The sequence below is a fragment of the Apium graveolens genome, chromosome 3, assembly GCF_009905375.1.
Source record: "Apium graveolens cultivar Ventura chromosome 3, ASM990537v1, whole genome shotgun sequence".
NCBI lineage: Eukaryota > Viridiplantae > Streptophyta > Magnoliopsida > Apiales > Apiaceae > Apium > Apium graveolens.
In genome coordinates, this window is record NC_133649.1 from 14,457,550 (window position 1) to 14,745,907 (window position 288,358).

The 288,358-nt window shown below is 35.9% G+C and overlaps 1 non-coding gene across 1 annotated transcript; it reads right to left on the reverse strand.

Annotated features, from left to right (window-relative positions):
- Nucleotides 1-95,140: 95,140 nt before the first annotated feature.
- On the reverse strand, nucleotides 95,141-95,247 carry LOC141716032 (small nucleolar RNA R71). The gene has a single exon (XR_012572766.1). It is a non-coding gene; the product is annotated as a small nucleolar RNA R71 (small nucleolar RNA).
- Nucleotides 95,248-288,358: the final 193,111 nt, after the last annotated feature.

Below are 288,358 nucleotides of genomic sequence, written 5' to 3' on the forward strand. Positions count from 1 at the left end.
GATATATATATCGGGACTAAATAAAGTATCTCATAACCTTTTTCATTCAATAATATTTCAAAGATTGAATCTATTCAAATCTTGTCTTGTAGTCTCATCTATGTGATGAACTTTTGAAACTGATTATAACTTGAACGGTGGTAGTTCAAGTAGTATTGGGAAAGATATAAGTATATTGGGGTATTTGGTAACCTCATCTTTTAAACTTATATCTAGTTAATAATTGTCTTATGAATGACAAAGATTTTCAGAAAAACGTTGAGACAAGGTTAGATGTATGAGATCACCTTGCAACGATATTTTTTTATATATACAGTTATACACTGGGACTTTGTGTATATTATGCATGGAAGAGGACTTCCAATATTTTGAAAAGTATATATGTATATATACTGAATATTTTGCGACTTCATCGCATTAAGATATCAAACTTGGTTCATTTCTTTTGACCAAGACTTTCATGAGTATTATGAGTAGGCTCATATATTGTAAATCATTATACATATTATTTTGGTGGGCTTGCTGCTCACCCTTGCTTTATTTCTTCATCACACAACAACAGTTAGGAAAGATGGCCAGACTCCAGCAGACCCAGCGCAAGCGCGTGGGAAGCGTCCCGCGTCTTCCCGTTGATGTTGTAGCTGCTATAGCTGCAGAGGTAGATCTATTGTAGATCAGACCATCTACTTTGAGAATCAATTATGTATAATTATAACTTGTGGCAGATAATGGCAATTAACTGTAAATTTATCAAGTAATCATTTTGGGTTGTAATAACTTTTAAATTGTGGATTCAAAGACTTGTACTTATTTAAATTTCATCTCTGAGACTATAACGGGTTGTGGTGTGTGTTAGTGTGGGGTCACAGCATAAGGTTATTATTATTAATTAAGTGAAGTGATATTGTGGAAAGAAAGACCGTGACGACCCGGATCCTCGACCCCGGATCTGGGGGTGTTACAATGATAATTGATTGATATGTCATAATCTTTAATTAGCTCTAGCCAATGTCGATGTCTCATGTTGAGTTCTTTCTGCATGAAAATATACTTCAGACTTTTATGATCCGTGTAAATTTCACATCTTTCTCCGTAAAGGTAATGTCTCCAGAGTTTCAGGGCGAACATCATTGTTGCTAATTCGAGATCATGTGTCGGATACTTTTGCTCAAGAGGCTTTAATTTTCTAGAAGCGTATGCGATTACGTTTCCATGCTGCATCAAAACACATCCAAGTCCTTGATATGAAGAGTCGCTGTAAATGACAAAATCTCCCTGATCATCAGGTAAAACAAGTACATGTGCGGTTACTAGTCGATTCTTCAATTCTTGAAAACTCTCTTCGCATTTCTCATTCCATTCAAACTTTTCATTCTTTCGGTTCAACTTGGTTAGTGATGTGGATATCTTTGTAAAATCTTTAACAAATCTTCTGTAATAACCTGCTAATCCCAAGAAACTTCTGACTTTCGTCGGAGTCTTTGGTCATTCCCAGTTTAAAATAGCTTCGATCTTTGCTGGATCGACTTGAATTCCTTCAACACTGATGATGTGACCTACAAATTGCACTTCCTTTAGCCAAAATTCGCATTTCAAAAACTTCACATACAGTTGTTCCTTCCTCAACATTTCCAATGTCATTCTCAGGTGCTCTGCATGTTCTTTTTCAGTCTTCGAGTAGATCAAGATGTCATCAATAAATATAATGATAAATTTATCCAAATACTTCTTGAACACTCGGTTCATCAAATCCATGAATGCTGCTGGTGCATTGGTTAGTCCAAACGCCATCACAAGAAATTTGTAGTGTCCGTATCACGTTCAGAACACAGTATTTGGAATATATTCTACCTTGATCTTCAATTGGTGATAACCCGATCTTAAATCGATTTTTGAAAACCATGTCGCTCCTTTCAGTTGATCGAATAAGTCGTCGATTCGGGGCAAAGGGTATTTGTTTTTAATAGTTAACTTATTCAGCTCACGATAATCGATACATAGACGCATGCTACCGTCTTTCTTCTTTATGAATAACACTGGTGCACCCCATGGGGATACACTAGGCCTTATAATTCCTCTATCGAGAAGATGCTGCAATTGCTTTGCTAACTCTTTCATTTCCACATTCGCCATTCGATGCGGAGCTTTTGAAATTGGTTCAGTTCCTGGTGCCAAATCGATAGTAAACTTGATTTCTCGATCCGGAGGTAGTCCTGGAAGTTCATCTGGAAAAACATCGGGAAACTCACAAACTACAGGAATATCTTCAATCTTCAGACTTGCTTTTTTCGTATCCAATACATAGGCTAAATAAGCTTGACATCCTTGACGCAATAATCGCCTCGTTTGTATTATCGTTAAGAATCTCTGCTTTTGTTTTTCACCTTTAAACGTTACTGTTGCATTTTCCTCGGTTCGTAAATTTACTTTCTTATTCGCGCAATCAATCTGAGCATTATTACTGGCTAACCAATCCATTCCCAAAATAACATCAAATTCTCTTAACTTGAAAGGTATCAAGTCAACTGAGAAATGATGTCCCGCTATTTCAATATCACAACTTGGGCACACTCGATCTACCACAATCTGATCATCGTTAGCTACTTTTATGATTAATGTCTCATCTAACCCTTGAATTTCACAATATAGCTTAGGAATAAATTCTTCAGAAATAAAAGATCTCGTAGCTCCGGAATCAATCAGTACTTGAGCATTTACAAAATTCACAGGAAGCGAACCTGCAACCACATTCGGACTCTCCACAACTTCTTTCATTGACATGTTAAAAGTCCTTGCCCTAGGCTGATTCTGCTGTGGTGGCGGAGGTAATGCCAAAACCCTTGGAATGCTAGCTTCCATTGCTGCTCCTCTACATTCTTTGGCGATGTGTCCTTTTCTTCCACATTGGAAACAAGTGACTTCTGCCTTCCCTATTGGACATTCCCCAGAGTAGTGTCCCTTCTACTTGCACTTGAAGCATGTGATATTTGGCTTGTTACAAATTCCAGTATGCTTCTTCCCACATATTCTGCAATCAGGTTTTGGTGGTCGGATAAGTCTTTATTGATTTGGGGCTGGGAGCAGGTTACCCATCTTCTGGTTGCCCTGTTCCATCCTTCTGAAATTCATATTTCCCCGGGCTTGAAACCCATGCCTTCTATTGGAGCGGTTTTGAAAACTTCCTGATCCCTTTTCCCTTTGAGACACTTCACTTTCTCCCTCGATAATCATGGCCTTCTGAATTATGGCTGTATAGGTCGTCAGTTTGAATACTGCTACCCTGCTATGGATCCACGGTTTCAACTGTAATGACCGAGGAATTACGCTTGTATTATATTATAATAATAATAAATTATGAGTATTATTATGTGATTAAATGTGTTAAGTCGTTGAACCCTAACTGCTATGTGTTATGTGTTGGTTGTTTTGATCCAAACGTGTTTTGGATATTTATTGAGCGTTCTATCGTCAGTTATATATATTATATCAAAACCTGTACAGCTCAAAACTATGTTTTAAAAGCCCGTATTTCAAACAAAATCATTGGCCCTATTTTGCCAAAAATGCCCTATACCGTATCGCTATTCTGAACCCCTAGACGTTTTACCAATTGACCTTTTTCGCGAAAAACGACTTTTCCGGACCCCTTCGGGTACCAAAAACCCCACAAAAATCACATTTTTATTTTTATATGATTATGAAATTATCATATATCATTTTTCTTTGTATTTTTGTATTTTTCACAATTTTTGGGAATTTTTAGTATTTATTTTGTATTTATTGGATATTTAAAAATTCATTATTAATACCCAAAAATTATAAAAATTGGGGCCAAATATTTTTATTAGGAGTGTAATTAGACCCTTAATTTTATTTAGGGGTATTATTTTCATAAATATAAATACCTGAATTATCATTAATTAAATCAGTTAATTATAATTAAAAATCAGAAAAATAAAAAGAAAAAGGGGGATTAGGGTTTGGTGAAGAACATAGCAGCATAATCAAAGTTGATTTTGAAGGTGATTCCGGAGTCCAAATCGTTCATGTAAGTAGTCAAATTGAAGCCCAAGAATCGTAGTTTCTGATTATGTACATGATTTTGTTGTTGGATTACTTGAATTTAATTTTGTTATTTTCGGGTTTATTTCTCAAATTCGGGTTTTGATTTTGGTTAGTTGTTAGAAGATTTTGATGCTGTAGTTGTGTAGATCGTCGTTTTAGCAATCGAACGGCACCGGTTTCGCGTTCGTTGGCTTCGGTTTCGTGCTCGCCGGAGTTTAGACGCCGCCGCCGTGTTCTTCGCTTTTCCGGCCGCGTTTCGACGAGAGGAGGACGAGGGAAGGAGGAGGAAGGTGCTGGGGGCGTTGTAGATTGAAACCCCAGAAGAATCGTCCCTGAAAAACGGAGTTTCGTCGTGGATTGGCTCGCCGGAAAAAATCCCCGCCGGCGTCGGGTTCTGGGTTGCAGGCCTGTTCTTAGCGACCCGAGTCGACCCGGTTTGCAACCCGGAAACGACCCGGGTTTGATCCCCTCAGCCCTGAAACCATTTCCAGATTTTTGTTTCTGGATTTTCTATTATTTAATTTATATTTTATAAATCAGAAAATCATTTTATTAATTCTAATAATTAATTAAAAAATTAGTTTTATATTCTGAAAAATAATATTTATAATTTTTAAATTATTTTATTAAATTATAAATTCGAATTTATTTATTTAATTAATTATTTAATAATTTATCTAATTATTTATTAATTATCTAATTAATTAATAATTGGGTAATTAATTAATAATTAGGTAATTAATTAATAAATAAGAATTAGAAATAATTAAGTGATATGATTAATAATCTAATAATTAGTTAATAATGCGAATAGTAATTCGATAATTAGAATTAGTATTCGAGCGATAGTTATTCGAATAATATTGCGGTAATTATTTATAGCGTATAATTAAATATCGGTAACTAATTGATTAGCGAATCGTATGAGTTTCAATAATAATATAATAGTTCGATAATTATGCGAGAATTGCGAGTAGCTCGTAGTTATACGAGTGATTAATCGTTAAGTGATTTATAATTCGAGTAATTCTTAGTTATTCGATAAATAGCGTATCGGTTAATTAAGTTGATTGATTATTTGTAAATAATCGATCTAATCGAATAAATATCGATAAGTTATAAATATTATAATAAATTGTGATTAATCCTGATAATTAGAGATTTATTATTTTAGATTATTAAATAAGCAATTATTAATTATTTATTAGTTATTTATTTATTCAATATTTAAAAAGTGATTAATTATTTCGATAATTAATCACATAATTTTCAATAAATCGTAACTTCTTCATTTTAACTCCAAAAATTATAAAAAAATTATTTTTGACTTTGATTTTTCTTAAATAATTATGTAAAAATTATTTTAGGATTTAAAAGGTTGTAATAATTATTTATAATGAATAATAAATTAAATCATCCGTATTTACTTCATAACAATTCAACCGTTAGTCCGATTTGAGTGAAACGAAGACCTCAAGACTCAGAAAAATGAGACGAATCCAATAAAAATTGTTGTAAGTTATAATTTCTTCTGAAAAAGAGTGGTTTGGTGATAATTGATAGTTCGTAGGTCCTAGTAGGGATATAATTGAGCCGAATAAATCCCGAAAAATTATAATAAAATCAGATACGACTAGTAATGCAGGTATAAGCCCATAATTGATTCTAAAAATAATTATAAATCTAGAAATTAATTATGTACTTTACGTGCTACGTGCTTTATGTGATTATGTGAATAGATGTGCTGTATAAATGTATGTATATATATATATATATGCGAGTCAGATAGAAACGCATGGGTAGACTGATAAGGTTGCGTGATATCAATTCAAGATACACGTATGTAGTAAATTATCTAAACACCTATCTTTCCATGATTTGTTCAGTGTTAGCAAGGCAGAGCAAGCTAGGGTCAGAAGGCAGTGAGTTAAACCAGGTTAAGTACGCGCAAGGCAAGTTTTTTTCCCCTATTCTAAATTCAGAATAGTGATTTATATTTCCTTTTTATCGTATCGATTCTCTTTGATAATCATTGTTCATATACACTGTTACCTACTTATTATCACTTGTTCCATTTCATTTCAATTCTTGATTTACCCAATTTATTGAATTCCCTGTTCATATTTCAATTCTTTTACCCTACATATATTCTGGTATATCCTGGTGTTGGGATATATCAATAGCATACCGATTGTTCCGGATGCTCAGCCTTGGACTGGATGGTTACTATAAAGGCTGGGTTTTTCCCAGACCATTAATGAATAGGCCATAGTTGCCTGAGTACTCCTTATGTTGGTTGGGTCTATGCAGTTGGGTATAGATCCGCACTATATTCTGACTGATCAGCAGATTATAGTGCATATGTTGGTTCTTGTTTCCAGTCTTGTTCATTTGGCACTCGCCATCATTGGCAAATTACTATTCGATGCAGATACAGATGGTTGTTACAACCAGCAGCTTATTATTTCTCTCATTTCTCGTTCTCTATACTATATATATATATTTTTGCAGGCTTGTTGAGCAATTTTGGCTCATTCCTTTTTATTGTTACTCCTATTGTTTTACAGTTAAAGTAGAGAATGAAACCCATCAGGACCCGCATAGTCAAGAAGCGAGTCAAGCAGCGGGACCCTCTTATACCAAGAGTGTTCCTTCCTATTCTCGAAGAGAGCTTTGAATTGCCAGATAAGGTGTAGCAGGATAAGTAGTAATGTTGGGTTGAATAAAAGTTTTGTGTAGTTTGAATAAAAGATTGCGTAGTGAAACTGTAGATAGAATAAAGTTTTGTAATAAAGAGAGTTCTTGAGACAGGTTTTATTTAGTTGGGTTTGTAATAAAGTGTAGTGCATGATTCTTGTTTCCAAACTCAAACCTTAAAAGATCCTGAGTAGTGATAGTTCGGGGTAATTATTATATTTATATTCCGCTTGTGCAGGTATAGTTGGTAATTGTTGTTAATAATGCCCCAAATCTATACCCCGGATTTGGAGGGTGTTATAGTTGGCATCAGAGTTTAGGATTGACCTTGGAAAACAAGAATGTTAGGGTTAAGATAAGATAGGAAAATAAGATAGGATGAGAGTAAGAGTGTTAGGACTGTTTGTCTATGTGATTAGAAGTTATGAGTTTAGGATTGTGATTTGATTGTTTTGTGTTATTATTTTTATGTATATTAGATGGCTTCTTTATCATCATCTACGGAGAGGACCGAGACAGATCCAGTGGATGCACAGGTAGTAGCCCCAGTGTCAGGGCAGATCTTACCTCCATTGCCACCTGAGCCAGCACCAGAGATACCACTTCCCCCGGAGGTACCAGGTTTTGCAGATTATTTTCCATACGTTGAGCCAGAAATACCAGATATTCCACCATTAGAGTTTCCGATGTTTGATATTCCTGATATGGGTGATCTTCCGCAGTGGGAGGATGTAGAGCCTCAGATTCCTATGCCACCAGTCGAGATTCCAAAGATGCCACCGATGGAGCCAGAGGCAGAGCCGCCCGTGTATGCGCCTATGGAGCAGCCTGTCTTATTTCCTGCCCCATTAGCTATTTATGCACCTGTTCCAGGAGTTTATCAGTTTCCTCAGCCAGAGTTTATGGATGAGATCGTGGTGGATGGACCATTACCTTCTCGAGGTTCCAGCACTGATCTTCATGAGCATCATACCGTGACTTACCAGCATTTTCAGGCAGAGAGGGAGGAGAGGATTAGATGGCAGAACCAGTGTAGGGAGATCCTTGGGTTGTATGAGACACAGACGGATGGTCCTGTCAGAGCATTACGACCGGATTATATACTGAGAGAGAGACTACATCATATTCACCGGGTTAGTTCACAGCAGCTTACTGATTTGAGACAGCATGATCTTAGTGCGGAGACAGCATATCGCAGAGCATTGGGACTTACCGAGGCAGTGCTAGAGGCAGTGCAGGAGGAGTTGAGCCATGTACCACCAGGATTTTGAGATCAGCAGATCGATGAGTGCTGTATTATGTATATTTTGTAGATAGAGGCAGTATAGTATTGTATGAGTGTAGCTACTGACTCTGACTGATAGTAGTAGCAGTACGACTGTTATATCATAGGTTTTTGTATCAAGCACTGACACCTGTAGCTGGTGTTCTACCTATATATATATATGAGATAATCTTTTGCACGTTTTCTTTATTCTATTTCCAGTCATTTAAGCATTTACATTTATTTCAGTACCATTGCATATTTACAAATGTAGTTTTATTCACGATCATGTTGTAAAAAAAAAAAAAAAAATTTAAAACATATCATATGTTTTATCTATTCAGTTATTTAATAAGTTATTTTATTTCTCGAATCGACTGTTTTAATATATGTTTAATATACTGTTATTAAATAAGATCCATTATTTATTTACCAGAAAAATGGCACCTAAGAGAAAAGCGCAGCCCGACTCATCGAATGGAAACACCGATGGCCAAAACAATAATAAACAGATGGATCAGATGTTTAATCTCATACAACAGCAGATGTTGATGATGCAACAACAAATGCAGCAGCAGCAACAGCAGTTCCAGCAACAGATGTTACAGCAAGCCGCTCATCCAGGACATCAAATACCACCAGCAGCACCTACGACTACTTTCAAGCAATTTCAGTCGGTGAAGCCACCGGAATTTATGGGTTCCACAGATCCTACAAAAGCGAGAGCTTGGCTGAAAGAGATGGAAAAGGCTTTTTCGTTGGTAAAGGTTGAGGAAGAGCAGAAGACAGATTTCGCTAGCTATTTTCTAAAAGGCGAAGCTAATTACTGGTGGGAATCAAAGAAAGCTTTGGAAGAAGGTGTGGTGACCTGGAACAGATTCACTGATCTTTTCTTGGAGAAATATTTTCCTCATTTTATGAAGAACCAGATGGAGATCAAGTTCCTGGAGCTGAAACAAGACAACTTATCGGTTGCGGATTATGAAACCAAGTTTACTGAATTGGCAAGGTTTGTTCCAGAGCAGGTGGATACGGACGAGAAGCGGGCCAAGAGATTTCAGCAAGGACTGAAACCATGGATTCGTAGCAGGGTAGCTGTGTTTGAATTGACAACTTATATGGCTGTTGTTCAGAAGGCTATGATTATTGAAGGAGAAAGTGAAGCAGCTCAGAAAGAGAAAGGACCAGGGAATTTTCAGAATCGTTTCAACAAAAGGCCGGGATTTCAAGCTCGGGGAAAAGTAAATTTCAAAAGGCCAGAGCAGAACAATCAGAGGATGGGAAATCGACTTCCAGCCCCAATTCAGCAGAGACTTATCCGACCGCTTATACCTGATTGCAGAATGTGTGGTAGAAAGCATACATGAGTTTGCAACAAGCTAAATGTTACGTGTTTCAAGTGCAAGCAAAGGGGACACTATTCTGGAGAATGTCCAATGGGAAAGGCAGAAGTTACTTGTTTCCAATGTGGGAGAAAAGGACATATCGCCAAAGACTGTAGAGGAATTGCAATGGCTTCCAGTATTCCAAGAATTTTAGCATTACCTCCACCTCCACTACCACAGCAAAATCAGCCCAGAGCAAGGACTTTCAACATGTCAATGAAGGAAGTGATACAGAATCCGAATGTGGTTGCAGGTACACTCCCTGTAAATTCCGTAAATGCTTTGGTATTAATTGATTCAGGAGCTACTAGATCTTTTATTTCTGAAGCTTTTATCTCTAAGATAGATTGTGAGATTCAGTGGTTGGATGAAGTGTTAGTCATAAAATTAGCGAATAATGATCAGGTTGCAGTAGATCGAGTATGTCCGAGCTGTGATATTGAGATAGGGAGATGTCATTTTTCAGTTGATTTGATACCTTTTAGGTTAGGGGAGTTTGATATTATTTTAGGAATGGATTGGCTGTCTAGTAATAATGCTCAAATTGATTGTGTGAATAAGAGAGTGAAATTGCAAACTGAAGAAAATGAAACGGTAATATTTAAAGGTGAGAAGCAAAAGCAGAAATTCCTATCAATAATGCAGACGAGAAGATTGCTACGTCAAGGATGTCAAGCTTATTTAGCCTATGTACGGGATGTTGATAAGGGAAATTTGAAGATTGAAGATATTCCTGTAGTTTGTGAATTTCTTGATGTTTTTCCGGACGAATTACCAGGACTTCCACCAGATCGAGAAATCGAAGTTCACTATTGACTTGACGCCAGGGACTGAACCAATTTCGAAAGCTCCATATCGAATGGCACCTGTTGAAATGAGGGAATTAGCAAAGCAGTTGCAAGAACTTCTTGACAAAGGAATTATAAGGCCAAGTGTATCCCATGGGGTGCGCCAGTATTGTTCGTGAAAAAGAAGGATGGTAGTATGCGACTGTGTATTGATTATCGTGAGCTGAACAAGTTAACTATCAAGAATAAATATCCTTTACCTCGCATTGATGATTTATTTGATCAACTAAAAGGAAGCAGCATGGTTTTCGAAAATCGACTACGATCAGGCTATCATCAGTTAAAGATCAAGGCCGAAGATATTCCAAAGACAGCGTTTAGAACAAGGTACGGACACTATGAATTTCTTGTAATGGCTTTTGGATTGACGAATGCACCTGCAGCGTTTATGGATTTGATGAATCGAATATTCAAGAAGTATTTGGATAAGTTTATCATTATATTTATTGATGACATCTTGATCTATTCAAAGACGGAAGAAGAGCATGCAGCTCATTTAAGAACGACATTGGAGATATTACGGAAGGAGCAGCTTTATGCAAAATTTTCCAAATGCGAATTTTGGTTGAAAGAAGTGCAGTTTCTAGGGCACATCATCAGCAGAGAAGGCATTCAAGTTGATCCAACAAAGATTGAAGCTGTGTTGAATTGGGAAAGACCAAAGACGCCGACAGAGGTTCGAAGTTTCTTAGGTTTGGCAGGATATTATCGAAGATTTGTCAAAGATTTTGCGAAGATAGCAACACCGCTGACCAAGTTAACTCGACAAAGTGAAAAGTTCGAATGGAATAGTAAGTGTGAAGAAAGTTTTCAAGAGTTGAAGAATCGGTTGGTGACGGCACCAGTATTAGTACTGCCAGACGAGCAAGGAAATTTTGTTATTTACAGTGACGCTTCATATCGTGGTTTAGGATGTGTGTTGATGCAACATGGTAACGTCATTGCATATGCGTCGAGACAACTTAAACCTCATGAGCAGAAATATCCTACGCATGATCTGGAATTGGCAGCAATTGTATTTGCATTGAAGCTTTGGAGACATTATCTGTACGGTGAAAAATGTGAAATCTACACGGATCATAAAAGTCTGAAGTATATCTTCACGCAAAAGGAACTAAACATGCGACAACGTCGATGGCTGGAATTGATTAAAGATTACGATGTTACAATCAGTTATCATCCAGGAAAAGCAAATGTTGTAGCAGATGCGCTAAGCAGAAAAGAAAGATTGAATCGGTTAACTTCATGCGAAGAATTGGCCAAGGAATTCGACAAATTGGAAATCGAAATTCGTATTCCCAATGAATCTGCAGAAACTATCTACGCTATGACTTTCCAACCAGAATTGCTGGAAAAGATTCGCCGTTGTCAAGAAGAAGTGATGAGTCAAGACGATAACTTAACAGGAGAAGAGATTACAACTCAGAAAGATAATGAAGGAATTTTACGTTTTGCGTCAAGAATCTGGATTCCCTAACGTGGTAGAATTAAAAGAAGAAATTATGCGAGATGCGCACAATTCGAAGTATTCCATTCATCCAGGAAGCACGAAAATGTATCGCGATTTGAAGGAAAACTTTTGGTGGCCGAATATGAAGAAGGAGATAGCAGAATGGGTGAGTAAATGCTACACATGCCAGCGAGTTAAGCAGAACACCAACGTCCGAGTGGGTTATTGCAACCATTAGACATTCCAGAATGGAAATGGGAACATCTAGCGATGGATTTTGTGGTAGGACTACCGAGGACTAGGGCAAATCATGATGCGATATGGGTAATCATTGACAGACTTACGAAGTCGGCACATTTTCTACCAATTAATGAAAGATTTTCGCTCGACAAATTAGTGCACATGTATCTCAAAGAAATTGTGATGCGTCATGGAGTACCAGTATCAATTATATCGGATCGAGATCCTCGTTTCAATTCAAGATTTTGGAGACAATTCCAAGAATGTCTAGGAACGAAGTTGAATATGAGTACAGCTTATCATCCGCAAACTGACGGCCAAAGTGAAAGGACAATTCAAACGATTGAAGACATGCTACGAGTTTGTGCGATCGATTTTGAAGGCAGTTGGGATGAACATTTACCCCTAGTGGAATTTTCTTATAATAATAGCTATCACGCCAGTATTGGAATGCCACCGTATGAAGCATTATATGGGAGGAAATGCAGATCACCCGTGCATTGGGATGAAGTTGGAGAACGCAAGATTTTGGGTCCAGAATTAATTCAGCAGACAAAAGAAAAGATTAATCTTATTCGAAAACGAATCGAGGCAGCACAAAACAGACAAAGCAGATATGCAAACCAAGCCAGGAAGGATATGGACTATCAGGAAGGAGAACACGTATTGCTCAAAATATCGCCATGGAAAGGATTGACCAGATTTGGCAATAAAGGGAAATTGAAGCCACGATACGTTGGACCATTTGAGATTTTGAAGAAAATTGGGAAGGTTGCGTACGAGTTAGCTCTACCACCCCATATGCAGCACATTCACAACGTATTTCATGTATCTATGCTTAAGAGGTATAATCCTGATACAAGGCATGTAATAGAGTATGAACCAGTAGAACTTCAGGCAGATTTGTCATATGTAGAACAGCCAATAAGAATTCTAGATAGGCAAGAGAGGGTATTAAGAAATAAGTCTGTGTCATTAGTGAGAGTTTTATGGAGAAACCCAGTGGTTGAAGAATCAACCTGGGAGCTTGAAAGTGAAATGCTAGAAAAGTATCCTCAGTTATTTGCATAATTAGATTCTGAGGACAGAATCTTGTTAAGGGGGGGAGAATGTAACGACCGAGGAATTACGCTTGTATTATATTATAATAATAATAAATTATGAGTATTATTATGTGATTAAATGTGTTAAGTCGTTGAACCCTAACTGCTATGTGTTATGTGTTGGTTGTTTTGATCCAAACGTGTTTTGGATATTTATTGAGCGTTCTATCGTCAGTTATATATATTATATCAAAACCTGTACAGCTCAAAACTATGTTTTAAAAGCCCGTATTTCAAACAAATTCATTGGCCCTATTTTGCCAAAAAAGCCCTATACCGTATCGCTATTCTGAACCCCTAGACGTTTTACAAATTGACCTTTTTCGCGAAAAACGACTTTTCCGGACCCCTTCGAGTACCAAAAACCCCACAAAAATCACATTTTTATTTTTATATGATTATGAAATTATCATATATCATTTTTCTTTGTATTTTTCACAATTTTTGGGAATTTTTAGTATTTATTTTGTATTTATTGGATATTTAAAAATTCATTATTAATACCCAAAAATTATAAAAATTGGGGCCAAATATTTTTATTAGGAGTGTAATTAGACCCTTAATTTTATTTAGGGGTATTATTTTCATAAATATAAATACCTGAATTATCATTAATTAAATCAGTTAATTATAATTAAAAATCAGAAAAATAAAAAGAAAAAGGGGGATTAGGGTTTGGTGAAGAACAGAGCAGCATAATCAAAGTTGATTTTGAAGGTGATTCCGGAGTCCAAATCGTTCATGTAAGTAGTCAAATTGAAGCCCAAGAATCGTAGTTTCTGATTATGTACATGATTTTGTTGTTGGATTACTTGAATTTAATTTTGTTATTTTCGGGTTTATTTCTCAAATTCGGGTTTTGATTTTGGTTAGTTGTTAGAAGATTTTGATGCTGTAGTTGTGTAGATCGTCGTTTTAGCAATCGAACGGCACCGGTTTCGCGTTCGTTGGCTTCGGTTTCGTGCTCGCCGGAGTTTAGACGCCGCCGCCGTGTTCTTCGCTTTTCCGGCCGCGTTTCGACGAGAGGAGGACGAGGGAAGGAGGAGGAAGGTGCTGGGGGCGTTGTAGATTGAAACCCCAGAAGAATCGTGCTTGAAAAACGGAGTTTCGTCGTGGATTGGCTCGCCGGAAAAATCCCCGCCGGCGTCGGGTTCTGGGTTGCAGGCCTGTTCTTAGCGACCCGAGTCGACCCAGTTTGCAACCCGGAAACGACCCGGGTTTGATCCCCTCAACCCTGAAACCATTTCCAGATTTTTGTTTCTGGATTTTCTATTATTTAATTTATATTTTATAAATCAGAAAATCATTTATTAATTCTAATAATTAATTAAAAATTAGTTTTATATTCTGAAAAATAGTATTTATAATTTTTAAATTATTTTATTAAATTATAAATTCGAATTTATTTATTTAATTAATTATTTAATAATTTATCTAATTATTTATTAATTATCTAATTAATTAATAATTGGGTAATTAATTAATAATTAGGTAATTAATTAATAAATAAGAATTAGAAATAATTAAGTGATATGATTAATAATCTAATAATTAGTTAATAATGCGAATAGTAATTCGATAATTAGAATTAGTATTCGAGCGATAGTTATTCGAATAATATTGCGGTAATTATTTATAGCGTATAATTAAATATCGGTAACTAATTGATTAGCGAATCGTACGAGTTTCAATAATAATCTAATAGATCGATAATTATGCGGGAGTTGCGAGTGGCTCGTGCATATACGAGTGATTAATCGTTAAGTTGGTCTATAATTCGAATAATTCGTAGTTATTCGATAAATAGCGTATCGGTTAATTAAGTTGATTGATTATTTGTAAATAATCGATCTAATCGAATAAATATCGATAAGCTATAAATATTATAATAAATTGTGATTAATCCTAATAATTAGGGATTTATTATTTTAAATTATTAAATAAGCAATTATTAATTATTTATTAGTTATTTATTTATTAAATATTTTTTAAAAAAAATGATTAATTATTTCGATAATTAATCACATAAGTTTCAATAAATCATAACTTCTTCATTTTAACTCCAAAAATTATAAAAAAATTATTTTTGACTTTGATTTTTCTTAAATAATTATGTAAAAATTATTTTAGGATTTAAAAGGTTGTAATAATTATTTATAATGAATAATAAATTAAATCATCCGTATTTACTTCATAACAATTCAACCGTTAGTCCGATTTGAGTGAAACGAAGACCTCTAGACTCAGAAAAATGAGATGAATCCAATAAAAATGGTTGTAAGTTATAATTTCTTCTGAAAAAGAGTGGTTTGGTGATAATTGATAGTTCGTAGGTCCTAGTAGGGATATAATTGAGCCGAATAAATCCCGAAAAATTATAATAAAATCAGATACGACTAGTAATGCAGGTATAAGCCCAGAATGGATTCTAAAAATAATTATAAATCTAGAAATTAATTATGTGCTTTACGTGCTACGTGCTTTATGTGATTATGTGAATAGATGTGCTGTATAAATTTATGTATATATATATGCGAGTCAGATAGAAACGCATGGGTAGACTGATAAGGTTGCGTGATATCAATTCAAGATACACCTATGTAGTAAATTATCTAAACACCTATCTTTTCATGATTTGTTCAGTGTTAGCAAGGCAGAGCAAGCTAGGGTCAAAAGGCAGTGAGTTAAACCAGGTTAAGTACGCGCAAGGCAAGTTTTTCCCCTATTCTAAATTCAGAATAGTGATTTATATTTCCTTTCTATCGTATCGATTCTCTTTGATAATCATTGTTCATATACACTGTTACCTACTTATTATCACTTGTTCTATTTCATGTCAATTCTTGATTTACCCAATTTATTGAATTCCCTGTTCATATTTCAATTCTTTTACCCTACATATATTCTGGTATATCCTGGTGTTGGGATATATCAATAGCATACCGATTGTTCCGGATGCTCAGCCTTGGACTGGATGGTTACTATAAAGGCTGGGTTTTTCCCAGACCATTAATGAATAGGCCATAGTTGCCTGAGTACTCCTTATGTTGGTTGGGTCTATGCAGTTGGGTATAGATCCGCACTATATTCTGACTGATCAGCAGGTTATAGTGCATATGTTGGTTCTTGTTTCCAGTCTTGTTCATTTGGCACTCGCCATCATTGGCAAATTACTATTCGATGCAGATACAGATGGTTGTTACAACCAGCAGCTTATTATTTCTCTCATTTCTCGTTCTCTATACTATATATATATATTTTTACAGGCTTGTTGAGCAATTTTGGCTCATCCCTTTTTATTGTTACTCCTATTGTTTTACAGTTAAAGTAGAGAATGAAACCCATCAGGACCCGCATAGTCAAGAAGCGAGTCAAGCAGCGAGACCCTCTTATACCAAGAGTGTTCCTTCCTATTCCCGAAGAGAGCTTTGAATTGCCAGATCAGGTGTAGCAGGATAAGTAGTAATGTTGGGTTGAATAAAAGTTTTGTGTAGTTTGAATAAAAGATTGCGTAGTGAAACTGTAGATAGAATAAAGTTTTGTAATAAAGAGAGTTCTTGAGACATGTTTTATTTAGTTGGGTTTGTAATAAAGTGTAGTGCATGATTCTTATTTCCAAACTCAAACCTTAAAAGATCCTGAGTAGTGATAGTTTGGGGTAATTATTATATTTATATTCCGCTTGTGCAGGTATAGTTGGTAATTGTTGTTAATAATGCCCCAAATCTATACCCCGGATTTGGAGGGTGTTATAATAAGTGTTAACTCATAGAGTTTACTACAAGTATAAATTTTAGACCTATCAATAACTCAGAACTGAGATAATTTAATTTAATAAATTATTTTGGTAAAATAATTTTGACAAAATTATTCTGATTTATTCAAAAAAAATTGGAAATAATTCAGTCCATTCAGGACAAACTGGGTATTTATTTGACATCTCGACAAGTCATTTTCTAGTTCTCGATCAGAGTTAGGAAAATGACATATCGATATGTATATATTCTCTTAATATGACTTCTCGATAAGCAAATTCCAAACGTCCTTTTTTAGTTCTCGACAAGTCATTTACCTTTTACTATAAAACCCAGATATCTCGACATACACCTCTATACGAGATCTCTAAGTGACCTAAGTTTTTCAATTCTCAACCGTTTTCTCTCGTTTCAAACTCTTCCCCTCTTTTTTTCTTACCCACTCAAATTCAGACTATTTCAATGGCATCAAACATAGTTACACATTTCATTCCAAAGGAGAACACCAATTACCTTGCTTTTACTGATGCAAATCAGGCTCCTGATGCTTTCAAAAGTTTTGTGAAGTTTCTTTCTGAAACTTACTTTGCAGGTGCCTTGACAGCAAATCCAGTTTGTACTTGGATATTCTAGTGGATTTTTGGAACACGGCTGTGGCAAGGAATGTGGTGCATGAAAACCAGGGAGGTTCCAACACAGGATGAGCTAGCTGAGTTCATGGACTTCATCAATTATAGTGAAATAGTCAACATGGCTAGCTTTAACAAGAAGTTTCTCAGGAGAGAATGGTCATTCTTGTTTGATTCTATTGTGAGGGCCTTCACATACAGAAAGACAGGGTATGACAACATCTCTAGTGTTGTCCAGAATCTGGTGTTCTCAATGGACCATAATAGACACCTCAATGTAGGTCATCTTATCATGGAGGAGCTAAGCACCAGGCTCATTATGCCTTTGACAGCAAGTGGTAAAGAAATTTCTCTTCCTAGATTTATAATGTCTGCTTTAAATCATAAAGTGCATGACATTCATATGCTTAATGGTATAGATAGGACTAAAATAGGAAATTGTAAGCAAATGTCCAAAGTTTTGTTTGGTTCACTTAATACTAAAAACAAGGTACCTGTAAGTCTTAAACTCACTCCAATTATGATTGAGAGGTTTAGGACTTACCCTTACCCTATACCTGATATGAGATCTAATAGTGAACCTAGTACAGTTGTGGCTCCTCTATCTGTGGAAGTACAAACACAAGACAACCAACAGGGGCCTTCCCAAGCTGAGACCATTCCTTCTTTACCAATAGAAGCTTGGAAGCCAACCACTTCATCCTCTCAAAAGGGTGAAGTGAGTAAAAATAAGAGAAAGCAGGCACCATTAAAAGTAGTTACTGAGAGTGGTGAGGACCAAACTAGAAAAAGAGTCACCCTGGGTCAGAAAAACAAAGAAGGTAAAACAAACTGAGTTGACCACTCAAGCCACCTCTGCACCCTCCCAACATAATGCAGTTGTAAAACAGGGACTTAAACCGACTCTAGAGGCATCCTCTCAACAAGGTGTCTCTATTGAACAAAACATCTACCCTAATGCACCTTGTACGGAGTCTGCACCATCACTTGAACATATTCAAAAGTATGAAAGAAGAAATAAGGATGACACACACAAAGAGAGCACATCTCTTGAAGCTCCCTCATTCATTTAGGGGGAGCTGCCAAAACTCAACTCTAAAATCAAAACTCTAATTTCTCAAATTTCTTCTTCATATAATCAAACTCTTGAATCTGATTCTCAAGAGTTGCCAACATCAAGTGACATGGTTCGAGAAACTGTGTTCACCACCCAAAAACCAAATTTATTTGATGAGAGGCTATATGCTGTAGTAGACCTTGATGACACCAACACAAACACAAGGTCTTCATCAGTTTTCACTGAAGACCCCGTGATAGATACAAATGCACCTTCATGTACAAATCAACCTTCATAGGTTGTAAGGTTTGAGGGTAGTACTCCTAAGGGGGAGATATCTAAATCCTCTCCAATTCAATTGGAGGTTCCTCTTGTGGGAACAAATCCACTCAAAACCCTAGTTGAGATTGCACTCACAGTTGAAGCTAGGAGTTCAATTATCAATGATCTTTCTATGGGGGAGTGCAAGTACATCACTTTCATGTGACAGTGTTTTGAAAGAAACACAAGGGTTTGAGACTAGAGTACGTGACAGTAACCTGGTTAACTCCCCTCCAATTCTAATGGAGGTTCCCACCAGAAGTGAGGAACAACAAACCGTCACAACCACATATCACCCTGTGAGTCAAACTTTGATATCTGTCACCGGCAGTTCTACTGAAACTCTACCCTCCACCTTACAACCCGCAGATATTCCTTCATTATCCAATCCTTCATAACAACCATCTCATCCAATCCAACAATGGCTACACAATGGTCAATCACAACCCAGCATTATGGATGATCTTCTAATTGATCAAATTTCAGGTCTTGCTAATATCTCATAATATCTACTCATTTCAGACATGATAAATCAAGATTATCAGGCAATTCTGCTCACTTATAATTAAGATGTTGAGAAATAAAAGCAGAAGATTGTGAATGAAGCTGAGCAGGATGGCAATATGGATGCTTGGATGTCTAAAGACTTCACATCGGAAATGGATCAGGTCTTGGCAAGATTCAGGGAAGAATATGTTATAATTTTGGGGAGTAATGCCAAGGTCCTGACTCCACAAGAAGTGTATGATATATTCAATGAAATCTACAAGGCTCAAATCAAAGTTTTTCACCTATTTGCTAAAGCACTAGAACCGAATTTGACTGGTCATCAAAACAAGATCAGAAAGATGGTAAGGGATAAGATGGGTGAAATTATTCCTTCACAAGTTAAGATCCATCCAAGATTCCAACATTTTGCTAATCAAATGGCAAGATTTGATCTGATTACAGTGGATTCCAGTGTCAAAAGTCTAAGGCAATTTTTTGTGGCTCTGTATGAAGTGGTTCAACAACACATTACCAACTCCAATGAAACTAGACTCAAGTTGAATTAGCTCCATCAAAGCAGATATGAGCCTTTAACACTTTTAATGAAAGGCATAAATGAAACAGTGCAAGAAACCTTTGGAACCTCTCTACCTTCAAGTTCTCAACAACCCCTCTCAACATCAACAAACTTGCAAATCTAGGCTCTTCAATCTCAGGTTTCTTCCCTACAGTCAGCCAATCAGTCTTTAACAAATCAAGTCTCCCAACTCACATCCATGGTTCAAAGTTGTAATATCCCGTAATTTTTTTTAGAATTCGATTAATAAAAGAATAATAGAATAAAAAAGATTAAAATTAGATAAGGACTAGGATTTAAAATTGAATTAGACTAAAGGGCCTAAAATTTGGATCCAATTCTAATATGGATAACTTGTAGGTTAAGATATGGGGTTTTGTATCGTTATAAATACACCATATTCGTATTCCTCGTTTTTTATATAAAAATTCGTAGGGCTCTTCTCAGTAACAATCAGCAGTCTTCTAAAATTCGTAGAAAATTCATCGTAAGTCGGAATTCAGTGATTCTGGACTTTTCGGAGAGGTCTTTTCGTTATCTTCAACTTTCGTGTTTCGTGTTTTCCAATATAACGTCGTTTAGTAGGTCAAAAAGGCTAAATTCAGATCTGGTCAGATTTTGAGGTAAGTTTTCGATCAATCTTGCTAGTATTTTCAAAATTGTGTGTTGTGCGTTTATATTTGATTATCAAAACTTGGGCTAAGTGATCATATATTTGATATTATTATGTGATATAGAATATGTATCGATGTGTATATGTGATGTCTAGACGATAATTTGAGATCTTTGATTTGTGCCATGGTTTGTGAAAATATCGAATAAGAACTTAGGACCGCAGTCACCGGATTGTAGTGACAGTTTTCAGAAAATTTAGGACCGTTATCACCGGGTTGTAGTGGTCTTGGCATGAGTTATTGATTTTGGAATTATTGTTGTCTATGTGCCATGTGTATTGTGTGTATCGAATAAGAATAAGAATAAGAAAGTGTATCAAAAGTGTTTGTTTCGTATATCGTATCGTATAGATTATCGTATTTTGTTATATGTGTGTGTGTTACTTGGCCTACTAGTTGGATCGATTGGTCTCTTGCTGGGCTGTATAGCTCATTCTTACAATTTCAGGTTTCGCCTAAGAGTTCGAGTTGGATAGCATTGGAGTTCGAGGATCTTAGTATGGGAGTAGATTGACCTTTGGGCTTCCGCTTTTAGCTGCGCTTTTGTAATTGTCATCTTCGTAATAGAATTTCGTAATAGTAAATTGTATTTTTTTTTAGTTTTGATTTAGAATTAATAGTCCGGAAGTGTGGATCGTTACAGTTGGTATCAGAGCAGGCTGTTCTTCGGAGTGTATTAGGTATGGGACTAGTACATTCCCTAGGATTCGATCTTGTGAACCATAGTTTGACCTTTGGTAGATCAGGGGGTAGATGTGTCTCGAACTTTAGGATTGTTGTGAATTTGGGGACCAAATTCTTTTTAAGGAGGGAAGTATGTAATATCCCGTAATTTTTTTTAGAATTCGATTAATAAAAGAATAATAGAATAAAAAAGATTAAAATTAGATAAGGACTAGGATTTAAAATTGAATTAGACTAAAGGGCCTAAAATTTGGATCCAATTCTAATATGGATAACTTGTAGGTTAAGATATGGGGTTTTGTATCGTTATAAATACACCATATTCGTATTCCTCGTTTTTTATATAAAAATTCGTAGGGCTCTTCTCAGTAACAATCAGCAGTCTTCTAAAATTCGTAGAAAATTCATCGTAAGTCGGAATTCAGTGATTCTGGACTTTTCGGAGAGGTCTTTTCGTTATCTTCAACTTTCGTGTTTCGTGTTTTCCAATATAACGTCGTTTAGTAGGTCAAAAAGGCTAAATTCAGATCTGGTCAGATTTTGAGGTAAGTTTTCGATCAATCTTGCTAGTATTTTCAAAATTGTGTGTTGTGCGTTTATATTTGATTATCAAAACTTGGGCTAAGTGATCATATATTTGATATTATTATGTGATATAGAATATGTATCGATGTGTATATGTGATGTCTAGACGATAATTTGAGATCTTTGATTTGTGCCATGGTTTGTGAAAATATCGAATAAGAACTTAGGACCGCAGTCACCGGATTGTAGTGACAGTTTTCAGAAAATTTAGGACCGTTATCACCGGGTTGTAGTGGTCTTGGCATGAGTTATTGATTTTGGAATTATTGTTGTCTATGTGCCATGTGTATTGTGTGTATCGAATAAGAATAAGAATAAGAAAGTGTATCAAAAGTGTTTGTTTCGTATATCGTATCGTATAGATTATCGTATTTTGTTATATGTGTGTGTGTTACTTGGCCTACTAGTTGGATCGATTGGTCTCTTGCTGGGCTGTATAGCTCATTCTTACAATTTCAGGTTTCGCCTAAGAGTTCGAGTTGGATAGCATTGGAGTTCGAGGATCTTAGTATGGGAGTAGATTGACCTTTGGGCTTCCGCTTTTAGCTGCGCTTTTGTAATTGTCATCTTCGTAATAGAATTTCGTAATAGTAAATTGTATTTTTTTTTAGTTTTGATTTAGAATTAATAGTCCGGAAGTGTGGATCGTTACAAAAGTCAGTAGGCTGATATTCAAACCTTGATGGACTCCCACAAGCATCTATAAATACAGAATTATGTGTCTTTGAGGGCCATCATGGGTGCACTCAACATTCCCCTGCCTGCACTTCCAAAAGCTGTGAGGCCTGCAATCCCTACACCTCTTATCACACATGCTAACAAGACTAAGGGGAGATATAGGCTAGGTTATTAAGATCATCTATCCAAACTATTCAAGCTACTAACAAAGGCAAATAACAATAAATTATTATTGAATTGGAGAGGCTTATCAAAGCAGCCGAGGGACCTAGTTTGAGCAGGGAATTTGATGAATTGCTCAAGGCTCTCAAGGCTTCTCTAAACAATAATTTCTTTACATACAAGAAGGCCTTGGACAAGACAATAAACTCTATAAGGGTGATCTTAGTGACAAGGGATAATTTTCAAGAAAGAAGGATTGTGGTCAACATAGATGACTCAGGGGTAGACAGGTGTATGCAGGTGTCCCTTAACTATCTCATAACTAGAAGGGCATATGAGTTGGACATTAGGATAAATAAAGTCCACAGAGTGATTCAAGAAGCCACTCTCTTGCTAACTAAATTGAAGAAAGCTCAAGTAGCCGCTTTTCCAGAAGCATACTTACAACCAAGCAAGGGAGTGGCATACATCTGTTCTACCACCAAACATTGAAAACACTTCCAAATTCCTAAGGAATGTGTCATGGCAAACAAAAAGCTCATTATGACCTTGGAGGCTGATTTAAGGACTAAACAATACAAGACTGTTGAGGATGAATAAATGATTAAGATATTGGGGAGATATCTGAGGAATCCTGAAGCTAATTAGCCTAAAACTCAAATCAATAAGGATGACTTGGATGATGATGAGCAGAAGTAAGATGATCAAAAACCTTCTGGCTCAAATCCAAGTCAATCCTCTAAGGAAACTAGCACCAAAGAAGGAGATAAGAAAAGAGATGCAAAGAAGAAAGGAAATGATGAGAAGAAAGGTGAAGAGAGGAGAAGGAAGAAGAAGGAGGATGGTTTAGACACACTAAAAATACCCTACAAATCCAAATCAATCAAACTCAAACCCCTAAGCCAACAAACTCAAACACTCGACCACCTCTAACCTCTAAGCCAAAATTCTTGTACAATACACTACTAACACCATACTGAAAATACCAATCACCTCAAGCCAAACTTCTCTAAAGAAAATCTCAAACCTACCTTCTTTTAAGCCACCAACCAAAACTCATTACAAATCTGTTGGAAGAAAACCAAAGAAACTGCAAGTTACTGAGAGGGCCATCTGGAATTATTTCAATCAAAATGATTTTCTAGCTCTGAACTGGTGCATCACAGATGAAGACTTCTTTCAACAATTAGTTGATGAAATGGTCAAAGTTTGGGTTGTATCATTGAGCAAAGTAAGAATCTACTATCAAGATGGATCCTACACCTTACTTGGCAGAAATTTAATGGATATATTTTCAACCACAGAGATAAAGAGGGTAATCAGCTTATTAAAGGATAAGGATACTGGAACAATGGCATGGAGGTTTGTATTGGCTGTATGGTTAGTAGTAAGGGAAGAAAGAAGAGCAAAAGAAAATGCTGAAAGAGAAGAGAGGGAAAGGAAATATATTGAAGAGATAGAAATGTTTGAGCAAAGATCTGAAGAATTAAAGGCAAGGGGGATGAGCAGAATTACCAAGGATGGACATTTTATGAACATCAAGGTTGGCAGATTCTCAAGAATTAGAGTTAGTTACTTGAATAATTATTCATTAGATGAATGGCTCAAGCTTGTAAAAGCTCTAAGAGGGACACAAATCATAGAGGAACTAAAAGTGCTTGTAAAATTAAAGGACCTCATTAGACAGGAAACATGCTATGAGAAATTTGTGTGATAAAAGTATCTTTCAAAACTCATGTAATCACTTAATGTATAAAAAGTTGTACTTCGGTCAATTTTGTATGTAATGTTTTATTCTTCATTGTAACTTGGGGTTAGTCTTGTTACCAGGCATGAATTTGTGATAAGCAATCTTCTCACAAATTGGGGGAGATTGTTGTGCAAGATATGCCTGTACTATAACAAGACTAAGTCAAACTGACAACCCTAAGAATTAGTTGTATGATAATCTAAATTTGTATTTTGTATTGTATTACTTGAGTCTGTAAAAATGTCAAAGATTAGACTGGAGTATTTTTCTGTAAACAGTCTCAAGTCTAAGAATAAACTCTAGAAGAAGATCAAGAAGATCATGCCTCAGAGAAATTGTGAAGAAGCTTAAAGTTGAATAAATCTGTTTTGAGAAAAATATTCTAAGTCAAGTTATCTACAAGTCACAGATCAAGTCATATAGAGAAGTCATTCGAAAACTCCAGAATGACTTATCGAGAAGTCCAAAATAGCTTATAGAGAAGTCTAAGAGATCTCAGAGATCTCTAATGAGAAATTGACTTCTCGATATCTCCAATATTCATATCTTCATTTATCTTGTCGATATCTCTTAGTTCTCTATATGCAGAAGTGACTTGTCGATATCTCCAATCTTCATATATTCATTTGACTTCTCGATATCTCTGAGACTTCTCTTTAAGCCATTTTGGACTTCTCGATAAGTCATTCTGGAGTTCTCGAATGACTTCTCTATATGACTTGATCTATGACTTGTATATATCTTGACTTAGAACATTTTTCCTAAAACAGATTAATTCAACTCCAAGCTTCTTCACCTCTTTTCTGAGGCATGATCTTGTTGATCTTCTTCCAGTGTTTATTCTTAGGATTGAGCCAGAAGGTTTTTGCTCATCATGCTTTTGCTCATCATCATCCTTGTCATCTTTCAATTTGAATTGTGAGTTTGGCAACATGGTATCAGCATTTTGAAGATATCTTCCCAAAATTCTGATCATTTCCTCATTTTCAATTTTCTTGTTCTTCTTGGACTTTAGATCAGTTTCAAGGGTCATTATCAGTCTCAAATTTACTCTCACATAATTCTTTGGAACTGTGAAGAACTTGCACTTTTTGGTTGTTAAACAAATGTAGGCCACCCCCTTGCTTGGATAGAAATAGGCTTCAGGAAAAGCAGCTATCTGAGCCTTCTTGAGTTCATTTAGTAGTTGGGTGTCCTCTGGGATTACTGTATTAACTCTGTCAATAATTACATCCAGCTCAGACGTTCTCATGGTTTGAATATTTGAGAGAGACAAATGTAGACATTTGTCCAAGCCATAATCATTCACATTTGCAATTATTTTTTTCTCTAGAAAGTTTTGAACTTTGACAATCGCAACTCTGAGAAAATTGATGTTGTTGGATACGGCTCTTTTGTAGGTAATGTAGTTGTTGTGAAGAGACACCTTTAAGAATGTTAACAGCTCATTGAACTCCTTGTCCTAACAGGGTCCTTCTGCAACCTTTTGTAGTCTATCTTTTCCAACATCTTTAGATATTTGAGCTTGCGAAGAGCTTTGACCAATTTAAGTTGATGTCAATTTTTCAGCCTCTTTAGATTTACCAGCTTCCTTGGATTTTTGAATCCTAGCTTCTATCTCCCCCTTAGTCTTGTTGGCAGGCAGGAGTGGTGGATTTGGAATTTCTGGCCTCACAGCTTCAGGAAGAGCAGGTAAAGGAACATTCAAGGCACCCATGATAGCTCCCAAAGAAACCGAATTCTGCATTTGGAGATGTTTGTGGGAGTCTACCAGGGTCATGATGTCATTTTGTTAACTCTACACTAGAGAAGTGAGAACATTAACCTGAACTGTGAGTGAGTCATTTGAGGCTTGGAGAGTTAAAACTTGCTATTGTAGAGATTGAATCTGGAGATTTTTTGATATGAACGGAGGTTGTTGAGAACTTGAAGATATAGGAGCACCAAAAGTAGCTTGTATAGATTCCTTGACGCCTTCCGTTAACAGATCTGAAGGTGTATACCTAGGCTGATGCTGTTGATCCAGTTTGAGCCTTGTCTCATTATACTAGTGATGTTATTTTGGACAACTTCATGGAGAGCAACAAAGGATTGTTTGAGATTTTTAATGTTTTGCGCCATAGTAGTCATATCAAATCTGGCCATTTGATCAGTAAATTTTTGAAACTTGTTCTTGATATCAACTTGACTTGGCACAAGTTCATCCATCTTGTCCTTTACCAACCTCCTTATTCTATCTTGATGGATGTCTAGAGGCTATTGAAGTGCTTTACTCATGAGATGAAAAGCTTTAAGTTGAGCTTTGTAGACTTCTGTCACAGCATCATAGACTTCATGTGGAGTGAGTTCTTTGGCATTGTTTCCCAGTATTGTGATATATTCTTCTCTAAACCTTGCCAAGACCTCATCGATGCTCAAGCTAAAGTCCTTCTCTAGACAAGCATCCGCATTACCATACTACTCAGCTTCATTCACAATCTTCTGCTGCTACTCTTCAACTTCTATTTGGTAAGACAACAAGATTGCTTGATAGTCCTGATTGGACATGTCTATGGTAAGAAGCTGTTGTGTGATGTTAGCAAGGCCAGAAAGTTGATCAACCAAGAGATCATTCATTGTAATGGGTTGAGTTTGAGCATCTTGAAGCCATTGAGAGATAAGGTGTGATGATTTTTGAGAAGGATTTGATGTAGAAGGAATGTCTGTGGGGTTTGAGGTTCAGTAAAATTACCTATAATAGAGGTCACAGTTTGACTCATAGTTGGAACTGTGGTTATGACAGTGTGTTGTTCACCACTTGTGGGAACCTCCAATTGAATTGGAGGGGATTTGACCAGGTTACTGTCATGTGTGATGGCCTCAAACCCTTGCTCTTTTTACAAAGAGCAAGAACTTGATTGTTCCTGACTTGCCTCCCCTATAATAGGCTCATTGGCAATTAGACTCCTAGCTTCAATTGTTAAGGCAATTTCAGCTAGGGTTTTGAGGGGAGTTGTTCCTATATGAAGAACCTCCAATTAAATTGGAGAGGATTTAGATAGCTCCCCCTCAAAAGTACTACCCTCAAACCTATCAATCTGTGAAGATTGTTTAGCACATGAAGGTGCTTGAGTAGATACCATAGGGTCTTCAGTAAAAATTGATGAAACCCATGTGTTTGTGTTTGTGTCATCAAGGTCTACCCCAGAGTGTAGCCTCTCACCAACTAGATCTGGTCCTGGGTGGTGAGCATAGTTTCATGAACCATGTCATTTGATTTTAGCAACACTTGAGATTCAGATTCAAGTGTTTTGATTGTATGAAAAAGAAATTTTAGATATAAGATTAGTAATTTAAGGATTGAGTGTTGGCAGCTCCCCCTGAATAGATGAGGGAGCTTCAAAAGATGTGCTCTGTGTATGTGTGTGTATCATCCTTATTCCTTCTTTCATACACTTGAATATGTTCAATTATGGGTGTAGACTCTTTACAGGGTACAATAGGGATAGTGCTCTTTTCAATAGAGACATCATGTTGAGAGGATTCCCCTAGAGTCTGTTTCATGCCCTCTTTTGCAACTATATCCTCTTGAGAGGATGCAGAGGTAGCTTGTGTGGTCAACTCAATTTGTTTTGCCTTCTTTGGTTTCTTGCCCAAGGTTGACTCTGGTTCCATTTGATTCTCACCACTCTGATTTATCATAGTCAAAGATGCCTGCTTTCTCTTCTTTTCACTTACTTCACCCTTTTGAGAGAATGGAGTGGTTGGTTTCCTAGCTTCTATTGGTAAAGAAAGAGGGGTCTCAGTTTGGGAAGGCCCCTGTTGGTTTTCCTGTGTTTATTCTTCCACAGGTACAAGAGCCATTACCGCACTAGATATAATTGTAGACCTCATATCAGGCATAGAGTAAGTCTTGAATCTCTCCAACATAAATTAAGTGATTCTAAGACTTACAAGTACCCTGTTCTTTGTAATGAGTGAACCAAATAGAACTTTGGACACTTGTTTACAGTTTCCTATTTTAGTTCTATTTATACCATTAGGCATATGAATGCCATGCACTTTATGATTTAAAGCAGACATTATAAATCTAGGAAGAAAGATTTCCTTACCTCTTGATGTCAAAGGCATTATGAGTCTAGTGTTGAGCTCCTCCATTATCAGGTGTCCTATATTGAGGTGTCTGTTGTGAGCCATAAAGAATACTAGTTTCTGAACAACACTTGAGATGTTGTCATATCTTGTCCTCCTATAAATGAATTCCCTCACAACTGAATCAAAGAGAAAAGACCATTCCCTCCTCAAGTACTTCTTGTTCAGGCTTTCCAGGTTGATTCTGTCACTGTAGTTGATGAAGTCCATGAATTCAGCCAATTCTTCTTGAATAGGAACCTCCACCAAATTTTCAGTAGGAATCCCCAAGGCCACATTCACATCATTTTCAGAGAACTCCACCTGTTGGCCTTGAATGGAGCAGTTAACCACCATGAAAGTAGTTTGGTTCTCATGCACCACTGTCCTTACCACAGTTATGTTCGAGAAATCCCTAAGAACATCCAAGTACAATATTAGATTTGCAGTTAGAGCACCTGCAAAGTATGTTTCAGAAAGAAACTTCACAAAGCTCTTGAAGTTATCATGAGCTTGACTTGCATCTGTAAATGCAAGATAGTTGGTTCCTTCTTTGGGGATAAAAGGTGTAACTGTGTTTGATGCCATTTGAAGTATTTAAATTTGAGTGGGTAAGAAAAATTAGAGAGAAAAAGCTTGAAATGAGAGAAAACGGTTTGGATTTAGAAAAATTAGGTCACTTAAAGATCTCGAAGACGTAAAAAGGTGTATGTCGAGATGTCCAGGTATTTATAGTAAAAGGTAAATGACTTATCGAGAACTAAAAATAAACATTTGAGATTTGCTTATCAAAAAGTCATATTGAGAGAGAATAGATACATATCGATATGTCATTTTCCCGATTCTTATCGAGAACTAGAAAATGACTTATCAAGATGTCAAACAAATACCCAGTTTGTCCTGAATGGACTGATTTTTTCCAATTTTTATTTGAATAAATAAAAATAAAATCAGAAGGATTTTATCAAAAGTATTTTACCAAAATAATTTATTAAACTAAATCATCTCAGTTCTAAGTTATTGATAAGTCTAAGATTTATACTTGCTAGTCCCTTAACAATGTAGCAAGAATTACAGAAGGGGGGTTGAATGGAATTCTTGAACCTTTTTCTTGAAATAAAAATGTTCAACTCGATTATTGATATATTTGTTTTGATTAGCACAATGCGGAATATAAACTTGATTGAATTAAAACACAAGTAATTAAATACAAGAGTCTTTAAAAATTTTATGGTGGATTTAAACAATTCCACCAGAGATATATATAATATATCGAGAGGACTCTGTGTGCAGAAATGCCCACAGCTGCTTACAAATGGAACTACTGAGAATACAGGAAATGCTAAAAGATTATGCTTACAAAGATTTCTCTGTTTTTATGTTTCTCAGCTATATCAGTTATTTCTATTTGCTACTCTCTTGGTTTATATAATACCAAGATTACAAAGTCAAAAAGACTGAACAAATATAAAATCTAACAGTCTTAATCTTTGCTGCTTTTTGTCCTCTATTATCCTGTTAATGGGCTTCCACAATGTGTTTGTATCCAACTCGACGGCTGTGTGTCAGCTTTCACTGTTCAACTGATGTTTGAATTCTTGATATGATCATCCGTCGACTTTTTGATCATCCGTCGATGACTTAATTGATCATCCGTCGATTGCTATGTTAAACATCCGTTGATAGTCTTTTGATCATCCGTCGAAGGCTTTGTTAATCATCCGTCGGTAGCTATTTTGGCACTTGACTTCTTTCACTTATACAGAATTACAAGACATTACTTATGTACAATTAATCAACCTATTCTGCATATCTAGTTAAAGTCAACATGACTTATATGCTACTACATATTCTATACAAAGGTGCATACATCACTGTACTACAAACTTATTATTACATAAGCTACTCACTCGATGGATAATAAGTTAATCATCCGTCGGGACTATAATGAGTCATCCGTCGGGACTATAATTCTTATCCGTCGAGTGCTACATTATTTCACTAAGTAAAATCTACTTAGATGTTTTGTTTAAGAGATCATCAAGTACACAACATATTCACAACAATCTCCCCCAATTTATGTCTACTGGAATTGTAGCCATAAATTAAGAGACACTTGATGATAACAAAACATCCTTAAACATATATCTTTAAAGATAAGTAGATAAAACTGAAAGTGCTTCAATTAAACAAAATGTACAAGGTTTGGCTCACAGTCAATTCAAGATGCTCCTCTAGCCTGAGCAGGTTTTTCTAGTTTCTTGAAGGTCTGGATCTTCTTCCAAGCTTTCTGTTGTTTTCTTTAATTTAATTCTGGAGCTGCCTGTGGAATTCTAGTTCATCAGATTCTGAGAGATCTAGCATTTCTTGCATCTCCAAGAGAGTCTCATTGCTAGAGATACTCAATTGGTCTTCTAGTCAGAAGAATCTTCTCACACCCTTGTCATCCATGAATTCCATCAGCCAGTAGGGCCTTAGATGCACTCTTCTCCCTGTGTATGGGATGATTAGAGTTTTTGGGAGTGCATCTTTAGCTCTAGCACTCCTCAGCTCTTCAATCCTCTTCAACACTAGTCTTCTTGCAGTTACATTGAACCCAAAGTTTTTCTTGAAGGATGAATAGACTTTGATCAACACAGCTTGGCTTTCTTGAAGTATCCTGTGAAGAGGCCACTGAATCTCCCTTCCTCCTTTGTACTTGAACACCAACCTTTCAGGTAGGTTTCTGTATGTATCAATTGCCCTTACTTCATCCAGTTCATCCAGATAAAGGTTTAGATATGAGAATTCTTTGATGTCACACAGGTACAAGTAGTCTCCCCTGTTGACCTTGGGTTGAGCTTTGACTACTGACTTGGATTTGAGAGGTGACAGCTTCACTTTCTTGACTGCCCTTGATTTTGTCCTTTTTGGCTTGGTAAGGATTGGCAAATTGAAGTCAGGTATTGGTAATTTATCCCACTCTATTGGCTCATCCCTTGGCATAATAGGCTCTCCATGTATGTTCCTGTAGGGGTCCACCACCCTTATGTCTTCAAATACCACAGAGGGCTTTGATGTTAGAGTCTTAGCTTGAGTGGATTCCTTAGGAAATTGATCTTCCAATTCCTTGTCAACAACATCCAGTTTCCTTTTTGTTCTTCTAGCCAATTCCTTCTTTCTTGGGGATTTCTTCTGTTCTTCAATCTTCTTCTTTGATTCAGCAGCTTCATATGGTTGAGAGGGAATTTGTTGAGAAGAGTTTACAGCCTGTAGCTTGGCCAAGATGGCAATCTGCTCTTTCTTTTGTTTAGATTTCTTTGCATCTAGAGCAGCTTGCCTCTTTTCCTTCTTTAATCTTGCTTTCTCTTCTTTCTTTGCTTGAGCAAATTATGGATGTCCAGCTACCACACAAATTTCCTTTCCATTTATGAATATCTTAGCAATTCTCATTTTTGAGGCTGAATCAGCTGGATCTTTATAGAAGATAATGGATCTTGACAGAAGCTTCTTTTCATCAGGCTTGGGTGTCTCATACACAGTGTCCAAGGGATTCTTCAGAGATGACTTTGGATAATTTGCCCTTGATTTGAGAATTATTTTAGCCTTTTGTGATTTGATGCAAGAAGATTGTCATTTCTCCAGATAGTTCATGCTCATTTCATTCACACTGATTGGCTTGACATGAGAGTGATGGATGGCTGACTTAACTGGCTCCTTGACTAGATCAAACTTTTTCTGAATTTCCTCATCAATCTTTTCCCAGTTGATTAAACTCAACTTTCCTTTTTCAACAACTTTCAAATTTGCTGCTGCTGCTTCAATTAGATCTATACCATCTGCAACTGGTGGCTTGGAGATAGTAATTGAAGGTACAACTACTTTGCTGATTTGTACTTGAAGTTTCTCCCCCTCTGTTGGTCCTTTCTCCCCCTTACTTGATTCTCTCTCCCCCTTTTTGTTATCATCAAGTTGAGGAGTTAGGCCTTGTGCTTTAGCCAGTTGCATGAGAAGATTTGTCTGAGTCTATTGATTTTGAAGAAGAATAGCCACTGAATCTTAATAACTTGAACTCTATTTTCCAGCTTGGCTAGCTTCTTTTCAGAGACTGATTCTCTCCTCAATCTTAGTAATAGATCTTACATGGTACCATATGGCATTATTGAATCCAGCTTCTCAGAGTTATAGGTCTTCAAGTCGGCTATATCTCTTTTCAATTCATCCACACTGAGATTCTGTCTTAAGTGCTGGATCTTCATTAGATGTAGAGAGTCTAGGTGAGCTTGAAGAACAGCCTTGGTACCAGCATCTGAGGTTTCCTGAAGGGCCTGTTGAATAGCCATTACTTGTTTGACCAAAGACACCTCAAATTGTCCTGGTGTAGATTCCTTTGCCCATGCCATTCAGGTAAACTTAAAGCAGAACTTGGGCTTTCAGCTCCCCCTAAGTTCATGCTTCCATCCAAAGAACCAGAGTCATCATCATTAGAATTTACTCCAAATTCTTCAGATGGCTCTCCAGCTTGAGAAGGCATCCTGTTAACAGTAGCTTTATCTCTTTGAAGAGATTCTGTGGTGTGCACTAAATTCAAAGTCTGCTCTGCCTCCACATTGCCCTGAGCAGCCAACACTTGATAGACTGGAACAGGGTGAGTAAAAGTGTCAGCATCTAAGGAAATGTTATCAATTACAGCTTTGTAATGTTGCTGAAATTGTCTTTCCTTTTCAGCATCGTCCACAATCATTGACTCACTAGCAATGGCTGGATCCATCCTTATTTCTCCTGTACCTGCCTTTCTCTCATAGTCTCTCTTTTGTTGCATCAGGGTCTCACCCTGGCTCCCCACCCTCACACCCTCACCTTCACCTACTAAGGTGGGACTCCTTTCACTCACTTTTGCCAATCCTGAAAAAATGGATTGCTGAGATTCACTCTTTTCCTCTCCTTGTGCCTGGGAGCAACCCAACCTCTCACTCAATACACTCTCCTTTCTCAGTCCTAAGAGTGATTGTATTACTACTAAATCTTCTGCACTTGAAATTATTGAAGTTTGAAGTTGTGCAGAGACACTCGACGGATAAGTGATATCCGTCGGGTGAGTGGTAAAGCTATCCGACGGATAACTGCTGTTAAGCTTATCCGTCGGGATACAATCACTACTCGACAGATGAGCAATATCCATCGAGAGAGTAGAAATGAATGAGGTGGGAAGACAAACTATTGTAGACTCTGTGTTGATTGAAGTTATTTGAGGCACAGATGTCACAATAGAGTCTGAAAGAATTGGCAAGTGAGCCAACAAATCATCTAAAAGATGATGCTCACTTGCACTAGATTTTGGCTTCCCCAACAGAGTTAAAGAAGGGGAATCAGGAATTGAAGTGTTTATCATGTCCACTTCCAGTGAGTTAGTTGGTGAGTATGGTGTTTCAGTGGCTTCTATAATGAGAGATTTTGGCTGTGACTCCACATTTGTTGGAGCCATATCAATCTGAATTTGAGAAGGTGCAGGGACTGTGTCTTTAGCACCAGTTTGCACTGTGTGTGTGTGCCCTGTGCATCCCCAATTTTTTTGGATTTCTTCTTTCTAGTGTAAGTTTGGGGTGAGCTTGTGTTCCTAACCCTCTTGGCCTGTGCTCTTGGATGAAAGCTTTGTTCAATAGCCACATCCTTTTGGGAGGATGCAGCTAGAAGTGAGCTTTTGTCCTTTTTAAGCACTGCAGTTTGTTGGGAAACTGTAGTGTGGCTGGGCTGGGATTCACTCATCTCTCCAACCTTATCCTTGGTGTTTCTTTGATGTTCACCCCTTCCCTCACCTATCTGTCCCTCCTTCACACTCCCCTCTTTGGCTTTGGTAGATTTTTCAACTGGTACCTTTTGAGAGATACCAGAGGGGGTTTTCTTTGATTTGGATTTGGAAATTACAGTTGTTTTGGCAGCTTTGGTAGGCAACTGTTTGGTCATTGTCACAGTTGCCATAGCTATGCCTGAACTCAAAGAATTAGAAGAGATTGGAATGGTTGAGGGTATGGATGAACTTACCTCACTTACCTGAGGTGTCTGCATTGCAGGGAAATAGAACATTGGCACATCCTTGTGATGGTTGGCTCTGTTCAAGTCTGCAATGATTCTTCTCTCTTGAACCCAACAAGCCAATTTGTTGTTTGGGTTCTCAAGTACAATCTCTTGACAAAGATGGTTAGCCAAAAGCATAAAAAATCTAGCATAGTAAACATTCTTTCCTCTTTTGGCTAAGTCACCTAGTTTAAAACCTAACTCATACACAATAAGGTCACTGAAATTGTAAAATTTGTCTGTAACTAGCATGTATAGCATGAAAATGTTCACAGAATCAAAATTACTGATTTTTCCAGAAAAGACTTTAGTTACAACATCACACATGTAACTCCATTCCTTCCTAAGACCTAGTCTTCTAATGTCACTTAGTTTTGTAGTAGGAAGGGCATAATGAATGGAATTGAGCATATTGACAATATCAGTGTCAGTGTGTGGTGCAGTTACATTATCATCAGGAATCTTGAAACATGCTTTTATTATATCACTATTGATACAGAACTCGTTACCTTTGATAGTTAGAGTGATGGTTTTGTCAGTAGAGTTGTAGATTGCTGTTGTCCACATTTCTTCAACAACTTCACAGTAAATTGTGGGTGATTCCAGCATGGCATAACTTAGTTTACAGTTTTTCATGAAGTCCATCATCCTGTGATAGTCTTCTGATTGCTGGATACCCTTATTGACCAAAGCAGTGAAGTTGTTCTTCTCATAGATGAACCCAGTCTGTGACATGATCTTTACTACGGGTGCCATTGTTAGAGAATTAAAGCATGAAGATAAAGAGGATTTTTGCTTGAGAGAGAATGAAATAAATGCAGTTGAATTGAGAATGATAAAAGAAAATGATTAGAATGAAATAGGCTTTTATACTTCCTCAAAAACAACGGATGAAAATAATAAAGAAAAGTAAATTACCCAGTAGAAATTGCCTAAAATAGCCGTTTAAAAATAAACTGTGAAAATTCCACCCATTATCCATCGTGTAATGCTTACAAACTGTAAGTATACTCGATGGATAATGTTCAGGGAATTAACGATTAAGATTTAGACACTTCGACAGATGAGGATAAACTGTTATCCGTAGAGTTTTAAAAGATTCCAGAAAAATAATTGATTTTTATTTGCACATTGTATATCGACGGATGACTCAACTCGATGGATAATGGTCATCCGTCGAGATGCAAATTTTGACTCAGCCAAAATTTCATCCATGACTAAAAATCAGTTAAATTTCTGGCTACTTTTCAACTTACAAAATAACTCAGATAAATTCAATAGTAATTAAGCATACCTAAATCACTTACCAACCTAGAAAAGGTGGATTCATCCAGTGGCTTGGTAAAAATATCTGCAAGTTGCTTCTCACTTGGAACAAAATGTAACTCTACAGTACCATTCATTACATGTTCCCTTATGAAATGGTATTTGATGTCTATGTGCTTTGTCCTTGAATGTTGCACTGGATTTTCAGTGATGGCAATTGCACTTGTGTTATCACAGAAAATAGGAATCCTTTCAACTTGCAAACCATAGTCTAGCAGTTGATTTTTCATCCACAAAATCTGTGCACAGCAACTGCCAGCAGCAATATATTCAGCTTTAGCTATAGAAGTAGAAAATGAATTTTGCTTTTTACTAAACCAGGACACAAGCTTGTCTCCTAAAAATTGACAGGTTCCTGTTGTGCTTTTTCTATCAATTCTGCAACCTGCATAATCTGCGTCTGAATAACCAGTTAGATCAAAACCAGAATCTCTAGGATACCAAATGCCAAGTTTTGGTGTTCCCTTGAGATATCTGAAAATTCTCTTGATAGCTATCAAGTGAGACTCTCTAGGATCAGCCTGAAATCTAGCACATAAACATGTAGCAAACATTATATCTGGCTTACTAGCTGTTAAGTATAGAAGTGAGCCAACCATGCCTCTATAGCTTGAAATATCCACAGACTTTTCAGTAGTGTTTAGTTCAAGCTTAGTTGCAGTGGCCATGGGAGTTTTTGCAGATGTGCAATCCATTAGATCAAACTTCTTTACAAGATCAAAAATATATTTAGTTTGACTACTGAATATTCCATCACTAACTTGCTTAACTTGTAAACCAAGAAAGTAAGTTAGTTCTCCCATCATACTCATTTCATACTTACTTTGCATCAGTTTGGCAAACGTTTTACAAAGTTTCTCATCTGTAGAGCCAAAAATAATATCATCTACATAAATTTGAACAAGTATGCTAGAGCCATTAACATTTTTGAAAAATAAAGTTTTATCTACAGTACCTCTTGTGAAGTGATTCTCCAAAAGGAACTTTGATAAGGTGTCATACCAGGCTCTAGGTGCTTGCTTCAGTCCATAAAGTGCTTTCAGTAAATAATAGACATACTCTGGAAAATTTGGATCTTTAAAGCCAGGAGGTTAACTAACATACACTTCTTCCTCCAAATCTCCATTTAGAAAGGCACTTTTGACATCCATTTGATAGACCTTGAAATTTGCATGGGCTGCATAGGCTAAGAAGATTCTGATGGCTTCAAGTCTTGCAACAGGAGCACAAGTTTCATCAAAATCTATTCCTTCTTGCTGGCAATAACCTTTAGCAACCAATCTGGCTTTGTTCCTTACTACTATGCCATTTTCATCCATCTTATTTCTGAATACCCATTTGGTGTCTATTGGATTCTTTCCTTTAGGCTTGGGTACCAGCTTCCATACTTTATTCCTTTCAAATTGGTTTAGCTCCTCCTGCATAGCTAAAATCCAATCAGGATCTAACAAGGCTTCTTCTACCTTCTTTGGTTCTTCTTTTGATAAAAAGCTACTGTATAGACATTCTTCTTGAGTTGCTCTCCTGGTTTGAACTCTAGAAGAAACATCACCAATAATCAGTTCAAAGGGATGATCTTTTGTCCATTTCCTTGGTTGAGGTAGATTAGCTCTAGATGAAGAGACCTCAATGTTGTCTTGATGTGGGATTAAGTTTTGATTGCTAGAAACTCCCCCTGAGTTTGTGGATCTTTGATTTGAGAAAGGGGTACTTTCTATGGGTGATCTACCTTGACTTCCTGCTCCTTTTGATAACCCGACGGATGGTGAATTTTGAGTACTGACGGATGAGGCAGGTTGTCTTCCGACGGATAGCACAGATTGCCTTCCGACGGATGAAGCATTATGTAACTCGACGGATATTGAGTTATGTGCTTAATTGGTGGTAGATTTGTCTTCATTATCCTTAGACACTGTTTCTTGATCACTCTCATCATCACTTTCATCACTAACCATCTCGACATTGTCGAATATGAGGCTTTCATAGTAATCTCCATCTTTCAGTCCTTCAATCTTTTTATCATCAAACACAACATGTATAGATTCCACTACAATGTTGGTTTTGAGATTGTAGACTCTATATGCTTTACCAACAGCATATCCAACAAAAATTCCTTCATCTGCTTTAGCATCAACCTTTCCATTTTGATCAGTTTGATTTCTCAGAATATAGCATTTACAGCCAAAGACATGAAGAAAGTTTAGAGTTGGCTTCTTGTTCTTGAACAATTGATAAGGAGTCATGCATCTTGCTTGATTAATCAGAGAGATATTCTGAGTGTAGCATGCAGTGTTTATAGCTTCAGCCCAGAAATAAGTTGGTAATTTTAATTCTTCAAGCATTGTCCTTGCAGCTTCAATAAGAGATCTATTCTTTCTTTCCACTACTCCATTCTGTTGTGGAGTCCTTGCTGCTGAAAACTCATGCAAGATCCCATTTTCCTCACAAAATGCTCTCATGACATAGTTCTTGAACTCAGTTCCATTGTCACTCCTGATTCTTCTAACTTTAAAATCAGGATGATTGTTAACTTGCCTTATGTGATTGATGATGATTTCACTAGCCTCATCTTTAGACTTAAGGAAATATGTCCAAGAGAACTTTGAGAAATCATCTACAATTACTAGGCAAAATCTTTTCTTTGAAATTGACAATACATTGACTGGTCCAAACAAATCCATGTGAAGGAGTTGCAGAGGCTCTTCAATTGCTGAATCAAGTTTCTTTCTGAATGATGCTTTGATCTGCTTCCCTTTTTGGCAAGCATCACACAGTCCATCCTTTGTAAACTCCACTAGAGGAATGCTCTAACTAGCTCTTTCTTTACCAGCTCATTCATGGTCTTGAAGTTTAAATGGGATAGCTTCTTGTGCTAGCCAACTTTCATCTTGACTTGCTTTACTGAGAAGACAAGTTATAGATTCCGCTTTAGTTGAGTTGAAGTCAGCTAGATACACATTTTCTCTTCTCACACCAGTGAGAACCACTTTGTTGTTTTGATTGTTAGTCACAACACATGCTTCTTTGTTGAAGGTTACTGAGTTGCCTTTGTCACAAAGCTGGCTGATACTCAACATATTGTGTTTGAGACCATCCACTAAGGCAACCTCTTCAATGATGATATTATCCTTTGAAATCAAGCCATATCCCACAGTATATCCTTTGCTGTCATCTCCAAAAGTAATACTTGGGCCAGCTCTCTCCTTAAACTCTATGAACAGGGTAGAATCACCAGTCATGTGTCTTGAACAACCACTATCCAAGTACCAAAGATTCCTTCTATTTCCCTGCACACATCAAAATCAAATCAAGTTGATTTTGGTACCCAAGTTTCCTTGGGTCCTGCCTTGTTAACTTTCTTCTTCTGTTTCTTAGGTCTTAACTCATTTGACTTAGGAATTTCAGATTCTTCCTTAGTCATTTGGGTTGAGCCTTTGAAACCACTAGATGCAACAGAATTATCATGCATGTTATGGCTAACAGGAAATGGCATGCTTGGTGCAAATATGTTATTCCAGTAAGACATGCTAAATGGCATTTGAGGCATATTGTATGCAGCATAATATGGATTAGGTGCAAATGACATATTAGCAAATTGTGCATTCATATTCTGTGTAGGCATAACATTAACAGGCATGGGAGGCATGGCATTCATGTTAGGAAATTGAGACTGAACAGACATGGAAGTAGGCATGACAGATTTGCAATTAACAGACAAATGATTTACACTACCACACTTGACACAGATCTTTCTAGGAGCATATTTATCAGGTGTGTAGTTATTGTGTTTGTTAATCCCTACTTTACCATTCCTATTGTTTTTCTTTTTAGTCTCTGTTTTTACCTCTATTTTCTCAAGTCTGTCACTTAACTGTTTGACAGTCATGTGACCAACATTAGCCTTTTTCCCTTTCTTAGCTTGACTTGACTCTCCTGAAACAAAGTTCTTGGAAACAGACCCATACTTATCATTTAGCTTGGTTAATTTGGCTTTACTAATGGGTTTGCTTACAGCCGACGGATGAGAATTTTTATCATTCGACGGATAACACTTTTTGTTATCCGACGGATAGTCCTCATCATCCGTCGAGTCTACATCTGTCAGCAACCCATCTACCAAAATAGGTTCTAGTTTCTCCTTATTCTTTTTCCAGGATTCATCACAAAAAGACTCAATTCCTTGAACCTTGGTGATTTGAGCATGAACATCTCTGGATATTTTCCATGCTTTAATCACCTCTTGTTCACGATCGAGCTGCTTCTTTAAAATTTCTTCCTTTTTCAAGGACTCAGTTAATTCCTCCTTGGCAATCCTACACTCAATTTTTAGTTTTTCAAACTCAACAAACTGAGACTCAAGCACATTATTCCTCTCACTTAAAAACAAGTTGTTTTCTTTGATTTTAGCATTTTCTTTTGTGAGGGACTTAAGTGTAACACGTAAATGATACAATTCTGTAGACATGTCATTTATGGCATCATTACACTCAGCTTTAGATAGATGTGCAAGGTTTGTAGTGATTACCTGATTGCTTGAGGAACTTGTCTCTGTTTCATTAGACTTGGCCATAAGGGCTAGATTGACATAGCTGACATCTTCATCTTCATCCAAGCCATCAGCTGCCCAGTCATTCTCTTGTGTAATAAAAGCCCTTTCCTTTTGTTTGAGTAGATCAAAGTATTTTTTCTTGTAATCTACAGACTCAAATCTTTTCTTACTGGAATCTGACTTTCTACACTCATTTGCAAAATGCCCTGCCAAGCCACATTTGAAACATTTGAATTTTGACTTATCCACCAAATTTCTATTTGACTTGGCTGCTCCAAAGTTCTTTTTGAACTTGAGCTTGGCAAATCTTCTTGAAAGGAATGCTAGGTGCTCATCAATGTCCTCCATGTCATCTTGGCTCAACGAGTCTTCATTTTCTGTAGCTAGCCCCTTACCCTTGCTTTCACAGACCTTTGAAGTTGATTCCACAGCTTCCATCTTCACTTCCTTCTCCTTTTCCAGATCAGCAACTAGTGCAATGGATCCTCCTTTCTTCTTTCCTCTCTCCATTCTTTCATCCTGCTCTATCTCAAGCTCATAGGTTTTCCGAATGCCATACAGTCTCTCTAAAGTAAACTCCTAATAATCCTGTGAGTTTCTCAATGAGACTGTCATTGGTTTTCATTCCTTTGAAAGGGATCTGAGAAATTTCAGATTGGAGTCTTTAGTCTGATATACTCTTCCATGCAACTTAAGAGCATTTAGTAGTTTTTGGAATCTACTAAAAATGTCAGTGAGTGACTCACTTTCTTCATTGTGAAAATGCTCATATTGCTGAATCAGGAGCTGCATTTTATTTTCTCTTACTTGCTCAGTACCATCACAGATTATCTGTATTGTGTCCCAAACTTCCTTGGCAGTCTTGCAGTTGATGATGTTATCAAACATGTCTGCATCAACACCATTGAACAGAATGTTCATGGCCTTTTTATCTTTCCTGACTTGTTCAATGTCAGGATTAGACCATTCATGCCTTGGCTTTGGAACAGATGGTTCATTTCCTGTTGCAGCTCTCATTGGAACATGAGGGCCTCTTTTTATGCAGTCCACATAGGCCTCATCTTGAGAAAGCATATGAAGATGCATCTTTACCTTCCAATGATGGTAATTATCTTTATCAAGAAAAGGAATCTTGACTCCAACATCTTTCTTGTTCATCTTGCTGAATTATTTTGATCTTTAAACTTTTTGTAGATTAAGAGCTTGCTCTGATACCAATTGTTAGTCCCTTAACAATGTAGCAAGAATTACAGAAGGGGGGTTGAATGGAATTCTTGAACCTTTTTCTTGAAATAAAAATGTTCAACTCGATTATTGATATATTTGTTTTGATTAGCACAATGCGGAATATAAACTTGAATGAATTAAAATACAAGTAATTAAAAACAAGAGTCTTTAAAAACTTTCTGGTGGATTTAAACAATTCCACCAGAGATATATAATATATCGAGAGGACTCTGTGTGCAGAAATACCCACAGCTGCTTACAAATGGAACTGCTGAGAATACAGGAAATGCTAAAAGATTATGTTTACAAAGATTTCTCTGTTTTTATATATCTCAGCTATATCAGTTATTTCTATTTGCTACTCTCTTGGTTTATATAATACCAAGATTACAAAGTCAAGAAGACTGAACAAATATAAAATCTAACAGTCTTAATCTTTGCTGCTTTTTGTCCTCTATTACCCAGTTAATGGGCTTCCACAATGTGTTTGTATCCAACTCGACGACTGTGTGTTAGCTTTCACTATTCAACTGATGTTTGAATTCTTGATATGATCATCCGTCGACTTTTAGATCATCCGTCGATGACTTAATTGATCATCCATCGACTGCTATGTTAAACCTCCGTTGATAGTCTTTTGATTATCCGTCGAAGGCTTTGTTAATCATCCGTCGGTAGCTATTTTGGCACTTGACTTCATTTCACTTATATATAATTACAAGACATTACTTATGTACAATTAATCAACCTATTCTGCATATCTACTTAAAGTCAACATGACTTATATGCTACTACAGATTCTATACAAAGGTGCATACATCACTGTGCTACAAACTTATTATTACATAAGCTACTCACTCGATGGATAATAAGTTAATCATCCGTCGGGACTATAATGAGTCATCCGTCGGGACTATAATTCTTATCCGTCGAGTGCTACATTATTTCACTAAGTAAAATCTACTTAGATGTTTTGTTTAAGAGATCATCAAGTACACAACATATTCACAACAATACTTGTAGAGAACTCTTGTGAATTATCACTTATCGGGATCTTTACAATGACTTATCGAGAAGTCATAACAAAGCTTGTCGAGAAGTCCTTCGAGAAGTCATAAAATGACTTATCGAGAACTCAATCGAGAAGTCTCAAAATTACTTGTCGAGAAGTCAATTAGACTTATCGAGAACTCAGTTTTCTATATACTTTTGTTCTTTTTGATTATGTCTTGCGCTAATTTCATATATTAAAAGTGCAAAATGAAAAATTCCAAGCTAAAATTTGAATTTTGAAAAATAAATATACAGAAATTTCTGAATTATTTATAACACATATTTTAGTTGATTTCCAATTAAATCAAATTAATTTTGATTTATTAGAAATCAATCTGTTGTAAAATATTAAATGAGTTCTTTCCTTTAGGATAAAGAATTTAGCATTCCAGTTTCACCTACAAGTCTAGTGAAAGTTGCTTCATCCAAAGGTTAAGTAAAAATGTCAGCTAATTATTTTTCTATTGGAAAAAAATGAGCTCAATAGTACCATTTGCAACATGTTCTCTAATAAAATGGTACCTTACATCAATGTGCTTTGTTCTAGAATGATTAATTTGATTAGCCACAATAGATATAACACTAGTATTGTCACACATTATTGGAATTTTGTGTAACACTAGGCCATAATCCATTAGCTAATTTCTAATCCAAAGCACTTGAGCACAACAACTTCCAGCAGCTATGTATTCAGCCTCATCTATGAAAGTTGACACAGATTGTTGTTTCTTGCTATACCAGGATACTAGTCTTTGTCCAAGAAATTGGCAGCTTTCATTAGTGCTCTTTCTATCAACCCTGCATCCAGAAAAATCTGCATCTGTGTGTCTAGCAGCTTCGAATCATGTTCCTTAGCATACCATAATCCCAAGTTTGGAGTTTCTTTTAAGTATCTGAAATTTCTCTTCACAACCATCAAATGTGATTCTTTTGGATTGGCTTGAAATCTTGCACACAAACATGTTGCAAACATAATGTCTGGTCTATTATGTAACACCCCCAAATCCGGGGTCGGGGATTCGGGTTGTCACGAGTTCCATTTCCCTTATCAATACTTAATCTTAACAGTCAACCAACTACTGAGTACTGTGACCCCATAATATACACACACACACACCACAAGTTATAGTCTCAGAGATGAATACCAAAAATAACACAAGTCATTTTATTCCACAATTATAAGTCATTACACTTCAAAAGGGTTTTTGAATAAATTTACATATTCTTTGCCATTATTACAATTCATAATATACATAAGTCTGGTACATCAAAAGTTGAAAGCCTAGCCTATTGGTAGCTCCTACCTCAGCCACAACGGCATCAACGCCTACAGGAAACTGTGGAACGTTTTCTATCCGCTCACGAATTGGGAGCTTGGTCTTGCTCATCTTGTCTATCTGTTGTTGTGTGATGAAAGAAGAAAGCAAGGGTGAGCAACAAGCCCACCGAAATAATATGTATAATAGTTTACAATATATGAGCATTCTCATAGTACTCATGAAAGTCTTGGTCAAGAAGAAATGAACCAAGTTTGAAATCTTAAATCGACAAAGTCACAAAATATTTAGTATATATATACATATATACTTCCCAAATCTTGGAAGTCCTCTTCCATGCATAATACATACAGAGTTCCAGTGTATAACTATATAAAATATCGTTACAAGGTGATCTCATATATCTAACCTTGTCTCAACATTTTTCTGAAAATCTTTGTCATGCATAAGATAATCATTTACTAGATATAAGTTGAAAAGATGAAGTTACAAGATACTCCAATATACTTATATCTTTTCCGAATACTACTTGAACTACCACCGTTCAAGGTATAACCAGTTCAAAAGTTCATCACATAGATGAGACTACAAGATAAGATTTGAATAAATTCAATCTTTGAAATATCATTCAAAAGAAATGAAGTTAAGGGATACTTCATTAAATCCCGATATATATATATACACCTATATATATATCTCATACTTTCCTCGGAAACCTCTGTTATGAAAAATATAAACAGAGTTATAATATCCAATGAATTTGGAAAGAGAAAACCTTGGCATAAACCTGATACCTTGCTGATCAGGCAAAGATACCAATAAATAACCTTTTCTACTAGTAGATGGATGAATTCCCCACTGGTCATCACCCTGACCGCATTAGGACCTATGCTGGACTGCCACTCAGCCACTTACGCATTATAACACCCCCAGATCCGGGGTCGGGGATCCGGGTCGTCACGAGTTCCATTTCCCTTAATAACATCCAATCTTAATAATTACTCAACTACTCTGCACTGTGACCCCACAATAAACACACACACCACACGTTATAGTCTTAGAGATGAACATCCAAAAAAATAATCACAAGTCCTTATATTCCACAATTATCTGCCAATACACCTTAAAAGGTTTTCTGACTAAATTTACATTTCTTTGCCATTATTACAATTCATAAATATACATAAATCTGGTACATCAGAAGTTGAAAGCCTAGCCTATTGGTAGTTCCTACCTCAGCTACGGCGGCATCAGTGCTTCTAGAAAACTGCGGAACGTCTCCTAACCTCTTGCGAATCGGGAGCTTGGTCCGGTTCATCTTATCTATCTGATGTTGTGTGATGAAATAAGAAAGCAAGGGTGAGCAGCAAGCCCACCAAAATAATATGTATAATGATTAATAATATATGAGCCTTCTCATAGTACTCATGAAAGTCTTGGTCAAAAGAAATGAACCAAGTTGATATCTTAATGCGATGAAGTCACAAAATATTCAGTATATATATACATATATACTTTTCAAAATATTGGAAGTCCTCTTCCATGCATAATACACACAGAGTTCCAGTGTATAACTGTATAAAAATACCGTTGCAAGGTGATCTCATATATCTAACCTTGTCTCAATGTTTTTATGAAAATCTTTGTCATGCATAAGATAATCATTTACCAGATATAAGTTTAAAAAAAATGAAGTTACAAGATACTCCAATATACTTTATATCCAAATACTATTTGAACTACCACCGTTCAAGTTATAATCAGTTTCAAAGTTCATCACCCAGATGAGACTACAAGATAAGACTTGAATAGATTCAATCTTTGAAATATCATTATAAATAATGAAGTTACGAGATACTTCATTAAGTCCTGATATATATATATATATCCATATATATATATATATATCTCATACATTTCCTGAAAATCTCTGTCATGTAAAGTATGAACAGAGTTATAATATCCAATGAATTTTGGAAAGGAAAAGAATTTTGGCATAAACCAGATATCTTGCTGATCAGGCAAAGATACCAATAAGTAACCTTTTCTACTGTAGATGGATGAATTCCTCACCGGTCATCACCCTGGCCGCATTAGGACCTCGCGCTAGACCGTTACCCGGCCACTCACGCGTTGATGGACTGCCACCCAGCCACTTACACTTTGATAGACCGTACCCCGGCCTGTCGCTTATGCCGACTCAATTAGATGGGCTTACTTCCCGAACATTGGGCAAGTAATCAATTCATTTATCAAAACAACAACCTTGTTGCGAATATAAAATACACCATAGAGCCGGATCCCTCAGGTTTTGAACGAGTATTTAAATCCCCTTTAAAAGGAAGATCTTAAATATAAAAATGAGTTTTGGGATCCGCTCTAACTTTTAAAAATCATTTTGAAGACTCGAAAACACTTTAAAGAGTGTTTGGAGTAATGCTGATTTAATGAAGTAAATCAGTCCCAATATATTTAGAAAATGTCTGAATATTATTATTTAAATAATATTCCCATATAGAATAATCTTTATACAAATAATTGAAGTAGAAGTTGTAAGACTTATACTTGAAATGAGTATTAAATAACCAAAGATATACTTATATGAAAGTACTATCTTTATTTGAATAATCGAAAATAAGTTTGATTATCGAAACATTATTCTTTAATAAAATAAAGAATATATCTCAGCAAATAATCGGAGTCATAGATCCTCAAATGAATATTCAAATAATATTCATTAAATAATATAAACTGAGTCATAAGCCCTCGAATGAATATTCAAATAATATTCAAATAATAAAATAAAAGGAGTCATAAGTCCTCGAATGAATATTCGTAATAATATTCATTAAATAAAATAAAGTTATCGAATAAACCTTATTCGATTAATAGTTTTAAAAACTATAACAATATATATATATATATATATAAATATATATTATACTCGGGAGCCTCGCCTCCCGGTTTAGAAATATGTTCACCTTTTATCCCCTATACTAAGGGTAAACTCAAATACCGCTTATCTCTAGCATAGGTATTATGCAACTATAAGCATTTGAACCAACAGATATATAAATCAAGAATATGAAACAGGCATGCATATATACCATATCACATGCTACAATATATCGCAAGAATTTGCTAATAACCAATATGCATTTATCGCAAGATCATGCATATACACATATACATCACAACAACAGTTATATGGGTAGAAAACTTGCCTGAGCGACTGGGGGTTACGAATGGCTCGGGACGAGTCTGGTAACCTATAAACAACAAGTAAGTTGGAATTAAACCAAAGTCACTTGTAAATCTATACTTTAACTAACTTAGACTCTAACGCTTGTTTTGCGCTTACTGATTCGCTTAAGTCACTCGGGTACCCTCGGCTCCACCATTTTTAATAATTTAATCCTTTACGAGTTTTAAGGCGATTCCTTCACGAGTGTCTTACCAACTGCCTAACACACTTACCATAAATGTTTCATACATTAATTAACCCTTTTTGGTCTTTAACCTATATTTCAAAGTAAGGCGAGGGGAAAAGTTTCGTTCGCGAAACGCCGTTACTTGAAACGGTCGTTTCTCCTAAACCGTGCATCGGAATCGAACGAACTATATATCAAAACGAAGCTCGTAACATGAGCTATCTAAACATGGCAGTGGTCATAATCTAGCAGGGGGTTCTCGGGTCCTAATGTTATGCACAAAAACAGTCTAAAGAAAATCGGACGTTACGACGGCTATATTTACGCGATTTCCAATATTTTAAACCATTCAAAACCATCCCAAATCAACCTCAAATCCAACATACAACCAACATCCATCCTTATCACATCATAACAACCCCAACCAATTCAATTTAATCATTCATACTTATGCCTAAGCTTAACTTTAATCATACTTAAGTTCTTTTAATCAAAACCACAACATTTACCATTCCATTTCACTACCATTTCAAATCCCAAACTCTAAATCACAACAACAAGCTACAATAGCACCCTACTAATCAAAATCATCTTATAATATATAGGAATCTAGGGTTTGGAGATGGTATACCTTCCTTGAAGTGGTGGGAGGAGCTAGGAAGCCTTAAGAAGCTTTGAGAAGTCTTAGGAATGCTTGGATCTTCAAGGAAAACAAGAAAACTTCAAGTTAAAAACTTGAAAACACTATTCATAGTCTTCTTCTTTGATTAAATGAAGAAGATTGAGAAGGAATTAATGGCTTAAACTCATGATATAGCCCTAACTAAGCATGAAGATGATTAGGGAATTTACTCACCAATTTAGGAAGCTTGGATCTTTGATTTTTGAAATTTCTTGCCTAATGAATAGTGAAAAGCCGAGAGCAAAGATGAACAAGGCCTTGGTTTCTTTTTGATTTTGATCAAGAATGAATTTGCTTGGCTTGGTTGATTTGTTTTTGTGTTTGATTTAGTCAATTACCTTCTTGCCCTTGAATTTGTGTGGTTACAAAGCCACCACACCTCCTTCCTTCCCATGTCATGCTTGTGTCATCCTCATGATGTCATCCTCCCCTCCTTGTCCTCTTTCTATTGGTTGGATGACATCATTCCCACTAATCCCTTTGATTAACTTCCTAATCGTTTGCCTAATGACCGCTGATCTGTTATACGGTTCGCTTAACTTTCGTTCTCGTTTATCGTTTGAAGGATCATACCCGGGATCTTATTACTTAGGTTCCCTTAACCTTTCTCAATACATTATATTCCTTTTTATGATCCTCTATTATAATCCTTTAATTTAAATCCTTTTTATCCTGTTACCTTATACTCAATTCTCTCCGCATCTAGTAGATTTCCGGGAAAAACCAAAGTGTTCGGAATTGGATTCTGACGATCTTTACATACACTTATATACCACATAGAGTACTAATAATATTCTATAAGATCAATAACAGAACCCCTACATAGCGTGGCATGAAAATTTTTCTCATTCAGCAAAAACACTATTCATAAGGGTTTCAAAAATTTCCAAAAATTAGGGTTATTATAGTCTCCCCTCCTTAAAAGGATTCCGTCCCGGAATCAGATAGAAAACAGTTGGGGATGCTTTTCTAGCATTGAGCCTTCTAACTCTCTAGTCAATTTTTCCCCATTGTGGTCCTACCACCAACTCTGCCTAGTTTGATAATCCTTCTCCTAAGCACTTGTTCCTTTTCACTCTATAACCCTTCCTGGTTGCTCCATATAGGTTACGTCGGGTTGCATATCTATGCGCTCATATGCCTCTATTTATCTGGCATCTGAATTACACTTCCTTAACATTGATATGTGAAACACGTTACGACCTGCTACATGTTCGGGGTTAGGGCTAGCTCATATGCTAACTTTCCAAACGTCTTAATATATCCAAGGGTCCAACAAATTGTAGACTTAGCTTTCCTTTCTTTCCGAACCTCATCAATCCTTTCCAAGGGATACCTATAACATTACTAGGTCCCCTATTTCATACTCTTTATCCTTTCGTGTCATGTTCATCTTGGGCTACTACCAGCCGTCCTTTGATTAGATCTATCATATCCTTGGTCCTTTGGACTACTGCGGATCCGAGCATCTTGCGCTCTACAACTTTATCCTAACATAAGGGAGATCGACATTGTCTTCCCTCAAGGATCTCATAAGGCGACATCTCGATAATGACAAATGATCTATTGTCGTAAGATAACTCAATCCGCATTAAGTAATCATTCCAAATTCTTTCAAGTCTATTACACAGACTCTCATCATAGCTTCTAATCATTAGAACTTTTGCTTCTCAATACCCATTCTTTTCCAGTTCGTAATCGCTATCACCTTCCGTTCCTAATATTATACTGGTTATACTTTTCCTCGTTAGCGTTCTATAACCTTTTAATAACCACGTCAACCTTAGTATTACGAATGTGTTCCCATTCTGAATACCACCATAACTTTACTACTCCTTTTTCAGCTGTTTCTATTTTCCAAAATTTGATCAATCAAATAGAAGTAAAGGAATTTGTTGAGAGATCACTATGATCATGAACACTTGTTATATCGCATAGTTAGTACAGAAGGTGGCCAGCCTTTAGTACTTGACAAGCAATTAAACAATAGCTGGTATCCTACTAGGCTTCTATCACACAGATAGATAGTCATTCGGCAATACCTCCCCTTTCTGGAAGGGTTGTTCTTCTCAGCTTACATGAAATGAAAAGAAAAGAACGAATTGAAGAGAATTGTATATATGAAAAGAAAAAAAAACATACTGCCACAAAATATCTGGCTTGGAGTCTACCTCTGAACTATAGAGGTTTGTCATAGGAGAACAAAACATATGTGCATATATATCAACATCAAGTATTATCGCATCGCATTTCGCATGCTTAAATATTTTTGCTATTCCGTCCATCATTCTATGGACCCACACTCTTCCTCGAGCTTATACACAATCACCTTTGAAACTCCCTCGACATCGAAAATCGAATCTGGGATCTCATTCTATACATCATCGTTACTAGAATTCTATGCTTGCACCGCAACCTTCGTCGTATAATAATACGACTCTCTATTGATAAGAAAGAATAATTATTCACTAGGTAGATACTCTTACTTAATTAGTCTATCAATGATAACTTATACACTACCACGACCCGATTAGTGGTACTCAATCTCAACACCCATTCCAATACAACTCTCACGGTTGTATTCAGCTCAATACTCGCAGAATCATTGTTGCCTTACTATGGTCCACCACTGACCTACTGTAGTCATTTGCTTTTCATGAAGTTTTAATAGCTAACCATACGGAGTCCTATCATATCATATCCAATTCTCCTAAGGAGTTAACATAACCACCAATCACAATTCATGAAGAACACTCCAAACTTTGACGTACTTTCATGACATGAGGCAGATAAAATTGCAGAAGAGTTTCAATCAAAGCAACGATAGCAGGTTAATACCATTCTAAATCATATGCCTTAAATAGAAGACTTACTCAAAGGTTCGTCTAGTCCTTTTTGGAACATGGTCCTGGCTTATCTCAAGATAGGACCTTCTAATATAGATAGCCCGTTCATGGCGATTACATGAATTAAACCTTTACCAACTACTATTACGGTTGGGTATTGCACAGTCATCAGAAGGAATGTCAATCTTCTAAACCATAATACAACCTTCACAGCTTTAACCATCATCACTGTATTCTTTGGCACAAGCGCCTACAATTATCCTTTTACCGTTAAAGTGTCGGCCACCTCTTTGGCCTTTCCTGATAGTAATAGTTCCTTATAATCAATGTCTTTTAACCACCTTCAACTAAATTTTCTACCTCATTTCCATCAGAGCTGATGTGAAGAGGTTTTCATTAAAATCTAATGAGTAAAAAAAAATCACCATTTTTTTCCACAAGTTATTGCCTCAGTCTTTAGAGGTTAATCACTGTCACGACTGACTCTCAATTATACTTAGAACATCTTTTATCTTAAGTCCTAATTGCCCTGAACAATTTCGACCATTACTGGTTCGATCCATACCTTCTCGTGGTTTAACACGTGCCTCACTTGGCATCAATATAATTACGTCATATTTCCTTTATCAACATTTCTATTCTTGAGAAATTTGAATATTACCTATCTCCTTGTAAAACCTCTAAGGTTATCCTTCAATCGTTCCTCCTGTATTCCCTAGATACAGGGCATATCACAATACCATATACTAATACTAGAATCATTGTCTATATACTTTTGAAAAAAATTTCTCCACTGATCCTTTAAAGGTTGTTGTTACCTTAATCCTTTCCAATTCATACTGTCAAAACTCACACTGTCCCTATTAAGGGTGAAATTCCAACCTTTATGCATTCCCCTATGATTCATTTTAAGTTACCAATGTTCTATCCTTAATTCCACCTTTAAAAGGTACCTGCATCCTTCCATGGATAAATCAAGTCATATTTCCTTGATAGATTATCTTATTCATCATTCCCCACCTCGATAGTCTATACCTAACTTCATAATAGCATCCTTATTCAAATTGAGGTCAATCCATATGGCCTCCAAAAGATAACAATGGTCATCCGCTTTTCTTTCCTGATTTTGTAATGATAACATGGATATTCTGGAAGATATTGGTCATGTTCAACATGAACTTCTTCTTAATAATTCCTTATTTACTTTTGTTGTTTATCTCAACAGTCACCTCAATGTTGGGATATCTTTCATATCTGGCGTCTCCCTTTCTGGGTATCATGCCACCGGTCTTACACTTCACCTTCTTGAAGGTCACTTCCTTCATCCAATTTTCTTAATTTCTTACTTTCTTGTCTCCTCAGTCTATCCGCGTCTCATTATTTATCCTTCGAATTATCTCAAGGTTTCCTCGAATCCTCCCAACTTACAGGGGATAAAATGTACATAACTCGTATGCCTTCAACCATCAACTTTAACTCATGGTGAATCACCCTCATACCAATGATTACATACTTTCCTATTTCTATTGCTACGAGTCTTTAGGGTTTCCTCATACCCAACTCCCTTATCATTTCTCAAACTCTATTGCCTTTATATTCCTTTCCACTTCAGTTTCTTTTTATTTTCCTTTCTCTTATCATTATTTCACGAACCAATCACAACATAAGCATTGATTTCAAACATCCCGTCATTCCGGATTCGTGTCCTCAAAACGAATCTTGATAACTTTTACAACTTAGATTCCTAATTCATCATACTTTTGTGCCTTTGTTCTGGCTCTAAAGCTTTTACGCTATCTCCATAACCTTGGAAATTACTTTCTCGAAACAATTGATTGAACTTTAATCAGTTTATTATAATCTCTTGCTTCGTGCCTTCCTTGGCCTTTCACCAGCGGGTGGTCTCTCTCTTAGGAGGGTAAGTGATAAAAACAGTCTTTTGTGATTCGTCAATCATTTAGAATCTCAAATGATTCCTATATTTCCTTTAGCCAGGCTCTTGCCTCGACTGGGTCAGCTTGTTCCTTGGAACTCTGAGAGCTTAGCGACTTAGAGGTCCTGAAAGAATTTCACACCACATTGTTTCCTCAAGGTGGTGGTTGGGGATAATAGTCTAAGTTCTGTCTAGACAGGTCCATGAATTGCCGTATAGGAGTACCGTCTCGGGTCTCCTTTTCTTACTCGACTTTCTGTTTCCTTAGTATGAAATATTTCATCCCTCTCCCATACTTGGGGTTATCTTATACGTTAAAATCCTCATTTTCCACTTCATTATGTTATGGGTTCCTTCTATCTTGATGGTGACCTCCCTGACTATCACGTTCAGGGTTTGCTCTAAATCTTATTCCTCAAACTAGCTTTCGTCTAAGATTTCATCTTTAGGCTCTTGAACATTTGGAACCCAAATTCTGTAGGAATACCTCATTATTCCCTTATCATCTTTCTTGGTATTAATCTTTTATCTAATTGTTGGCTCTCTGCCTTCATTCATCACTTTTTCTGGCACAATATGTTCTTTTCCGATAATTCGGTCTCTATTGCAATCTCAAACAGCTTTTCGGTACCGGCTCCGGGTACCTTCACTACTATTTCCATTTTCTCAAAATCTCTTATAAACTCTCCAAAAGACATTATCACCTTGAGTCTCTCCCTTTTACTAAGGGCATCAGCCACCATATTGGCTTTCCCCGAATGATAAAGAATCTCCCAATCATAATTCTTGATTAGCTCTAACCGCCTCCTCTGGCGTATGTTGAGCTCTTTCTACGTAAAAATGTACTAGAGCTCCTATGGTTTGTGAATCTCGCACTTCTCTCCATACAAGTAGTGCCTCCAATCTTTAGGGTTAAACTATTGCCACGAGCTTAAGCTCATGGGCGGGGATATCGAATTTCATATTACCTTAATTGTCTTGACATGTACGCGATTACCTTACCGTGCTGCATAAGCACGCACCCTAAGCCCTTGTGCGAAGCGTCACTACACTTCACAAAATCTCATTTTCCATCCGGCAATGCCAGCATAGGGGCCATCACCAACCTCTGCTTCAGTTCTTGAAAGCTGTTCTCGCATTTCTCTGTCCATTCGAACTTCTCAATCTTACGAGTAAGCCGCGTTAAAGGGGCTACTATCTTCACAAACTTGAACGAACCTCCGGTAGTGACCGGCCAATCCTACCTCTGGTAGTCGACCTAACCATGGTCATCAATTCATCAGTGGTCCTTTATCCAATCTTGTCAGGATCCTCCATGGGATCCTCCTCAACAACTATCCCTTCTAAGACAACATCCTCAACCGCTACATCCTCAATATCAACATCATCCGGTCCTGCATTAGGACACTCTATCGGATCCACAATCCGATCTCCAATTAGTAATAAAACATCATCGCGCTGTTGCTCCTCAACCTCAGGGTTCGGAGTCCCACTACCATATACGATAACGAACTACGCTCCTATTACGACATTTATAAGGGTTCCCATAAGGGTTTTAACTGTCAGTACTACGTTAGGTAGCCCGACTATGAACTTGGCAAGAGTTCTTATTATCTTTGTGAACTTATTATCTTAACGTCCCATCATCTCTGAGGTTTATAACGCTTAGCTCTGATACCATTTCTGTAACACCCCCAGATCCGGGGTCGGGGATCCGGGTCGTCACGAGTTCCATTTCCCTTAATAACATCCAATCTTAATAATTACTCAACTACTCTGCACTGTGACCCCACAATAAACACACACACCACACGTTATAGTCTCAGAGATGAACATCCAAAAAATAATCACAAGTCCTTATATTCCACAATTATCTGCCAATACACCTTAAAAGGTTTTCTGACTAAATTTACATTTCTTTGCCATTATTACAATTCATAAATATACATAAATCTGGTACATCAGAAGTTGAAAGCCTAGCCTATTGGTAGTTCCTACCTCAGCTACGGCGGCATCAGTGCTTCTAGAAAACTGCGGAACGTCTCCTAACCTCTTGCAAATCGGGAGCTTGGTCCGGTTCATCTTATCTATCTGATGTTGTGTGATGAAAGAAGAAAGCAAGGGTGAGCAGCAAGCCCACCAAAATAATATGTATAATGATTAACAATATATGAGCCTTCTCATAGTACTCATGAAAGTCTTGGTCAAAAGAAATGAACCAAGTTGATATCTTAATGCGATGAAGTCGCAAAATATTCAGTATATATATACATATATACTTTTCAAAATATTGGAAGTCCTCTTCCATGCATAATACACACAGAGTTCCAGTGTATAACTGTATAAAAATACCGTTGCAAGGTGATCTCATATATCTAACCTTGTCTCAACGTTTTTCTGAAAATCTTTGTCATGCATAAGATAATCATTTACCAGATATAAGTTTAAAAAAAATGAAGTTACAAGATACTCCAATATACTTTATATCCAAATACTATTTGAACTACCACCGTTCAAGTTATAATCAGTTTCAAAGTTCATCACCCAGATGAGACTACAAGATAAGACTTGAATAGATTCAATCTTTGAAATATCATTATAAATAATGAAGTTACGAGATACTTCATTAAGTCCTGATATATATATCCATATATATATATATATATCTCATACATTTCCTGAAAATCTCTGTCATGTAAAGTATGAACAGAGTTATAATATCCAATGAATTTTGGAAAGGAAAAGAATTTTGGCATAAACCAGATATCTTGCTGATCAGGCAAAGATACCAATAAGTAACCTTTTCTACTGTAGATGGATGAATTCCTCACCGGTCATCACCCTGGCCGCATTAGGACCTCGCGCTAGACCGTTACTCGGCCACTCACGCGTTGATGGACTGCCACCCAGCCACTTACACTTTGATAGACCGTACCCCGGCCTGTCGCTTATGCCAACTCAATTAGATGGGCTTACTTCCCGAACATTGGGCAAGTAATCAATTCATTTATCAAAACAGCAACCTTGTTGCGAATATAAAATACACCATAGAGCCGGATCCCTCAGGTTTTGAACGAGTATTTAAATCCCCTTTAAAAGGAAGATCTTAAATATAAAAATGAGTTTTGGGATCCGGTCTAACTTTTAAAAATCATTTTGAAGACTCGAAAACACTTTAAAGAGTGTTTGGAGTAATGCTGATTTAATGAAGTAAATCAGTCCCAATATATTTAGAAAATGTCTGAATATTATTATTTAAATAATATTCTCATAAAGAATAATCTTTATACAAATAATTGAAGTAGAAGTTGTAAGACTTATACTTGAAATGAGTATTAAATAACCAAAGATATACTTATATGAAAGTACTATCTTTATTTGAATAATCAAAAATAAGTTTGATTATCGAAACATTATTCTTTAATAAAATAAAGAATATATCTCAGCAAATAATCGGAGTCATAGATCCTCAAATGAATATTCAAATAATATTCATTAAATAATATAAACTGAGTCATAAGCCCTCGAATGAATATTCAAATAATATTCAAATAATAAAATAAAAAGAGTCATAAGTCCTCGAATGAATATTCGTAATAATATTCATTAAATAAAATAAAGTTATCGAATAAACCTTATTCGATTAATAGTTTTAAAAACTATAACAATATATATATATAAATATATATTATACTCGGAAGCCTCGCCTCCCGGTTTAGAAATATGTTCACCTTTTATCCCCTATACTAAGGGTAAACTCAAATACCGCTTATCTCTAGCATAGGTATTATGCAACTATAAGCATTTGAACCAACAGATATATAAATCAAGAATATGAAACAGGCATGCATATATACCATATCACATGCTACAATATATCGCAAGAATTTGCTAATAACCAATATGCATTTATCGCAAGATCATGCATATACACATATACATCACAACAACAGTTATACGGGTAGAAAACTTGCCTGAGCGACTGGGGGTTACGAATGGCTCGGGACGAGTCTGGTAACCTATAAACAACAAGTAAGTTGGAATTAAACCAAAGTTACTTGTAAATCTATACTTTAACTAACTTAGACTCTAACGCTTGTTTTGCGCTTACTGATTCGCTTAAGTCACTCGGGTACCCTCGGCTCCACCATTTTTAATAATTTAATCCTTTACGAGTTTTAAGGCGATTCCTTCGCGAGTGTCTTACCAACTGCCTAACACACTTACCATAATTGATTCATACATTAATTAACCCTTTTTGGTCTTTAACCTATGTTTCAAAGTAAGGCGAGGGGAAAAGTTTCGTTCGCGAAACGCCGTTACTTGAAACGGTCGTTTCTCCTAAACCGTGCATCGGAATCGAACGAACTATATATCAAAACGAAGCTCGTAACATGAGCTATCTAAACATGGCAGTGGTCATAATCTAGCAGGGTGTTCTCGGGTCCTAATGTTATGCACAAAAACAGTCTAAAGAAAATCGGACATTACGACGGCTATGTTTACGCGATTTCCAATATTTTAAACCATTCAAAACCATCCCAAATCAACCTCAAATCCAACATACAACCAACATCCATCCTTATCACATCATAACAACCCCAACCAATTCAATTTAATCATTCATACTTATGCCTAAGCTTAACTTTAATCATACTTAAGTTCTTTTAATCAAAACCACAATATTTACCATTCCATTTCACTACCATTTCAAATCCCAAACTCTAAATCACAACAACAAGCTACAATAGCACCCTACTAATCAAAATCATCTTATAATATATAGGAATATAGGGTTTGGAGATGGTATACCTTCCTTGAAGTGGTGGGAGGAGCTAGGAAGCCTTAAGAAGCTTTGAGAAGTCTTAGGAATGCTTGGATCTTCAAGGAAAACAAGAAAACTTCAAGTTAAAAACTTGAAAACACTATTCATAGTCTTCTTCTTTGATTAAATGAAGAAGATTGAGAAGGAATTAATGGCTTAAACTCATGATATAGCCCTAACTAAGCATGAAGATGATTAGGGAATTTACTCACCAATTTAGGAAGCTTGGATCTTTGATTTTTGAAATTTCTTGCCTAATGAATAGTGAAAAGCCGAGAGCAAAGATGAACAAGGCCTTGGTTTCTTTTTGATTTTGATCAAGAATGAATTTTCTTGGCTTGGTTGATTTGTTTTTGTGTTTGATTTAGTCAATTACCTTCTTGCCCTTGAATTTGTGTGGTTACATAGCCACCACACCTCCTTCCTTCCCATGTCATGCTTGTGTCATCCTCATGATGTCATCCTCCCCTCCTTGTCCTCTTTCTATTGGTTGGATGACATCATTCCCACTAATCCCTTTGATTAACTTCCTAATCGTTTGCCTAATGACCGCTGATCTGTTATACGGTTCGCTTAACTTTCGTTCTCGTTTATCATTTGAAGGATCATACCCGGGATCTTATTACTTAGGTTCCCTTAACCTTTCTCAATACATTATATTCCTTTTTATGATCCTCTATTATAATCCTTTAATTTAAATCCTTTTTATCCTGTTACCTTATACTCAATTCTCTCCGCATCTAGTAGATTTCCGGGAAAAACCAAAGTGTTCGGAATTGGATTCTGACGATCTTTACATACACTTATATACCACATAGAGTACTAATAATATTCCATAAGATCAATAACAGAACCCCTACATAGCGTGGCATGAAAATTTTTCTCATTCAGCAAAAACACTATTCATAAGGGTTTCAAAAATTTCCAAAAATTGGGGTTATTACACGCATTGATGGACTCCCACTGAGCCACTTACACTTTCATGGACGCCCACTGAGCCCATGTTGCTTATGCCGACTCAAATAAATGGACTTACTTCCCGAATGTTGGGTAAGTAATCAATTCATTTATCAAAACAGCAACCTCGTTGCGAATATAAAATACACCACAGAGCCGGATCCCTTAGATTTTTGAGCGAGTATTCAAGTCCCCTTCAAAAAGGAAGATCTTAAATTTGAAAACGAGTTTTGGGATCCGCTCTAACCTTTAAAAATCATTTTGAAGACTCGAAAACATTTTTAAGAATGTTTGGAGTAATGCTGATTTAATGAAATAAATCAGTCCCGATATATTAGAAAATATCTGAATATTATTATTTAAATAATATTCCCATAAAGGATAATCTCTATAAAAATAATGGAAGTAGAAGTTTTAAAACTCATACTTGAAATGAATAATAAATAACCAAAGATATACTTATACGAAAGTACGATCTTTATTTGAATAATCGAAAATAAGTTTGATTATCGAAACATTATTCTTTAATAAAATAAAGAATATTATTTAATAAAATGAGCGGAGTCATAAGTCCTCGAATGAATATTCAAAATAATATTCATTAAATAAAATAAGCGGAGTCATAATTCCTGAATGAATATTCAAAATAATGTTCATTAAATAAAATAAGCAGAGTCATAAGTCCTCGAATGAATATTCAAAATAATGTTCATTAAATAAAATAAGCAGAGTCATAAGTCCTCGAATGAATATTCAAAATAATATTCATTAGATAAAATAAGCGGAGTCATAAGTCCTCGAATGAATATTCAAAATAATATTCATTAAATAAAATAAAGTTATCGAATAAACCTTATTCGATTAATAGTTTTGAAAACTATATATGTATATATATATATATTATACTCGGGAACATCGACTTCCGGTTTAGAAAAGTGTTCACCTTCGGGTCCCCTATACTAAGGGTATATACGCAATTACTGCTTATCTCTAGTATATGTATTATGCAACTTATAAGCAATTGAATCAACAATTAGATATCAAGATTACGAAACAGGCATGCATATATATCATATCAACATGCTCCAATATATCGCAAGATTTGCTAATTACAATAATGCACTAATCGCAAGATAATGCATATACATATATACATCACAACAACAGTATAACGGGTAGAAAACTTGCCTGAGTGCTCCGGGGTAGACTTAAGCTTAGAGTGGGTCCAGTAACCTATGAACAACAACATAAGCCGGAATTAAACCACGGTCGCTTAAGAAACTAGACTTTATCCACTTAGACCCTAACGTTCGCTTATACGCTTAACGATTTGCGTTAATCGTTCGCACACCCTCGGCTCCACTAATTTTAATAAATTAATCGTTACGAATTTTAAGGCGAATCTTTCGCGAGTACTCTACCAACTTCCTAATCTACCTTACATAATTGTTTCGTAATCCAATTAGTCTTTAGGGGACTTAAACAAGGTCTCAAAGTAAAGCGAGGGGTAAAGATTCGTTCGTGAAACGCCGTTACTTAAAACGGTCGTTTCTCCTAAACCGTATATCGGAACCAAGCGATCCACATATCAAAATGAAGCTTACGATACGCTCTAGCTAAAAATGGCAATTTTACAGATTTTTTGTTAAGTTTTATTTCCTGAACACTAAGAACAAGCAGTTGAATAAAAATGGGCATTACGACGGCTATGTTTACGCGATTACCAATGTTTAAACTACTCCAATTAACCACCAACCAACTCATAACCATCAATACAACAAAACTTCACCTAAACCATACCACATCAGTCCATAAACTCCAAGTTTTTCAACTCAAACAACCACAATCAAGACCTATGAACTATAATCAAGCTTCAATTACCAAAACACTTCCAAATCAAACCAAACTACTAATAATCACAATCCATGCTTCTCATTTCACAAAACCAACCATTAAACTTAATAAAAAATAACTTAAAGGCTAGGTTTTGAAGTTTATACCTTCCTTGGGAGGTGTTAAGTTGCTAGGAAGCCTTAGGGAGTCTCCTACAAGCTTGATCTTTCCAAAGAAATCAAGAACACAAAGTTAGGCTTTGAAGTTTCTAAAAGTCCGATTGAAAGAACTGTAAATATAAGGGTCTTACCTTGCTTATTTGGACAAGACTTGTGAACAAGAGTTGTAGGCCATCTCAATACCTTTCCAACAAGCTATAGAACACAACATTTGAGTGAGAAATGAAGGAGATAGAGCAGTTTTAATGTGCTGGTTCTGTTTTGGCCGAGAGCAATGGAAATGGGGGAGGAAATGCTTTTGCTTTCTTGTGTTGGTGGAATAATGTGGTGGATAATGATGGGTTGTCTTGATATTTTGCTAGGTGAATAATAAACAAAGGATTTAGTGGAAGATGATCTCACCATTTGCCATGTGTTGGTGATTTGTGGTGATATGAGATCATCCCTAGTTAACTATATAATTAACTAGCCATTCCTTCCTAACTATCACTTGGTTTCTTGTTTGATCAACCATCCACTTGCCTTGCCACTTGCAAAGGTATTTACAAGAGTCGTTATTCATTTCTTTGTCCGGTTATCACTCAATCTCATTGATCGTTTGGTTAAATACCTTAATGATTTTATTGATAAAATCTTCTTGGTATTTTTAATACCTAAATTAATTCTCCTTTATAATCCTTGAATTTAAAATCCTTCGTCTTAATATTAATTTCTTAAATCCCTTAATGTCTGGTGGAAATCTTCGGAAAAAAATAAAAGTGCTCGTTTTCGAAATCCGACGGCTTTTACATACACTTATTTTATTTATGGAATACTAATACGATCTTAGAATTTCCATAACAGTACTCCTATATATCGTGGTCTGATAATTTTTCTTAATCAGCATTGTCAGCAAATGTTACTATTCATCCGGATTTCAAAAATTTCCAAAAATTGGGGTTATTACAGTCTCCCCTCCTTAAAAGGATTCCGTCCCGGAATCAGATAGAAAACAGTTGGGGATGCTTTTCTAGCATTGTGCCTTCTAACTCTCAAGTCAATTTTCCACATTATGGTTCTACCACCAAACTCTGACTAGTTTGATAACCCTTCTCCTAAGCACTTGTCCTTTTTCGATCTATAACCCTTCCTGGTTGCTCCATATAGGTTACGTCTGGTTGCATGTCTATGCGCTCATACGCCCCTATTTGTCTGGCATCCGAATTACACTTCCTTAACATTGATACATGGAACACGTTATGAACTTGCTACAAGTTCAGGGGTAGGGCTATCTCATATGCTAACTTCCTAATACGTCTTAATACCTCAAAGGGTCCAACAATTCGAGGGCTTAGCTTTCCTTTTTTCCGAACATCATCCATCCTTTCCAAGGGAATACCTATAACTGCACTAGGTCCCCTACTTCCTACTCTTTGTCCTTTCGTGTCAAATCAACATACTTCTTATGTCCATCTTGGGCTACTACCAGCCGCCCTCTGATTAGATCTATTATATCCCTGGTCCTTTGGACCACTGCTGGTCCGAGCATCTAGCGCTCTGCAACTTCATCCTAACATAAGGGAGATCGACATTGTGTTCCCTCAAGGATCTCATAAGGCGACATCTCGATAATGACATATGATCTATTATCGTAAGAAAACTCAATCCGCGTTAAGTGATCATTCCAAATTCTTTCCAGTCTATTTCACAGACTCTCATCATAGCTTCTAGCATTATAGCTTCTAGCATTATAGCTTTTGCTTCTCAATACCCATTCTTTTCCAGTTCGTAATCGGTACTATCTTCTGTACAGAATACTATTCTAGATATACCTTTACTCGCTAGAGTTTTATAATCTTTTAATAATCGTGTCAACTTTAGTATCACGAACGCGTTAGAATCGGAATACCATCGTACTTGGTACCACTTCATCTCTAGCTGCCTCCATCTTCGAAAGCTTGGTCCTTCGTATAGAGGTAAAAGAATTTATTGAGAGATCATTATGATCATGAACACTTATTCTATTGCATAGTTAGTACAGAAGGTGGCCAGCCTTTAGTACTTGACAAGCAATTAAACAACATGTGGTATCCTACTAGGCTTCTATCACACAGATAGATTGTCATTCGACAATACCTCCCCTTCTGGAAGGGTTGTTCTTCTCAGCTTACATGAAATGAAAAGAAGAGAAAAGAACGAACTGAAGAGAATTGTATATATGAAAAAAATACTGCCATAAAATATCTGGCTTGGAATGTACCTCTGAACTATAGAGGTTTGTCATAGGAGAACAAAACGTATACGTATATATATCAACATCAAGTATTATAGCATCATATTTTACCTGCTTAAATATTTTTGCTATTTCGTCCATCATTCTATGGGCCCATGCTCTTGCTCTAGCTTATACATAATCACCCTTGAAACTCCCTCGAGAACGAAAATCGAATCTGGGATTTCATTCTAGACCTCATCGTTACTAGAATCCATTTCTATACCACAACCTTCTTCGTATGGGTAATACTACTTTTATCGATAAGAAGGAATAAATATATCATAGGTAAATGTTTGGCTTAGTCGGTCTATCATTAATAACTTATACATCACAACGACCCGATTAGTTGTATTCAATCTCAACACCATTCCAATACAACTCTCACGGTTGTAATCGACTCATTACTCGCAGAATCATCGCTGCATTACTACAGTCCACCACGGACCTACTATAGTCATTCATTTTCCATGAAATCTTAATATCTAACCATACAAAGTCCATAGCTATCGTATCCAATTCTTCTAAGGAGTCAACATGATCACCGTTCATGATTCATGAAGAACACTCCTGAACTTGATGTACATATGACATGAAGCAGATAAAATTGCAGAAGAGTTTCAATGAAATCAACGATATCAGGTTAATACCATTATTATCCATATGTCTTTATTGGGAGACATGAAGCTCAAAGGTCCATTTAGTCCTTTCGTAACATGGTCCTGGCTTATCTCAAGATAGGCTAAGATAGATAGCCCGCTCATGGCGATTACATGAATTAAATCTTTACTAAACTACTATTACGGTTGAGTATCGCATAATCATCAGAAGGAATGTCAATCTTTCAAACCATAATACAACCTTCACGGCTTTAACCATCGTCACTGTATTCCTCTGGCACGAGTGCCTATAATTGCTCTCTTACACTTAGAGTGTCGGCCACCTCTTTGGCCTTTCCTGATAGTAAAATTTCCTTACAATCAATGTCATTTTAACCACCTCCAACTAAATTTTCTACCTCATTTCAATCACTGCTTATGTGAAAATGCTATTCTTAAGTCCTGGTGAGAAAATAATCACCATTTTTCCATAAGTCATTGCCTTAGTCTTTAAATGTGAACATTGTCACGACTGACTCTCGATCATACTTAGGACGTCTCTTACCTTGGGTCCTTCTCGTTTTCACCAATCTCGACCCTCATTGGGTCGATCTATACTTTCTTATGGTCCAACACGTGCCCCACCTGGCATTATTATAATTACGTCATATTTCCTTTATCAAAATTTCTATTCTTGAGAACTTTGAATATTACCTTTCTCCTTGTAAAACCTCTAGGGTTATCCTTAAATCCTTCATCAGGTACACCCTAGGTACAGGGCATATCAAGATACCATTTACTAATACCAGAATCATTGTCTATGTAGTTCTGAAAACTTTCTCCACTGATCTTTAAAGGTTGTTGTTGCCTTAGTCCTTCATTCCGTACTACCCAAACTCATAATGTCCCTATTAAGGGTGAAATGCCATCCTTTATGCATCCCCCCATGGTTCATCTCAAGCTATTGAGGTTATATCCTTAATTCCACCTTTAAAAAGGTACTTGCATCCTTACATGGATAAATCAAGTCATATATCCCTGATAAGGGTATCTTATTCAATCATTCCCACCTTGATAGTATATGCCTAATTTCACAATAATATCTGTATTCAAAATGAATTCAATCAATATGGCCTCCAAAAGATAACAACGGTTATCCGCTATTCTTGCCTGATTCGGTAATGATAACAGGGATGTTCTAGAAGATATTGGTCGTGTTCAACGTGAACTTTTTAGTTCTAACTACTCATTTACCTCTTTTATTTATCTCAACAGTCATCTCAATATTGGGATATCTTTTATACCTGGTGTCCACCTTTTTGGGTATCAATTCACATGCGTTACTTACACTTCACATTCTTGAAGGTCACTTCCTTCATCCAATTTCCTAATTTCTTACTTTCTTGTCTCCTCAGTCTATCTGCGTCTCATTATTTATCCTTCGAACTATCTCAAGGTTTCCTCGAATCCTCCCAACTTAAAGGGGATAAAATATATGTATCTCTTATGCCTTCAACCATCAACTTTAACTCATGGTAAATCACGATCATCCTGACGATTGCATACTTTTCTATTTCTATTACTACGAGTCTTTAGGGTTTCCTCATACCCAACTCCCTTATCATTCCTCAAACTCTATTGCCTTTATATTCCTTTCCACTTCAGTTTCTTTTTTTATTACAATCATTTCATGAACCCATTAATCATTGACTTCAAACATCGCGTTGTTCTGGGATTCGTGTCCTCAGGACGAATCTTGCCAACTTTTACCACTTAGATTCATAATTCATTATACTCGTCCGCCTTGGTTCTGGCTCTAAAGCTTTTACAGTATCTCTATAATCTTGGGAAGTACTTTCCCGAAAACAATTGACTGAACTTTAATCAGTTTATTATAACCTCTGGCTCCGTGTCTTTCTTGGCCTTTCACCAACGGGTGGCCTCTCTCTTAGGAAGGTAAGTGAAAAAAATAGTCTTTTTTGCTTCGTCAATCATTTAGAATCTCAAATGATTCCTATATTTCCTTTAGGCAGGCTCTTGCCTCGATTGGGTCAACTTGTTCCTTGGAACACTGAGAGCTTAGCGACTTAAAGGTCCTGAAAGAATTTCCCACTACACTGTTTCCTCAGGGTGGTGGTTGGGAGGTAAAAGTATAAGTTCTGTTTAGGCAACTCCATGAATTGCCCCATAGGTGTACCGTCCTGGTTTCCCTAACTTGCTCGACTTCTGTTTTTTCGATATGAAATGTTTCATCCTTTCCCCATAATCAGGGTTATCTTATACGTTAAAATCCTTGTTTTCCATTTCATTATGTTATGGGTTCTTTCTTTCTTGATATGGATCTCTTCTCCAGTCATTGACTCTCTGCCTTCATTCATTACTTTTTCTTGGCACAATATGATCTTTTTCAATAATTCGGGCTGTATTACAATCTTAAACAGCTTTTCAGTTCTGGCTCCGATTACCTTTACTTCTATTTCCATTTTCTCGAAATCTCTTATCAACTCTCCCAAAGACATTATCATCTTGAGTCTCTCCTTTCTACTAAGGGCATTAGCCACCATTTTGGCTTTCCCTGGATGATAAAGAATCTCATAATCGTAATCCTTGATTAGCTCTAACCACCTCCTCTGGCGCATGTTGAGCACTTTCTGCGTTAAAATGTACTAGAGCACTTATGGCTTGTGTAAATCTCGGACTTCTCTCCATACAAGTAGTGCCTCCAATCTTTAGGGCAAAACTATTGCCACGAGCCCAAGCTCATGGGTACGATATCGGATTTTCATATTCCCTTAATTATCTTAACGCGTACGCGATTACCTTGTTGTGCTGTATAAGAAGCACCCTAATTCCTTATGTGAAGCGTCAATACAAATCACAAAATCTCCTTTTCCATCCGGTAATGCCAACATAGGAGCCGTCACCAACCTTTGCTTCAGTTCTTGAAAGCTGTTCTCGCATTTCTCTGTCTATTCGAACTTCTCAGTCTTATGAGTAAGCCGCGTTAAAGGGGCTACTATCTTTACGAACTTGAACGAACCTCCGGTAGTGACCGACCAATCCTACCTCTAGTAGTTTCCCTAACCATGGTTATCAATTCCTCAGCGGTCCTTTATTCATTCTTGTCAGGATACCCCACGGGATCCTCCTCAGCAATAATCCCTAAGACAACATCCTCAACCGCTACATCCTCAATATGAACATTATCCGGTCCCTTGTTAGGACACTCTATCGGATCTACAATCTGATCCCCAATATGTAGTAAAACATCATCACGATTAGTCTACCTTACATAATTGTTTCGTAATCCAATTAGTTTTTTAGGGGACTTAAATAAGGTCTCAAAGTAAAGCGAGGGGTAAAGATTCGTTCGCGAAACGCCGTTACTTAAAACGGTCGTTTCTCCTAAACCGTACATCGGAACCAAGCGATCCACATATCAAAACGAAGCTTACGACACGCTCTAGCTAAACATGGCAATGTTACAGATTTTTTGTTAAGTTTTCTTTCCTGAACTCTAAGAACAAGCAGTTGAATAAAAATGGGCATTACGAACCAATGTTTAAACTACTCCAATTAACCACCTATGAACTATAATCAAGCTTCAATTACCAAAACACTTTCAAATCAAACCAAACTACTAATAATCACAATCCATGCTTCTCATTTCACAAAACCAACCATTAAACTTAATAACAAATAAATTAAAGGCTAAGTTTTGAAGTTTATACCTTCCTTGGGAGGTGTTAAGTTGCTAGGAAGCCTTAGGGAGCCTCCTACAAGCTTGATCTTTCCAAAGAAATCAAGAACACAAAGTTAGGCTTTGAAGTTTCTAAAAATCCGATTGAAAGAACTGTAAAAATGAGGGTCTTACCTTGCTTATTTGGACAAGACTTGTGAACAAGAGTTGTAGGCCATTTCAATACCTTTCTAACGAGCTATAGAACACAACATTTTAGTGAAAAATGAAGGAGATAGAGCAGTTTTAATGAGAAATGGGGGAGGAAATGCTTTTGCTTTCTTGTGTTGGTGGAATAATGTGGTGAATAATGATGGGTTGTCTTGATATTTTGCTAGGTTAATAATAAACAAAGGAGTTAGGGGAAGATGATCTCACCATTTGCCATGTGTTGGTGATTTGTGGTGAGATGAGATCATCCCTAGTTAACTATATAATTAACTAGCCATTCCTTCCTAACTATCACTTGGTTTCTTGTTTGATCAACCATCCACTTGCCTTGCCACTTGCAAAGGTATTTACAAGAGTCGTTATTCGTTTCTTTGTCCGGTTATCACTCAATCTCGTTGATCGTTTGGTTAAATACCTTAATGGTTTTATTGATAAAATCTTCTTGGTATTTTTAATACCTAAATTAATTCTCCTTTATAATCCTTGAATTTAAAATCCTTCATCTTAATATTAATTTCTTAAATCCCTTAATGTCTGGTGGAAATCTTTGGGGAAAAATAAAAGTGCTCGTTTTCGAAATCCGACGGCTTTTACATACACTTATTTTCTTTATGGAATACTAATACGATCTTAGAATTTCCATAACAGTACTCCTATATATCGTGGTCTGATAATTTTTCTTAATCAGCATTGTCAGCAAATGTTACTATTCATCCAGGTTTCAAAAATTTTCAAAAATTGGGGTTATTATATATTAGCAGTCAAATACAGCAAAGATCCAATCATTCCTCTATAACCTGAAATGTCTACACTTTTTCCTTTCTTATCTTAATACAACTTTGTAGCTGTAGACATAGGTGTTGATGCAGGTAAACAATCAACTATACCAAACTTCTTCAATAAATCTTTTACATACTTAATCTGGCCGATGAAGATTTCATCACTTTTTTGACTAACTTGAAGTCCAAGAAAGTAACTCAACTCTCCCATCATACTTATTTCATATTAAATCTGCATGAGTTTTGATAATCTTTGACTTAGCTTTTCATTAGTATAACCAAAAATGATATCATCCACATAGATCTGAACTAGGATCATATCACCACCATTTTGCTTGTAGAAGAGAGTCTTATCAATAGTTCCTCTAGTGAATCCATGTTTAATCAAAAATTCTGACAGTGTGTCATACCATGCTCTAGGTGTTTGCTTTAGTCCATGAAGTCCTTTAGAAGTTGGTAGACAAAATCTAAAAATTCAAGATCTTTAAATCCCGGTGGTTGTTGTAATATCCGGGATATAACGTGTAATTATTTTTACTATTAAATAATTAATATGTGTGTTCAGTATCTATTCTGTGAGTTAATTGTTAAGTGATATATGTACTTGAATATTCAAAAATAATGTTAATTAAATATTTTAATTTTTATATGTCCAAAATAAAATATAGATAATTGTTATATCTTCCTAATTATTTTTATGTTGATTTATAGATTTATAAGAATCATATGAAATTTTTTAAAATCTTTTTCGGGGTAATTAAAATCTATTTTATAAAACGGGAACCAACCGACGTCAACCGTTGTTATGTTTTTGGAACCCGAAACTCTACCGAGAACTCCTTCCTAACCTAATTGTAATATTCCGAGCATTTTCCATGTTTCGACTTTTTCGATCCGGCGTACGGTTTGTCCTGCGCGGGTCCCGGCACAACATTTTCGATACAATATTCGTTTCGGTAAATTAATAAAACCCGTATTTTCGATAAACGGGAGCTTTTTATTAAACTATCCCAATTATCACTTCGTAGTACGTGTAACTGGGTGCTGAGACCAAGACCGCAGTACAAGTTGTACTGATTTGGATAATTATCCCGAAAACCGATACCGTTTGGATCAGTTTTTATAAATAAACGTACCATTTTATATCTGGAATGATCCAACGGGATACTAATTTTCCGTAATTATAAATAGCTTTTACCGTATTTTATTTCGTATAAAAATCAATTGCAGACAGATAAATATATAATTTTACAGAGAAAAAATCATATATTCATAAACCTTTCTGAGAATCAAACCAACTTTTGAAGGTGTTAGTGATCTTTGTTTGAAAAGCTCGAGTACTGGATTTGAAGGTCTTGAGAAGCTCTATCAGAATCTGTAATCCATACACCTGCAGAATCAAAGGTTGAATTTCTAAAAATTTAATTATTTTCGAATTTATTTTATTAAAAATATGAATTTTTGTTCGGATGATTGTTTGTATGATTTGATGATTGCATGTTGTAGAGCTTGTTTTCCTGATGATTTTCATATGTCATACGTCTGATTTGGAGTTCAATAACATGTTCAAATTTGAGTTTGATTTTCGAATTTTAAAATTAGGGTTTATAACCCGTATGAATGTTCTTAATTGAAATTTGGGGGTTTCTTATTCTGTGATAGATTGATGTTGTATTATAGTGGGTTGTGTTCTCTGTGAAATTTGCAATCCAGTCGTATAAGTTTCATGAACCAACGAGGTCTGTAGAGAAGGGAGTTGTGTTTTGAAGTTTTCCGATGTTCACCGGAAACTGGGAAATTTCACGGCCAAATTCCGGCCAACTCAGGGATTGTTAGGTTGTTTTGATTGCATGGTTGTGTTCCTGGTATTGTGTAGATGTGATCTGGAGCTTGTGGCAAGGTGAGGAGGCCGGAATCGTGTTCTCCGGCCACCCCTGTATTTTCCGGCGACTGACTGTAAAAATTGCAGTTTGGTCCCTGAACTTTTGAAAACGATGCAGTTTGGTCCCTGTAGTTTCCAGACTTTTCAAAAATAGGATTCCTGTTTTAAAAATGTTTAAAAATCATATTTCCCATTTATTTTTATTATAAAAATTCGTTTTTAATTTCTGAAAATTCTAAAAATTATTATTTTAATTCCGAAAATTATTTTTAATTCACAAATAAATCTGAATTAATTATTTAATTAATTTCAGTTAATTTTTAATTGATTAATTAGTCAATTAATTCGAAAATTAATTGATTAATTGATTTAATTAATTATTAATTGATTTTTAATTAATTATTTAATTAGATTTAATTATTAAAAATGATTTAAAAATTCTGAAAAATAGTTTTGAGCTTTAAAATATTATTCTAAATTATTTTCAAGGCTCGATAATTATTCTAAAATTGTTTCGGAGCCAGAATTGGCCAATCGAACCCTGTTTATTAACCCGAAATTGATCCAACGACCCGTTTTAATTCCGAAAAATGTTTTAAAAATTATTTTAAAATACCAGAAAGCCTATTTATGACCGAGACCTCTTTATAAATGATATGTCTTTGATTATGTGATGTATTATGTGTTATACGTGACTGGGTGTTTGACTATCAGTCTATATACTCGACATTTACTTGGTTATTGCATAGATTTCAATCCGTTAATCGGATTTTGGTAAAACGAAGGGTAGATAGAAGTGTGCGTTGAATAGAATCTTGTGAGTCGATAATTGATAGATGCTTATGATATGTGAGCAGAAGAGGCAAGGCGTAGGAAAGGGAAACAGATAGTTGAGGATTAAGACGATTGTGATTGGAAGCGCGTACAGAGTAGTGTGCTAATTCCAGGCAAGTGTTCTGAACTTTCTCGAGATATTGAAATTCTTGATAGTCTTGTTGACATTGCAAGTGCTTTGAAGCACGGAAACCGAAACCCTGATTTTAGTTATTGTTTTTGAGCCATGAACCATATTCTTTCTAAACCATTGATTATTGTAAACCCAAACTCGAACCTCAAGTATACGATACTATTTCATAAATACATGCAAACAAAATCCCAAACACTGAACTGAATTACTTGTACATTCAACCATTGTATCCTATGCTTTGAGAGCCCAAATCTTTGAAACCCTGAAATATTGATTCTTTTGTTATCCAATTCTTTCATTAACCAGCATTTAAGCTTTTAAACTACTTTATTGATCCTTACAAAGATTGAAACCCTTTCATTATTAAACACTCATTGTTGTTAATGATTCTGGTTATTGTTTATTATTGCATATTCTGTTATTATGTTAGAATTGGATTGTTTTTATAAAATTGTGGACCAGATTCGTGGTCAGACCATATAATGGTCAAGTTAGGCCAATGTGTGCCTTGGATCCAGTAGTTAGAGCAATGCTGTGTGCCTTGCTCGGGGTTAGTGCGTGACTGATCAGCAGCCTAACCTTGGTTTTTAAATTAAAAGTATATTATCCAATTCTAAATCATAATCCAATGTTCACTTGATATCATAATCATAGTCACCTGATGATCATTATTCTCAGTTTTGTTATTATGACTTGCTGAGCTAGTTAGCTCATTTGTGCGATGTTGTTTATATTCTTTCCAGTTAAAAAGGAACCAGTTGGTAGCGAGGATCCCCAGTCTAGCGCGAGAGCTAGGGGTTCAGGTTGAGGAAGTTGAGCTAGTAGACTTCTTTTGGGATAATTTAAGTTTGTAAAAGTTTGTAATGATGTTTGATACTCAGTGTGAGTTTGAAATAGTTGGGATTTGAACGGTTTGTAATATATTAGTGTGTTGGCTTGTGTGCATACTTTAACCTGTCGCGGTCCGTGGTGGTTGATAAGTAGGGTCACTGCATATATTATTATTATCTTTATTAATGTTATAAGCAGGTTATACTTAAGGTGTGTGTGTGGACCCCAAACTTCTGACCCGGGTTTGGAGGGCGCCACAGGTTGGTATCAGAGCTACAGGTTATAAGTCACTGACACAAGCCTAGGTTAACGGGAATGGGTAGAGGGTTAATATTAGAAGTAAGGCATAGGATGAGAGAACGTTGAGAGGTTGAGTGCTTCGGTATATCAGGTATTAGTATAGTTTGCGTTATGGAACGAGATTCTTATATTGCGATATGATTTCAGATAGCAGAGATGGCCGACTCTTTTATTCCTGTATCAGCTGATCATTCAGAGCATTCAGTTGGAGTGCCGTTTTCGGATCCACGTCCTGTTGTTTCACTAGCATTGGCTATTCTACCTCCACCGGTGTTGCAGCCCGTACCACTGCAGGCTATTCCACCTCCAGGCATGAGGCCACCTGTTAGAGGACCCCCACCTGCGGATTCAGGCTTTACTAGTCATTCAGTCACGGGAGTACCTTTCCAGTTCTCTTCCTATCCTGTCCCATATCATCAGTTTGAGGCTTGCCTTATGGAGCAGCGATTCCTACAGGGTCAGATCCAGGAGTTATTGCATATCATGCGTACCAGAGAGATAGGGAGTGGTGAGAGGCGACTTAGAGAGAGGCTCCAGGCGTTTCATAGAACAGCCGCTGTGAGGATTGCTGAGGCTACACATGAGGACATCACCCCTGATTTCCTAGTCGAGTGGGCTAAGTGGGTTCTAGAGGAGCTTGAGGAGATAGGAGGTCCAGATTTGCCATGAGTCAGAGATTCAGAGATGGAGATGCTGAGAAGTGTTGTTATGGTTATGTAGTATGTACAATAGTGTGTAGTGTGTATCAGTAGACTTTTGAGTTGTATTTATAGACTAGCTATGATGACTAGTGAGTATGTTGTTGTACCCTTTTTGCTTTTACTTTCGAAGCGTCTTTACGCTTGTACTACCCTAAAACTTTTGATCTATATATATCAGTACCTTTTTCCTTTCCAGCACTGTCATTTATTTTATTGCACCAGTTATACCCTGTGATACCATGTACCCTGTTTTCCATAACTGTTTATATTCTGTAAAGAAGCATGCAATTTACTTAGTTACAACTGTTTTCAAAAAGAGATATTCCTGTTTTACAAAACTTTTCTTTTATGCAAATATTTGATTTAAAAGCTAAATAAATTGATTGATTCTTTACAGAAAATGCCTCCTAAAAGAAATACCCGCACCAACACCAGAAATGAAGAAACCAACAACAACAACAATCAAGATGATACAAACCCGAATGTGAACCCAGGACCTATGGACCCAGCAGTAGCCCAGATTCTTCAAATCTTGGCCCAACAAACAGTTCACCTAGCACAACAACAACAAAGACAGACCAATCCCCAGGTAACCTTCAAAACTTTTCAGGCAATAAACCCACCAGAATTCAAGGGTTCCTTAGAGCCAATTGAAGCAAATGTTTGGTTAAAGGAAATAGAGAAGGCATTTGCCTTAGTGAAAGTGAAGGAGGAACAGAAGGTTGAGTTTGCAAGTTATTATCTGAAGAATGAAGCCACCTATTGGTGGGAGATGGTGAAGACATTGGAAGGTACGGATGTTATTACTTGGGAAAGGTTCAAGGAATTGTTTCTAGAAAAGTATTTTCCTCAGTTTGTTCAGGATCAAATGGAGCTGAAGTTTTTAGAGTTAAAGTAAGGGAATATGTCGGTAACAGATTATGAGGGGAAGTTTGAGGAATTGTCAAGGTATGTGCCGTCGTATGTTGATACTGATAGAAAGAAAGCTAAGAGATTCCAGCAAGGCTTGAAGCCATGGATCAGGGGGAAAGTAGCTATTTTTGAATTGGATACCTATGCCGGGGTTGTACAGAAAGCTATGATCGCAGAGACAGAGAGTGAGATGTTCCAGAAAGATAAGGAAAGCAAGAAAAGGAAAGTTGAGGGAAGTGAGGGTCAGTCACAAACAGGGAAGTTTCCAAACTTCAAGAAGGGCAAATTCCAGCCAGGAAGAAATTTTAATTTCAGAAGACAAAATGCAGGAGACGGAGGACAAGGCAATCGTCCAGCTAATGTAAATCAGCCGAATCAGTTGAGATTAACTTTTCCAGATTGTCAAGTTTGTGGAAAGAAGCATGGAGGAGTTTGTAACAAGTTGAATGTGGTATGTTTTAAATGCAACCAGAAAGGGCACTATTCAAGGGAGTGCCGAAATCAGCCAGCAAATAAGGATCAGCCTATCCGAAATCCACCAGTGAAGGTTCCAGCCATTGGATTTACATGTTTTAAATGTGGGAAGCCAGGACATATGGCCAGGGATTGCAAGACACCACCCCAGTCAGTAATGCATTGAGGATTATGGGATCTACCCCAACCGTGAATGAAACTCCAAGGGCTAGAGTTTTTGACATGTCAGTGAAGGATGCTATCCAGGATACGGATGTTGTGGCAGGTACGCTTAATGTGAATTCTTTATGTGCCAAAGTGTTAATAGATTCGGGAGCAACTCGATCGTTTGTTTCACAAGACTTTGTTAGTAAATTAAATTGTCCAGTTGAATGCTTAAATGAAATAATGACTGTGGAATTAGCAAATCAAGAACGTGTAACTGTGAACCAAGTTTGTGAAAATTGTGAGGTTGAGATTTCTGGTAGTAAGTTTTGTGTAGATTTGATACCATTTAAGTTAGGAGAATTTGATGTAATATTAGGGATGGATTGGTTATCTAAGCATGATGCTCAGATAGATTGTCGGAATAAGAAAGTAATGGTGAAAACGCCAGATGAAAGCATAGTAACGTTCAAAGGTCAGAAACAAGTAAAGAAGTTTTTAACAATGATTCAAGCCAAGGAGTTATTACGGCAAGGATGTGAGCATTTCGTAGCATATGTAATCGACAGGAGTCAGGAGCCAGCAAAACTTGAAGATATTCCAGTAGTGAATGAATTTCCAGACGTATTTCCCGACGAATTACCAGGACTTCCTCCAGATAGAGAAATTGAATTTGCGATCGACTTAGAACCTGGAACAGAACCGGTGTCCAAAGCCCCGTACAGAATGGCGCCTGTTGAGATGAAAGAGCTAGCAAGGCAATTGCAAGAATTGTTAGAGAAAGGAGTAATTAGACCCAGCGTATCCCCGTGGGGAGCCCCGGTATTATTTGTCAAGAAGAAAGATGGAAGCATGAGACTGTGCATTGACTATAGGGAGCTCAATAAGCTGACAATCAAAAACAAGTATCCGTTACCCAGAATCGATGATTTGTTTGACCAATTGAAGGGAGCCAAGTATTTCTCCAAAATTGATTTAAGATCGGGATATCATCAACTAAAGATCAAGCCAGAAGATATACCAAAGACAGCTTTCAGAACAAGGTATGGGCATTATGAATTTCTAGTGATGTCTTTTGGATTGACCAACGCCCCAGCAGCGTTTATGGACCTGATGAATAGAATTTTCAAAGAGTATTTGGATAAGTTTGTTATTGTGTTTATAGACGATATTTTAATCTATTCCAAGACAAAAGAGGATCATGCGGAACATGTGAAAACGGCTTTGGAGATTTTAAGGAAAAAGAAGTTATATGCTAAACTGTCGAAGTGTGAGTTTTGGCTACAGGAAGTTCAGTTCTTAGGACACATAGTCAGTAACGAAGGGATCAAAGTGGACCCGGCAAAGATCGAAGCAATTACGAATTGGGAGAGACCGAGAACACCCACTGAGGTAAGAAGTTTCCTAGGATTAGCGGGATATTATCGTCGATTTGTTCAGAATTTCTCAAGGATTGCCACATCATTAACAAAGCTTACACGAAAGAATGAAAAGTTTATATGGAACGACAAGTGCGAAGAAAGTTTTCAAGAATTGAAGCAGAGATTAATCACGGCACCTGTTTTGTCACTTCCAGACGATCAAGGGAATTTCGTAATTTATAGCGATGCTTCTCATAAAGGACTAGGATGTGTTCTTATGCAGCACGACAAGGTGATTGCTTATGCGTCAAGACAATTGAAACCACACGAACAGAAATACCCTACTCATGACTTAGAGCTAGCAGCTATAGTTTTTGCTTTGAAAATTTGGAGACATTATTTGTATGGAGAAAAGTGTGAGATTTTCACGGATCACAAAAGTTTGAAATATATATTTACCCAGAAGGAACTTAATATGAGGCAAAGAAGATGGTTAGAATTGATCAAGGATTATGATTGCTCGATTAATTATCATCCCGGTAAGGCGAATGTTGTAGCAGATGCGTTAAGTCGGAAGGAAAAGTTAAATGTGTTATCTGTACCTGAAGAAATATATAAAGAATTTCAGAAATTAGAATTGGAGGTTAGAGTTTGCAAGCCTGAGGAAGCAAGAGTGTACAGTATGATTTTCCACCCGGAGTTATTGGAGAAAATAAAGAGATGCCAGAAAGAGGTAATGGATCAAGATATAAATAGTTTGGTAGGTGAGGAATTATGCACGCAACAAGATGATCAAGGTATTCTTAGGTTTTCTTCAAGGGTTTGGATTCCACCAGTGACGGAGTTAAAGAATGAAATTTTACAAGAGGCACATAGTTCAAGATATTCCATCCATCCAGGGAGTACCAAAATGTATAAAGATTTAAAGAAGAATTATTGGTGGCCAAATATGAAGAGGGAAATTGCGGAATGGATTAGCAAATGTTATACCTGTTAGAGAGTTAAAGCAGAGCATCAGAGACCAAGCGGATTGCTACAGACATTGGAGATTCCAGAATGGAAGTGGGAACATATTACCATGGATTTCATAGTTGGATTACCAAGGACAAGGGCTAATCATGATGCCATTTGGGTTATAGTGGATAGACTTACCAAGTCAGCTCATTTTCTGCCTATAAATGAAAGATTTTCGCTCGACAAGCTAGTCCATATGTACCTAAAAGAAATTGTAGTTCGTCATGGAGTTCCAGTGTCTATCGTATCTGATCGAGATCCAAGGTTTAATTCAAGATTTTGGAAGAGTTTTCAAGAATGTTTGGGAACAAAATTGAATATGAGTACGGCCTATCACCCGCAGACGGACGTCCAAAGTGAAAGAACAATCCAGACAATCGAGGACATGCTACGTGTTTGTGCTATTGATTTCAAAGGAAGTTGGGACGAGCATTTACCCCTGGTAGAATTTGCTTATAATAACAGTTATCACGCCAGCATTGGGATGCCACCTTATGAAGCCCTTTATGGACGCAAATGTAGATCTCCATTGTATTGGGACAAAGTAGGAGAACGCAAAATACTCGGACCTGAATTGGTACAGCAGACAAAGGAAGTTGTTGAACTTATCCAGAAAAGATTAATAGCCGCACAAAATCGTCAGAGGAGGTATGCAGACCAATCAAGGAAAGACATGGAATTTGAAGAAGGGAGCTTGGTATTATTGAAAGTATCACCGTGGAAAGGACTAACGAGGTTTGGGAAGAAAGGGAAGCTAAGCCCAAGATATGTCGGACCTTTTGAGATCCTAAAGAGCGTTGGCAAAGTCGCTTACGAATTGGCGTTACCTCCGCACATGGAGCACATTCACAATGTTTTTCATGTATCGATGCTCAAGAAATATAATCCAGACTCCAGGCATGTAATAGAATATGAGCCAATAGAGCTTCAGGCAGACTTATCATATGTAGAGAATCCAATAGAGATTTTAGAGGAAAGAGAGAAAATATTAAGAAATAAAGTGATAAAGTTAGTAAGAGTATTGTGGAGAAACCCAAAGGTTGAAGAGTCAACCTGGGAATTAGAAAGTGATATGAGAGAAAAGTACCCTCATTTGTTTTCTTAGGAGATTCTGAGGACATAATCCTTTTAAGGGGGGAAGGATGTAATATCCGGGATATAACGTGTAATTATTTTTACTATTAAATAATTAATATGTGTGTTCAGTATCTATTCTGTGAGTTAATTGTTAAGTGATATATGTACTTGAATATTCAAAAATAATGTTAATTGAATATTTTAATTTTTATATGTCCAAAATAAAATATAGATAATTGTTATATCTTCCTAATTATTTTTATGTTGATTTATAGATTTATAAGAATCATATGAAATTTTTTAAAATCTTTTTCCGGGTAATTAAAATCTATTTTATAAAACGGGAACCAACCGACGTCAACCGTTGTTACGTTTTTGGAACCCGAAACTCTACCGAGAACTCCTTCCTAACCTAATTGTAATATTCCGAGCATTTTCCATGTTTCGACTTTTTCGATCCGGCGTACGGTTTGTCCTGCGCGGGTCCCGGCACAACATTTTCGATACAATATTCATTTCGGTAAATTAATAAAACCCGTATTTTCGATAAACGGGAGCTTTTTATTAAACTATCCCAATTATCACTTCGTAGTACGTGTAACTGGGTGCTGAGACCAAGACCGCAGTACAAGTTGTACTGATTTGGATAATTATCCCGAAAACCGATACCGTTTGGATCAGTTTTTATAAATAAACGTACCATTTTATATCTGGAATGATCCAACGGGATACTAATTTTCCGTAATTATAAATAGCTTTTACCGTATTTTATTTCGTATAAAAATCAATTGCAGACAGATAAATATATAATTTTACAGAGAAAAAATCATATATTCATAAACCTTTCTGAGAATCAAACCAACTTTTGAAGGTGTTAGTGATCTTTGTTTGAAAAGCTCGAGTACTGGATTTGAAGGTCTTGAGAAGCTCTATCAGAATCTGTAATCCATACACCTGCAGAATCAAAGGTTGAATTTCTAAAAATTTAATTATTTTCGAATTTATTTTATTAAAAATATGAATTTTTGTTCGGATGATTGTTTGTATGATTTGATGATTGCATGTTGTAGAGCTTGTTTTCCTGATGATTTTCATATGTCATACGTCTGATTTGGAGTTCAATAACATGTTCAAATTTGAGTTTGATTTTCGAATTTTAAAATTAGGGTTTATAACCCGTATGAATGTTCTTAATTGAAATTTGGGGGTTTCTTATTCTGTGATAGATTGATGTTGTATTATAGTGGGTTGTGTTCTCTGTGAAATTTGCAATCCAGTCGTATAAGTTTCATGAACCAACGAGGTCTGTAGAGAAGGGAGTTGTGTTTTGAAGTTTTCCGATGTTCACCGGAAACTGGGAAATTTCACGGCCAAATTCCGGCCAACTCAGGGATTGTTAGGTTGTTTTGATTGCATGGTTGTGTTCCTGGTATTGTGTAGATGTGATCTGGAGCTTGTGGCAAGGTGAGGAGGCCGGAATCGTGTTCTCCGGCCACCCCTGTATTTTCCGGCGACTGACTGTAAAAATTGCAGTTTGGTCCCTGAACTTTTGAAAACGATGCAGTTTGGTCCCTGTAGTTTCCAGACTTTTCAAAAATAGGATTCCTGTTTTAAAAATGTTTAAAAATCATATTTCCCATTTATTTTTATTATAAAAATTCGTTTTTAATTTCTGAAAATTCTAAAAATTATTATTTTAATTCCGAAAATTATTTTTAATTCACAAATAAATCTGAATTAATTATTTAATTAATTTCAGTTAATTTTTAATTGATTAATTAGTCAATTAATTCGAAAATTAATTGATTAATTGATTTAATTAATTATTAATTGATTTTTAATTAATTATTTAATTAGATTTAATTATTAAAAATGATTTAAAAATTCTGAAAAATAGTTTTGAGCTTTAAAATATTATTCTAAATTATTTTCAAGGCTCGATAATTATTCTAAAATTGTTTCGGAGCCAGAATTGGCCAATCGAACCCTGTTTATTAACCCGAAATTGATCCAACGACCCGTTTTAATTCCGAAAAATGTTTTAAAAATTATTTTAAAATACCAGAAAGCCTATTTATGACCGAGACCTCTTTATAAATGATATGTCTTTGATTACGTGATGTATTATGTGTTATACGTGACTGGGTGTTTGACTATCAGTCTATATACTCGACATTTACTTGGTTATTGCATAGATTTCAATCCGTTAATCGGATTTTGGTAAAACGAAGGGTAGATAGAAGTGTGCGTTGAATAGAATCTTGTGAGTCGATAATTGATAGATGCTTATGATATGTGAGCAGAAGAGGCAAGGCGTAGGAAAGGGAAACAGATAGTTGAGGATTAAGACGATTGTGATTGGAAGCGCGTACAGAGTAGTAAGCTAATTCCAGGCAAGTGTTCTGAACTTTCTCGAGATATTGAAATTCTTGATAGTCTTGTTGACATTGCAAGTGCTTTGAAGCACGGAAACCGAAACCCTGATTTTAGTTATTGTTTTTGAGCCATGAACCATATTCTTTCTAAACCATTGATTATTGTAAACCCAAACTCGAACCTCAAGTATACGATACTATTTCATAAATACATGCAAACAAAATCCCAAACACTGAACTGAATTACTTGTACATTCAACCATTGTATCCTATGCTTTGAGAGCCCAAATCTTTGAAACCCTGAAATATTGATTCTTTTGTTATCCAATTCTTTCATTAACCAGCATTTAAGCTTTTAAACTACTTTATTGATCCTTACAAAGATTGAAACCCTTTCATTATTAAACACTCATTGTTGTTAATGATTCTGGTTATTGTTTATTATTGCATATTCTGTTATTATGTTAGAATTGGATTGTTTTTATAAAATTGTGGACCAGATTCGTGGTCAGACCATATAATGGTCAAGTTAGGCCAATGTGTGCCTTGGATCCAGTAGTTAGAGCAATGCTGTGTGCCTTGCTCGGGGTTAGTGCGTGACTGATCAGCAGCCTAACCTTGGTTTTTAAATTAAAAGTATATTATCCAATTCTAAATCATAATCCAATGTTCACTTGATATCATAATCATAGTCACCTGATGATCATTATTCTCAGTTTTGTTATTGTGACTTGCTGAGCTAGTTAGCTCATTTGTGCGATGTTGTTTATATTCTTTCCAGTTAAAAAGGAACCAGTTGGTAGCGAGGATCCCCAGTCCAGCGCGAGAGCTAGGGGTTCAGGTTGAGGAAGTTGAGCTAGTAGACTTCTTTTGGGATAATTTAAGTTTGTAAAAGTTTGTAATAATGTTTGATACTCAGTGTGAGTTTGAAATAGTTGGGATTTGAACGGTTTGTAATATATTAGTGTGTTGGCTTGTGTGCATACTTTAACCTGTCGTGGTCCGTGGTGGTTGATAAGTAGGGTCACTGCATATATTATTATTATCTTTATTAATGTTATAAGCAGGTTATACTTAAGGTGTGTGTGTGGACCCCAAACTTCTGACCCGGGTTTGGAGAGCGCCACAGTTGTTGTACATAAACTTCTTCTTCTAGCTCACCATTTAGGAATGCACTCTTTACATCCATTTAATACACTTTAAAGTTTGAATGTGCATCAAATGAAAGAAAGATTCTTATTACTTCAAGTCTTACAACTGGAGCAAAAGTTTCATCATAATCAATTCCTTCTTTCTGTGAGTAGCCTTTTACAACCCTTGCTTTGTTTCTTGTTACAATCTCATTTTCATCCATTTTGTTCCTGAACACCCGTTTTGTTCCAATTACACTTCTGTTCTTTGTTGCATGAACCAACTTCCAAACTTTGTTCCTTTCAAACTGATTTAGCTCCTCTTGCATTGTAGATATCCAATCAGGATCAAGTAGAGCTTTCTCAGTTTTCTTAGGCTCAACTTGTAACAGAAAGCATGTATATAAACATTCATTAACAGTTGCACTTCTAGTACTCACTCCGGCATTTGGATCACCAATAATTTCTTCTCTTATGTGAATTCTATCCCATTTCCTAGTGTGAGTTTGTTGATTTGAGTTTTCTACATCTTCTCCATCATTGGCATGACTTGCAGAACTTTCTCCTCTTTCTCCCCCTAAGTTTGTGCTATCAAATTCAGGTGTTTGAGATGAGTTTCTATTCTCATGATTCACTAGTTCAGTTGACTCTTCATCCATTTTTTTGCTTGTATTGACTTCATCTCCATCTTCAGAAAAACTATAAATGTTGAGATTTTCAAATTTAAGGGCTTCAGCTTCATTATCATCAAGGCATTCCAAGCCTGGACACTTGTCATCATCAAAAGTCACATATGTTCTTTCCATAATTTTATTTTGTTCAAGCACATAAACTTTGTAGGCAGTTCTCTCCAATGAATATCCCAGAAAAATTGCTTCAAAAACTATAGAGTCAAATTTTCCCACATATTCAGAATTGTCTTTCAAAATATAACACTTGATTCTGAACACATGAAGTTGCTTCATAGTAGGCTTTCTTTTAGACAAGATTGAGTAGGGTGATTTTCCAAGATTCTTGTTAATGAGATATCTGTTTTGAGTGTAAGATGCAATATTGACAGCTTCTTCCCAAAAACTTGTTGGCAGCTTGGCATCCTGCAACATTATTCTAGCAGCCTCTACTAGTGTTCTATTCTTTATCTCAACTACCCTATTTTGCTGAGGTGTTCTAGCAGCTGAGAATTCTTGAACAATGCCCTTGTCTTTGCAGAATTCAGTTAAAGTTGCATTTCTGAATTTTATGCCATTGTCACTCCTCAATCTTTTCACACAATTCTGATCTTCATCCTGCTTTTCAATCTTCTTGATGTGTTCAATTATGATGTGTGGAATTTCATCCTTAGAATGCATAAATTCTACCCATGTGTATCTTGAGTAGCCATCCACATCACAAGTGCATACTTCTTCCTTGAAATTGATAAGACATTAACTAGTCCAAATAAGTCCATAGGAATAAGTTGCAAATGTGCACTTATGGAATTTACAGTTTTACTCTTGTGTCTTGACTTCTTCAATTTTCCTGTTTAACAAGCCTCACAAACTTTATTTTGAGCAAACTCCAGTTTTGGATTGTCTCTCACTAACTCCTTTCTTACCGGGGTGTTGATTGCCTTTTAACTCAGGTGAGAGAGCTTTCTGTGTCATAGATTGCTTTGCTCTACAGATGCCTTTGAGTAGAAGCAACAAATTCCTTCCTTATTTGCTGAGTGTAAATCTGCAAAAAAACAAGCTTCCCTTTCTTACTCTTTTCAGAGCAACTTCACTAGTCTTTTTGCTGATGATTAAACATTCTCCCTTGTCAAATGTAACATTGAATCCTCTATATGTGAATTAACTGACACTTAGAAGATTCACTTCCAAACCAGCAACCAGTGCTACATCTTCAATGATAACATTTCCAGAAATTAACTTGCCATATCCCATTGTGAAACCTTTGCTGTTGTCTCCAAAAGTCACTAATGGGCCAGCCATCTCCTCAAACTGTGATAGCAGAGACTTATCATCTGCCATATGTCTTGAGCATCCACTGTCTATGATCCATATGACTTTCTTCATTTTGCCCTGCACACAATGAGGATTAATTGTGTTTAGCTACCCAAGCAGTATTGGGTACTTTCTTCTTGTTAACAGAATTTGCAGAATTAGAATAAGTTGATTAAGAAAGAATGATGTTCATTGATTGATTTGCATGTTCCCTTTTAGCTGCAGACCCAATATTTACTTCTTTGAGGTCTATCTCAGCTTGTGGCAACTTGTCATTACTTTCATGTTGCAAGGAATTCAATCAAACTTATCATAGAAGGAATATGGATCTTCAGTCTTTGCTTTATTATATTTGCATGCTCCCAATCTTGACTCACTAACAACCTTTTTACAAAGGTGAGTTAAATGATTTGTAGAGCCACATTTCTGACATTGTTTCCTAGGAGCATCTGTAATAAATGCAAAGTTATTGCTCTTATTTATTATAATCTTCCCATTTATGTTTTTATTCTTCTTTCCTGCATTCTCAGTCTTATCCACCATGGGCTTATTCTCAGTTTTAATAATTGGAGTTGTTTCTTTGCATTTCTTCTCATTGTCCTCATCAGCAAGTTCTTGCTTTATGATCAACTCATATTCACTGAAATTTACTTTGCATGCCTTGAACAAAGGTGAACCAACCTTTCTCAGCTTAGCTGGGACATCTTCACTTACAGTTTATTTTCCCTTGTCACCTTCATTCTTCTTGTTACTGTTTAAGGCATCATAATCAAGACCCATAGCTATGTTAGCACATGGCTTGTTCTTCTCATGATACTGACCAACTAATTGAGAAGCATTTCTGAAAGACTTTAACTTCACTTTATTTTTCTCTAGCTTCTCCCTCAACATAACTTCTATCTCAGTAGCACACTTTAGCTTGTTCTTTAGATATTCATTTTCTTGCTTGACGGTTTCAAACTCAACAAGCTGCAGTTCCAAATTTTGTTTCTCAATCTCAAGCTTCTCACTTACTTTTGACAGCCTACTCACTTCCTCAGTAGCTGCCACCATGCTTGTATGTATGTGAAACATATCTACACTCATCTTTTCAACAGTCTCCTTATATTGACTAACATTTAAATCAATAGTATTAAGAGTTGGTACCTCTGTTTTTGATGAGGATGACTCTCCTTGCCCCGAGGCCATGAGTGTATAGTTTCCAAACTCCTCATCTTCATCATTATCAGAAACACCCCAACTCTCTCCTTCTACAATGTAAGCTTTTCCGGACTGTTTCTTTAAGAGAGCTTTATACTTAGCCTCCAACTCCAAATATGCCTTATTCTTTTTCACTTTCTTTGGCTTTCTACATTTTATGGAAAAATGGTCTAATTCATCATAATTGAAGCATCTTATTTTTTATCTGTCAACAGATCCAGTTTTGTAGCCACTTTTGCCACCAGAGTTGTACTGAGCTTTTCTTTTCCAGTTGTTGTCCTTGTTGAATGTATGTCCTTTATTCTCGAAGAACTTTGGCTTCTTCACTCTAATATTAGAGAATTTCCTTGCTAGGTAAGTCATGGATTGATCCAACACATCCAGTTCATCCAAGGTATAGAACTCGTATTCTTCAAGTTCCAGAATGACTTGCTTCTGTGGCTCCTTGTTCTTTTGCTCAACACTTGAGACAGTTGGAGTCTGGATTTCTTGTTCATCATCAGATGAATTACAATCATTAACAACTAGTTCACGTGAATGATAAGTGGATTTTATATCTACTTGGAACGCTTCATTCCAAGCTTAAGTTGGTGTTTTGGACTCAAGTTGTTGGTATTTTTTATATGTTTTTGTGTTATTGCATTTCAGGCATCGGTTAAATAAAGAAATGAGCTTTTCAAGGAAATATACTGAAAAGAGCTAAGAATTGAAAGCCTATTCCATTCTTAAGTTGAATAGAATCTCGTTATCTTCGCGTGGGCAGTTGAATCGCCTAATTCTGATGAGCAGAACTCAAGATATGGCCAAAAGAAGAATCAGCAGAAAAATCCAGAAACCCTGCGCGGCCGCCCCCAAAACCAGCGCGCCCGCGCCGACTTTCTGCCAAAAAACCAGTGCGCCCGTGCTGATTTAAGCACGGCCGTCCTGCCCTTTTTGCCCCAGAATCATGATTTTAGTAGAGTTTGATGATTTTGAGGGTCCAGGTCCAATGGGCTTATATAACCAATAAAAAGACATTTTTAACAACAAAGAGACCAGGGAGAGCAATACGAAGACCTAGAAGAGCACAAGATGGCTACAGAGAAGAAGACTTTTGTATTCTTCAATATGGTTGATACTTCAGATGTTTGTTTTCAATTTGTCTTTAAACCTTTGTACTATTGTATTTTTATTATCATGTTTTTATTGGAATCCATGGTGATGATGAGTTCGGTTATGAACTAATCGTTATCATGGGGTTCTAACGGATTTACTTATGAATTTCTGTAGTTGATTTATTTCAATATCTTGGTGTGTGGGGATTGATTGATATTCTAGTATTGGTTGTGCTTATTCATCTTATGTGCGTAGCTAACATATAAGATAGCGTGTTAATCCCTATTGAAGCGAAAGTGAATATAAAGATTTAGAACTTGCCATGCTAGCATAGGTTCATGTATTTATTATGCATGATTTGTAGGTAATTTTAACCATCTTACTTGCCCTATGTAATCACGATAGATAACTCGCGCATTAAACCTTTATGTTGTCAAATTCTATAGACATATTGGGTCTCAACATAATTGGTGTCTATTCAGCTTCTATCTCTTTTGTGGATGTCTGATAGTAGGGTATTCGTACAATGAAAGTTAGCGTTTACTAGTTTCGTGTAATCTGATTAGTTTTCATCACCATTGCATGCTAAGGTTAAGAATAATGACTTTGAATGAAGTATTTAATGAAGTTAGAATCTCATCTTTGTCTCATATATAGTTAATTCAGTCACTTTTATTCTTAGTTAATTGCATAGTAGTTTAATCTTATTTATAAACATCTCAACTTGTTATTGTCTTGGAATTGAGCGATAGCCATACCATTATTTCATAGGTGCATAATATTAAGTTAACTAAAAAGAGTCTCTGTGGGTACGAATCTGATTTATATTATATACTAATTGTGAACACGTATACATGCGTGTAATTTTAGCATGTATTTTTGCCCTAACAAGTTTTTGGCGTCGCTGCCGGGGACTCGGTGTTAAATTTAGTTTATATGCTTGTCATCAGTGGTCGTTAAAGTTCAGTGACTCAGACTCTTTTACTTTCACGGTTTACTTGTGTGTGTTTCAGGTTCTCTAGTTTTTATTGCAATGGGAGAACCAGCAACAGATACGAAAGCTTTAATGGATTTTTCTCAGCCAAAGATCAATGACATTCAATCTAGCATTGTCAGGCCAGCTATCGCGGCTAATACTTTTTAAATCAAGGCTAGCATGATTCAGATGGTACAGAATTCAGACCAGTTTGGGGGTTCTCCAACGGAAGATCCCAATGTGCACATTAGGGATTTCATCGATATATGTGACACCTTCTGTTGGATTTTAATCGCAGCGGGGGCATGGTAAAACACTTTTATACACATAAAATCCAAATAAAAGCATATAAATCGTGGTAAAAACGAGGGGTCGATTACTAACCTTTAATATGCGATCCAAGAGTAACGATCGGAGATCCTTAGCAGCTGCTCCTCAAACGTGAAGCACTCCACCGGTATCCACCAAGAAAACGACGTTAAGGAGGAGGAGGAGGTCGAGAGAATTTGTTTTCCTAAAACTTTTGGGTTTTTGGGTTCGAATAAAAATAGGGTCTATAATAGTATATTTATAGGCAAAATTTTCAGCTGAAATTTTCCCATAAATATTATTATTATTATCCCATTTATTATTCTCATTAATAATTAAAACACCTTTTAATTATTAATCCTTTTTCTAAATACTTTAGAAATAATTCTCTCTCTTGATTTAATTTCCAAAAATTAAATCATTAATTAATAATATTAAGAACTTTTCTTAATTAATTTATAATCAATTAAATCTCATTTAATCAATTATTAAATTTGCCAATTAATTATTTATTTCACAAATAAATAATTATTTAGCCATTATTAATTAATTCCTCCACCATTAAATCATTCTCTTTTTATGGTGTGACCCTGTAGGTTCAATATTAAGCCGGTAGTAGAAATAAATAATAATAAAACTATTTTATCGTTATTTATATAAATTCTCTAATTTATTAAATATGATTAATTAATTAATCACATTTATTCTACATCGTGAGGGATACTTCTCAGCATATCGCAACTATCCGGATAATATGAATTCACTGCTTAGAATACCAAGAACCTATTCAGTGAATAGTTACCGTACAATAAACTCCTTCTACCCTATAATGTCCCGATTAAATACAAGTCATGGATCTCGTGTCAAGCCTATCTAATTTAATCACTTGCTTACCATTTACTATGCGTAGTTCTATGCAAATTAGAAACTCCTTTCTAATTTCATTCACTCTGGCCAGAGATTCCTGAACTAGCATAAGTGGACCAGCCTTGAACATTCGCTTCCTTCACTGGAAGGGGTAGATCCTTTATTGATCATACACTATCTTCGTGTACAAATTCCTATACCCAGTAGAGCCCTAATAATTGTCCCTGGAGACTAAGAACTAAACCAAAGCATAATTCAGTGTACACAAGATGACTATGATGACCTTAAGTCTAAGGATACTTGTACAACTATCACTATGTGAACAACTGCTGACACGTGAGTGAACTCCATCAGTTGTTCAGCTGGGCGAGTCATGTTCAGTGAACTTATTCTATAATAAGCACCTACATACTAGCTATAGTGTCACCACACAAATGTCTATGAGAATAGACATCCTTCATAATGAAGCAAGCATAGTATGTACCGATCTTTGCGGATTATTAATTACCAGTTAGTAATCCTATGACCAGGAACTATTTAAGTTTAGAGTTATCATCTTTTAGGTCTCACTATTATGATCTCATCATAATCCATAAAAAGCTTTACTCTAAACTATGGTATATCTTATTTAAACACTTAAATAGATAGAGCCCGTAATAAAAACAAAACAAGTCTTTTATTAATATCAATGGAATCAAAACAGATTACATAAAAGGTTATTCCTAAATCCTAATACATGATTGGACTTAGGACATATTCCTTTCAATCTCCCACTTATACTAAAGCCAATCACTCTGGTATCTAATACCCATCTAGTCTTTATGACGATCAAAGTGACTTTCAGAAAGTAGCTTTGTGAGTGGGTCTGCTATGTTGTTACATGTGTCAACTCTATTTCAATACAATACAAGAAATGTTATCGCGCTCCCACTAACCCTTTTGTAGACGCATGGTTCATCTGCGTTTTTGATAAAATCAAACTCTTTGATTGTCTCATCAAAACGAATGTTCCATATTTCGAGAAGCTTGCTTTAAACCACATATGGTTCGCAGTAGCTTACACACTAGGTTTTCATTTCCCTTGGAAAGAAAACCTTCTGGCCATTTGCCAGATCTCATAGTTGTAGTAAGCAGCAATCGCAAGCAAAATCCGAACTGATTTTAATAGGGCTATAGGTAAAAGGTTTCATCAAAGTCAATCCATTGCCTTTGTTTGAATCCTTTTGCCACAAGCCTGGCCTTATAGGTCTCCACCTGGCCATCTGCTATAATCTATCTTTTGTATACCGTATACATAGATTCCATTCCGGATTTCATGGCACTATGCTATTTATCTGAGTCAACACTACTCATAGCCTCATTATAGGTCACAGGGTCGTCATCATCAATGATCGACAACTCATTGTCATTCTCAATGACAAGGCCATATTACCTCTCAGGTTGGCGAGACACTCTCTCTGATCTATGAATGGGCTGTTCCACAGAAGGTTGTTCAATTAGAACAGGTGTTTCCACTTGATCCGTAGTAGTTTGTGCTTCTTGAACTTTATCAAGTTCAATTTTGCTCCCACTGTTTCCTTCAAGGATAAACTCCTTTTCCAAGAAGGTAGCATGTCTGGAGACAAACACCCGATGATCGGTGTAAAAGTAATACCCTAAAGTCTCTTTACGATATCCCACAAAACTACATTTTACGGATCGATATTCCAGCTTATCTGGGTCAACATACTTGACATAAGCTGGACATCCCCAAATCTTAATGTGTTTAAGACTCAGTTTCCTTTCTTTCCATATCTCATACAGAGTTTGAGGAACAGATTTGGAAGGCACCTTATTCAGTAAATATGCTGAGGTTTCCAATGCATAACCCCATAGGAATACTGGAAGATTTGCATAGCTCATCATGGACCGAACTATGTCTAACAAAGTTCGATTTCTCCTTTCAGATACCAATCTGGAGGAGTACACTGGGAGACTATACCATTTACTTTGAGATAATATAGAAACACTCCATTAAAGTATTCACCACCTCGATCTAATCGAAGAATTATAATACTATGTTTGGTTGTTTCTCCACTTCATACTTATACTCTTTGAACTTTTCAAAGGCTTCAGACTTGTGTTTCATTAAACACATATCCGAATCTAGATCTATCATCTATGAAAGTAATGAAGTATGAAAATCCACCCATGGCTTGCGTAGACATTGGTCCACATACGTCTGTGTGTACCATTCCTAGCAAATTTGCAGTTCTCTCTCCATGTCTACTAAATGGAGACTGCATTACCACTATAAAGTGAGATTTTCATCATCCCTTTTCTTTTATTAGTTTGTTCAATCTGAAATAAATTATGTCACATACATACAGACCATTATTTAAAGTACCACGTCCATAAAGAATATTATCTCTAAGAATAGAACTTTCATTATTCTCAATAATAAATGAAAATCCAGCCAAGTCTAACATGGGAATATAAATAATATTCCTCACAATCGAGGGAACAAAATAACAATTATTTCAAACAATAGTCTTGCCCGTAGGCATATGTAAATGAAATGATTCTACATCTTCAGCAGCAACTCTTGCTCCATTTCCCATCAGTAGAATCACCTCCTCTTCCTCAAGAGTCCTACTTCTCCTTGGTCCCTGCAACAAATTGCAGATATGAGAACCACAGGCGGTATCTAATACCCAAGTAGAAATTTGATTTAATGACATATTCATTTCTATCATGAACATACCTGAATCAGAAGCGGTAGTCTCAGTACCCTTCTTCTTCTTCAATTCTGCAAGGTAAACCTTGCAGTTCCTCTTCCAGTGCCCCACCTTGTTACAGTGAAAGCAAACAACTTTGCTCTTGGGGTCTTCAGTTTTTGGTGGAACCGGTATTTTCTCACCTACTTTCTTCTTCTTGGAAGAGTTCCTCTTCCTTTTCTTAGGATTGGAACCTTCACCAATTAGAAGAACAGAACTCTTCTTAAGGGAAAAATTCGATTCCGCAATCTTCAACATGTTGTGGAGTTCAGGCAGGCTGACATCCAACTTATTCATGTGAAAGTTCACAACAAACTGCGAGAACGAACTCGGAAGCGATTGCAAGACCAAGTCTTGGCTCAGCTCCCCATCCATGGCAAAACCAAGTTATCCAAGATGTTCAATCAAATTGATCATCTTAAGTACATGGTCATTCACAGATGATCCCTCAGACATCCTACAACCGAACAACTCCTTCGATATCTCATATCGAGCTGTCCTCCCCGCCACATCATACAACTCTTGTTGATGCATGAGTACAGTGTGAGCATCCATATGCTCATGTTGCTTCTGTAGCTCAATGTTCATGGAAGCTAGCATGAATGGAAGCTAGCATGATGCATTGAGCAACATTTGCATCATCTATCCACTTACGATACACAACATGTTCATCATTATGTGCATCACTAGCAGGTTCAGTAGACTTAGGTGAGTCAATCACGTATTCCAGCTTCTCAATCCTGAGAACAATTCTCAAGTTTCGAAGCCAGTCAGCATAATTAGGACCAGTCAATTTGTAAGCATCCAGTATGCTCCTGAGTGATAGTGTAGAAGACATAATGTATATTGTAAATCTGTAAATGATAAACACATAACAACACTTAGCAAATATTCGATTTCATTTTAAAACACTATATGAATCGGGTCTTTATTCATAAGTGGCTCCCACTAGTTTATCTAATTTATTCAACCCCCTACGTGAAAAATTAAGCATTCATAATGCTAGTGGGAATAGGGATCCTACATTCCATTACACAACCCCGGCTGTAGCACGAACCGCCATGTAATGTTCAATAGGTAGACAACTCTTGTCAATTACATCTAATGTTATTCCCTAATCAAACTTTAGCCTCTTGAATAATTGAGTCTCGGTTGTGGCACGACAAACTCAATATTCTAAGTCAAGTCTAACCCAACATTTCGTACAGTTGAATCAGTCCCCAAAGGCCCATGGCTGTAGCACATACCGACCTTTAGATTCTTATTCAATGTACACATCTCTATGTAATAGACAAGTATTTCTTATTTCGAAATCAAAGCCCTCGGCTGTAGCACGAACCGACAATGATTCAAAAATAAGAACTACTTTCTATCATGTTGGAAGGCTATGACCGACACAAGCCCGTTGTATCATTGGCCAATTACTACTTGATATTATTTAATTTTAGAGGGATTATATTACGTTACAATCATAATCATATTATAAAGAGATTCTTCCTTTTAAATTAAATATTTCAAATCAATAATCAATAATCAGATAATTCCCAGATCGGGTGGAGTATTGTCAAGAGGCGTCACTTAATAACCCTTTCTTACAGATAGAAATCTGTTGTTGACAGAATCATCCTTTCTCTCATATCAAAAATTCATATTCAATTACGTGTTTCATAAACACAAGAATCTCATGATTGTATTCTTAATATTATTATTAAGGTTATGAAATAATTTCACTATACTAGGTTGTCTAACAAACGCCTTATGTTCATTTAAGTTCACCTAAATCTATCATCGCATGATAAACTAAGCATATATCACATATATCAACATGAATAAACATCAAGGTAGGCATGTTATATCATCTAGCACATTAGTCTAAGCATTATACATCTCTATGTATCACATGAAGCATTTAAAAGCAGTTAAAACAGTTAAAAACAGCTTTAAAACACTTTCGGAAATATAAACAGTTCAAAAATTTTATATAAACTAAAATTCATCACTCCATTAGATCTCGGAAAAATGAATCCAACGGTATATTGCACGCCCAAAACGGAGTTACGAAACTCCCAGAAAAACAAATTTAATTTGGACAGTCGGGCTGTAACGCATTACAGGAACGCGTTACAAGCCCTGTAACGTATTCCGGTGATGCGTTACAACCCTTTTAACCAATTAAAAGGTGTAACGCATTCCATGAATGCGCCACACGGTGTAACGCATTCCCGGAATGCGCGACACCCCCTTTCTGCGTGCTCTGCACGCGCCTGTTCTTCAGCCTATTGACAGTTGCCGCCGCCAGACATCTGTGTACCTTGTCTCTGTCTTCTTCCTTTACCGTGCAGCAATCAACACAGCAGCAACAGCATATGCAGATGTACAGATATATATATATATATATATATATATATATATATATATATACACATACTAACAAATAATATATATATATATGTTTATTTAATTACGAATTTAATTGCAAGAACTTCAAAAATTCATAATAAAAAATCTATACATCATAAAATTATGAAAAAAATACCCAGATGATCTACAACACTTGTAGAACCCAGATCAATATTCAAAATTATTCTGAGAAATGATTTCTCATCAGACAAAATTAATCCATGATATAACTTGTAAAAATCATAATTAATTCATACAAGCACATAAAATTCTGAAAATTTTACCACAGATCTATATGCATACAACCTATGCTCTGATACTAATGTTGGATTTTAATCACAGCGGGGGCATGGTAAAACACTTTTACACACATAAAATCCAAATAAAAGCATATAAATCGTGGTAAAAATGAGGGGTCGATTACTAACCTTTAATATGCGATCCAAGAGCAACGATCGGAGATTCTTAGCAGCTGCTCCTCAAACGTGAAGCACTCCACCGGTATCCACCAAGAAAACGATGTTAAGGAGGAGGAGGAGGTGGAGAGAATTTGTTTTTTAAAACTTTTGGGTTTTTGGGTTCGAATAAAAATAGGGTCTATAATAGTATATTTATAGGCAAAATTTTCAGCTGAAATTTTCCCATAAATATTATTATTATTATCCCATTTATTATTCTCATTAATAATTAAAACACCTTTTAATTATTAATCATTTTTCTAAACACTTTAGAAATAATTCTCTCTCTTGATTTAATTTCCAAAAATTAAATCCTTAATTAATAATATTAAGAACTTTTCTTAATTAATTTATAATCAATTAAATCTCATTTAATCAATTATTAAATTTGCCAATTAATTATTTATTTCACAAATAAATAATTATTTAGCCATTATTAATTAATTCCTCCATCATTAAATCATTCTCTTTTTATGGTGTGACCCTGTAGGTTCAATATTAAGCTGGTAGTAGAAATAAATAATAATAAAACTATTTTATCATTATTTATATAAATTCTCTAATTTATTAAATATGATTAATTAATTAATCACATTTATTCTACATCGTGAGGGATACTTCTCAGCATATCGCGACTATCCGGATAATATGAATTCACTTAGAATACCAAGAACCTATTCAGTGAATAGTTACCGTACAATAAACTCCTTCTACCCTACAATGTCCCGATTAAATACAAGGCATGGATCTCGTGTCAAGCCTATCTAATTTAATCACCTGCTTACCATTTACTATGCGTAGTTCTATGCAAATTAGAAACTCCTTTCTAATTTCATTCACTCTGGCCAGAGATTCCTGAACTAACATAAGTGGATCAGCCTTGAACATTCGCTTCCTTCACTGGAAGGGGTAGATCCTTTATTGATCATACACTATCTTCGTGTACAAATTCCTATACCCAGTAAACCCGAATAATTGTCCCTGGAGACTAAGAACTAAACCAAAGCATAGTTCAGAGTACACAAGATGACTATGATGACCTTAAGTCTAAGGATACTTGTACAACTATCACTATGTGAACAACTGCTGACACGTGAGTGAACTCCATCAGTTGTTCAGCTGGGCGAGTCATGTTCAGTGAACTTATTCTATAATAAGCACCTACATACTAGCTATAGTGTCACCACACAAATGTCTATAAGAACAGACATCCTTCATAATGAAGCAAGCATAGTATGTACCGATCTTTGCGGATTATTAATTACCAGTTAGTAATCCTACGACCAGGAACTATTTAAGTTTAGAGTTATCATCTTTTAGGTCTCACTATTATGATCTCATCATAATCCATAAAAAGCTTTACTCTAAACTATGGTATATCTTATTTAAACACTTAAATAGATAGAGCCCATAATAAAAACAAAACAAGTCTTTTATTAATATCAATAGAATCAAAACAGATTACATAAAAGGTTATTCCTAAATCCTAATATATGATTGGACTTAGGACATATTCCTTTCACCTTCAAGTTCAATAATATTTCTGAAGATGCTGTGAAACTGAGATTGTTTCCATTCTCTCTGAGGGACAAGGCTAAGAGCTGGTACACTCTCTACCAGCTGGTTCTATCACTACTTGGGAGGATCTTGCTCAGAAGTTTCATAATAAATTCTTCCCTATGGCGAAGACGAGCTGCAATAAGGAATGCTCTTACTCAATTTATGTAGCAATCAGGAGAATCTCTATGTGAAGCTTGGGAGTACTACAAGGAGATTCTTAGAAAGTGTTCACATCATGGAACGCCTGATTGGATGATCATCAATTGCTTTTATAACGGTTTGGGAGGACAGTCAATACCCATGCTCGATGCAGCATCAGGTGGAGCATTATGGGCAAAGACCTATGAGGAAGCTTATGATCTAATTGAACTGATGGCTGCTATTGAATACCAGAACCCAACTCAGAGACTACCTCAAGGCAAGGTAGCAGGAGTTCTTGAAGTGGATACAGCTACGGCTATCACTACTCAACTAAAGGCATTGTCTATGAAGATCGATTCTTTGGCTAACTATAGTGTTAATCAGATAACCAGAGTTTGTGAGCTGTGTGCAGGTTCGCATATGACGGAGCAATGCGCTATATCTAGTGAATCAGCTCAGTTTGTGAGCAACTTTCAAAGAGCGCAGCAACCAGTTCCAGACACTTATCATCCTAACTTCATCTAGAGCAACAATCAGAATATGATGCAAGAGCCTTATTAGCATTGTGGAAACAAGAAATTCAATCCTCCTGGTCAGCTAAAATTTGCACCAAGGCAACCATTTTAGGCAATGGGAATGCAACAGAAAACTCATGGAGGTGCAGGTCAATCTTCGAATGAAAAATCTGAATTGGAGGAGTTGAGGCTTATGTGCAAAAACCAGGCTCTTATATGTCAAATCTAGGTTATTTCTATCAAGACTCCGGAGAACCAAATAGGGCAAATTGATAACGCCTTATTGAATCGATCAGCAGGAACGCTTCCTAGTGATACAGGAGCCAATCCAGGCAAGAGGGAAGTTAAAAATAGGTGAACGCCATCACCTTGAGGTCTAGAAAGGTCGCAAGCCCCCAAATTCAGCAAGACGAAGAGTCTGAAAATTCTTTCCAGAATGTCGGTGCGTCTGCACCTTTGCCAATTCCATAAAATGAGGTTGTAGTTGAAGAAGAGGTGCTAAAGGATGCCGAGGTGGAACCAAGGAAGAAAACTGTTATCAACACTCCTCCTGAGGGTAATATAGGGAAAAACAGGTCTATCATCCACCTCCTTTTCCTAAAAGGTTGCAAAAGCAGAAGTTGGATAAGCAATTTTCAAAGTTCTTGGAAATTTTCAAGGAACTTCACATCAACATACCTTTCGCTGAAGCTCTTGAACAGATGCCTAGCTATGTGAAGTTTATGAAAGGTATTCTCTCTCAGAAAGTGAAGCTTGATGACTTAGAGACTATTGCTCTAATGGAGGAGTGAAGTACTGTACTGTAACAGAAGTTGCCTCCGAAGCTTAAAGATCCTGGAAGTTTCACTATTCCTTACACTATTGGAAACTTGTCTTTCGACAAGTGTTTGTATGACTTGAGAGCTAGCATCAATCTGATGCCCTTATTCGTTTTCAAGAAACTTGGACTACCTGATCTAAAATCTGTGAACATGTCTTTGCAGTTGGTCAATCAGACCATCACTTATCCGCGGGGAGTAGTGGATGATATCTTGTTTAAGGTGGATAAGCTCATCTTCCCTACTGATTTTGTCATTCTAGACTTTGAGGAGGATAAGAAGATTCCCATTATCTTGGGGAGACCATTCTTAGCTACAGGCCGAACTATGATCGATGTGCAAAAAGGAGAGCTTACGATGAAGGTTCAAGATCAGAAGGTCACTTTTAATGTGTTCAAGGCAATAAAGTTACCCACAACTAAACGGGAATGCTTTAAAGTAGAGCTGGTCGACTCTGTCGTGAATTCGGAGCTTGAGCAATTGCCAAGGTCAGATACCTTAGAGAGATCCTTAATAGGTGTTTCAGTTTTTGAAGATGAAGAAGGAGCAGAGCAACTGCGGGTTTTGAATGCACCTCCATAAAAGAGGATGTTGGATATGCCATTCTATTCTCTTGGGTTAGCAAAGCTGGAAATTTCTCAAGAGCATCTCGAGCCATCTAATGAAGAAGCGCCCATACTTGAGCTCAACCCACTGCCATATCACTTGAGTTATGCATTCTTAGGTGCACCCCCTGATAAAGGGTTGGAATATATCTATTATAATCTAAATGGTGACCGTCCAGTTCCTCCCGCGTTTATATAAAGTCCTTCTCATGCGCAACAGGCAGTTGATAGGACTGGTGTTGATGATGAGCAGTACAGGCGATTGACTAGGAGTATGGAGGCCATGCACGATATTCATAGTTGTTTTGCTGCAGATTTGACACAGGCTTTGGGCAATGTTTTTCGGGCCACTGGTATCAAGGCCGATTGGCCTGTATTTGGGGCTGATTCTGTTTACCCGCCACCTGATCCTCCACCCGTAGAGGGTGATCCTGACAACTAGGTATGCCTGAAATCCTTATTATTACCTTCAATGAGGACATTGAAAGTTTGAAGTTTGGGGGTGATAATGTAAGGATTAGTTTGTGTGTGCTCATATAGATTCAAATAGATTCATGTTGCATGATTAGTTTGTGTATGTCCATATAGATTCATATAGATTCATGTTGCATGTTTAGTTGTATTTCATTCATATTTTTGCATGATTGTTCTTATAGGACATGTTTGTTTATGTTTTTATGTGAGTTCATATAGTTGCATGTGCATGCATATAACATGATCCCGTAGGATAAGCTGTTTCTGATTGATTGGTTGATGTTGATTTGAGTGTAGTGATGGTGAATAGAGGGTTGTTTAAGTCCTAATGAACTGATTTGCATTCCAGAAAAAGGCTTTTATAGTCTGGGATCCGCTAACCTAACGCTCGCTACATGGTTATTATTGCATAAGTCTTTTGGGACCTCATTCATTGCACGGTCAAATAAGCATCTTTGTATGTGTTCAATAATAGCATGAATCCTTGTATAACTCTAGTAGAAAGGAGGTGTTGTGAGTCATTATGTGTTTAACGTCTATTCTAGTTATAAACTTGTGATTGTTTTGAAGAAAGATAAGTTATGGTTATTGATCTAGTTAAAAGAGTATATCTATTAAGCATCTCACACACCCACGTTTCTGGTTTATGAGTTGGTTTATGGGATTTATTATAACTCTATTAAAAGTTATCGCATTCTTAGAGGCATTGGCTTATTCATTTGGTTATGGTTATTCTGAGGGGATCGATTGCATTGTCATTTAGTCGCATTCACGTAGTTGCGTTCATGCATTTGGTTTGTTTTATAGTTATTGAGTCTGTTTATGCTTGAGGACAAGCATTGATTCAAGTTTGGGGGTGTGATAAGTGGATTTTATATCTACTTGGAACGCTTCATTACAAGCTTAAGTTGGTGTTTTGGACTCAAGTTGTTGGTATTTTTGATATGTTTTTGTGTTATTACATTTTAGACATCGGTTAAATGAAGAAAGGAGATTTTTAAGGAAATATGCTGAAAAAAGCTAAGAATTGGAAGTCTAGGCCATTCTCAAGTTGAAGAGAATCTCATTATCTTTACGTGGGCAGTTGAATCGCCTAATTCTGACGAGAGGACTCAAGATACGGCCAAAAGAAGAATCAACAGAAAAATCCAGAAACCCTGTGCGCCCGTCCCCAAAGTTTAACGTGGTTCGGCAAGCCTACATCTACAACAACTTCAATAGATAAACAAAGATTACAATATCCGGATATGCGAGCCTGAATTCTATACTCAAATTCAGTCTACTAGCATATCTATTATGTATATCCCTCATTCACTGAAGTGTTTCCCTCAAAACCTCCCCCTCTCACTATTTCCCGACAACCTTTCTTTCTCTCCCTCTTAACACCGGAGTGTGCCGAAGGCCTCCTCCTGATGCAGTGGGACCACCTCCGATCCTCCGATGGCTGCAGGCGACCCAAATATCCTAAGGGATAGTTTAGGCACGAGGACCTTCTATCCGACACTTCCTGAAAGCAAGCTAAGCTCGCTCTCCTACTAGACGGACTATCTAGCAGCTATATAAAAGGAGAAAGAAAAGAAAGGTGTAATTACAAATGAAGGGGATGAGGGTTATTTATATAGGAGAAATGTTGGTATCCCTTTTTCCTTATCAAAGTGGTACAAAGAGTGAAAGTGAGGAAACTTGGTTTTAGGCTTAAAACCCAACAATCTCCCCCTCCGAACTTCCGACTCTTTCTTCTTTGCTTCCTTCATAGAAAACACTTCAACCACAGAGATTTCCAAAACTCCCCCCAAGTCATAGACTCCAAACTATTCTCTAGTTTGCACATTCATTCTCGAATGCCCACTTGCTCTATGCACAAGTGTCCCATTGGTCTCTTTTTGTCCAACTACATATATGTGAAGCAATCTGTTGTATGCACACATACTCACTTGATTCACATCGACCAATCCCATATGTAGTCCCTCACACACGCAAGTGTGACTCAAACACGCAAGTGTGACCATTGATCTTTCATTTACCCCAACTGCTTATCAAACGAATCAATCTGTTGCATGGTTCACTGCTCACTTGATTCGTGTTGATCGATGTGCATATGCAGCTACAGCGTACCAACTACCCGTTGATGCTGTGGAAGCCCTTTGACCAAACTTCCATCCCAGCAGTCTTTGCACCATCGTCTAGACTTGACAACAATACAACCGCAGCAGTATCCTTCAAGTCCCTCATCTCTCGTGCACGAGATAACCATATTTTCGAAGTTCCAGTACGGTCTGGCTCCGTACTAACCAGATGATATATTCCCCCATATAGCTCTCCCTTCATCTGAACCATACGGCCTCTTTCGATTTCCATAGCTCCCCCCACTACAGAACATCTGTAGCCTTCCGAAGCTAACTGGCCGATGGATATTAGATTCTTCCTCAACTTAGGAACATATCTTACCCCGCCAAAATTGCGAACTGCTCCATCGAACATTTTGATTTTCAAAATTCCAATCCCCTTGATCTCACAAGTAGACCCATCAGCCAAACAAACTGTTTCATTCTTTGTTTCATGGAATTCCTCAAAATGCTCCCTCTCGGAACATATATGGTAAGATGACCCCGAGTCTAATATCCATCCCCTTGGAGAACTAGTATCTCGATTGAAGACGGTGCAAATATCTTTACAATCGAGAGTAACCACAACCAATGATGAATCCAAGTTCCTCTTATTAAGCGGACAATTCGGCCTAATATGACCCCACTCCTTGCAACCAAAGCACTGCTTGTCCCTTTCACAATATTTGGATTAACCCCTGCTATTGGTAGATCCCCTCACATCACCTCTTCCTCTATTGTTTTGACTAGGCAAAGCCAAAACTGTCACGTCGTTCCTATCATGCTCCGGGTTCTTTCTGCTAGTATTGGACAAAAGTGCTGCCTGAACCTCCTCCATCTTTACGGTGTCCTTTTCGTACAAAATGGTAGTGACCAAACTATCGATTGACTCCGGAAGCAAAGTAAGAAGAATAAGGGCCTTATCTTCTTCCTCCATAATCACATCAACCTTTTGAAGTTGATCAACAATACCATTAAACACATTCATGTGCTCAATAATATTCCCATGAGCTGTCATCCTCATCCGGTATAATTCGTGTTTCAGATTTAACTTTGTAGTCAAGTTCTTCCCGAGATACAGAGTCTCCAACTTTGACCACAACTCTTTTGGAGTGCTTTCGTCCACAACATTATTAATAATGTTATCTGCAATGCATAGTCTGATGGTACTCATGCATTGCGACTCAACATCCTCCCAATCTTCATCGCTCATCTTTGTTGGTTTTCCCTCCTTTCCCTTCAAAGCCCTTGCTTGCTTTTGTTGGGTTAGGATATCCATTACCCTTTTCTGCCAAAAAGTAAAATTTCCTTTACCATCTAACGGATCCACCCTGAATCCGACAATATTTTCCATGATCTTCCCTTGCACACACAAAATAAATTAACCAGCTAAATCAATTGGCCAGGTAAGTGTAAGACACAATAGGAGCTCTTTCGTCGAAACGGTGCCAATTAGAGAACCACTTTTCTTAACGACTTTCCTTCGGCACCAATTATTTTTGTTGGGAATCTACCCCGATTCCCGGCATCTGCGGAAGCATTTTTGTATACCCGTGTGCTCAGATCCACAAATATTATGATGATAACGAAAACAACAAACCAACAATATAGTAAAAGAGCCAAGAGATTTTAACGTGGTTCGGCAAGCCTACATCCACAACAACTTCACTAGATAAACAGAGATTATAATATCCGGATATGCGAACCTGAATTCTATACTCAAATTTAGTCTCCTAGCATATCTATTATGTATATCCCTCACTCACTGAAGTGTTTCCTTCAAAACCTCCCCCTATAAATATTTCCCGACAACCTTTCCTTCTCTCCCTCTTAACCCCGGACAGTGTCGAAGGCCTTAACCTGTTGCAGCGGGACCACCTCCGATGGCTGCAAGCGATCCAAATATCCTAAGGAATAGTTTAGGCACGAGGAGCTTCTATCTAACACTTCCTGAAAGTAAGCTAAGCTCGCTCTCCTACTAGACGGACTATCTAGCAGTTATATAAAAGGAGAAAGAAAAGAAAGGTGTAATTAGAAATGAAGGGGATGAGGGTTATTTATATGGGAGAAAGGTGGGTGTCCCTTTTCCTTATCAATGTGGGACAAAGAGTGAAAGTGAGGAAACTTGGTTTTAGGCTTAAAACCCAACAATCTCCCCCTCCGAACTTCCGACTCTTTCTTCCTTGTTTTCTTCGTAGAAAACCACATCAACCACAGAGATTTCCAAAGCTCCCCCCAATTCGTAGACTCCAAACTATTCTCTAGTTTGCACATTCATTCTCGAATGCCCACTTGCTCTATGCACAAGTGTCCCATTGGTCTTTTTTTGTCCAACTACATATATGTGAAGCAATCTGTTGTATACGCACATACTCACTTGATTCACATCGACCAATCCCATATGTAGTCCCTCACACAAGCAAGTGTGACTCACACACGCAAGTGTGACCATCGATCTTTCATTTACCCCAACTGCATATCAAATAAATCAATCTGTTGCATGGCTCGCTGCTCACTTAATTCATGTTGATCGATGCGCATATGCAGCTGCAGCGCACAAACTACCCGTTGATGCTGTGGAAGCCCTTCGACCAAACTTCCATCCCAGCAGTCTTTGCACCATTGTCTAGACTTGACAGCAATACAACCGCAGCAGTATCCTTCAAGTCACTCTTCCCTCGTGCACGAGATAACCATATTTTTGAAGTTCCAGTATAGTCTGGCTCCGTACTAACCAGACAATATATTCCCCCACGTAGCTCTCCCTTCATTTGAACCATACGACCTCTTTCGATTTCCATAGTTCCCCCCACTACAGAATATCTGTAGCCTTCTGAAGCTAACTGGCCGATAGATATTAGATTCTTCCTCAACTTAGGAACATATCTTACCCCACCAAAATTATAAAGTGCTCCATCGAACATTTTGATTTTCACAATTCCAATCCCCCTGATCTCACAAGTAGACCCATCAGCCAAAGAAACTGTTTCATTTTTTGTTTCATGGAATTCCTCAAAATGCTCCCTCTCGGAATAAATATGGTAAGATGAACCCGAGTCTAATATCCATTCTCCTAGAGAACTAGTGTCTCGATTGAAGACGGTGCAAACATCTTCACAATCGAGAGTAATCAGAGTCAATGATGCATCCGGGTTCCTCTTATTAAGCGGAAAATTCGGCCTAATATGACCCCACTCCTTGCAACCAAAGCACTGCCTATCCCTTTCACTATATTTGGATTTACCACTGTTATTGGTAGATCCCTGTTAGGTCCCAATTTGTTTGTAGAAGGGGGGGGGGGTTGAATGCAAACAATACCGTTTAGTCGAATAAAATGCGGAATAAAATTGTGAAACAAAATTCAAGTTAAATAAAACTTTTATTAAACTTGAAAGGTGTTACAACTACGGTATCGGTTACAAGGGATTAATCTCAAATCAATTATTACAAATTTAGAATAAATTCGACATGAACTTTTTCTATTTTTGTAATTAAGAGATCAAATGCTAAAAGCGATTTGAGATTAAGTTCTAGGGATTTTAATCCGCTAGATTGATACACAAGAACAAGATAAGTATTTCTAGTTGATTGGATATAACTTTACAATCTAGAAATTTAATCTTGGATTAAACAGATGAAAAATGTAATATTTCAAGGCGGCTGCTTTTCTTGTTCTTTGTTCTTCTGTTTGAATGATAGATAATTGAAAGAAGGTCTTCTGCTTCTTTTTAATCAACAAACCAATAGAATTGAATTGGCATGACAATCCTATAGCTGGCAAGACTTTCGGTAGGACAATTGAATGAACTAGCAAGACAATCTGAATGAACTAGCATGACAATCAGAATGAACTAGCAAGACAATTATCCTCCTAGAGTAACTTTCGGTATGACAATAGAAATGACCTGGCATGACAATCGATATGACAATCCAGATTGTCATGCTAGTTCATTTCCATTTGTCTTGCTGATTTAAGACTTGAATTTAATCCAATTAAACTTCTGAAAATTCCTAAAATTAATTCAGAATTAATTAATCAATTAATTCAATTAATAAATAAATTATTCTTCGCAGATATAATTTATTTTCTTAATTAAATTAGATGAATTAATTAATTAATAGAGAATTAATTCTAGTCTTGAGCAGCAACCATTCTTCTGCAAATCTTCTGAAAATCACTGAAAATTATGAATCAATTCCACCACTTCAACGTTGACACTCGATGTACTGTCTGGTTCATGAGTGACTAACTTCCGTGACGTTTCTTCATGTCTTGACTCTGACACTTTGATTTTCTTCAGATTAAATCCTTGTAATTAATGATACTCTGACGAGATCTCTGTCACTTGATTAAATCCACGATCTTGATTTATATCACTGAGGCATGATCAACTTCTTGAACTTCTTCCAGTGAATTAACTCCTCAAGTCTGTAGATGAACCTTGTTCTGAATCCTTTGACATATATTACTTTGCGAGATCTCTCTGACGGTCGATCCACTATTTACTTATTACATTCTTATTTGAGTTGAGTTGAATCCTCGAATATACAAATAGGCTATGACATATGACTTACAATCTCCCCCTATTTGTTTGTTAGACAATAACACACAAATACCTAGAGGATAACTCAACTAACAAATAAGAAAAAGATATAAACATACATACAAAGTAAATAGTAGAAAAGTTCTGGACTAGATTTAACATTTTTCAGATTCCAAGTAGATGTTCCTCTAGACTGAACATATCTTCAAGTAGTTCCATCTTCATTTGTACAACCACATTTCCTGTTAAGAAGCCCATATCTCTTGCTTCTCCCCCTATGAGAATCAACTGATTAAAGAAGATCACCTTCGTTTTACCACCTCTCCCGTACAATAGGATCCACAGATAAAAACCAATGGTACTCCCCTAACAGCTTCTTCCCTTACTAGGAAATCACCTTGTGTTTACCACCTCTCCCGTACAATAGGATCCGTAGTTACAAACAACAATGGTGTGGTGTAGTGTACATATGATCTTTTTCTTCCTCCCTGCTATTTCTCCCCCTTAGTTGAGGAATCCTCCAAACTATTACTTAAGCTTTTATCTCCCCCTTAAAGAAGGAATGTATGCCGTCGTCTGAAGGAGTTCTCATATTTCACTTGGTTGGAAAAGAAATAACAAGTAGTTTCTCTTTCTACCTCACTGTGAGTGTGTAATTCTGTTTAGTGTACCTTACATGTGTTTCACTCTTCTCTCCACTCGTGTTTACACTCATTCTCACAAGTGTATCACTCTTCTCTCATAGCTCCATAATCCAGCTGTACCTGCAAGGAAAATCACCTTAGCCATCCTTAAGGAGGTCATAGGTGGTGCAATGGGAGTTCGCAAATCCCCATCCTTGTTAAACTCGTCAGATAAATCTGAGTCATAATCTACAAGTTGCTAGTTTCCCTTTTAGGGTTCCAGATTTGAATTCTGGGAAGGTAAACAATGATCCAACGATTTTAGCATAAAGATCAAAGTTCCCTTCTAATGTCTGTGAAGACACTTCCTTGTGACTTATCAGGTAATATCTGAATCATTGTCAACAAGTTGCCGATCTGCACCTATGTCAGATCCACTATCCGCAGATGCATCCAGGGGATTTAAGCCTGGGGAGGTAGACACTGACCACTGACATATGGCTTTTGGATCAGTATCCTCTCCTAACACCTGTAAAGGCAATTGGTCCACTAACGAACCTTGAACAATCAAATCTGACCTTAAAATGGTCGAAACTCTTGTTTCCGTCAACTCATCCTTTGTGTGTGTAACCTCTCCTTGTGCATCAAGAATTGTTTATGTTTGAAGTGGTGACACTACATCGGATACCTTGGCCGACAGGCAAAATTCAATAGACGCACCCTGTTGAGAGAATGAATCTAGTAACTGTTTTTGTGCCTTTTCAGCCATTACATCTTTTTGAGAAGATGTATGGGGGCTAGCAGTTGTCTCGGTTTAAATACTACTCATTTATGTAGGAGACAGAGCTACTGGGTTGACTACAGAACCTTCCTTATGTGGTGCACTAGGCACTATCTCCCTCAAGCTCATTCATACTACTTTTAGTGGTAAGAGAGTGTTGGTTGGTTCTGTTTTTGTGTTTTTCTTTACAGTCTGGGATAGACGTTGTGGGTTTTCAACCTCATGACTGTCAATGAAAGAAAGTCATTGGAGACTGAACCTGTAACACAGAATATATGGTAATAGAGAGAAAATGATTTACAATAGTGATTTTAAAAGATTTTACATGAAATAAGAAATCACTAATGTAGAAAGAAGTTTAATTTTGTTTTTCAATATGAATGAGTTTTTGATAAAACATTGATCACTTAGGGTAAAGTCTAAGTAATTCTCATTCATGTCAAAAGCTTACAAATATCTGCAACATAATGTTAACAACATATCATTGACCGATACTTGTTAAGTACTTTAGATACTAATTGTTATGTTGCATTATCAATATACCACTGCACATATAAAACAATATGATTGTGCTTAGTGATAAGATAGTTATTAATATGACGACTCTACTTATTCATATAAAATTATAACTTCTGTTAGAGTGTCATACCATGTCCTTGACGATTGCTTGAGCAGTATACTAGTTCATACCAACCTGAAGTGAGATTGTGAAGAAGAGATTGCATAGTCCAATAGATCTGCAGCTGCAAAGTCCATGAACTGTGGTGCACTGACTTCCTCTTTTAACTCACCAATCAGGAGTACACTTGTACACATCTTACTAGAGTACAATTCCAAGTGTAATGTGCAGCAGGTGCCTGATATGTCGTAATATTCTCAAGTCTCGTCACTGGTGCTATATGTTAGATACTGCTTCCTGATAATAACCTAGCACAATATACAAAATTACAATGATAACATTCCCAGCTTGCAAATAGCCATATCCCTCGGATACACCTTTGCTGTTATCTCCAAAGGTAACCATGGGGCCAGCTTTCTCAACCACATTTGATAGCAGGGCTCTATCTCCGGTCATATGTCTTGATGATCCACTGTCAAGAATCCACACTACCGGTTATACTTGTTTAATGCCCTGCACTACAAATGGATTAGACCTTCTTCGGAACCCAAACTTGGTTGGGCCCGCCATACTTGTAGAACTGTCCTTTGTCAGGCAAGACAACATTTTTAATTTTAATTGCCTCAACTTTCTCAATGACTGAACATTTGACCTTGTAAACAGCGTTAACAAATTTCTGTTTAAGCTTAGGCACAAATGTCTCCTTTCTAGCCTTAGAAGGACTAGCAGTCTTAGACCTATCATGCTTCTTGTTATTCACATGTTGACGAGGAGTAGTCTTATCATTAGACACATGCTTACCATTAAAATAAGCATACATCATATTAAAAGCACAAGACATACAATTAGTAACACCACATGCTTTATGAGAGTGATTAACAGCAGGCAATTTATGCATGGTAGACATGGCATTATTGTTATCCAACTCATGTGTGTCTGAGTTAGTCTCAGTTGCTTTCACAACTTTGACTGGAACTTTCGACTCACTTGACTTGGAAACAATCTTCTCATTAGCATGATCCTCAGCACGTATTTCCTCTTGAATAACAGAAGAGGTCGCATCAAATGGTTCAGCAATTGATGCTTTATAGAGGGGTTCATCAACACCCTTAAGCACATGTGGTACTTCCCTCCCTTTAGCACAGACATGAGGAGGGGAGTTTATGCCTAATTCTCCAATAGCAGCATTGTAATCATATCCTATTCCAGATGTTTGATTAACAGCTTGCTTACTGTAGAACTCTTTAGCCTTCGAACAAGAATTGAAGTAGGCTCTAACCTTAGTCTCAAGACCGGTGATCTTGTCTTTGAGAATAGTTTCGAGTTTTCTATAACAGTCAACTCTATTCTCTAGAAAAGATACCTGTTCTTTTAATTTGTCTTGATTAATGTGCACAAGTCTTAATTCATTGACCTCTTTCTCAAGGTCTGTGATCTGTAAACTTAACAGTTCATTATCACGACGTGCACAATCTAAGTTACCTCTTAGATGATAAACCATTTCAGCATCAGAAAGTTTTACCTCTATTCTTGACGATGAAGCTTTTCCATCAATAGCCATCAGAGCAAGATTTCCTTCATCTTCATCTTCACTGTCAGTATCATCCCAGCTTCTTCCCTTTGCCAGATAAGCCCTTTCAGAGTTCTTTCTTACTTGCTTTGGCTTCCTACATTCTGTGGCAAAGTGTCCCAACTCATTGCAGTTATAGCATCTAATGGTGCTTCGATCAACCATCCCTGTTTTGTACCCACCACTGCTGGTGTTAGAGGATGAAGATCCACCTTTCTGGAATTTGTTGTAGTTGGACTTGTACTTAAGCTTGGGATTCCTCCTGAATCTGACATGGGAGAATCTCTTGACAATTTGGGCCATTGATTCATCTTCCAATTGCTCCAGCTCTTCCAAGGAATAAAAATCATCACTTGATTGATTTGTAGTAGGAGGATCATATTCTGCTACTAACTCATTTTCCTCACCCTTGGAAAACTGTACCATTCTTTCTAACTGTTGAGATTGTTGTTGTTGTTGACCTTCAGCTACAAGTGCAGTAGATGTGCTGACCATTCTATCCTTCCCGTAGACTTCCTTCTGTTGAATCTGCTCCAACTCATAGGTTTTTAACACTCCATAGAGCCTGTCCAAAGAAATCTCACTCAGATCTCTAGCTTCTCTAATGGCAGTGATTCTATGTTCAAGATGAGCTGGCAGTGTTAAAAGGAACTTTTTGTTGACCTCCCTGATTGAATAATACTTTCCATTGATGTTCAGGTTGTTGATCAACGCATTGTACCTCTCAAACACTTCAGTAATTCCTTCTCCTGGATTTGATTTGAAATGTTCATATTCAGAGGTTAGGATTTCCAACTTGTTCTCCCTAACTTCCTCTGTGCCTTCATTAATCACCTCAATAGTTTCCCACATGTGTTTGGAATTTTTACAGTTCATCACATGTCTGTTCATCAAGGGATCAAGGGAATCAATTAATATTAATTGAAGGCTGGCATCCAAGGAGGCTTCTTCCTTCTCAGCAGGAGTAAAATCTTCAGGCTCTTTTGGATAGGTTCTAGCTTCAGTAGTCACCACACCATCTATTATTACCTCCGGTTCAATAACCATCGGAGTTTTTATACCCTTCTTTAACAAGTTTGAATATTTGGGATTTGCAACTTGTAAAAATAATAGCATCTTCTTCTTCCACATGATATAATTCTCTTTATCAAATTGTGGAATTTTAACGGTTCCAACTTTATGTGAAGTCATTATGAATTTTTGAATAAATAAAAATTCAAGGAGTTGAAAAATCACAAAAGTCTAGGATCTTGATTTGTTCGTTAATCAGAAGGCTCTGATACCAATTGTTAGGTCCCAATTTGTTTGTAGAAGGGGGGGTTGAATGCAAACAATACCGTTTAGTCGAATAAAATGCGGAATAAAATTGTGAAACAAAATTCAAGTTAAATAAAACTTTTATTAAACTTGAAAGGTGTTACAACTACGGTATCGGTTACAAGGGATTAATCTCAAATCAATTATTACAAATTTAGAATAAATTCGACATGAACTTTTTCTATTTTTGTAATTAAAAGATCAAATGCTAAAAGCGATTTGAGATTAAGTTCTAGGGATTTTAATCCGCTAGATTGATACACAAGAACAAGATAAGTATTTCTAGTTGATTGGATATAACTTTACAATCTAGAAATTTAATCTTGGATTAAACAGATGAAAAATGTAATATTTCAAGGCGGCTGCTTTTCTTGTTCTTTGTTCTTCTGTTTGAATGATAGATAATTGAAAGAAGGTCTTCTGCTTCTTTTTAATCAACAAACCAATAGAATTGAATTGGCATGACAATCCTATAGCTGGCAAGACTTTCGGTAGGACAATTGAATGAACTAGCAAGACAATCTGAATGAACTAGCATGACAATCAGAATGAACTAGCAAGACAATTATCCTCCTAGAGTAACTTTCGGTATGACAATGGAAATGACCTGGCATGACAATCGGTATGACAATCCAGATTGTCATGCTAGTTCATTTCCATTTGTCTTGCTGATTTAAGACTTGAATTTAATCCAATTAAACTTCTGAAAATTCCTAAAATTAATTCAGAATTAATTAATCAATTAATTCAATTAATAAATAAATTATTCTTCGCAGATATAATTTATTTTCTTAATTAAATTAGATGAATTAATTAATTAATAGAGAATTAATTCTAGTCTTGAGCAGCAACCATTCTTCTGCAAATCTTCTGAAAATCACTGAAAATTATGAATCAATTCCACCACTTCAACGTTGACACTCGATGTACTGTCTGGTTCATGAGTGACTAACTTCCGTGACGTTTCTTCATGTCTTGACTCTGACACTTTGATTTTCTTCAGATTAAATCCTTGTAATTAATGATACTCTGACGAGATCTCTGTCACTTGATTAAATCCACGATCTTGATTTATATCACTGAGGCATGATCAACTTCTTGAACTTCTTCCAGTGAATTAACTCCTCAAGTCTGTAGATGAACCTTGTTCTGAATCCTTTGACAGATATTACTTTGCGAGATCTCTCTGACGGTCGATCCACTATTTACTTATTACCTTCTTATTTGAGTTGAGTTGAATCCTCGAATATACAAATAGGCTATGACATATGACTTACAATCCCCTCAAAACACCTCTTCCTCTATTGTTTTGACTACGCAAAGCCAAAACTGTCACGTCGTTCCTATCACGCTCCGGGTTATTTCTGCTAGCATTGGACAAAAGTGCTGCCTGAACCTCCTCCATCTTTCCGGTGTCCTTTCCGTATAAAATGGTAGTGACCAAATTATCGAGTGACTCCGGAAGCGAAGTAAGAAGAATAAGGGCCTTATCTTCTTCCTCCATAATCACATCAACCTTTTGAAGTTGATGAACAATACCATTAAACACATTCATGTGCTCAATAATATTGCCATGGGCTGCCATCCTCAGCCGGTACAATTCGCGTTTCAGATTTAACTTTGTAGTCAAGTTCTTCCCGAGATATAGAGTCTCCAACTTTGACCATAACCCTTTCGGAGTGCTTTCATCCACAATATTATTAATAATGTTATCTATAATACATAGTCTGATGGTACTCATGCATTGTGACTCAACATCCTCCCAATCTTCATCGCTCATCTTTGTTGGTTTTCCCTCCTTTCCCTACAAAGCCCTTGCTTGCTTTTGTTGGGTTTGGATATCTTTTACCCTTCTCTGCCAAAGAGAGAAATTCCCTTTACCATCAAACGGATCCACCCTGAATCCTCCAATATTTGCCACGATCTTCCCTTGCACACACAAAACAAGTTAACCAGCTAAATCAATTGGCCAGGTAAGTGTAAGACACAGTGGGAGCTCTTCCGTCAAAACGGTGCCAATTAGAGATACACTTTTCTTAACGACTTTCCTTCAGCACCAATTATTTAAGCCCAGCTCAACTAGCTCTTGATGCCATTTATTGGGAATCTACCCCGATTCCCGGCATCTGTGGAATCATTTTTGTATACCCGTGGGCTCAGACCTACAAATATTATGATGATAACGAAAACAACAAACCAACAATATATTAAAAGAGCCAAGAGAGTTTAACGTGGTTCGGCAAGCCAACATCCACAACAACTTCACTAGATAAACAGAGATTATAATATCCGGATATGCGAACCTGAATTCTATACTCAAATTCAGTCTCCAAGCATATCTATTATGTATATCCCTCACTCACTGAAGTGTTTCCTTCAAAACCTCCCCTATAAATATTTCCCGACAACCTTTCCTTCTCTCCCTCTTAACCCCGGACAGTGTCGAAGGCCTTAACCTGTTGCAGCGGGACCACCTCCGATGGTTGCAAGCGATCCAAATATCCTAAGGGATAGTTTAGGCATGAGGAGCTTCTATCTAACACTTCCTGAAAGTAAGCTAAGCTCGCTCTCCTACTAGACGGACTATCTAGCAGCTATATAAAAGGAGAAAGAAAAGAAAGGTGTAATTAGAAATGAAGGGGATGAGGGTTATTTATATGGGAGAAAGGTGGGTGTCCCTTTTCCTTATCAATGTGGGACAAAGAGTGAAAGTGAGGAAACTTGGTTTTAGGCATAAAACCCAACAATCTCCCCCTCCGAACTTCCGACTCTTTCTTTCTTGTTTTCTTCATAGAAAACCACTTCAACCACAGAGATTTCCAAAGCTCCCCCCAATTCATAGACTCCAAACTATTCTCTAGTTTGCACATTCATTCTCGAATGCCCACTTGCTCTATGCACAAGTGTCACATTGGCCTCTTTTTTTCCAACTACATATATGTGAAACAATCTGTTGTATGCGCACATACTCACTTGATTCACGTCGACCAATCCCATATGTAGTCCCTCACACACGGAAGTATGACTCACACACACAAGTGTGACCATCGATCTTTCATTTACCCCGACTGCATATCAAATAAATCAATCTGTGGCATGGCTCACTGCTCACTTGATTCATGTTGATTGATGCGCATATGCAGCTGCAGCGCACAAACTACCCGTTGATGCTGTGGAAGCCCTTCGACCAAACTTCCATCCCAACAGTCTTTGCACCATTGTCTAGACTTGACAGCAATACAACCGTAGCAGTATCCTTCAAGTCAATCTTCTCTCGTGCATGAGATAACCAGATTTTTAAAGTTCCAGTACAGTCTAGCTCCGTACTAACCAGACAATATATTCCCCCACGTAGCTCTCCCTTCATTTGAACCATACGGCCTCTTCGGATTTCCATAGCTCCCCCCACTATAGAACATCTGTAGCCTTCTGAAGCTAACTGGCCGATAGATATTAGATTCTTCCTCAACTTAGGAACATATCTTACCCCACCAAATTGTGAACTGCTCCATCGAACATTTTGATTTTCACAATTCCAATCCCCTTGATCTCACAAGTAGACCCATCAACAAAAGAAACTGTTTCATTTTTTGTTCCATGGAATTCCTCAAAATACTCCCTCTCGGAATAAATATGGTAAGATGACTCCGAGTCTAATATGCATTCTCCTAGAGAATAGTGTCTCGATTGAAGACGGTGTAAACATCTTCAAAATTGAGAGTAACCACAGTCAATGATGCATCCGGGTTCCTCTTATTAAGCGGAAAATTCGGCCTAATATGACCCCACTCCTTGTAACCAAAGCACTGCCTATCCCTTTCACTATATTTGGATTTACCCCTGTTATTGGTAGATCCCCTCATACAACCTCTTCCTCTATTGTTTTGACTACGCAAAGCCAAAACTGTCACGTCGTTCCTGTCACGCTCCGGGTTATTTCTGCTAGCATTGGACAAAAGTGCTGCCTGAACCTCCTCCATCTTTCCGGTGTCCTTTCCGTACAAAATGGTAGTGACCAAATTATCGAGTGACTACGGAAGCGAAGTAAGAAGAATAAGGGCCTTATCTTCTTCCTCCACAATCACATCAACCTTTTGAAGTTGATCAACAGTACCATTAAACACATTCATGTGCTCAATAATATTGCCATGGGCTGCCATCCGCAGCCGGTACAATTCGCGTTTCAGATTTAACTTTGTAGTCAAGTTCTTCCCGAGATATAGAGTCTCCAACTTTGACCATAAGCCTTTCAGAGTGCTTTCATCCACAACATTATTAATAATGTTATCTGTAATACATAGGCTGACGGTACTCATGCATTGCAACTCAACATCCTCCCAATCTTCATCACTCATTTTTGTTGGTTTTCCCTCTTTTCCCTACAAAGCCCTTGCTTGCTTTTGTTGGGTTAGGATATCTTTTACCCTTCTCTACCAAAGAGAGAAATTCCCTTTACCATCAAACGGATACACCCTAAATCCTCCAATATTTGCCATGATCTTCCCTTGCACACACAAAACAAGTTAACCAGCTAAATCAATTGGCCAGGTAAGTGTAAGACACAGTGGGAGCTCTTCCGTCGAAACGGTGCCAATTAGAGAACCACTTTTCTTAACGACTTTCCTTCGGCATCAATTATTTAAGCGCAGCTCAACTAGCTCTTGATGCCATTTATTGGGAATCTACCCCGATTCCCGGTATCTGCGGAAGCATTTTTGTATACCCGTGGGCTCAGACCTACAAATATTATGATGATAACAAAAACAACAAACCAACAATATATTAAAAGAGCCAAGAAAGTTTAACGTGGTTTGACAAGCCTACATCCACAACAACTTCACTAGATAAACAAAGATTACAATATCCGAATATCCGAACCTAAATTCTATACTCAAATTTAGTATCCTAGCATATCTATTATGTAGATCCCTCACTCACTGAAGTGTTTCCTTCAAAACCTCCCCATATCACTATTTCCCGACAACCTTTCCTTCTCTCCCTCTTAACCCCGGACAGTGCCGAAGGCCTCCTCCTGCTGCAGCGGGACCACCTCCGATGGCTACAAGCAACCTAAATATCCTAAGGGATAGTTTAGGCATGAGGACCTCCTATCTGACACTTCCTGAAAGTAAGCTAAGCTCGCTTTCCTACTAGATGGACTATCTACCAGCTATATAAAGGAGAAAGAAAAGAAAGGTGTAATTAGAAATGAAGGGGATGGGGGTTATTTATATGGGAGAAAGGTGGGTGTCCCTTTTTCCTTATCAATGTGGGACAAAGAGTGAAAGTGAGGAAACTTGTTTTTAGGCTTAAAACCCAACAATCTCCCCCTCCGAACTTCCGACTCTTTCTTCCTTATTTTCTTCATAGAAAACCGCTTCAACCACAGAGATTTCCAAAGCTCCCACCAATTCTTAGACTCCAAACTATTCTCTAGTTTGCACATTCATTCTCGAATGCCCACTTGCTCTATGCACAAGTGTCCCATTGGCCTCTTTTTGTCCAACAATATATATGTGAAGCAATCTGTTGTATGCGCACATACTCACTTGATTCACATCGACAAATCCCATATGTAGTCCCTTACACACGCAAGTATGACTCACACACGCAAGTGTGACCATCGATCTTTCATTTACCCCAACTGCATATCAAATAAATCAATCTGTTGCATGGCTCACTGCTCACTTGATTCGTGTTGATCGATGTGCATATGCAGCTGCAGCGCACAAACTACCCGTTGATGCTGTGGAAGCCCTTCGACCAAACTTCCATCCCAGCAGTCTTTGCACCATTGTCTAGACTTGACAGCAATACAACCACAGCAGTATCCTTCAAGTCACTCTTCTCTCGTGCACGAGATAACCAGATTTTCGAAGTTCCAGTACAGTCTGGCTCCGTACTAACCAGACAATATATTCCCCCACGTAGCTCTCCCTTCATTTGAACCATACGGCCTCTTTCGATTTCCATAGATCCCCCCACTACAGAACATCTGTAGCCTTCTGAAGCTAACTGGCCGATCGATATTAGATTCTTCCTCAACTTAGGAACATATCTTACCCCACCAAAATTGTGAACTGCTTCATCGAACATTTTGATTTTCACAATTCCAATCCCCTTGATCTCACAAGTAGACCCATCTGCCAAAGAAACTGTTTCATTCTTTGTTTCATGGAATTCCTCAAAATGCTCCCTCTCGGAACAAATATGGTAAGATGACCCCGAGTCTAATATCCATTCTCCTAGAGAACTAGTGTCTCGATTGAAGATGGTGCAAATATCTTCACAATTGAGAGTAACCACAGTCAATGATGCATCCGGGTTCCTCTTATTAAGCGGAAAATTCGGCCTAATATGACCCCACTCCTTGCAACCAAAGCACTGCCTATCCCTTTCACTATATTTGGATTTACCCTTGTTATTGGTAGATCCCCTCACACAACCTCTTCCTCTATTGTTTTGACTACGCAAAGCCAAAACTGTCACGTCGTTCCTGTCATGCTCCGGGTTATTTCTGCTAGCATTGGACAAAAGTGCTGCCTGAACCTCCTCCATCTTTCCGGTGTCCTTTCCGTACAAAATGGTAGTGAACAAATTATCGAGTGACTCCGGAAGCGAAGTAAGAAGAATAAGGGCCTTATCCTCTTCCTCCATAATCACATCAACCTTTTAAAGTTGATCAACAATACCATTAAACACATTCATGTGCTCAATAATATTGCCATGGGCTGCCATCCTCAGCCGGTACAATTCGCGTTTCAGATTTAACTTTGTAGTCAAGTTCTTCCCGAGATATAGAGTCTCCAACTTTGACCATAACCCTTTCGAAGTGCTTTCATCCACAACATTATTAATAATGTTATCTGTAATACATAGGCTGATGGTACTCATGCATTGCGACTCAACATCCTCCCAATCTTCATCGCTCATCTTTGTTAGTTTTCCCTCCTTTCCCTACAAAGCCCTTGCTTGCTTTTGTTGGGTTAGGATATATTTTACCCTTCTCTGCCAAAGAGAGAAATTCCCTTTACCATCAAACGGATCCACCCTGAATCCTCCAATATTTGCCATGATCTTCCCTTGCACACACAAAACAAGTTAACCAGCTAAATCAATTGGCGAGGTAAGTGTAAGACACAGTGGGAGCTCTTCCGTCGAAACGGTGCCAATTAGAGAACCACTTTTCTTAACGTCTTTCCTTCGGCACCAATTATTTAAGCCCAGCTCAACTAGCTCTTAATGCCATTTATTGGGAATCTACCCCGATTCCCGGCATCTGCGGAAGCATTTTTGTATACCCGTGGGCTCAGACCTACAAATATTATGATGATAACGAAAATAAAAAACCAACAATATATTAAAAGAGCCAAGAGAGTTTAACATGGTTTGGCAAGCCTACATCCACAACAACTTCACTAGATAAATAAAGATTACAATATCCGAATATGCGAACCTAAATTCTATACTCAAATTTAGTCTCCTAGCATATCTATTATATATATCCCGCACTCACTGAAGTGTTTCCTTCAAAACCTCCCCCTATCACTATTTCTCGACAACCTTTCCTTCTCTCCCTCTTAACCCCGAACAGTGCCGAAGGCCTCCTCCTGCTGCAGCGGGACCACCTTCGATGGCTGCAAGCAACCTAAATATCCTAAGGGATAGTTTAGGCACAAGGACCTTCTATCCGACACTTCTTGAAAGTAAGCTAAGCTCGCTCTCCTACTAGATGGACTATCTACCAGCTATATAAAAGGAGAAAGAAAAGAAAGGTGTAATTAGAAATGAAAGGGATGGGGGTAATTTATATGGGAGAAAGGCGGGTGTCCCTTTTTCCTTATCAATGTGGGACAAACTGTAATAACCCCAATTTTTGGAATCTTTGAAACACTGATGAATAGTGATTTTGCTGATTATGCTGATTAAGAAAACTTTTCATGCCACACTATGTAGGAGTTCTTTTATTGATATTCTGAGATCTTATTAGTACTTCATATGGTATATAAGTGTATGTAAAGATCGTCAGAATCCAAATTCGAACACTTTGATTTTTCCCGAAAATCCACCAGATACCGAAAGAATTTAGTATAAGGTAACATGATTAAAAGGATTTAAATTCAAGGATTATAAGAGAGGACCATAAAAGGAATATGAAATATTGAGAAAGGTTTAGGGGAACCCAAGTAATGAGATCCCGGATATGATCCCTCAAACGATCAACGAGAATGAACAATAAACGAGTCATAAAATAATTAAACGACAAAGTAATGCAAGAGGCAAGGAGGAGGGTCAATTAGTGGAAGATTAATGCACTTAGTTAACATCTTAATATAAGGATTAAGCTTAAAAAGATGCTTCCACCATAAGGATGAGACAAGTGGCAAGGATTATGTAAGCTTGATGACATCACCATGCTTATGTCACTTTCCACTAATTTAAACAAAACAACTAGTCAAGTAAATATCCTAAAATCATTTCATTTCCACCACAAGTTCAAGTCAACACAAGCTCTCATCTTCCTCCCCCATTTCCATTGCTCTCGGCCAAAACAGAACCAGCACATTAAAACTGCTGTATCTCCTTCATTTTTGACTCAAATGTTGTGTTCTATAGCTCGTTGGAAAGGTATTGAGATGGCCTACAACACAAGTCTCATCCAAATAAGCATGGTAAGACTCTCATTGTTACAGTCCTTTCAATCGGACTTTTAGAAACTTCAAAGACTAACTTTGTGTTCTTGATTTCTTTGGAAATATCAAGCTTGTAGGAGGCTCCCTAAGGCTTCCTAGCAACTTAACACCTCCCAAGGAAGGTATAAACTTCAAACCCTATCCTTTACTTTGATTATTAATGATTTTTATGGTTGGTTTTCTAAACGAGAAGCATGACCTTTGATTATTAGTAGTTTGATTTGGATTTGGAGTGATTTGGTGAATGAATCTTGTTATAGTTAATAAAACTTGATTGTGGTTGGTTGAGATGAAGAATCTGAAGAATAAGGACTTTTATAGTATTATTAGTTGAGGTTTTGATGTGTTAATGATTGTGGGTTGTTTGGTGAGGTTTTGGTGTAGTGAGAAACTTGGAAAACTCGTAAATATAGCCGTCGTAATGCCTATTTTTATTCAACTGCTTGTTCTTAGTGTTTAGGACAGAAAACACAATAAACAATCTGTAACATTGCCATGTTTAGCTAGAGCGTGTCGTAGGCTTCATTTTGATATCTGGATCACTTGGTTCCGATGTACGGTTTAGGAGAAACGACCGTTTTAAGTAACGTCGTTTCGCGAACGAACCATTACCCCTCGCCTTACTTTGAAACCTTTGTTAAGGCACTTAAATGACTAATTGGATTATGAAAAAATTATGTAAAGTGGATTAGACAGTTGGTAGGGTACTCGCGAAAGAATCGTCTTAAAATTCTTAATGGTTAATTTATTAAAAATGGTGGAGCCGAGGGTACTTGAACGACTTATGTGATTCCTTAAGCGTAGAAGTGACCATAAGCAAACATTAGGGTTCAATTGGTTAAAGTCTAGTTTCTTAAGCGACCGTGGTTTAATTCCGACTTATGTTGTTGTTCATAGGTTATCGGACCACTCTAAGCTTAAGTCTAACCGGGAACACTCAGGCAAGTTTTCTACCCGTTATACTGTTGTTGTGATGTAAATATATGTATATGCATTATCTTGTGATAAGTGCATGATTGTTATTAGCAAATCTTGCGATATATTGGAGCATGTGATATGATATATATGCATGTCTGTTTCGTAATCTTGATATCTAATTGTTGATTCAATTGCTTATAAGTTGCATAATACCTATGCTAGAGATAAGCAGTAGTTGCGTATACCCTTAGTATAGGGGACCCAAAGGTGAACATTTTTCTAAACCGGGAGTCGATGTTCCCGAGTATAATATATATATATATATATATATTGATATAGTTTTCAAAACTATTAATCGAATAAGGTTTATTCGATAACTTTATTTTATTTAATGAATATTATTTTGAATTTTCATTCGAGGACTTAAGTCTTCGTTTACTTTATTTAATGAATATTATTTTGAATATTCATTTGAGGACTTAAGAATCTGTTTATTTTATTTAATGAATATTATTTTCAATATTCATTTGAGGACTTATGACTCCACTTATTTATTAAATAATATTCTTTATTTTATTAAAGAATAATGTTTCGATAATCAAACTTATTTTTGATTATTCAAATAAAGATCGTACTTTCGTATAAGTATATATTTGGTTATTTATTATTCATTTCAAGTATAAGTTTTAAAACTTTTACTTTAATTATTTTTATAAGGATTATCCTTATGGAAATATTATTTAAATAATAATATTCAGATATTTTCTAATATATCGGGACTGATTTATTTCATTAAATCAGCATTATTCCAAACTTTCTAAAAAATGTTTTCGAGTCTTCAAAATGATTTTAAAAGTTAGAGCGGATCCCAAAACTCGTTTTCAGATTTAAGATCTTCCTTTCGAAGGAGACTTGAATATTCGCTCAAAAATCTTAGGGATCCGGCTCTTTGGTGTATTTTATATTCGCAACGAGGTTGCTGTTTTGAGAAAATAATTTGATTACTTGCCCAACGTTCGGGAAGTAAGTCCATCTAATTGAGTGGGCATAAGCGACAGGCCGGGATACGGTCTATGAAGGTGTAAGAGGCTGGGTGACAGTCCATCCACGCGTGAGTGGCCGGGTAACGGTCTAGCGCGAGGTCCTAATGCGGCCAGGGTGATGACCGACGAGGAATTCATCCATCTACAGTAGAAAAGGTTACTTATTGGTATCTTTGCCTGATCAGCAAGATATCGGGTTTATGCCAAAATTCTTTTCTTTCCAAATTCATTGGATATTGCAACTCTGTTCATACTTTACATGACAGAGGTTTTCAGGAAGTGTATGAGAGACATATATGGATATATATATATATATATATATATATATATATATATATATCGGGACTTAATGAAGTATCTCGTAACTTCATTTCATTTAATAATATTTCAAAGATTGAATCTATTCAAGTATTATCTTGTAGTCTCATCTGTGTGATGAACTTTTGAAACTAATTATAACTTGAACGGTGGTAGTTCAAGTAGTATTCGGAAAAGATATAAGTATATGGGAGTATCTTGTAACTTCATCTTTTCAACTTATATCTAGTAAATGATTATCTTATGCTTGACAAAGATTTTCAGAAAAATGTTGAGACAAGGTTAGATATATGAGATCACCTTGCAACGATATTTTATACAGTTATAAACTGGAACTCTGTGTATATTATATATGTCAGAGGATTTCAAAGATTTGAGAAGTATATATGTATACTGAATATTTTGCGACTTCGTCGCATTAAAATAACAAACTTGGTTCATTTCTTCTTGACCAAGACTTTCATGAGTACTATGAGAATGCTCATATATTGTTAATTATAATACATATTATTTCGGTGGGCTTGTTGCTCACCCTTGCTTTCTTCTTTCATCACACAACAACAGATAGACAAGATGAACATGATCAAGCTCCCAATTCGCGAGTGGATAGGAAACGTTCCGCAGTTTCATGTAGGCGTTGATGCCGTTGTAGCTGAGGTAGGGTCTACCAATAGACTAGGCTTTCAACTTTTGTTGTACCAGACTTATGTATATTTATAAATTATAATAATGGCAAAGAATTTGTAAATTTATTCAGAAACCCTTTTGAGGTGTAATGACTTATAATTGTGGAATAAAATGACTTGTGTTATTTTTGGTATTCATCTCTGAGACTATAACTTGTGGTGTGTGTGTATATTGTGGGGTCACAGTACGCAGTAGTTGGTTGATTATTAAGATTAAGTATTATTAAGGGAAATGGAACTCGTGACAACCCGGATCCCCGACCCCGAATTTGGGGGTGTTACAGAAATGGTATCAGAGCTAAGCGTTATAAACCTCAGAGATGATGTGACATTAAAATAATAAGTTCACTAAGATAATAAGAACTCTTGCCAAGTTCATAGTCGGACTACCTAACGTAGTACTGACAGTTAAAACCCTTATGGGAACCCTTATAAATATCGTGATAGAAGCATAGTTTATTATCGTATATGGTAGCGGGACTCCGAACCCTGAGGTTGAGGAGCAATAACGCGATGATGTTTTATTAATTATTGGAGATCAGATTATGGATTCGATAGAGAGTCCTAACACGAGACCGGATGATGTTCATATTGATTATGTAGCGGTTAAGGATGTTGTCCTAGAAGGGATTATTGCTGAGAAGGATCCCGTGGAGGATCCTGACAAGAATGAATAAAGGACCACTGAGGCATTGATAACCATGGTTAGGGCGACTACCAGAGGTAGGATTGGCCGGTCACTACCGGAGGTTCGTTCATGTTTGTAAAGATAGTAGCCCCTTTAACGCGGCTTACTCGTAAGACTGAGAAGTTCGAATGGACAGAAAAATACGAGATCAACTTTTAAGAACTAAAGCAAAGATTGGTGACGACCCCTATTTTGGCGTTGCCGGATGGAAAAGGAGATTTTGTGATGTGTAGTGACGCTTCGCATAAGGAATTAGGGTGCTTCTTATACAGCACAACAAGGTAATCGCGTACGCATCAAGAAAATTAAGGGAATATAAAATTTGATGTCCCCACCCATGAGCTTGGGCTCGTGGAAATAGTTTTTCCCTAAAGATTGGAGGCACTACTTGTATGGAGAGAAGTGCGATATTTACATAAGCCATAAGTGCTCTAGTGCATTTTCACGCAGAAAGAGCTCAACATGCGCCAGAAGAGGTGGTTAGAGCTAATCAAGGATTACGATTATGAGATTCTTTATCATCCAGGGAAAGCCAAAATGGTGGCTAAATGCCCTTAGTATAAAGGAGAGACTCAAGATGAAAATGTCTTTGGGAGAGTTGATAAGAGATTTTGAGAAAATGGAAATAGAAGTGAAGGTAACCGGAGCTGGTACCGAAAAGCTGTTTGAGATTGCAATACAACCCGAATTATTGGAAAAGATCATATTGTGCCAAGAAAAAGTGATGAATGAAGGCAGAGAGCCAACAAATAAAGAAGAGATTAATACCGAGAAAGATGATAAGGGAATAATGAGGTATTCCTATAGAATTTGGGTTCCAAACGTTCAAGAGCTTAAGGACGAGATCTTAGATGAAAGCCATAGTTCGAGGAATAAGATTTAGGGCAAACCCTGAATGTGATAGTCAGGGAGGTCGCCATCAAGAAAGAAAGAACCCATAACATAATGAAATGGAAAACAAGGATTTTAACGTATAAGATAACCCTGATTATGGGAGAAGGATGAAACATTTCATACTGAGAAAACATAAGTCGAGCAAGATAGGGAGAACCGGGATGGTACTCCTATGGAGAAATTCATGGACCTGCCTAAACAAAAATTATACTTTTATTCCCAAACACCACCCTGAGGAAACAATGCGGTGGGAAATTCTTTCAGGACCTTTAAGTCACTAAGCTCTCAGAGTTCCAAGGAACAAGCTGACCTAGCCGAGGCAAGAGCCTGGCCAAAGGAAATAGAGGACTGATTTTATATTCTAAATGATTGATGAAGCGCAAAAGACTACTTTTTGTCACTTACCTTCCTAAGAGAGAGGCCACCCGCTGGTGAAAGACCAAGAAAGGCACGGAGCCAGAGGTTAGAATAAACTGATTAAAGTTCAGTCAATAGTTTTCGGGAAAATAATTCCCAAGGTTATGGAGATAGTGTAAAAGCTTTAGAGCCAAAACAAAGACGGACGAGTATGATGAATTATGAAGCTAAGTTGTAAAAGTTGTCAAGATTCGTTCTGATGATAAAAATCCCAGAACGACATGATATTTAAAGTCAATGATTAGTGGGTACGTGAAATGATTATAATAGAAAAGAAAATAAAAAGAAACTGAAGTGGAAAGGAAAATAAAGACAGTTTGAGGAATGATAAGGGAGTTGGGTATGAGGAAACCCTAAAGACTCGTAGCAATAGAAATAGAAAAGTATGTAATCGTCAGGATGAGGGTGATTCACCATGAGTTAAAGTTGATGGTTGAAGGCATAAGAGATACATATATTTTATCCCCTGTAAGTTGGGAGGATACGAGGAAACCTTGAGATAGTTCGAAGGATAAATAATGAGACGCAGATAGACTGAGGAGACAAGAAAGTAAGAAATTAGGAAAATTGGATGAAGGAAGTGACCTTCAAGAATGTGAAGTGTAAGACCGGTGGCATGATACCCAGAAAGGGAGACGCCAGGTATGAAAGATATCCCAACATTGAGATGACTGTTAAGATAAACAATAAAAGTAAATGAGGAATTATTAAGAAGAAGTTCACGTTGAACACGACCAATATCTTCCAGAACATCCATGTTGTCATTACCAAATTAGGAAAGAAAAGCGGGTAACCATTTTTATCTTTTGAAGGCCATATGGGTTGACCTCAGTTTGAATAAGGATGCTATTGTGAAATTGGTATAGACTATCGAGGTGGGAATGATTGAATAAGATAATCTATCAAGGATATATGACTAGATTTATCCATGGAAGGATGCAAGTACCTTTTTAAAGGTGGAATTAAGGATATAACTTCGATAACTTGAGATGAACCCTAGGGGAATGCATAAAGGTTGGCATTTCTCCCTTAATAGGGACAGTATGAGTTTTGACAGAATGAATTGGAAAGGATTAAGGTAACAACAACCTTTAAGGATCAGTGGAGAAATTTTTCAGAAGTATATAAACAATGGTTCTAGTATTAGTAAATGGTATTTTGATATGCCCTATATCTAGGGAATACAGGAGGAACGATTCAAGGATAACCTTAGAGGTCTTACAAGGAGAACGGTAATATTCAAAGTTCTCAAGAATAGAAATTTTGATAAAGGAAATATGACATAATTATAATAATGCCAGGTGGGCACGTGTTGAACCATAAGAAAGTATAGATCGACCCAATGAAGGTCCAGATTGGTGAAAACAAGTAGGACCCAAGATAAGAGACGTCCTAAGTATGATCGAGAGTCAGTCGTGACAATGTTAACCTCTAAAAGACAGAGGCAATAACTTATGGAAAAATGGTGATATATATTTTTTTTCTTACTAAAGCTTAAGGAAGAGCATTTTCACACAAGCAGTGATTTGAAATGAGGTAGAAAATTTATTTGGAGGTGGTTAAAATGACACTGATTGTAAGGAAATTTTACTATCAGGAAAGGCCAAAGAGGTGGCCGACACTTTAAGTGTAAGAGGACAATTATAGGCGCTCGTGCCAGAGGAATACAGTGATGATGGTTAAAGTCGTGAAGGTTATATTGTGGTATGGAAGATTGACATTCCTTCTGATGGTTGTGTGATACTTAATCATAATAATAGTTTGGTAAAAAAAAATTTGAATTCATGTTAATCGCCGTGAGCAGTCTATCTATCTTAGAAGGTCCTATCTTGAGAATAAGCCAGGACCATGTTTCAAAAAGGACTAAACAAACCTTTGAGTTAAGTCTTCTATTGAAGGCATATGATTAAGAATGGTATTAACCTGCTATCATTGCTTTCATTGAAACTCTTCTACAAGTTTATCTGCTTCATGTCATATGTATGTCAAGTTCAGGAGTGTTCTCTATGAATCATGAACGGTGATCATGTTACCTCCTTAGAAGAATTCGATACGATATGCATGGACTCCGTTTGGTTATCTATTAAGACTTCATGGAAAACGAATGACTACAGTAGGTCAACGGTGGACCATAGTAATGCAGGAATGATTCTACGATAATGAGCCGATTACTTACAACCGTGAGAGTTGTATTGGAATGGATGTTGAGATTGAGTACCACTAATCGGGTCGTGGTGGTGTATAAATTATCATTGATAGACTAATTAAGTAGATTATCTACCTATTGAATACTTATTCCTTCTTATCAATAGAGAGTTGTATTACTATACGAGGAAGGTTGCGGTGCAAGCATAGAATTCTAGTAACGATGATGTCTAGAATGAAATCCCTTATTCGAGTTTCGATGTTGAGGGAGTTTCAAAAGTGATTGTTTATGAGCTCGAGCAAGAGCATGGATCCATGGAATGATGGACGGAATAGTAAATATTCTGGCATATGAAATGCGATGGTATAATACTTGATGTTGATATATATACACATATGTTTTGTTCTCCGATGACAAACCTCTATAGTTCAGAGGTAGATTCCAAGCCAGATAATTGTGGCAGTATTTTTTTCATATACAATTCTCTTCAATTCGTTCATTTCTCTCCTTTTCATTTTGTATAAGCTGAGAAGAACAACCCTTCCAGAAGGGGAGGTATTGTCGAATGACTATCTATCTGTGTGATAGAAGCCTAGTAGAATACCACATGTTGTTTAATTGCTTGTCAAGTACTAAAGGCTGGCCACCTTTTGTACTAACTATGCAATAGAACAAGTGTTCATGATCATAGTGATCTCTCAATAAAATCTTTTACTTCTATACGATAGATCAAGCTTTCGAAGATGGAAGCAACTAAAGGAAGTAGTATCAGTGCGGTGGTATTCCGAATCTAACGCGTTCATGATACTAAGGTTGACGCGGTTATTAAAAGGTTATAGAATACTAATGAGCAAAAGTGTAACCAGTATAGTATTATATATGAAAGATAGTAATGATTACGAACTGGAAAAGAATGAGTATTGAGAAACAAAAGCTATAATGCTAGAAGCTATGATGAGAGTCTGTGCAATAGACTTGAAAGAATTTGGAATGGTCACTTAGCACGGATTGAGTTTTCTTACGATAATAGATCGTATGTCAGTATCGAGATATCGCCTTATGAGATCCTTGAGGGAATACAATGTCGATCTCCCTTATGTTAGGATGAAGTTGTAGAGCGCAAGATGCTCGGACCCGCAGTAGTCCAAAGGACCAAGGATATAATAGATCTAATCAGAGGACGGTCAGTAGTAGCCCAAGATGGACATAAGAAGTATGCTGATTTGACTCGAAAGGACAAAGAGTATTATGAAATAGGGGACCTAGTGATGTTAAAGGTATCCCTTGGAAAGGATTGATGAGGTTAGGAAAGAAAGGAAAGCTAAGTCTACAATTTGTTGGACCCTTGGATATATTAAGACGTATTGGGAAGTTAGCATATGAGCTAGCCCTACCCCCGAATATGTAGCAAGTTCATAACGTGTTCCACATATCAATGTTAAGGAAGTGTAATTCGGATGCCAGACAAATAGGGGCGTATGAGCGCATAGACATGCAACCAGACGTAACCTGTATAGAGCAACCAGGAAGGGTTATAGATTGAAAAGGAACAAGTGCTTAGGAGAAGGGTTATCAAACTAGTCAGAGTTGGTGGTAGAACCACAATGTGGGAAAATTGACTTGAGAGTTAGAAAGTGCAATACTAAGAAAGTATCCCTATTCATTTTCTATCTGATTCCGGGACGGAATCCTTTTAAGGAGGGGAGACTGTAATAACCCCAATTTTTGGAATCTTTGAAATACTGATGAATAGTGATTTTGCTGATTATGCTGATTAAGAAAACTTTTCATGCCACACTATGTAGGAGTTCTTTTATTGATATTCTGAGATCTTATTAGTACTCCATATGGTATATAAGTGTATGTAAAGATCGTCAGAATCCAAATTCGAACACTTTAATTTTTCCCAAAAATCCACCAGATACCGAAAGAATTGAGTATAAGGTAACATGATTAAAATGATTTAAATTCAAGGATTTAAATTCAAGGATTATAAGAGAGGACCATAAAAGGAATATGAAATATTGAGAAAGGTTTAGGGGAACCCAAGTAATGAGATCCCGGATATGATCCCTCAAACGATCAACGAGAATGAACAATAAACGAGTCGTAAAATAATTAAACGACTAAGTAATGCAAGAGGCAAGGAGGAGGGTCAATTAGTGCAAGATTAATGCACTTAGTTAACATCTTAATATAAGGATTAAGCTTAAAAAGATGCTTCCACCATAAGGATGAGACAAGTGGCAAGGATTATGTAAGCTTGATGACATCACCATGCTTATGTCACTTTCCACTAATTTAAACAAAACAACTAGTCAAGTAAATATCCTAAAATCATTTCATTTCCACCACAAGTTCAAATCAACACAAGCTCTCATCTTCCTCCCCCATTTCCATTGCTCTCGGCCAAAACAGAACCAGCACATTAAAACTGCTGTATCTCCTTCATTTCTGACTCAAATATTGTGTTCTATAGCTCGTTGGAAAGGTATTGAGATGACCTACAACTCTTGTTCACAAGTCTCATCCAAATAAGCATGGTAAGACCCTCATTTTTACAGTTCTTTAAATCGGAATTTTAGAAACTTCAAAGCCTAACTTTGTGTTCTTGATTTCTTTGGAAAGATCAAGCTTGTAGGAGGCTCCCTAAGGCTTCCTAGCAACTTAACACCTCCCTAGGAAGGTATAAACTTCAAACCCTATCCTTTAATTTGATTATTAGTGATTTTGATGGTTGGTTTTCTAAATGAGAAGCATGACCATGACCTTTGATTATTAGTAGTTTGATTTGGATTTGGAGTGATTTGGTTAATGAATCTTGTTATAGTTAATAAAACTTGATTGTGGTTGGTTGAGATGAAGAATCTGAAGAATAAGGACTGTTATAGTATTATTAGTTGAGGTTTTGATGTGTTAATGATTGTGGGTTGTTTGGTGAGGTTTTGGTGTAGTGAGAAACTTGGAAAACTCGTAAATATAGCCGTCTTAATGCCCATTTTTATTCAACTCCTTGTTCTTAGTGTTTAGGACAGAAAACTCAATAAACAATCTGTAACATTGCCATGTTTAGCTAGAGCGTGTCGTAAGCTTCATTTTGATATGTGGATCACTTGGTTCCGATGTACGGTTTAGGAGAAACGACCGTTTTCGCGAACGAACCATTACCACTCGCCTTACTTTGAAACCTTTTTTAACGCCCTTAAATGACTAATTGGAGTATGAAACAATTATGTAAAGTGGATTAGGCAGTTGGTAGGGTATCGCGAAAGAATCGCCTTAAAATTCTTAATGGTTAATTTATTAAAAATGGTGGAGCCAAGGGTACTCGAACGACTTATGTGATTCGTTAAGCGTAGAAGTGACCATAAACAAACGTTAGGGTTCAATTGGTTAAAGTCTAGTTTCTTAAGCGACCGTGGTTTAATTCCGACTTATGTTGTTGTTCATAGGTTATCGGACCCACTCTAAGCTTAAGTCTAACCGGGAACACTCAGACAAGTTTTCTACCCGTTATACTGTTGTTGTGATGTAAATATATGTATATGCATTATCTTGTGATAAGTGCATGATTGTTATTAGCAAATCTTGCGATATATTGGAGCATGTGATATGGTATATATGCATGTCTGTTTCGTAATCTTGATATCTAATTGTTGATTCAATTGCTTATAAGTTGCATAATACCTATGCTAGAGATAAGCAGTAGTTGCGTATACCCTTAGTATAGGGGACCCAAAGGTGAACATTTTTCTAAACCGGGAGTCGATGTTCCCGAGTATAATATATATATATATATATATATATATATATATATATATATATATATTGATATAGTTTTCAAAACTATTAATCGAATAAGGTTTATTCGATAACTTTATTTTATTTAATGAATATTATTTTGAATATTCATTCGAGGACTTAAGACTCCGTTTACTTTATTTAATGAATATTATTTTGAATATTCATTCGAGGACTTAAGACTCCGTTTATTTTATTTAATGAATATTATTTTGAATATTCATTTGAGGACTTATGACTCCACTTATTTATTAAATAATATTCTTTATTTTATTAAAGAATAATGTTTCGATAATCAAACTTATTATCGATTATTCAAATAAAGATCGTACTTTCGTATAAGTATATCTTTGGTTATTTATTATTCATTTCAAGTATAAGTTTTAAAACTTTTACTTCAATTATTTTTATAAGGATTATCCTTATGGGAATATTATTTAAATAATAATATTCAGATATTTTCTAATATATCGGAACTGATTTATTTCATTAAATCAGCATTACTCCAAACATTCTTAAAAATGTTTTCGAGTCTTCAAAATAATTTTAAAAGTTAGAGCGGATCCCAAAACTCGTTTTTAGATTTAAGATCTTCCTTTCGAAGGAGACTTGAATATTCGCTCAAAAATCTTAGGGATCCGGCTCTGTGGTGTATTTTATATTCGCAACGAGGTTGCTGTTTTGAGAAAATAATTTGATTACTTGCCCAATGTTCAGGAAGTAAATCCATCTAATTGAGTCGGCATAAGCGACAGACCGGGGTACGGTCTATGAAGGTGTAAGAGGCTGGGTGACAGTCCATCCACGCGTGAGTGGCCGGGTAACGGTCTAGCGCGAGGTCCTAATGCGGCCAGGGTGATGACCGACGAGGAATTCATCCATCTACAGTAGAAAAGGTTACTTATTGGTATCTTTGCCTGATCAGCAAGATATCGGGTTTATGCAAAAATTCTTTTCTTTCCAAATTCATTGGATATTGCAACTATGTTCATACTTTACATGACAGAGGTTTTCAGGAAGTGTATGAGAGATATATATGGATATATATATATATATCGGGACTTAATGAAGTATCTCGTAACTTCATTTCATTTAATAATATTTCAAAGATTGAATCTATTCAAGTATTATCTTGTAGTCTCATCTGTGTGATAAACTTTTGAAACTAATTATAACTTGAACGGTGGTAGTTCAAGTAGTATTCGGAAAAGATATAAGTATATGGGAGTATCTTGTAACTTCATTTTTTCAACTTATATCTAGTAAATGATTATCTTATGCATGACAAAGATTTTCAGAAAAACGTTGAGACAAGGTTAGATATATGAGATCACCTTGCAACGATATTTTATACAGTTATAAACTGGAACTCTGTGTATATTATACATGTCAGAGGATTTCAAAGATTTGAGAAGTATATATGTATACTGAATATTTTGCGACTTCGTCGCATTAAAATAACAAACTTGGTTCATTTCTTCTTGACCAAGACTTTCATGAGTACTATGAGAATGCTCATATATTGGTAATTATAATAGATATTATTTCGGTGGGCTTGTTGCTCACCCTTGCTTTCTTCTTTCATCACACAACAACATATAGACAAGATGAACGAGATCAAGCTCCCAATTCGCGAGCGGATAGGAAATGTTCCGCAGTTTCCTTTAGGCATTGATGCCGTTGTAGCTGAGGTAGGGTCTACCAATAGACTAGGCTTTCAACTTTTGTTGTACCAGACTTATGTATATTTATGAATTGTAATAATGGCAAAGAATGTGTAAATTTATTCAGAAACCCTTTTGAGGTGTAATGACTTATAATTGTGGAATAAAATGACTTGTGTTATTTTTGGTATTCATCTCTGAGACTATAACTTGTGGTGTGTGTGTGTGTGTGTATAATGTGGGGTCATAGTACGCAGTGGTTGGTTGATTATTAAGATTAAGTATTATTAAGGGAAATGGAACTCGTGACAACCCGGATCCCCGACCCCGGATTTGGGGGTGTTACACAAAGAGTGAAAGTGAGGAAACTTGGTTTTAGGCTTAAAACCCAACAATCTCCCCCTCCGAACTTCCGACTCTTTCTTCCTTGTTTTCTTCATAGAAAACCACTTCAACCACAGAGATTTCCACAGCTCCCCCCAATTCTTAGACTCCAAACTATTCTCTAGTTTGCACATTCATTCTCGAATGCCCACTTGCTCTATGCACAAGTGTCCCATTGGCCTCTTTTTGTCCAACTACATATATGTGAAGCAATCTGTTGTATGAGCACATACTCACTATATTCACGTCGACCAATCCCATATGTAGTCCCTTACACACACAAGTGTGACTCACACACGCAAGTGTGACCATCGATCTTTCATTTACCCAAACTGCATATCAAATAAATCAATTTGTTGCATGGCTCACTGCTCACTTGATTCGTGTTGATCGATGCGCATATTCAGCTGCAGCGCACAAACTACCCGTTGATGCTGTGGAAGCCCTTCGACCAAACTTCCATACCAGCAGTCTTTGCACCATTGTCTAGACTTGACAGCAATACAACCGCATCAGTATCCTTCAAGTCACTCTTCTCTCGTGGACGAGATAACCAGATTTTTGAAGTTCCAGTACAGTCTGGCTCCGTACTAACCAAACAATATATTCCCCCACGTAGCTCTCCCTTCATTTGAACCATACGGCCTCTTTCGATTTCCATAGCTCCCCCCACTACAGAACATCTGTAGCCTTCTGAAGCTAACTGGCCGATAGATATTAGATTCTTCCTCAACTTAGGAACATATCTTACCCCACCAAAATTGTGAACTGCTCCATCGAACATTTTGATTTTCACAATTCCAATCCCCTTGATCTCACAAGTAGACCCATCAGCCAAAGAAACTGTTTTATTCTTTGTTTCATGGAATTCCTCAAAATGCTCCCTCTCGGAACAAATATGGTAAGATGACCCCGAGTCTAATATCCATTCTCCTAGAGAACTAGTGTCTCGATTGAAGACGGTGCAAACATCTTCACAATCGAGAGTAACCACAGTCAATAATGCATCTGGGTTCCTCTTATTAAGCGGAAAATTTGGCCTAATATGACCCCACTCCTTGCAACCAAAACACTGCCTATCCCTTTCACTATATTTGGATTTACCCCTGTTATTGGTAGATCCCCTCACACAACCTCTTCCTCTATTATTTTGACTACGCAAAGCCAAAACTGTCACGTCGTTCCTGTCACGCTCCGCGTGATTTCTGCTAGCATTGGACAAAAGTGCTGCCTGAACCTCCTCCATCTTTCCGGTGTCCTTTCCGTACAAAATGGTAGTGACCAAATTATCGAGTGACTCCGGAAGCGAAGTAAGAAGAATAAGGGCCTTATCTTCTTCCTCCATAATCACATCAACCTTTTGAAGTTGATCAACACTACCATTAAACACATTCATGTGCTCAATAATATTGTCATGGGCCGCTATCCTCAGCCGGTACAATTCGCGTTTCAGATTTAACTTTGTAGTCAAGTTCTTCCCGAGATATAGAGTCTCCAACTTTGACCATAACCTTTTCGGAGTGCTTTCATCCACAACATTATTAATAATGTTATCTGTAATACATAGGCTGATGGTACTCATGCATTGCGACTCAACATCCTCCCAATCTTCATCGCTCATCTTTGTTGGTTTTCCCTACAAAGCCCTTGCTTGCTTTTGTTGGGTTAGGATATCTTTTACCCTTCTCTGCCAAAGAGAGAAATTCCCTTTACCACCAAACGGATCCACCCTGAATCCTCCAATATTTGCCATGATCTTCCCTTGCACACACAAAAAAAGTTAACCAGCTAAATCAATTGGCCATGTAAGTGTAAGACACAGTGGGAGCTCTTCCGTCAAAATGGTGCCAATTAGAGAACCACTTTTCTTAACGACTTTCCTTCGGCACCAATTATTTAAGCCCAGCTCAACTAGCTCTTGATGCCATTTATTGGGAATATACCCCGATTCCCGGCATCTGCGGAAGCATTTTTGTATACCCGTGAGCTCAGACCTACAAATATTATGATGATAACGAAAACAACAAACCAACAATATAGTAAAAGAGCCAAGAGAGTTTAACGTGGTTTGGCAAGCCTACATTCACATCAACTTCACTAGATAAACAAAGATTACAATATCTGAATATGCGAACCTGAATTCTATACTCAAATTTAGTCTCCTAGCATATCTATTATGTATATCCCTCACTCGCTGAAGTGTTTCCTTCAAAACCTCCCCCTATCACTATTTCCCGACAACCTTTCCTTCTCTCCCTCTTAACCCCGGACAGTGCCGAAGGCCTCCTCCTGCTGCAGCGGGACCACCTCCGATGGCTGCAAGCAACCCAAATATCCTAAGGGATAGTTTAGGCACGAGGACCTTCTATCCGACACTTCCTGAAAGTAAGCTAAGCTCGCTCTCCTACTAGATGGACTATCCACGAGCTATATAAAAAGAGAAAGCAAAGAAAGGTTGTAACACCCCCAAATCCGGGGTCGGGGATCCGGGTTATCACGAGTTCCATTACCCTTAATAACACCCAATCTTAATAAACAATCAACTACTCTGTACTGTGACCCCACAATAAACACACACACCACAAGTTATAGTCTCAGAGATGAATATCCAAAAATAACATGAGTCATTTTATTCCAAAATTATATGCCATTACACCTTAAAAGGGTTTCTGAATAGATTTACATTTCTTTGCCATTATTACAATTGATAAAGATACATAAGTCTGGTACATCAAAAGTTGAAAGCCTAGCCTATTGGTAGTTCCTACCTCAGCTACAACGACATCAACGCCTATAGGAAACTGCTGAACATTTCCTATCCGCTCGCGAATTGGGAGTTTGGTCATGTTCATCTTTTCTATCTGTTGTTGTGTGATGAAAGAAGAAAGCAAGGGTGAGCAACAAGCCCACCAAAATAATATGTATAATGATTAACTATATATGAGCATTCTCATAGTACTCATGAAAGTCTTGGTCAAGAAGAAATGAACCAAGCTGATATCTTAACGCGACGAAGTCGCAAAATATTCAGTATATATACGTATATACTTTTCAAAATCTTTGAAATCCTCTGCCATGTATAATATACACAGAGTTCCAGTTTATAACTGTATAAAACTATCGTTGCAAGGTGATCTCATATATCTAACCTTGTCTCAACATTTTTGTGAAAATCTTTGTCATGCATAAGATAATCATTAACCAGATATAAGTTGAAAAGATAAAGTTACAAGATACTTCAATATGCTTATATCTTTTTCAAATACTACTTGAACTACCACCGTTCAAGTTATAATTAGTTTCAAAAGTTCATCACATAGATGAGACCACAAGACAAGATTTGAATAGATTTAATCTTTGAATATCGTTATAAATAATGAAGTTACGAGATACTTCATTAAGTCCCGATATATATATACACCTATATATATACATTTCATACACTCCTTGAAAACCTCTGTTATGAAAATTATAAACAGAGTTGCAATATCCAATGAATTTGGAAAGGAGAAAACCTTGGCATAAACCTGTTATCTTGCTGATCAGGCAAAGATACCAATAAGTAACCTTTTCTACTAGTAGATGGACGAATTCCCCACTGGTCATCACCCTGGCCGCAATGGGACCTTATGCTGGACTGCCACTCAGCCACTTACGCATTTGATGGACTCCCACTGAGCCACTTACACTTTCATGGACGCCCACTGAGCCCATGTTGCTTATGCCGACTCAAATAGATGGACTTACTTCCCGAACGTTGGGTAAGTAATCAATTCATTTATCAAAACAGCAACCTCTTTGCGAATATAAAATACACCACAGAGCCGGATCCTTTAGATTTTTGAACGAGTATTCAAGTCCCCTTCAAAAGGAAGATCTTAAATTTGAAAACGAGTTTTGGGATCCGCTCTAAACTTTAAAAGCCAATTTGAAGACTCAAAAACATTATTAAGAATGTTTGGAGTACTGCTGATTTATTAAAATAAATCAGTCCCAATATATTAGAAAATATCTGAATATTATTATTTAAATAATAATATTCCCAAAAAGGATAATCTCTATAAAATAATCGAAGTATAAGTGTTAAACTCATACTTGAAATGGGTATTAAATAACCAAAGATATACTTATACGAAAGTACTATCTTTATTTGAATAATCAAAAATAAGTTTGATTATCGAAACATTATTCTTTAATAAAATAAAGAATATTACTTAGTAAATAATCGGAGTCATAAGTCCTCGAATGAATATTCAAAATAATATTCATTAATAAAATAAACGGGGTCATAAGCCCTCGAATGAATATTCAAAATAATATTCATTAATAAAATAAACGGAGTCATAAGCCCTCGAATGAATATTCAAAATAATATTTATTAATAAAATAAACGGAGTCATAAGCCCCCGAATGAATATTCAAAATAATATTCATTAATAAAATAAACGGAGTCATAATCCCCGAATGAATATTCGAAATAATATTCATTAAATAATATAAACTGAGTCATAAGTCCTCGAATGAATATTCAAGTAATATTCATTAAATAAAATAAAGTTATCGAATAAACCTTATTCGATTAATAGTTTTGAAAACTATATCAATATATATATAACTATATATATACCATATACTCGGGAACATCTACTCCCGGTTTTAGAAAAGGGTTCACCTTTGGGTCCCCTATCCTCAGGGTATACGCAACTACTGCTTATCTCTAGCATAGGTATTATGTAACTAATAAGCATTTGTACCAACAGATATATAAATCAAGAATACGAAACAGGCATGCATATATACCATATCACATGCTACAATATATCGCAAGAATTTGCTAATAACAAACATGCATTTATCACAAGATCATGCATATACACATATACATCACAACAACAGTTATACGGGTAGAAAACTTGCCTGAGTGCTCCCGGATAGACTTAAGCTTAGAGTGGGTCCGACAACCTATGAACAACAATATAAGTCGGAATTAAACCCCGGTCGCTTAAGAAACTAGATTTTAACCAATTAGACTCTAACGCTTGCTTTTGCGCTTAACGATTCACTTACGTCGCTCGAGTACCCTCGGCTCCACCATTTTTAATAAATTAACCATTAACAATTTTAAAGTGAATCTTTCGCGAGTACCTTACCAACTGCCTAATCCACTTAACATAATTGTTTCATACCCCAATTAGTCATTTAAAGTCCTTAACCAAGGTTTCAAAGTAAGGCGAGGGGTAATGGTTCGGTCGCGAAACGCCGTTACTTAAAACGGTCGTTTCTCCTAAACCGTACATCGGATTCAAACGAACCACATATCAAAACGAAGCTCGTAACATGAACTATCTAATCATGGCAATGGTCAAAATCTAACAGTGAGTTCACGGGTCCTGATTGTTAAGAACAAAACAGTCTTAAAGTAAATCGGACATTACGACGGCTATGTTTACGCGATTACCAAATTTTAAACTACTCCAATCAACCACAAATCAACCCATAACCACCAATACCACCAAACTTCATCCAAACCTTACTAACTCAGTCCATAACCTCATGATTTTTCCAACTTATTCAATCTCAAACAAGAGCTACTAATTATACTTAAGGTTCATCAACCAACAACCAAGATTTATAACCCAAAATCATTATAATTCCATCCAAACTCTAAACATATAAGAATCATGCTCTCATGAACTATAACAAACAAAACCAAACCTAATACTCAAAGTAAAGTTAGGGTTTGGAGGGGTTATACCTTCCTTGGAGAGTGGAGAATCACTTAGGAAGCCTTAAATAACCACTAACTATCGTTACTAAGCTTGGATCTTGAAGAAAACATAAGAAAACACAAAGTTAGTTTCTTGAAAACACTATTCACCAAGAACTTTGATGAATTGATTAGCTATGTTAAACATGGAATCTTGAGCTTAAACTTATGGCTCATCTTAGTTATGAATTATGGAAGCTAAAGAAACAAACCTCTTGAATTATGAAGGTGTGTAGCTTGATTTTTGAAATTTTCTCATTTGCTTTTCATGGAAAAGCCGAGAGCAAAGAGTGGGGGAAGAAGAAAATGTTTTTGTTTTGGTTGCTTTTGATTTTTGTGTTTGTTTTGCTTGTTAATTAGGTTGTTACCATGGTAAATATTGTGTGGCTCACAATCATCCAACAACACACTTGCTTGGTCATGCTTATGTCACCATGTGATGTCACCCTCCCTCCTTTATCCTCTTCTCATTGGTTTGATGACATCATCCCCACTAATCTCTTTGATTAGCTTTTAATTATTTGGCTAATGACCGCTGATCTGTTATACGGTTCGCTTAACTTTCGTTTTCGTTTATCGTTTAAGGGATCATACCCGGGATCTTATTACTTAGGTTTCCTTAACCTTTCTCAAAACATTATATTCCTTTTTATGATACCCTCTTAAAATCCTTGAATTTAAATCCTATTTATCCTGTTACCTTATACTCACTTCTTTCTGTATCTGGTGGATTTCCGGGAAAAATCAAAGTGTTCGGAATTGGATCCTGACGATCTTTACATACACTTATATACCATATAGAGTACTAATAAAATCTCAGAATATCAATAACAGAACCCCTACATAGTGGGGCATGAAAAGTTTTCTTATTCAGCATAATCTGCAAAATCACTATTCATAAGGGTTTCAAAAATTTCCAAAAATTGGGGTTATTACATTATCCCCTCCTTAAAAGGATTCCGTCCCGGAATCAGATAGAAAATGAATAGGGATACTCTCTTAGCATTGCACTTTCTAACTCTCGAGTAAATTTTCCCACATTGTGGTCCTACCACCAAACTCTGCCTAGTTTGATAACCCTTCTCCTAAGCACTAGTTCCTTTTCACTCTATAACCCTTCCTGGTTGCTCCATATAGGTTACGTCGGGTTGCATGTCTATGCGCTCATATGCCCCTATTTATCTGGCATCCGAATTACACTTCCTTAACATTGATACGTGGAACACGTTATGAACTTGCTACAGGTTCGGGGGTAGGGCTAGCTCGTATGCTAACTTCCCAATATGTTTTAGTATATCCAAGGGTCCGACAAATTGTGGACTTAGCTTTCCTTTCTTTCCGAATCTCATCAATCCTTTCCAAGGGTTTCCAAGGGGATACCTTTAAAAACACTAGGTCCCCTACTTCCTATTCTTTGTCCTTTCATGTCAAATCAACATACTTCTTATGTCTATCTTGGGCTACTACCAGCCGTCCTCTGATTAGATCTATTATATCCATGGTCCTTTAGACTACTGTGGGTCCGAGCATCTTGCGCTCTACAACTTCATCCTAACATAAGGGAGATCGACATTGTCTTCCCTCAAGGATCTCATAAGGTGATATCTCGATACCTGACATACGATCTATTGTCGTGAGAAAACTCAATCCGCGTTATGTGATCATTCCAAATTCTTTCAAGTCTATTGCACAGACTCTCATCATAGCTTCTAGCATTTTAGCTTTTGCTTCTCAATACCCATTCTTTTCCAGTTCGTAATCGCTACTATCTTCCGTACATAATACTATACCGGTTACACTTTTGCTCGTTAGCATTCTTTAACCTTTTAATAATTGCGTCAACCTTAGTATCACGAATGTGTTTCCATTCCGAATACCACCATACTCATACTACTCCTTTTCTAACTACTTCTATCTTCGAAAGCTTGATCCATCATATAGAAGTAAAGGAATTTATTGAGAGATCACTATGATCATGAACACTTGTTATATCGCATAGTTAGTACAGAAGGTGGCCAGCCTTTAGTACTTGACAAGCAATTAAACAACATGTGGTATCCTACTAGGCTTCTATCACACAGATAGATAGTCATTCGGCAATACCTCCCCCTCTGGAAGGGTTGTTCTTCTTAGCTTACATGAAATGAAAAGAAGAGAAAAGAACGAACTGAAGAGAATTGTATATACGTTAAAAAAAAAAATTATTGCCATAAAATATCTGGCTTGGAATCTACCTCTGAACTATAGAGGTTTGTCATAGGAGAACAAAATATATATGTATTTATACCAACATCAAGTATTATAGCATCGTATTTCACATGCGTAAATATTTTTGCTATTCCGTCCATCATTCTATGGACCCATACTCTTCCTCGAGCTTATACACAATCACCTTTGAAGCTCCCTCGATATCGAAAATCGAATCTGGGATCTCATTCTAGACATCATCGTTACTAGAATTCTATGCTTGCATCGCAACCTTCCTCGTATAGTAATACGACTCTCTATTGATAAGAAGGAATAAATATTCAATAGGTAAATAACCGACCTAGTTTTTCTATCAAAGATAACTTATACGTCAACACGACCCGATTAGTGGTACTCAATCTCAACATCCATTCCAATACAACTCTCACGGTTGTAATTAGCTCATTACTCGCAGAATCATTGCTGCATTACTATGGTCCACCACTGACCTATTGTCGTCATTCATTTTCCATGAAGTCTTAATAGCTAACCATACGGAGTCCATACATATCGTATCGAATTCTTCTAAGGAGTTAACATAATCACCATTCATAATTCATGAAGAACACTCCAAATTCTGACGTACTTTCATGACATGAAGCAGATAAAATTGCAGAAGAGTTTCAATCAAAGCAACGATAGCAGGTTAATACCATTCTTAATCATATGCCTTAAATAGAAGACTTAACTCAAAGGTTCGTCTAGTCCTTTTTGAAACATGGTCCTGGCTTATCTCAAGATAGTACCTTCTGAGATAGATAGCCCGCTCATGGCGATTACACGAATTAAACCTTTACCAACTACTATTACGGTTGGGTATTGCACAGTCATCAGAAGGAATGTCAATCTTCCAAACCATAATACAACCTTCACAGCTTTAACCATCATCACTGTATTCTTTTGGCATAAGCGCCTATAATTATCCTCTTACCTTTAAAGTGTCGGCCACCTCTTTGGCCTTTCCTGATAGTAAAATTTCCTTACAGTCAATGTCATTTTAACCACCTCCAAATAAATTTTCTACCTCATTTCAATCAGTGCTTATGTGAAGATGTTTTCCTTAAAATCTGATGAGTAAAAAAAAATATCACCATTTTTCCATAAGTTATTACCTCAGTCTTTAGAGGTTAATCACTGTCACGACTGACTCTCAATCATACTTAGAACATCTTTTATCTTAGGCCCTAATTGCCCTGAACAATTTCGACCTTCACTGGTTCGATCCATACTTTCTCGTGGTTTAACACGTGCCCCACTTGGCATCATTATAATTACGTCGTATTTCCTTTATCAACATTTCTATTCTTGAGAATTTTGAATATTACCTTTCTCCTTGTAAAACCTCTAAGGTTATCCTTGAATCGTTCCTCCTGTATTCCCTAGATACAGGGCATATCAAGATACCATTTATTAATACCAGAATCATTGTCTATATACTTCTGAAAAATTTCTCCACTGATCCTTAAAGGTTGTTGTTACCTTAATCCTTTCCAATTCATAATGTCAAAACTCATGTTGTCCCTATTAAGGGAGAAATGCCAACCCTTATACATTCCCCTAGGGTTCATCTCAAGTTATTGAGGTTATATCCTTAATTCCACCTTTAAAAAGGTACTTGCATCCTTACATGGATAAATCAAGTCATATATCCCTGATAAGGGTGTCTTATTCAATCATTACCACCTCGATAGTATATGCCTAATTTCACAATAACATCTGTATTCAAAATGGGGTCAATCAATATGGCCTCCAAAAGATAACAACGGTTATCCGCTTTTCTTGCCTAATTTGGTAACGATAACAAGGATGTTCTGGAAGATATTGGTCGTGTTCAACGTGAACTTCTTCTTAATAATTCCTTATTTACTTTTGTTGTTTATCTCAACAGTCATCTCAATGTTGGGATATCTTTCATACCTGGCGTCTCCCTTTCTGGGTATCATGCCTCTGGTCTTACACTTCACATTCTTGAAGGTCACTTCCTTCATCCAATTTTCCTAATTTCTTACTTTCTTGTCTCCTCGGTCTATCTGCGTCTCATTATTTATCCTTCGAACTATCTCAAGGTTTCCTCGAATCCTCGCAACTTACAGGGGATCAAATATATGTATCTCTTATTCCTTCAATCATCAACTTTAACTTATGGTGAATCACCCTCATCCTGACGATTACATACTTTTCTATTTCTATTGCTACGAGTCTTTAGGGTTTCCTCATACCCAACTCTTTTATCATTCCTCAAACTCTATTGCCTTTATATTCCTTTCCACTTCAGTTTCTTTTTATTTTCCTTTCTCTTATCATTATTTCATGAACCAACATAACATAAGCATTGATTTCAAACATCCCGTCATTCTGGATTCGTGTCCTCAGAACGAATCTTGACAACTTTTACAACTTAGATTCATAATTCATCATACTCGTCCGCCTTTGTTCTGGCTCTAAAGCTTTTACACTATCTCCATAACCTTGGGAAGTACTTTCCTGAAAACAATTGACTGAACTTTAATCAGTTTATTATAACCTCTGACTCCGTGCCTTCCTTGGACTTTCACCAGCGGGTGGCCTCTCTCTTAGGAGGGTAAGTGACAAAAACAGTTTTTTGTGATTCGTAACTCATTTAGAATCTCAAATGATTCCTATATTTCCTTTAGCCAAGCTCTTAACTCGACCGGGTCAGCTTGTTCTTTGGAACTCTGAGAGCTTAGCGACTTAAAGGTCCTGAAAGAATTTCCCACCGCACTGTCTCCTCAGGGTGGTGGTTGGGAATAAGAGTATAAGTTTTGTTTAGACAGGTCCATGAATTTCCGTATAGGAGTACCGTCTCGGGTTTCCTTATCTTGCTCTACTTTTGTTTTCTCAGTATGAAATATTTCATCCTTCTCCCATAATCAGGGTTATCTTATACGTTAAATCCTTGTTTTTCATTTCATTATGTTATGGTTCCTTCTATCTTGATGGCGACCTCCCTGACTATCACATTCAGGGTTTGCTCTAAATCTTATTCCTCAAACTAGCTTTCATCTAAGATCTCATCTTTAAGCTCTTTAACATTTGGAACCTAAATTCTGTAGGAATACCTCATTATTCCCTTATCATCTTTCTCGGTATTAATCTTTTATCTAATTGTTGGCTCTCTGCCTTCATTCATCACTTTTTCTGGCACAATATGTTCTTTTCCGATAATTCGGACTGTATTGCAATCTCAAACAGCTTTTCGGTACCGGCTCCGGTTACCTTAACTTTTATTTCCATTTTCTCAAAATCTCTTATCAACTCTCCCAAAGACATTTTTATCTTGAGTCTCTCCTTTATACTAAGGGCATTAGCCACCATTTTGGCTTTCCCTGGATGATAAAGAATCTCATAATCGTAATCCTTGATTAGCTCTAACCGCCTCCTCTAACGTATGTTGAGCTCTTTCTACCGGAAAATGTACTAGAGCACTTATGGCTTAGGTAAATCTCGTACTTCTCTCCATACAAGTAGTGCCTCCAATCTTTAGGGAAAAACTTTTGCCACGAGCCCAAGCTCATGGGTGGGGATATCGAATTTTATATTCCCTTAATTTTCTTGACGCGTACGCGAGTACCTTGTTGTGCTGTATAAGAGCACCCTAATTCCTTATGCGAAGTGTCAATACAAATCACAAAATATCCTTTTTCCATCCGGCAATGCCAACATAGGGGCCATCACCAATCTTTGCTTCAGTTCTTGAAAGCTGTTCTCGCATTTCTCTGTCCATTCAAACTTCTCAGTCTTACGAGTAAGCCGCGTTAAAGGGCTATTATCTTTACAAACTTGAACGCACCTCCGGTAGTGACCGGCCAATCCTACCTCTGGTAGTCGCCCTAACCATAGTCATCAATTCCTTAGTGGTCCTTTATTCATTCTTATCAGGATCCTCCACGGGATTCTTCTCAGCAACAATCCCTTCTAGGACAACATCCTCAACCGCTACATCCTCAATATGAACATCATCCGGTCCCGCGTTAGGACGCTCTATCGGATCCATAATCTGATCTCCAATAAGTAATAAAACATCATCGCGTTGTTGCTCCTCAACCTCAGGGTTCGGAGTCCCGCTACCATATACGATAACGAACTACGCTTCTATCATGATATTTATAAGGGTTCCCATAAGGGTTTTAACCGTCAGTACTACGTTAGGTAGCCCGACTATGACCTTGGCAAGAGTTCTCATTATCTTAGTGAACTTATTATCTTAACGTCACATCATCTCTGAGGTTTATAACGCTTAGCTCTGATACCATTTCTGTAACACCCCCAAATCCGGGGTGGGGGATCCGGGTTGTCACGAGTTCCATTACCCTTAATAACACCCAATCTTAATAAACAATCAACTACTCTGTACTGTGACCCCACAATAAACACACACACCACAAGTTATAGTCTCAAAGATGAATATCCAAAAATAACATGAGTCATTTTATTCCAAAATTATATGCCATTACACCTTAAAAGGGTTTTTGAATAGATTTACATTTCTTTGCCATTATTACAATTGATAAAGATACATAAGTCTGGTACATCAAAAGTTGAAAGCCTAGCCTATTGGTAGTTCCTACCTCAGCTACAGCGACATCAACGCCTATAGGAAACTGCTGAACGTTTCCTATCCGCTCGCGAATTGGGAGCTTGGTCCTGTTCATCTTTTCTATCTGTTGTTGTGTGATGAAAGAAGAAAGCAAGGGTGAGCAACAAGCCCACCAAAATAATATGTATAATGATTAACTATATATGAGCATTCTCATAGTACTCATGAAAGTCTTGGTCAAGAAGAAATGAACCAAGCTGATATCTTAACGCGACGAAGTCGCAAAATATTCAGTATATATACATATATACTTTTCAAAATCTTTGAAATCCTCTGCCATGTATAATATACACAGAGTTCCAGTTTATAACTGTATAAAACTATCGTTGCAAGGTAATCTCATATATCTAACCTTGTCTCAACGTTTTTGTGAAAATCTTTGTCATGCATAAGATAATCATTAACCAGATATAAGTTGAAAAAATAAAGTTACAAGATACTTCAATATGCTTATATCTTTTTCGAATACTACTTGAACTACCATCGTTCAAGTTATAATTAGTTTCAAAAGTTCATCACATAGATGAGACCACAAGACAAGATTTGAATAGATTCAATCTTTGAATATCGTTATAAATAATGAAGTTACGAGATACTTCATTAAGTCCCGATATATATATATATACACCTATATATATACATTTCATACACTCCTTGAAAACCTCTGTTATGAAAATTATAAACAGAGTTGCAATATCCAATGAATTTGGAAAGGAGAAAACCTTGGCATAAACCTGTTATCTTGCTGATCAGGAAAAGATACCAATAAGTAACTTTTTCTACTAGTAGATGGACGAATTCCCCACTGGTCATCACCCTGGCCGCAATAGGACCTTATGCTGGACTGCCACTCAGCCACTTACGCATTTGATGGACTCCCACTGAGCCACTTACACTTTCATGGACGCCCACTGAGCCCATGTTGCTTATGCCGACTCAAATAGATGGACTTACTTCCCGAACGTTGGGTAAGTAATCAATTCATTTATCAAAACAGCAACCTCGTTGCGAATATAAAATACACCACAGAGCCGGATCCTTTAGATTTTTGAACGAGTATTCAAGTCCCCTTCAAAAGGAAGATCTTAAATTTGAAAACGAGTTTTGGGATCCGCTCTAAACTTTAAAAGTCAATTTGAAGACTCAAAAACATTATTAAGAATGTTTGGAGTACTGCTGATTTATTAAAATAAATCAGTCCCAATATATTAGAAAATATCTGAATATTATTATTTAAATAGTAATATTCCCAAAAAGGATAATCTCTATAAAATAATCGAAGTAGAAGTGTTAAACTCATACTTGAAATGGGTATTAAATAACCAAAGATATACTTATACGAAAGTACTATCTTTATTTGAAAAATCAAAAATAAGTTTGATTATCGAAACATTATTCTTTAATAAAATAAAGAATATTACTTAGTAAATAATCGGAGTCATAAGTCCTCGAATGAATATTCAAAATAATATTCATTAATAAAATAAACGGGGTCATAAGCCCTCGAATGAATATTCAAAATAATATTCATTAATAAAATAAACGGAGTCATAAGCCCTCGAATGAATATTCAAAATAATATTTATTAATAAAATAAACGGAGTCATAAGCCCCCGAATGAATATTCAAAATAATATTCATTAATAAAATAAACGGAGTCATAATCCCCGAATGAATATTCGAAATAATATTCATTAAATAATATAAACTGAGTCATAAGTCCTCGAATGAATATTCAAGTAATATTCATTAAATAAAATAAAGTTATCAAATAAACCTTATTCGATTAATAGTTTTGAAAACTATATCAATATATATAACTATATATATATCATATACTCGGGAACATCTACTCCCGGTTTTAGAAAAGGGTTCACCTTTGGGTCCCCTATCCTCAGGGTATACGCAACTACTGCTTATCTCTAGCATAGGTATTATGCAACTAATAAGCATTTGTACCAACAGATATATAAATCAAGAATACGAAACAGGCATGCATATATACCATATCACATGCTACAATATATCGCAAGAATTTGCTAATAACAAACATGCATTTATCACAAGATCATGCATATACACATATACATCACAACAACAGTTATACGGGTAGAAAACTTGCCTGAGTGCTCCCAGATAGACTTAAGCTTAGAGTGGGTCCGAAAACCTATGAACAATAACATAAGTCGGAATTAAATCCCGGTCGCTTAAGAAACTAGACTTTAACCAATTAGACTCTTACACTTGCTTTTGCGCTTAACGATTCACTTACGTCGCTCGAGTACCCTCGGATCCACCATTTTTAATAAATTAACCATTAAGAATTTTAAAGTGATTCTTTCGCGAGTACGTTAAAAACTGCCTAATACACTTAACATAATTGTTTCATACCCCAATTAGTCATTTAAAGTCCTTAACCAAGGTTTCAAAGTAAGGCGAGGGGTAATGGTTCGGTCGCGAAACGCCGTTACTTAAAACGGTCGTTTCTCCTAAACCGTACATCGGATTCAAACGAACCACATATCAAAACGAAGCTCGTAACATGAACTATCTAATCATGGCAATGGTCAAAACCTAACAGTGAGTTCACGGGTCCTGATTGTTAAGAACAAAACAGTCTTAAAGTAAATTGGACATTACGACGGCTATATTTACGCGATTACCAAATTTTAAACCACTCCAATCAACCACAAATCAACCCATAACCACCAATACCACCAAACTTCATCCAAACCTTACTAACTCAGTCCATAACCTCATGATTTTTCCAACTTATTCAATTTCAAACAAGAGCTACTAATTATACTTAAGGTTCATCAACCAACAACCAAGATTTATAACCCAAAATCATTATAATTCCATCCAAACTCTAAACATACAAGAATCATGCTCTCATGAACCATAACAAACAAAACCAAACCTAATACTCAAAGTAAAGTTAGGGTTTGGAGGGGTTGTACCTTCCTTGGAGAGTGGAGAATCACTTAGGAAGCCTTAAATAACCACTAACTATCGTTACTAAGCTTGGATCTTGAAGAAAACATAAGAAAACACAAAGTTAGTTTCTTGAAAACACTATTCACCAAGAAATTTGATGAATTGATTAGCTATGTTAAACATGGAATCTTGAGCTTAAACTTATGGCTCATCTTAGTTATGAATTATGGAAGCTAAAGAAACAAACCTCTTGAATTATGAAGGTGTGTAGCTTGATTTTTGAAATTTTCTCCTTTGCTTTTCATGGAAAAGCCGAGAGCAAAGAGTTGGGGAAGAAGAAAATGTTTTTGTTTTGGTTGATTTTGATTTTTGTGTTTGTTTTGCTTGTTAATTAGGTTGTTACCATGGTAAATATTGTGTGACTCACAATCATCCAACAACACACTTGCTTGGTCATGCTTATGTCACCATATGATGTCACCCTCCCTCCTTTGTCCTCTTCTCATTGGTTTGATGACATCATCCCCACTAATCTCTTTGATTAGCTTTTAATTATTTGGCTAATGACCGCGGATCTGTTATACGGTTCGCTTAACTTTCGTTTTCGTTTATCGTTTGAGGGATCATACCCGGGATCTTATTACTTAGGTTTCCTTAACCTTTCTCAAAACATTATATTCCTTTTTATGATCCCCTCTTAAAATCCTTGAATTTAAATCCTATTTATCCTGTTACTCAAGTCCAACCCATTTGGACCCCTTAGAGGTTCTAACCAAGGGGCACGTAGATCCCAAAAACGCATAGTTTCTCCTCCAAAAATGACTTCTCCGGTGGGAGAACGCATTAAATATTTACCTAAACCAGTAGGTCCTTGAGCGGAGCCCACGTTAGCCCCCAAATGTTGGTCTCTACTCACTTCTTTCTGTATCTGGTGGATTTCTGGGAAAAATCAAAGTGTTCGGAATTGGATTCTGACGATCTTTACATACACTTATATACCATATAGAGTACTAATAAAATCTCAGAATATCAATAACAGAACCCCTACATAGTGTGGCATGAAAAGTTTTCTTATTCAGCATAATCTGCAAAATCACTATTCATAAGGGTTTCAAAAATTTCCAAAAATTGGGGTTATTACAAAGGTGTAATTAGAAATGAAGAGGACGGGGGTTATTTATATGGGAGAAAGTTGGGTGTCCCTTTTTCCTTATCAATGTGGGATAAAGAGTGAAAGTGAGGAAACTTAGTTTTAGGCTTAAAACCCAATAATTGCGCCCGCGCTGATTTGAGTGCGGCCGCCCCGCCCTTTTTGCCCCAGAAACCTGATTTTAGTAGAATTTGATGATTTTGAGGGTCCAGGTCCACTAGGGGCATATATAAACCAATAAAAAGACGTTTTTAACAACAAGGAGACCAGAGAGAGCAATACGAAGACCTAGAAGAGCACAAGACGGCTACGGAGAAGAAGACTTTTGTATTCTTCAATATAGTTGATACTTCAGATGCTTGTTTTCGATTTATCTTTAAACTTTAGTACTCTTATATTGTTTATTATCATGTTTTCATTGGAACTCATGGTGACGATGAGTTCGGTTATTAACTAATCGTTATCGTGGGGTTCTAACGGATTTACTTATGAATTTTTATAGTTGATTTATTTCAATAACTTGGTGTGTGGTAATTGATTGAAATCCTAGTATTGGTTGTGCTTATTTGTCTTATGTGTGTAGCTAACATATAAGATAGCGTGTTAATCCATATTGAAGCAAAAGTGAATATAGAGATTTAGAACTTGCATGCTAGCATAGGTTCTTGTATTTATTATACATGATTTGTAGGTAATTTTAACCATCTTACTTATCCTTTGTAATCACGATAGATAACTTGCACATTAAACCTTTATATTGTCAAATTCTACAGATATATAGGGTCTCAACATAATTGGTGTCTATTCAGCATCTATCTCTTTTATGGATGTCTGGTAGTAGGTTATTCGTACAACGAAAATTTACGTTTACTAGTTTCGTGTTATCTGATTAGTTGTCATCACCCCGACTTTAAGTCTATCTTGGTGAAGCATTGCATGCTAAGGTTAAGAACAATGACTTTGAATGAAGTATTTAATGAAGTTAGAATCACATGTTTGTCTCATATATAGTTTATTCAATCACTTTTATTATGTGTTAATTGCATGTTAGTTTAATCTTAGTTAAAATATCTCAACTTGTTATTGTCTTAGCATTGAGCGATAGCCATACCATTGTTGCATAGGTGCATAATCTTAAATTAACTAAAAAGAGTCTCTATGGGTACAGATCTGATTAATATCTTATACTACTTGCGAACGCATATACTTGCGTGTAATTTTAGCGCGTGTTTTCGTCCTAACATTGAACCATCAACAACGTGCCCTTGACCAGCTCTTAAAGATTTTCTTTAAGTTATTTCCAGTTCATAGGTTTTTAAAATACCATATAAAACTTTCAATGTCATTCTGCTCAAGTCTTTCCCTTCTCTTATAGCTGAAATTTTCTGTTCAAGATGGTTTGGAAGGGTGAGCAAAAATTTCAAGTAAACTCCTAAGCTTCATAGTACTTGTCATGAAGCTGCAAGTCATTTATCAGCTTATTGAATATTTTAAAAATATCAGTTATACTCTTCTTTGGTTTAGCTATGAAACCCTCATAATGAGACACCGGTATTCTCCTTTGGTTGGATCTAACTTCCTCTGTACCTTCACATAAAATTTCTATTTTCTCTCAGATCTGTTTTGCTGTGTCATAGTTGACAATGTTATTTTGCATGACATTGTCAAGTGACTTTATCAGAATTAATTGCAGACCACTGTCAAGAGAGACTTTTTCTTTCTCAGTTTTTGTGTATTTTGAAGGATCTTTAGGACCATAGTAAGTTGGGATTACCATGTCTCCATATGTAGACTCTTCAATCCTTTTCATAGGAATAAAAGGTCCATTCTTTAGAATCTAGATGTACAAGGGGTTGGCCATCATCTTTTTCTTCCATAGTGTGTAGTTGATCTTATCAAAGGATGGTATCTTTATACTGCTAATCTTTTGTGTATTCATTCTTCCAAGATATTTATCTGTTTACTTTCAGATTTTGCTCAGATACCACTTGTCAGATATTGAATACAATACATGGGGAGAATGTGTTTTGAATATTTTTACGTCTTTTTACAACTATTTGGAATGGTGAATAAGGCTGTCTAATTTGTAGAGATATTGTGTTTAACAGAATAAACAAAGCATGCACAATAAACATAGTATTTTCAAAAATCGCTTAACTTTGTATTAAAATTAAGTATGTCTTGCTACAATCCCGGGTTGTTTGTACGTAAAGAACTCAGTTTCTTTCTTGAGAGAGTTACAAAAAAATATAGATCTATTTGTTACTACTGAAACAAAGGACTAGTGTTTACTTTATAGATTAGTAAACACAGGTTTACACAACATGCAATAAGATGTACTAAACCCTACTTTAAGTTATCTCTAAAGCTTTCCATTTCTGGTTTAGTGAATCTTTGCAAATCGTGTAGGTCTGTGACTTTTCTTTGTCAGTTAATCTTAGCCTTTGATCTTGCACTCTTGAAGCTGTTTTTGTAGACTTTCCAATCTAAGTGATTAGATCGCTTGTTGATTGATAATCTTGAATATTTAACTTGTCTGTATTTTGTACTTGATGTTCATATCGAGATCTCCAGTTTGTTGTATAGAGAACTTATATCTCGATAAGTATAATGGCTTATCGAGATCTCTGAGTTCTCTATAAGTGTTTTGACTTGTAGGGGTCTCTGAGTTCTCTATAAGTGAATTTGGCTTGTCGAGGTCTTTGAGTTCTCTATAGAACTTGGCTTGTCGAGGTCTCCAAATCTTTTCATGTAGAAATGACTTGTCGATATCTCTGAGATTTCTATATGCATTTTGACTTGTCGATATCTCTTGGATCTCTGATGAGAAATTGACTTGTCGATATCTCCAATCTTCATATCTTCATTTTACTTGTCGATATTTTTTACTCCCTCAGTCCCTTCCAATTGTTTACATTTCTGAGGAAGTGTCTGACACGCATTTTAAGGTGCATAAAAAGTATAGTTATGTAACTTATTTTTACAATTTTCTTTTTCTGAATAAAAGTTGAATGTTTTAATTTTTATTCAGAAAAAAAATTATAAAAAAAATTACAGAATTATACTTTATATGCACCTTAAAATGCGTGTCAGACACTCTCTAAAAAATGTAAACAATTGAAAGGGACGGAGGGAGTAGTTCTCTATATGCAGAAATGACTTGTCGATATCTCCAATCTTCATATCTTCATTTGCTTTGTCGATATCTTTTAGTTCTCTATATGCAGAAATGACTTGTCGATATCTCCAATATTCATATCTTTATTTGACTTGGTGATATCTCTGAGACTTCTCTATAAGCCATTTTGGACTTCTCGATAAGTCATTTTGGAGTTCTCGAATGACTTTTCTATATGACTTGATCTGTGACTTGTAGACATCTTGACTTAGAACATTTTTCCTCAAACATATTTATTCAACTCCAAGCTCTTCACCTTTTCTCTGAGGCATGATCTTGTTAATCTTCTTCCAGAGTTTATTCTTAGGGTTGAGACAGTTTACAGAAAAATACTCCAGTCTGATTTTTAACATTTTTATAGGATCAAGGAATACAATACAAAATACAAATTCAGACTATCATACAACTAAATCTTAGGGTTGTCAATGTAACTTAGTCTTGTTATAGTACAGGCATGTCTTGCACAACAATTTATATACACACACATATATATATATATATATTGTTGTGCAATATATATATATATATATCACATAGTTACATTATTATAATACTTTTTCATTCTGTTGTTTTTCTTTTTTACAGTTTGATTGTTGACTATATAAGACCTTCTTCTATTGTAATGAGAACAAATCATATAATAATAAACCTACTTTTTATTTCTTAATACTTTTATCAAAGACCATGTCATCGAAACACTAAAGTAGTGTTATTTTTTTATTATTTTAGTGCCAAAATTAGACATCTTCAACCTATTTACCCTACTAAATATTTAAATATATACATGATATTTTTACTTTCTTCAAGTAAGTCTCTCAGTTAGACATAATAGGATTTAAATGGGATACGACGAGTATAAATTTATTTTTGTTAAGAAAAAAATAAGAGCATGATAAAATTTATGAATTACATCAAATTTGTATAATAATTAAACCAAATATATGTTTGAAATCAAATTTGATGTCACGCTATTCATATGATAAGATTTTTACATTGTTATAGTATTGTTATGGCATTGTGTTCAAATTTGATTTTACACTAGAATTTTACACTATTATAATGTTCTAATATTGTGTTGGAGACTTGGAGTTGGTTTTAGAGACATTGGTAATTGTGGAAAAGCCCAATCATGAATTTAAATTTGGATAAGGTGAGAGAGGATCTAAATGTTATTTCTATGTTATCCAAATATAAATATAAATTCAAATTCAATAATTGTCATATTTACATATTTTGATTTTAAGTATTTTGAGAAAATATTAGTTAATTTCATTATGAATTATAATAATACCATAAAAATTAAATAAAGATAAAGTGTTACAAAATAATACAAAAAGAATAAAACCATGCATAAAAATATAAATTTTTTACATAAGTGTTCAATTAGTGCATTTTAAAATTCAAAATGAACATTTTTATCTTTAATAATATATCTTAGAAAAAGAAAAATTACTTAATCAGACGACTGAATAAATATTTTTAACATGAAATTTTACATGTTGTATTATTTCATTTTATGTTATAAATTTCATATATTCTGAAATTCTGTGTGATCTGAAATTTTATTGTATAATTTATATTGTTTTATTTATATTCCAATTTTAATTAATTCACATCTAATGACGTTAAAATAATTATTAGATTAAAAAAATATAATAATAATATTTCATTAAAATATTTGAATAAGTAAATAGTAGTAATTCAAATTTGATCAGTATTTATGTAAAGATCACTTTTTAATTCTAGGTTGGAGTGATTTGGTGAAAATTGCCTCCCACTTGCAAATGTGCTTCATGTTACGATTTGTGTTTAGACAGATTTCACGGGAAAGCACAAGTTTATGATTTTTCTTTTGATTCATTTTAATTAATAAAATTTTGGGGTAAAATTATTTATTAAAAACATTTGTTAGAAAAATGATAAATAAATTTCTAATATATGTGAATGGTTACCCTAATAAACTTTCTTATATGAAGTCATTAATTTAATTTTTATAGAGCAATTGTAGTGTTGTTACTAAAGTGGGTGTTATATATTGCTATAATATAGTGTTGTTACTAAAATGTGTGTTATATGTTGCTAGAATATAGTACTCAATTAAAAATAATCAACTTTAATGTATGTTAAACTTATATATATATATAATAGGAAAATGTTATGCTTGATGTTGTTATAATTGTCAACTATATATTCAATGGCCAAAATGCATTATTAAAGTAATAATGATAAATATAATTACGTATTTCAAGATTACATAACTAGAATATTGTTTTATTTGAATATATGTGGTTCTATTTTGTATCTATCATTTTATCATATGTTCTATTTCAGTATTGAAAATTATTTTTTTATTATACTCATAAAAATGTTACGAACACACGCTTATGACACAATATTTAATTAACAAGTGTGTGTATATAAAGTAAATTTACTATTTTATTTATTCAATTAAAAATTTTTATATTTATAGAATTTAAATTATAATACATGTTCAATGATAATTGCATAAATATTTTATGTAACTTGTGTTCATTTATTCAGTTAATTTGTATATATTATTATTTAATACAAATAACGTAATTAAATAAATCAAAATACTAAATACTCAAAAAATTTTGTTTGATTTATAAAGTTTGTTGGTGAGACTGCGTAGGTTAATAATACTACGATAACAACACTAGAACATGGCAGGTTAATAATACTACATCTACACAAGAAATCAGAAAGATTAGAAGAAGGCCTGAAGTCTGTCTACAGGTCACTGAAAGAAGTTCATTAATATAATCATGCCTCAGTGAAGAACAACGGTTAAAGACTTTCAGGGTTTCAGAAATGTTGAAGATTCAGTATATAAGTGCTACCGGAAGATTTCAGTGTATTGGCATTGATTGAAGATAGACAATGTTCGAAGCATAGGAATCTGAATAATTGAAGACAGGGTATAGAGAGAGGTTAATGAATACGCTGTCTAAAGTACCAAAAAGGATTCCAGTGAAAGTACAGTTCAGTGTCTGAAGCAATAAAGTTAAGGCAAGCTTAACAATTTAATCAAGACCATAATACGAAGACCTGAATCGGGGTTAGTCGTCTGTGAACCAGACCAGTTACACTAGGCGTCAACAGCTCGTGAAAGGAATCTGGGTATTGTTTATAGAAGGATTCTTAAGTTGAGGAACGTACTTGGATTGAATGTTTATCTGTTAAAGTACGAGAAGTAGTGCGCGGGATATACAGTTAAACAACTTAGGGGATTGGCGAAGCTACAAGTTTAATTGTTAAATTAAATAAATTTATTTATTGGACTTCAATATAATTTATTTAATAAACTTAAAATGATTTATCTTATAAACTTTAAATATATTTAATTTATAAATCTAAATTAGTTTATTTATATAAGTTATATTTAAGTTAATTTTATATATTAATTTAATTACAATTTAAACTTAAAAAGAAAAGAAAAAGAAAATAGAAAAGGAAACAAAAAAAAGAAAAAAAAACAAAACAAAACAAAAAGGAAAAAGAAAAGAATAAAAGAAAAAGAAAAAAAAGGAAACAGGGGTGGTTTGTTTCCTGGTTGCCACAAAAATGTGGTTTTGATAGTTCAGTACAAATTGCACATGTACTTGTTATTTTAGTAATAAGGTGTCGCCACAGAGAGCACCCCCTCCCCCTGTCGCCACACAACTCTCCTGTATCGTCCTGTCACCACAAAAGTTATCTCTCCTCAGCCACAAATTTTATTGGATAAAAGTTAACACTTTGCAGCAGAAGAAAAGAAGCCATTCATTTTTTTCTGTTCATCTTCTCTCCCGAAAGAGAAGTGAAAATGGCAGCATTGATTTACAGTGAAGCTCAAGTTTTTTGTATATCCGTTTAACTTTTCACCGGAGTAATATTATAATGCACGATTTAATTCTTGTATATTCTTAGGGGCATTATAATCGTTACCCGATAATTAAATCCTAGTACAAACAAAAACTAGATCATTGTATAGGATTTGATTTGTAAATCTTTGTAGAAGTTAGGAACTTTATTGTTCTTAGATTGTAGCCAGTTAATTTATTTACCGGAGTGTAGCAACACCCTCGAGGATTTATATACGAATATATATTTCCCCGAATATCTTGTGTTCCTTGTGTTATCATTCCAAACACTATTTCTCTCAAGATCACGAAACCACTAACCGAGCACTAAATATTTTATCCGCTAAAGATTCGAAAGAATTTTTAATTTAGTGATTATCGTATTCAAACCCCCCCCCCTATGATAATTCGGGACCTAACAATTGGTATGAGAGCGGACTGATTGATACAAAAATCAGGATCCTTAAATAAATTTATTTTATTAATTTTTCATTTACATAAATTTATTTTGTAAATTTGATTTAGAAAATTTATTTTATAAATTTAATTTAAATAAGTTTATTATGAACTTAAAATAAATAAATTTATTTTATAAATTTAATCAAATTAATTTACTACTTACATTTTAGTAAGTAAAAGTTTTTAATTTAAATTAATTTCAGGCCCATTTTGTTGTTGAGATTGGCTGCCATTTCATGTTTTAATTGTTAGTTCAACTTCATATTGGCACCTAGGTTCGTGATTTGTAATTAAAAAATTAAGGGCTGCCATTTTGTTGGAAATAGGGAGTTGGTTGTGTTTGCAAGTCGCGCAAAGCAAACAAAAGAAATAGGCAGCTATTGAGTGACACGCGCGCAGAACAAACACTTCACTTGCCTGGCTTACATGCGAGACACGCGCATGAAGGAAAGCTGGTTGCAGGAGCAGTTAAGTCGCCACAGCCCTCCACTCTACGTCGCCATAGGCAGACTTGAGTACAGTCACCACTGCTTGCGAGAAAAGCCACAGAATGTAGTCACCACACACGAAATTTTCTAAGGCGATTATGTACATCTCCTGGCACACTCTCTAGTTGCCATAGAAATTTTGCAGCCCCATAAATAATTATTTCTGATTAATTTAATTTTTCATAAAATTTAAAATTCTTAAATTTAAATTTTGCTTAAATAATAATTTACATTTTATTTAATTTTTAAGAAAATTCAAAATTCTTGAAAATTAAATTTTACCAAATATTTATTTTTGATCAATTTATTTTCTCAGAAAATTAAAAATACTGGAAATTTAATTTTTCTGAAATATTAAATTAAGGGTACTCAAGGATTGGCAGACTTAGGATTCCTCCGGGTTTTTAAAGTGGATTTTAATCTTATGAAGAAAGGAAGACCATGTGTTATTCAGACAGAAAATTCCCGAACATGGAAATTATAGGAAATGGTTTTCTTACTCCGATGGAAATAATTTCAAGACGTGCAGACGAAAATTGTGGAACTTCCTCAAAGGCGTACTCCATAGGATACCACTGGGTTTTCAGACGCAAGAATTGAATGAAATTTCTACGGGTACAATTTTTCTCGGAGATTTTAAGATAACTCTATGATTCCATATTATACAATCACACAGTGGTTTATACCAATGCTACATTTATCCGGGAATCACAGAAATCATACAGGCATGAATTGTGGAGGTCAGAGAGAATAGTGGGGACAAACAAACATCTCAGTTACATGCAGTATAGTTGAAACCTAGAGACAAAATGTAGGAGTCACTGATAATTGAATCAGAAGAAGCTCAGGTAGAAGTACTTGAGGAACTAGACGTTAGGGCAGTATTTCACATGTCAGGCAAGTTTGATCGTATCAGATTCACAAGGAATACTTAAGCTATATCCAAGGATCAAGCCTATCTATTCTGAAGTAGAGATTCTTACAGATTCAGTTCAAGAGGTGGTTACAGACTGAGGTTGGGACATAAACAAAATTTGATAGCTACAGGTTTGACAAGCAATATATGTCAAGTAACTATCAGGGTTTTGCTACAACAGAACAAGAAGCTTGAAAAACAAGGATGAGTAGGGATTCAGTTGAAGAGTTGAGACAAAGGTGGAATGTTTTCTTAGGGAAGCAGCCAGTCAAAACTTATAGTGCACGGGAAAGAGTTGGGATGGATCAGATGACGAGAATCATGAATATCTTGCTTTCATAGCAATCTCTGAAGGTGATCCAACTCACATATCTCAGGTTTTAATTTCTTGAACCGCTGTAATATTTTGTTTTCAATATTCAATGCATGATAAGATCATATTGTTTAAATGTTTAACACTCGCATAAGCATGATAGCATCACACATAGATAATGCTGAACTAGTTCACTAGACTATTTTTCTAGTAACTAGGATTGATGTTTACTTGTGCATGTTACTTTAGATGATCTTAAATATGTGTTTAAATATTTGTTGAACATGATTAATTGCTTTAGTGAGGTATATATTTTTCCAGCATATAAGACCTTTGTTTATGATTATCTCATGTATCCTAATACAATGTGATTTATTCATTTGATCTGAATTGTTTGTTAAGATGTATAAATTTATTATTGGATTGAGATAGCTAGATGAGATTTATCAACAGGATTGGACTAGATAGAATTAGTGATATACTTGTTAATTCTGTTTGTTCCATATCATGCCTATATTGCTTAATTCTTATGTGTAATGTTTCTGAATGAATGCCATGTATTTCTGATACAATGCTTGCTCAATAATAGTAAAGCATGTTTAGGATCACAATAGGGCAAAGACTGTTAGTCCTCCTTATGTAAGGTTGGAACCATTTTTCCCCAACCTAGAGAAAAATTTGTCAAGGGTATTTAAATGGAGAAAATGGTCAGTCAAAAATAAGAATTAGCATGATAAGGTAGCAGCTGTTGTTATCTCTGTTTATAATAAAATCTCTAATCCATCTAGACCCAAACTGATTAGTTGGGTACCAAGAACTATTAATCCATTTGTGAGTGCAGGACAAAACAGGTTAATTGATTCATACATATTCTTGGTAATTCATACTCAAGGCATATGATCAAATAAAGAGGCTCACAATCAAATGTGATTAATAAAAGCTATTCCGTCAATAACCTTTGGAGATGACAGTAAAGGTTTTCATTACGGGACAAGGATGTCATCATGGACTCAACAATTGTTATCACTGATAACAACTTATCATTGGAGTCACTGATAACAATTGAAGCAACTTTCTTGCTGGAGAATCAAGGCACAAATCCTCTTATCACATAGTTTTGCTTCAAAGGACAAAATGTCAATTCAAAGAAGGATTAGTGTGTCATCTGAAGCAGGAAGGTTGAGTAGCTTTCTCTTCTTAGAGTAAGGAAAGGATATGCTCGTAGCTAAACTAGAATCTCTAGAAAGGTGAAAATGGTTTCTACTATAAAACTTCATCTGACAAAAGTTTAGTTATGGCATTGGAAGCTCTCACCCTTGAACATCACCTCAAGGAACTCTTTTGTGAAAAGTGGTTAGTGAGAGGACTGCCTCATCCGGAATTCGGAAGGATGATAAATGCAAGGCATGTCAAGAAGAGAAGTCAAAGACAATATCACATCAAAGTAAAGATATACCTCAGTGATGGTGGTTGACTACACTTATCAAACAAAGTTGTTGTTCGTGCGTTCTCAAGACAAGACATCACGGATGGTGATTGATCACATCAAAGAAGATCAAGCTGGAAGCAATTGTAAAAGAAATGATCTGGTGATCAGATAATGGGACTGAATTCAAGAAACAGTTCTGATTAATATCTGTAACATCAAGAATATCTTGAGACATATTCAGCACTGAGAGCTCCGTGTCAGAATGGAGTGGTACAAAGGAAGAACCGGAACTTGATTAAAGCTCCAAGGGAAATATCAAGCTAATAAAGACTTTCTAAATACCAAAGGGCTGGAGCAGTCAAAATAGTTTGTAACACGTAAGATCAAGCCTTGATCTGGATGTATACATGAAGACCACTAATGAGTTAATGGCCAACAGGAGCAAACACTGGATAACCTGAAAGTGTTTGGAGATAATGTTCTACATGAGCAAACAATGAAATATTTTCAGTTGTTTGAAGATTTTGGCATTTGCAGCTAAGACTTGTAAGGATATTCTTCATGGCTACTCAGTGGAATCTATAACCTATAGGGCATTTTTGGTTGATCAACAGAAAGTGATAGAAAGTCTAAGTGCACAATTCAACAACTCCATGCTCCAAGTTGTTAAAGGAGAAATTTATGGTATTGATGATTCATATCCAAGCAGTGGAATGGCAGTGTATAACACAATTCATTATTTCAATGAAGCCCGTCAGCAAGGGTAAGGATTTTCAGGAAATCCCCGCAACAGCTTAGGGGAGAAATAGAAGGATCAACTAGTCAAACACTACACGACATTAAATATCAAGAGGACACTACAAGAACATATCTGCTGAGACAAAGGGTTTGATGTCAAGTCTATTCCCAGAGTCTAGTTCTTAAGTGATCCAGATGGTGGAGTAATGATTAGCAGGGCTACTGAGTGTGAATGATTATTTCTCTAGTTTTCTATCTGAAGAAGAAACTAAGAAAGGCACAGAAGCTCTGATAGATCCGGATTGATTGCGTGATTGCAAAAGCAAGATGAACTCAATCAGTCAGCAAGCAGATTATAGGGAAGCTGGTATCCAAACCAGATGACAATATTGTAATTGGTACAAGGATAACCAGAAGTCAAACTGGATGAAAATGACATTATTATGAGGGACAAGGACAAACTAGATGCTAGGTTATTATCAAGAAGTAGTATCTAACAGATAGCACCAGTGATGAGACTTGAGGATATTACGACATATCAGGCACCTGATGCACATTACACTTGGAATTGGACTCTAGTAGATGTGTACAAGTGCAATCCTGGTTGGTGAGTCAAAAGAGGAAGTCAATGCACCATAGTTCATAGACTTTGTAGTTGCAGATCTATTGGACTATGCATATCTCTTCTTCACAATCTCACTTCAGGTTGGTATGAACTAGTATACTACTGAAGCAATCGTCAAGGACATGGTATGACACTCTAACTGAAGTTACAGTTTAATATGAACTAGTAGAGTCGCCATATTAATAATTCTCTTATCACTAGGCACAAACATATTGTTTTATATGTGCAATGATATAATGATAATGTTATATGTTGGTCTATTAACAAAAACTTGTGCAAGATTATTTGCTAAGTAATTGCAGAGTAGGTATGGAGGAGCGTGTTGGAAAGGTTGTAATTCTTTTTGGGATTACTTTAAGCAAGCCATTAGAATAATTCTTTTATGAGCTCAAGCAAGCCAAAAGAACAATTCTTTTAGGAGCACAAGTAAACCAAAAGAATGATGGCAATACAAGTAAGTTAAGGATCTTGTGAAGATGCAAAACTTGGAAGTTTCTGAACATGTCAATACTACTTACCAACAAAAACCACTAAAGCTTGATCGGTGCAACTCAGGTATAATGACAAGCTATAGAGGTATGACGAGCTCACTCTTTTACTCAAATGCTAATAGACAACATGTAATGTTCTCAAGATGCCAAGTGCAAGGTTCTAAGTAGATCCTAGAGAATCTAATCTTATAACTATTAATAAGATCATTAGATATCTTAAGGGACTACCAACTCTTGGAGTAAAGTACCCTAAAGATATTGTGCTTAACATGTTTGGCTATATAGATATAGATTACACAGGTTGAAATAAAGACAAGAGAAGCATCTCTGAAGCTGTCAACTTAAGTGACAGGAGAAACATCTCAGGAAGCTATCAACTTCGTGGAAGAAGATTGATTTCTTGTTATGATAAGAAACAACTTCAAATCCAACAACTCTGTGGAACACTCTAAGTCAAGGCACCTTCATACCATGTATCATCACTTCAGAGAGCATGTCACTTTAGTCAATGAGTTACTGACAGAAACAGTTATTAAATAACTTGATAAAGTTAATTTTTCAAGACTGGTTTGTAAGTGTGGGATATCATTCATTGCATATTAGTTGGAAATCCCATCTGTAAGGAATTCTTCATATAACTTCACAAGTATTAAATCTTCAATATTTAAAGGACTTGTGAATTTATCAGTAATCCAATACCTCGTACTTAGTGCTATTATCTTGATTATCATGATTATAATGTCATATACATTTGTGGTAGCTAAGTATTATAACATTAAGTTTGAATATTATTTTAATTGATTTAAATTATGACTGTAGACAATTCCATTCCATATCAGTCTCATAATTTAAATTATGTTAAAATAATATACAGTATAGTTATTTGTATCATGTACGAATAATTGTGATACTTTTAGTATTAGTGATATTATTTAAAATTTTTGTTCTAAGTAATCAATGCTTATTTCTAAAATCACTGATATTGAATTTGAAGTATTTTCTAAGTCATGTGTATAAAACTCTCAATATTTTATATGCTTAGAAAGTATTTCTAAAATTAATGATTATCTAGATAGTGATTACCATATATATATAAGTCATATATCCTATTGGTGATTATTCAAGGATAATTATAAATATTTAAGTGCTAGTATCTAAATCATAGATATTTATTATTTATTTATTTAATATTTATTTTGGGTATTTTGGATTATGGAAATTGAAGCAATTCAATGATGTTATTTGCTCCATAATTCAAACTAACTTAAAATAAATAAGCAGCATGATTGATTATAACTAAATCTGTCAACAATTGATATCTAATATATTGATTGTAACTTATGTGTTATAAGTTAATTATGAGATTTTGGTTTTAGTGAATTTAGCAATGCTTATATCTCAAGAATTTACTGAAATCAGAACATGGTTGTAGCATGATTAGTTGTGTGTAATTTCTTGACTTATATCAGTTAATGATATTTAGTTCAGAGTTTAACTATGAACTAATTGTGAAATATTAGTATTTGTGACATTACTTAGAACTCCTCTAAGTAATTGATGCTTATCATCAATCACTTATACTAATATAGAAAGTGTGGAAATTTTTCTTGAGTACAACTATGGTTAAAATGTTTGATTGCTTTATTAGAAGTAACCATATGTTGTCAAGTTAGGATAATTTTTATACTTATTTGCAAATTCCTAAACACTTTGATAATAGATGCAATACTTAATGGATCAAAGTATATGGAAATTAGAATATTTTTCTAAGATTGCAAACAAGACAATGTTGGTTAATGTTGCTTTATTTATCGAACCAGTATTGTTTGAGATACTACAGTTGTTAGGAGTTAACAATTGTATGATATATGAAATTGAATGCTAATATCTTTTTGATAGATAATTGGTATTTAATTCATTGATATCTTATTTTAATATTTAAAATAGGATGCAACATAATTATTGGTATCCAAAGTACTCGACAAGTATCAGACAATGATATATTGTTAATATTTTGTTGTAGATAATTGTGAGATTTTAAGTTCTAGTGGATTTATATGATTTGCTATATCTGACAGATTAACTACAATTTGAAATTAGCAGCATAGTCGGTCTTATTAAGATTATTTATCAATAAACAATGTTGTTGGTAATAATTTTTTAAAGATAGATTATGGAGCTTTTGATATGAATGAGAATTGCTTAGACTTTACCCTAAGTGATCAATGCTTTTACAAAAACTCATTCATGTTGAAAGACAAATCTTTCTTTCTCTTCTTAATAACTGCTAAGTCATCAATCTGTGTCTTATCAAATCATTTATCTTTTTAGGCATAAAAATGGACTTGTGCACTCGAACAGTTTTAAGAGAAAATCAAACTTCTTTCTACTTTAGTGATTGCTTATTTCATTTAAATCGTTTTGAAATCACTATTGTACATCATTTCTCTCAAAAGATTAAATGCATAATTTTCATTCATTATAGATCTTAAGTGTATTTTATCTCTATATTGCCATATGCTCTATGATACAGGTTCAGCCTCCAATGGCATTCTTTCATTTGATAGTCATGAGGTTAAAAACCCACAACTTATATCCCAGACTGTAAAGACAAATATAGAAACAAAACCAACCAACACTCTCTTACCAATAAAATGAAGTATGAATGAGCGTGAGAGAGATAGTGCCTTAGTGCACCACATAAGGAAGTTTCTGAAGTCAACCCAGCAGCTCTGTCTCCTACAAAGATGAGCATTATTTAAACAGAGATAACTGCTAGTCCCCATACATTTTCTCAAAAAGATATAATGGCTGAAAAGGCACAAAATAGTTACTAGATTCATCATCTCAACAGGGTGCGTCTATTGAAATTCGCCTGTCGGCCAGGGTATCTGATGTAGTGTCATCACCTCAAACATAAACAATTCTTGATGCACAAGGAAAGGTTACACACATAAAGGATGAGTTGACGGAAACAAGATTTTTGACCATTTAAAGGTCAGATTCGATTGTTCAAGGTTCTTTAATGGACCAATTGCCTTTCAAGGTGTTAGGAGAGGATACTGATCCAATACCCATATGTCAGTGGTCAGTGTCTACCTCACCAGACTTAAATCCCTGGATGCATCTGGGGATAGTGGATCTGACATAGGTACAGATCGGCAACTTATTGACAATGATTCAGATATTACCTGATGAGTCATAAGGAAATGTCTTCACAGACATTGGAAGGGAACTTTGATCTTTATGCTAAATTCTTTGGATTATAGTTTACCTTCCCAGAGTTCAAACCTGGAACCCTAAAAGGGAAACTAGCAATTTGTAGATTATGACTCAGATTCATCTGACGAGTCTAACAAGGATGGGGATTTGCAAACTCCCATTGCACCACTTGTGACCTCCTTAAGGATGGCTAAGGTGATTTTCCTTGCAGGTACAGCTGGATTTTGGAGCTATGAGAGGAGTGATACGCTTGTGAGAATGAGTGTAAACACAAGTGGAGAGAAGAGTGAAACACTTATGAGGTACAGGAAACAGAATCATACACTCACAATGAGGAAGAAAGAAAAACACCATATCTCATTCCCTATCCCTAAACATGGTTCTTGTTACTTCGAGTCTCGATTCTGTTTATGATTGGAACCTAACTCTTAGGAACCTAACATTTAAAGATTGGATTAGATTATTTCGAGACCTGACCAGTTGGGACATAATAATTGGTAACAATTGGTGATCTCACATTTGGGAGGTATAAGGAGTTGGGAAGATTGGTGAACATTATGATCAACAGTGAAGTCATTCTTGCAGCATTTAAAGGGACATGGTTGTTTAGACTATGACTTGTTATTTCTTTTCCAACCAAGTAAAATATGAGAACTCCTTCAGACAACAACATACATTCCTTCTCTAAGAGGGAGATAAAAGCTTATATAATAGCTTGGAGGATTCCTCAACTAAGGGGGAGAAATAGCAGGGAAGGAGGAAAAAGGTAAAGCACATGTACACTACCCCACACCATTGTTGTTTGTAACTACGGATCCTATTGTACGGGAGAGGTGGTAAATACAAGGTGATTTCCTAGTAATCAGAAGAAGTGGTTTGGTTCATCATTATTCTTCATAAGAGGATTACAAGGGGAGTACCATTAGTTCTTATCTGCGGTTTTTATTGTACGGGAGGGGTGGTAGACGAAGGTGATCTCCTTTAAGCAGTTGATTCTCAGAGAGGGAGAAGCAAGAGAGATATACGCTTCTCAACAGGAAATGTATTGTACAAAAGAAGTTACTGATGATTACTTCAAGACTGAGAAGTATTATCTGGCAGAGATTTGAAGAACCAAGGAAATGAAGATGAAACTACTTGAAGATCAGTTCAGTGCTAGAGGAACAAGCATCATTCATTTCAGTTACTCAAGAAATCTGGAAATGCAATATTTGATCCAGAAAACCAGTAGCATTATTTACAAGTCCTGGTACATTACTTTTTCTAGTTGTTAGTTGAGTTATCCTATCTATTTAATTTGTTTGTTAGATTTAACAATCAAATAGGGGGAGATTGTTGGTGAGATTGCGTAGCTGTATAAACAGTTACGTGATAACTCAACACGATAACAACACTAGAATAGGACAGGTTAATAATACTACATCTGCACAAGAAATCAGGAAGAATAAAGACAAGGCAAATACAAAGAATCAGAAAATTGAAGAAGGCTTGAAGTCTGTCTACAGGACACTGAAAGAAGTTCATTAATATAATTATGCCTCAGTGAATAACAAAGGTTAAAGACTTTCAGGGTTTCAGAAATATTGAAGATTCAGTATACAAGTGCTACCGAAAGATTTCAGTGTATTCGCATTGATTGAAGATATACAGTGTTCGAAGCATATGAATCTTAAGAATTGAAGACAGGGTATAGACAGAGGTTAATGAAGACGTTGTCTAAAGTACCAAAAAGGATTTCAGTGAAAGTACAGTTGTTTATTGACAGTCGGTGTCTGAAGCAATAAAGTCGAGGCAAGCTTAACAATTTAATCAAGGCCATAATACGAAGACCTGAATCGGGGTTAGTCGTCTGTGAACCAGACCAGTTGCATTAGGCGTCAACAGCTCGTGAAAGGAATCCAGGTATTATTTATAGAAGGATTGTTAAGTTGAGGAACATACTTGGATTGAAAGTTTATCTGTTAAAGTACGAGAAGTAGTATGCGGGATATACAGCTAAACACCTCAGGGGATTGGCGAAGCTAAAAGTTTAATTGTTAAACTAAATAAATTTATTTAGTGGACTTCAATATAATTTATTTAATAAACTTAAAATGATTTATCTTATAAACTTTAAATAAGTTTATTTTATAAATCTAAATTAGTTTATTTATATATGTTATATTTAAGTTAATTTTATAAATTAATTTAATTACAATTTAAACTTAAAAAGGAAATGTAAAAGAAAGAAAAGAAAAAGAAAATAGAAAAGGAAACAAAAAAAAGAGAAAAGAAAAACAAAACAAAACAAAACAAAAAGGAAAAAGAAAAGAATAAAAGAAAAAGAAAAAAGGAAACAGGGGTGGTTTGTTTCCTGGTCGCCGCAGAAATGTAGTTTTGATAGTTAAGTACAAATTGCACATGTACTTGTTATTTTAGTAATAAGGTGTCACCACAGAGAGCACTCCCTATCGCCACACAACTCTCCTGTATCAGCCTGTCGCCACAGAAGTTGTCTCTCTTCAGTCACAAATTTTATTGGATAAAAGTCCACACTTTACAGCAGAAGAAAAGCCGCCATTCATTTTTTTCTGTTCATCTTCTCTCCCAAAAGAGAAGTGAAAATGGCAGCATTGATTTACAGAGAAGCTCAAGCTTTTTGTATATCTGTTAAACTTCTCACCGGAGTAACGTTATAATGCCCGATTTAATTCTTGTATATTCTTAGGGGCATTATAATTGTTACCCGGTAATTAAATCCTAGTACAAACAAAAACTAGATCATTGTATAGGATTTGATTTGTAAATCTTTGTAGAAGCTAGGAACTTTATTGTTCTTAATTGTAACCGGTTAATTTATTTACCGGAGTGTAGCAACACACTCTAGGATTTTTATACGAATATATATATCCCCGAATATCTTGTGTTCCTTGTTTTTATCGTTCCAAACACTATTCCTCTCAAGAACACGAAACCACTAACCGAGCACTAAATATTTTATCCGCTAAAGATTCGAAAGATTTTTAATTTAGTGATTATCGTATTTAACCCCCCATTCTATGATAATTCGGGACCTAACAAAATTTTTAAATTTTAGTTTGTTATTTTAAAATAAAATAAAAATAAGTGAAACTTTTGCAAAAATTCGAGAATTGTGAGAACGAGTTCGTAAACTGAGTTATTTTTTGTTAAGAGTTCGTAAACAATATTTATAAGTTTTTCTTTGGATCATAGTTCGAGAGCATGTTCACGAATAATCATTTGCTCAATGAGTCGATACACGAATACAAACTTTTACTCGATAAAGGTTTGAACTCCAGTTCGATATATTTTCAACGAGTTGAAACATGTACACATAAGAGTCCGGTTCAATTCAGATTATTTACAACCCTAAAAATACAACTAAAGTTATTTTAATACTGTAACGCCCTCCAGACCCGGGGTATAAGTCTGGGGTTACGAGCTAATCACCAAACCTGTACAAGCTTATTAATGAATAATAGAGAAATGAAATTAAACCCCTTTCTCACTAACCAGGACCTTTTTAGGTTGAAGTATGAAAACAAGAACCACTAACTACTTTTATTACAAACCAATATTTAAAATCTCACAAACTCTCTTTATTACAAACCATTATCTAATTTATTTTTAAACTAAGTTCAGCTTTTATTCAAACACACACATACTACCTATCAACACTCCACTTGCTCGGGTAACTCAAAGCTTTCTTCCTGAATTGGGATCAACACCTTGGGTATGAGAGGATCCCGAGGCTTGACCCACTTCTTTACCACTCGTGTCCTGATGGGTTTCATATTCCTTCTTAACTGAAAACAGTAAAGTGAATAACAACAAAATGGGTGAGCCAAAATTGCTCAACAAGTCCACAAAATATAAACAGTGCTAAAGCATTATAATTGAATCCGTAACCCAGGTATATCTGCAAAGATGTAACCTCATAAGAATCGAAAGAAGGCCATTACTGGCGAATGTAAACGAACTAAACTGGACTCAAGTTCGCAACTATACCCTGCTGATCAGCCAGGATACAGTGCAGATCTATATCTCACTATATAGATCCCGTCGGGCACCCAGGCACTACGGCCCGTTTCAAGGATCCGGTTATGTCCTGGTCCTTAGGATTAAGTAGACTTAATCCCAAAAGTAGTGTTATCCAGTCCCTGGAATAGCAACCGGAACAATCGGTATGCTTTGGTATATTCTAATCACCAGAATATATCAATAATTGTGAGTAACAATTGGAATATGAATAATAAATTCAAATGAAAAGAATAATTCAAGAATCGAACTGAGATATGAATAAAGAAATTAAAGGAATACAAGCGTAATAAGAATTTGAAATGAATATTACTATTCTGAAATTAGAATAGGGAAGAAACTTGCCTTCTGCGCGACTTACTGCAATTAAATCACTTCCGTCTATCCCCTACTTGACCTGCCTTGCTGGCTTAGCTTCTGTTAGCAAAATAGACTGATTAAGTCATCTTGTACTTCAATTTGCATCTTGAATTGACTTCATTTCGTTCATATTATCTACCCATATGCGTATAACTGACTCTTATATTACATATAAGCAAGTAAGACTCGATTAACCATATAATACACATAAGCACATAATCATTTTTATAGTTAAAATAATTTTTAGAATCAAAATCGACTCGCTGATTGCTCCGTTGATCACCTTCTGCTTCATTTCCCATTTTTTCCGGAATTTTTCGGACTGGTCTCGGCGCGTATTTCGACTGATAATCAAGCAATCAATAAAGTCAACTAATTTCGAGAAGAAATTAGGTCTTTATATTATTTTTAATAAAAAGAATTCATTTTTCTGAGTAAAATGGCTTTCGTTTCACTCGAATCGGATTAACGGTTGAATTATTATCAATTAAACACTTATAATTCAATTTATTATTCAATATAAATAATTATTACAACCTTTTAAATCCTAAAATAATTTTTTTAAATAATTATTTAAGAAAATCAAAGTCAAAAATAATTTTTTTATAATTTTTGGAGTTAAAACGAAGAAGTTATGATTTATTGAAAATTATGTGATTAATTATCAAAATAATTAATCACTTCTTAAATATTTAATAAATACATAACAAATAAATAATTAATAATTAATAATTTAATAATTTAAAATAATTAATCCCTAATTATTAGGATTAATCACAATTTATTATAATATTTACAACTTATCGTTATTTATTCGATTAGATCGATTATTTATAAATAAATAATCGATATCCTTAACTGGTACGTTAATTACTAAATAAATGAGTCATTATTCGAATCATAATCGAACTCAACAATCAATTACTCGTGTAAATACGAGTCATTCATCTTTTTCGTATAATTATTGAATTATTACGATTATTATTACAATTTATACGATTAAATCGATTATCGATATTTAATTATACGATACGAATATTTATTAAGTTATTCTTCGAATAATTATCGCTCGAATAATAATTTTAATTATCGAATCACTACTCGTATTTCTAGGAGTTATTCGCATTTCTTGCATAATTATCAAAACATTACTGTTATTATTGCACGTATACGTTTTAAAATTAATTTTCTGTATTTACTCATTCATTACGAATAATTATTACGATATTATACGAATAATTTACTATCGTCTGAATATTAATAATCGAACTTATCGCTCAATTACTCATATACTCACGAGTTATTCGATTAATTCCCTTATTTATCGAATCGTTCCCTGTAATATTCGATAAATTTAATCCTTAATCCATAATTATTAACTATTAATAAATAAATAGATAAATGATTAAATAAATAATTAAATACTTAATTAAATCACTAAATTCGAATTTATAATTAAAAAAAATAATTTAGGAATTATTTACAAAATATTTCAGATTTTTAATCTGATTTTTACTTGATTTTTATAATTTAGAAAATTAAATTATGTATTATCAAAATAAAAGTAAATAAATTTTAATTTCAGAAACAGATTTCAGATAAACGGATTGGGGGTTTTTGGATCGAAACCGGGTCGAACACCGGGTTGAAACCGGGTCACCCGGGTCGTCCAAGAACAACCCAGAATCCGGCGCCGATGGCCGGTTCCGGCGAAGCGACGGCGAGCTCCGATTGCAACGAAAACATCACCGTTTCGATCCCTTTTCTGCCCAGATCAATTCCTGTCTGCAACCGCCGTCCCTCCGCCCCGTTCCTGACGTCCAATCGTCCTTCCACGAAGAACTCCGGCGATTCCCGAAGCTACTCCGGCGAGCCTCGTCGGAAAACCCTTCCCCCCAAAATCATTAACTATACTTAATGATCAATATATGAAATTGAAGCTACTGAGTTCCAGAATCAATCTCAATACTCAACAACAATCAAAACTTCCTCAAAATCACAGAAAATGAATTCAAAAATTGCTAAAAATTCAAGAACTCGGGAACTACTTTATAAAATTTTCATAATTCCCAAAAATTTTCATAATTTTTGGGTATTAAAATTTAATTTATAAATATTTTATACATGCAATATATATGTCAAAAATTCCCAAAAATTGTGAATAATTCAAAAATACAAAGAAATGGTATAAATAAAAGTCCTATAATTTTATAAAAATAAAAATGTGATTTTTGTGGGGTTTTTAACATCCAATGGGATCCGGAAAAGTCATTTTTCGTAAAAAAAGAAAATTTATAAAATATCTAGATGTTCAGAATATTGCGATTGTAAAAGCCGTTTGATGAAAAATAAGGTCCATTATTTTATTTAAAATACTGGCTTTAAAATCATTATTTGGGTTGCAAAACGTTTGAAATGAAACCTTTGAACACGATATAAAACATCTGAAAAATACCTTAAAAATACAGAAATGATACAGAATACACGTAGCACGTAACAATTAGGGTTTAACAGATAATCACACATAACTGACATATTTATTCACATATTTTATTACAAATATGATATAATACAACGTAAATTTCCCGGTCGTTACAAATACCAACACTAGACTTGCTCTAATCCCGGGCCTTTCTCTTGTCCGCAATATAATTTTAATATTTTAAGGTTTAAATGGGCCTTTTGGAGTGGTCCAAATCATTTTATTGATTGGCCAAAGTTTGGTTGCTGAGTAGTCCATATTAAAAGATTTTGTGTCGGAAGAAAAATAAATATAAGGTATGTATGATGTATTTTAGTTAGATTTTTAAAAATTAATGGATTTGTTATAATAATGATTGTCAAATCTTATTAAAGAAGACTCGCAATACTTACTAAGAAAGACTTGCGATACTTATCAAGAAAGACTTAATTTAATATTAGAAGCTTGTCACCATAATCAAGATTTTGTTAACCTGACTAAGAAAACTTACCTATTAAGTTTTCTTAGTATAGTTGATAAGCTCTACTATAAATTGAAGTTTTGCCTAGTCATTTGTACTTGAACAATCACAGAAGAAGTAATAATACTTTTGAGATATCTCTCTTTCATTCTCCATTTATTACTCTATAGTTTATAGTTTATTTATATCACGTTATCAACACGAGTCTCTGCCAACTGAAGCTTGATTTTTGAAAGAGGTACGACTTATTCTGACTCACGAGTCTCTATCAACTAAAACTAATTCATAAAAGAGGTACGATTTATTTTACTCATTTTATTCTAATTATTGTTATATTTTTATTTATGTTAATAATTGAAAACTATAAAGATGGCTATATCGTCAAGTAATATTATAAAGATGGCTCTGTCATCAAGTAATACAACTATAAAGATGGCGCTGCCGTCAAGTAATAATCAAAAGTTTTCTGGTCGGCTATGCCATCGTAACTTTTGTATAAAGTTATTATTTCAACTTGTTTGTTTAAATATTATATGACATATTATATCTTGTTTAAAATCTATTCAGAATGGCGAATCTTGCAAAATTAGAGTTTCTTGTCTTGGATGTATCTGGGGATAATTATCTATCTTGGGTAGTCGATGCTGAATTACACCTTAGTGGTAACGGGTTAAAAGACACCATAGAATCGGGAAAAACTCCAAGCATTGAACAAAATGCCAAGGCTATCATTTTTCTTAGGCATCACATTCATGAAAATTTAAAATATGAATACTTAACCGTCAAAAACCCACTCACCCTTTGGAATAATCTCAAAGATAGATTTGATCACCAAAAACTTGTTCATGTACCTCATGCTCGATATGACTGGCTTAACATAAGGTCACAAAATTTTAAATCTGTTGCTGAGTATAATTCTGCCTTATTCAAAATAAGCTCAAAACTGACCTTGTGTGGTGAGAATATTACTGATGCTGACATGATTGAAAAGACGCTCTCAACCTTTCACCCAACACTATGATTCCGGTACAACAATATCGGGAGCGCAACTTTCAAAAATATAGTGAGCTGATATCTCTCCTTCTTGTAGCTGAAAAGAACAACAAGTTGTTATTAAAAAATCATCAGATACATCCCACAGGCTCTGCCTAGTTACCTGAAGTACATAACACGTCATTCCGGAAGAATGGACGTGGGAAGGGCATAAAGAAGGACGAGATTACGGGAAGAATCATGGACACGAAAATTTTCGTGGTCGGTTTCGTAATCAATATAACTCTGGCCACCTGAAGTGGCAGCTCGATGGTTACAACAACAACTCTGGCCAGGCAGAATGAGATGCCAAATAAAAGGAAGGCACCACCAGAAGGGGATACTAGAGATATCTGATTTAGATGTGGGGCTTATGGGCATTAGAATCATATTTGTCGTACACCCAAACATCTTGTAGAACTTTACGAGTCATCTAAAAGGCAGAATGGACAAAGGATGAAACAAACTTGGCTAGATATAATGGTGAACCGAAGATTAAGACCACAAATGAACTAGAAAATGGTGTTAATATCTACTATGGCCTAGATGACTAGTTTTCATATGCACTTCTTTTATGTCATGTGCTGCATCTACTTATTTTGACATCTACTTTCATGTACTTGTTTTATGTTCTTGTTCAATGTTCTAGTTTTATGTACTTTGTTTATCTTAATAAAGTCATTTTTCACTTATATATGTGTACACAACACAAATATGGGAGACGTATGTATTGCTGACTGTGCAACTACTCACACAATTCTATAAAATCAAAAGTATTTTTCTCAGTTAACTAAAACCAACTCACGAGTATGGACAATTTCGGGTACGTCTAATATAATCGAAGGTTTTGGAAAGGCTAATTTTTCTCTACCAAATGAGACACATGTTCATATACCAAATGCCCTATACTCTAGCAAGTCAACTAGGAACCTCTTAAGTTTTAAGGATATTCGTCTTAATAATTTTCACGTGGAAACTACTAGTGAAGGTGGAAGAGAATATCTCCTAATCACTTCAACTACCTCAAGCTATAAGAAAATCTTGGAGAAATTACCATCAGTCTCTTCTGGGTTGTATACCACACAAATAAAGGTCATTGAGTCTTATAATGTCACTATTCCCAAAATCATTGATCCAAAATCCCTTATTATGTGGCATGATAGACTTGGTCATCCAAGAGTTTCTATGATGCATCGTATTATAGGAAATTCTACGGGATATCCTGTAATAACCCCAATTTTTGGAAATTTTTGAAACCCTTATGAATAGTGTTTTTGCTGAATGAGAAAACTTTTCATGCCACGCTATGTAGGGGTTCTGTTATTGATCTTATGGGATATTATTAGTACTCTATGTGGTATATAAGTGTATGTAAAGATCGTCAGAATCCAATTCCGAACACTTTGATTTTTCCCGGAAATCCACAATATACGGAGAGAATTGAGTATAAGGTAACAGGATAAAATGGATTTAAATTAAAGGATTATAAGAGAGGATCATAAAAGGAATACAATGTATTGAGAAAGGTTAAGGGGACCTAAGTAATAAGATCCCGAGTATGATCCTTCAAACGATAAATGAAAGCGAAAGTTAAGCGAACCGTATAACAGATCAGCGGTCATTAGGCAACGATTAGGAAGTTAATCAAAGGGATTAATGGGAATGATGTCATCCAACCAATAGAAAGAAGACAAGGAAGGAAGGATGACATCATGAGGATGAGGTAAGCATGACATGGGAAGGAAGGAGGTGTGGTTGAATAAGAACCACACAAATTCAAGGGCAAGGTAGTAATTTGCTAAATCAAATACAAATCAAGTCAACCAAGCCAAGTAAAAATCATTTCCATCAAAAAATCAAAACAACCAAGGCATGAGTTCATCTTGCTCACGGCTTTTTAGCATTTTCAAGGCATAGATTTTTCAAAATCAAAGATCAAAGCTTCCTAAATTGGTAAGAAAATTCCCTAATCATCTTCATGCTTAGTTATGGCTATATCATGAGTTTAAGCCATTAATTCTTTCTCTAACTTCTTCATTTAATCAATGAAGAAGACAATGAATAGTGTTTTCAAGATTTTTAACTTGAAGTTTGTCTTGTTTTCTTGAAGATCCAAGCTTTCTTAAAACTTCTCCAAGCTTCTTAAGGCTTCCTAGCTCCACCCACCACTTCAAGGAAGGTATACCATTTCCAAACCCTAGGTTCATATATATTATAAGGTGATTTTGATGAGTAGGATGTTATTGTAGCTTGTTGTTATGATTTAGAGTTTGAGATTTGGTATGGTTGTGAAATGGAATGGTAATTGTTGTGGTTTTGATTTAAAAGAACTTAAGCATGATTAAAGTTAAGTTTAAGCATAAGTATAAATGATTAAATTGGATTGGTTGGGGTTGTTATGATGTGATAAGGATGGATGTTGGTTGTATGTTGGATTTGAGGTTGATTTGGGTTGATTGTGGATGGTTTAAAAAATTGGAAATCGCGTAAACATAGCCGTCGTAACGTCCGATTTTCTTTGGACTGTTTTTGTGCATAGCATTAGGACCCGAGAACCCCCTGCTAGATTATGACCACTTCCATGTTTAGATAGCTCATGTTACGAGCTTCGTTTTGATATGTAGTTCGTTCGATTCCGATGCACGGTTTAGGAGAAACGACCGTTTCAAGTAACGGCGTTTCGCGAACGAAACTTTTCCCCTCGTCTTACTTTGAAACATAGGTTAAAGACCACAAAGGGTTAATTAATGCATGAAACATTTATGGTAAGTGTTTTAGGCAGTTGGTAAGTCACTCGAGAAGGAATCGCTTTAAAACTCGTAAAGGTTAAATTATTAAAAATGGTGGAGCCGAGGGTACCCGAGTGACTTAAGCGAATCAGTGAGCGCAAAACAAGCGTTAGAGTCTAAGTTAGTTAAAGTATAGATTTACAAGTGACTTTGGTTTAATTCCAACTTACTTGTTGTTTATAGGTTACCAGACTCGTCCCGAGCCATTCGTAACCCCCAGTCGCTCAGGCAAGTATTCTATCCGTTATACTGTTGTTGTGATGAATACACTTGTATATGCATTATCTTGCGATAGATGCATGTTGGTTATTTAGCAAATTCTTGCGATATATTGTAGCATGTGATATGGTAGATATGCATGCCTATTTCATATTCTTGAAATATATATCTGTTGGTTCAGTTGATAATACCTATGCTAGAGGATAGCGGTATCTTGCATATACCCTTAGTATAGGGACTCAAAGGTGAAAATATTTTCTAAAACCGGGAGTCGAGGATCCCGAGTAATCTTGTATATATGGATATGGATATATATATATATATATATATATATATATGGTTATAGTTTTCCAAACTATTAATCGAATAAGGTTTATTCGATAACTTTAAACTTTATTTTATTATTGAATATTATTTCGAATATTATTCGAAGGCGTATGACTCCTTTTATATTATTTATTGAATATTATTTGAATATTCATTCGAGGGCTTATGACTCTTTTATATTATTTATTGAATATTATTTGAATATTCATTCGAGGGCTTATGACTCTTTTATATTATTTATTGAATATTATTTGAATATTCATTTGAGGATGTATGACTCCTTTATTTTATTTAATGAATATTATTTATAATATTCATTCGAGGTATTATGACTCAGCTTATTTTATTTATTGAATATTATTTGAATATTCATTTGAGGATCTATGACTCCGATTATTTGCTGAGATATATTCTTTATTTTATTAAAGAATAAGATGTCAATAATCAAACTTATTTTCGATTATTCAAATAAAGATAATACTTTCATATAAGTATATCTTTGGTTATTTAATACTCGTTTCAAGTATAAGTTTTAATACTTCTACTTCAATTATTTTTATAAAGATTATTCTTTATGGGAATATTATTTAATTAATAATATTCAGATATTTTCTAATATTCTGGGGACTGATTTACTTCATTAAATCAGCCTTACTCCAAACACTCTTTAAAGTGTTTTCGAGTCTTCAAAATGATTTTTAAAAGTCAGAGCGGATCCCAAAACTCATTTTTATATTTAAGATCTTCCTTTTAAAGGGGATTTAAATACTCGCTCAAAACCTGGGGAATCCGGCTCTGTGGTGTATTTTATATTCGCAACGAGGTTGCAGATTTGGTAAATGAATTGATTACTTGCCCAACGTTCGGGAAGTAAGCCCATCTCATTGAGTCGGCATAAGCGACAGGCCGGGGTACGGTCTATTATTGTGTAAGTGGCTGGGTGGCAGTCCATCAACGCGTGAGGGACCGGGGTACGGTCGAGCGCAAGGTCCTAATGCGGCCAGGGTGATGACCGGTGAGGAATTCATCCATCTACAGTAGAAAAGGTTACTTATTGGTATCTTTGCCTGATCAGCGAGATATCGGGTTTATGCCAAAATTCTTTTCCTTTCCAAAATTCATTGGATGTTTCAAACTCTGTTCATACTTTGCATAACAGAGATTCCAGGAAATGTTTAAAGGGATATATATATGTGGATATATATATATCGGGACTAAATAAAGTATCTCATAACTTTTTCATTCAATAATATTTCAAAGATTGAATCTATTCAAGTCTTATCTTGTGGTCTCATCAGTGGGATGAACTTTTGAAACTGATTATAACTTGAATGGTGGTAGTTCAAGTAGTATTGGGAAAGATATAAGTATATTGGGGTATTTGGTAACCTCATCTTTTAAACTTATATCTAATTAATAATTGTCTTCTGAATGACAAAGATTTTCAGAAAAACGTTGAGACAAGGTTAGATATATGAGATCACCTTGCAACGATATTTTTATACAGTTATACACTGGGATTTTGTGTATATTATGCATGGAAGAGGACTTCCAATATTTTGAAAAGTATATATGTATATATACTGAATATTTTGCGACTTCATCGCATTAAGATATCAAACTTGGTTCATTTCTTTTGACCAAGACTTTCATGAGTACTATGAGAAGGCTCATATACTAGTAAGTATATACTAGTAATTATCTTACACACGATAAAAGATTCTAGTAAGTATCCATTTAGATACTTATATTATTGTTATCACTATATATTATCTTGCGAGCTGTAAGGCTCACTCTTGCTTTATTTCTTCATCACACAACAACAGTTAGGAAAGATGGCCAGACTCCAGCAGACCCAGCGCAAGCGCGTGGGAAGCGTCCCGCGTCTTCCCGATGATGTTGTGGCTGCTATAGCTGCAGAGGTAGATCTATTGGTAGATCAGACATTCTATTTTTGAGAATCAATTATGTATAATTATAACTTGTGGCAGATAATGGCAATTAACTATAAATTTATCAAGTAATCATTTTGGGTTGTAATAATTTTAAATTGTGGATTCAAAGACTTGTACTTATTTCAATTTCATCTCTGAGACTATAGCGGGTTGTGGTGTGTGTTAGTGTGGGGTCACAGCATAAGGTTATTATTATTAATTAAGTGAAGTGATATTGTGGAAAGAAAGACCGTGACGACCCGGATCCCCGACCCCGGATCTGGGGGTGTTACAGAAATGGTATCAGAGCTAAGCGTTATAAACCTCAGAGATGATGGGACGTTAAGGTAATAAGTTAACTAAGATAATAAGAACTCTTGCCAAGTTCATAGTCGGGCTACCTAACGTAGCACTGACAGTTAAAACCCTTATGGGAACCCTTATAAATATCGTGATAGGAGCGTAGTTCGTTATCGTATATGGTAGCGGGACTCCGAACCCTGAGGTTGAGGAGCAACATCGTGATGATATTTATTACTAATTGGAGATCGGATTGTGGATCCGATAGAGTGTCCTAATGTAGGACCGGATGATGTTGATATTGAGGATGTTGTCCTAGTAGGGATAGTTGTTGAGGAGGACCCCATGCAGGATCCTGACAGGATTGGATAAAGGACCACTGATGAATTAATGACCATGGTTTGGTCGACTACCAGAGGTAGGATTGGCCGGTCACTACCGGAGGTTCGTTCAAGTTTGTAAAGATAGTAACCCCTTTAACGCGGCTTACTCGTAAGACTGAGAAGTTCGAATGGACAGAGAAATGCGAGAACAGCTTTCAAGAACTGAAGCAGAGGTTGGTGATGGCCCTTATGCTGGCATTGCCGGATGGAAAAAGAGATTTTGTGAAGTATAGTGACGCTTCGCACAAGGGCTTAGGGTGCGTGCTTATGCAGCACGGTAAGGTAATCGCGTACATGTCAAGACAATTAAGGTAATATGAAATTCGATATCCCCGCTCATGAGCTTAGGCTCGTGGCAATAGTTTTACCCTAAGGATTGGAGGCACTACTTGTATGGAGAGAAGTGCAAGAATTACCTAAGCCATAAGTGCTCTAGTACATTTTCACGTAGAAAGAGCTCAACATATGCCAGAGGAGGCAGTTAGAGCTAATCAAGAATAATGATTGGGAGATTCTTTATCATTCGGGGAAAGCCAATATGGTGGCTGATGCCCTTAGTAAAAAGGAGAGACTCAAGATGATAATGTCTTTTGGAGAGTTTATAAGAGATTTTGAGAAAATGGAAATAGAAGTGAAGGTAACCGGAGCCGGTACCGAAAAGCTGTTTAAGATTGCAATACAGCCCGAATTATTGGAAAAGATCATATTGTGCCAGAAAAAGTTATGAATGAAGGCAGGGAGCCAATAATTAGATAAAAGATTAATATCGAGAAAGATGATAAGGGAATAATGAGGTATTCCTATAGAATTTGGGTTCCAAAAGTTCAAGAGCGTAAGGATGAGAACTTAGATGAGAGCCATAGTTTGAGGAATAAGATTTAGAGCAAACCCTGAACGTGATAGTCAGGGAGGTCGCCATCAAGATAGAAGGAACCCATGACATAATGGAGTGGAAAATGAGGATTTTAAATTAAAAGATGACCCCAATTATGGGGAGTAGGATGAAACATTTCATACTAAGGAAACAGAAAGTCGAGTAAGGAAAGGAGACCCGAGACGGTACTCCTATACGGCAATTCATGGACCTGTCTAAAAAGAACTTAGACTATTATCCCCAACCACCACCCTGAGGAGACAGTGCGGTGAGAAATTCTTTCAGGACCTTTAAATCGCTAAGCTCTCAGAGTTCCAAGGAACAAGCTGACCCAGTCGAGGCAAGAGCCTGGCTAAAGGAAATATAGGAATCATTTGAGATTCTAAATGATTGACGAATCACAAAAGACTGTTTTTATCACTTACCCTCCTAAGAGAGAGACCACCCGACGGTAAAAGGCCAAGGAAGGCACGGAGCAAGAGATTATAATAAACTGATTTAAGTTCAGTCAATTGTTTTCGGGAAAGTAATTCCCAAAGATAAGGAGATAGTGTAAAAGCTTTAGAGCCAGAACAAAGGCAGAAGAGTATGATAAATTATGAATCTAAGTTGTAAAAGTTATCAAGATTCGTTCTGAGGACACGAATCCAGAATGACGGGATGTTTGAAATCAATGCTTATGTTGTGTTGGTTCATGAAATAATGATAAGAGAAAGGAAAATAAAAAGAAATTGAAGTGGAAAGGAATATAACGGCAATAGAGTTTGAGGTATGATAAGGGAGTTGGGTATGAGGAAACCCTAACGACTCGTAGCAATAGAAATAGAAAAGTATGCATTCGTCAGGATGAGGGTGATTCACCATAAGTTAAAATTGATGGTTGAGGGCATAAGAGATACATATAGTTTATCCCCTGTAAGTTGGGAGGATTCGAGGAAACCTTGAGATAATTCGAAGGATAAATAATGAGACGCGGATAGACTAAGGGGATAAGGAAGTAAGAAATTAGGAAAAATTGGATGAAGGAAGTGACCTTCAAGAAGGAAATGTAAGACCGGTGGCTTGATACCCAGAAAAGGGAGACGCCAGGTATAAAGATATCCCAACATTGAGGTGACTGTTGAGATAAACAACAGAAGTAAATAAGGAATTATTAAGAAGAAGTTCACGTTGAACACGACCTATATCTTCCAGAACATCTTTGTTATCGTTACCAAATTAGGCAAGACAAGCGGATAACCGTTGTTATCTTTTGGAGGCCATATGGATTGACCTCAATTTGAATAAGGATGCTATTATGAAGTTAGGTATAGACTATCGAGGTGGGAATGATGAATATGATAATCTATCAAGGAAATATGACTTGATTTATTCGTGGAAGGATGCAGGTACCTTTTAAAGGTGGAATTAAGGATAGAACATTGGTAACTTAAAATGAATCCTAGGGGACTGCATAAAAGTTGGCATGTCACCCTTAATAGGGACAGTATGAGTTTTGACAGTATGATTGGGAAAGGGTTAAGGTAACAACAACCTTTAAGAATCAGTGGAGAAATTTTGCAGAAGTATATAGACAATGGTTCTACTATTAGTAAATGGTATTGTGATATGCCCTGTATCTAGGGAATACAGGAGGAACGATTGAAGGATAACCTTAGAGGTTTTATAAGGAAAAAGGTAATATTCAAAATTCTCAAGAATAGAAATGTGGATAAAGGAAATATGACGTAATTATAATGATGCCAAGTGGGGCACGTGTTAAACCACGAGAAAGTATGGATCGAACCAGTAATGGTCGAAATTGTTCAGGGCAATTAGGACTTAAGAAAAAAAAAATGTTCTAAGTATGATTGAGAGTCAGTCTTGACAGTGATTAGCCTCTAAAGACTGAGGCAATAACTTATGGAAAAATGGTGATATTTTTTTTCCCATCTGATTTTAAGGAAAACATCTTCACTCAAGCAGTGATCGGAAATAAGGTAGAAAATTTATTTGGAGGTGGTTAAAATGACATTGACTGTAAGGAAATTTTACTATCAGGAAAGGCCAAAGAGGTGGCCGACACTTTAAGGGTAAGAGGATAATTATAGGCGCGTGTGCCAAAAGAATACAGTGATGATGGTTAAAAATGTGAAGGTTGAATTATGGTTTGGAAGATTGACATTCCTTCTGATGACTGTGCAATACCCAACCGTAATAGTAGTTGGTAAAGGTTTAATTCGTGTAATCGCCATGAACGGGCTATCTATCTTAGAAGGTCCTATCTTGAGATAATCCAGGACCATGTTTCAAAAAGGACTAGATGAACCCTTGAGTTAATTCTTCTATTTAGGGCGTATGATTAAGAATAGTATTAACCTGCTATCGTTGCTTTGATTGAAACTCTTCTGCACTTTTATCTGCTTCATGTCATGTATGTATGTCAGGATCAGGAGTGTTCTTCATGAATCAGAAATGGTGATTATGTTACCTCCTTAGAAGGATTTGATACGACATGTATGGACTCCGTATGGTTAGCTAATAAGATTTCATGGAAAGTGAATGATGACAGTGGGTCAGTGGTGGACCATAGTAAGGCAGCAATGATTCTGCGAGTAGTGAGCTGATTACAATCGTGAGAGTTGTATTGGAATGGGTGTTGAGATTGAGTACCACTAATCGGGTCGTGGTAGTGTATAAGTTATCATTGATAGACTAATTAAGTAGAGTATCTACCTGGTGAATAATTATTCTTTCTTATCAATAGAGAGTCGTATTATTATACGAGGAAGGTTGCGGTGCAAGCATAGAATTATAGTAACGATGATGTATAGAATGAGATCCCAGATTCGATTTTCGATGTCGAGGGAGTTTCAAAGGTGATTATGTATAAGCTCGAGGAAGAGTGTGGGTCCATGGAATGATGGACGGAATAGAAATATTTAGGCATGGGAAATACGATGCTATAATACTTGATGCTGATATAAATACGTTTATGTTTTGTTCTCCTATGACAAACCTCTATAATTCAGAGGTAGGTTCCAAGCCAGATATTTTGTGGCAGTATATATATATTTTTTATATATACAATTCTCTTCAGTTCGTTCTTTTCTCTTCTTTTCATTTCATGTAATCTGAGAAGAACAACCCTTCCAGAAGGGGAGGTATTGCCGAATGACTATCTATCTGTGTGATAGAAGCCTAGTAGGATACCATCTATTGTTTAATTGCTTGTCAAGTACTAAAGGCTGGCCACCTTCTGTACTAACTATGCAATATAACAAGTGTTCATGATCATAGTGATCTCTCAACAAATTCCTTTACTTCTATTTTATTGATCAAATTTCGGAAAATAGAAACAACTGAAAAAGGAGTAATAAAGTGGTGGTAGTATGCGGAATGGGAACGCATTCGTGATACTAAGGTTGACGTGGTTATTAAAAGGTTATAGAACGCTAACGAGCAAAAGTATAACCAGTATAATATTAGGAACGGAAGGTGATAGCGATTACGAACTGGAAAAGAATGGGTATTGAGAAGCAAAAGCTCTAATGCTAAACGCTATAATGAGAGTCTGTGCAGTAGACTTGAAAGAATTTGGAATGATCACTTAACACGGATTGAGTTTTCTTACGACAATAGATCATATGTCATTATCGAGGTGTCACCTTATGAAATCCTTGAGGGAAGACAATGTCGATCTCCCTTATGTTAGGATGAAGTTGTAGAGCGCAAGATGCTCGGACCCGGAGTAGTCCAAAGGACCAAGGATATGATAGATCTAATCAGAGGACGGCTGGTAGTAGCCCAAGATGGACATGATAAGTATGTTGATTTCACACGAAAGGATAAAGAGTATGAAATAGGGGACCTAGTAATGTTATAGGTATCCCTTAGAAAGGATTGATGAGGTTCGGAAAGAAAGGAAAGCTAAGTCTACAATTTGTTGGACCCTTGGATATATTAAGATGTTTGGGAAGTTAGCATATGAGCTAGCCCTAACCCCGAACATGTAGCAGGTCGTAACGTGTTTCACGTATCAATGTTAAGGAAGTGTAATTCAGATGCCAGATAAATAGAGGCATATGAGCGCATAGATATGCAACCCGACGTAACCTATATGGAGCAACCAGGAAGGGTTATAGAGTGAAAAAGGAACAAGTGCTTAGGAGAAGGATTATCAAACTAGGCAGAGTTTGGTGGTAGAACCACAATGTGGGAAAATTGACTCGAGAGTTAGAAAGTGTAATGCTAAGCAAGTATTCCCATTTGTTTTCTATCTGATTCCGGGACGGAATCCTTTTAAGGAGGGGAGACTGTAATAACCCCAATTTTTGGAAATTTTTGAAACCCTTATGAATAGTGTTTTTGCTGAATGAGAAAACTTTTCATGCCACGCTATGTAGGGGTTCTGTTATTGATCTTATGGGATATTATTAGTACTCTATGTGGTATATAAGTGTATGTAAAGATCGTCAGAATCCAATTCCGAACACTTTGATTTTTCCCGGAAATCCACAATATACGGAGAGAATTGAGTATAAGGTAACAGGATAAAATGGATTTAAATTAAAGGATTATAAGAGAGGATCATAAAAGGAATACAATGTATTGAGAAAGGTTAAGGGGACCTAAGTAATAAGATCCCGAGTATGATCCTTCAAACGATAAATGAAAGCGAAAGTTAAGCGAACCGTATAACAGATCAGCGGTCATTAGGCAACGATTAGGAAGTTAATCAAAGGGATTAATGGGAATGATGTCATCCAACCAATAGAAAGAAGACAAGGAAGGAAGGATGACATCATGAGGATGAGGTAAGCATGACATGGGAAGGAAGGAGGTGTGGTTGAATAAGAACCACACAAATTCAAGGGCAAGGTAGTAATTTGCTAAATCAAATACAAATCAAGTCAACCAAGCCAAGTAAAAATCATTTCCATCAAAAAATCAAAACAACCAAGGCATGAGTTCATCTTGCTCACGGCTTTTTAGCATTTTCAAGGCATAGATTTTTCAAAATCAAAGATCAAAGCTTCCTAAATTGGTAAGAAAATTCCCTAATCATCTTCATGCTTAGTTATGGCTATATCATGAGTTTAAGCCATTAATTCTTTCTCTAACTTCTTCATTTAATCAATGAAGAAGACAATGAATAGTGTTTTCAAGATTTTTAACTTGAAGTTTGTCTTGTTTTCTTGAAGATCCAAGCTTTCTTAAAACTTCTCCAAGCTTCTTAAGGCTTCCTAGCTCCACCCACCACTTCAAGGAAGGTATACCATTTCCAAACCCTAGGTTCATATATATTATAAGGTGATTTTGATGAGTAGGATGTTATTGTAGCTTGTTGTTATGATTTAGAGTTTGAGATTTGGTATGGTTGTGAAATGGAATGGTAATTGTTGTGGTTTTGATTTAAAAGAACTTAAGCATGATTAAAGTTAAGTTTAAGCATAAGTATAAATGATTAAATTGGATTGGTTGGGGTTGTTATGATGTGATAAGGATGGATGTTGGTTGTATGTTGGATTTGAGGTTGATTTGGGTTGATTGTGGATGGTTTAAAAAATTGGAAATCGCGTAAACATAGCCGTCGTAACGTCCGATTTTCTTTGGACTGTTTTTGTGCATAGCATTAGGACCAGAGAACCCCCTGCTAGATTATGACCACTTCCATGTTTAGATAGCTCATGTTACGAGCTTCGTTTTGATATGTAGTTCGTTCGATTCCGATGCACGGTTTAGGAGAAACGACCGTTTCAAGTAACGGCGTTTCGCGAACGAAACTTTTCCCCTCGTCTTACTTTGAAACATAGGTTAAAGACCACAAAGGGTTAATTAATGCATGAAACATTTATGGTAAGTGTTTTAGGCAGTTGGTAAGTCACTCGAGAAGGAATCGCTTTAAAACTCGTAAAGGTTAAATTATTAAAAATGGTGGAGCCGAGGGTACCCGAGTGACTTAAGCGAATCAGTGAGCGCAAAACAAGCGTTAGAGTCTAAGTTAGTTAAAGTATAGATTTACAAGTGACTTTGGTTTAATTCCAACTTACTTGTTGTTTATAGGTTACCAGACTCGTCCCGAGCCATTCGTAACCCCCAGTCGCTCAGGCAAGTATTCTATCCGTTATACTGTTGTTGTGATGAATACACTTGTATATGCATTATCTTGCGATAGATGCATGTTGGTTATTTAGCAAATTCTTGCGATATATTGTAGCATGTGATATGGTAGATATGCATGCCTATTTCATATTCTTGAAATATATATCTGTTGGTTCAGTTGATAATACCTATGCTAGAGGATAGCGGTATCTTGCATATACCCTTAGTATAGGGACTCAAAGGTGAAAATATTTTCTAAAACCGGGAGTCGAGGATCCCGAGTAATCTTGTATATATGGATATGGATATATATATATATATATATATTTATATATATATATATGGTTATAGTTTTCCAAACTATTAATCGAATAAGGTTTATTCGATAACTTTAAACTTTATTTTATTATTGAATATTATTTCGAATATTATTCGAAGGCGTATGACTCCTTTTATATTATTTATTGAATATTATTTGAATATTCATTCGAGGGCTTATGACTCTTTTATATTATTTATTGAATATTATTTGAATATTCATTCGAGGGCTTATGACTCTTTTATATTATTTATTGAATATTATTTGAATATTCATTTGAGGATGTATGACTCCTTTATTTTATTTAATGAATATTATTTATAATATTCATTCGAGGTATTATGACTCAGCTTATTTTATTTATTGAATATTATTTGAATATTCATTTGAGGATCTATGACTCCGATTATTTGCTGAGATATATTCTTTATTTTATTAAAGAATAAGATGTCAATAATCAAACTTATTTTCGATTATTCAAATAAAGATAATACTTTCATATAAGTATATCTTTGGTTATTTAATACTCGTTTCAAGTATAAGTTTTAATACTTCTACTTCAATTATTTTTATAAAGATTATTCTTTATGGGAATATTATTTAATTAATAATATTCAGATATTTTCTAATATTCTGGGGACTGATTTACTTCATTAAATCAGCCTTACTCCAAACACTCTTTAAAGTGTTTTCGAGTCTTCAAAATGATTTTTAAAAGTCAGAGCGGATCCCAAAACTCATTTTTATATTTAAGATCTTCCTTTTAAAGGGGATTTAAATACTCGCTCAAAACCTGGGGAATCCGGCTCTGTGGTGTATTTTATATTCGCAACGAGGTTGCAGATTTGGTAAATGAATTGATTACTTGCCCAACGTTCGGGAAGTAAGCCCATCTCATTGAGTCGGCATAAGCGACAGGCCGGGGTACGGTCTATTATTGTGTAAGTGGCTGGGTGGCAGTCCATCAACGCGTGAGGGACCGGGGTACGGTCGAGCGCAAGGTCCTAATGCGGCCAGGGTGATGACCGGTGAGGAATTCATCCATCTACAGTAGAAAAGGTTACTTATTGGTATCTTTGCCTGATCAGCGAGATATCGGGTTTATGCCAAAATTCTTTTCCTTTCCAAAATTCATTGGATGTTTCAAACTCTGTTCATACTTTGCATAACAGAGATTCCAGGAAATGTTTAAAGGGATATATATATGTGGATATATATATCGGGACTAAATAAAGTATCTCATAACTTTTTCATTCAATAATATTTCAAAGATTGAATCTATTCAAGTCTTATCTTGTGGTCTCATCAGTGGGATGAACTTTTGAAACTGATTATAACTTGAATGGTGGTAGTTCAAGTAGTATTGGGAAAGATATAAGTATATTGGGGTATTTGGTAACCTCATCTTTTAAACTTATATCTAATTAATAATTGTCTTCTGAATGACAAAGATTTTCAGAAAAACGTTGAGACAAGGTTAGATATATGAGATCACCTTGCAACGATATTTTTATACAGTTATACACTGGGATTTTGTGTATATTATGCATGGAAGAGGACTTCCAATATTTTGAAAAGTATATATGTATATATACTGAATATTTTGCGACTTCATCGCATTAAGATATCAAACTTGGTTCATTTCTTTTGACCAAGACTTTCATGAGTACTATGAGAAGGCTCATATACTAGTAAGTATATACTAGTAATTATCTTACACACGATAAAAGATTCTAGTAAGTATCCATTTAGATACTTATATTATTGTTATCACTATATATTATCTTGCGAGCTGTAAGGCTCACTCTTGCTTTATTTCTTCATCACACAACAACAGTTAGGAAAGATGGCCAGACTCCAGCAGACCCAGCGCAAGCGCGTGGGAAGCGTCCCGCGTCTTCCCGATGATGTTGTGGCTGCTATAGCTGCAGAGGTAGATCTATTGGTAGATCAGACATTCTATTTTTGAGAATCAATTATGTATAATTATAACTTGTGGCAGATAATGGCAATTAACTATAAATTTATCAAGTAATCATTTTGGGTTGTAATAATTTTAAATTGTGGATTCAAAGACTTGTACTTATTTCAATTTCATCTCTGAGACTATAGCGGGTTGTGGTGTGTGTTAGTGTGGGGTCACAGCATAAGGTTATTATTATTAATTAAGTGAAGTGATATTGTGGAAAGAAAGACCGTGACGACCCGGATCCCCGACCCCGGATCTGGGGGTGTTACATATCCTGTTAGACACCATAAGATCATACCACAAGATGAACTTCCTTGTTCAGCTTGTTCTCTAGGAAAATTAATTGTTCGACCATCTCTTGTTAAATTTCAAACTGAATCCCCCAAGTTCTTAGAACGGATTCAAGGTGACATTTGTGGTCCAATTCATCCATCTTCAGGCCTATTTAGATATTTCATGGTTTTAATTGATGCACCAACCAGATGGTCTCATGTATGTCTACTTTCTACCCGAAATTTAGCCTTTGCCAAACTGCTTTCCCAAATAATAAAGTTACGAGCCCAATTCCCTGACCATCCTATTAAATCAATTCGTTTAGATAATGCTGCTGAATTTATATCCTCAACTTTCAATGATTATTGTATGACGGTAGGAATCTCATTCGAACATCCAGTAGCGTACGTACATACCCAAAATGGTTTGGCGGAAACTTTTATTAAAAGACTTCAACTTATCGCTCGTCCCTTACTTCTTAGAGCCAACTTACCTACATCTGTTTGGGGTCATGCTACATTACATGCTGCGAAACTAATAAGGATTAGGTCATCCTCCTATCATAAACAATCTCTCTATCAACTAACACTTGGTCAAATTCCTGATGTCTCTCATTTTAGGATTTTTGGTTGTGCCGTATATGTTCCCATTGCCCCACCTCAAAGGTCAAAGATGGGACCATAAAGGAGGATGGGTATATATGTCGGTTTTGATTCACCATCTATTATAAGATATCATGAACCGCTAACTGGGGATATTTTTACTGCTCACTATGTTGATTGTCATTTTGATGAGTCAATATTTCCGATATTAGGGGGGATAAATTATTGCATAAGATAAACCCTGACTTGACATGGAATACATCAGGATTAAATGCTTTAGATCCGCGAACTAATCAATATGAATCTGAAGTTCAAAGAATTATTCATATGCAAAATATTGTTAGTCAAATGTCAGATGCTTTTAGTGATTCTAGACATATTGTTAAATCACATATACCTGCCATTAATGCCCCAGCAAGGGTTGAAATACTTATTCATAAATCAGTTCCCAAAGAATTTACTAGTAATTCAAAACCATATCAGAAGTGCGGTAGACCAGTTGGTGCAAAAGATGTTGTACCACGAAAACGGAAAATGATTGGACATGCCTCTGAAGTGGCAAGTGTTCCAGACAATACCCTATAAGTGGTATCCCCTCCTGAAGAGGTTAAAACCTCTGAAGTGGCAGTGACAAAACCACCAGAAGTGGTATTGTCTCTAGATGAGGATATTGCCCCTGAAGTGGCACATGCTTTCGTAAAAGCAAAGGTACTTGAAAGTTATGAGATCTCATTGAGTTATGTATATAACGAAAAATTATTGGATCGTGGGAGTATTGAAATTGATGATGTATATGCTTTTTCAGTGGCATGTGATATTATTATGAACTCCGATCCAGAACCATAAAATGTGAAAGAATGTCGACAAAGAGATGATTGGCCAAAATGGAAAATTGCAATCCACGAAGAATTGCAATCCTTGCGCAAGAGAAATGTATTTGGACCTGCAGTCCGAACACCAGCTGGTGTGATCCCCGTTGGGCACAGATGGATATTTGTATGAAAACGAAATGAGAGAAATGAAATTGTAAGATATAAATTGCGGCTCGTAGCCCAGGGATTCTCTCAAAGGCCTGGATTTGATTACCAGGAAACTTACTCTCCTATGATGGATGAAGTTACTTTTTGTTTTATTATGGGTATGGCTTGTATGAAAAAATTGGAAACACGTCTGATGGATATTGTGACATCCTATCTATATGGATCACTTGATAGTGATATATATATGAAAATCCCTGAAGGATTAAAATTGGATGAGACTAAGACTCGTCATTTATACTCAGTTAAATTATAACGATCAATATATGGACTGAAACAATCTGGTCATATGTGGTAAAACAGGCTTAGTGAATACCTATTGAATGATGGGTATGTTAATGATAAAGTATGTCCATGTGTGTTTATTAAAAGATCTCAAATTGGTTTCCTTATTAAAGCTGTATATGTGGATGATTTGAATATTGTAGGTACTTCTGAAGATATTACTAATGCTGCTAATTATTTAAAAAATGAGTTTGAGATGAAAGACCTTGGAAAGAAAAATTTTTGTTTAGGTTTACAGGTGAAACACTTATCTTCAAGAATATTTGTTCATCAATCAACCTACACAGAAAAGTTCTTGATCGATTTTACGTGGACAAATCTCATCCTCTGACTACACCAATGATGGTTCGGTCACTTGAAGTTGAAAAAGATCCATTTCGTCCCAGAAAAGAAGATAAAGATCCACTTGGACCAGAAGTTCCATATCTCAGTGTAATTGGCACTCTTATATACCTCACAAACAACACACGACCTGATATTGCTTTTGTTGTGAATCCATTAGCAAGATTCAATTCAGATCCAACTAAAAGATATTGGGATGGAATTAAGCATATATTGAGATATCTTCGCGGGACAATTGATCTTGGATTATTCTTTCCAAATAATTCGAAATCAAAGCTGGATGGATATGCAGATGCTGGATACTTGTCAGATCCTCATGTTGGACGATCACAGACATGTTAATAATTCACATACTACGGTACTGTTATCTCTTGGAAATCTACAAAACAAACCATGGCTTCAATTTCATCAAATCACGCAAAATTACTAGCAATCCATGAAGCAAGTATGAAATGTGTCTGCCTACGATCTATAATCTAACATATTCGGCATTCATGTGGATTATCAAATGTCACAGGCGTCCCTACTATTTTGTTTGAAGATAATTCAGATTGCATTAAATAGTAAAAGGAAGGATATATCAAGGGAGATCGAACAAAATGAATCTTATCAAAATTCTTCTGCACTCACGAATTACAAGAGAATAGAGATATTGAGGTACAACAAGTTCGATCATATGATAATCTGGAGGATATACTTATAAAGTCACTACCGACATCAACATTTGAAAAGCTACGAAATAACATCGGAATGCGAAGATTAAAAAACATATTACATCAAGATGTCAATATGTGAGATATTTTATTCAGGGGTAGACTGTACTCTTTTTCCTTCGTCAAGGTTTTTATCCTGCCAGGTTTTTCCTTGCAAGGTTTTAACGAGGCTGTCAATTTTTGAGATAATCACATTTGACAATCAAGTGGGAGTGTTATAATAATGATTGTCAAATCTTACTAAGGAAGATTCGCAATACTTATTAAGGAAGACTCGCGATTCTTATCAAGAAAAACTTAATTTAATATTGGAAGCTTGTCACGAAAATCAAGATTTTGTTAATCCGACTAAGAAAACTTAGCTATTAAGTTTTCTCAGTATAATTGATAAAGCTCTACTCTAAATAGAAGTTTTGTCTAGTCATTTGTACTTAAACAATTACAGAAGAAGTAATAATACTTTTGAGATCTCTCTCTTTCATTCTCCATTTCTTACTCTATAGTTTATAGTTTATTTATATCAGGATTTGTTTTAATTTATTATTTTTAAATTTTTTAACAATTTAACGGGGTCTATACAGTTTTGTGGACAGAGGTGATGTGAAATTTTAGTGATTTAAGTGGAGTTTCTTAGAGTAGGGTCCACATTAAATATAGGATAACTATAATAATTTTATGTCAAATTTAAATATATGATATGATATCTTAATTAAATAAGATCAAAATTTATAAAATAATTTTGGAAATCAGTGTAAGGTCGAAATTTATACAATAATTTTGAAAATAAGTATCTATTTATACTGATCATACCCTTGCGTTACTTTTTGTTGTTATGTTCTAATCTTTAATGATTAAATCGACTGATTTTGACTGAAATTTATGTATAATATATAATTGAAGTTATTTTAAAAAATTATATTATTGAAAACTAAACTAGTTTATTTTACTATGTAATTTTTTATTTTTAAAAATAATAAAAGAACGGGTTTGTAATTTATTATCAAAATGTGTCAATTTGATTACTAAAAATGACGAAATGTGTAGATAACATCACATTTTTATAAATCTTTATAATTCAAAGAGGATGCAGCTGGATTCTTAGAATTAAATAAAATAATTTAATATTCAAATTAAATACAAAATCAAATACTTTACGATCATTATTAAAAAAAACTTTACTATCATAGTTCATAGACCTAATGTCACCAACATTTCCGTCTACATGCATAGTATAATCTCTAATATAACGTCTACTTTTCAGATTTATCAAAAAAAACAAAACAAGAGAACAAGCAAGGGTCTCATAACTTTGAGTATGACTTCTGCATGAAAGGTCACTGGAGCTCATGTTCCATTGCTCGAAACAACACCAGTGAGGCGTGCATCGATACCAGGGGCAGTGTTTAACGTCTCCACTAGCATTATAGGAGCTGGAATTATGTCCATTTCCACAACTTTGAAAGTGTTAGGTGTGTTCCAGCATTTATTTTGATTGTTTTGGTTGTGATTTTGGTGGATATTTCTGTGCAGTTCATTTTGAGGTTTATGTATGCTGGTGAGACGATGACTTATGCTGGATTAATGAAGGAATCATTTGGAAGGTTGGAAGCTGTCACGGTACAGATTTGTTTACCGATCAATAATTTTGGTGGTTTGATCATATATCTTATTATAATCGATAAGAACACAAATTTATTTTATAAAATCTTTGCAAACAATTTTTTAAAGTGCGTCATTGCAATTCTTTTTGTTCTTCTGTTGATTAAACATTTTAATTTGTACTAATGTCTTGTAACATTTTAATTTTTTGTTAACAGGAGATGTATTATCAGGAAACCAGGCGGAGGGATCAGTCTGTTTGGGTGTACTGCAACAATGGTTTAGCATTCACTGGTGGAATACTCGCACTTTCGCTCTGTTTTTCACTCTTGTATTCATTTTATTTCCATTAGTCCTCTTCCGTCGTGCAGGTCCGTTTAAACAATCAATGTATATCTCTCTCACAAATATATGAATCTGAAGAATTGAAGACAAGGTATAGACAGAGGTTAATGAAGACATTTTTTTAAGTATCAAAAAGGATTCCAGTGAAAGTATAGTTGTTTATTGACAGTCAGTGTCTGAAGCAATAAAGTTGAGGCAAGCTTAACAATTTAATCAAGGCCATAATACGAAGACCTGAATCGGGGTTAGTCGTCTGTGAACCAGACCAGTTGCACTAGGCGTCAATAGCTCGTGAAAGGAATTTGGGTATTATTTATAGAAGGATTTTTAAGTTGAGGAACGTACTTGGATTGAACGTTTATCTGTTAAAGTACGAGAAGTAGTGCGCGGGATATACTGCTAAACAGCTCAGGGGATTGGCGAAGCTAAAAGTTTAATTGTTAAATTAAATAAATTTATTTAGTGGACTTCAATATTTAATAAACTTAAAATGATTTATCTTATAAACTTTAAATAAGTTTATTTTATAAATCTAAATTAGTTTATTTATATAAGTTATATTTAAGTTAATTTTATAAATTAATTTAATTACAATTTAAACTTAAAAAGGAAAAGAAAAATAAAGAAAAGAAAAAAATAGAAAAGGAAACAAAAAAAAGAGAAAAGAAAAAGAAAACAAAACAAAACAAAAAGGAAAAAGAAAAGAATAAAAGAAAAAGAAAAAAAGGAAACAAGGGTGGTTTGTTTCATGGTCGCCACAGAAATGTGGTTTTGATAGTTAAGTACAAATTGCACATGTACTTGTTATTTTAGTAATAAGGTGTCGCCACAGAGAGCACCCCCTCCCCCTGTCGCCACACAACTCTCATGTATCAGCCTATCACCACAGAAGTTGTCTCTCCTCAGCCACAAATTTTATTGGATAAAAGTCTACACTTTGCAGCAGAAGAAAAGGAGCCATTCATTTTTTTCTGTTCATCTTCTCTCTCAAAAGAGAAGTGAAAATGGCAGCATTGATTTACAGTGAAGCTCAAGCTTTTTGTATATCCGTTTAACTTCTCACCGGAGTAACGTTATAATGCCCGATTTAATTCTTGTATATTCTTAGGGGCATTATAATCGTTACCCGGTAATTAAATCCTAGTACAAACAAAAACTAGATCATTGTATAGGATTTGATTTGTAAATCTTTGTAGAAGCTAGGAACTTTATTGTTCTTAGATTGTAGCTGGTTAATTTATTTACCGGAGTGTAGCAACACCCTTGATGATTTATATACGAATATATATTTCCCCGAATAACTTGTGTTCTTTGTTTTTATCGTTCCAAACACTATTCCTCTCAAGAACACGAAACCACTAACCGAGCACTAAATATTTTATCCGCTAAAGATTCAAAAGAATTTTTAATTTAGTGATTATCGTATTCAACCTCCCCCCTTCTATGATAATTCGGGACCTAACAATTGGTATCAGAGCGGACTGATTGATACACAAATCAGGATCCTTAAATAAATTTATTTTATTAATTTTTCATTTACATAAAATTTATTTTGTAAATTTGATTTAGAAAATTTATTTTATAAATTTAATTTAAATAAGTTTATTATGAACTTAATCTAAATAAATTTATTTTATAAATTTAATCAAATTAATTTACTACTTAAAATTTAGTAAGTAAAAGTTTTTAATTTAAATTAATTTTAGTCCCATTTTGTTGTTGAGATTGGCTGCCATTTCCTATTTTAATTGTTAGTTCAACTTCATATTGGCACCTAGGTTCGTGATTTGTAATTAACAAATTAAGGGCTACCATTTTGTTGGAAATAGGGAGTTGGTTGTGTTTGCAAGTCGCGTAGAGTAAACAAAAGAAATAGGCAGCTATTGAGTGACAAGCGCGCAGAACAAACACTTCACTTGCCTGGCTTACACGCGAGACACGCGCATGAGAGGAAAGCTGGTAGCAGGAGCAGTTAAGTCGCCACAGCCCTCCACTCTACGTCGCCATAGGAAGACTTGAGTACAGTCAACTCTGCTTGCGAGAAAAGCCACAGAATGTAGTCACCACACACAAAATTTTCTAAGGCGATTATGTACATCTCCCGGCACACTCTCTATTCGCCATAGAATTTTGCAGCCCCTTAAATAATTATTTCTGATTAATTTAATATTTCATAAAATTTAAAATTCTTAAATTTAATTTTTTCTTAAATAATAATTTACATTTTATTTTATTTTTAAGAAAATTCAAAATTCTTGAAAATTAAATTTTACGCAAATATTTATTTTTGATTAATTTATTTTCTAAGAAAATTAAAAATACTGGAAATTTAATTTTTCATAAATATTAAATTAAGGGTACTCAAGGATTGGTAGACTCAGCATTCCTCCGGTTTTTTAAAGTGGATTTTAATCTTTTGAAGAAAACGAAGACCATATGCTATTCAGACAGAAAATTCCCGAACATGGAAATTATAGGAAATGGTTTTCTTACTCCGATGGAAATAATTTCAAGACCTGCAGACGAAAATTGTGGAACTTCCTCAAAGGCGTACTCCATAGGATACCACTGGGTTTTCAGACGCAGAAATTGAATGAAATTTCTACGGGTACAATATTTCTCAGAGATTTAAAGATAACTCTATGATTCCATATTATACAGTCACACAGTGGTTTGTACCAATGCTGCATTTATCCGGGAATCACAGAAATCATACAGGCAGGAATTGTGGAGGTCAGAGAGAATAGTGGGGACAAACAAACATCTCAGTTACATGCAGTATATTTGAAACCTCGAGACAGAATGTAGGAGTCACTGATAGTTGAATCAGAAGAAGCTCGGGTAGAAGTACTTGAGGGACTGGACGTAAGGGCAGTATTTCACATGTCAGGCAAGTTTGGTCGTATCAGATTCACAAGGAATACTTAAGCTATATCCAAGGATCAAGCCTATCTATTCTGAAGCAGAGACTCTTACAGATTCAATTCAAGAGGTGGTTACAAACTGAGGTTGGGACATAAACAAGATTTGATGGTTACAGGTTTGACAAGCAATATGTGTCAAGTAACTATCAGGGTTTTGCTACAACGGAACAAGAAGTTTGACAAACAAGGATGAGTAGGGATTCAGTTGAAGAGTTGAGATAAAGGTGGAATGTTTTCTTAGGAAAACAGCCTGTCAAAACTTATAGTGCACGGGAAAGAGTTGGGATGGATCAGATGACGAGAATCATGAATATCTTACTTTCATAGCAATCTCTGAAGGTGATCCAACTCACATATCTCATGTTTCAATTTCTTGAACCACTGTAATATTTTTTTTCAATATTTAATGCATGATAAAATCATATTGTTTAAATGTTTAACACTCGCACAAGCATGATAGCATCACACATAGATAATGTTGAACTAGTTCACTAGACTATTTTTCTAGTAACTAGGATTGATGTTTACTTGTGCATGTTACTTTAGATGATCTTAAATATATGTTTGAATATTTGTTGAACATGATTAATTGCTTTAGTGAGGTATATATTTTTCCAGCATATAAGACCTTTGTTTATGCTTATCTCCTGTATCCTAATACAATGTGATTTATTCATTTGATCTGGATTGTTTTTTAAGATGTATTAATTTATTATTGGATTGAGATAGCTAGATGAGATTTATCAACAGGATTGGACTAGATAGAATTAGTGATATACTTGTTAATTCTGTTTGTTCCATATCATGCCTATATTGCTTAATTCTTATGTGTAATGTTTCTGAATGAATGCCATGTATTCCTGATACAATGCTTGCTCAATAATAGTAAAGCATGTTTAGGATCACAATAGGGCAAAGACTGATAGTCCTCCTTATGTAAGGTTGGAACCATTTTTCCCCAACCTAGAGAAAAATTTGTCAAGGGTATTTAAATGGAGAAAATGGTTAGTCAAAAATAAGAATTAGCATGATAAGGTAGCAGCTATTGTTATCTCTGTTTATAATAATGTCACACCCCCAACTTAAAGGGCAAATTTAATATATCTATTACAATATTTTAAATAAAGAATACACAACCAACTCCAAGATCTTACAGTTTAGGGTTTGGAACAGCCCAACACTACCAATTATTACATTTGATTAAAAGTACCGAGTCCTCACACAAACTATTATTACTTATTCTACCTGCGCTCGAACATAAGCATCAGCATCACAGGTCTTACGGGCAGTCTGCTTGAATCTAACCATAGCTGCTAGCTGAAATATCAGGGTAAAGCAAGAAGTGAGCCAAATGCTCAACAAGTGCTAACAGTACGACACAAACACAAATCGAGATATACCTTTAAGAATGACAATGAAAAGACATAACCAATGATAACGAGAGATTGAACTATGTGAGATGGCATCATTTTGCTTGCATCAAAACAATTTTAAAATCATGTCTTAATCAAAATCATTTTATGACGCTACGGATTACAGCCGGTGATCAGCCGCGAAGTAATCCCGAACCTCGATGGGTTCTAAAACATTAACGGGAATCCCTAGGCAACTTTTAAGCCTAATATAAGTGTGGAAAGGGCTCGCGTCTCAGTCCAGATCCACTATTCAAAGAAAACATTTATCCCCCTTTGGGACTGAAAACCCACATTTTATTTATTTCAAAAAAAAACTGATGCCGAATTATAACAAAGTCTCTTTTAACAATAAACATTTTTATCAAGGGATTATAGATCAACTCGAAACACGGGAAATATGGTACTAAATCTCAGAGCCATGATTCACAAAACTAAACTCTATTAGGGTAACTGAATGGTTTTCATGTATCAAAGTTTGGACAAGGGAATTTAGTGAGGCTATTGGATACCATGAAAGGAAGTGCCAAATTGGGCTTAGAGCAATGGTTTCTCATCAAGGTTCAAGTGCTGGATCATCAAGAATGTAAGCTTCATGAATACTAAGGGTGTTAAGGTATGAAGAAATGATTTTTAACTCAGGATATATCAGAATTGACGAGCTTTAGGATAAGAAAGAGGGGTATCAATCAATTAGGGACAACTTTGATAAATATTTGGATTTCAGGTATCAAGATAAGGTTCTATAGGGATTCAAGTATCAGGATGAGATATCATTACTTAGGAATCATTAGCATGGTAATCAAGAGGATCAATCGAGTACTATAACAACTCTTTATTTTATCATGACATTCGAATTACTTTAATATATTGTCATGATAAGACTTTTGAACTACTTGCAATACGTACTCGAGGGTTCATGGCATTTCTATATGATTCAAAGATAAACGTAAGATACGCTTGATTTAATATATCAAATGACAAGGATAGTTGTAGCAATGTATGAATTATTAGCAGTAAATACGAAGGTCAAGTTGAATCACTTGCCTTGAGATAGGCTGGTCTGGTCTGACTGGTATGAGCAACAACTGGAGCTTCACTCGACCTTTATGGCAATTTTTCCCTCGTCTCGAGATCCTACATAAATAATAATAATCCTCATTATAATATATTCTCACCAACTTAACCTATTTACAACTCGAAATTAAACACGGATGGCACTTAGGCCTATATGCACTTAATTTATATTCACTTTTAAATTACAATTGCACACACATAGCCACATAATCACATATCATATATTAATACCAAATAACACCATATATACCATATGCAACACTAGGCTTGGATGATCTCGACTCACAACTTAAGTCACTTGGTCGCTAAACTAGACATAGTCCTCTATTTTTGGCTTCCTAACTCGATGTGCCTTTCCTAAATTATCCAACACCTATTGACCCTCACTTGTGCCTTTTGCTCTACTGACCTTATACTATCTTACAACTATGGTGGTTGACCTAATACTCACTTCTAAGTGTTCTAAAACTATTGTGATAAGTGAAAGTGCTCACTGGTGCAAATTTCAGAATGGCAACTATGGTTTCTTGAGTGCATTAGACACTCTTAAACTACAAGTTTTCCTTCAAAACTTTTACACAAGACTCTCCTGACCTAAGGGCATCTCACAAATTTGATGTGGCTCAAGGGCCTGGCTTGGGCCTTCTTGGGCCTAAGCTAAAAGTCCAAGGTTCCCCTGTTTTTCTGGGCAGAAAACTCCCTTACTTGAATTAACTTGTGACACATGGTTCTAACACATATCCTATTAACTATGGTTGGAAAAACTTCTCTGACACTCCCTATAACTAAGACCCAATTGGTCCTAATTAGGGCCTACCCATGACATGGTCAAATCTCCCTATTTCTAAGTTGCAACAAAACTGTCCCCTGCTGGACAGATTTTGTGATTCTACTTGTGCACCTAACCAAAAGACATGCAAACCTCCAACCAACACCTAAAACCTTTTATATACTCCCAATACTAACTTCTGGTGGCTTGGGCCTCAAAGTGCAAATCAATGACATGGTCAAAACTCACTCTAAACCTCAGGGTACTAAACTGATTTTCTGCAGAAACTATAACTCTCATTTTCCAAGGTTTTGACTTGACAAACTCAACTAACAACAACTCAATACTTAAACCAAGACTTATACATGGTAATCTACTGAACTAACTCCCTTATTCTCAAAATAACCTTGGGTGAGATCATCCATGCCCAAAAACAACAATATGCAACTAAATATATAACATGCAACTCATGGAAAGCACATAACAAGATTTCGGCTAGGCATAAAGTTTTAAATGCTTGCAAAATCGACTTGCACCTAATACTCATCCTTAATAATCATGAAATATAACTTCTTTTAAGTATTAATAAGAAATTTATCATGGAAACAATCTATTTTAAGCACACCTATTTCGCATTTATAGATTTTTAAACATAACAACATGATTTCGAAAAGAATGGCATGCAAAACATGGTTGATCATCATTTTAATGTCTTAAAACTAGCATGCATGGCTAAACATAAATATATAATGAAATTTCAGTAGCATGCAAAGGATTTTAAAGCATGATATCTCCATAAAACACTTAGTTAGCACATATACATAATATATCTCATAGAGAGCTCTTGAATTCACAAGAATCAAGAGTTTCTCTTTGGAGATCACATAAGAACTACACATGCATCCATGGAACTTCAACTTCCAAGTCTCAAAACACTTGGAAAGGATATAAGATGAATGTTGGTAAAAGATTTACACTTGGGAAGATGAGGAATGAATTAAAAAATGGAAGGGGGTGGGGGATTTGGCCTTCGGCCGAGAGCAAGGTGGGAGGGGGAAAAGAGAGAAAATTTGTGGTGTGTTGGAGTGTGGAATGAGTGGAATGACTTCTCCCACTTTGATTTTTTTGTTTTATGCTTTTTGGTTGACAAATAATGAGTGGAAGTGAGAACTTACAAAAATGTCCTTTAGCTAAAGTTAGGCCATTTTGCATGCAAGGCTAATGTAGTAATTTGGTAATAATCAAATGAGTTAGTGGGGTTGAAAAAGTCTTATTTGCCCTTTGAGAGAATAGAAGGGTGATTTGCATGCATGGTCTCTTATGTAATTTGATAATTATAACAAATAGAAAGTTGTAAAGATTTATTTTTATAAAATAAAATACAAGTTCAAAAATTATAAAATTTATACCATAAAATAACTTGGATTTTTAGAAATTTTATAAAATCACTTTTGAAATTTGTGAATAAAATAACTTTTAAAAGGAATTTCTCCAAGGTTTAGAATATTCCTTATAAAACAAAAATAAAGCAAATAAATAAACTCTTGCTTTGAAAAAAAAATCATACACTACATAAAGCAAATTTTTAATACAGAAATTTTCACTCACACAAACGTACAATCATTGAATATATTTTCATTTAGATTTAATATTATACCAAATCCATAAATAATATTACACGAAGATACCGGTCGTAACATCCTCTCCCCCTTAAGGGATTCTGTCCCCAGAATCTAAGAGAACAGATGAGGATACCGGGAACGCATAACAGACTCTAACTCCCAAGTCGATTCTTCGACCTTAGGGTTCCTCCAAAGCACTTTTACTAACTTTACCGACTTATTCCTAAAACTCTTTACTTGCCAGTCGAGTATTTTAACCGGTTGCTCCACAAATGACAGGTCTGCCTGAATTTCTACAGGTTCATATTCTATCACATGGCTAGCATCAGGATTGTACTTCTTAAGCAACGACACATGGAACACATTATGCACATGCCGATACTGAGGTGGTAAGGCCAACTCGTAGGCCACCTTTCCTACTTGACTCAAAATCTCAAAAGGACCTATGTATCTAGGTGCTAACTTCCCTTTCTTGCCAAATCTCATCAACCCTTTTCTAGGTGACACCTTCAGCAACACAGCTTCACCAACTTGGTATTGAACATCCTTACGCGCTGGATCCGCATACTTCCTCTGTCTGTCTTGAGCAGCAAGCAACCTTTTCTGAATTAACTTGACTGTGTCATGCAACTGTTGTACCAATTCCGAGCCGAGAATTCTTCCTTCTCCTACTTCATCCCAACTTGTTGGTGATCTACACTTCCGCCCGTACAAAGCTTCATATGGTGGCATGCCGATACTGGAATGATAGCTATTGTTGTAAGAGAATTCAATCAACGACAAGTGATTGTTCCAACTTCCTGCAAAATCGATTGCACAACTGCGTAACATGTCTTCAATTGTTTGAATTGTCCTTTCGCTCTGACCATCAGTCTGCGGTGGTATGTCGTGCTCATATTCAACTTCGTGCCAAGACATTCCTGAAATTGCTTCCAGAATCTCGAGTTAAAGCGAGGATCTCTGTCTGAAACTATGGATACGGGTACTCCATGCCTTAGTACGATTTCGCGCACATATAGATGAACCAACTTGTCCAGTGACGACTTCTCATTTATTGGAAGGAAATGCGCCGACTTCGTAAGACGATCAACTATAACCCATATTGCGTCATGCCCGGATTTCGTTCGCGGTAGTCCTACTATAAAGTCCATAGCGATATTTTCCCATTTCCATTCTGGAATCTTCAGGGGCTGAATTAGTCCGCTTGGTCGTTGATGTTCTGCCTTTACTTTCTGACAAGTATAGCACTTCACAACCCATTCTGCCACGTCTCGCTTCATATTTGGCCACCAAAAGTTCTTCTTTAAGTCTCGATACATCTTGGTGCTTCCCGGGTGGATTGAAAATTTCGAATTGTGGGCTTCATGGAGGATCTCATTCTTTAATTCAGGTACATGGGGAATCCATATTCTGGATGAAAACCTTAGTATCCCTTGCTCATCCCTTTGAGTATTAATCTCCTCTCCAGATAACTGATTCTTCTCTTTCTCCATTACTTCTTCTTGACACTTCTTTATCCTTTCCACTAGTGTTGGCTGAAAGGTCATTGCACGACAAACTTCCTCGACTTTTCCATAAGCACAAAGTTCCAATTCTAATCTTTCAATTTCTTCGGATAACTCTTTTGATGTTATCATCATATTCAGTCTCTCCTTCCTACTCAGAGCATCGGCCACTACATTCGCCTTTCCAGGATGGTAATTTATCGAACAGTCATAGTCCTTGATCAATTCCAGCCATCTCCTCTGCCTCATATTGAGCTCTTTCTGAGTAAAAATGTACTTTAAACTCTTGTGATCCGTGTAGATTTCACACTTCTCTCCATAGAGGTAATGTCTCCAAATCTTAAGTACGAACACTATGGCGGCTAGTTCCAAGTCATGCATCAGGTACTTTAACTCATGCGGTTTCAACTGTCTTGACGCATATGCGATCACTTTACTGTATTGTATCAATACACAACCCAAACCCTTTATGTGAAGTGTCGCTGAAAATTACAAAGTTCCCTTAATCGTCTGGAAGTACCAACACCGGAGCTGTTACCAACTTCTGCTTTAACTCTTGAAGGCTATCTTCACATTTTGCACTCCATTCAAACTTTTGATTCTTTCTGGTTAACTTAGTCAATGGCGTGGCGATCTTCGAAAAATCCTTGACGAATCTTCTATAGTATCCGGCTAATCCTAGAAAACTTCGCACTTCCGTAGGAGTCTTTGGCCTCTCCCAACTAATAACTGCCTCAATCTTTGCCGGATCCACTTTAACTCCCTCATTTCCAATGACATGCCCCAAAAATTGAACTTCCTTTAACCAAAACTCACATTTGGTAAACTTGGCAAACAACTTCTCTTGTCGGAGTATCTCCAATGCTATCCAGAGGTGCTGCTTATGTTCTTCTTCCGACTTAGAATAAATAAGGATGTCATCAATGAATACCACGACAAATTTATCCAAATACTTCTTAAATACCCGATTCATCAGATCCATAAATACGGCCGGAGCGTTGGTCAATCCAAACGGAATTACTAAGAATTCATAATGCCCATATATGGTCCTGAATGCGATCTTGGGAACATCTTCTTCTTTGATCTTTAGTTGATGGTATCCCGATCTTAAATCAATCTTCGAAAAGCATTTTGCTCCCTTCAACTGATCAAAAAGTTCATATATCCTTGGTAGCGGGTAACGGTTCTTGATCGTTACCTTATTCAACTCCCGATAATCTATGCATAGACGCATACTCCCATCTTTCTTCTTTACAAACAGAACAGGTGCTCCCCATGGCGACGCACTTGGCCGTATCACTCCCTTATCCAATAATTCTTGTAGCTGGCTCGCCAACTCTTTCATTTCTACTGGTGCCATCCTATATGGGGCCTTTGAAACTGGTTCCATGCCTGGAGCAAGGTTGATCTCGAACTCAATTTGTCGATCTGGTGGTAAGCCTGGTAGTTCGTCGGGGAATACATCGGGAAACTCGCTAACTTTAGGAATATCTTCCACGCTGGGGCTGCCTTTTTCCGAATCCACTACATAAGCTAGGAATGACTCACAACCTTTTCTAAGTAGCTTCTTAGCCTGAACAATTGTAAGAAATAGTTGCTCTTGCCTCTGCCCCTTAAATACTACCTTCTCTCCACTCTTCGTCTTTAAATACACTCTCTTGGTCTTACAATTAATCTGAGCGCTATTCTCTCCTAACCAATCCATTCCTAAAATTATGTCAAACTCTCCCAACTTGAAGAGTATCAAGTCGGCTGAAAACTTATATCCTGAAATATCGATCTCACACTTTGGACAAAATTGATTCACAGGAATCTTCTCTTGGTTCACAATTACCACATTTACTACCTCACTCATAATCATTTTCTCACATTGATACTTATCAACAAAAGATTCTGATATGAAAGATCTTGTTGCTCCCGAATCAATCAATACTTTAGCTTTGACATTATTGAGTAAAAGTGTACCTGCTATCACCTCCGAATTCTGTACAGCATCCTTCATCTTCAAATCAAATGTCCTTGCTGTTGCTTGTGGGGTTGGTGTAGGTGGTGGAGGTAATGCCAATACCTCAGCTGGCACGCTTGCACTGGTACTTGCCACGTTCATCAGAGCTTTGACTGGTCCGGTTGCCTTACACTCCCTAGCCATGTGTCCAGTCTTCCCACACTTGTAGCACGTAACTCCTGGCTTCGGCATCTTGCACTCATTTGTCAAGTGTCCCTTCTGATTGCACCTATAACAGGTCATGCTCAGCTTATTGCACACTCTGGGGTGCCTTCTTCCGCAGTGCTTGCATTCTGGCCTCTGGAACCTGTTTTCTCCAACTTGCCCTTGGCTTGCCTGATTGTTCCCCTTCGATTCTTGCCTTTTACCCAAATTTCCTTTCTTTTGAAAATTTCCGCCCTTCTGGAAACCAATCCTCTTTACATTCCGATCTTGTGAACTTCCTGCTTCAGACTTTTCTCCATAAAATGGAACCTTCCTCTTCTTGTTATCCCTCTCTTTCCTTGACTGCATCCCATTATTCTCAATCAGAGCAGCTTTCTGTACTACTCCCGCATAAGTTTCAAGCTCAAACATAGCCACCCTATCTCTGATCCAAGGCTCCAATCCTTGCTGAAATTTCTTTGCTTTTTCCTCCTCAGTGTTGGTATACTTTGTCACAAACCTTGACAACTCAGTGAACTTCTTCTCATACTCCAATACAGTCATGTTCCCTTGCTTCAACTCAAGAAATTTTAGCTCCATCTGATTCTGCATGTACTTAGGGTAATACTTGTCCAGAAATAACTTCTTAAATCTCTCCCAAGAAACCTGCTGAGTGACTTCTATAGCTTTTACTGATTCCCACCAATAGATGACTTCTCCCTTCAAGAAGTAAGTAGCATACGGCGTCTTCTGATCTTCTCCTAACTGTACCAACTCAAAAGCCCTTTCCATCTCCTTGATCCATGTGTTAGCTATCACTGGATCAGTGGTATCATGAAATGCAGGTGGATTCACATTCTGAAAAGCCTTGAAAGTGACAATTTGTCTAGGTGGTACTGGTGGTTCAGGTGGTTGGTGTGGCTCACGGTTATCTTGGTTTTCAATTCGTTGTTAAAGAGTTAGTTGTTGTTGAGCTATAGCATTGGTTTGTTGTTGCAAAGTTTCCAGTAGTCGAAGAATATTTGGGTATGTGGTGGATGTGGTTGTTGGGTTCTTCTTTTTGGGAGGCATAATCCTGAAATAAGAGTTATGTCAAAACATATATGAATGATAAAATGATTCGAGGGTATCGCATGGCATTCTTATTTACATATGGGGTCAAGTTTCCAAATTAGGCAGATATGATGATGCATATAAAAACATAAAATAACAGTTGAGAGCAAATGGAACAATAGGACATAATTATTGAAATTTTAAAGGTCACAATACATAGGATTGGGACAAAGTCTGATTCTAGGAATAACAGGCTTATTTAAAGGAAACAACGGAAACAACTGGGGATTCCATAGAGTCTGATAGTACAACAACATGAAAGGTAAATAGAAAGAACTAAGGTTCCACTCCATCTGAACGGGGCTTGGTAGTCTTTTCCTCTCGAAGCGTCTTCACAATGCTCTGGAGCTCATCCGCCACCATCTGAATGACATACTGGCTAGTGCGGTCCCGGTGCGCTGGCATCTCCTCAAGCTTAGTGTAGACGTACTGAACCAAGGTCTCAAGTCTCGCAGTCATCTGCTCCTTGGGCTTCCCTTCGTAGTTTCGGCTGTCCGGATACACGTTCTTTAGTCGGTCTATCAGTCGGTCGTACTTGCCCTGAAGCACGTCGAACTCGCGCCTCAACTCAGCATACATGGAGAAAGCAATAGTGTCGTCCGACCCAGAGGATGACGAGGAATGCGCCCTTTGCTGACAACCGATAAGAGGAGTATTAATAATAATTTACTTAACCTACTCTCTCGCATAATATCTATAACCTACACACATATCCTATAACCTATTTGGGCTGTCCAGGGACTCTAAACCGTAGCTCTGATACCAAAACCTGTCACACCCCCAACTTAAACGGCAAATTAAATATATCTATTACAATATTTTAAATGAAGAATACACAACCAACTCCAAGATCTTACAGTTTAGGGTTTGGAACAGCCCAACACTACCAACTATTACATCTGATTAAAAGTACCGAGTCCTCACACAAACTATTATTACTTATTCTACCTGCGCTCGAACATAAGCATCAGCATCACAGGTCTTACGGGCAGTCTGCTTGAATCTAACCATAGCTGCTAGCTGAAATATCAGGGTAAAGCAAGAAGTGAGCCAAATGCTCAACAAATGTTAACAGTACGACACAAACACAAATCGAGATATACCTTTAAGAATGACAATGAAAAGACATAACCAATGATAACGAGAGATTGAACTATGTGAGATGGCATCATTTTGCTTGCATCAAAACAATTTTACACTCATGTCTTAATCAAAATCATTTTATAACGCTACGGATTACAACCGGTGATCAGCCGCGAAGTAATCCCGAACCTCGCTGGGTTCTAAAACATTAACGGGAATCCCTAGGCAACTTTTAAGCCTAATATAAGTGTGGAAAGGACTCGCGTCTCAGTCCAGATCCACTATTCAAAGAAAACATTTATCCCTCTTTGGGACTGAAAACCCACATTTTATTTATTTCAAAAAAAACTGATGCCGAATTATAACAAAGTCTCTTTTAATAGTAAATATTTTTATCAAGGGATTATAGATCAACTCGAAATACGGGAAATATGGTACTAAATCTCAGAGCCATGATTCACAAAACTAAACTCTATTAGGATAACTGAATGGTTTTCATGTATCAAAGTTTGGACAAGGGAATTTAGTGAGGCTATTGGATATCATGAAAGGAAGTGCCAAATTGGGCTTAAAACAATGGTTTCTCATCAAGGTTCAAGTGCTGGATCATCAAGAATGTAAGCTTCATGAATACTAAGGGTGTTAACGTATGAAGAAATGATTTTTAGCTCAGGATATATCAGAATTGATAAGCTTTAGGATAAGAAAGAGGGGTATCAATCAATTAGGGACAACTTTGATAAATATTTGGCTTTCAGGTATCAAGGTAAGGTTCTATAGGGATTCAAGTATCAGGAGAGATATCTTTACTTAGGAATCATTAGCATGGTAATCAAGAGGATCAACCGAGTGCTATAACAACTCTTTATTTTATCATGGCATTCGAATTACTTTAATATATTGTCATGATAAGACTTTTGAACTACTTACAATACGTACTCGAGGGTTCATGGCATTTCTATATGATTCAAAGATAAACTTAAGATACGCTTGATTTAATATATCAAATGACAAGGATATTTGTAGCAATGTATGAATTATTAGCAGTAAATACGAAGGTCAAGTTGAATCACTTGCCTTGAGATAGGCTGGTCTGGTCTGACTAGTATGAGCAATAACTGGAGCTTCACTCGACCTTTATGGCAAGTTTTCCCTCGTCTCGAGATCCTACATAAATAATAATAATCCTCATTATAATATATTCTCACCAACTTAACCTATTTACAACTCGAAATTAAACACGGATGGCACTTAGGCCTATATGCACTTAATTTATATTCACTTTTAAATTACAATTGCACACACATAGCCACATAATCACATATCATATATTAATACCAAATAACACCATATATACCATAATGCAACACTAGGCTTGGATGATCTCGACTCACAACTTAAGTCACTTGGTCGCTAAACTAGACATAGTCCTCTAATTTTGTCTTCCTAACTCGATGTGCCTTTCCTAAATTATCCAACACCTATTGACCCTCACTTGTGCCTTTTTCTCTAATGACCTTATACTATCTTACAACTATGGTGGTTGACCTAATACTCACTTCTAAGTGTTCTAAAACTATTGTGATAAGTGAAAGTGCTCACTGGTGCAAATTTCAGAATGGCAACTATGGTTTCTTGAGTGCATTAGACACTCTTAAACTACAAGTTTTCCTTCAAAACTTTTACACAAGACTCTCCTGACCTAAGGGCATCTCACAAATTTGATGTGGCTCAAGGGCCTGGCTTGGGCCTTCTTGGGCCTAAGCTAAAAGTCCAAGGTTCCCCTGTTTTTCTGGGCAGAAAACTCCCTTACTTGAATTAACTTGTGACACATGGTTCTAACTCATATCCTATGAACTATGGTTGGAAAAACTTCTCTGACACTCCCTATAACTAAGGCCCAATTGGTCCTAATTAAGGCCTACCCATGACATGGTCAAATCTCCCTATTTCTAAGTTGCAACAAAACTGTCCCCTGCTGGACAGATTTTGTGATTCTACTTGTGCACCTAACCAAAAGACATGAAAACCTCCAACCAACACCTAAAACCTTTTATATACTCCCAATACTAACTTCTGGTGGCTTGGGCCTCATAGTGCACATCAATGACATGGTCAAAACTCACTCTAAACCTCAGGGTACTAAACTGATTTTCTGCAGAAACTATAACTCTCATTTTCCAAGGTTTTGACTTGACAAACTCAACTAACAACAACTCAATACTTAAACCAAGACTTATACATGGTAATCTACTGAACTAACTCCCTTATTCTCAAAATAACCTTGGGTGAGATCATCCATGCCCAAAAACAACAACATGCTACTAAATATATAACATGCAACTCATGGAAAGCACATAACAAGATTTCGGCTAGGCATAAAGTTTTAAATGCTTGCAAAATCGACTTGCACCTAATACTCATCCTTAATAATCATGAAATATAACTTCTTTTAAGTATTAATAAGAAATTTATTATGAAAACAATCTATTTTAAGCACACCTATTTCGCATTTATAGATTTTTAAACATAACAACATGATTTCGAAAAGAATGGCATGCAAAACATGGTTGATCATCATTTTAATGTCTTAAAACTAGCATGCATGGCTAAACATAAATATATAATGAAATTTCAGTAGCATGCAAAGGATTTTAAAGCATGATATCTCCATAAAATACTTAGTTAGCACATATACATAATATATCTCATAGAGAGCTCTTGAATTCACAAGAATCAAGAGTTTCTCTTTGGAGATCACATAAGAACTACACATGCATCCATGGAACTTCAACTTCCAAGTCTCAAAACACTTGGAAAGGATATAAGATGAATGTAGGTAAAAGATTTACACTTGGGAAGATGAGGAATGAATTGAAAAATGGAAGGGGGGTGGGGGATTTGGCCTTCGGCCGAGAGCAAGGTGGGAGGGGGAAAAGAGAGAAAATTTATGGTGTGTTGGAGTGTGGAATGAGTGGAATGACTTCTCCCACTTTGATTTTTTTGTTTTATGCTTTTTGGTTGACAAATAATGAGTGGAAGTGAGAACTTACAAAAATGTCCTTTAGCTAAAGTTAGGCCATTTTGCATGCAAGGCTAATGTAGTAATTTGGTAATAATCAAATGAGTTAGTGGGGTTGGAAAAGTCTTATTTGCCCTTTGAGAGAATAGAAGGGTGATTTGCATGCATGGTCTCTTATGTAATTTGATAATTATAACAAATAAAATTTGTAAAGATTTATTTTTATAAAATAAAATACAAGTTCAAAAATTATAAAATTTATACCATAAAATAACTTGGATTTTTAGAAATTTTATAAAATCACTTTTGAAATTTGTGAATAAAATAACTTTTAAAAGGAATTTCTCCAAGGTTTAGAATATTCCTTATAAAACAAAAATAAAGCAAATAAATAAACTCTTGCTTTGAAAAAAAATCATACACTATATAAAGCAAATTTATAATGCAGAAATTTTCACTCACACAAACGTACAATCATTGAATATATTTTCATTTGGCTTTAATATTATACCAAATCCATAAATAATATTACACGAAGATACCGGTCGTAACAAATAAATTCTCTAGTCCATCTGGACCCAAACTGATTAGTTGGGTACCAAGAACTATTAATCCATTTGTGTGTGCAGGATATAACAGGTTAATTGATTCATACATATTCTTGGTAATTCATACTCAAGGCATATGATCAAATAAAGAGCCTCACAATCAAATGTGATTAATAAAAGCTATTCCGTCAATAACCTTTGGAGATGACAGTAAAGGTTTTCATTACGGGACAAGGATGTCATCATGGACTCAACAATTGCTATCACTGATAACAACTTATCATTGGAGTCACTGATAACAATTGAAGCAACTTTCTTGCTGGAGAATCAAGGCACGAATCCTCTTATCAGACAGTTCTGCTTCAAAGGATAAAATGTTAATTCAAAGAAGGATTAGTGTCTCATCTGAAGCAGGAAGGCTGAGTAGCTTGCTCTTCTTAGAGTAAGGAAAGGATATGATCGTAGCTAAACTAGAATCTCTAGAAAGGTGAAAATGGTTTCTACTATAAAGCTTCATCTGACAAAAATTTAGTTATGGCATTGGAAGCTCTCACCCTTGAACATCAACTCAAGGAACACTTTTGTGAAAAGTAGTTAGTGAGAGGACTGCCTCATCCAGAATTCAGAAGGATGATAAATGTAAGGCATGTCAAGAAGAGAAGTCAAAGACAATATCACATCAAAGTAAAGATATACCTCAGTGATGGTGGTTGACTACTCTTATCAAACAAAGTTGTTGTTCGTGCGTTCTCAAGACAAGACATCACAGATGGTGATTGATCACATCAAAGAAGATCAAGCTGGAAGCAACTATAAAAGAAATGATCTGGTGATCAGATAATGGGACTGAATTCAAGAAGCAGTTCTGTTAGGTCACACAACACTGTAGAAGGGGGTTGAATACAATGTAGAATACAATCAAATTGATTTAAAGCACATGTAACATAAAACAGATGTATTCGATATAATAAACTTTGTTACAATGGAACTGTTCTCTCTCAGTGATGAACAAATATCACGAGAGCTGCTAGGTTAAAATATATGATCTTCTCGATGATCGTAACTCTTATAGAGTAAACCTATGTTTGTGTTTATATAGACACACAGTTACAAGATAACTTCTAGTTGATATGGAATATAATATCATCTCCTAAAATATATCAACCAGATATCTTATATAATTCTTCTAGTCCTCTAACTCTTTTCATGCATATCTTCTTCTTGTATTAGTCTCGATCTCTTCTTTCCTGTGAATTAGCTTCCTTCCTTAACTGTTAGTACTCCAGTACTTAAGTTATGATATCCATCTTCTGATATTATCTTCTGATAATCTAAATCCTGATATCCTTAAGTCCTGACTTCCGGTAAGTCCTGATTCCAGTAAGTACTGATATTTCATGTTAGTTTAGATCTGAAAACTAAACATGAAACATATTAGACATGACATCTCAAATATATCCAACAATCTCCCCCAACTTGTAAATTATGCAAGAATGTACAGGTTAATAGATTTGATGATGTCAAAAACATTTAAGTTCAAATGCAATAAGAGTTTAATAAGACTATTAATTACAACTTATAAAACATCCAGCTTTACCAACATCATTGAATCAATCTGAATCCATAATGATTCTTAACAAAATCATTTATCATATTATCTTCAGCTTTCTTCAGAACTTCGGCTAACTGTGCTTTGACCTGCATCAGTTCTTCTTTATTACTATCACCAATTTGATAAATGATTGTTCTAAGAGCTAGAATGGATGTTCTTTCAAGTCCATCACCAAGTCTGATAACCTTAGGATGTGAAGAGTTTTCATTATAACATAAGCATCTTCCTTCAGAATAACTTCCACCTTAGCAGAATTCTTCAGCATAGGAATTTCTCTTCCATCACCTTCAGTAATCATTGGACTTTAATGAGAAGTCTTTGTAACTGAGATTCTGAATAGATCTCTTATAGCCTTCAAAATGTATTCTGACCATCTTCTTGTAACATCAGATTTTACTTCCAGAAGATGGTGAATATATTGAAGTTCTCTGATAGACTTCTTTAATACATCAGTATCAGCTAATCTATAAGTCCTTCCATCATTGAGAAATAAGATCAATTTCTCTTTTAGATTCTCTTTGTCATGAACATCTATCACAACTTGAGCAGACAATACCTTGTCAAGGTGCCTTTGTTTGATTTGTTCATATGGTTTGTCTGTCAATATGAAAGGATCTCTTAGAGTAACCTCTACTCCTGTTTAAATCTTCTCTTCGTCAGAACCTAATCTAGCTCTATCTCTAGGTTGCTTGGCTTTCAACCCAAATGTATCAAGTTGATTAATCATGAGATTGGATTTTGGTTCAACTGGAGTAGCTTTCTTCCATTACAGCTTCTTCTTATCGGCAATTATCATTTTATCCAAATCAACTTGAGCATTGTCAATAGTTAATGTCTTGATAGCTTGATCAGAATTTGTTGTTTCTTCTGTACCTTCATGTCCTTTATTCTGAATAACAACTTGAGTAGTGCCAGAGGTTATTTTAGAATCTTCAATTATCTTTCTTCTTTTCAGAATTTGAACAGTTTCATCTTCAACAAGATTATCATCAGATACTTGAACCATTTTACAAACTGGTTTCATTAGATCTTGAGAAGTTTTCAAGTCCAGTGACTTGGTTGGTTCATAAATTTTTCCTTTCCCTTTGTCTTTGGGATCACTCTCAGTCTGTGATCTAGTTTTTACCTTTGTAGTTTCAAAATTTGACTTTTCCTTGATCACAATGCCTTTTTCCTTAGGCCTTGGAGGTTTCTTTGCATCAGAAGCTTTAGACTTAGGATTTATCTTCTCAGCAACAAATCTAGCTTCTTCCTCCTTGAGAGTTTCTAAATCCATTCCTGGATTGTGTTTCAGAAATAATCTTTTTGCTATCTCCTCATCAAGTGTCTAGATTTTAGGATCTTTGTAATAAACAGTAGTCTGCTTACTCTTTAACTTCAGAGTTTGCAAGAACTTCTGAGAGTCTTCAGATCCTGACTTAATCAGAATATCAGAACTTGACATCAGACTTTGCTTATCACCACTTGACTTCAGTCTTTGAGCATTCACAGCATCAGAACTTGACATGTTCTGAATAGAAGATTTTCCTTGAACTTTTTTTTGACCTCTGCTCTTTTCAGAGTTTCCCTGGTCACCACCTTTATCATCCTTTTTCTTTACTTCGGTGAGCATTTGGACTTAACTACCTTCTCCCCCTTTTTGGCATCATCGGGAAGTAAGAGAGAAAGAAGAAGTTCAACTGAAGATTGGATTTCATCCAATTGAGCTTTTTGAGAAGCTTGATTAACTAGAACCTCAGCAATTTAGGCCTGTTGCTTCTCTTGAGTTTTCTCAATGGCTGCAACTTTTTCAGAAATAGGTCTGATATACCTGTTCCTGTCAAGCTTGATCTGTAGATTGAACTTATCAGCTTGTTCCCTGAGTGTATCAACCTTTTCATGAGTAGAAGTATGTAGACCTTGAAGATGTTTTGTAGACAGAGCTGTGATCTTGAGTTGTGTCTTGAAATCAGCATTTGTAAGCAACTCATCAGCTTTTACAATATGCTCTGTCAGAATTTTAGAACATGGAATAAAATCTGATTCATTCCACTTTTTGGTCCACTCAATACCTCTGCGGTATCCTCCCAAGGAATATGTGCTTCCTTTTCAACAAATTTCTTCACCAATTCTTCCTTGCCTAGAGTAGGTACTGGAGTCTCAATAGAAACACTGTCATCAAAACTTGAGGAAGACTCATTCTGTTCTGATAGCTCAACAGTGTGTGAAGCAACTGGAGATTCAGGAATAACATCATCTAAATTCTGATCAGCAGAATTTATCTTCAGAGCTGGTGTCTTTGATGTAGATGGATCTTCCAGATAAAGAACTTTAGGTATATTCAAATTATGAATATCTATTTCAGAATTATCAGTTTGTTCTTTAGCATCATCTGTAGCTTTAATAGGAGAGCCAGGAGGAGTAACAACTGTGTCATTAGCAGTGTCTTTGGCTTGAGCTGGAAGGGCTTCAATGATAATTGGTTCTTGTGAGATCAGAGATTCCTGATCCCCTTCCTCAGCTTCTTCAGTATCTTGTGATATAGCCTTAGCCAAATACCTATTTGCCTTCATTTTCTTCAATCTCCTTGCCAATGAAGGAGTTGCTTCAACAGCATCAGAATTTACAGATTTCCTTTTCAAAGTATCAGAACTTTGAGCTGCTTTCTCTTTCTGAGAAGTAACATTCTCAGCTTCAACTATCACAGGTTCAGATGCATGAACTCGTCCTTCAATTATTTCATCTTCACTCTCAGACTCATCTTTGAGGATCATCTTCCTTCTCTTTTATGGAGGTTGGGGAACAGACTTTGTCCTTTTAGAAGTTTTAGAAGATGAAGGTCTGTTTGTGTGCTGATGGTTGAGAAGTCTGAGGTATTTGTGTAGAGGTGGTAGGTGATGATGGTTGAGGTTCTGATGGTTGGACATCAGGATATAGTGTAGTGTATTTAACTGGATCATAAATTATTAAGGCTTGTTTGAAAAATAAAGGAACTCGGAGGGGTCTTAACACAGCCTTCTTATTATCAGTAGATAATAAGTCATAAAAGCTCTTTTAGCTAGTCTGGATGATGGAATTAATTCAGTAGCTGATTGAGGCTTATCATCACAGCAAAAACTATATATAAGCTGACAAAATCTAGCAAAATAAACAGTATTTCTGTCTTCTTTCATCCTATCCCCAATGAACCCTAAGACAGCACTTGCATAATCAAAATCAGTTTGATTAATGAGAGCATACCCGATTTGTTGACTGAATTTGGGGATTGCATCGAAGTTAGTACATTTGTTTGCAAAAGCCTTAGTAATGCAGTCAAAGAAGAAACTTCATTCCCTCCTTATGTGAGGTCTCTTCAATTGACCAAGCTTTGCCAATGTCTTTTCATACCCCAGACTGGCCATCATATTTTGAAGAACTAGCTCCTCAACTGTAGAGTAAACGCAGTTCTCAGGCAGCTGCAGTGCTTATCGAACCGTGGCCAATGTCAGGACATGCTCGTCCTCCCCTGATGAAAAGATAATATTTGGCGACCCTTGAGCACCACCATCATCATATACTCCACTTCTCCAAAACTCCAGCACTTGAGTTCCAGAGACTGCATCAGGTTGGGTCAGAGCATACCCAATATCAGAATTAGCGAGAAAATCCTGAATGAAGTGAAGTTCCGATGGAGCTTCAGCCTTGCTAAGAATGGCGGAGTAGTTGTTAGGAACAAACTTAGATCCATTGAAAATTACGTCTTTTGGTGCCATCTCTGTAAGAAATTAAGTGAGAAAGAGAGTGTTTGCAAAGTGTTTGTTAAAAGTCCTGAAAGAAAACGCTTCAGAGAATATTAGAGAGAGAGAGAGAATAAGAGAGATAAAAAATAGAAAAGTAAGTAAAAGATTATAAAAAATTTTAACTCCCATATATATACTCTCTCCATTCAACAGTTATATTTTTGAAGCATACTATACACTTTACACCTTACACTGTGTGAACAGTCAATAAACGGGTAGAGAAGAGTTAATGGGCATGTGAAATAAGCAATAATTACCGTGCACATGCAGCTTTTCAGGACGTACATGTTAATCACTAACCCATAATGATTATGACTATTTTTATCTCACCCAAATTTATTCTGATTTAAATATGACTGTTTCAAATTTTACCACAAATAAGTCAAGTAAAGAAAAATGCCATGTAAGCATCAAAGTTTCCATCAGGATTTAATATTAGAACTTAACTTATATCAGATTTTAACAGTCATCAGAACATGGCTTCTGTACCCAAAAAGTGAATATCCTTTTTTGTGATTCTTCATACAAATACTGACTTGTTTTCTTCAGAGTTTAATCATCAGAACTTCCATCAGAACTTGTCCTCAGAATTTAATGCAAATGACACTTAACTGTTTGTCAAAAACAACTTAATCACCACAGTAATTTTCATCATTCATATGGAGTGAAAGTGTGTGCATTCAGCAAAATATCAAATAAAGATTAAAGTCCGATCAACTTCAGTACGTCTTAGAAATAAGGCATAACTAAGAAAAATGCTTAAAATCCGTCATCAGTCATGATGTCTACTATAGAACAAATTTATGCAAGAGTCCACCTCAACAGTTTGTGCTCATTTTATGCATCTTTTGAAATTCCTTTTTACAGTGGCTTTTCAGTGTAAGTGAGTCACGACTGCTTATCATAATTTATGTTGTAATCAGAATATTTCTCCAGTAATCATAGAGTGTGAAAAGTCACTAAGAAATTTTTTTAGCTTTTCTAATGCATATTACTTAATACCAGCAATGCACTTGGGTCTTCCCTTCCACATTTTTACTCTAGATCTTAAAGGAGTACCTGACTTTTATTATTTTCTTTTCTTTTCTTTTCTTTTGATAAGTGAGGCTTATCAGCACTTAGTTCATTCTTAAGATTTACTGACAACATAATTTGACAGATAAGAAACAAGAATCTAGTTTGTGATTTAGTAATAAGATACAAAAAGTAAACTTGACTAAGCTTAATATCAGAATCTTCTTGTGTTAATGGGTTTCCACATAAACAACTAGTTCAAACATGGGATTTCTAGTATGTTAAAGACTTCTAGGTCAGCATCTAGCACAGTTATCCTCATTGGATTGAATAGTCACAGAACATTCAAAACACTTATCAGAGTATATAAATCCACATCAGATAACAATCAATATTTAATGAATTTTCAAATTAAGCATAGATTACATATAGATAATACAATCTGTAAACACTGATCATAAAGTCTGATGCATGAGAACAAAAACTAAGCATATTTAGAGAAAGAACCTGAAACCATTCCAAGTTCATTTACCAATCTTATAAAAGTAGCTTCACATAGTGGTTTTGTGAAGATATCTGCTAGCTGTTGATCTGTTGGAGCAAAATGCAATTCCACTGTACCTTCATCCACATGTTCCCTTATGAAATGGTACCTTATGCTGATGTACCTTATCATAATTTATGTTGTAATCAGAGTATTTCTCCAGTAATCATAGAGTGTGAAAAGTCACCAAGAAATTTTTTTTGCTTTTCTAATGCATATTACTTAATACCAGCAATGCACTTGGGTCTTCCCTTCCACATTTTTACTCTAGATCTCAAAGGAGTACCTGACTTTTATTATTTTCTTTTCTTTTCTTTTCTTTTGATAAGTGAGGTTTATCAGCACTTAGTTCATTCTTAAGATTTAGTGACAACAGATTTTGACAGATAAGAAACAAGAATCTAGTTTGTGATTTAGTAATAAGATACACAAAGTAAACTTGACTAAGCTCAATATCAGAATCTTCTTGTGTTAATTGGTTTCCACATAAACAACTAGTTCAAACATGGGATTTCTAGTATGTTAAAGACTTCTAGGTCAGCATCTAGCACAGTTATCCTCATTGGATTGAATAGTCACAGAACATTCAAAACACTTATCAGAGTATATAAATCTACATCAGATAACAATCAATATTTAATGAATTTTCAAATTAAGCATAGATTACATATAGATAATACAATCTGTAAACACTGATCATAAAGTCTGATGCATGAGAACAAAAACTAAGCAGATTTAGAGAAAGAACCTGAAACCATTCCAAGTTCATTTACCAATCTTATAAAAGTAGCTTCACATAGTGGTTTTGTGAAGATATCTGCTAGCTGTTGATCTGTTGGAACAAAATGCAATTCCACTGTACCTTCATCCACATGTTCCCTTATGAAATGGTACCTTATGCTGATGTGCTTTGTCATTGAGTGTTGAACTGGATAACCTGTCATAGCAATAGCACTTTGATTATCACAGTAAATAGGGATTTTAGAAAATTCTAACCCATAATCCAGTAATTGATTCTTCATCCAAAGAATCTGTGCACAACAGCTTCCTGCAACAATATATTCTGCTTCTACAGTTGATGTGGAAATTGACTTTTATTTCTTGCTAAACTAAGAAACCAATATGCCTCCAAGAAATTGGCAGCTTCCACTAGTGCTTTTCCTGTCTATTTTACATCCTGCAAAATCTGCATATGAGTAACCAATTAGCTTAAAATCTGATTCCCTAGGATACCACAATCCTAGATCAGTTGTACCCTTAAGGTACTTGAAATTTCTTTTCACAACTAATAAGTGAGGTTCTCTTGGATCAGCCTGAAATCTTGCACAAAGACAGGTAGCATACATGATATCAGGTCTACTTGCAGTTAGATAGAGTAAGGAGCCAATCATACCTCTATAGTTAATAATATCTACTGATTTACCAGTATCCTTATCTAACTTGGTTGCAGTAGCCATGGGAGTGGATGTAGTTGAACAATCTTGCATTCCAATTTTCTTCAGTAAATTTCTGGTATACTTGGATTGACAGATAAAAGTTCCTTCTGTAGTTTGCTTGACTTGAAGGCCCAGAAAATAGCTGAGTTCTCCCATCATACTCATTTGATATCTTGACTGCATTAGCTTTGCAAACTTCTCACATAGTTTGGAATTAGTAGAACCAAATATGATATCATCAACATATATCTGTACCAAAAGTAAGTCCTTTCCATGGTTGAGGTAGAATAAGGTCTTGTCAATTGTGCCTCTGTGAAATCCACTTTCCAGAAGGAATTGAGCTAAAGTCTCATACCATGCTCTTGGAGATTGCTTAAGGCCATAAAGTGCTTTGTCAAGCCTGTAGACATGATTGGGAAAATTAGGATCTACAAAGCCTGGAGGTTGTTCAACATATACCTCTTCTTCCAATTCTCCATTGAGAAAAGCACTTTTTACATCCATTTGAAAGACTTTAAACTTCTTGTGAGCAGCATAAGCTAAAAAGATCCTTATGGCTTCTAATCTAGCAACTAGTACAAATGTTTCATCATAATCAATACCCTCATGTTGAGAGTAGCCTTTAGCAACCAGTCTTGCTTTGTTTCTTGTAATTATGCCATCACTGTCAGTTTTGTTTCTGAACACCTATTTTGTACCAACAACTGATCTGTTCTTTGGTCTTGGCACTAGGGTCCAGACTTTATTTCTTTCAAATTCCTTTAACTCTTCCTGCATTGCTTGCACCCAATCAGCATCTTGAAGAGCTTCTTCCACTTTCTTTGGTTCAGTCTGAGATAGAAAAGAATGATAGAGAGATTCATTTGAAGTTGCAATTCTAGTTCTGACACCTGCTTCAGGATCTCCAATGATTAGATCAGGTATATGTGCTTTAGTCCATTTCCTTGCAGATGGAAGTTGATCTCTATAACTGGATCCTCCTCCATGATCCATGCTGTCTCCATCAGCATTTTCTGATGCTCCCTCTGTAGTTATGCTCTCTGAGACTTCAGAATTTGAGTTTAATTTTTCAGGAGTTGAAGAATCAGAGCTTCCAAAATTATCAGAATTTGGCTCATCAGAACTAGATGAATCAGAACTTGAAGAGCCAGTGATAGGTTCTGATGCTTCTTGAGAGTCTTGGGATGTGGTAGTTTCTTCAGCTTGCTCCCCCTGGACAGGTGCATTTTCCTTTTGAGTTATTACCACAGTTTCAACAACATCAGAACTTAATCCAGCAGAACTTACAGGATCGGGATTTAAGTCATCAGAATTTCCAGAATCAGAATTTAAATCTCCATTCTCAAATCTCAGCAGATCATGATTATCGAAATTTTCAAGTCCATCAATCTTCTTCTTATCAAAAGAGACATTGATAGATTCCATGACAACTCTTGTTCTCAAATTGTAGACTCTGAAGGCTTTTGTGGAAAGTGGATATCCAACAAAAATTCCTTCATTAGCTTTTAGATCAAATTTTGACAACTGTTCAGGATGAGTCTTAAGAATAAAACACTTGCAACCAAATACATGAAAGTATTTCAGATTTGGCTTCTTCTTCACCATTGTTAGTCCCTTAACAATTCAATAAGAATTACAGAAGGGGGGTTGAATGGAATTCTTGAAACTTTTTCTTAAATAAAATTGTTCTAACTTAAATATATATACCAGTGTGAATTGATTTGCAGAATGCGGAATAATAACTTCAAATGAATCAAAACACAAGTAATTTAAAACACAAGTCTTTAAAAACTTTATGGTGGATTTGAATGTATCCACCAGAGATATATAATATATATCGAGAGAACTCTGTGTAGCAAAAAGCTCATAGCTGCTTATAAATATTGAACAACTAAGAATGCAGAGAAATGCTAAGAATGCAGCTTACAAATATTTCTCTCCTTGTATCTCAGTTAATAATTCTATTTGATGCTTCTTGGTTTATATATCACCAAGATTACAAATCAATAAGACAAGATAATAAAACAAAAACTATCAAGTCTAATACTATGCTACTTCATTACTCTATTCCAGCATTTTTGAATATCTTCATAATAGCATGGAAATGGCAATGCTTCTTTGTTCTCGAAAACCCAGTTGAATAGGCTACCACATTCCATTTGCATACACTCGACGCATGTGACTGTGTTGTCACTATCAACGGAAGTTTGAATTGATTATCCGTTGATTACATGATCATCCGTCGATGGCTTTGTTGATCATCCGTCGACAGCTTTGTTGATCATCCGTCGACAGCTATATTGATCATCCATCGATAGCTTTGTTAATCATCCGTTGGTAGCTATTTGGCACTTGACTTCATTTCATTTATGCAGAATTACAAGACATCATCTATGTACAATTAATCAACTTATTCTGCATATCTAGTTAAAGTCAGTCATGACTTATATGCTACTACAGAATCTATGCAAAGGTGTATGCAGAAATGTGCTACAGACTTATTGTTACATAAGCGACTCACTCGATGGATAATAAATCATCATCCATCGGAACTATATTGAGTCATCCGTTGGGACTATAATCCTTATCCGTCGAGTGCTACATTTTTCACTAAGTAAAATCTACCAAGGTGTTTTTTTAATGAAATCATCAAGTTCACAATATAAACACAACAATCTCCCCCAATTTATTTCTACTGGAATTGTAGCCATAAATTAAGAGAAACTTGATGATAACAAAACACCCTAAAAATACAACTTTGAAAGTAGATAGATAAAACTGTAAAGTGCTTCAATTAACAAAATGTACAAAGTTTAGCTCACAGTCATTTTTAAGGTGCTCCTCTAGCCTGAGCAGATTTATCTAGTTCCTTGAGGGTCTGGATCTCTTTTCAAGCTTTCTGTTGTTTTCTTTTATCTGATTTTGGAGTTGTCTGTGGAATTCCAGTTCATCAGATTCTGGGAGATTTACCTTTTCTTGTATCTCCAAGAGAGTCTCATTGCTAGAGATGCTCAATTGGTCTTCTAATCTGAAGAATCTTCTCACTCCTTTGTCATCCATGAACTCCATCAGCCAGTAGGGCCTTAGATGCACTCTTCTCCCTGTGTAAGGGATAATTAGAGTCTTTGGGAGTGCATCTTTAGCTCTAAAACTCCTCAGTTCTTCAATCTTCTTTAGAACCAATCTTCTTGCAGTTACATTGAACCCAAAGTTCTTCTTGAAAGATGAATAAACCTTAATCAGTACAGCTTGGCTTTCTTGAAGGATTCTGTGAAGTGGCCATTGAATCTCCTTTCTTCCCTTATACTTGAAAACTAACCTTTCAGGTAGGTTTCTGTATGCATCAATCCCTCTCACTTCTTCTAGTTCATCTAGATAGAGATTTAGATCAGAGAATTCCTTGATGTCACATAAGTACATGTAATCTCCCTTATTGACTTTAGATTGAGTTTTGACTAGAGATTTGGATTTGAGAGGTGACAACTTCACTTTCTTGACTGCTCTTGACTTTGTTCTTTTTGGTTTGCTAAGGATTGGCAAGTTGAAGTTAGGTATTGGTAGGCTCTCCCAGTCTATTGGTTCATCCTTAGGCACAATAGGTTCACCATGAATGTTCCTGTAAGGATCCACCACCTTGATGTCTTCAAATACCACAGTGGATTTTGATGCTTGAGTTGTAGTTGAAGTGGATTCCTTGGAAAACTGAACCTCCAATTCCTTATCAACAAAATCCAGTTTTCTTTTGGTTCTTTTGGCCAATTCCTTGTATCTTGGAGATTTCTTCTGTTCTGATTCAACTTGCTTCTTTGGATCTTGAGATTCAGTGATTCCAGATGGTTGAGAAGGAATCTGTTGAATTGGTTTCACAGCTTGTAGCTTGGCCAAGATAGCAGCTTGCTCTTTCTTTTGCTTAGCCTTTTTGGCATCTAGAATAGCTTGCTTCTTTTCCTGCTTCAATCTTGCCTTTTCTTCTCTCTTTGCTTGAGCAAATTGAGGATGTCCAGCCACCACACAAATTTCTTTCCCATTCCTAAAAACTTTAGCAATTCTTCTCTTTAAAGTTGAATCAGCTGGATCCTTGTAGAAGGCAATTGATCTTGACAGAAGCTTCTTCTCATCAGGTTTAGGTGTTTCATACACTGTATCCAAAGGGTTCTTTAATGATGATTTTGGATAGTTTACCCTTGGTTTCAGAATAATTTTAGCTTTTGGAGATTTGATGCAGGATGGTTGTCCTCTTTCCAGATAGTTCATGCTCATTTCATTCACAGAGATCTGTTTGACTTTAGAGTGATGAATGGCTGACTTTACTGGCTCCTTTACTAGCCCAAACTTCCTTTGTATGTCCTCATCAATTTTCTCTCAGTTGATTGGCTTCAACTGCTCCTTTTCAGCTTCTCTTAAATTGGTTGTTGCTGCATTGATCAGATCTATACTATTTGTTACTGGTGGCTTGGGAAAGTAATTGTGGGCACAATTACTTTACTGATTTGAATTTGAAGCTTCTCCCCCTCACTTGGTCCTTTCTCCCCCTTTTTGTTATCACCAAGTTGAGTAGAGGAGGAGGTTTGAGCAGCCACCAGTTTCTGAAGTAAATCTGTCTGTTGGGCTTGATGAAGATGAATGGCTGTTAGAGATGCTTCCATAGATGACATTCTTGTATTTAAAGCATCTATCTTTGTTGCAAGATTAGAATGTTTCCTTAATTTCCTCTTGATGTCAAGCATTGTAGCTTCTGGAAGCTTAGAATCCATTTTGTCTGAAATGGCCTTCTTCATCTCATCAATATCACCCTTGATGGTGTTAACATCTCTAGCATGTTGGAAGCCTTGAATCTGTTGTAGTTGCAGAGAAGCAAGATGTGCTTGAAGGAGCTTTTTGGTGTTGGCATTTATAGTTGTTTGAAGAGCAGTATTTGTCTGATTGATTAATTGAATCAGGGTTATCTTGAAGTTGTGCTCATCACAGTGCTTTGAAAATGCCCATGATGGCATTCCTGATCTTGAACTTGAACCTACTTCTCCCCCTATGTACAATGCCTCTTCTTCACTATCTCCACCTTCATCACCAAAGAAATCTGTTGAACCACCAGTCTCATAATCCACATCACCAGTTGTAGAAGGCAAAGCTGTGATGGCATCCTTAGCTCTTAACATTGACTGAGTGGTATGCACCAAATTGAGCATCCTTTCTGCATTGTCATTACTCTGTTCAGCTAGAAGTTGATAACCTGGAACAGGGTGAGTAAATGCCTCAGCATCAAGGGAGGTGGAATCTATAACAGCTTGAGGTTGCTGAGATAGTCCCTCCCTGTCTGCATCCTGGACATTCATTAACTCACCAGCAATGACATCCATCTTTATAGCTCCTGTACCTGCATTTCTCTCGTGTTCTCTCTTTTGTTGCATTAGGGTCTCACCCTGGCTCCCCACCCTCACCTTCACCATCTAAGGTGGGACTCCTCTCACTCTCTTTTGCCAATCCTGAAGAAATGGATTGCATAGTTTCACTCTTTTCATCTCCTTTTTCCTGGGAGCAACCCAGACTCTCACTCATAGCACTCTCTGCCCTCAATCCTAAGAGTGATTGTACAACCACTAATTCTTCTGCACTAGAAATAAATGAAGTTTGAAGCTGTGCAGAGACACTTGATGGATGAGTAATATCCATCGGGTTAGTGGTTTTGCTATCCGACGGATAACTGCTGTTAAGCTTATCCGTTGGGATACAATCACTACTCGACGGATGAGCAATATCTATCGAGAGAGTAGAAATGAATGAAGTTGGAATTGAAATTATTGTGGACTCTGTGCTGATTGATGATATTTTGGGCACAGATGATTCAACAGTTCCTAAAAGAATTGGCAAGTGAGCCAACAAATTATCTAAAAGATGATGCTCACTTGCATTATATTTTGGCTTCCCCAACAAAGTTAAAGAAGGGGAATCAGGAATTGATGTGTTGATCATATCCACATCCAGAGAAATTGTAGGAGAATTTGGTGTTTGAGGTGCTTCTATCACTAGAGATTTTGGTTGTGACTCCACATTTATTGGAGCCACATCAAGCTAAATTTGTGAAGGTGCAGTGACTGTGTCTTTAGCACCAGTTTGCACAGTGTGTACCCTATGCATCCCCAAGGGTTTTGGATTTCTTCTTTCTGGAATAAGTTTGGGGTGAGCTAATGTCCCTTACCCTCTTGGCCTATGCTCTTGGTTGAGAGCTTTGTTCAATAGTTGTATCCTTTTGGGAGGATGCAACTAGAAATGAGCTTTTATCTTTTTTAAGCACTGCAGTTTGTTGGCAAACTGCAGTGTGGCTAGGCTGGGAACCACTCAACTCTCCGTCCTTATCCTTAGGGTTTCTTTTATGTTCACCCTTTCCCTCACCTACCTTGCCCACCTTCACACTCCCCTCTTTGGTCTTGGTGGATTTTGCAACTGGCATCTTTTGAGAGATACCAGAGGGGGCTTTCTTTGATTTGGATTTTGAAATTTTTGTTGGTTTGGTAGCTAGGGTAGGCAACTGTTGGGTCATTGATACAGTTGCCATAGCTACACTAGAACTCAAAGAAACTAGTGAGGTTGGAATAGTAGTAGGGATAGATGAACTTACCTCACTTACCTGAGGTGCTTCCATTACAGGGAAATAGAAAAGTGGCACTTCTCTGTGATGATTTGCCCTGTTCAAATCTGCAATGATCCTTCTCTCTTGAACCCAACAATCTAATTTATTGTTTGGGTTCTCAAGCACAATTTCCTCAGAGAGGTGGTTAGCTAACATCATGAAAAATCTAGCATAATAAACACTTTTACCTCTCTTGTTTAACTCTCCTAATTTAAAACCCAACTCAAACAGAACAAGGTCACTAAAATTAAAGTACTTATCTGTAACTAGCATGTAGAGCATGTTAAGCATGGAAATATTAACAGAATCAAAATTACTGATTTTACTAGAAAAGAGTCACTATATCACACAATAAACTCCATTCCTTCCTAAGACCCAATCTCCTAATGTCACTCAACTTAGAAGTAAAAAGAGCATAGTTCATGGAATTAAGCATATTAACTATATCAGTGTCTGTGTGAGGTGAGGTCATATTATTATCAGGAATCTTGAAACTTACTTTAATAACATCACTATTAATACAGAATTCATTACCTTTGATAGTGAGTGTGATGGTCTTATCAGTTGAGTTGTATGTAGCAGTGGTCCACATCTCTTCAATAACTTCACAAAAGATGGTGGGTGATTTCAGCATGGCATAGCTAAGCTTGCAGTTCTTCACAAAATCCATCATTTTGTGGTAGTCACCAGAATGTTGAGTCCCCTTGTTTACTAAGGCTGTGAAGTTATTCTTCTCATAAATGAACCCAGTTTGAGACATAATCTTGACAACAGGCGCCATTGTTAGAGTATAAGAGTTTGCAAAGAGAGAGTAAGTGCTTTGAAAGAGAAAGAAATTGGGGCAGATTATTTGAGAATGATAAAAGAAAAGCAATGGAAATGAAATAAGCTTTTATACTATCTCAAAAATAACTGCCAAAAATAATAAAGTAAAATAAAGTAGCCAATCAAAATTGCCTAAAATAGCCGTTTAAAAATAAACTATAAAAATTCCACCCATTATCCGTCGTGTTATGCTTACAAACTGCAAGTATACTCGATGGATAATGCTCAGGAAATCAACGGCTAAGATTAAGACAATTCGACGGATGAGGATAAACTATTATCCGTCGAGTTATAAAATGTTCCATAAAAATAATTGATTTTTATTAGCAATAGTATTCCGATGGATGATCAAACTCGATGGATAAGGATCATCCATCGAGATGTAAATTTTGACTTAACCAAAATTTCATCCAAGACTGAAAAATTAATTAAATTTATGTCTGTATTACAACTTGCAAAATATCTCATAAAGATTTAAGAATAATTGAGCATAACTAACTCACTTACCAACCTTGAAAAGGTGGATTCATCCAGTGGCTTGGTAAAAATATCTGCAAGCTACTTCTCACTTGGAACAAAATGTAGTTCCACAATACCATTCATTACATGTTCCCTTATGAAGTGGTACTTGATGTCTATGTGCTTTGTCCTTGAATATTGTACTGGATTTTCAGTGATGGCAATTACACTTGTGTTATCACAGAAAATAGGAATCCTTTCAACTTGCAAACCATAGTCTAGCAATTGATTTTTCATCCACAAAATATGTGCACAGCAACTGCCAGCAGCAATATCGTAACGCCCCCAAATCCAGGGTCAGAGGATTTGGTCGTCACTATAAAACTTCAATCCACATTAACCTGTTAAATCAATAAATAAATTCCAGCGGAAGATAATTATCATAAATGACCCCAAACTACTCCAAGATCTTTTAAGGTTACAGTTCTAGAAACAAGGTATCCACATTCCACTAATAAATTTTCACTTTCTTTTAAACCTATTTTCAATAAATTCCAACTCACAATTAAACCCACTAGTATAACTTCGAAATGAAGTATACTAGGCCCAAATAAAATACACAACTATAATATAATATAATATAAATAACTTTATACAATAAAACTTACACTAGTCCGCAAACCCTGGACCAACCACCTTCCTAAAAGCTTCTTCTTTGCTTCCTTTAATTACGCAGCTAAACAGCTTAAGCTAGTCCTCACTGGAGATTAAATTTGAAAACAGGCAAGTATGAGCGAAAGAAATGCTTAGCAAGTTCATTATAATATATATATGGTTGTTTTGATATAAAACCGACATCTGCATTAGAGCAGAACATTTGAAATCATAATTGCTGAATCATAAAATTTTAGTTGAGGAATCCCAGAATTGATTCCTTAAGTGTATTCAAAACCATTTTGATATTTTTGAGCGAAATGCTTCAGCAATACTTTGAATCTTGACGAGAATAAAACTCGTAAAACAGTGTTTACGGAAATATCGTAAACCACAATAACATGAAATAATGATCATGGAATGAATCATAAACTTTACTCAAACCGAACTCTTGAAATCAATACTTATTTTGTTGTCATATCAAATTAGATATCAATACGAACTTTGATGCTCACAACACCCATACTGAAGTCAACATCAATCATCTATACTAATACCACCTTTGATATTTAACAACAACGTAAGTATCAGCATAAATCAGAATCTAAATCAAAACTGCATTTTACCATTATTCCAAAACAGAAATAGTTGATAAATCATTTATTCTATGATTATCAAAACAATAAAGAAATTTAGATATTAATTTAGATTGGAACCAATAACATTTCATGTTGTTCCCGATGATCAGTCGCAAAACAACACCGGTATCCCGCAGCCATACCGTAAATATAGGTACTACCCATATCCTGAATACATACGGTACCTATAGGGTGCCAGAAAAGGCATAACTAGCCTTGAAAGATATTACAGCTGGACCGATATCTCGATCACCTATGTTGTAACCAGTAACCAGTAACCATTCCAATCTTAAAACCTTTTTATTGAAAAAGGAGCCGAATCATTCGACATCCCAAATAATTTTACTCCCCCATTTACTTGGGCCGGAATACTCGCAACAAAATCATCTTTCTCAAAATCCAAAACATTTATAAATCCGGTAATTTGATAGGTAAAATCACTTAGCTATTCTGAACCTAGAATAGCAGATGAAAACTTGCATAAACAGAATTATTTAATTTAGCGATATGTAAAACATTTATCTATCTTGAACTGAATAGGGAAAGCAATACTTGCATGATAAGATTCAAAATAAATATCACTTGAACAATAAGTGATGATAGGAATACTTGCCTTTGGGTTTTAGTAGTTAGTCACACTCGCAATGACACATCTATTCTGACATTCTGTCTCAAAACATCACCGTCTTTCCTTTCAACACTTTACTGATATGCTGCTCCTGCGATTGCTAGAAGCTAGATATCCAATGCCATTCAATTCCATTCTTTATCCAATGTCTTGTCCTGATCAACTCGAATGATCCGCACCAAAATAAATTTTGATCACCCCGAAGAGAATATCTGATGTCCGAAAAATATCTCCAGAAAAATCTGAAATTAATAGCCATAGACTTATACACGCTGAGATGCCATGTGGAGTAATCACCGCCTCCAAACTCTTTTTCTATGCCCCGAAAATAAATTAAAATGGAAAATATGCTCCGCAAATTTTCTTCTCAGAACCTTGCAATATATATACCTATGTGTAGGTATCGAAGCGCTAATCGTTTATATATATAATAATTGAAATTTGGATGAACGGTTTGTAAGATATGAATTTTTGAAAGTTAAAAAATATATAAATATACGAGATGGTGGAGAGACAGAGAGAGGGAGAAGGAGGCTGGATGGGTAAAGAAATGGGGGGGGGCGGTTGATATGCGGATAAGGGGGGTGGGGGTACGTGGGTAGTTTGTAGGATTTTTGTTTTGTTTTTTGTTTTGTTTTTTTTTCTTTTCCTTTTAACTAAAATCAATTCAAATCAATTAGCCCAAAATTAATATTTAGCGGGGAATAATATTTAATCAAATAAATATGAAATTTATACCAAAATTTCCTAAAAATTATGAATATTTCAAAAATATAAAAATATAATATATTTGAAAATCCCACGATTCTTCTGTGGGGTTTGATGTCCCGATAAGGGCCCGGTCCAATAATTTTTATGAAATTGAAATATTTTTAAAATTCTCGGAATATAAAAAAAAACTAATAAAATAAAATATTCATAATTTTTAAAGCATTTTTGACTCGCTCGCTATACCCGTATCACACGATTTAACGAACCGACCTGCACTTGAAACAAATTCAGAAAATCACGAAAATAGTCTTAAAATGTTAAAAATATCCCGAAGTTTATAAAAACATAAATTTCGTAATTTCAAAACAATTTTTGAAACGCAATTTATATCCGCTTTTAGCAATTAAACGATTCAACGCGCGGGTAAAATTAATCCTAAAAATTCCCAAAATAATTTTAAAATTCTCAGAATATTCCAAACTTAAATAAATATGAGTTTCGTAATTTTTGAAGAATTTTAGAATTAAATACGGATTTTACAAATAAATGAAATCTAAAAATCATATAGGGCTAAATAATTGATGAAATATTGATTTCTAAACTTTATAAAATTCGAAAAATAATTATTGTAATTATAAAGTCATAAAAATAATTTTAAATATAATTTAAATATTTATAAAATTAAATTTTCAATAAAATCACTTTTAAAGACAAAAACAAAACGATACGACTCAGTAATTAATAATACAAATAATCCTCAATCACAACTGAGTCCCACACAATTAATATTACATACAACACATAACAGACAGAATATCCATCCAATCCCTAATATTACTAAACGAACTCAATTTACCGATATCAATAAAATGATCGGTTTTCAAATAAACTTTTGAAAATAATACGTTTAAGGAAATATTTTCAGATATTAACAAGGATCGATATAACACTTAACAATTAGCACATTACCATTTAATAACACAAACTCGTCAAATAGGAATAAACTATCCACCATTTTATTCTTTCTAAATCAGAAAATCACATAAACATATTCAAATATTAATAATAATAATTCTGAAAATACGGGATATCACAATCTACCCCCCTTATAAGGATTCCGTCCTCGGAATCAGCAGAAGAAAGTACTAGGGGTTTTCTAACCAACTTTCCATTTCCAAATAACCTCAATTTTCTATAATCTCAAACAAATCTTGTATACCTTGTATAATAAAACTTTTACAGGAGTTTCACTGTGTACCACTGTTCCGTCTACATCCTTTGACCAATTCCTCAATAGAATCACTTTTACTGATCGCGAGAAAGAAGAATAGAGAGAAAGATAGAGAGAAGAAAAGAAAGAAAGATAGAGAGAGAAATAAAAGAACAGATTGACTTCGCTATATGCCACTGATATTCTAATCCCATTGCAGTCCACTGTCGTCCTTCGTAATTCCATCACATCGCCTTACTTTGACTTGACCAGGATACTCAACTTAACTTGATTGGCATACCTTCGAATGTTTGAGATGATAAAATCATGGAATTTCAAAAAGAAAAGAATTTGATACCATAACGGAACCAAAATCTGAATTTGAGAAAAAGTATTGTTGAAATAAAAGAATAACTGAGAGATCAATATGATCAAATGAACTTGGTATTGCGTGTCCAAATTAAGACACTAATAAAGGTTGTTAACCTCCTTGTAGCCACAACACACACAAGTGATGGTGTCCCATCCAACTCCTATCACACAGACAGGTATACCTTGTGTCCCCTATAGTTAGGGTTGTTCATCTCAGTCAGAATTAAAGAATATCAAAGGAATTCAAAATCAAATGAATAAAACTGAAAAGATTTCAAAGCTGATATTTCTGGAGAAAAAGAAATCCAGAAAACAAGATTCTGTAACAAAATGATTAACCGAGTGTTAGGGAATATATCCTCTAACAGATACCTCTTTTGAGAGAGGTCAAAAGAAATTATAGAAAGAGAAGGTATTGCCAAAGTCTTAATACAAATTGCACATGTACTTGTTATTTTAGTAATAAGGTGTCGCCACAGAGAGCACCCCCTCCCCCTGTCGCCACACAACTCTCCTGTATCAGCCTATCACCACAGAAGTTGTCTCTCCTCAGCCACAAATTTTATTGGATAAAAGTCTACACTTTGCAGCAGAAGAAAAGCAGCCATTCATTTTTTTCTGTTCATCTTCTCTCCCAAAAGAGAAGTGAAAATGGCAGCATTGATTTATAGTGAAGCTCAAGCTTTTTGTATATCCGTTTAACTTCTCACCGGAGTAACGTTATAATGCCCGATTTAATTCTTGTATATTCTTAGGGGCATTATAATCATTACCCGGTAATTAAATCCTAGTACAAACAAAAACTAGATCATTGTATAGGATTTGATTTGTAAATCTTTGTAGAAGCTAGGAAATTTATTGTTCTTAGATTGTAGCCGGTAATTTATTTACCGGAGTGTAGCAACACCCTCGAGGATTTATATACGAATATATATTTCCCCGAATATCTTACGTTCCTTGTTTTTATCGTTCCAAATACTATTCCTCTCAAGAACACGAAACCACTAACTGAGCACTAAATATTTTATCCGCTAAAGATTTGAAAGAATTTTTAATTTAGTGATTATCGTATTCAACCCCCCTTCTACGATAATTCGGGACCTAACAAAGTTTTTAAATTTTAGTTTGTTATTTTTAAATAAAATAAAAATAAGTGAAACTTTTGCAAAAATTCGAGAATTGTGAGAACGAGTTCGTAAACTGAGTTATTTTTTATTAAGAGTTCGTAAACAATATTTATAAGTTATTCTTTGAATCATAGTTCGAGAGCATGTACGCGAATAATCATTTTCTCAATGAGTCGATACACGAATACAAACTTTTACTCGATAAAGGTTTGAACTCCAGTTCGATATATTTTCAACGAGTTGAAACATGTACACATAAGAGTCTGGTTCAATTCAGATTATTTACAACCCTAACAATACAACTAAAGTTATTTTAATACCAACACTAGACTTGCTCTAATCCCGGGCCTTTCTCTTGTCCACAATATAATTTTAATATTTTAAGGTTTAAATGGGCCTTTTGGAGTGGTCCAAAACATTTTATTGATTGGCCCAAGTTTGGTTGCTGAGTAATCCATATTACAAGATTTTGTGTCGGAAGAAAAATAAATATAAGGTATGTATGATGTATATAAGTTAGATTTTTAAAAATTAATGGATTTGTTATAATAATGATTGTCAAATCTTACTAAGGAAGACTCACAATACTTACTAAGGAAGACTCGCGATACTTATCAAGAAAGACTTAATTTAATATTAGAAGCTTGTCACGAAAATCAAGATTTTGTTAACCTGACTAAGAAAACTTACCTATTAAGTTTTCTTAGTATAGTTGATAAGCTCTACTATAAATTGCAGTTTTGCCTAGTCATTTGTACTTGAACAATCACAGAAGAAGTAATAATACTTTTGAGATCTCTCTCTTTCATTCTCCATTTATTACTCTATAGTTTATAGTTTATTTATATCACGTTATCAACACGAGTCTCTGCCAACTGAAGCTTGATTCTCAAAAGAGCTACGACTTATTCTGACTCACGAGTCTCTATCAACTAAAACTAATTCATAAAAGAGGTACGATTTCTTTTACTCATTTTATTCTAATTATTGTTACATATTTATTTATGTTAATAATTGAAAACTATAAAGATGGCTATGTCGTCAAGTAATATTATAAAGATGGCTCTGCCATCAAGTAATACAACTATAAAGATGGCACTGCCGTCAAGTAATAATCAAAAGTTTTCTGGCCGGCTATGTCGTGGTAACTTTTGTATAAAGTTATTATTTCAACTTGCTTGTTTAAATATTATGTGACATATTATATCTTGTTTAAAATCTATTCAGAATGGAAAATCTTGCAAAATTAGAGTTTCTTGTCTTGGATGTATCTGGGGATAATTATCTATCTTGGGTAGTCGATGTTGAATTACACCTTAGTGCTAACGGGTTAAAAGACACCATAGAATCGGGAAAAACTCCAAGCATTGAACAAAATGCCAAGGCTATCATTTTTCTTAGGCTTCACATTCATGAAAATTTAAAATATGAATACTTAACCGTCAAAAACCCACTCACCCTTTGGAATAATCTCAAAGATAGATTTGATCACCAAAAACTTGTTCATCTACCTCATGCTCGATATGACTGCCTTAACATAAGGTCACAAAATTTCAAATTTGTTGCTGAGTATAATTTTGCCTTATTCAAAATAAGCTCAAAACTGACCTTGTGTGGTGAGAATATTACTGATATAGACATGATTGAAAAGACGCTCTCAACCTTTCACCCCAACACTATGATTCCGGCGCAACAATATCAGGAGCGCAACTTTCAAAAATATAGTGAGCTTATATTTCTCCTTCTTGTAGCTGAAAAGAACAACAAGTTGTTATTGAAAAATCATCAGATACGTCCCACAGGCTCTGCCTAGTTACCTGAAGTACATAACACGTTATTCCGGAAGAATGGACATGGGGAAGGGCATAAAGAAGGACGAGATTACGGGAAGAATCATGGACACGAAAATTTTCGTGGTCGGTTTCGTAATCAATATAACTCTGGTCACCTGAAGTGGCAGCGTGATGGATATAATAACAACTCTGGCCACCAGAAGTGGCATAATGAGATGCCAAATAAAAGGAAGGCACCACCAGAAGGGGATACTAGAGATATCTGATTTAGATGTGGGGCTCATGGGCATTACAATCGTATTTGTCGTACACCCAAACATCTTGTAGAACTTTACGAGTCATCTAAAAGGCAGAATGGACAAAGGATGAAACAAACTTGGCTAGATATAATGATGAACCGAAGATTAAGACCACAAATGAACTAGAAGATGGTGTTAATATCTACTATGGCCTAGATGACTAGTTTTCATATGCACTTCTTTTATGTCATGTGTTTCATCTACTTGTTTTGACATCTACTTCCATGTACTTATTGTATGTTCTTGTTCAATGTTCTCGTTTTATGTACTTTGTTTATCTTAATAAAGTCATTTTTCACTTATATATGTGTACACAGCACAAATATGGGAGACGTATATATTGCTGACTGCGCAACTACTCACACAATTCTACAAAATCAGAAGTATTTTTCTCAGTTAACTAAAACCAACTCACGAGTATGGACAATTTCGGGTATGTCTAATATAATCGAAGGTTTTGGAAATGCTAATTTTTCTCTACCGAATGAGACACATGTTCATATAACAAATGCCCTATACTCTAGCAAGTCAACTAGGAAGCTCTTAAGTTTTAAGGATATTCGTCTTAATGATTTTCACGTGGAAACTACTAGTAAAGGTGGAAGAGAATATCTCCTAATCACTTCAACTACCTCAAGCTATAAGAAAATCTTGGACAAATTACCATCAGTCTCTTCTGGGTTGTATACCACACAAATAAAGGTCAATGAGTCTTATAATGTCACTATTCCCAAAATCATTGATCCAAAATCCCTTATTATGTGGCATGATAGACTTAGTCATCCAGGAGTTTCCATGATGCATCATATTATAGGAAATTCTACGGGACATCCTGTTAGACACCATAAGATCATACCACAAGATGAACTTCCTTGTTCAGCTTGTTCTCTAGGAAAATTAATTGTTCGACCATCTTTTGTTAAACTTCAAACTAAATCCCCCAAGTTCTTAGAAGGGATTCAAGGTGACATTTGTGGTCCAATTCATCCATCTTTAGACCCATTTAGATATTTCATGGTTTTAATTGATGCATCAACCAGATTGTCTCATTTATGTCTACTTTCTACCCGAAATTTAGCCTTTGCCAAACTGCTTTCCCAAATAATAAAGTTACGAGCCCAATTCCCTGACCATCCTATTAAATCAATTCGTTTAGATAATGCTGCTGAATTTACATCCTCAACTTTCAATGATTATTGTATGACGGTAAGAATCTCAATCGAATATCTAGTAGCGTACGTACATACCCAAAATGGTTTGGCGGAAACTTTGATTAAAAGACTTCAACTTATCGCTTGTCCCTTACTTCTTAGAGCCAACTTACCTACATCTGTTTGGGGTCATGCTACATTACATGCTGCGAAACTAATAAGGATTAGGTCATCCTCCTATCATAAACAATATCCCTATCAACTAGCACTTGGTCAAATTCCTGATGTCTCTCATTTTAGGATTTTTGGTTGTGCCGTATATGTTCTCATTGCCCCACCTCAAAGGTCAAAGATGGGACCATAAAGGAGGATGGGTATATATGTCGGTTTTGATTCACCATCTATTATAAGATATCATGAACCACTAACTGGGGATATTTTTACTGCTCGCTATGTTGATTGTCATTTTGATGAGTCAATATTTCCGACATTAGGGGGGATAAATTATTGCATAAGATAAACCCTGACTTGACATGGAATACATCATGATTAAATGCTTTAGATCCGTGAACTAATCAATGCGAATCTGAAGTTCAAAGAATTATTCATATGCAAAATATTGCTAATCAAATATCAGATGCTTTTAGTGATTTTAGACATATTTTAAATCACATATACCTGCCACTAACGCCCCAGCAAGGGTTCAAATACCTATTCAAAAATCAGTTCCCGAAGAATTGACTAGTAATTCAAAACCACGTCAGAAGCGTGGTAAACCATTTGGTGCAAAAGTTGTTGTACCATAACAACGGAAAACGATTGGACATGCCTCTGAAGTGGCAAGTGTTCCAGACAATACCCCAGAAGTGGTATCCCCTTCTGAAGAGGTTAAAACCCCTGAAGTGGCAGTGACAAAACCACCAGAAGTGGTATTGACTCCAGAAGAGGATATTGCCCCTGAAGTAGCACATTCTTTCATAAAAGCAAAGGTACTTGAAAGTTATGAGATCTCATTGAGTTATGTACATAACGAAAAATTATTGGATCGTGGGAGTATTGAAATTGATGATGTATATGCTTTTTCCGTGGCATGTGATATTATTATGAACTCCGATCCAGAACCACAAAATGTGAAAGAATCTCGACAAAGAGATGATTGGCCAAAATGGAAAATTGCAATCCAGGAAGAATTGCAATCCTTGCGCAAGAGAAATGTATTTGGACCTGTAGTCCGAACACCAGCTGGTGTGATTCTCGTTGGGAACAGATGGGTATTTGTACAAAAATGAAATGAGAGAAATGAAATTGTAAGTTATAAATTACGGCTCGTAGCCCAGGGATTCTCTCAAAGGCCTGGATTTGATTACCAGAAAACTTACTCTCTTATGATGGATGAAGTTACTGTTCATTTTATTATGGGTATGGCTTGTATGAAAAAATTGGAAACACGTCTGATGGACGTTGTGACATCCTACCTATATGGATCACTTGATAGTGATATCTATATGAAAATCCCTGAAGGATTAAAATTGGATGAGACTAAGACTCGTCATTTATACTCAGTTAAATTATAACGATCAATATATGGACTGAAACAACCTGGTCGTATGTGGTAAAATAGGCTTAGTGAATACCTATTGAATGATGGGTATGTTAATGATAAAGTATGTCCATGTGTGTTTATTAAAAGATCTCAAACTGGTTTCATTGTTAAAGCTGTATATGTGGATGATTTGAATATTGTAGGTACTTCTGAAGATATTACTAATGCTGCTAATTATTTGAAAAATGAGTTTGAGATGAAAGACCTTGGAAAGACAAATTTCTGTTTAGGTTTACAGGTGGAACACTTATCTTCAGGAATATTTGTTCATCAATCAACCTACACAAAAAAAGTTCTTGATCGATTTTACATGGACAAATCTCATCCTCTGACTATACCAATGATGGTTCGGTCACTTGAATTTGAAAAGGATCCATTTCATCCCAGAAAAGAAGATGAAGATCCACTTGGACCAGAAGTTCCATATCTCAGTGTAATTAGCGCTCTTATGTACCTCGAAAACAACACATGACCTGATATTGCTTTTGTTGTGAATCTATTAGCAAGATTCAATTCAGATCCAACTAAAAGATATTGGTATAGAATCAAGCATATATTGAGCTATCTTCGCGGGATAATTGACCTTGGATTATTCTTTCCAAATAATTCGAAATCACAGCTGGTTGGATATGCAGATGCTGGATACTTATCAGATCCTCATGTTGGACGATCACAGACATGTTACTTATTCACATACTGCGGTACTGCTATCTCCTGGAAATCTACAAAACAGACCATGGCTGCAATTTCATCAAATCACGCAGAATTACTAGCAATCCATGAAGCAAGTATGAAATGTGTCTGGCTACAATCCATAATCTAACATATTCGGCATTCATGTGGATTATCAAATGTCACAGGCGGCCCTACTATTTTGTTTGAAGATAATTCAGCTTGCATTAAATAGTTAAAGGAAGGATATATCAAGGGAGATCGAACAAAACGAATCTTACCAAAATTCTTCTACACTCACGAATTACAAGAGAATAGAGATATTGAGGTACAACAAGTTCGATCATGTGATAATCTGGCGGATATACTTATAAAGTCACTACCGACATCAACATTTGAAAAGCTACGAAATAATATCGGAATGCGAAGATAAAAGAACATATTACATCAAGATGTCAATATGTGAGATATTTTATTTAGGGGTAGACTGTACTCTTTTTCCTTCATCAAGGTTTTTATCCTGCCGGGTTTTTCCTTGCAAGGTTTTAACGAGGCTGTCAATCTATGAGATAATCACATTTGACAATCAAGTGGGAGTGTTATAATAATGATTGTCAAATCTTACTAAGGAAGACTTGCAATACTTATTAAGGAAGACTTGCGATACTTATCAAGAAAAACTTAATTTAATATTGGAAGCTTGTCACGAAAATCAAGATTTTGTTAATCTGACTAAGAAAACTTAGCTATTAAGTTTTCTCAGTATAGTTAACAAAACTCTACTCTAAATAGAAGTTTTGTCTAGTCATTTGTACTTAAACAATTATAAAAGAAGTAATAATACTTTTGAGATCTCTCTCTTTCATTCTCAATTTCTTACTCTATAGTTTATAGTTTATTTATATCAGGATTTATTTGAATTTATTATTTTTAAATTTTTTAACAATTTAATGGGGTTCATACAGTTTTGTGGACAGAGGTGATGTGAAATTTTAGTGATTTAAGTGGATTTTCTTAGAGTAGGGTCCACATTAAATATAGGATAACTATAATAATTTTGTTTCAAATTTAAATGTATGATATGACATCTTAATTAAATAAGATCGAAATTTATAAAATAATTTTGGAAATTAGTGTAAGGTCGAAATTTATACAATAATTTTGAAAATCAGTATCTATTTATACTGATCATACCCCTGCGTTACTTTTTGTTGTTATGTTCTAATCTTTAATGATTAAATTGACTGATTTTGACTGAAATTTATGTATAATATATAATTGAAGTTATTGTGAAAAATTATATTATTGAAAACTAAACTAGTTTATTTTACTATGTAATTTTTCATTTTTAAAAATAATAAAAGAACAGGTTTGTAATTTATGATCAAAATGTGTCAATTTGATTACTAAAAATGACGATATGAGTAGAAAACATCACATTTTTATAAATCTTTATAATTCAAAGAGGATCCAGCTGGATTCTTAGAATTAAAAAAATCATTTAATATTCAAATTAAATACAAAATCAAATACTTTACGATCATTATTAAAAAAAAACTTTACTATCATAGTTCATAGGCCTAATGTTACCAAGATTTCCGTCTACATGCATAGTATAATCTCTAATATAATGTCTACTTTTCAAATTTATCAAAAAAAAAACAAAATAAGAGAACAAGCAAGGGTCTCATAACTTTGAGTATGGCTTCTGCAGGAAAGGTCACTGGAGCTCATGTTCCATTGCTCGAAACAACACCAGTGAGGCGTGCATCGATACCAGGGGCAGTGTTTAACGTCTCCATAGCATTATAGGAGCTGGAATTATGTCCATTCCCACAACTTTGAAAGTGTTAGGTGTTGTTCCAGCATTTATTTTGATTGCTTTGGTTGCGATTTTGGTGGATATTTCTGTGTAGTTCATTTTGAGGTTTACGTATGCTGGTGAGACGATGACTTATGCTGGATTAATGAAGGAATCATTTGGAAGGTTGGGAGTTGTCACGGTGCAGATTTGTTTACTGATCAATAATTTTGGTGGTTTGATCATATATCTTATTATAATCGGTAAGAACACAAATTTATTTTATAAAATCTTTGCGAACAATTTTTTAAAGTGCGTCATTGAAATTGTTTTTGTTCTTCTGTTGATTGAACATTTTAATTTGTACTAATGTCTTGTAACATTTTAATTTTTTGTTAACAGGAGATGTATTATCAGGAAACCAGGCGGAGGGATCAGTCCATTTTTTGTGTATTGCAACAATGGTTTGGCATTCACTGGTGGAATACTCGCGCTTTCGCTCTGTTTTTCACTCTTGTATTCATTTTACTTCCATTAGTCATCTTCTGTCGTGCAGGTCCGTTTAAACAATCAATGTATATCTCTCTCACACATATAGGAATCTGAAAAATTGAAGACAGGGTATAGACAGAGGTTAATGAAGACATTTTTTAAAGTACCAAAAAGGATTCTAGTGAAAGTACAGTTGTTTATTGACAGTCAGTGTCTGAAGCAATAAAGTTGAGGCAAGCTTAACAATTTAATCAAGGCCATAATACGAAGACCTGAATCTGGGTTAGTCGTCTGTGAACCAGACCAGTTGCACTAGGCGTCAATAGCTAGTGATAGGAATCTGGGTATTATTTATAGAAGGATTGTTAAGTTGAGGAACGTACTTGGATTGAACGTTTATCTGTTAAAGTACGAGAAGTAGTGCGCGAGATATACAGCTAAACAGCTCAGGGGATTAGCGAAGCTAAAAGTTTAATTGTTTAATTAAATAAATTTATTTAGTGGACTTCAATATAATTTATTTAATAAACTTAAAATTATTTATCTTATAAACTTTAAATAAGTTTATTTTATAAATCTAAATTAGTTTATTTATATAAGTTATATTTAAGTTAATTTTATAAATTAATTTAATTACAATTTAAACTTAAAAAGGAAAAGAAAAAGAAAGAAAAGAAAAAAATAGAAAAGGAAAAAGAAAAGAATAAAAGAAAAGAATAAAAGAAAAGAATAAAAGAAAAAGAAAACAAAAAGGAAAAAGAAAATAATAAAAGAAAAAGAAAAAAAAAGGAAACAGGGGTGGTTTGTTTCCTGGTCGCCACAGAAATGTGGTTTTGATAGTTAAGTACAAATTGCACATGTACTTGTTATTTTAGTAATAAGGTGTCGCCACAGAGAGCACCCCCTCCCCATGTTGCCACACAACTCTCCTGTATCAGCCTGTCACCACAGAAGTTGTCTCTCCTCAGCCACAAATTTTATTGGATAAAAGTCTACACTTTGCTGCAGAAGAAAAGCAGCCATTCATTTTTTTCTGTTCATCTTCTCTCCCAAAAGAGAAGTAAAAATGGCAGCATTGATTTACAGTGAAGCTCAAGCTTTTTGTATATCCGTTTAACTTGTCACCGGAGTAACGTTATAATGCCCGATTTAATTCTTGTATATTCTTAGGGGCATTATAATCGTTACCCGGTAATTAAATCCTAGTACAAACAAAAACTAGATCATTGTATAGGATTTGATTTGTAAATCTTTGTAGAAGCTAGGAACTTTATTGTTCTTAGATTGTAGCCGGTTAATTTATTTAACGGAGTGTAGCAACACCCTCGAGGATTTATATACGAATATATATTTCCCCGAATATCTTGTGTTCCTTGTTTTTATCGTTCCAAACACTATTCCTCTCAAGAACACGAAACCACTAATCGAGCACTAAATATTTTATCCGCTAAAGATTCGAAAGATTTTTAATTTTGTGATTATCGTATTCAACCTCCCCCCTTCTATGATAATTCGGGACCTAACAATTGGTATCAGAGCGGACTGATTGATACACAAATCAGGATCCTTAAATAAATTAATTTTATTAATGTTTCATTTACATAAATTTATTTTGTAAATTTGATTTAGAAAATTTATTTTATAAATTTAATTTAAATAAGTTTATTAGGAACTTAATTTAAATAAATTTATTTTATAAATTTAATCAAATTAATTTACTACTTAAATTTTAGTAAGTAAAAGTTTTTAATTTAAATTAATTTCAGGCCCATTTTGTTGTTGAGATTGGCTGCCATTTCCTGTTTTAATTGTTAGTTCAACTTCAAATTGGCACATAGGTTCGTGATTTGTAATTAACAAATTAAGGGCTGCCATTTTGTTGGAAATAGGGAGTTGGTTGTGTTTGCAAGTCGCGCAGAGTAAACAAAAGAAATAGGCAGCTATTGAGTGACACGCGCGCAGAACAAACACTTCACTTGCCTAGCTTACACGCGAGACACGTGCATGAGAGGAAAGCTGGTCGCAGGAGCAGTTAAGTCGCCACAACCCTCCACTCTACGTCGCCATAGGCAGACTTGAGTACAGACACATCTGCTTGCGAGAAAAGCCACAGAATGTCTTCGCCACACACGAAATTTTCTAAGGCGATTATGTACATCTCCTGGCACACTCTCTAGTCGCCATAGAAATTTTGCAGCCCCTTAAATAATTATTTCTGATTAATTTAATTTTTCATAAAATTAAAATTTTTAAATTTAAATTTTTCTTAAATAATAATTTATATTTTATTTAATTTTTAAGAAAATTCGAAATTCTTGAAAATTAAATTTTACGCAAATATTTATTTTTGATTAATTTATTTTCTAAGAAAATTAAAAATACTGGAAATTTAATTTTTCTTAAATATTAAATTAAGGGTACTCAAGGATTGGTAGACTCAGGATTCCTCCGGGTTTTTAAAGTGGATTTTAATCTCTTGAAGAAAACGAAGATCATCTGCTATTCAGACTGAAAAATTCCCGAACATGAAAATTATAGGAAATGGTTTTCTTACTCCGATGGAAATAATTTCAAGACCTGCAGACGAAAATTGTGAAACTTCCTCAAAGGCGTACTTCATAAGATACCACTGGGTTTTCAGACGCAGGAATTAAATGAAATTTCTACGGGTACAATATTTCTCGGAGATTTTAAGATAACTCAATGATTCTATATTATACAGTCACACAGTGGTTTGTACCAATGCTACATTTATCCAGGAATCACAAAAATCATACAGGTAGGAATTGTGGAGGTCAGAGAGAATAGTGGGGACAAACAAACATCTCAGTTACATGCAGTATAGTTGAAACCTCGGGATAGAATGTAGGAATCACTGATAGTTGAATCAGAAGAAGCTCGGGTAGAAGTACTTGAGGGACTGGACGTCATGGCAGTGTTTTACATGTCAGGAAAGTTTGGTCGTATCATATTCACAAGGAATACTTAAGCAATATCCAAGGATCAAACCTATCTATTCTGAAGCAGAGATTCTTACAGATTCAGTTCAAAAGATGGTTATAGACTGAGGTTGGGACATAAACAAGATTTGATAGCTACAGGTTTGACAAGCAATATGTCTCAAGTAACTATCAGGGTTTTGCTACAACAGAACAAGAAGCTTGACAAACAAGGATGAGTAGGGATTCAGTTGAAGAGTAGGGACAAAGGTGGAATGTTTTCTTAGGGAAGGAGCCAGTCAAAACTTATAGTGCACGGGAAAGAGTTGGGATGGATCAGATGACGAGAATCAAGAATATCTTGCTTTCATAGCAATCTCTGAAGGTGATCCAACTCACATATCTCAGGTTTAAATTTCTTGAACCACTGTAATATTTTGTTTTCAATATTTAATGCATGATAAGATCATATTGTTTAAATGTTTAACACTCGCACAAGCATGATAGCATCAGACATAGATAATGCTGAACTAGTTCACTAGACTATTTTTCTAGTAACTAGGATTGATGTTTACTTGTGCATGTTACTTTAGATGATCTTAAATATGTGTTTGAATATTTTTTGAACATGATTAATTATTTTAGTGAGGTATATATTTTTCCAGCATATGAGACCTTTGTTTATGCTTATCTCCTATATCCTAATACAATGTGATTTATTCATTTGATCTGAATTGTTTGTTAAGATGTATTAATTTATTATTGGATTGAGATAGCTAGATGAGATTTATCAACAGGATTGGACTAGATAGAATTAGTGATATACTTGTTAATTCTGTTTGTTCCATATCATGCCTATATTGCTTAATTCTTATGTGTAATGTTTCTGAATGAATGCAATGTATTCCTGATACAATGCTTGCTCAATAATAGTAAAGCATGTTTAGGATCACAATAGGTTAAAGACTGCTAGTCCTCCTTATGTAAGGTTGGAACCATTTTTCCCCTAGCCTAGAGACAAATTTGTCAAGGGTATTTAAATGGAGAAAATGGTCAGTCAAAAATAAGAATTAGCATGATAAGGTAGCAGCTATTGTTATCTCTGTTTATAATAAAATCTCCAATCCATCTGGACCCAAACTGATTAGTTGGGTACCAAGAACTATGAATCCATTTGTGAGTGCAGGACATAACAGGTTAATTGATTCATATATATTCTTAGTAATTCATACTCAAGGCATATGATCAAATAAAGAGCCTTACAATCAAATGTGATTAATAAAAGCTATTCCGTCAATAACCTTTGGAGATGACTGTAAAGGTTTTCATTACGGGACAAGATATGCAGAAAAGGGATGTCGTCATGGACTCAACAATTGATATCACTGATAACAACTAATCATTGGAGTCACTGATAACAATTAAAGCAACTTTCTTGCTAGAGAATCAAGGCACAAATCCTTTTATCAGACAGTTCTGCTTCAAAGGACAAAATGTCAATTCAAAGAAGGATTAGTGTCTCATCTGAAGCAGGAAGGTTGAGTAGCTTGCTCTTCTTAGAGTAAGGAAAGGATATGCTCGTAGCTAAACTAGAATTTCTAGAAAGGTGAAGTCAATGGTTTCTACTATAAAGCTTCATCTGACAAAAGTTTAGTTATGGCATTGGAAGCTCTCACCCTTGAACATCAACTCAAGGAACTCTTTTGTGAAAAGTGGTTAGTGAGAGGACTGCCTCATCCGGAATTCAGAAGGATGATAAATGTAAGGCATGCCAAGAAGAGAAGTCAAAGACAATATCACATCAAAGTAAAGATATACCTCAGTGATGGTGGTTGACTACTTTTATCAAATAAAGTTATTGTTCGTGCGTTCTCAAGACAAGACATCGCATATGGTGATTGATCACATCAAAGAAGATCAAGCTGGAAGCAACTGTAAAAGAAATGATCTGGTGATCAGACAATGGGACTGAATTCAAGAAGCAGTTCTGATTAATATCCGTAACATCAAGAATATCTTGAGACATATTCAGCACTGAGAGCTCCGTGTCAGAATGGAGTGGTACAAAGGAAGAACCAGAACTTGATTAAAGCTACAAGGGAAATATCAAGCTAATAAAGACTTTCTAAATACCAAAGGGTTGGAGCAGTCAAAACAGTTTGCAACACGTAAGATCAAGCCTTGATCTGGATGTATACATGAAGACCACTAATGAGTTAATGGCCAACAGGAGCAAACACTGGATAACCTAAAAGTGTTTAGAGATAATGTTCTACATGAGCAAACAATGAAATATTTTCAGTTGTTTGAAGATTTTGGCATTTGCAGCTAAGACTTGTAAGGATATTCTTCATGGCTACTCAGTGGAATCTACAACCTATAGGGCGTTTGTGGTTGATCAACAGAAATTGATAGAAAGTCTAAGTGCACAATTCAACAACTCTATGCTCCAAGTTGTTAAAGGAGAAATTTATGGTATTGATGATTCATATCCAAGCAGTGGAATGGAAATGTATAACACAATTTATTATTTCAATGAAGCCAGTCAGCAAGGGTAAGGATTTTCAGAAAATCCTAGCAATAGCTTAGGGGGAGCAATAGAAGGATCAACTAGTCAAACACTATACGACATTAAATATCAAGAGGACACTACAAGAACATATCTGCTGAGACAAAGGGTTTGATGTCAATTCTATTCCCAGAGTCTAGTTCTTAAGTGATCCAGATGGTGGAGTAATGACTAGCAGGGCTACTGAGTGTGAATGATTATTTCTCTAGTTTTCTATTTGAAGAAGAAACTAAGAAAGGCACAGAAGCTCTGATAGATCCGAATTGATTGGGTGATTGCAAAAGCAAGATGAACTCAATCATTCAGCAAGTAGATTGTAGGGAAGCTGATATCCAAACCAAATAACAATACTGTAACTGGTACAAGGATAACCAGAAGTTAAACTAGATGACAATGGCATTGTTATGAGGGACAAGGCCAAACTGGATGCTAGGTTATTATCAGGAAGCAGTATCTAATAGATAGCACCAGTGATGAGACTTGAGGATATTACGACATATCAGGCACCTGATGCACATTACACTTAGAATTCGATTATAGTAGATGTGTACAAGTGCAATCCTGGTTGGTGAGTCAAAAGAGGAAGTCAATGCACCATAGTTCATGGACTTTGTAGTTGCAGATCTATTGGACTATGCATATCTCTTCTTCACAATATCACTTCAGGTTGGTATGAACTAGTATACTGCTCAAGCAATCGTCAAGGACATGGCATGACAATCTAACTGAAGTTACAGTTTAATATGAACTAGTAGAGTCGTCATATTAATAATTCTCTTATCACTAATCAAGTAAATAGTTTCCCAGATGTGTTTGGAATTTTTACAGTTCATCACATGTCTGTTCATCAAGGGATCGAGGGAATCAACTAAAATTAACTGAAGGCTGGCATCCAAGGAGGCTTCTTCTCTTTCAGCAGAAGAAAAATCCTCAGGCTCTTTTGGATAGGTTCTAGCTTTGGTAATCACAACATCATCTACTATCACCTCTGGTTCAATAACCATCGGAGTTTTTGGACCCTTCTTTAACAAGTTCAGATATTTGGGATTTGCAACTTGTAAAAACAAGAGCATTTTCTTCTTCCACATGATATAATTTTCTTTATCAAATAGTGGAATTTTAACGGTTCCAACTTTTTGTGAAGTCATTATGAATTTTTGAATAAATAAAAATTCAAGGAGTTGAAAAATCACAAAAGTCTAGGATCTTGATTTGTTCGTTATTCAGAAGGCTCTGATACCAATTTTTAGGTCCCAATGTGTTTGTAGAAGGGGGGTTGAATAAAAACAATACCGAATAATCGAATTTAGTGCGGAATAAAAATGTGAAACAAAATTCAAGTTAAATAAAAATATTATTAAACTTGAAAGGTGTTACAACAACGATATCGATTACAAGGGATTAATCTCAAATTAATTATCACAAATCTAGAATAAATTCGACATGAAATTTTTCTATTTTTGTAATAAAAAGATTCAAATGCTAAACGCAATTTGAGATTAAGTTCTAGGGATTTTGATCCGCTAGATAGTTACACAAGAACAAGAGAATGATTTCTAGTTGTTTGGATTTAACTTGGAAACTAGAAATTGTGATCTTGAATTTAGCAGATGAAAATGAAATATTGTGCGGCTGCTTTTCTTTCTGTGTTCTTGGTTGGTTGATAGATGTGTCTTCTGCTGCTTATGTCTTTTTAATTCAATCAATAGAATCACTTGAACTGGAATGACAATCAGTTGAACTAGCAAGACAATCTGCTGAACCAGTAGAACTTTCGGTATGACAATCAGTTTAAGCTAGTATGACTTTCGGCAAGACTATCTGTTGAACTAGCAAGACTATCAAACTGAACTAGCAAGACCATCTCCTTCCAGTAGAACTTTCGGTGAGACAATTGAAATGGCTTGGCATGACAATCGGTATGACAATCCAGATTGTCATGCTAGTTCAATTTCAATTGTCTTGCTGAATTAAAACTGATTTTAATCCAATTAAAATTCTGAAAATTCTTAATATTAATTCAGAATTAATTAATTAATCAATTAATTCAATTAATCAATAAATTCAATTAATCAATAAATTAATCTTTGCAGATATAATTTATTTTCTTAATTAAATTGTATGACTTAATTAATTAATAGAGAATTAATAATAATCTTGAGCAGGAACCACTCTTCTGAAAATCTTCTGAAAATCACTGAGAATTATGAATCAATTCCACCACTTCAATGTTGACACTCGATGTACTGTCTGGTTCATGAGTGACTAACTTCCGTGACGTTTCTTCATGTCTTGACTTTGACAACTTGATTTTCTTCAGATTAAATCCTTGTAATTCTCTGATACCCTGACGAGATCTCTGTCACTTGATTAAATCCACAATCTTGATTTGTATCACTGAGGCTTGATCAATTTCTTGAACTTCTTCCAGTGAAGTAATTCCTCAAGTCTGTAGATGAACCTTGTTTTTGAATCCTTTGACAGATGTGACTTTGAGAGATCTCTTTGATGGTAGATCCACTATTTACTTATTACATTCTTATTTGAGTTGAGTTAAATCCTCGAATAAACACATAGGCTATGACATATGCCTTTCAATCTCCCCCTATTTGTTTGTTAGACAATAACAACAAATACCTAGAGGATAACTCAACTAACAAATAAGAAAAAGATATAAACAGAAATGTAAAGTAAATAGCAGAAAAGTTCTGGATAACATTTAACATTTTCCAGATTCCAAATAGATGTTCCTCTAGACTGAACATATCTTCAAGTAGTTTCATCTTCTTTTGTACAACCACATTTCCTGTTGAGAAGCGCATATCTCTCTTGCTTCTCCCCCTATGAAAATTAACTGCTTAAAGAAGATCACCTTCGTTTACCACATCTCCCGTACAATAGGATCCGTAGATAAAAACCAATGGTACTCCCCTTTTGGAAAACAGCTTCTTCCCTTATGAAGAAAATCACCTTGTGTTTACCACATCTCCCGTACAATAGGATCCGTAGTTACAAACAATAATGGTGTGGTGTAGTGTACATATGTAGGATCTTTTTCTTCCTCCCTGCTATTTCTCCCTCTTAGTTGAGGAATCCTCCAAACTATTACTTAAGCTTTTATCTCCCCCTTAGAGAAGGAATGTATGCAATTATCTGAAGGAGTTCTCATATTTCACTTGGTTGGATAAGAAATAACAAGTAGTTTCATCTTTCTTCCTCACTGTGAGTGTGTGATTCTGTTTAGTGTACCTCACACATATTTCACTCTTCTCTCCACTCGTGTTTACACTCATTCTCACAAGTGTATCACTCCTCTCATAGCTCCAAAAATCAGTTGTACCTGCAAGGAAAATCACCTTAGCCGTCCTTAATGAGGTCACCGGTGGTGCAATGGGAGTTCGCAAATCCCCATCCTTGTTAAACTCGTCAGATGAATCTGAGTCATAATCTACAAGTTGCAAGTTTCCCTTTTAGGGTTCCAGATTTGAATTCTGGGAAGGTAAACAATGATCCAACAAATTTAGCATAAAGATCAAAGTTCCCTTCTAATGTCTGTGAAGACATTTCCTTGTGACTCATCAGGTAATATATGAATCATTATCAACAAGTTGCCGATCTGCGCATATGTCAGATCCACTATCCGCAGATGCATCCAGGGAATTTAAGCCTGGGGAGATAGAAACTGACCACTGACATATGGCTTTTCGATCAGTATCCTCTCCTAACACCTGTAAAGGCAATTGGTCCATTAACGAACCTTGAACAATCGAATCTGACCTTAAAATGGTCAAAACTTTTGTTTCCGTCAACTCATCCTTTGTGTGTGTAACCTTTCCTTGTGCATCAAGAATTGTTTATGTTTGAGGTGGTGACACTACAACGGATACCCTGGCATATAGGCAAATTTGAATAGACGCACCCTGTTGAGAGAATGAATCTAGTAACTGTTTTTGTGCCTTTCCAGCCATTACATCTTTTTGAGAAGATGTATGGGGGCTAGCAGTTGTCTCGGTTTAAATACTACTCATCTATGTAGGAGACAGAGCTGCTGGGTTGACTTCAGAACCTTCCTTATATGGTGCACTAAGGCACTATCTCCCTCACGCTCACTCATACTTCATTTTAGTGGTAAGAGAGTGTTGGTTGGTTCTGTTTCTGTGTTTTTCTTTACAGTCTGGGATAGATGTTGTGGGTTTTCAACCTCATGACTGTCAATGAAAGAAAGCCATTGGAGACTGAACCTGTATCACATAATATATGGCAATATAGAGATAAAATGTACTTAAGATCTATAATGAATGAAAATTATACATTTAATCTTTTGAGATAAATGATGTACAATAGAGATTTCAAAAGATTTTACATGAAATAAGAAATCACTAATGTAGAAAGAAGTTTGAGTTCAATGATAACATTACCAGCTTACAAACAGCCATATCCCTCAGATAAACCTTTGTTGTTATCTCCAAAGGTAACCAGTTGGCCAGCTTTCTCAACCACATTTGATAGCAGGGCTCTATCTCCGGTCATATGTCTTGACGATCCACTGTCAAGAATCCACACTACCGGTTCCACCTGTTTACTGCCCTGCACTTCAAATGGATTAGACCTTCTTCGGAACCCAAACTTGGTTGGGCCCGACATACTTGTAGAATTGACCTTTGTCAGGTAAAACAACATTCTTAACTTTAATGGTCTCAACTTTCTCAATGACTGAACATCTGACCTTGTAAACAGCCTTAACAAATTTATGTTTAGGCTTAGGCACAAATGTCTCCTTTCTAGCCTTAGAAGGACTAGCAGTCTTAGACCTATCATGCTTCCTATTATTCACATGCTGACGAGGAGTAGTCTTATCACTAGAAACATGCTTATCATTAAAATAAGCATATATAAAATTAAAAGCACAAGACATACAATTAGCAACATCATATGCTTTATGAGAGGGATTAACAACGGGAAAATTATGCATGGTAGATATGGCAGTTTTGTTATCCAACTCATGTGTGTCTGAGTTAGTCTCAGTTGCTTTCACAACTTTGACTGGAACTTTCGACACACTTGACTTGGAAACAACCTTCTCATTAGCAAGATCTTCAGCACGCATTTCTTCTTAAATAATAGAGGAGGTCGTATCAAATGGTTCAGCAATTGATCTTTTATAGAAGGGTTCATCAACACCCTTAAGCACATGTGGTACTTCCCTACCTTTAGCACATACATGAGGAGGGGAGTTTATGCCTAATTCTCTAATAGCAGCATTGTAATCATAACCTATTCCAGATTTTTGATTAACAGCTTGCTTACTGTAGAACTCTTTAGCCTTCGAACAAGAATTGAAGTAGGCTCTAACCTTAGTCTCAAGATCGGTGATCTTGTCTTTGAGAATAGTTTCGAGTTGTCTATAACAGTTAACTCTATTCTCTAGAAAAGATACTTGTTCTTTTAACTTGTCTTGATTAATGTGCACAAGTCTTAATTCATTGACCTCTTTCTCAAGGTCTTTGATCTGCTGACTTAACAGTTCATTATCATGACGAGCACAATCTAAGGAACCTCCTAGATGATAAACTAATTCAGCATCAGTAAATTTTACCTCTTTTCTTGACGATGAAGCTTTTCCATCAATAGCCATAAGATCAAGATTCTCATCTTCTTCATCTTCACTATCAGTATCATCCTAGCTTCTTCCCTTTGCCAGGTAAGCCCTTTCAGAGTTACTCTTCTGATTTGAATTATAAGAGTTCTTCCTTACTTGCTTTGGCTTGCTGCATTCTGTGGCAAAGTGTCCCAACTCATTGCAGTTATAGCATCTAATGGTGCTCCGATCAACCATCCCTGTTTTGTATCCACCACTACTGGTGTTAGAGGATGAAGATCCACCTGTCTGGAATCTGTTGTAGTTGGACTTGTACTTGAACTTGGGATTTCTCTTGAATCTGACATTGGAGAATCTCTTGACAATTTGGGCCATTGACTCATCTTCCAATTGCTCCAGCTCTTCCAAGGAATAAAAATCATCACTGGATTGATTTGTAGTAGGAGGATCATATTCTGCTACTAACACATTTTCCTCAGCCTTGGAAAACTGTACCATTCTCTCCGACTGTTGAGATTGTTGTTGTTGTTGACCTTCAGCTACAAGAGCAGTAGATGTGCTGACCATTCTATCTTTCCCATAGACTTCCTTCTGCTGAATCTGCTCCAACTGATAGGTTTTAACACACCATAGAGTCTATCCAAAGAAATCTCACTCTGATCTCTAGCTTCTCTTATGGCAGTGATTATATGCTCAAGATGAGTTGGCAGTGTTAAAAGGAACTTTTTGTTGACCTCCCTGATTGAATAATATTTTCCATTTATGTTCAGGTTGTTGATCAATGCATTATACCTCTCAAACACTTCAGTAATTCCTTCTCCTGGATTGGATTTAAAATATTCATACTTAGAGGTTAGGATCTTCAACTTGTTCTTCCTAAGTTCCTTTGTACCTTCATTAATCACCTCAATAGTTTCCCAGATGTGTTTGGAATTATTACAGTTCATAACATGTCTGTTCATCAAGGGATCGAGGGAATCAACTAAAATTAACTGAAGGCTGACATCCAAGGAGGCTTCTTCTCTTTCAGCAGGAGAAAAATCCTCAGGCTCTTTTGGATAGGTTCTAGCTTTGGTAATCACAACATCATCTACTATCACCTCTGGTTCAATAACCGTCGGAGTTTTTGGACCCTTCTTTAACAAGTTCAGATATTTGGGATTTGCAACTTGTAAAAACAAGAGCATCTTCTTCTTCCACATGATATAATTTTCTTTATCAAATAGTGGAATTTTAACGTTTCCAACTTTTTGTGAAGTCATTATGAATTTTTGAATAAATAAAAATTCAAGGAGTTAAAAAATCACAAAAGTCTAGGATCTTGATTTGTTCGTTAATCAGAAGGCTCTGATACCAATTGTTAGGTCCCAATGTGTTTGTAGAAGGGGGGGTTAAATACAAACAATACCGAATAATCGAATTTAGTGCGGAATAAAAATATGAAACAAAATTCAAGTTAAATAAAAATATTATTAAACTTGAAAGGTGTTACAACAACGGTATCGATTACAAGGGGTTAATCTCAAATTAATTATCACAAATGTAGAATAATTTGACATGAACTTTTTCTATTTTTGCAATAAAAAGATTCAAATGCTAAACGCAATTTGAGATTAAGTTCTGGGGATTTTGATCCGCTAGATAGTTACACAAGAACAAGAGAATGATTTCTAGTTGTTTGGATTTAACTTGGAAACTAGAAATTGTGATCTTGAATTTAGCAGATGAAAATGAAATATTGTGCGGCTGCTTTTCTTTCTGTGTTCTTGGTTGATTGATAGATGTGTCTTCTGCTGCTTCTGTCTTTTTAATTCAATCAACAGAATCACTTGAACTGGAATGACAATCAGTTGAACTAGCAAGACAATCTGCTGAACCAGTAGAACTTTCGGTATGACAATCAGTTTAAGCTAGTATGACTTTCGGAAAGACTATCTGTTGAACTAGCAATACTATCAAACTGAACTAGCATGACTTGGCATGACAATCGGTATGATAATCCAAATTGTCATGCTAGTTCAATTTCAATTGTCTAGCTGAATTAAAACTGATTTTAATCCAATTAAAATTCTGAAAATTCTTAATATTAATTCAGAATTAATTAATCAATTAATTCAATTAATCAATAAATTAATCTTTGCAGATATAATTTATTTTCTTAATTAAATTATATGACTTAATTAATTAATAGAGAATTAATACTAATCTTGAGCAGCAACCACTCTTCTGAAAATCTTCTGAAAATCACTGAAAATTATGAATCAATTCCACCACTTCAATGTTGACACTCGATGTACTGTCTGGTTCATGAGTGACTAACTTTCGTGACGTTTCTTCATGTCTTTACTTTGACAACTTGATTTTCTTCAGATTAAGTCCTTGTAATTCTCTGATACCCTGACGAGATCTCTGTCACTTGATTAAATCCACAATCTTGATTTGTATCACTGAGGCTTGATCAATTTCTTGAACTTCTTCCAGTGAAGTAATTCCTCAAGTCTGTAGATGAACCTTGTTTCTGAATCCTTTGACAGATGTTACTTTGAGAGATCTCTTTGACGATAGATCCACTATTTACTTATTACATTCTTATTTGAGTTGAGTTAAATCCTCGAATAAACACATAGGCTATGACATATGCCTTTCATGTGAAGATGTAAAACTTGGAAGATTCTGAACATGCCAAGACTACTTACCAACAGAAACCACTAAAGCTTGATTGGTACAACTCAGGTATAATGACAAGCTATAGAGGTATGACGAGCTCACTCTTTTACTCATATGCTAATAGACAACATGTAATGTTCTCAAGATGCCAAGTGCAAGGTTCTAAGTAGATCCTAGAGAATCTAATCTTATAGCTATTAACAAGATTATTAGATATCTTAAGGGACTACCAACTTTTGGAGTAAAGTACCCTAAAGATATTGTGCTTAACATGTTTGGATATATAGATATAGATTACACAGGTTGAAAGAAAGACAAGAGAAGCATCTCTGAAGCTATCAACTTAAGTGACAGGATAAGCATCTCAGGAAGCTGTTAACTTCATGGAAGAAGATTGATTTCTTGTTATGATAAGAAACAACTTCAAATCCAACAACTCTGTGGAACACTCTAAGTCAAGGCACCTTCATACCAGGTATCATCACTTTAGAGAGCATGTCACTTTAGTCAAAGATTTACTGACAGAAGCAGTTATTAAATCACTTGATAAAGTTAATTTTCAAGACTGGTTTGTAAGTGTGGGATATCATTTATTGCATATTAGTTGGAAATCCCATCTGTAAGGAATTCTTCATATAACTTCACAAGTATTAAACTTCAATATTTAAAGGACTTGTGAATTTATCAGTAATCCAGTACCTCGTACTTAGTGTTATTATCTTGATTATCATGATTACAATGTCATATACATTTGTGGTAGTTAAGTATTATAGCATTAAGTTTGAATATTATTTTAATTAATTTAAATTATGACTGTAGACAATTCCATTCCATATCAGTCTCATAATTTAAATTATGTTAAAATAATATACAGTATAGTTATTTGTATCATGTACGAATAATTGTGATACTTTTAGTATTAGTGATATTATTTAGAATTTTTGTTCTAAGTAATCAATGCTTATTTCTAAAATCACTGATATTGAAAGTTGAAGTATTTTCTAAATCAAGTGTATAAAACTCTCAATATTTTATATGCTTAGAAAGTATTTCTAAAATTACTGATTATCCAGAGAGTGATTACCATATATATATATATAAGTCATATATCCTATTGGTGATTATTCAAGGATAATTATAAATATTTAAGTGCTAGTATCTAACTCATAGATATTTAGTATTTATTTATTTAATATTTATTTTGGGTAGTTTGGATTATGGAAATTGAAGCAATTCAATGATGTTATTTGCTCCATAATTCAAACTAACTTAAAATAAATACGCAGCATGATTGATTATAACTAAATCTGTCAACAATTGATATCTAGTATATTGATTGTAACTTATGTGTTATGAGTTAATTATGATTTTGGTTTTAGTGAATTTAGCAATGCTTATATCTCAAGAATTCACAGAAATCAGAACATGGTTGTAGCATAATTAGTTGTGTATAATTTCTTGACTTATATCAGTTAATGATATTTAGTTAAGAGTTTAACTATGAACTAATTGTGAAGTATTAGTATTTGTGACATTACTTAGAACTCCTCTAAGTAATTAATGTTTATCATCAATCACTTATACTAACATAGAAAGTGTGGAAATTTTTCTTGAGTACAACTATGGTTAAAATATTTGATTTCTTTATTAGAAGTAATCATATATTGTCAAGTTAGGATAATTTTTATACTTATTTGCAAATTCCTAAACACTTTGATAATAGATGCAATACTTAATGGATCAAAGTATATGGAACTTAGAATATTTTTCTAAAATTACAAACAAGACAATGTTGGTTAATGTTGCTTTATTTATCGAACCAGTATTGTTTGAGATACTACAGTTGTTAGGAGTTAACAATTGTATGTTATATGAAATTGAGTGCTAATATCTTTTTGATAGATAATTGGTATTTAATTTATTGATATCTTATTTTAATATTTAAAATAGGATGCAACATAATTATTGGTATCCAAAGTACTCGACAAGTATCAGACAATGATATATTGTTAATATTTTGTTGCAGATAATTGTGAGATTTTAAGTTCTAGTGGATTTATATGATTTGCTATATCTGACAGATTCACTACAATTTGAAATTAGCATCATAGCCGGTCTTATTAAGATTATTTATCAATAAACAATGTTGTTGGTAATAATTTTATGAATGAGAATTGCTTAGACTTTACCCTAAGTGATCAATGCTTTTACAAAAACTCATTCATGTTCAAAGATAAAATCTTTCTTTTTCTTCTTAATAACTGCTAAGTCATCAATCTGTGTCTTATCAAATCATTTATCTTTTTAGGCATAAAAACAGACTTGTGCACTCGAACAGTTTTAAGAGAAAATCAAACTTCTTTCTACTTTAGTGATTGCTTATTTCATTTAAATCGTTTTGAAATCACTATTGTACATCATTTCTCTCAAAAAATTAAATGCATAATTTTCATTCATTATAGATCTTAAGTGCATTTTATCTCTATATTGCCATATGCTCTGTGATACAGGTTCATCCTTCGATGGCTTCTTTCATTTGATAGTCATGAGGTTAAGAACCCACAACTTCTATCCCAGACTATAAAGACAAACACAGAAACAAAACCAACCAACACTATCTTACCAATAAAATGAAGTATGAATGAGCGTGAGGGAGATAGTGCCTTAGTGCACCACATAAGGAAGTTTCTGAAGTCAACCCAGCAGCTCTGTCTCCTACAAAGATGAGCATTATTTAAACAGAGACAACTGCTAGCCCCCATACATCTTCTCAAAAAGATGTAATGGCTGAAAAAGCACAAAACAGTTACTAGATTTATCCTCTCAACAGGGTGCGTCTATTGAAATTCGCCTGTCGGCCAGGGTATCTGATGTAGTGTCACCACCTCAAATATAAACAATTCTTGATGCACAAGGAAAGGTTACACACACAAAGGATGAGTTGACGGAAACAAGATTTTCGACCATTTAAAGGTCAGATTCAATTGTTCAAGGTTCTTTAATGGGCCAATTGCCTTTACAGGTGTTAGGAGAGGATATTGATCCAATACCCATATGTCAGTGGTCAGTGTCTACCTCCGCAGACTTAAATCCTTGGATGCATCTGCGGATAGTGGATCTGACATAGGTGCAGATCGGCAAATTGTTGACAATAATTCAGATATTACCTGATGAGTCACAAGGAAATGTCTTCACAAATATTAGAAGGGAACTTTGATCTTTATGCTAAATTCTTTGGATCATTGTTTACCTTCCCAGAGTTCAAACCTGGAACCCTAAAAGGGAAACTAGCAATTTGTAGATTATGACTCAGATTCATCTGACGAGTCTAACAAGGATGGGGATTTGCGAACTCCCATTGCACCACTTGTGACCTCCTTAAGTATGGCTAAGGTGATTTTCCTTGCAGGTACAGCTGGATTTTGGAGCTATGAGAGGAGTGATACACTTGTGAGAATGACTGTAAACACGAGTGGAGAGAAGAGTGAAACACTTGTGAGGTACACGAAACAGAATCACACACTCACAATGAGGAAGAAAGAAAAACACCATATCCCATTCCCTGTCCTAAACATGGTTCTTGTTACTTCGAGTCTCGATTCTGTTTATGATTGGAACCTAACTCTTAGGAACCTAACATTTACAGACTGGATTAGAATATTTCGAGACCTGACCAGTTGGGACATAACAATTGGTAACAATTGGTGATCTCACATTTGGGAGGTATAAGGAGTTGGGAAGATTGGTGAACATTATGATCAACAGTGAAGTCATTCTTGCAGTATTTAAAGGGACATGGTTGATTAGACTATGACACCACACCATTGTTATTTGTAACTACGGATCCTATTGTACGGGAGAGGTGGTAAACACAAGGTGATTTCCTACTATTCAGAAGAAGTGGTTTGGTTCATCACTATTCTTCATAAGAGGATCACAAGGGGAGTACCATTAGTTCTTATCTGCGATTCTTATTGTACGGGAGAGGTGGTAGACGAAGGTGATCTCCTTTAAGCAGTTAATTCTCATAGGGGGGAAGCAAGAGAGATATACGCTTCTCAATAGTAAATATATTGTACAAAAGAAGCTGTTGATGATTACTTCAAGACTGAGAAGTATTATATGGCAGAGATTTGAAGAACCAAGGAAATGAAGATGAAACTACTTGAAGATCAGTTCAGTGTTAGAGGAACAAGCATCTTTCATTTTAGTTACTCAAGAAATCTGGAAATGCAGTATTTGATCCAGAAAACCAGTAGCATTATTTACAAGTCCTGGTACATTACTTTTTCTAGTTATTAGTTGAGTTATCCTCTCTATTTAATTTGTTTGTTAGATTTAACAATCAAATAGGGGGAGATTGTTGGTGAGACTGCGTAGCTGTATGAACAGTTACGTGATAACTCAACACGATAACAACACTAGAACAGGACAGGTTAATAATACTACGTCTACACAAGAAATCAGGAAGAATGAAGAAAAGGAAAATATAAAGAATCAGAAGATTAGAAGAAGGCCTGAAGTCTGTCTACAAGTCACTAAAAGAAGTTCATTGATATGATCATGCTTTAGTGAAGAACAAAGGTTAAAGACTTTCAGGGTTTCAGAAATGTTGAAGATTCAGTATACAAGTGCTACCGGAAGATTTCAGTGTATTGGTATTGATTGAAGATAGATGGTGTTCGAAGCATAGGAATCTGAAGAATTGAAGACAAGGTATAGACAGAGGTTAATGAAGACGTTGTCTAAAGTACCAAAAAGGATTCAAGTGAAAGTACAGTTCTTTATTGACAGTCAGTGTCTGAAGCAATAAAGTTGAGGCAAGCTTAACAATTTAATCAAGGCCATAATACGAAGACCTGAATCGGGGTTAGTCGTCTGTGAACCAGACCAGTTGCACTAGGCGTCAACAGCTCGTGAAAGGAATCTGGGTATTATTTATAGAAGGATTGTTAAGTTGAGGAAGGTACTTGGATTGAAAGTTTATCTGTTAAAGTACGAGAAGTAGTGCGCGGGATATACAGCTAAACAGCTAAGGGGATTGGCGAAGCTAAAAGTTTAATTGTTAAATTAATAAATTTATTTAGTGGACTTCAATATAATTTATTTAATAAACTTAAAATGATTTATCTTATAAACTTTAAATAAGTTTATTTTATAAATCTAAATTAGTTTATTTATATAAGTTATATTTAAGTTAATTTTATAAATTAATTTAATTACAATTTAAACTTAAAAAGTAAAAGAAAAAGAAAGAAAAGAAAAGAAAAAGAAAATAGAAAAGGAAACAAAAAAAAGAGAAAAGAAAAACAAAACAAAACAAAACAAAAAGGAAAAAGAAAAGAATAAAAGAAAAAGAAGGAAACAGGGGTGGTTTGTTTCCTGGTCGCCACAGAAATGTAGTTTTAATAGTTAAGTACAAATTGCACATGTACTTGTTATTTTAGTAATAAGGTGTCGCCACAGAGAACACCCCCCCCTTGTCGCCACATAACTCTCCTGTATCAGCCTGTCGCCACAAAAGTTATCTCTCCTCGGCCACAAATTTTATTGGATAAAATTCTACACTTTACAGCAGAAGAAAAGCAGCCATTCATTTTTTTCTGTTCATCTTCTCTCCCAAAAGAGAAGTGAAAATGGCAGCATTGATTTACACAGAAGCTATTAGGTCACACACACTGTAGAGGGGGGTGAATACAGTGTATAGCACAATCAAATCGAATTCTAATAACACAAGTAACAGAAAACAAACTTTATTCAAAGCAATAAACTCTGTTACTGTATGGAACTGTCCTCTATCAGTGATGAACAAATATCACGAGAGTTGCTAGGGTTATAATGAATAATATTCTCGATAATGATAACACTTATAGTGTAAACCCTATGTCTGTGTTTATATACTACACAGTTACAAGATAATTGCTAATTGATATGGAATATAATTCTGCTTCCTAAAATATATCAATCAGATATCTTTTCTTCCAAGTATTCTATTCTTCATAAAATTCCTTCTTCATGCATATCTCTTCTTACGTTTGTCTCGATCTTCTTTTCCTTTCAATCAGCCGCCTTCCTTATCTGAATGTTTCCTTTAAGTCCTGATATTATCTTCTGATAAATATCTCCTGAACCTTAAGTATTGATGACTTAAGTTATGACTTCAGTATAAGTGCTGATTTCAGTTAAGTACTGATTTGTCCTGTTTAAGTAATATCTGAAAACTAAACATAAATCATATTAGTCATGACATTATCAAATATATCTAACAATCTCCCCCAACTTGTAAATTAGCATAATATACAAGTTTAACAGATATTTGATGATGTTAAAAACATTAAGTACAAATGCATGAGAATTTGACTAGATAACTACAACTTACAGTCCTTAAAGCTTTACCAATTTTAACTAATGATAACAACTTCAGTCTGTATTCGTATCAGAATTTGAGCAGTTGTAGATCTTGACTTGGCTTCACTTTCTGATCTCTCTGATGTCAGGAGTTGTTCAGAGATAATTCTTTAACAAACATCTCTCAGCATATCTGAGTTCATCAATCATCCTCCTTTTAGCATCTTTAAGCTCTGCAGAATCTTCACCAGTTTGGAAGATAGCAGCCCTGAGATCATTAATTCTAGCTTTCCTTATGTCCTGATCCAGTCTGATCAAATACGCCTTGTCAGACTCAAGATTGAATTCTACAGCCTTGTAACCCAGAAATGTAGTTATAATCTTAGCAGAGTTAGGCTTCATCTCAACAATATCACCCTTGTGATCTCTGTACTTTGGAAGATATGTGCTGTCAGACTTTACAGAATAAAGCCTTTTCTGTCTCTGAACTTGATTCTTCAAATAGTTTGCAGCAATTTCTGTTATTCTGTCATTCACTTGAAGCAAGAATAATACATGTTATATTCTTTAAAATACTTCAGTGGAATAGCATTTTCCCTTATATGATAAACCCTACCATCTGTCATGAAGTACAACAAGATGTGTTCTTTCAAGTAGGTATGGTAAACCATCTGTACAGATTCTAGTTGATTCAATCTTTCAGGAGTTGCTCCAATACCTGGTTCACTTAAGGAAGTTGGATCATTGGTTGTGTTCTATACTCTTCTTTCATCAGCACTATCCAATCCAGATTTATCTCTTGCTTCTTTTCCAGTAACCACTCTTGCTTCAAAACCACTTGATGCAGTCTTCAAAAGTTGAGTCTGTTTGGCTTTGGTGAATCCTGGTAGGAGTAATTTTGAGGGTTTAACATGAGCAATGTCAGAGGTTTCCTTTTCCTTATCTTCTGATATCAAGTCAACTTGAGCTATGTCAGAGGTTACTTACTTCTTGGTTATATCAGAACTAACTATATCTTTACTCTGAACAACTTGAGCCATGTCAGAGGTTGTCTTAGAAATCTTCCTTGAAGTCAGAGTAAGATCAGCATCTTCAACAGTAATTTCTTCATCCACAGGAGGCACATAAACCTTTATAGGTTCACCAACTTTTTCTTTGCCCTTGGACCTTGGATCTATCTGAAATTGTGATTTGACCTTGGTTGCTTCAGGATTTGTCCTTTCTTTTATCACAATGTCTTTGGCCTTAGAAAGTTTCTTTTTACCAACAGAAGCTTCAGATTTAGAATTGACTTTTTCTGACTTAAGTCTAGCTTCTTCTTCCATCAGACTCTCCAAGTCCATTCCTGGATTTTCTTTCAGAAATAACTGTCTTGATATTTCTTCATCAAGATCCAAAAGTTCATCAGAACTTATCCTTTTACCAGTATCAGAAGTAATTCTTTTTCCAGTATTAGAACTTGTTCTATGACCTGTAGCTTCAGCTCTTCTTGATGAGAAACCACTACCTTGACCATGACCTCCACCCATTCCAGAGTTTCCCTGGTCATCTTTTTCATCATCCTTCCCCTTCAGTGTCTTAACAGTTTTGCATTTGGACTTAATGACCTTCTCCCCATTTTTGGCATCAGCAGGTAAGAGAAGAGAGACAAGCAATTCCACTGAGGCTTGGATTTCATCGAGTGAGATTGCTGAGAAGCTTGATTTTTCAAAATATCATCAATCTGAGACTGTTGCTTCTCTTGGGTCTTCTCAATGTAAGCAACTCTGTCAAAGGTAGGTTGGAAGAAATTTTTCTTGTCAATTTTCTTAACCGTTTCTTGCTTGAGCAATTCTTCCTGAATTTTATGTAATTCTGCATGAGTTATTGAATGGAGACCTTGCAGATGTCTAGTACTCAATGCAGTGACTCGAAGCTGTGTCTTGAAATCATCATTAATTAATATCTCATCAGCTTTTGCCAAGTGCTCAGCAAGAATCTTTTCAGATGGAACAAAGGTAACTGAGTTCCATTCCTTAATCCACTCCTGTCCTCTAGGAGTTTCACTCCAAGGTACTGGTGCTGCTCCTCGAACAAACTTCTTGACTAGTTCAGATTTAGAAACAGTCTGTTGAAGTGCATGTCCTGAAGGACCAGCTTCATCATCATCTGTATTTATAGCAGCATCACCAGTATCATCAGCATTTGCAGCATCAGAACTGACAGAATCAGCATCTTTTGTTAAAAGAACAGTATGAGAAGCAATTGAGACTTCAACATCCTCCTCTAAGTGTTGATATGCTTCCTAGTTCTGATCAACATCCATAGTCTGATGCTCACCTATATTCTGATCATTAACATCTAGATGCAGTGAAGGTGTTGCAGACAATTCTGGAATTTCATTAGCATCAGTAAGTGGTGTTGTTGATGGATTTATTGTTGTTGGAGCTTCTAAATAGAGAACCTCAGGCACAACTAGATTGTGAATATCAATTTCAGCACTTGTGCCTGGGTCTTCAGTAGATACTTGTTCATGTACAGGAGACACGGGTGGAGTAGATGCTTTATCTGTAGCAGTAGCTTTATGAGTTGGTGACAATGAAGATGGAGATGGAGATGCAGTAGCTTCAGCAAATTCTGGCTCTTTTGAGATCAGAGATTCCTGATCTCCTTCCTTAGTTGCTGCTTCCTCATCATCTGAAGCTGGCCTGTGAGCTCTCTGTTTCTTTCTTTTCTTTGAAGGTGTAGATTTCTTGGGAGTTTCAGCATAAGACATTCTTCTAAGCCTTTTGAGAAGCTTAGATCCCCCAATTCCAGTATCCTTCTGAGAAGAGACTTTCTCAACTTCTTTAACAACAGGTTCTGATGCAGAAACCTGTTCCTCACTATCTGACTCATCTCTCAGAACAAACTTCCTTCTCTTTTGTGTTGTCTGAGGTACAGTCTTTGTCCTCTTGGGCTTGGAAGATGAAGGCTTCACAATATATGCTGATGATGAAGGTTGAGGTATATGTGAAGGTTTGAGATGTGTTCTGACAGAGGGTTGAGTAGAGTGAGGTGTATGTGTGGTATGTTCTGATGGGTGGTGAGTTGTCTGGGTTGTGGTGGTGGGTTGTACATCAGGGTAAACAGATCTGTAGGTTAGAGGATCAGCATTTACCAAGATCTGTTTTACAGACTGAGGTATCTGTAAGAGTCTAACTACCCTTTTCTTAAGGTCAGCATTTACCAAGTCATTAAAAGCACGCTTTGCAAGTTTAAAAGGTAGAAATAAAGAACTGGCTAGTTGAGGGTCATCAGCACAACAAAAAGTATATATAAGCTGACGGAATCTAGCAAAGTATACCACATTCCTATCCTCTGTCATCCTATCCCCTATAAATCCTATCACAGCACTTGCAAAATCAAAATGAGTTTGGTGAATAATAGCATACCCGATGTGCTGACTCATGATTGGAATGGCATCAAAGTTGGAACACTTATTGCCAAATGCTTTAGTGATGCAGTCGAAGAAAAAGCTCCATTCCTTTCTGATATGTGCTCTTTTCAACTGTCCAAGCTTGGCCAAACTCTTCTCATACCCCAAATTGGCCATGAGCTGCTGTAAAACAGGTTCCTCCGCTGTTGAGAAAATGCAGCCTTCTGGTAAATGTAGAGCCTTGCGAACTGCTCCAGGAGTTACCACATGCTCAACATAATTTACTTCGAAAATAATGTTGGGAGTACCAGTAGCACCACCATTGTCAAAGTGCCCAGTCCGCCAAAATGTCAGAACTTGTTGGCTTGAAATGACTTGAGGCTGGGTCAATGCATACCCAATTTCACTGTGTGCCAGAAGATCTTGCACAAAGTGCAAATCAGATGGAGCTTCATCATGGTTTAATATTGTAGCATAGTTGTTGGGAACAAACTTGGCTCCATCTATAATCAAATCCTTAGGTTCCATGAGAAAAATTGCGAAATAAGTTTGCCTGTAAGGTGTTTGACAAAATGTATATATGAAAAACAACGTCAGGAGATGAGAGAGAATAGAGGTAAAGAAAGAGAGATAAAGTGTGAAAGTAAATGAAAGATTTTACAGTCATCTCTCTCTTTTACTTATACATGGTTAAAAAGTAATTGTTGGACACCTGTCAGACATGCAGCAGTAAAGAATAATTAATGGGCACGCGAAAACAGTAATCATTACTTATCACATTCATTTTTTCAAGGAAAAACCGTTCCACTTACCAAGTAATCCCATTAATTGAGGTAATTCAGTTTTTAATTCAAAATTTAAACTGTTCCCACTTATTAAATCATTTTCACTGCGAAACCAATATTCTGAAAAAAATACATCAAGTGTGAGAATGACCAATAAAAATAAATCAAGCGAACAAGTACTGCCACGTCAGAATCAGAACTTGATTTGTTATCAGAGATAAAAACGGTCATCAGAATATTGATAAATCAGGATTTATACATGTATCAGAATTTTAAACGACTCAGAGACAACATCTTGCAAAAATATAAAAATTTCATTAATATATTAAGAGAATACATTCATGAAATTGAAATTTACATCATAACATTACAAGATTGTCCTAAGCTACAAATCCTAACATCAACAGCTTTTGTCCTATGCTAAGAAGCCAGACAAAGCTGATGATGAAGAAAAATAGGAAGAAGAAAAGAAATTATTTCTTCTTCCGACTCTCAACAAAAAGGACAGCGAGTCGAATGATTCGCTCCTGCTGGCGGAGAGCTTCCAGCCGTGATTCTTCCAATCGCTCAACATGGCGATGGTAATCCATATAAAAGAACAAGAGGTCTGTCAGAACCTCTTGGGGAACTGCGTCCCAAATCTCATCAGGAATGGTAGTTACATGCCATTCCTGCTGCCATCCCTCACGGCTCAACTCCATATTGAAGGTTTCATAGTTCAAGAACATGTTGTAGTTAACCATGATTTTGTTGATATGAATGAAAAGAGAGTGAGTGTGTGAGAAAAGGAATGATGTGTAGGCTGGAATGAGGTGTTGGTTTTTATAGGCAAAAGAATACCAGGAGACGCAAGGACAATTTAATGCTGACAGGTAGAAATAAATCTACCTCGTCTCCCTAGAATGAGGAGAATAGAAACAGCCATTGGAAGTGTAAAACAGGGTTTAATGCGCACAAGAAACAAGTAAATATTACTGTGCATGGACGTGTACCACTAACCCTAATTATAGTGACTGTTAATATCTCACCCGTACATATTCTGATTTAAAAAAAACTGTTTCAGATTTTAACCACAAATAAGTCAAGTAAAGAATCAGAATTTAATATCAGCACTTAGACTTATATCAGAACTTAACAGTCATCAGAACATGATTTCTTAACTCGAAAAGTTGAATGGCTATTTATGTAATTCTTCACGCAAATTCTGATTTCGGTTCTTCAGAACTTAATCATCAGAACTTCCATCAGAACTTCCATCAGAACCTGTCCTCAGAATTTATGCAATCTGACACATAAACTGTTCATCTCAAACAATATTGACCACCACGGTAATTTTCATCATTCATATGGAGTGAAAGTGAGTGCATTTAAGCTAAATATCAGACAAAGAGTAAAGTCTGATTCACTTCAGTACATCTTAGAAATAATGCATAACTAAGAACTTTACTTAAAATCTGTCATTATTCTGAAGCCTACTATTGAATGAGTTCATGCATGAGTCCACCTCAACTGTTTTATGCTTATTTTATGCATCTTTTGAAATTCCATTTTACAGTGGCTTCTCAGTGTAAGTGAGTCACGACTGCTTATCAGAATTTATGCTATTATCAGAGTATTTCTCCAGTAATCATAGATTGTGAAAAGTCACCAAGAAAAATATTTATTTTTGCTTTTCTGATGCATATTACTTAATACCAGCAATGCACTTGGGTCGTCCCTTCCACAATTTTTACTCTAGATCTCAAAGGAGTGCCTGATTTTTATTCCCTTTTCTTTTCCTTTTTCTTTTGATAGGTGAGGTTTATCAGCACTTAGTACATTCAGCAGATTTACTAACATCAGAATTTAACAAATGAGAAGCATTATTCTAGTTTTTGACTTAGTAATAAGATAGACAAAGTAAACTTAACTAAGCTCAATGTCAGAATTTGCTTGTGTCAATAGATTTCCATATAAATAATTACTTCTAACATGGGATCTCTAGTATATTAAAGACTACTAGGTCAGCATCTAGCACAGTGATCCTCATAGGATTGAATAGTCACAGAAATAGTCATATCACTATCAGAGTTTAGAAATTCACATCAGACAACAATCAGTACTTAAGCAATTTTCAATTAAGCACAGAATACACAAAGATAGTAATATCTGTAAATACTGATCATAAATCTGATGCATCAGAACAAAACTAAGCAGATTTAAAGAAAGAACCTGAAACCATTCCAAGTTCATTTATCAATCTTGTAAAAGTAGCTTCACACAGCGGTTTTGTGAAGATATCTGCTAGTTGTTGATCTGTTGGAACAAAGTGCAATTCCACTGTACCTTCATCCACATGTTCCCTTATGAAGTGGTACATTATGCTGATATGCTTTGTCATTGAGTATTGAACTGGATTACCTGTCATAGCAATAGCACTTTGATTATCACAGTAAATAGGGATTTTAAAATATGTTAACCCATAATCTAGTAACTGATTCTTCATCCAAAGAATCTGTGCACAACAGCTTCCTACAACAATGTATTCTGCTTCTACAGTTAATGTGGAAATTGACTTTTGTTTCTTGCTAAACCCAGAAACCAATCTGCCTCCAAGAAATTGGCAGCTTCTACTTGTGCTTTCCCTGTCAATTTTGCAACCTGCAAAATCTGCATCTGAGTAACCTATTAGTTTAAAATCTGATTCTCTAGGATACCACAATCCCAGATCAGCTGTTCCCTTAAGATACTTGAAAATTCTTTTCACAGCTGTTAAGTGAGGTTCTCTTGGATCTGCCTGAAATCTTGCACAAAGACAGGTAGCATACATGATATCAGGTCTACTAGCAGTTAGATAGAGTAAGAAGCCAATCATACCTCTGTAATCAGTAATATCTACTGATTTACCAGTGTCCTTATCCAGTTTTGTTGCAGTGGCCATGGGAGTGGATGCACTTGAACAATCTTGCAGTCCAAATTTCTTCAGCAAATTTCTGGTGTACTTGGTTTGACAAATAAAAGTGCCTTCTTCATTCTACTTGACTTGAAGGCCCAGAAAATAGCTAAGTTCCCCCATCATACTCATTTGATATCTTGACTGCATCAGTTTGGCAAACTTCTTGCAAAGTCTGTCATTTGTAGAACCAAAGATGATATCATCAACATATATCTGAACCAGAAGTAAGTCCTTTCCATGGTTGAGGTAGAACAGTGTTTTGTCTATAGTTCCTCTGCTAAATCCACTTTTCAGAAGAAATTGAGCTAAAGTCTCATACCATGCTCTTGGAGCTTGCTTAAGGCCATAAAGTGCTTTATCAAGACTGTAGACATGATCTGGATATTTGGAATCTACAAAGCCTGGAGGTTGTTCAACATATACTTCCTCCTCCAATTCTCCATTGAGAAAAGCACTTTTTATATCCATTTGAAAGACAGTAAACTTTTTGTGAGCAGCATAAGCAAAAAAATATCCTTATGGCTTCCAATCTAGCAACTGGTGCAAATGTTTCATCATAATCAATTCCCTCCTGTTGAGAATATCCTTTTGCAACCAATCTTGCCTTGTTCCTTGTAATTATGCCATCACTGTCAGTTTTGTTTCTGAACACCCACTTTGTACCAACAACAGATCTGTTCTTTGGTCTTGGCACTAGGGTCCAGACTTTATTTCTTTCAAATTTATTTAACTCTTCCTGCATTGCTTGCACCCAATCAGCATCTTGAAGAGCTTCTTCCATTTTCTTTGGTTCAGTCTGAGAAAGAAAAGAATTGTAAAGACATTCATTTGAAGTAGTTGTTCTAGTTCTGACACCTGCATCAGGATTTCCAATAATTAAGTCAGGTGTATGTGATTTAGTCCACTTCCTTGCAGATGGAAGGTTTTCTCTAGAACTGGATGCTCCCCCATGATCCATGCCATCTTCATCAACATTTTCTGATGCTCCCCCTGAAACTATGCTCTCTGAGTTGGATCCTTCAGAATTTAAGTTTTCAGAACTATCAGAACTTGACAAATCAGAACTTGAAGAGCCAGTTGTATGTTCTGATACTTCTTGAGATGTGGTTGTATCTTCAGTATGCTCCCCTTGCACAGGTGCATCTTCCTTTGGCATAGAAACCACAGTTTCAATAACATCAGAGTTTAATCCATCAGAGTTTGCAGTGTCAGGATTTAGACTGTCAGGATTTTCAGTATCAGAATTTAAGTCTTCATTTTCGAATCTCAGCTGATCATGATCATTGAAATCTTCAAGTCCAGTTATCTTCTTATCATCAAAGGATACATTGATAGATTCTATGACAACCCTTGTTCTTAAATTGTAGACTCTGAAGGCTTTTGTGGAAAGTGGATATCCAACAAAGATTCCTTCATCAGCTTTTAGATCAAATTTGGATAGCTGTTCAGGGTGAGTCTTAAGAACAAAACACTTGCATCCAAATACATGAAAATACTTCAGATTTGGCTTCTTTTTCTTCACCATCTCATATGGTGTCTTTCCATGCTTGTTAATGAGTGTTGCATTTTGAGTAAAACAAGCAGTCTGCACAGCTTCAGCCCAGAAATAGGTTAGAAGCTTTGCTTCATCAAGCATAGTTCGTGCAGCTTCAATAAGAGTTCTATTCTTTCTTTCAACAACTCCATTTTGCTGTGGAGTTCCAGGAGCAGAAAATTCCTGCTTGATTCCATGGTTTTTGCAGAACTCTTCCATTATCAAATTCTTGAACTCAGTACCATTATCACTTCTTATTATCTTCACTGAATTGTTGACCAATTTATCCAGTTGCTTGACATGATCAATCAAGATAGATGCAGTTTCACTTTTTGTGTGCAAGAAATACACCCATGTGTATCTGGTGAACTCATCCACTATGACCATAGCATATTTCTTCTTTGCAATAGACATGACATTCACTGGACCAAATAGATCAACATGTAGTAGGTGATAAGGCTCAAGAATTGATGATTCAGTCTTGCTCTTGAATAAAGATTTCCTTTGTTTATCCTTCTGACAAGAATCACAAAGGCCATCAGGAGCAAATACTAACTTTGGCAGTCCTCTCACAAGATCTTTCTTGACTAATTCATTTATATTGTTGAAATTTAAATGAGAGAGTTTCTTGTGCCAGTTCCAGCTTTCTTCAATTGATGCTCTACTAATCAGACATTGTTAGGTCACACACACACTGTAGAGGGGGTGAATACAGTGTATAGTACACTCAAATCGAACTTTAAGAACTTAAGTAACAGAAAACAAACTTTATTGAAACAATAAACTCTGTTACAGTATGGAACTGTTACCTCTCAGTGATGAACAAATATCACGAGAGCTGCAAGGGTTACAATGAATAATCTTTTCTAATAATGATAACACTTATAGTGTAAACCCTATGTCTGTGTTTATATACTACACAGTTACAAGATAATCGCTAATTGATATGGAATATAATTCTACTTCCTAAAATATATCAATCAGATATCTTTTCTTCCAAGTATTCCATTCTTCACGGAATTCCTTCTTCATGCATATCTCTTCTTATGTTTATCTCGATCTTCTTTCCTTTAATCAGCTGTTGTCCTTATCTAATTGTCCTTCAGCACTTAAGCTCTGATATCTATCTTCTGATGATTATCTCCTGATAATATAAGTACTGATATCCTTAAGTCCTGACTTCCAGTATAAGTACTGATCAACAGTTAAGTACTGATTTATCCTGTTCACGTAAGATTCTGAAAGCTAAACATAAAATATATTAGCCATGACATTATCAAATATATCTAACAATCTCCCCCAACTTGTAAATTAACAAAATATACAAGTTTAACAGATATTTGATGATGTCAAAAACATTAAGTACAAATGCATGAGAAATAGACTAGATAACTACAACTTACAGTCCTTAAAGTTTTTACCAATTTCAACTTCTGATAACAACTTCAATCTGTATAAATATCAGAATTTAAGCAGTTGTAGATCTTCGACTTGGCTTCTTCATTTTATGATCTCTCTGATGTCAGGAGTTGTTCTGAGATAGTTCTTCAACAAACATTTCTCAGCATATCTTAGTTCATCAATCATTCTCCTTTTAACATCTTTAAGCTCTGCAGTATCTTCACCAGTTTGAAAGATTGCAGCTCTGAGATCATTAATCTTTGCTTTTCTCAACTCCTGATCTAGTCTTATGACATAAGCTTTGTCAGACTCAAGATTGAATTCAAGTCCCTTAATACCAAGATACGTTCTGATATGTGCAGTATTAGGCTTCATATCAACAATATCACCATTGTGATCTCTATACTTTGGAACATATATGCTATCAGACTTAACAGAATAAAACCTTTTCTGTCTCTGAATCTGTTCTTTTAAGTAGTTTGCAGCAGTCTCTGTTATTCTGTCATCCACTTGAAGTAAGAAAAGTACATGCTCCAATTCTTCAAAATACTTCAAAGGAATGGCATTTTGTCTTATATGATAAACCCTACCTTCTGTCATGAAATACAACATGATGTATTCTTTCAAGTAGGTATGGTAAACCATCTGTACAGATTCCAGTTGATTCAATCTCTCAGGAGTTGCTCCAATACCTGGTTCACTCAAGGAAGTTGGATCATTGGTAGTGTTGTGTCTTCTTCTTTCATCAGCACTTCCCAATCCAGTTTTATCTCTAGCTTCCTTTCCAGTAACTACTCTTGCTTCAAAACCACTTGCAGTAGTCTTCAAAGATTGAGTCTGTTTTGCTTTAGTGAATCCTGGTAGGAGTGTCTTTGATCTATTTTCTGATATCAAGTTAACTTGAGCTCTGTCAGAGGTTACTTGCTTCTTCTGAATATCAGAACTTACAATTTCTTGACTCTGAACAACTTGAGCCATGTCAGAGGTTGTTTTAAGAACTTTTCTTGAAGTCAGAGCAAGATCATCTTTTTCATCAGCAATTTCTTCTTCCTCAGGAGGTACATAACCCTTGATAGGTTCACCAACCTTTTCTTTACCCTTGGATCTTGGATCTATCTGTGGTTGTGATCTAGCCAATGTTGCTTCAGTATGTGTCCTTTCTTTGATCACAATGCCTTTACATTTTGGAAGTGACTTTTTACCAGAAGCTTCAGATTTAGATGTGACTTTCTCTGATTTAAGTTTGGCTTCTTCTTCCTTTAAACTTTCCAAGTCCATTCTTGGATTTTCTTGAAGAAATAACTGTCTTGACATTTCCTCATCAAGATCTAGAAGTTCATCAGAACTTATCCTTTTACCAGCAGCAGAACTTATTCTTTTCCCAGTATCAGAACTTGTTTTGTGACTAGCTTGTCTTGATGTAAACCTTCTACCTTGACTATGACCGCTACCCATTCCAGAGTTTCCTTGGTCATCTTTTCCATCATCCTTTCCTTGCAGTGTCTTGTTGGTTTTGCATTTGGACTTAATTACCTTCTCCCCCTTTTTGGCATCAGCAGGTAGTAAAAGAGAGATAAGTAGTTCCACTAAGGTCTGGATTTCAGTAAGTTGCGATTGCTGAGAAGCTTGATTTGTCAGAATTTGATCAATCTGAGCTTGTTGTTTCTCTTGAGTTTTCTCAATATAAGCAATCCTGTCAATGGTAGTTTGAAAGAACTTTTTCTTATCAATTTTCCAAACTTGTTCCTGTTTGATAAAGTTCTCCTGAATCTTGTGTAGCTCTGCATGAGTAGTTGAATGAAGACCTTGTAGATGTTTAGTACTCAATGCAGTGACTCTAAGTTGGGTTTTAAAATCATCAGAATTTAACATTTCATCAGCTTTAGTCAAGTGCTCAGCAAGATGTAAAGCATTTGGAACACATGAAACTGAGTTCCATTCCTTAGTCCACTCCTGACCTGCAGGAGTTTCACTCCAAGGCACTGGTGCATCCCTGATAACAAACTCCTTTACCAGTTCAGACTTAGGAAGAGTCGGTGGAGGAGTATGTCCTGAAGGACCTGCTTCATCAGCATCGACAGTTGGAGCAGCTTCACCAGTATCTCCAACATTTGCAGCATCAGAACTTAAAGAATCAGTATCTTCTGATAAGACAACAGTGTGAGTAGCAATGGAGGCTTCAGCATCCTCTAATTGCTGATCTGATACTAAGTTCTGATCAACAGCCATATCCTGATGCTCACCTAAAATCTGATCATCAGCATCTTGATGCAGAGAAGGTGTTGTTGATAACTCTGGAGTTTGAACAGCATCAGTAACAGCTGTTGTGGAAGGATTATTTGCTGTTGGAGCTTCTAAGAAAAGTATTTCAGGCACAACCAGGTTCTGAATATCAATTTCAGCACTTGTGCCTGGATCAACAAGAGACACAGATGGTGAGTTAGCCTTGTCAGATACAGCTTCCTGAGATGGAGTTGATGGAGAAGAAGTGACTGGAGCAAATTCCTTGTCTTGTGAGATCAGAGATTCCTGATCCCCTTCCTTAGCTGCTTTCTCCTCATCATCTGAAACTGGCCTTTGTGCCCTCTGTTTCTTGTACTTCCTTGTTGATTTGGATTCCTTGGGAGTTTCAGGAACTATCATTCGTCTAAGCCTCTTGAGAAGCCTAGAACCCCCAATTTCAGAATCCTTCTGAGAAGTTGCTTTCTCAGCTTCATTTACCACAGGTTCTGAAGAAGGAATCTGGTCCTCAGAATCTGATTCATCTCTCAAAGTAATCCTCCTCCTCTTTTGAGGTGTTGGAAGAACAGTCTTTGTTCTCTTTGGCTTAGAGGATGTAGGCTTCACAGTAGGTGCTGAAGAAGAAGGTTGAGCAGTCTGTGAAGTGGACAGATAAGATTTGAGATAAGTTCTGAGGGTAGGCTGAGATATACCCTGAGTGGTAGGGACTGAAAATGATGAATTTTGGTTATGGTGAGTTGGTTGAACATTTGAGTAAACAGATTTGTAAGTAGCAGGATCAGCATTTACCAGAATCTGTTTCACAGACTGAGGAATCTGTAATGGTCTCACCAGTGATTTCTTTGTGTCAGCATTTATCAGGTCGTTAAAGTACCTTTTTGCAACCTTAAAAGGTGGGGTTTGAGTGCTGACTAACTGGGGTTCATCAGTACAATACGTATAAATAAGTTGACAGAATCGAGCAAAGTAAACAACAGTTCTATCCTCTGTCATCCTATCCCCAATAAAACCAATTAAAGCAGGTGCAAAATCAAAGTGAGTTTGATTGATAAGTGAATACCCGATGTGCTGACTCATGATTGGGATAGCATCAAAGTTTGAACACTTGTTGCCAAAAGCCTTGGTGATGCAATCGAAGAAGAAACTCCATTCTCTTCTGATATGAGCCCGTTTCAATTGTCCTAGTTTTATCAGACTCTTTTCATATCCCAAATCAGTCATTAACTCCCGAAGTTCTGATTCCTCTGGTATAGAGAAAGTACAATCTTCTGGAAGATGTAATGCTCTTCGTACTGTACCAGGAGTGACTACATAGGATGAATCACCCACTTGGAAGATAATACTGGGAGTTCCTCATTTACCACCATCATCAAAAACTCCAGTCCTCCAGAACCTCAGAACTTGTTGACTTGAAAATAATTCAGGCTGAGTTAAGGCGTACCCAACCTCACTATGTGCAAGAAGATCTTGCACAAAGTGCAATTCAGATGGAGCTTCAGCATGATCAAGAATTGCAGCATAGTTGTTTGGAACAAACTTTGCTCCATCAATGATTAAATCCTTTGGTGCCATGTGAAAAAAAATATTGAGATTCAAGTATGCCTGTTAGGTGTTTGAGATAATGTCTGTATGAAAAACCAACGTGAGAAAGAAGGAGAAAGAGAGTAAAAGTAAGGAGAGAGATAAAGTATAAAGAAAATAAAAGATTAAAGAAATCTTCTCTCTGTTGTACTTATACTCTGAACAAAAAATGTTACCGTTGGACACCTGTCAGACATGCAGTAATAACGGTCAGTTACTGGGCTCGAGAAAACAGGAATCATTACTTACCCAGTTGCCTATTTTCAAGGAAAAACCGTTCCATTAATCAAGAGAAACAGTTTTAATTCAAAATTTAAACCATTAGTACTGATTGAATTATTTTTCACTGCATCATTGATATTCTGAAAATACATCACATGAAAATGACCAAGATAAATTAGATGAGTAAGTGCTGAAAATGAATCAGAACTTAATATAAAACAAAATATATATGGTCATCAGAACATCAATCAGGATTTATCAACACAAGATGAAATAACTCATAGACAAAATCTTGAAGTAAAAACAACTTTCATTAATATATCAAGACAATACATTTATGAAATGGAAATTACATCAATACTTATACAAGATTTTCCCTAAGCTCCTAATCCTAACATCAACAGCTTTAGTCCTAGCTAAGAAGCCTGACAAAGCTGAGGATGAAGAAGAACAGGAAGAAGACAAGATTAAGTCATCTTCCTCTTCCTATCTTCGATGAACAAGATGGCGAGTCGTATGATTCACTCTTGCTGACGGATAGCTTCCCGCCTTTCCTCCTCCAATCGCTCCAGATGGCGATGGTAATCCATATAGAAGAATAGAAGGTGAGTCAGCACCTCCTGTGGGACAGAATCCCAGATCTCCTCAGGAATGGCTGTTACATGCCACTCCTGCTGCCACTCGGCACAACTTAGCTCCATATTGAAGGTTTGGTAGTTCAAAAACATGTTGTATCGGACCATTGTATTTTTGACAGAAAAAGGAGGATAAGTGTGTGAGAAGAATGTGATGGAAAGACTGATGTGAAGTGGTTGCTTATATAGGCAAGAGAATGCCAAGAGACGCAAAGATATTTAATGCTGACAGGTAGAATTAATTCTACCTCGTCTCCCTAGACTTTGAAAAAGAATAACAGACATTGGAAAGAGGAATCATGGTCTAGACCGCACAAGACACAAGAAACAGTGGACTGTTCAAGTACGAATACCATTAATCCTAATCATAGTGACTATTAATCTTCCAGTTCAACATATTCTAGTTCTAACTGAGACTGTTATCAAATTTTATTCACAGATAAGCCAAGTAAAGGATTAAACTGAGAAATCAGAACTTAGACCTATACCAGAACTTAACAGTCATCAGAACATAATTTCTTAACTCGAAAAAGGAATGTCCATCTTAGTAAATACTCATACAAGTTCTGAGTTATGGACGTCAGAACTTAATCATCAGAACGTGTAACTTAGAACTTGTCCTCAGAATTTGTGCAATAATGACACAATGACTGTTTATCTAAAATAACATAGACCACCACAGAAATTTTCATCATTCAGATGGAGTGATTAGTGTGTGCATTAAGCTAAAAACAGACAAAGAGTAAAGTCTGATTCACTTCAGTACATCTTAGAAATAAGGCATAACTAAAATTTTGCTAAAGATCTGTCATTGTCCTGAAACCTACTGATGAATGAGTTCATGCTTGAGTCCATCTCAACTGTTTTGTGCTAATTTTATGCATCTTTTGCAATTCTATTTTACAGTGGCTTCTCAGTGTAAGTGAGTCACGACTGTTTATCAGAATTTATGCTATTTTCAGAGTATTTCTCCAGTAATCATAGAGTGTGAAAAGTCACCAAGAAAATATTTTGCTTTTCTAATGCATATTTACTTAATACCAGCAATGCACTTGGGTCGTCCCTTCCACATTTTTACTCTAGATCTCAAAGGAGTACCTGATTTTATTCTTTGATCTTTTTGCTTTTTCTTTTGATAAGAGAGGTTTATCAGCACTTAGTACATTCAGCAGTTTTACTAGTATCAGAACTTAACAGATGAGTAGCATTATTCTAATTTGTGACTTATTAATAAGATATACAAAGTAAACTTAACTAATCTCAATTATCAGAATTTGCTATTGTCATAAGATTTCCACCGAAATAATTACTTCTTACATGGAATCATTTGTTTATTGAAGACTACTAGGTCAGTTATCTAGCACAGTTATCCTCATAGGATTGAATAGGTACTAGAACAAATATATCACTTATCAGAGTTTAGAAACATATATCAGACAACAGTCAGTACTTAAAGACATTTATCAATTAAGCACAGAATATACAATGAGATTAATTCTGTAAATACTGAGCATAAAGTCTGATAACACAGAACAAGTCTAAGCAGATTTAGAGAAAGAACCTGAAACCATTCCAAGTTCATTTACCAATCTTGTAAAAGTAGCTTCATATAATGGTTTTGTGAAGATATCTGCCAATTGTTGATCTGTGGGAACAAAATGCAATTCCACTGTACCTTCATCCACATGTTGCCTGGTCAAGTGGTACCTGATGCTGATGTGCTTTGTCATTGAGTGTTGAACTGGATTACCTGTTCTAGTTCTGACACCTGCATCAGGATTTCCAATTATCAAATCAGGTGTATGTGATTTTGTCCACTTCCTCGCAGATGGAAGGTTTTCTCTAGAACTGGATGCTCCCCCATGATCCATGCTATCTTCATTTTCATTTTCTGATGCTCCCCCTAAAACTATGCTCTCTGAGTTGGATTCTTCAGTATTTAGATTTTCAGTACTATCAGAACTTGGCTTATCAGAACTTGACGAATCAGAACTTGAAGAGCCAGAAGCATGTTATGATGTTTCTTGAGACGTGGTAGGATCTTGAGTATGCTCCCCCTGCATAGGTGCATCTTCCTTTAACGTATTCACCACAGTTTCAATAACATCAGAGTTTAATCCATCAGAGTTTGCAGTATCAGGACTTTGACTGTCAGGATTTTCAGTATCAGAATATGAGTCTTCATTTTCAAATCTCAGCTGATCATGGTCAATGAAATCTTTAAGACCAGTGATCTTCTTATCATCAAAAGAGACATTGATAGATTTCATGACTACTTTTGTTCTCAAATTATAGACTCTGAAGGCTTTTGTGGAAAGTGGATATCCAACAAAGATTCCTTCATCAGCTTTTAGATCAAACTTGGATAGCTGTTCAGGATGAGTCTTGAGAACAAAACACTTGCATCCAAATACATGAAAATATTTCAGATTTGGCTTCTTTTTCTTCACCATCTCATATGGTGTTTTTCCATGCTTGTTAATGAGTGTTGCATTTTGAGTAAAACAAGCAGTCTACACAGCTTCAGCCCAGAAATAGGTTGGAAGCTTTGCTTCTTTAAGCATTGTACGTGCAGCTTCAATGAGAATTCTATTCTTCCTTTCAACAACTCCATTTTGCTGTGGAGTTTCAGGAGCAGAAAATTCCTGCTTTATTCCATGGCTTTTGCAGAACTCTTCTGTTAGATATATTTGATAATGTCATGGCGAATATGTTTTATTTTTAGCTTTCAGATCTTACGTGAACAGGATAAATCAGTACTTAACTGTTGATCAGTACTTATACTGGAAGTCAGGACTTAAGGATATCAGTACTTATATTATCAGGAGATAATCATCAGAAGATAGATATCAGAACTTAAGTGCTGAAGGACATTCAGATAAGGACAGTAGCTAATTAAAGGAAAGAAGATCGAGATAAACATAAGAAGAGATATGCATGAAGAAGGAATTCCGTGAAGAATGGAATACTTGGAAGAAAAGATATCTGATTGATATATTTTAGGAAGCAGAATTATATTCCACATCAATTAGCGATTATCTTGTTACTTAAGATCTTAAAGTTCGATTTGAGTGTACTATACACTGTATTCACCCCCTCTACAGTGTGTGTGTGACCTAACAATTGGTATCAGAGCCTATCTGTTAACTTACATACAGTTAAAGATCCAAACACAATCATGTCGGACACAGAAACTCCAACTAAGCCTACCACAACTGAGGAACCACCAAAGACACAAATTCAGAGTCGGTATGAGACCATCAGAGTCCCCATACTGAGACCATCTGAATATCCCATATGGAAGGTAAGGATGACCATGTTCCTGGAAGCAACATATCCAGAATACCTGGATAGAATCAAGGAAGGTCCTCACAAACCAACCAAACTCGCTGTTGCAGTTGCAGGTGAAGCAGCAATGACCGTACCAAAGGAGAAGAGTGATTATACTGCTGAGGACATAGCATCAATTGCTAAGGATGCTAAGGTACGACACTTACTGCATAGTGCCATTGATAATGTAATGTCAAACAGGGTAATCAACTGCAAGACTGCTAAGGAGATATGGGATGCTCTGGAAACAAGGTGTCAGGGAACTGACACAATTAAGAAGAACAGGAAGACAATACTCACTCAAGAGTATGAACACTTTGACTCAAAGACTAATGAGTCATTGAATGATTTATATGATAGATTTGTCAAACTTTTGAATGATTTGTCATTGGTTGATAAAGAGTATGATCTTGAAGATTCAAACTTTAAGTTCCTGTTAGCTCTTCCTGAATGCTGGGATTTGAAGGCAACGATAATAAGAGACAACTACAATCTTGATGAAACAACTCTTGATGAAATCTATGGAATGCTCAAGACTCATGAGCTGGAGATGGAACAAAGAAGCAAGAGGAAAGGAGGAAAGTCAAGGACAGTTGCTCTTAAGGCTGAAGAAGAATTCCCCAAAGCAGCTTCCTCAAAGAAAGACAAAGGTAAAGCTCTTTTCATAAAGTCTGATACTGAGTCATCAAGTTCTGAGAGTGATGATGACTCAGATTCTGAAAGCTTGCCTGAGACTGATGCTGATGAGGAGATGATGAAGCTGTGTGCTCTTATGGTGAAAGGAATCACCAAGATTGCATACAGGAAGTTCAGGAAGGGAAAGAAGTTTTCCAGGAAAAGCATAAGTTCTGATAAGAAGAATTTCAGAAGATCTGAAGGCAGAGGAGGAAAGTCTGACAGAGGAGATTACACCAATGTTAAATGCTATAACTGTGGTGAGAAAAGCCACATATCTCCTGACTGTAAGAAGGTAAAGGGTGACAGAGGCAAGGCTCTTGTCACAAAGCAGAAAAGCTGGACAGACACTTCAGACTCTGAAAGTGAGGAGAACTATGCATTGATGGCAAATGCTGATAAAGAAAGTGCTGAGAGCAGTTCTGAAGCTGCTGAAACAAAGGTACCTCAGACTACTTATGCTTTTCATACTGATGATATTAATGAGTTGAGAAGATATCTTAAAACCATGTTTGTTTGTTATAGAGATCAAACCTTAACATGTGAAAGATTAACTTCTGAAAATCTTGCTTTTAAGAAAAGAAATGATTTCTTAGAAAAAGAGTTAGTTATATTCCATCAAACTCAGAAGGATAGAGATGATGCTTTTTATGTTAGGGATGAAGTGCTAAAAATGAATGAATCTCTAAAAACTGAGTTAGAAAAGGAAAGAGAGATAATCAGGACTTGGACTAACTCTAGCAGAACAACTCAAAATTTGCTAAGTAGTGAAAATTGGAAAGAGGGCTTAGGTTATGGAGAGAATAAGAATGATAAAGGAACTGAAGAAATTAAGCCTGTTGTTAAGCAAAAGCCAAAGTTAAAACCTGTTAAGTTTGTAACTGTAAAGTCTGATAATGAGAAATCAGAAGTTAAAGAGGAATTAACTTCTGACAAACTAAAACAGGAAAAGACAGTTGAAGTAAACATAGGCTTAATGACAAAGAAGCAGCTTAAGCATAAGCTGAAAGATGTCAAGAATGCAAACAAGGTAAAATCATCTAGGAAAAATAGGAATGGAAAGGAAGGTGTGAATAAAAGCAATGATTATAAACCTGTTCTTGATGCTCCTAGGAAAAAATGTCATAACTGTGGAAGTTCTAACCATCTGGCTTCTTTTTGCAGGAAGAATAAGAATATTAACTCCTTACCTTCAAAATCAGGAGTTAAGAGTCAGTCTGTTAGATACAAACCACAAAATCCTTGTTTTCATTGTGGTAGTTTATGGCATTCCATTTATACTTGTAAGGAATATCATAGTTTGTACTATGATTATTATCAAATAAAACCTTCTTTGAAGAAAGTTTCCATTGTTCCTTCTAGTGTAAATTCTGATTCAAAGTATGATAGTGTAAATTCTGTTAAGAAAAATGTTAACATAAACTCTGATGCTAAATCCGCTGCAAATGTTAACAAACTTAATAAGGCCAAAGGATCCAAGCAAGTCTGGGTCCTTAAAACTAATCATTAGTGGTCTTTGTGATTGCAGGGCAACAGGAAAAACATCCTAGTTCTGGACAGTGGATGTTCAGGACATATGACTGGAAATAAAGCCCTGCTATCAGACTTGGTGGAGAAAGCTGGCCCAAGTGTTTCTTATGGAGATGGCAACATTGGAAAAACATTGGGATATGGCAATATCAATCTTGGGAATGTCATCATTAAAGAAGTAGCTCTGGTCTCAGGACTTAAACACAACCTACTGAGTATAAATCAAATCTGTGACAGAGGTTATCATGTTGATTTCTTTGAAGAACACTGTGAAATTGTGAGTAAATCTAAAGGTAAAGTTGTTCTGAAAGGATACAGACGTGGTAACATTTATGAAGCTAAGCTTTCAACAAGTACTGATGGCTCTGCAATCTGTCTGTTAAGTAGAGCATCAATTGAAGAAAGCTGGAATTGGCATAAGAAACTCTCTCATTTAAATTTCAACAATATAAATGAACTGGTCAAGAAAGATCTTGTGCGAGGATTGCCAAACACAGTATTTGCTCTTGATGGTCTTTGTGATTCATGTCAGAAAGCCAAACAAAGAAAATCTTCATTCAGGAGCAAGACTGATTCATCAATTCTTGAGCCTTATCATCTTATACATGTTGATCTATTTGGTCCAGTAAATGTCATGTCTATTGCAAAGAAGAAGTATGCGTTGGTCATAGTGGATGAGTTCACCAGATACACATGGGTGTATTTCTTGCACACAAAAAGTGAAACTGCATCTATCTTGATTGATCATGTCAAACAGCTGGATAAAATGGTCAAAGATTCTGTGAAAATTTTAAGGAGTGATAATGGCACTGAGTTCAAGAATTTGATAATGGAAGAGTTCTGCAAAAGCCATGGAATAAAGCAGGAATTTTCTGCTCCTGGAACTCCACAGCAAAATGGAGTTGTTGAAAGGAAGAATAGAACTCTCATTGAAGCTGCACGTACAATGCTTGAAGAAGCAAAGCTTCCAACCTATTTCTGGGCTGAAGTTGTGCAGACTGCTTGTTTTACTCAAAATACAACACTCATTAACAAGCATGGAAAAACACCATATGAGATGGTGAAGAAAAAGAAGCCAAATCTGAAATATTTTCATGTATTTGGATGCAAGTGTTTTGTTCTCAAGACTCATCCTGAACAGCTATCAAAGTTTGATCTAAAAGCTGATGAAGGAATCTTTGTTGGATATCCACTTTCCACAAAAGCCTTCAGAGTCTATAATTTGAGAACAAAAGTGGTCATGGAATCTATCAATGTCTCTTTTGATGACAAGAAGATCATTGGTCTTAAAGATTTCATTGACCATGATCAGCTGAGATTTGAAAATGAAGACTCATATTCTGATACTGAAAATCCTGACAGTCTAAGTCCTGATACTGCAAACTCTGATAGATTAAACTCTGATGTTATTGAAACTGTGGTGACTACGTTAAAGGAAGATGCACCTATACAGGGGGAGCATACTCAAGATCCTACTACATCTCAAAAAACATCCGAACATGCATCTGGCTCTTCAAGTTCTGATTCGTCAAGTTCTGCTAAGCCAAGTTCTGATAGTGCTGAAAATCTAAATACTGAAGAATCCAACTCAGAGAGCATAGTTTCAGGGGGAGCATCAGAAAATGAAAATGAAGATAGCATGGATCATGGGGGAGCATCCAGTTCTAGAGAAAACCTTCCATCTGCAAGGAAGTGGACAAAATCACATACACCTGATTTGATAATTGAAAATCCTGATACAGGTGTCAGAACTAGAACAGGTACTTCAAATGAGTGTCTTTACAATTCTTTTCTCTCTCAGACTGAGCCAAAGAAAGTGGAAGAAGCTCTTCAAGATGCTGATTGGGTGCAAGCAATGCAGGAAGATTTGAATGAATTTGAAAGAAACAAAGTCTGGACCCTAGTACCAAGACCAAAGAATAGATCTGTTGTTGGTACAAAGTGGGTATTCAGAAACAAAACTGACAGTGATGGCATAATTACAAGGAATAAGGCAAGGTTGGTTGCAAAAGGATATTCTCAACAGGAGGGAATTGTTTATGATGAAACATTTGCACCAGTTGCTAGGTTAGAAGCCATAAGGATATTTTTGGCTTATGCTGCTTACAAAAAGTTTACTGTCTTTCAAATGGATGTGAAAAGTGCTTTTCTCAATGGAGAATTGGAGGAAGAGGTATATGTTGAACAACCTCCAGGTTTTGTATATACCAAACATCCAGACTATGTCTACAGACTTGACAAAGCACTTTATGGACTTAAGCAAGCTCCTAGAGCATGGTATGAGACTTTAGCTCAGTTTCTTCTGGAAAGTGGATTCCACAGAGGAACAATAGACAAAACACTGTTCTACCTCAACCATGGAAAGGACTTACTTCTGGTCCAGATTTATGTTGATGATATCATTTTTGGATCTACAAATGACAAACTTTGCAAGAAGTTTGCCAAACTTATGCAGTCAAGATATCAGATGAGTATGATGGGGGAACTTAGCTATTTTCTGGGCCTTCAAGTCAAGCAGAATGAGGAAGGCACTTTTATTTGTCAAACCAAGTACACCAGAAACTTGCTAAAGAAATTTGGAATGCAAGATTGTTCAAGTGCATCCACTCCAATGGCCACTGCAACAAAACTAGATAAGGATACCGGTAAATCAGTAGATATTACTGACTACAGAGGTATGATTGGCTCTCTACTCTATCTAACTGCTAGTAGACCTGATATCATGTATGCTACCTGTCTTTGTGCAAGATTTCAAGCAGATCCAAGAGAACCTCACTCAACAGCTGTAAAAAGAATCTTTAAGTATCTTAAAGGAACAGCTGCTCTAGGATTATGTTATCCTAGAGAATCAGATTTTAAACTAATAGGTTACTCAGATGCAGATTTTGCAGGTTGCAAAATTGACAGGAAAAGCACAAGTGGAAGCTGCCAATTTCTTGGAGGCAGATTGGTTTCTTGGTACAACAAGAAACAAAAGTCAATTTCCACATCAACTGCAGAAGCAGAGTATATTGTTGCAGGAAGCTGTTGTGCACAGATTCTTTGGATGAAGAATCAGTTACTGGATTATGGGTTAACATATTTCAAAATCCCTATTTACTGTGATAATCAAAGTGTTATTGCTATGACAGGTAATCCAGTTCAATACTCAATGACAAAGCACATCAGCATCAGGTACCACTTCATCAGGGAACATGTGGATGAAGGTACAGTGGAATTGCATTTTGTTCCCACAGATCAACAGTTGGCAGATATCTTCACAAAACCATTATGTGAAGCTACTTTTACAAGATTGGTAAATGAACTTGGAATGGTTTCAGGTTCTTTCTCTAAATCTGCTTAGACTTGTTCTGTGTTATCAGACTTTATGTTCAGTATTTACAGAATTAATCTCATTGTATATTCTGTGCTTAATTGATAAATGTCTTTAAGTACTGACTGTTGTCTGATATATGTTTCTAAACTATGATAAGTGATATGTTTGTTCTAGTACCTATTCAATCCTATGAGGATAACTGTGCTAGATACTGACCTAGTAGTCTTCAATAAACAAAATGATTCCATGGAAGAAGTAATTATTTCAATGGAAATCTTATGACACTAGCAAATTCTGATAACTGAGCTTAGTTAAGTTTACTTTGTATATCTTATTACTAAGTCACAAATTAGAATAATGCTACTCATCTTTTAAGTTCTGATACTAGTAAAACTGCTGAATGTACTAAGTGCTGATAAACCTCTCTTATCAAAAAAAAAAGCAAAAAGATCAAAGCTTAAAATCAGGTACTCCTTTGAGATCTAGAGTAAAAATGTGGAAGGGACGACCCAAGTGCATTGCTGGTATTAAGTAAATATGCATCAGAAAGGCAAAATATTTTCTTGGTGACTTTTCACACTCTATGATTACTGGAGAAATACTCTGAAAATAGCATAAATTCTGATAAACAGTCGTGACTCACTTACACTGAGAAGCCACTGTAAAACAGAATTGCAAAAGATGCATAAAATTAGCACAAATCAGTTGAGATGGACTCTAGCATGAACTCATTCATCAGTAGGTTTCAGGACAATGACAGATCTTTAGCAAAATTTTAGTTATGCCTTATTTCTAAGATGTACTAAAGTGAATCAGACTTTACTCTTTGTCTGTTTTTAGGTTAATGCACACACTAATCACTCCATCTGAATGATGAAAATTTCTGTGGTGGTCTATGTTATTTTAGATAAACAGTCATTGTGTCATTATTGCACAAATTCTGAGGACAAGTTCTAAGTTACACGTTCTGATGATTAAGTTCTGACGTCCATAACTCAGAACTTGTATGAGTATTTACTAAGATAGGCATTCCTTTTCGAGTTAAGAAATTATGTTCTGATGACTGTTAAGTTCTGGTATAGGTCTAAGTTCTGATTTCTCAGTCTAATCCTTTACTTGGCTTATCTGTGAATAAAATTTGATAACAGTCTCAGTTCGTACTAGAATATGTTGAAGTGGAAGATTAATAGTCACTATGATTAGGATTAATGGTATTTGTACTTGAACAGTCCACTGTTTCTTGTGTCTTGTGCGGTCTAGACAATGATTCCTCTTTCCAATGACTGTTATTCTTTTTCAAAGTCTAGGGAGACGAGGTAGAATTAATTCTACCTGTCAGCATTAAATATCTTTGCGTCTCTTGGCATTCTCTTGCCTATATAAGCAACCACTTCACATCAGTCTTTCCATCACATTCTTCTCACACACTTATCCTCCTTGTTTCTGTCAAAAACACAATGGTTCGATACAACATGTTTTTGAACACCCAAACCTTCACTATGGAGCTAAGTTGTGCCGAGTGGCAGCAGGAGTGGCATGTAACAGCCATTCCTGAGGAGATCTGGGATTCTGTCCCACAGGAGGTGCTAACTCACCTTTTATTCTTCTATATGGATTACCATCGCCATCTGGAGCGATTGGAGGAGGAAAGGCGGGAAGCTATCCGTCAGCAAGAGCGAATCATACGACTCGCCATCTTGTTCGTCGAAGATAGGAAGAGGAAGATGACTTAATCTCGTCTTCTTCCTGTTCTTCTTCATCATCAGCTTTATCAGGCTTCTTAGCTAGGACTAAAGCTGTTGACGTTAGGATTAGAAGCTTAGGGAAAATCTTGTATTGATATAATTTCCATTTCATAAATGTATTGACTTGATATATTAATGAAAATTGTTTTTACTTCAAGATTTTGTCTCTGAGTTATTTTATCTTCTGTTGATAAATCCTGATTGATATTCTGATGACCATTTAAATTTTGTTTTTATTTAAGTTCTGATTCTCTGTCAGCACTTATTCATCGAAATTATCTCGGTCATTTTTAACATGATTTATTTTCAGAATATTATTGTTGCAGTGAAAAATAATTAAATCAGTGCTAACGGTTTAAATTTTGAATTAAAACTGTTTCTCTTGATTAATGGAACGGTTTTTCCTTGAAACAAGGCAACTGGGTAAGTAATCATTCCTGTTTTCTCGAGCCCAGTAACTATCCGTTATTACTGCATGTCTGACAGGTGTCCAACGGTAATATTTTTTTGTATAAGTACAGCAGAGAGAAGATTTATGTAATCTTTTTAATTTCTTCATCTTTTATCTCTCTTCTTACTTTTACTCTCCTTCACTTTACTTTTTCCGTTGTTTTCATACAGACATTATATCAAACACCTATCAGGCATACTTAATTCTCAATTTTTTCACATGGCACCAAAGGATTTAATCATTGATGGAGCAAAGTTTGTTCCAAACAACTATGCTGCAATTCTTGATCATGCTGAAGCTCCATCTGAATTGCACTTTGTGCAAGATCTTCTTGCACATAGTGAGGTTGGGTACGCCTTAACTCAGCCTGAATTATTTTCAAGTCAACAAGTTCTGAGGTTCTGGAGGACTGGCGTTTTTGATGATGGTGGTAACCGTGGAACTCCCAGTATTATCTTCTAAGTGGGTGATTCATCTTTTGTAGTCACTCCTGGTACAGTACGCAGGGCTTTACATCTTCCAGAGGATTGTACTTTCTCAGTACCAGAGGACTCAGCCCTTCGGGAGTTAATGGCTGAATTGGGATATGAAAAGAGTCTGAAGAAACTTGGACAGTTGAAACGGGCTAATATCACAAGAGAATGGAGTTTCTTCTTTGATTGCATCACCAAAGCCTTTGGGAACAAATGTTCAAATTTTGATGCTATCCCAATTCTGAGTCAGCACATAGGGTATGCCATTATCCATCAAACTCATTTTGATTTTGCAACTGGAATAATTCGTTTTATTGGGGATAGGATGACAGAGGATCGAGATTTTGTTTATTTTGCTAGATTCTGTCAACTTATTTACACTTACTGTACTGATGAACCTCATTTAGTCAGCACTCAAACCCCACCTTTTAAGGTTGCAAAATGATACTTTAATGACCTGGTAAATGCTGATACTAAGAAGAAAGTGGTTAGACCATTACAGACTCCTAAGTCTGTAAAACAGATTCCTGGTAAATGCTGATCCTGATACTTATAGATCTGTTTACTCTGATGTCCAACCACCTCCACCATACCAAAATCCATCAACCTTCAGTACCTACCTCTCAGGTCTATCTCAAGCCTACCCTCAGAACTTATCTCAAATCCTATCTCTCCACTTCACAGACTGCTCAACCTTCTTCTTCAGCACCTACTGTGAAGCCTACATCCTCTAAGCCAAAGAGAACAAAGACTGTTCCTCAAACACCTCAAAAGAGGAGGAGAATTACTTTGAGAGATAATCAGATTCTGAGGAACAGATTCCTTCTTCAGAACCTTGGTGGTATGAAGCTGAGAAAGCAACTTCTCAGAAGGATTCTGAAATTGGGGGTTCTAGGCTTCTCAAGAGGCTTAGACGTATGATAGTTCCTGAAACTCCCAAGGAATCCAAATCAACAAGGAAGTACAAGAAACAGAGGGCACAAAGGCCAGTTTCAGATGATGAGGAGGAAGCAGCTAAGGAAGGGGATCAGGAATCTCTGATCTCACTAAGACAAGGAATTTGCTCCAGTCACTTCTTCTCCATCAACTCCATCTCAGGAAGCTGTATCTGACAAGGCTAACTCACCATCTGTGTCTCTTGTTGATCCAGGCACAAGTGCTGAAATTGATATTCAGAACCTGGTTGTGCCTGAAATACTTTTCTTAGAAGCTCCAACAGCAAATAATCCTTCCACAACACCTGTTACTGATGCTGTTCAAACTCCAGAGTTATCAACAACACCTTCTCTGCATCAAGATGCTGATGATCAGATTTTAGGTGAGCATCAGGATATGGCTGTTGATCAGAACTTAGTATCAGATCAGCAATTAGAGGATGCTGAAGCCTCCATTACTACTCACACTGTTGTCTTATCAGAAGATACTGATTCTTTAAGTTCTGATGCTGCAAATATTGGAGATACTGGTGAAGCTGCTCCAACTGTCGATGCTGATGAAGCAGGTCCTTCAGGACATACTCCACCACCGACTCTTCCTAAGTCTGAACTGGTAAAGGAGTTTGTTATCAGGGATGCACCAGTGCCTTGGAGTGAAACTCCTGCAGGTCAGGAGTGGACTAAGGAATGGAACTCAGTTTCATGTGTTCCAAATGCTTTACATCTTGCTGAGCACTTGACTAAAGCTGATGAAATGTTAAATTCTGATGATTTTAAAACCCAGCTTAGAGTCACTGCATTGAGTATTAAACATCTACAAGGTCTTCATTCAACTACTCATGCAGAGCTACACAAGATTCAGGAGAACTTTATCAAACAGGAACAAGTTTGGAAAATTGATAAGAAAAAGTTCTTTCAACCTACCATTGACAGGATTGCTTATATTGAGAAAACTCAAGAGAAACAACAAGCTCAGATTGATCAAATTCTGACAAATCAAGCTTCTCAGCAATCGCAACTTACTGAAATTCAGACCTCAGCGGAACTACTTATCTCTCTTTTACTACCTACTGATGCCAAAAAGGGGGAGAAGGTAATTAAGTCCAAATGTAAAACCAACAAGACACTGCAAGGAAAGGATGATGGAAAAGATGACCAAGGAAACTCTGGAATGGGTAGCGGTCATAGTCAAGGTAGAAGGTTTACATCAAGACAAGCTAGTCACAGAACAAGTTCTGATACTGGGAAAAGAATAAGTTCTGCTGCTGGTAAAAGGATAAGTTCTGATGAACTTCTAGATCTTGATGAGGAAATGTCAAGACAGTTATTTCTTCAAGAAAATCCAGGAATGGACTTGGAAAGTTTAAAGGAAGAAGAAGCCAGACTTGAATCAGAGAAAGTCACATCTAAATCTGAAGCTTCTGGTAAAAAGTCACTTCCAAAACTTAAAGGCATTGTGATCAAAGAAAGGACACATACTGAAGCAACATTGGCTAGATCACAACCACAGATAGATCCAAGATCCAAGGGTAAAGAAAAGGTTGGTGAACCTATCAAGGGTTATGTACCTCCTGTGGAAGAAGAAATTGCTGATGAAAAGATGATCTTGCTCTGACTTCAAGAAAAGTTCTTAAAACAACCTCTGACATGGCTCAAGTTGTTCAGAGTCAAGAAATTGTAAGTTCTGATATTCAGAAGAAGCAAGTAACCTCTGACAGAGCTCAAGTTAACTTGATATCAGAAAATAGATCAAAGACACTCCTACCAGGATTCACTAAAGCAAAACAGACTCAATCTTTGAAGACTACTGCAAGTGGTTTTGAAGCAAGAGTAGTTACTGGAAAGGAAGCTAGAGATAAAACTGGATTGGGAAGTGCTGATGAAAGAAGAGTACATAACACTACCAATGATCCAACTTCCTTGAGTGAACCAGGTATTGGAGCAACTCCTGAGAGATTGAATCAACTGGAATCTGTACAGATGGTTTACCATACCTACTTGAAAGAATACATCATGTTGTATTTCATGACAGATGGTAGGGTTTATCATATAAGACAAAATGCCATTCCTTTGAAGTATTTTGAAGAATTGGAGCATGTACTTTTCTTACTTCAAGTGGATGACAGAATAACAGAGACTGCTGCAAACTACTTAAAAGAACAGATTCAGAGACAGAAAAGGCTTTATTCTGTTAAGTCTGACAGTATATATGTTCCAAAGTACAGAGATCACAATGGTGATATTGTTGATATGAAGCCTAATACTGCACAGATCAGAACGTATCTTGGTATTAAGGGACTTGAATTCAATCTTGAGTCTGACAAAGCTTATGTCATAAGACTAGATCAGGAGTTGAGAAAAGCAAAGATTAATGATCTTAGAGCTGCAATCTTTCAAACTGGTGAAGATACTGCAGAGCTTAA